We start from the raw sequence: 281,602 nt of genomic DNA, 5'->3' as shown, positions 1-281,602 counted from the left end.
GCCAGCCTCAGCAACTTAGTGAGACCCTGTCTCATAATAAAAATAAATTCATAAATAGATAAATAAAAATATTCAGAGGTGTAGCTCTGAAGGGCATGGCTGCCCACTTCCCGGTCTTGAGGCCACACATGTGGCTGGGATGGCTCCCGGTGATCAGCCAGGAGGAGGTGCTGTGGCCAGTGACGGAAGAGGCGGACCACCTCCAGGATAGGTCCGGTACTCTCCCGTCCTCGTGGACAGTTCGTGCTCCCCTTAAAGACTATGGGATGGGTGTACACGTGAACTCGCTCCACCCTCTGACCTTTATCCTGATTGGCTCCTGCGCAGTATATAAGCTGTGTGTACTTCCTCATTAAATGAGATCCTGCTTCGACTCGTCTCCTTGGTGCTTTTTTTTTTTTTTTTAAGGAAGAGTGAGAGAGAGTGAGAAAGAGGGAGAGAGAGAGAGAATTTTTTTAATATTTTATTTTTTAGTACTTGGCGGACACAACATCTTTGTCTGTATGTGGTGCTGAGGATCGAACCCGGGCTGCACGCATGCCAGGTGAGCGTGCTACCGCTTGAGCCACATCCCCAGCCCCTCCTTGGTGCTTCTGATTGTCCTCTGGCGAGGGAGGGCTGGGTGCAGGCCACCAGTCGACCTTTACCTCTCTTGGCTCGTCTTGGTCGGGGCGTGCTTTTCCTGCTTCTCGCTCTCTGAGGTTGTTTACTTAGTGTGAAACCCTATCACGACCAACAGAAAAGGCCTTATTGAAAGCCTTCCAGTTCCAAAAACTAAAGAGGAGATTCTCTCATTCCTGGTCTGGCAGGCTATCTGAGGGCATGGGTACCAAGTTACTCATTCCTTCTCTCTCCCAGGAGGAAATCCATGCCTTTAGCGCATGGATAATGGGGCCTCCTGGCCCGCCTTCTCCAACCAACTGACCTCCTTCCCTCTAAACAATGCCCCTACTCAGCAGGAAGTAGCCAGAATGAGTACAGAGCCCCCAAATCAAAACGCAAAAAGGGAGGAATGTTGGTAAAAATGGCAGCAACGTGCTACCCTTCCAGGAGTTCAGCTCCATGATGCACTGAATGGCGTGAACTACCACCCAAGTGGTGCAAACCATCACCTCCAATCCCTGAAGTGGCACGCACTGTGACCTCCAACCCTAGGAGACTCATACCCTGTCCTGCCCAGAGAAGGACTCTTGGCCCAAAAAGAAGTGACAGCCCATGGGGCTGGGGATGTGGCTCAAGTGGTAGCGCACTCTCCTGGCATGCATGAGGCACTGGGTTCGATGCTCAGCACCACGTGAAAATAAAGAGATTGTGTCCACCTGAAACTAAAAAATTAGTATTTAAAATAAAGAAGTGACAGCCCAGTCCCCCTGTGCCCCCTCACCCTGCGTTGAACCCATTGACATCAACACCCTGCTCATGCTCTCTGTCTCGCCTGCCTGACCCCCTTCTCCTCTGGGACCGGCCGCTGTGGTCCCACTAAGATCTCGGACAGGTAAAGGGCTGTTTGGCTCCTTGAATTGGTGGAGCTTTTCCGCCGCTCCTTGCAATCACCAGATAACTTCATGTGCTGAGAGGGCATGGCGACAAATTTCCTCCCAGACCAGTCTACTTTGACTAAGACAAGACAAGGCTCAGAAGAGTCCTTCTCCGACTTTGGAGCGTGCTGTACCAAGCAGCTGCCTGGTCCATTGTGGACCCAGGTGCCTGTGCCTTTCTTGGTAAGCAGCTGGCATTGGAAAACACACATAAAGGTTCCAGGACATCCCCCAGGTTCAGAGGAAAAAGGGGACCATCTCGGAATCTGTTCGCCTTTGTGCAGAAGTCGGCCCAACGCAACTGCAAGGTTTCACACTCCCCACAGCTTTAAAACTGGGACTTCAGCCCCAACCCCAGCCAACGCCATTCTCACGGGCTTTATTTTATTTTTTTTATTGGTTGTTCAAAACCTTACAAATCTCTTGACATATCATATTCATACATTAGCATACATTAGCTTCAAGTGATTTATGAACTCCCATTTTTACCCCAGATACAGATTGCAGAATCACATCGGTTACACATCCCCATTTTTACATAATGCCATAATAGTACCTGTTGTATTCTGCTACCTTTCCTATCCTCTACTATCCCCCCTCCCCTCCCCTCCCATCTTCTCTCTCTACCCCCTCTACTGTAATTCATTTCTCACCTTGTTTATTTTCCCATTCCATTCACAACCTCTTATGTGTAATTTAGTATAACAATGAGGGTCTCCTTCCATTTCCATGCAATTCCCCTTTTCTCTCCCTTTCCCTCCCACCTCATGTCTCTGTTTAATGTTAATCTTTTCTTCCTGCTCTTCCTCCCTGCTCTATTCTTAGTTGCTCTCATTATATCAAAGAAGACATTTGGTATTTGTTTTTTAGGGAATGGCTAGCTTCACTAAGCATAATCTGCTCTAGTGCCATCCATTTCCATTTGGTTTATGATTTCCTTCATTTCTAGGATTATTGTTTGGTTCTTTTTAATAATCTCTATCTCCTGATAAAGATGCTTAACTTCTTCTTTTATCTGTTTTTGTAGTTCATTCTCAATGTGTTCTTTCACTGCTTGAATTTGCTGTATCATATCCTCTTTAAGGTTCCATTCCATCTGTCTAAGGTATTCCTTGAGTTCTTAATATGACCATTTTTCTGATGAATCTATATCCTCCTGAATATTTAGACTGTCCTGCATTGTTTGTACACCTTTTCTTCCTTGCTTTTTCATGTTGCTCATATTGCTTCTTGTTCTGTTTGACTGCTGGGTTACTGTTTACTCCTACAAATTTATTTGATGCTTGGGAGGAAAGGTATTATAGGGGAAGGGAAGAAGTCACCAAAGAGAATGAGAGTGAGCAGGTAGAATTCAAGGGAAGGGGGAATACGAGAATTGAAAAGAAATGAAAAGACAGAAGAAAAGAAGAAGGAGAGAAAAGAAACAGAAAATTAAAAAGAATTAAAAAGAAATCATAATAGCAATAATTAAAATGAAAATTAGTATTGAAAATATAAAATAAAATAAAATGAATTTTAAAAAAATTTTTTTAAGAAAACAACAAAAAAAAAAACAAAACAAAAAACAAAAAAAACAACAACAACAACAAAAATTTTATAAATGCAGTCTTAGAGTTCGATTCACTATTCTTCCAGTAGATGGAGCTGTGCCCACCGGGCCAAGCTTCTCCTTTCAGTAGGTGGGAGCCAGTCACTGTGCAGCAGCTCTTCCTCCCAGACTGGGCGGGTCTCCAATCCTGAGTGCACCGGTGACGCTCACCACAATATTGGCTACACGTCAAGTCTGCTGCTCCTGTGAGCCCTGTTTTCATGAACGCCTGGGCACATTCTCCCTGTCTGCCATTCCCTTGGACCCTAAGTTTGTAGAGCTTGAGGCTGAGAACCCCCAGCCGAATTTGCTTGCCCTCTGGTAGCCACGTCCCTGGAAGCTGGTGCAAGAGACCTCAGTTGTCAGCACTGGTGGTAGCAGTAGCCGGGATTTCCGCGCCGCGGGTCCTGCGCCACTCCTGATTCCCCCGTGCGGGCAGGGCTGTTCGAGGAACCGGGTGGGCAGGGCCTTTCGCATCGCTGGCCAGCGGGAGCTGTCCACACGAGCGCGGGGTGGGGGGATGGGGTCGTCATTTGGTTCACAGGGCGGGGCAGGCAGGGCTCAGCCAGGCAGCGGCCTTTCGTATGCTTGCTGCAATGTGTGATCAGCTGCAGTTCGATGGCGGCCAGCGGGACTGTGTCCCCGCGGGAGCTGTTCACAGGAGCGCGGGGTGGGGGGGGTGGGGTGATTGTTTACAGCGCCGAGCCGCCAGAGGCAGTTCACAGGGCCGGGCAGGCAGAGCTCGTCCAGGCAGCGGCCTTTCTTATGCTTGGTGCAATGTGTGAGCAGCTGTAGTTCGATGGCGGCCGGTGGGACTGTGTCTCCGCGGGAGCTGTTCACAGGAGCGCGGGGTAGGGGGGTGGGGTGGTCTTTTGCAGCGCCGAACCACCAAAGGCGGTTCACAGGGCCGGGCAGGCAAGGCTCAGCCAGGCAGCGACCTTTCGTATGCTTGCTGCAATGTGTGAGCAGCAGAAGTTCCGTGGCGGCCGGCGGGACTGTGCCCCCGCAGGAGCTGTTCACACAAGCGTGGGGGTGGGGGGGTGGGGGTCGTCCTTCACAGCGCCGAGCCAGCGGGGGGGGTGGGGGGCGGGGAGGTGGGGTTTGCAGCGCCTAACCGCCTCTGAGCCAGGCCTGCCGGGGCCCAAGCAGGCTATAGCCGTTTGTAAGTTTGCTGCAATGTGTGGGCAGCGGGAGTTCGGCGTTGGCTGGCGGGATCCGCGTTGCCGAGATTCACTCGTCTGGGACAACCTGATCCCTCCAATATACTTACTAATTCCCGGCAGGTCTCCTTTCAGCGGAATTTTGCTAGAAGTCCATCTGCAGGTCGCTTGTAGGTGTATTAATGGGCCTCTCTGCTGCTGTTACTGCGGAGGCATTGAAAGTGCTGCCTCCTCGCCGGCGGCCATGTTGGGTCCCCCTCTGGGCTTTATTTTTTTAATATTCATTTTTTAGGTGTAGGTGGACACAACACAATGCCTCTGTTTTTATGTGGTGCTGAGGATCAAACCCAGGTCCCGCCCAAGCTAGGCGAGCACTCTACCACTGAGCCACAGTTGCAGCCCCATCACAGACAGATTTTAATTGTGGGAAAAAAACAGCCACATGGTGCAAGATGGCGAGTCGCCGCGCAACATGGCAGGAACTTCCCAGTTCATGCTGGCCATCACTGCAGGCACCACAGGTTGAATTTTGGGGCAAAATAACTTGAAAGCCGCGATCCAAGTATGACCGGGAGTGATTGATTCTTGTTTTTGAGGTGAGCTAACAGTCCCTGTAAAATCAGAATATGCCATTCGGCTTGCTGCTAAAGACACATGAGCCCAATTAATAATGTGACCCTGGGCTGGGGATGTGGCTCAAGTGGTAGCGTGTTCACCTGGCTATCCGTGACCTGTGTCTTCAGGGAACATTCATGGATTTCAGCCCAGAGGAAATGCACAGAGGAAATGTGGCACCTGGATCTTCAGATAATGCTGCTTCTCCTCTCCAGACGTCCCTCCCCTCCTTTCCCATGTCGCCCCACTTCAGCAGGAAGCAGCCAAAATGTGACAACGCCCCCATCGATGATTTAATGCAAAGAAGCAAGGATTATTGGGTTGCAGGGAGTTCCCGTTTCCTCAGGCTCAGCTGAGGGTCCAGTTACGAACAGATGCCCTGCCCCTTCCCGCTCCTCCACCCACCCTGTTCACACCTAGGGACAAGCAGGCCATGGACAATGAAGGACGTCACCCTGCCCACCCTCCACCCGCCAACAGCAGGACCTCACGAGGGAGTGTCACCCCTTTGAGTCTCAGGCCCCATCGGCTGGCCCCGTCCTCTAACAGACCGACTTGACCCAGTGCCCACAGGTGCGCAGTGCTGACCCTGCTCAGCGGGCGGCCATCTCCTCACTTCCAGTAACTCTCCTTGTCGTCCCCGGTGGTCCCCCTAACAGTGAGCTGAACAATGAGGTCCTGGGCCTGCGGAGCTGCGGACACTCAAGCCCAGATCCGGACCCAGCAGCGGGGTCCGCAGGGCCTGTCTGACCCCCAATCCTACAGAAAGTCAGGCGCGGGGAGCACTTCGCCTGGGGGACCACATCTCACAGAAGAACGCAGGAGGGACTGGCTGGCCACAGCTGGTCACTGGATAAATGAGAGTATTGAGAGCACGCTGCTCTCAGCTCACCCAGCCACTGGTCCAGTACCCATCGGGCTCCCAGGGCCCACCCCGGCCAGCACCCGCTGGGCCCCAGCACCAGCTGGGCTCCTGACTAACTCCCCAGTATGGCCTCCACCTATCCCCTGGTCCGGCACCCAACAGGGCCTCTACGACCCCAGTCCCCGTCTCCCACCCCCAGCCACCAAGCCACCCAGCACTCACAGCGACAATGCTGACCACATTCTCAGCGCCTGGTCTGGGCCTGCCTGTTGAGAGCCACAGCCGAAGGGGCTCCAGCAAACTTTCAGACTGCCAGCTGATGATTGGCTCACAGCGGCCCCAGCAACACCTAGCTGATTGGCTCCTCTGTGGAGATGCTCATTGAGCTGTTTCCCTGCCCTTTCAGACTACCAGCTGATGATTGGCTCACAGCAGCCCCAGCAACATCTAGCAACATCTAGCTGATTGGCTCCTCTGCGGTGATGCTCATTGGGCTGTTTCCCTGCCCTTTCAGACCACGGAGCTGCTCATTGGGGGACTTTTTTGGCTCCGCCCATGCGACCCAGCCAATCGGCCTCAAGAGCAGGAGGATTGTGGGAGGAAGAGGTTGTTGGGGTGTGTGGCTTGTGGGAAGCCGGTGGTGGCAGTTGGGCTCTGAGGGTTTTTTCCTGAGGAGCTGTTTTGTTTATCTTGTGTGGTTCTAAAAATAAAGTTAGTTTCTTTTGACAAGTGGCTCCTGAATTGTGCCCAGCCAGACTGCGGCACCTGCCCACTACAGAACAGCTTGACGGGACCGGTCCCGGGGGGGGGGGGGGGCTCCGCCCTCAGGACCCTCTGGGACAGAAGTGCCTGACCACGAATTCAAAAGGCGGGGGAGCGAGAGATGGAGTTTGGAGACTGAACCAGAGAATTGTGGGGTCCACAGGCAACATAAGATCAGGCTACGATACCACTCAAGCTGAACCCAAAGGAGGTGTCTAGGGTGCAGTCTCTGAACACAGAGTGGCAATTGCTATACTCCATCCGGGACCCACCCTCCCACCAGCAGCCCGCACCACCCTGAAGGTGCAGACTCAGCAATCACATGTAGACAGCAACTGAACACAGCCTTTCCCTATGTGGGGACAGAGTCACAGACACCTCAGAAGGAGCAGCTGAGTTTAAGGCTGTAGACTGTGGGCGTTATTACCAGAAGGACCTGCAGGCCTGCTCCACGTGTGCCCATTTGGGGGTGGGGCAGGAACGGTACTCAGGGGCCCTGGACCACTGCGCCACATCCCCAGCCCTATTTTACAGTTTATTTGGAGACAGAGTCTTGATGAGTTGCTTAGAGCCTCATTAAATTGCTGAGGCTGGCCTCCACCCTGCGATCCTCCTGCCTCGGCCTTCCAAGTCACTGGGATTACAGGTGTGTGCCCTGCACCCTGCGAGATGTGCCCATTTTTAAACCCTGCAAGTTTTCTTCCTGGAGAGGGAAAGGGAACAGGACAGGACTGTGAACAGGTCCTGCTTCAGAGCTCTGCTGCTGTGAAAGACTGACACTAATTGGAGACTGTGGGATGCGGGTCAGAGCGAAGCAGTCTTTTCTGATCTTGCCCAACTGGGACCAGGCAGCAGGAACACTGCTGCTCCCCACGGCGGGTGCAGAAGGAACCCCACTCAAATCAACACTGCAGAGCATGCCTAGAAAGTTAAAGAGCAAGGGACACTGTTGCGAGCCACCGCCAGGTCAAGATGGTGCCTGGCATTTTGCCAGGAGGGGCGGCTCCTGCTGCCTCGGGTGCCCACTACTTCCGAGTTCTCGCAGAGTTCCCGTTGAGTTCCCATGGGTTCTGGGATAAATTCCGTTCCTGCTTGAATCTACAAGTGGCTTGTGACCTCCCGGTTCTTTGTGCCCAGCCAGACTGCGGCAGGACACCAGGAGAGAAGCTCTGGCAGAGCAGTGGAGTCGGCACACAGGGTCCCGAGAAGCCAAGAAACACGAGCATCAGGCCAGTCCCAGAAAATCCTGAGCCCAGTGCGGTAACGTGCCCCAGGGGCTGTTTGACTCCAGAAGGGGGTCCACAAAAGACACCCAAGTGTCCCCATCTGTCCCAGCTGGTGACCTAAGGCCGGGATCACAGAATCTGACTACTCCAATACCTTAAGAAACAGTGAAGACAGCAACAGCACAGAAGTGACTTTTCAATACTCTGGGGACGGCTCTGCGACCTTAGTGGTCCATGGAAAGAGCCAGCCACGGAATTCTTTATTCTTATATAGGGGACACACCAGGGGAGGCTCCACAGGTCATTCGATCCCAAGAAGGGCAAAGGGGTAGGATCACAAAGGAACAGGGGACTGTGGCTCCACCCCACTGGGTGACGCCTGCTCCTGGAGCCACGCCTTGGCAACGTCCAGGTACTGCCACCTGGCCCTGGCCCTGCCACCGCTGCACCAGACATCAGCTGGCCAGAACCCGGTGCCTCAGGACCTACGGGCATGTGCACCCAGGGCAGCTCCCGACACCCTGGTTTCCCTACCACCCAGAGGAGCCAAGCCGGGAGCCGTCCTGGACTACTCGTGGGGTGCCCACAGGTCCCAGAGCTAATAAAGACGTCACAGAGCCTGGCCACCCAGGGAATGTCAGAGGCCAGCGCTGTGCCCGGGGACAAGAGGGGGAGATGACAGGAGAGACCGGCTCCTGTCAACCTGAGTCCCGCGGCTCAGAGGGCCCACAGGGCCAGCTGCAGGGCTTGGGAACTTAAAGGAGGGTGTGACGGTGCCTGGCCCAGCTCCCCTGGCTCGCTCAGCCTACTGGGCCTGCTTGGAGGCCAGGAGGGGCCACGGCCAGGTAAGGAGCACAGCGCTGTGGCCATGCAGAAAGGATGCACGCAGGGGGCCCAGTGCTCTCTGTGACCTCTGATCTGGGCTCCCCAGGGAGGGCCAGTTACTCCTGAGAGACCAAGGAGCACCAGCGTGGGACCACGCTGACACTGCTCAGCCCGCTACATCTGCAGCCCACCTCGCTGTCCACCCAGGGGCCAACTCCACCATTGCCTGATGTCCAACCGCAGGCTGGACAGAACCACACACCAGGATGACGATAGCTCTTAAGTTCAGACCAGCCGCACAGCGCTGGGGGTAGTTTGGGACGCGTGGTGGCCCTAGGATCGTGTGATGTGCTTGTCACGTGTAACTGAGGGGCACTCAATGCTAGGGGGGCTCGGAGCCCTCCCCACTTTCTTCACAGATTGTGTGTACCTGTGAATCCTCCCCGAGAGGTTATTGAATGTGCGCCTGATGACAATCCAGGAGCAACAGGAGCAGCAAGGACAAGCTCCCCCCGAGAAGTGGACCCAGGGAGACCCCTGGGGCAGCAGCCTCCACACGGTCAGCAGCTACCAAGCTCTGGAAGGGAGCGCAGGCCACACCGCCAGGCCACTTGTTGCACCTGGGGAATCTGCTCCAGAGCCCAGTGGCACCCACACCTGAGAAAGGAGCCCATGGCACCTCCTGTCCCGTCCCTAAGCCAAGAAGCACCTAAGCTCCCTTCAAGGGTGTGGCCAGGAGCCACAGCCCACAACTGCTGCTGCCCATGGCTCCTGGCCCAACAGGTGTGCCCAGCGGCACCATCCAGGGGGCTGTGCAGTCCTCTGCGGCCAGCAGTGCAGCGCAGCGACCTCCAAAACTGGACGCACCTCTCCCCACTACCCAGAACAGCCCTGGCACTAGTAGGTCTGCTGAAGTCCTTCTTCCAGGCCCTTGGACCAACCAGAGGACACGGCCACCAGCTCCTCACCCTCGTCAACTCTGAGGAGAAGGAATGCACTCTGACCAGGCCTGAGCATGGCTCCAGGAGCAGGCCCCGGACTAGAGGTCGACGACAAGTCTTCATCCAGAAAGGTGGCCTCAGGAGGGCCCGGCCTCCACCCAGATCTCCACCTGCCTGTTCAGAGTCTCTTGCTCTTCTCTGAAGTGACCTCCCACGCCCTGGGTCTCCACTGAAGTGACCTCCCACGCCCTGGGTCTCCACTGCAGTGACCTCCCACTCCCTGGGTCTCCACTGCAGTGACCTCCCACGCCCTGGGTCTCCACTGAAGTGACCTCCCACCCTCTGGGTCTCCTCTGAGGTCATCTTCTGCCCTCCCTGCCTTGCAGGTCAATGTTGAAATTCGCAGCCGAATGTTGAGAGGCGAAGCAGAGTCTGGATGGCGCCTCACGTTTTGCTAGGGTGGAGTTCACAGAGTTCCTGGAGTTCGTGGAGTTCCCAGAGTTCCGATGGAGCTCTCGCGGAATTCCTAGAAAGTTCACCTGGGCAGAGTTGGCGGGTAGAGTTCCAGTTGAGAGCTCACGGAAGTGCCAGAGGTGGCGGTTGAGCTCTCCGGGAATTCCTGGAGAGCCCGCGTGATGCGGTGTGCAGCATGAGTGTTAAAAATAAAGTTTGTTCCTGCTTGACAAGTGGCTTGTGAATTGTGCCCAGCCAGACTGCAGCATTTGGTGGCCCGTACGGGGATCGAACCCGCGACTTTGGTGTTATCAGCACCTGCTTGGGAACAGAGCTTAGCCTGCTGATCTCCAGTTCTGTAAGGTGCTGATTCTGTGTACACATTTAACTGTGTACACTCGGCCCTCCTTCTGGGGCAGTCCTTCTGTGTGGTCAGTGGATTCTGTTCCTAGAGGACCGGGGTCTGAGTGGGTGCCAAACAGCACCTAAGCTCCCTTCAAGGGCGCGCCCAGTTCTCCTCCCTTGTCCTTTCATGTTGTTTGTGTGCTCTCCCATCTAGCAAGGGGACTGGCCAGCACAGCTTCTGCCCTGTAGACTTACACTGTCCCTGAAGGTTTCCAGAGCCTCGCCTCTAAGGGAAGACTGACACCAACAGCACCCAGTGTCCTCTACACACAGCCTTCACCCTGCTCGCTCCCTCCTTTCTCACAAAAAAACAAAATGGTGAGCTCAACAACCGTCTAAAGCATAAATCCAAACTTACTAAAATATTTCACAATTTCAAATGGTGAACAAGAGAACAGAAATGCCCAGTACCCGGTGTTCCCAAGGGACAGAGAGAAGCTAGAATCAAAAATTCAGGAACCAAGATGGCAGAGTAGAGGAGATATGGCTTCTGGCAGCTCTGCACACGAATCCCAGAAAACAGTCCAAAGGCTTCTCCACCGGGTCCTGCCTTGACGAAAAGCTAGATCTCAGAGCAGGTGACAGGTCACCACACAGCGAACCTTTCACAGATCCCACAGGAGTGGGGATCGCGGCACAGAACACAGAGGCTTTGCTTGCAGTAAGACCCCAGACACCTGCCCCAAAGCCACAGTCTGAGCACACATGGGGACCACTTGTGGTGGAGCAGAAGGACAGAATCAGCACCTTACAGAACTGGAGATCACCAGGCTAGGCTCTGCTCCCAAGCAGGTCACCAGAGCAAGCACTGACAACAGCACAGGGTCACCCCAGCACCCTCACCTCACCAAACACCCAACACAGGAAACAGACGAAATCCATCTTGGAAAACGTGACTCTCCATCTAACGGTGAGCATCGCTACCAGCCAATCAGGTACCTGGTTCCCAACCCCCCACTGCCAGCTGGGATAACTCAAAACCTTCCCCACAGGCTTTTGGGGGGAGTAGCTGTCAACTCAGAGCTGAACTGTCCAGGCACCTGGTTTCCAACTCAGAGACTAAGAGCAGGGAGGCTCCAGGCGGAGGCTCAAGGCCTCTCCCACTGGGAACCTCCATGACCCTAAGCACAGAGCCTCAAGCTAGGAATAGACAGCGCCACCTACTGGAGGAGAAGGGAACAGAGCGCTGGGGTTTTTTTTTTCCTTCTCTCTTCTCATCCATTCTCCTCTCTCTTCCCTCGGGTCCTCACAACCCAACATACGTGAAACCAAGAACTCTGCATGAAAGAGGACCTTAAGAACCGCGTCACCAGAAAAGGATCCCATAGAGGAATCGCACAAGTCCCCCGCCCCCCCTAATTTTTTCTTATTTTATTCTCCCTCTTTTTTCTCTTTATTTCCTGGAGTCCATCTTCCAGGCCCACTGACCAACCAGGGGACACGGCCACCAGCTCCTCGCCCTCTGCAACACTGAGGAGAAGGAATGCACTCTGACCAGGCCTGAGCGTGGCTCCAGGAGCAGGCCCCACACTAGAGATTGACGGCAAGTCTTCATCCAGAAAGGCGGCCTCAGGAGAGCCGGGCCTCCACCCAGACCTCCGCCTGCCTGTTTAGGATCTCTCGCTCTTCACTGAAGTGACCATCTACCCCCTGCATCTTCACTACAGGGACCTCCCTGTTGGGTGTCGCCCCAGCTCCAAAGACTAACTTCCCCATCCCCTGAGAAGAGCCGTCCAATGGTGAGCCCTGCTGGCTCACATGATCCTTACCCACCAATCAGACTAGCCCTGCTGGCTCACATGATCCTTACCCACCAATCAGACTACCCTGCTGGCTCACATGATCCTTACCCACCAATCAGACTAGCCCTGCTGGCTCACATGATCCTTACCCACCAATCAGACTACCCTGCTGGCTCACATGATCCTTACCCACCAATCAGACTACCCTGCTGGCTCACATGATCCTTACCACCAATCAGACTACCCTGCTGGCTCACATGATCCTTACCCACCAATCAGACTAGCCCTGCTGGCTCACATGATCCTTACCCACCAATCAGAAAGCACCTTATGCCAACTGTCAAACCCTTCAACCATTAAACTGTCGTAACTGTCAAACCGCCCCTGGCTCTATAAATATGCAGAGCTGTTCCTCAAATAATGGGCATTTTCTCCGACGAGGAGCCTTGTTCGTTCTTTCACTCCCACCCCCCGGATCTCCACTGTAGTGACCTCCCGCCCCCTGGTTCTTCATTGAAGTGAACTCCCACTTTTGGGTCTGCACTAAAGTGACCTCCCACTCCCTGGGTCTCCAATGGAGTGACCTCCCGCACCCTGAGTCCTTGTTCAAGTAACATCCCACCCCCTGGGTCTCCTCTGAGTCACCTTCTGCCCTCCCCACCTTGCGGGTCAGTTTAACTGTGTACACTCGGCCCTCCTCCTAGGACATTCCTTCTGTGTGGTCAGTGGACTCTGTTCCTGCAGCACCGGGGTCTGTCTGGGGCACTCTGCTCCCTTGTCCTTTCATGTTGTTTGTGTGCTCTCCCATCCAGCGAGGGGACTGGCCAGCACAGCTTCTGCCCTGTAGACTCACACTGTCCCTGCAGGTTTCCAGAGCCTTGCCTCTAACGGGAGACCGACGCCAACAGCACCCAGTGTCCTCTACACACAGCCTTCACCCTGCTCGCTCCCACCTTTCTCACAAGAAACCAAAATGGTGAGCTCAACAACCGTCTAAAGCATAAATCCCAAACTTGCTAAAATATTTCACAATTTCAAATGGTGAACAAGAGAACAGAAATACCCAGTACCCAGTGTTCCCAAGGGAAAGAGAGAAGCTAGAATCAAAAATTCAGGAGCCAAGATGGCAGAGTAGAGGAGATATGGCTTCTGGCAGCTCTGCACACGAATCCCAGAAAACAGTCCAAAGGCTTCTCCACCGGGTCCTGCCTTGACGAAAAGCTAGATCTCAGAGCAGGTGACAGGTCACCACACAGCGAACCTTTCACAGATCCCACAGGAGTGGGGATCGTGGTGCAGAACACAGAGGCTTTGCTTGCAGTAAGACCCCAGACACCTGCCCCAAAGCCACAGTCTGAGCTCACGTGGGGACCACAAGCAGCGGATCCGAAGGACAGAATCAGCACCTTACAGAACTGGAGATGGCCAGATTACACTCCGCTCCCAAGCAGGTCAACAGAGTGAGCTCTGACCACAGCACAGGGTCACCCTAGCACCCCCACCTCACCAAACACCCAACACGGGAAACAGATGGAATCTGTCTTGGAAAATGATCCACCTTGGAAAACCTTTCTCATCATCTATCAGTGGGCGTGGCTACCAGCACAGTTCTGCAGCCAATCAGGTACCTGGTTCCCAATCCCCCACTGCCAGCTGGGATAACTCAAAACCTTTCCCAAAGCTTTTGGGGGCTGTAGCTATCAACGCGGAACAGCAACTGTCCAGGCACCTGGTTTCCAACTCAGAGACTAAGAGCAGGGAGGCTCCAGGCAGAGGCTCAAGGCCTCTCCCACTGGGAACCTCCATGACCCTAAGCACAGAGCCTCAAGCTAGGAATAGACAGCGCCACCTACTGGAGGAGAAGGGAACAGAGCTCTGAGATTTTTTTTTCCTTCTCTCTTCTCACCCATTCTCCTCTCCCTTCCCTCGGGTCCTCACAACCCAACATATGTGAAACCAAGAACTCCGCATGAAAGAGGACCTTAAGAACCACGTCCAGAAAAGGATCCCATAAAGGAATCGCACAAGTCCCCCCCCCGCCTTTTTCTTATTTTCTTTCTCCCTCTTTTTCTCTTTCCCTCCCTTTTATTTTCCTTCTGCCCTCTCTCCCACTTTCAACCTCCGTTTACTATTTTTACTTTGGAAAATTTCCTAAATACACACAGGTGTGTGATTGTATGCCCTGTTCCCTAAACTGCCCCCTGTCTCTCCATTAGAGTTCCCCCCCAAAGTGGCTCAGTTAGATCCACCCCACACCCCACTCCTCTCCCCCTTGACACAACGTCCTATGACCGACCCTCAGTCCTCTAAACGTCCCTTCCTCTAAAAGGAATGCCTTTTATGAAACTCACGACTGTGTTTTAATTCACAATTGGAGCCAACATCTCTAGACACAGAGACCAACTATAAAGGTGTCCATGACAAGAGCTTGTCACCTACAACTAATTAGAACAAATGGGGGAAATCCTGTCCCCCCAGGATCCCTCCTCCCTGCTCCAGGAATCCCCAATGCTCTGGTGCGAGGAAAACCTGCCTGGGGTGGCCAAGAACTGCCCCCGTGAAGCCAGGAGCCGGGCCGTCAGACTGGACCACAGCCCCCTTTGAGGGATGCACAATATGGGATAAGGGGTCACCTCCAGAGATGGAGGGACTCGGGATCCCGTCTCCTTGGAATGCTCCCCGACGGCCAGGGCCACCACCCACCAGTGAGGACACGGGCCAGCGCGAGGCCTCCGGGCAGCTAACGAGGTGCGCTCACCCTCCACCAGGTGGTTCCAAACCCTCCTGTCTCCTCGGCCCAGTCCCACCCCAAGCCAAGTGGCTCGCTTCACTGGACCTGAAGGTGCCTTCCTGTGTCAGCAGCTGTCCCCTCGCCTGACAGACCATGCCCTGCTCAAGGCGGGTCTCCCCCTGTTCAGAGGCAGCAGTGGCTTCACGCAGGATGGACAAGAATGGCCGACATAGTGACCGTGGAGGGACATGTGGTGGAAGCAGGAGCCCTAGGCTGGCTCAATGGGCAGAATTAACTGAGCCACTTTGGGGGGGAACTCTAATGAAGAGACGGGGCAGAATTAAGAATTAATGGGCCTCAGAGCAGGCCAGAGACCAGCGGTCACTCTGAATGCACCTCCGCCACAGCGATGTACATGGGAGGACAGAGAGAGGGCAGGAGGGGAGAGAAATGGGAATTACAGAAGAGATGCGCTAGGCCCACCAGGCCACCTGGGGGCCAGGGCAGGAGGCAGCTGTGCTCCGCTGAGGGCACCAGAAGAGCCCAGGGGATGGGGCGGCCACCCAGATGGCCAAGCATCTGCCTGGCACCATGACATCATCCCCCGCAGGTCAGGACGCCCACATCCTGCTGGCCCAGCCTCCCGGGGCCATAAGTCACCAAGAAGCAGCTTCACCTAAGAGATATGGAGGTGACACCCTGGACAGAGGGTCAGAGACCCGGACCCGACCCGTGGAGGAGGAGAGGGCCACGGCCCCAGCCTGATGCGCAGAGGAGGGGACGGGCCACACCCGAGGGAGGACAGGACCATGCTAAACCCCCACCTACCAACGTGAAGCACTCTCACCTCCTCCACCTGGGGACAAGACCCAGGACCTGGAGGACCGCCCCAGGCACCCTGGAGCCCACTGCCCCTGAGGGCTGTCACTCTTCCCAGGATCTAACCCTCTCTGTGCTCACTGCCACCCCACCACCCACACCCCACAGCCCACCCTGATGCCACCTGCTGTTTGTGCCTAGACACCAATCGGAGGCATCCCTTCTGTTTACGGGGACAGGACTGTGACTGTGGGAAGAGGAGCTGTCGGGCTGCAGGCTGCGCACTGTCTGCCTTGGGCGCTGTAGATACTGGTGTCCCCCTGGAAGGCCAGGTCTGGGTGACCTGCGGGGACACTAGTGGAGATCGCAGGGCAGGAACTGTGCCACCCGAGGTGCCCACCGCCCGAGGGGACGACACACGGACACATGAGAAAGCAGGGAGAAGGGGCCCCAAGCCAACCAAGACGCTGCAGTGACAGAATCCAGGGACAGCGCAGCGGGGGAGAAGTCAGACAGGAGCGCACAACTGCACAGTTACGTGACCTGCGAGGCTCCGCGTGACATCACAGAGCAAATGCAGGTGACGAGGGACCACCCCAACAGAGATGGGCGCGAACACGGGGAGCAGAAGGCCACCTCGAGAGACTCTGGAAGGGAGTCCCTTGAAATGAAGGAAACGATGAACCAAACAAAAAGCGTCACCAGCTCTCTGGTCCCCACTCTGGGGACACCCAGTCTGCCTTCTCTCTCCTCCTGTGAGGGGACCCAAGGCCCAGGTGCCAGGGTCCCTGCCTCCTTCCTTGCTCCAGGAAGCCCGAGTCCCCAGCCCTGCTTCAGGTCTCCTTGTCCTGACTGTGACCTTCACCGGGGGCAGGAGGAGGGTGGAGGGAGCAGAGCGGGGGATCTGAGAGCAGCGCAGTGCCACCAGGGAAGGACTTGTCCCAGGCCATCTGACCGCCCCAGTGTTCAGACCAACTGACTCTGAGACCCTCAGAGCCCCAACCGCAGGGGGACTTCCGGAGGGAGAGCCACCCAGCGCTGGGGTCCCTGACCCACCAGAGCGAGGCTCCACTGCCCCCCATCGGGGCATGTGTAGGCTCAAGGCCACCACAGCCACCAGACTGGGACAGTGCTGCTTCTACCAAGGGACAATAACGACCGGGTGAGACGTCACCCAGGCCGGGTGCGCCTGGCTGCACCACAGGTCTCTCTCCCAGAGGTGCCAAGTTTTCCTGTTGCTGAGGTAACGGGGTCTGGCGCGGGGGGGCCATCTCCTGTGTCCCCTCTCCCTCGTCACATAACCTAACACCCCACATTGTCACACCGACTCAGAACATCGGCCCAGCCCAGACACCAAGGCCCACGGTGCTCAAGATCCTACTAAATGGTGGAGCCCATAACCTACGAGGATGGGGCTGGGGACCTGGCTCCGTGGCTGAGTCCCCCTAGTTGAATCCCCAGGAACCCACCACCACTCAGAACCCACCACCACTCAAAAAAAAAAAAAAAAAAACTTTTTTAGAGGCGACTCATCATGTGTGACTTACTGTAGTCAGTGGCCATGGTCCCTCTGCTGCTTAATAAGAAAGCCTCGCTCACCTGTCGGGGTCCGTCCCTATCTGGGTCACTTTTTATGTCATGATGGTGCCGAATCCCAGGGGGTGGGGGATCTCAATCCTCCCCGTCCTAAGGAACCCCTTCCCAGCCGTCATGGTGAACGGCCGAGGAGACCTGGGAGGGGACCTGGGATCCAGCAGCCCCAGCCAGGGCCCACACAGCTACAGCTGAACTCGCAGACTGTCCCTCCTGCCCTCCCGCCCCCCCGCAGTCCACCTTGGCTAAGCCGAGGCCCGAGGGCCACCAGAAACCCAGCCCACCCTTGGACTAGGTCTTGCTCCCTTACGGCTACGTGGACGGACCAGGGCCTGTAAAGGGTCCCTTACTGGTGTGGACACGTCCTCCTCCCAACCCTTCCTCTCCCACCCCTCCTTGTACTCAGACCCCTACTCTGCCCTGACGGCCTCGAGGCCAGAGTCTCTTTCTGCCACTGGACTCCAGCAGGGGACAGGGGCCGTCTCAGTCTCTGGAGAGGTAAGACCTCTTCTGGGGTCTCGCAGAGGGACCCTGGCGCCCTCCCGAGACCTCTGCCTTTGGCTTGTGTGGACCTCAGGGTCCCCTCACCGCAGAGACTGCAGCCGGGGACACCCACTCTTTCTCTGCTGGAACAATCCGGCATCCAAGAGCCCCCCGACCTCCAACAGCCACCCCAGCCGAGGGACCCCCCTGAATTGTCTCATCAATAATTCTAAGACCCTCGACTTCCAAGTGACCTCAAAATCAGACACCTCATTAGGCTTGGTGTGCGCTCGGAACCTTCCATCCAAAACTCCTCCAGGGGCTGGGGATGTGGCTCAAGCGGTAGCACGCTCGCCTGGCATGCGTGAGGCCCGGGTTCGATCCTCAGCACCACATACAAACAAAGATGCTGTGTCCCCCAAAAACTAAAAAATAAATATTAAAAAAAAAATTCTCTCTCTCTGTAAAAAAAAAACTCCTCCAGGATTTAACAATTCCCCAACAAAAGTGAGATGGCCTGAGGTCCCCATCCTCCAGGATTCCACGACCTCTGCCCCCACGATGCCAGCCCTGCTCGGCGCCAGGACCAGTCCCTGCTGACCCCTCCCGGGCCCCAGGGTCCCCACACCCTCACTCACACCTCCCCTCCCACCCCCAGCCGCACGCCCCTCCCCCGCTGTCACCTCCTCTTACAGGATCCAACACTCCCCCAGGGCAGCACGTGCTCCCCCCAGGAGGTGGCAGGGGCTGAGGGACGGTCCATGTCCCCTTGACGATGGCAGACACGTCCCAAACTGAGGACACATTAGGCTCATCTTCTGAAGATGCTACTGAGTGCCTCTGACTCAGGCCTGTCCCCAACCTGGACAGCTGTCTGCTCTCTCTTCCACCCTGACCCCAGGACTGTCTGTCTGGCAAGTGGCAAGAGAACGTGCCCCTCTGTCGCCTCGTGTGGTACACCCCAGGAGCCCCGGGGTCACAGGGGTGGTGAACGCCCAGCCGTCTCATTGGTGGTGGACACCGTGGCCCTGCTTCCCAGGCAAATGTCCCCCCTGGAGCCCCTGAGCATCCACCCAAGACCCCTGCCTCCTTTGCACATCTGGATCCCTCTCACCACCCCACTCTTCTCTGGTCACGCCGCCCTGTCCCGTCCCCCCTCTGGGCCAAGGTGTCCTCCACAGATTGAAAGCCTCCGTCACCGTCCCTCCATGTTCTAACACCTTCCAGCCCAGACCCGGTCTCTGCGCCCCTTAGCCCACCTGGTCACCCCAACTCGCTGGGGCTGACCCCCCAGTCTTGGCACCTCCCAAACCAGCACTGCTGAACGTCACCCCCGTTCCCCTCCAACCCAAAGGCCCCCTCACCACGGTCCCCTCCCCCCATGTCCCTCCCCCCCTCAGCCCAGGGCTGGAAGCCGCTGTCCCCGCCGACTACAGGCTCGTCTTCTGCCCTCGCCCCCACTGTCCTCACAACCCCCATCCTTGGAGTCCACAAACCCAGTGGCCAGTCCCGGCTGGTACAGGATCTCAGGAGAATCAGTGGGGCTTTGTCCCCTCGTCTCAGGGAGAGCCCAATGTCACCAACATCTTGGAGGAGGACGCAGTTCAGACGGGCCCCGGGGAGGCAGCTAGATCCCTTCCTAGTGCCGCCCTGAACAGGGCAGGAGAGCTCTGCGTCCTGGGAAGCCAGGGCCAGGTCGGCTGGACTCCTCCCCAGTCTCTGGGTCCCACCGTTCCCACACGGAGAGGGGCTGGCTGCTGGGGCTGGTCGGGGACAACAGAAGGCACCTTCAGGTCCAGGCCCCTGAACCACTGAGGCTGGTGCAATCAGGCTGAGAAGTGTTCCACGGTCAGGGACCACAGGACAAGAGTGACCACTGTCTCCGTAACCGCTCAGAGGTCTGCAGCCGTTGCTATCAGCCCTTCGCACCAGCAGCAACTGAGGGTTCCCAGGAGCCTGGCACAGGACTGACGGGGACCCCAGAGTCTCCCATCTCTGGAGGGCTTCCTTGTTCCCAAGAGTGCGTCCCTGGAGAGGGGGTGCGGGCGCAGTCCGAGGGGCTCTGCTCCTGGTCTCAGTTCAGCAAATAACCAGGGTGAGCTCTTGGCCAACGCAGGACTGTTCTCTTCAGACTGGGGGGACTCGTGGAGCACGGAGGGAGGGTGCCAGGGCAGTCGGGTTGCGGGCAGAGTCGCCATTCATCTCCGCAGGGTGACGTGGCCACGGTGGGTCCCTCCCCTCAGGTCACACAGGCAGGACCAGCAGGGGAGGTGGTGATTTGTGGTCTCGATTCTGAAGTCTCTCTTCCAAGCAGGGGAAGTGGGCAGTCTGACATATACAGGGACTCATGTGGCACCCATGTCCTCCCAGCTTACAGGTGTGGGGTTCACAGGAGGGCCGGCTGCCTGAGAGCCAGCTGATCCCGTTACAGGAACCCCTCTCCTGTGAACGGGGCGTTGGGTGGCATAACTAAGCTGTGCCAACGAGAAATGTCACTGGGTGGCCCGCTACTGCCATCTTGACTCCGCCAGGCCAGGACTCAAAGAGCCTGGTCTCTCCTATTCTGAGTCCCTCCAGAGCAGGCCACTAAGGCCACGGTGCAGGCTCTCCTTGGCACGGGCCCTCCTGATTCCGTGGTGGTCCCATTTGGTGGGTCTGGCCTGGTCACGATTTGGGCATCCACATTTCCAGTGTCCTAGTTCCCTGGAGGTGACTGAGTGCTGCTGCCACAGTGCAGGGTGCATCCCTGGTGTCCGGTTCCTCCAAGGTGGCCCAGGATGTCTGCCTGGGTCCAGACCAAGTGCTGCCTCCAGGAGGGACACCGTCTGGTTCAACGTCTGTCCACCTCTCTGTGTAGTTGGATCCTGGCTAACGGAGATTTCGTTGGCGATCTCAAGCAGCTGGGAGGAGTTGATACCTGCGGACCCTCTAGTGTCTGGAGTTCCTTTCTCATATCTGGACTGGACTGGGCCACAAAAGCTGCGCTGACCGTGCGCTGATCTCAGGGACTTGTGGCCAGAGGGTGTGAAAAGTCAAAAGGCTTCACCAGCCTGTCGTGGGGCTCCGCAAGCCTCTGGGGCTCCGTAGCTGCTTCAGACATGTTAGGGGGCTTCCTGGGCCCTGACCAGATCTCCCAGAGGATTTTGGTTGTGTCCCTCTCCAGTGCTGTGGTCCCAGGATGGACCCCCTCTGGGGCTGCCCTTCATGCCCAATGTCAGCATCTACCTCCTGGTCAGGGGTCTGTCCTTGGAGCCACTTCCAGGCTCCCTCAAAACGCATGTTCTCTCCTCCGTGTTCAAGAGGGCACGGGGGGCTGAGGCCACTGTCCCAGGCTGGTCACTGGGTTTGGGAGATTGACTCTGGGACCTCTGCAAGTTCTTGTGGGTGTTCTGAGCGCGACGGGCATCCCGTTCAGGGGTCAGCTGTACTGAAAGGCAGAGAGCAAACATGGGGGTCCTCTGTGAACACTGGCATCTGTTTGACCTGGGGAGGCCCATGTCTCAGCAGGGACAGCTGCGGGGCCCAGGACTGCTGAGCAGGCCTGAGTGGTCACCTCTGGCTCTGGTCGGCCACCTTCTGGCAGAGGGGAGGCAGCAGCCGGGGAGACAGGTGGTGGCGGGCTCTCAGGCAGTGAGGAGCTGGGGCAGAGCTGTGGGCAGGTGGGAGGGGGGGACAGCGGCTCCTCTGCAGGACCCTGCGATGGACGTGCTTGGCGGGCTTTGGAGTTGTGGGTTTGGGGCTAACATAGCCCTACAGCGACCCTTGGAATTAATACCGAGATAAAGTCTTGGCGATGTGCAGTAGGAGTGCCTCCTGGTCCTGGCGGGCACCCTTGCTGGCTGGGTCAAGGTCTTTCCAAGGATCAACAGGGGGCTTCTGCAACGTGCACGTGCAACCAGACTTCCCCAAGAAAAAAAATCCCAAGTCTTGGCCTGCCTGCCTCCCCCAGTCCAACCACGGCCCCGAATCCACCTCCACTGTCACCCAAGAATTAAGTTTTTGCACATAAATGGCACTTCCACATTCCCGACCCTCCGAGGTCCCAGGAAACTCAACAGGACAAAAAAGACCTTAAAGGCAACCTTCACCAAACTATCCACAGAAACTCGCCAGGCCTGGGGGGAGCGCCTCCTTTGGCTCTTCTCCAAGTGGAGCCCTCCCCCTGTCCCCAGCCCATTTCAACTCTGTGGATAGACCCTGTCCCTCCCACCACCCAACCTCACTCACTGAGCATTCCTCCCGATGTCCCCAGTCCCCTCCTAGCCCACCTCAGGGTCGCCCTCTAGAAATGTACCCACTCCCACCTCCCCAGCCCCTATCTTCAGGAGGCCCCTCCTAATTTCCACAAGGGACCTAGTATATCCCCCCCAAACCCGAAATCCCCTCGCAAGAACGTGAAAGGCCCTTCAGGGTTGTGCTGACCACCTCACCGCAGCCACTCTGCAAGGCCAGCCCTCTGGGGTCCATTTGGACACCTTAAACCTGGCTCCTGCCAATGCCCATCATCAATCAGCTCCCACAGGCCCCCCACAACCGCCATCACCCGCCTCCCAATGATTCTGGAACAAAGAGCCGATTCTTCTCCCTAGAGCTCCGGATGCCAGTTTCTCAGGGGTCCTTCCCCACCTTCTTAGCCATCCTCAGAGACCAACCATACTCCTCACGTTAGCCCCCTTGGTCTTTCCAGGGCCTTGCATGTGTAAGGCGAGCGCTCTACCACTGAGCCACCACCCCAGCCCCCTGTATATCACCTTTGACGTCACACACAGCCACATCATAAGCCAGGACACCTACACATCTAACGTGACCTGCCGTCATGTGACCAGGGCCCCGCTCTTCCCAGTGGGGATGCAGGGTTAGCTCACCGTGGTCCTGGGAGGAGACCCACCCCACCCACTGAATTTCCAAACAGGGAAATAAAAAGCGGAAGCCACTTCTCGCACCTGTCCACACAAACTGTCACCCAGGTACGCACCCCCGACTCCGACCTCAGGAAAGCGTACGGTGGGCTTGCACACAGCAATGGTCACCCAGGGCCATGGGCACGCTGGGCCCACCCACCCACCTCGGGGTACCTGAGGGGAAGGGGTGCAGGATCAGGCCTTGCGAACCACTCCAAGGACCTGAATAATGCCATGATACAAACCCTCCATCCCACCCGAGCCCCCCGGGCCTCCCCCACACGTTCGCTCTTGGACCCTCGGCTTCACATCGTCTGCAAGTCAGCCCACCACCTTCTAACCCTACCACCCACCCCTTGCCCTCGACAGTGGCTTTGCTCACAGTCTGGTCCCCTCTAATACTGTGCCACCCCCTCACCATGGGCCAAGTCAAAGCAGAACTAGTTCTTCTAGCACTAGGCCAAGACCCCACGGGGCCTGCGGGGTTCCAGGGGGATCCCATTTCCTCGGGTTCAGCTCAGAGTCCAGTTCCTGGCAGACGCCCTGCCCCTTCCCACTCCTCCACCCACCCCGTTCCCACCTAGGGACAACCAGGCCATGGACAACACAGGACGTCACCCTGCCACCTCCCACCCGCCAACAGCAGGACCCCACGAGGGAGCATCCCCCTGTGAGTTCTTGGGCCCCATCAGCTGCCCCGTCCTCTAACAGAACCACTTGACCCAGTGCCCACGGCTGCGCAGTGCTGTCCCCACTCAGCGGGCAACCATCTCCTCGCCTCCAGTGACTCTCTTGGTTGAACCTGTTCCTGGTGTGATCGATCCACTTTCAGGGTCCATAGCATTGGAAGGACATGAAAAGTGACCACGTCCAGGAGAACGGGATGGGAACAGACTATGCACTGGGTGCAACTTTCCTCATCCGCCTCCTGTCCTCACATGGCCAGGTCTCCCTGCAGCTGTGACCAATGTGTGTCCTGCTGTGGCTCAGCCTGTCTAAACCTGCAGAACTCAGACCCTTGCTGTCGCAGTAACCATGGTTGCAAGGAGCGTCAGAAAAGCTCCACCAATTCATCAAGACGACAGCCCTTTACCTGCCCGAGATCCTATTAGTGGGACTGCAGCGGCCGGTCACAGAAGAGAAGGGGGGTCGAGAGAGAGAGGGGGCACAGGGGGACTGGGCTGTCACTTCTCTATGGGCTGAGAGCCCATTTCTGGGCAGAACAGGGCATGAGTCTCCTAGGGGTTGGAGGTCACAGTTCGCGCCACTTCAGGGATTGGAGGTGATGGTTCGCGCCACTGAGGTGGTAGTTGGCACCATTCAATGCGTCAAGGGCCTGAACTCCCGGAAGAGGAGCACTCCAGGTGCCATCTTTACCAACAACGGTCCCTCTTGAAAACGTGCTCCTCTGCTCCTTAGTCAAGAAACCCTCGCTCGTCTGTCGCGGTCTGTCCCTGTTCGGGTCATTTTTGCATCACCTAAGGACCACGGTGGCTGGCCTGGCTCCACCCAGAGGCCCCAGCTCTGTAAAATCTGGTGTTTCCACCCGGTTCTACTTGCCTGATCTCGAGGGAGACCTAGAAGGGCTTGGGCAGTCAGGGCAGGAGCCAATGAGGAGGCCGGGGGCTTGGCCAGAACTAAGGGGCATGGAGAGGGTCTTCTATGAGGTCAGCTTCCTGCTGCACATAACCGGGGGACCCAGCAGACAGGCACATCCATACCAAGCAAGGAATCCAACAGAAAAACTAAGGCACACTTGTGGGCACAGGGGACACCCCTCCACAACAGTGAAGGCACATAGACAGGGAGGAGATGAGGAACAGAGGAAATCCCAGAGACCATTAGAAGAAGAGACCAGAGGTCCCAGTGATTCCCAGCTCTGCAGAGCCCGCCTCTGTGTCTGTCACTTTGTAATGATCCCACCTCTTGCTTGCCACCTGTGTTCTGTACTTTGCTGAATGCAGACAAGGAACCCAGCACCCTAGACAGGACCAACCTGACATTTCGTAACCTGTGTCTTGGGTTCAGGTGGCCAGAGGAGGAGCCCTGAGGTCACTGAGGGTCTCTGGCTGCAGAGCTCTTATTGAGACCTGAAGGGTTTGATTGGGACTTGGGACACAGCCCTTAGGGGCGAGAACTGAGGCTTTCACCTTTGGTCTTGGGTTCAGAGCTGGTCACTGGCAACTGAGAGATCGTGGCCAGGGCGACCCCCTGTGGAAGGTGAGGGCCAGGGATTCCGAGCCGCTGGGCCCTGGCGCCCTACAGGGTGAAGACCTCCTTTCTCATCCTCTGCTCCTGGCCCTGGGCAGCAGAACGTCGTGGGACTCCACTCAGGGCTCAGAATGGTGCCACCTCTGACCCAGGCCTAAGGTGAAAGGCGCGCCCCGCCCGGGTGGCCATGCCCCACCTAACCCTGGCCTCCCTGGCTGCCCCGCTGCCCCTCTGCACACGTGGGTTCCCGCACTCTTCACTCTCATGGTGCCTGAATTGTCCTGGGAACTAGGGGTCAGTGCCGCAGTCTGGCTGGGCACAATTCAGGAGCCACTTGTCAAAAGAAACAAACTTTATTTTTAGAACCACACACGCCAAACAAAACAGCTCCTCAGGAAAAACCCTCAGAGCCCAACTGCCACCACCAGCTTCCCACAAGCCACTCCCCGCACCACCAGCCTCCACACCTCCCACAATCCTCCTGCTCTTGAGGCCGATTGGCTGGGTCGCGTGGGCGGAGCCAAAAAGTCCCCCAATGAGCAGCTCCGTGGTCTGAAAGGGCAGGGAAACAGCCCAATGAGCATCACCGCAAAGGAGCCAATCAGTTGGCAGCTGGAAGTTTGCTGGGGCCCCTTTCGGCTGTGGCTCTCAACAGGTCAGAGGAGCGCAGAGAGAGAGGCGGGGTCCAGGAAGTCCGCCTATACCAGCTCCCTGATTTCTCTATAAGGACCCTTTTAAAACTCTACTCTGCCTTGGGGACACCACAGGTTTTGCCCCAGGTGGCAGGGGTCAGCTCTCTATATATGAGGGGATCCAGCAGCCACACAGACCTCCAGCACCACAGGGTCCCCACCTACCAACACGGGGCTCCCTGGGCACCTCCACCTTGGGACACCAGACAGGGCCTGGAGACAGCCGAGCACCACCCCTGCAGCAGTGTATGTCCAAACAGGCCACCTAATGTCACTGCAAGGCCAGCCCTGGCTGCCCCATCTCTGAAAGTAGTCACCTACCAGGCATGGGGCAGGTAGGGTAGAAGAGGATCTGAGGACATTCGGATCCTGGCTCTCCAGCCAACCAGGCTGGCACCCACCAGGTTCCCAGGGCCAACTCGGGGGGCACGTGCTGGGACCCAAGACCAGCCCAGCACCCCACTCCCTCCCTGATCCACCATCTACCCATCACCTGGTCCCCCTGGTTTGGCAATCAACAGGGCCCTCTGGCTCCCCAATCACCAGTCTCCCAACACCCCCACCCCAGCCACCAACCTGTGGCAGTTGCTGACTCCTCTTTTACTCTTCCTAGGACCTAATACACCTACACTCTCACCTGCTACCTCAACATCACCTCCTACACCCTGGCCCCTGGAGGTCTTTGTCCACCATTAGAAAGTGTAGACCCTTTTGCAAACCCACTGTTTATATTGTAGATAATAACCAGTACACGTCATTCCTGTGTACCGCGACACAACTGTACCCATCTTTTTTTTGTAAATATCTGTTTTTTAGGTGTAGATGGACCCAACACAATGCCTTTTATGTGGTGCTGAGGCTTGAACCCGGGTCTCGCCGGTGCTAGGTGAGCGCTCTACCGCTGAGCCACAATCCCAGCCCCTGTACCCATCTTTATAGGAACCATTTGGATAGGGCTGCACACTGTCTGCCCTGGGTGTGTTAATACTGACCGCCCCCCTTGAAGGTGAGGTTTTGGAAACCTGCAGGAACACTGTGAGTCTACAGGGTAGAAAACTAATACCTCAGATCCACGCTGCTAGAGGGGAAGACGCACAAACAACACGAAATAACAAGGAAAGAAAGTGGCCCAATTTACCAAGATGTTCCAGTAACAGAATCCATGGACAGCACAGGAGAAGAAAGGTCAGAGGAGGAGTTAGAATGTACATAGTTAAAATGATCTGCAAGTACTCGAAGCAAAAAGCATCACTTACTGAACACCAGCAGACTCATCCTGGAGAGAAGCCCTACAACACAGAGCAACAAAACTTTTAATAACACCGGAGATCTTATCCTGTGTGTGAACCACAGAATCCACACTGGAGAGAAGCCCGACAGATGTAAACTGTGAACAGCCTCAGAGGTCTTGGTCAACATCACGGAATTCGTACTGGAGAGAAGCCCCACGAATGTGGCTTTAGGCATTTCTCAGGCATTTTTAGGCATGTGACAATGCACACTGGAGAAATCCTAAGCACGTGGCCAAACTTCTAATGAAAGATCACCACTTACTGGAGATCAGACAGCAGCTCCTGAACGGGAATACGGTGCCCACGCCTTTAATGACAGTCCAACCTGTGTCCCCCCAGGGGGCTCACAGCAGAGAGAACTAGACAGATGGAATCAGTATGTGACAGAGTCTCCAACAGTGGTTTGCACCTTACTCAGCACCTCAGAATTCATCCCTGTTGGGTGGGGTACATGTGTAAAATGTTGCAAAATTTTTGGACATCGCTCAAAGCGCTAGACAAGTCACAGCACATGGAGATCCTACAACTGTACATGTGTCCAAGCCTTTATTAAAATTTAAAACTTTCCTCAACATCTGAAACCTGACACCTGTCCTGAGTGGAAAATGACAAGCCCCAAAATATGCCTTAGATAATGAAACATGTGTCTTAGATAACACAAAATATTCAGAATAAACAAAAAAACTTTGATCATGTATTTTAAAAAATAAAATCAATAAATAAAAACATATAGATGGGATGAGACAGTGCTTCTGAAGAACTGGCAATATTCTATTTCTTGACCTGAAAGCTACTGTACCATGGTGTAGGGCATGACTTGCTGCCCGCTTCCCGGTCCGGGGCCACACATGTGGCCGGAATGGCGCCTGGCAATCAGCCAGGAGGGGGTGCTGTGGGTGGTGACGGAAAAGGTGGACCACCTCCAGGGTGGGTCCAGGACTCTCCCGCCCTCGTGGACAGCTCGTGCCTTCCCTTACAGACTATGGGGTGGGTGTACACGTGAACTTGATCCACCCTCTGACCTTTATCCTGATTGGCTCCTGTGCAGTATATGAGCTGTGTGTACTTCCTCGTCTCCTTGGCTTGTCTGATTGACCTCCAGTGAGGGAGGGCTGGGTGCAGGCCACCAGTCGACCTTTACCTCTCTTGGCTCGTCCTGGTCAGGGAGACGGGGGGCTAAAAACCCCGCCACCATTGTGTCAAATAAAACATAGTCTCATATGCAGTTCAGCTGTGTATGAACTTTTCTGTGTTTTACTTTACAATATTAAAAATAGAATAGAAATCATGTCCTGATAGTATACAAAAAAAAAAAAAAGAAAAAACTTTGACAACAAAGTTCTTATCTGTACCTCCTACCTTAACATGGCCAAGGTCGCGGGTTCGATCCCCATACGGGCCACCAAATGCCACAGTCTGGCTGGGCACAATTCAGGAGCCACTTGTCAAAAGAAACGAACTTTATTTTTAGAACACACGCACCACACCATACAGCTCCTCAGGAAAAACCCTCAGAGCCAAACTGCCACCACCAGCTTCCCACAACCCTCTCAACCTCCCCACCTCCTCCTGCTCTTGAGGCCGATTGGCTGGGTCGCGTGGGCAGAGCCAAAAAAAGTCCCCCAATGAGCAGCTCCGTGGTCTGAAAGGGCGAGGAAACAGCCCAATGGGCATCACCGCAGAGGAGCCAATCAGTTGGCAGCTAGAAGTTTGCTGGGGCCAACAGAGGTGAGGCAAAGAACCTCACCCCCGCTGGTACAAAGACCTATCCACAGGTGTGGCTGTATGCTGGACCGGTAGTCAATGACAGGTAAGATCCAATTGCAATGGTAGCAACCTAAGACAGGAGGCTGACGCCTTGAGGTCAGCTCATCCGATGACGGGTAAGAATCATATATAGTATTGGACAACCTAAGGCAGGCACGGTCCCTAAGCCACATGCTTAGAAATGTGGGAGAAATCAGGTGTTTAGATGTGGAAAATGGGCAAGTGCCTTTAACTTTAGCTTCAGATTTATTAAACACCATTTGCTATTGTGCTTTAGACACAATGAAGTCCTCACAGCCACAGGGCACTGCTGCACTGCACTTGACATCTGACCTCTGGAAGGATATGAACTTAGTATAAAGGAAATACTGCTACAGTGTCCTGTCTTTGAAACCTGGAGAAAACCGAACTCTCACACGTGAGCTCCTCTGAGCATCCTCCCTCGGCGGTGGGCAAAGCCAAGTGTGGAAGCTCGATCCCTAGGATCTGAGAGCCTTCTGGCGGAGTTGCTGGCAGGAAAGGGACAGACTGCTGGTTTGTGACCCCATTTTAGACACACAACGGGCACTTGACAAAATCCCACGTGATGTGGCTGCAGAGGGACCCCGAGCAGGGAAAGGTGGGCAGATCCGGGGAACGCGACCAACTGGACAGCCCTGGCACCTGGCTTCCCACGGCTTGCGCCCAGGGCACAGCCACGCACTTGCCTTCTCTCTGGGGACAAGCCCCAGTCCAGCGGGGTCACCACAAGCTCAGGACACAGGGGCAGACAATGGCCAGACACCAAGTTGGCCCAGCCACGTGCAGCGGTGGCAGTGGCAGCAGGTGGCACCCCAGCGAGCTGCGAGCCTCGTGTCCCCTGTGTTGAGGGTCACAGCCGAGTCGGGATGACACGTGACATTTTTGCCAGAAGTAGTGGTTGAGAGGTGACACTAGCGAGCCATTAAGATGATGACTTTTGAGTTCTGAGGTCAGGCTGTGGAACGGGTGCAGGCCATTAGCCAGACCTAGGCAAGCTCCTATCTCATGACCCCTGAAGTGACTACTCTAAATGATTGTTTCTACAATTACAGCCCTTGTGCCTGTTTCAAAACTTACAGCTTTCTTAAAAACTTGGCTTACGTTACTTCCAAGATCCTTCCCAGTCAGGTAAGTGCTGATGGAAGGACTGAAACTACATTGGACACCCTGCGCCACTATAATGAGTAATGCCAATGAGCCCTCTGCTCTGAGGCCCCAGGGAAGGCTTATGCTAAACATCAACCTGTCTGCATTCCTAGGGCCAAACACAGTGCTTCCCAGTAAAACTGGGAACAGACTAAAAATCTTCTGATGAGTGTCTGGCAGAGTAATAATAACAACCTTGATCTTTCAGAGTTAACTAAAGACCTTGATCCTAAAAATACGCTGGAAGTTTCTATATCATAAGTCACCGAAATAATGTTTTCTACTAGATCCTTTTGTCTCTATGGTAGGTCCTGATGACCTTCTAACTGGAAGACATAATTCCCAAATAGATTTTTTACATTAAGAAAGGGGGAATGCTGGCAGTCGCCCCAGCTTCAAAGACAAACTTCCCCATCCCCCAAGAAGAGCCATCCAATGGTGAGCCCTGCTGCCTCACATGATCCTTACCCACCAATCGGACTAGCCCTGCTGGCTCACATGATCCTTACCCACCAATCGGACTAGCCCTGCTGGCTCACATGATCCTTACCCACCAATCGGACTAGCCCTGCTGGCTCACATGATCCTTACCCACCAATCGGACTAGCCCTACTGGCTCACATGATCCTTACCCACCAATCGGACTAGCCCTGCTGGCTCACATCATCCTTACCCACCAATCGGACTAGCCCTGCTGGCTCACATGATCCTTACCCACCAATCAGCACCCCATGCCAACCGTCAAACCATTCTGTCATAACCATCAGACCACCCCGGCTTTATAAATATGCAGAGCTGTTCCTCAATAAATGGGCATTTTCTCCAACAACAAGCCTTGATCATTCTTTGCTGAGAGCCACAGCTGAGTCGGAATGGCCCCTGGCATTTTGCCAATAGTATTGGTTGAGAGGCAAGCCATTAAGATGATGCTGGATTGATTCGGTTGTATATTAGACCTTTACTGTCCACCTCGGCCTGCTACTTTGGAGTTCTCGTGGGGATCCCCAGAGAGTTCCCATTGGTTGGGGAAGTGCGGAAGGAGGGATTTGCAGAAGGAGGGATTTCTGGAGGAGAGATTTCCAGTTGGTGGTTCCAGGAGGAACCGCGTGGCATTCAGAATTCCTGGGGAGCGTGTGTGGAGTGTGCTGGTGGAGTTCAGAAATAAAGTTTGTTCCTGCTTCAGTGGCTCATGATTTGTGCCCAGCCAGACTGCGGCAATTCTTTCAACTCCTGTGTGTTTATGTGCCTTCTTCACCATTTTCTTAAATTATTGGACTAGTCAGATTTTGTGAACCCAGCGTTAGGTCACCAGCTAGGGCAGATGGGGACACCAACTGTACAAAATCACCACAGATGCACACCAAGGCACTTACACTGCAAATGCCCAGCATGCAGAGTAAGGACAGAATTTTAAAGGCCCAGGGAGAAGGGAAACCAGCGTGGATTTCAGCAGATTTCTACACCCAGACCCTCAAAGCTGGGAGATCCTGGAGCACAAGCCAAGCTCTGAAAGGAAATGGATTCCAACCAAGAAGGCAACACCCAGCAAATCTCAGTTTCAGATTTGATGACAAAATAAAAACCTTCCATGAAGGACCAGGGGTGATGGAGACCTTAGACCACCAAACCATGATCCAGCTCTTCCAGGTCACTGAGACCATCGAGTACATCAGCCTTATCATGGAGCATGACAGTGGGGGCAGCTCTGGGACCTCATCCGGGAACCTGACGGCCTGCAGCAGGCAGCAGCCATCACACATTCAGGCGATCGTGCATGCCATGCAGTACTGCCACACGCGGGGCGTCCTGCACCTGGACCTGAAACCAGGGGACACCGTGGTGGACACCAGCGGCAATGTCAAAGTCATCGGCTTTGGCCCGAGCACCAGATTCCCAGCTGGTGAAGCTGAACAGGTGCTGGACACTCTCCTGCATGCTGCCCCTGAACCATCCCCAGGAGAGACGACGAGGTCCTGCCCTGGCAGACCTCTGCAGCCTGGAGCTGTGCTGTTCTGCTCACAGGGAGATGCCCACTGTGGCCAGAGCCAGGTGAAGAAGGTGATCAGGCAGGGAACACATGACATTCCCTGCCGTGTCTCCGAGGGAGCTCAGAGATGATGTCCGTGCACCCCAGGCAGAGGCCCACTGCAGAGCAGGTAACGGCACTCAGGATGGGGCCAGGATGCTTCACACCAGCCTTCCAAGGAGGCACTCCCGAAACTCCTGGATCCCACCCTTATGATTGGCATGGGCTGCCACCCCCACCCGGGAATACCTAGGTGTCCATGGCCGGTCGATTTGATGACACGTTGGTCATCTATCTCATCTTCAAGTGCCAGAGGACCCGAGGCGGGTCTGCCCCAGGAGGTGTCCAATGGACAGCATCCAGAAACAGTGTGGCCCCCGGAAATGCTGAGCCCAGACAGAGACAAGAGGGAGACAGGCAGAAGCCCCTGAGCCCTATGGAGGCTGACCATGGGGTGGACTGAGGCGGCGTCTGCTCGGGCGTCTCTGTGTGGATCCCAGCCAGCAGCGCATCTGCATCCCCAGGGGTCTCCTGGGCCCCACCTGCAAAACACAGAGGCTTTGCCCTGGGATGCTTGACCCTCCCCTGCTTTCTCCCACATGGGTATTGTGACCTTGGGAATAGACAGGGAGGCGTCCCCAGTGAGCAGACCCCGGGGGGAACTGTACCCTGATTCCCATGACTCGCTGCCTGGCAGTCTCCCTCTGAGCTATTAGGGTGGCCGAGGAGGTGCGCTATCTAGTTTCCATGGTGATGTCCTGGGGAGAAGGGGCTGTGTGTGTATTAACCTGTACCTCACCTTGGTTAGCTGGCTCTCGGGATGAGAAATGCTAAGTTAGGATGCAGTCACGGTAGCAGGGGGTAAGTAATCTGGGGGTATAACAAACATAGCCTTGGAGAAGAGCAGCCACTGTGTCTTCTTTTCCCTGCACGGTGTGTGCCTGTCCCTCTGCTGATCAATTCTCTACAGGTTTCTTTACAAGAATCTCCCTTACAAATGGCGCCCCATGTTGGGGCACATGGCCTCCCAGTGTGTTGAGAGCCACAGCCGAAGGGGCCCCAGCAAACTTCCAGCTGCCAGAAAACTTCCAGCTGCCAGCTGATGATTGGCTCACAGCGGCCCCAGCAACTTTTAGCTGCCAACTGATTGGCTCCTCTGTGGTGATGCTCATTGGGCTGTTTCCCCGCCCTTTCAGACCATGGAGCTGCTCATTGGGGGGCTTTTTTGGCTCCGCCCACATGACCCAGCCAATCAGCCTCAAGAGCAGGAGGAGTGGGGGAGGTGGAGAGGCTTGTGGGAAGCCGGTGGTGGCAGTTGGGCTCTGAAGGTTTTCCTGAAGAGCTGTGTGGTTTGGCGTGTCTGGTTCTAAAAATAAAGTTCGTTTCTTTTGACAAATGGCTTCTGAATTGTGCCCAGTCAAACTGCGGCACCAGTGCATGGAGAGTTTGGGACAACCAAATCAGCCCTGGTAGAGCCCTGCCAGACATTCAGACAGGTAATGGGAAAGCGGGGAGCTTATGCCCAGGGTGGACTTAGAGGTGCATCCATCAGCTCGCACAGATCCCTGACCAGTAAGCTACGGGTGACTCTCTTGACGCTCAGCGACATCAGTGGGCTGAGCCTTCTTTCCTACTTGGCAAGGCTGGACTTACTGTGCATGACACTGATTTTGTCCCTTGCTGACAGGGAGATTCGTCTTGTCCTTGGGACCCAGAATCTGGGACCCGGCATTCAAAGGACTGGGAGAAGACAGGTGAAACGCTTCAGGAGGAGCCCCCAGCTTCCATACGGGTGCCTCAAACTTGGTTTCTTTGTGGCACATTACTAATAAGACCTCTGCTTCTCAACCTGCCCGCTCTTCTCTTCCTGTGCCCGGGCATGCGGCGGTTCCTTTAAAAATCCTGCTGCCACAGCGACCTCATTGGCACAGCTTTAGTGACACCACGCTGCCACAGCTGCTCAGACTCACTGCCTAGGTCTGGAGCGCGTCCCCAGCTGGAGCCAAGTTGACTGAGTGCGTGAAACAAGCTGCAGAGGACGGGGTGTCACCCATCAGGGGTAAATGCTGCTGACCAACCACATATGAGCAGTGGCCTCGTGCTGTCTGGAGCAAGGTGCAGGGCACTGTTTTAGAAAGCGACGTGGACAGTAACTCTGCCCCAAATAGCACTGAAGGGGTGGAAATGGGGTACACCCTGGTGCCAAAAGATTGCAAAACTTTAGTTAAAATGGTAACTCATGAAGCCACCTTGCTTGCTACTGCCTCAGACCCCCGACCCAGGACAAAGAAGGGGAACTGGTCTCTCCAGCCCCCCAGGACCCCATAGCACACGCATGCCCAGTACAAACAAAGACCGCTCAGCTCACTCCACAAGCCCTCCCATGCCCCTAGAGCAGCGCTGGAGGAAATATGATCACCCCTGAAGACACCCGGGTGCAGCTTCCCGGGCACTGGAGACACAGCTCACTTGGCAGAGTGCTGGCCTCGCGTGCCCAAGGCCCTGGGTCTGCTCCCCAGGAATAACCTTTAAGTAACAGGGAAAATACAAGGCACCAGCGGAGCACCCCACCACAGAGCCACAAGCCCAGCCTCTAAGTCCTGATGCACCCGGGTTCTGAACAATCACTGTGTCCCACAGTAACTGGGCGCCACCTTGACTCAGGTGAGGGGGCGTGGCTCCAGGAGCAGGCGTCCAGGTAGGCATGGGCTACACTCACCGGATCCTTTGTGATCCTACCCATTTGCCCTTTTGGGGATAGAATGTTCCACGGAGCCTCCCCTTGTGGGTGTGTGTCCCCTGTAAATAAGAATAAAGAGCCACAACCGTAGCTCAGAGTTCCAAAGGGACAGCCACCCTGCGCAGGGTGCACCCACCACCGGACATTTCACGTCAGACCCCTGTCTCTGGTCCATCTAAATGAACTACAGGTCCCAGGAAGTGACCATTGACCTCCAGCACTCCCAGGGTTACTGTGTGGTCGGGGACACCCCCAGCCACAGCTGTCACAGCTACAGCTGATCCCTACTGTCAACCAGGTCTACAGGTGGTCTCTGATTTGGGGCCTGATTTTGAGCAAAACCACGGAGGGTGATTGGGAGTTGTTCCCAGTGACATTAAGTTGCTCGACTACAGCTTATGGGAATGGACATCGGTGACATTAGAAGTTATCTGTCCTGTTCACATTCCTGATAACTCTGGGGATGTTAAAGATCTCTATCCCCAAACAAGGGCCCTGTCCTCTCCAACCTTATCACGGGACAGCTTCTCAGCCCTCACGCCTCCTGGCGAGGGGTGACTGGCTCCTGTCATTCAGCACCAGGTCTTCTAGCCCTGCACAGCTCACTGGAAGTCCCTGCTCACACGAGCCCTCGACACAAATGGGCCATTCCAGGTGCTCCCCTGCTGGCCACCCTGGGGGTGACGGCAGCCGCAGCCTCAGGAACAACTGCACCCACTACCTGTTTTCATCTGCTCCGAAGTCAGCTGACAGGGGACACCCAACAGGTAGCCAGTGTATCCTGACCCTGCGGAATCCACTGGACTCCTCAGCCTCTGGGGTCCTACAGAACCGCCCTGGACTGGACCTACTAACAGCAGGGAACAAGGGCTCGCCCTTCTCCAGCGGACACTTCCTTTCCTGACCCTCCCCTTATCATAGGCCTGCTGCTAATGCTCGCCCCGCTGCGTCATCAGATTTGTCCAAGACCACACTGGAAAATCTCTAACCAAACCGCAAACCAGCTGTGATGCAGGACACCAACCCTCACCAACACTGGGCCACCCAGAGTCCACACCACCGCCATCTCCGGGCCCTCACCGTGACCTTGACGACAGCCTGGGCCCCTAACAAGGGTCCACACCCCGCCCCTTCCCAGCAGGAAGAAGCCACAGAAGATTGATCAATGCCCTGTCCCTTAAGGGCCCCCATGACAAACAAAAAAGGGAGAAACAGAGGGTTATGACTTAGCATGCGAGCAGCCATCTTAAAGGTTAACCACCATCTTACGAGATGAGCTGCCGTTTCCACTTTCCTGATGATTCTGTCAATATTCCTGACGTCACTTAGCATATTAAAATCCAAGTACCACACTGGGCGTGATGACGCCCACCTGTCATCCCAGCAGCTCAGGAGGCCGAGACAGGAGGATCGGGAGATCAAAGCCAGCCTCAGCAAAAGGGAGGCCCTAAGCAATTCAACGAGACACTGTCTCTGAATAAAATATAAAAATGGGCTGGGGATGAGGCTCCATGGTTAAGCGTCTCTGGGTTCAATCCTCGTACCGAAAAAAAAAAAAAATTCAAGTACCACAGTTGGAGGACCACACCCCACTTTAACTCAGTCGTGCAAGGGCCTCATGATTCTGCTTTAAACCAGCCTGGGCAGTGTTCTCACGTGGTGCTCCACCCACTGTCACCAACACTAACTGGTAACTGGTGGCCCCAGCTCCTGCAGAGCACATGGCCCTGCCAACATCAGATGACTCTCCTCCAGCCATGGACACCTGGGCCAGCCTCACCCACCTGGCAGAGGGCAAGGACTGGGTTTCCTCCTCCTAAATGGCACCCCATTTCGACAACTAAAAAATATATATTATAAACAAAAGCTCATCCTAGAAACCTGCATAGGACCTTCAAAAAATTCCAGGGTTTTCAATGGAAGAGAGGAATCTCGTAACTTCTGGGATAGCGAGTAAGAATTTCTTTGAGCGCTGTTATTTCTTGCATCTGATCGCGGCGTGACATACTGAGAGGCAGTTATATGAAATTATATAAAAGATGCAGTTATAAAAAACCCTAAGTCCTCCGTAGGGCTCTAGGACCACTTACAGGAAGAGTCCCTTGTGTGCAGAGATGCAGGTTCTAGACTGTTCCATACGACACAGCGGGACTCCTGACAAGGTGGGAGGGGAAGCGTCTTGCTAGAGCTACACGATGCCTTGTGTGTCGCACGTGCTTCTGGTTGGAGCACGTTACGGAGCCTGAGGTCCCCCGAGCCCAGCATGGGTGACGCCTGTACGTACCTCACACTGCTCCTGTGGGGGCACAGGGTCTAGGGCGAGTAAGTGCTCAGCCACGTTCTGGGTTGAATAATAGCCCCTCAAACTTCAAGTCCTCCCGGAACATCAGCTTATCACCTTATTTGGAAATAAGGCCTTTGCCATCCACGGAGGAGGCCACAGTGGAGGAGGGTGGGCTTGTGACCTTGGAAGAGGGAATTGGACCAGCACACCTGTGCAGAGAGGACACCGTGTGACGACAGAGACAGAAGAGATTGAGGTGCCTGCAAGCCACGGTAGGCCCCAGGTGTCCCCCAGTCACCAAAAGCTACAAGGGGCAAGCAAAGTTGGACCTTCTGGAGCAGGTGCCTGCTGACACCTTCATGTTGGACTCCTGGCCTCGGCCCCTGGGGAGCTGTGCATTCAGCTTATTTACTTTATTTATTTTAAGATCCCCGTTTGAGAAGACAGATTTTTTTATTTATCTTTATGTGGTGCTGAGGATTGAACCCAGAGCCTCACACACGAGGCAAGTTTTGGGGGATCCTACATGGCAAGACCCATGCGAGCGATTTACCCCAATATGCTCAAGTGTGAGAATGACACGCCACAGAACTGAAATCCAAGAGGTGACAGGATCTTAGGGATCAGTAGTTAGGGACAGACGGGGCCGGGCACCCAAAGCAGCAGGGGACAGTTTTCCTTGGCTGCAGCCAGACTCAGCGGGCACAGCTTCTGCTGCCATCCCGGGGTCCCCTGAACCCCAAGTTCAGGGAGTTTCAGAACATCACACCCAGCATGGGGGGGGGGGGGGCTCAGAGGTCACATAAAGAGAGGAGGACGTGGTACTGGTGCGTGCTGATGCTGTGACAGTGTCCGCTGTCCAGTCAGTTGGGACTCTGACAGCCCCAGACTGAAGCCTGGCAATGGCGCACTGTTGAGGCCCACAGCCTCCCCCTGCCGTGGCGCACGGTGGGGCTGTCCACCCGGCTGAGGAGACCAAGGTGGCCACTCAAAGCTGGCCCAGTAGTGGGGCCCACTGACCACGGACACCATGGGCTGAGGCCATGACCTGCAGGCACATCAGCTGGAACCAACCCGGGACAGACATGATGCCTGGCTTTGGCTCGGCCTGGCCTCCTACCTGGGACTCCCCAGCCCTCACCCTCGGGCGGATCAGCAAACCTAGCCCACCAGCGCCCCATGAACCTCCTGGTGCCTCGTCCTCGTCCTGCTCCCTGCTTTACATCTGGTGCGAGACCCGGGGGGCTGGAGCCTTCCCCCTTGGGGTTGAGGCCGCTCCTCCCTGCCTCAGGAAGGCCAGAGTCCCTAGACCGCCCGCCCTCACCCAGGGCAGACTGGGGCGAGTCCCTTGCCCTCTGATCTTCCGTCCTCCCACCTTCCAAGGCCTCCTGGCTACGGAAACGCCTCCTGCCCTGTCCCCCTCTGCTCCTGGCCCTGCCCCTCTCCATCACTGAACCTCAGGGGACCGCCCTGTCACTCCCCAGACCCTACCATCTGGACCCTCCTCGGGAACCAGCTCCTCCTGAGCCAGACCACCCCAGTGAGGGCCTGGACCGGGTCCCGCCAAGCGACCCAAGATCCTGAACGCCTCTGTCCTCGCCATGGGATGGCAGGACCTGAGGGCATTGTCCGGGTTCATGTCCCTTTTTCCCTATGAGACCTCCCCCAAGTCGAAACACAGCAGGAATCCTTTCCTGCTGACCCCCCTACCTAGGTCAAAGAAGTTAGGGACCTTTCCCAAGCCTGTGACCTCACCTGGCATGATGTCCCTGTCACCCTCACCTCCACCCTCACCCCTGGTGAGCGCACTCGCGCCCAGGTAGCCGCACGGGGCCACACAGACCAGGCTCACCTGAGTGACCACACCATACCAACAGGCGTGGTCACAGTCCCCACACCAACCCTGAGGGGACCATGGAAACGAAGAGGGCAGAGGCTGCTGTGCCCAGATGACACAGGCGTGGTGACATTTCTAATAAGGCTGTCGATCTGACACAGAAAGAGAAGTCACTCGGGGCCTGATGGCAACCCCACGATGTCCCTTACCTGCTTCACAGAGGCCCTGGATCTCTGTACTAGGTCAGACCCTGCATCTCCCTCTGGGCGACATTTCCAGCCCCTCACTCCAACACCCGGTCAGCCTCCAATGTCAGAAAAAAGCGGGAGCAGGCTGAAGAGGGTGCCCAAAGCCCCACGCGAGATCTGGTGCACTGGCCTTTAAAGTTGATCATGCCCGTGAGGACACAGCAGGACTCAGCCGGCAGACACGCTTACAGAAGAAGGTGGCACCCCAGACACAAGCCCTGGTGGCAGCTCTGTGGCCAGCCCTGGCCCCCACCCGGGTTCTCAGAAGTGTGCTCCACCCGGGGCCTGCTTCCAATGCGGACAAGAAGACCACTGGGCACGCCAGAGCCCTAACCTGCAGGCCACCTCTTGGCCTGGAAGAGTCACTGTCCCCTGGCCGCTCCCTCCCTGGCACCTCAATGTTGACGTATGGCCAGACAGATGGTCCCTTCTCTTGAGCTTCTAGGGCTGGCTGACGACTAAAGTAGCCTGGGTCCCAGGACCCCCATAACCCTCGCCGGGCCCAGGGTGCTGCTCTGGGTAGAGGGACACAGGGCTACCCCTTCTGTCCTGCCTGCCCGCTCCGGGACTTTGTATCCGTCTCAGATCTCAGTCATGGGGACAGACGGGGCACCCTCTTTCCCAAAGGAAAATAAATGGCCAGTCTGACGCACTCCCTAGGGGGACATCCCTTACCCACTCCTTTTTAGTTGTCCCTTCCTGTCCTCTGGCTCTTAGGGGCTGCCCTATGGCTCTCACCCCACACCCCTACTGCCCCACTCCTCCCCCCTTGATTCAATCCCAATGGTCCCCAAATCCCGAACTTCCCCAAACAATGTCCCCACCAGCAGGAGTCAGATGGGAACAGGGACCTACAACACCAAAGAGGTCGGGATGTTGGGTGGGCAACCGTCCTTGCCCCTGCCCTTCCATGGTGGCTCCTAAGCTCGAGGACTTTATACTTGGCTAAGGAGACCCAAAATGGCCAATCAGAAGCTGACGCGGCAATGAACCCCAAGGACTATGAGGTCCCCCCCCCCCGCCTACTCCCATCAGCCCAACCAACCGCGACAGACACGCTGCCCCAACTCAGCTGCCCCAACTCTGCTCGACCAACCCACTGTCGGAGGGCAATTTAGAGGCCTGGCCTCCCACAAGCCCTGTGCTGCCTGTCCCACCGCGACTGCTGCTCCGATCCTCAGCCTTTCGCAGACCAGTGGGCCTCACAGGGAGCACCCCCCAGTAAATCTCCTTGGGCCGCCTTATTAAAAATAAATATTAAAAAAAGACACATTTAACAAAATGCACCTCAGAGTTCTCCAGCATATTCACTTTACGCAATGGAAGATGTTGATGCAAAGTAATTCTACATATTGGGAAATGGCTCAATAAGAAGCAAAGCATAGAGAGAGACTTGCAAACACTGTTTTCAGGAAATTGTTTCTATTTTAAGATATAGAAGTCACCGCCCAGAGCAGTGGCACAGGCCAATAACCTGGCTTGGGGAGGATGGCGAGTCAAAAGCCAGCCTCAGCAAAGACGAGGTGCTAAGCAACTCGGGGAGACCCTGTCTCTAAATAAAATACAAAAGTGGGGTGTAAACGTGGCTTAGGGGTCAAGTGCCCCTGAATTCAATCCCCAGTACCAAAAGAAAAGGTATGGAAGTCAATTGGTACATATGCAATGAATCATTACAAATCAGTTAACTGCTAAAAACTATGAAGTGAAAGTAGTATCCATAAATGAGATGTACCCAGTGTATCCAAAGACTTACACTGAAAACTGGAAAGTTACCCCTCTAGGTGTGGGTGTGGGTGTAGGTGGGTGTTCGTGTATACCACAGGGAAATCTTTTTTTCCCTACATTTAAAGTTTTCTTTAAATACCTCAAGCATTTTTAAATATATGACTTATAATGTTTAATACATAACACTTTTCTCCTGTTCTTAATTTTCACCTTCTTATAGACTGATTTTAACTTCCCTTTTTTAATTTGTTTATTCTTTCTCAAGATGATAGTAGTATGGAATATTACTCACTCACGAACAATGAAATCATGGCATTTACTGGTAAATGGAATTGTAGAGCATCACATTAAAGAAATAATCCACTCCCAAAAAACAAACACAGAATGTCGTTTACAACATACAACGTCTCTCATGATACAAGCAAGCTCCCCTAAGATCCAGGGCTCTTGTCCCTCCACCCTTCCCCATTCATTCCAGCGTCCCCACCCCCACCCTGCACGCTGACCCCCCCAGCACGTGGTTTGTGCCCTATGATCACTGTCGCACCATCCAGGCACCCCCATAAGCACCCTCATGCCTCAGCCACCATGTGCTCCCCCCCACATCGTCAGCTCGCACCTGCACCTCCCGCTCCCCGCCCTCTGGAGCCTCCCCTACCTGCGGCTCTCCTCGCGGGAGCTCCAGGGAAAACGTTCTGGGACGGCCACCAGGAGCGCTGTGGTGCAGGCCACGTGTCCAGGGTGGGCGGGCCTGACGGTCTCCCTCCCTGGAGAGCAGGGAAGATGGGATCATAAAGGGCTGTAGCCCTGAGCGGGCGACAAAACGCGGCTGGACCTTAGGAAGCACAGAGGAGCCCGCTTCTCCACCGCCAGGCGGCCTCCTCTACGCCCACGGAGAGGGGGAGGCTCTCAGCACCGGGTGCGTCTGCGCGTGGGATGGGCTTACGCCTCAGGGGCACCTTGCGTGGGGCGGAGCCATAAGAAAATCTGCATGGGGCGTGGCTGTCACAGGGGCGTCTTGCGTAAGGCGGGGCTATGCCACAGAACCTACAGGGGGCGGGGCTACACCAGAGGCATCTGCGTATGGGGCGGGGCTATGCCAGAGGCGTCTTGCGTAAGGCGGGGCTATGCCAGAGGTAAAGCTACGTCACAGGAGTAACTGCATGGGGCGGGGCTATGCCATAGAGGAGGCTGCAAGGGGCGGGGCCACGCTACAAGGGCGTGGTCTGTGGGTACCGCATAGGAGGGAAACCGCACCAGGAAGAAAGACAGAATGGGGTGGGGGGATGGCCTCAGCACCCAGGGGCGGGTCCCTATGAAGCCACGGAGCCCTGAGGGTGGGCAGTAGATGAGGCCTAGGGATACCAGGGCCTACAGTGCTCACGCTGTGCACCAGAGCTCAGGGTGTGTCCTTGGATAGCAACACGACACTCCTGCATCCTGCCTCTTTCATGCTGAGAGTCCTTGATTTAAAGGGGAGTCTTTAGAGACAGTTTGCAGTCAGATTCTAAAGTCATCTTTTCAGTGTGTCTTTTGCTAAGGGAATTCAACCAATTTTCATTGAACTGATAGAGAAAAAAATAACTTGCAAGTTACTACTTTAAGGAGAAACAAAACCACTTGCAGATAAAAGTTCAGAATGTCATTTTTTAAATACAACAGGGCCACACAGTTAATAAGGGAAGTGAATCTATCATCCCCAGGCTGCCCTCGGCTTACTACGCCCCTCCCCCTTGGAGCCAGTGGCCCCACCCCCAACTCTCCCTCCCCCACATCCACCCCCAACTCTCCCTCCCCCACTCTACCCCACCATCTTCAGGCTTCCCAATGACTCTCCAGCCAGGGACCCCCACACACAGCACCCCTACCCTCTGGAGCCTTGCCTACCTGCGACTCTCCTCGGGGGCTCCAGGGACAACACTCCAAAATGGCCACCAGGGGCGCTGTGGTGCAGGTCACGTGGCCACGGTGGGCGGGCCTTCTGTCCTCGCTGGACACCATAGAGAGGATGGCAGTTCGGTCTCCCTGGAGGGCAGCAAAGATGGTAGGAAAACAGCCCAGGCGGTGGACAGAAGGAGGGACCTTGAGGAGCACAAAGGAGGCCACCAGGGAGCCAAGAAGCGGGCTCCTCTATGCCCACAGAATCACGTGGCATTGAGGGAGCCGGAAGTCCTCAGCACGTGCATGCGTCTATACATGGGGCGGGGCTATGCCATGGGGCGGGGCTATGCCATGGGGCGTGGCCTTCAGGAATCTCGCAGGAGAAAAATGCAGGGAAGCCCCACCCAGTGGGCTACACGGAATCACATGGCACTAGGGGAGCCAGAGGTCTTCAGCACGTGCGCGTGCGTCTGTACGTGGGGCGGGGCTATGCCATGGGGCGTGGCCTGTGGGAATCTCGCAGGGGTAAAAAGTGCAGGGAAGCCCCACCCAGGGGGCTGGACCCAGGGGATCAGCATTGGGTCCCTAGACAATGACTCTTTTGCTTAGTGAGTTCAAGAAATTTTCATCTAATTGATAAAGAGAAAAAATAACTTGCAAGTTACTCCTTTGGGACAAAACCCCTTGCAGATAAGGGTCACAGCGTCACTTTAATAATGGAAGTCCGCGCCTCTATAATCCCCGTGTTGTGCTCGGCTCAACACACCCCTCCCCCACCAGACTCCCCACCCATCCCCCACCAGACTCCCCACCCATCCCCCAACCTCTCCCCATACCTCCCCCTTCTACCCGACTCAGTCCTGGTCCCCCAATCCTCTCCAGCCAGGTCCCACCCCTGCACCCTGGGCTTCCCTACCTGCGGCTCTCCTCGCTGCTCCAGGGGAAACAGTCCATGACGGCCACTAGGGGCGCTGTGGAGGCCCAGGTGGCCAGGATGGCAGGGCCAAGCCTAACCCTGAGCAAGGCGGGGAGGTGGACGGCGGCTAGGCCTTCCGGGAGGGTGGCAAAGGCAGGGACAGAAGCAGCGAACACTACCCGGCAGCGACCTCTATGCTGGGGGAAAGCACGCAGCTCAGCAGGAGCGAGGCCATCCTGCGCATGTGCGTGCGCGGCTGTGCGTCAGGGGTGGGGCCATGCTGTGGGGCTTTGTCGGGGCGGGGTTCTGTCGGGGCGGGACTTTGTCGGGGCGGGGTTGGTTGGGGCGGGGCTTGGTTGGGGCGTGGCTCTGGTTGGGCGTGGTTCTGGTTGGGGCGTGGCTCTGGTTGGGGTGTGACTTGGTTGGGGCGTGGTTTGGTTGGGGCGTGGTTTGGTTGGGGCATGGCTCTGGTTGGGCGTGGCTCTGGTTGGGCGTGGTCTTAGTTGGGCGTGGCTTGGGAGTAGCATTGGATCCGGGTTTAAAAGGAGAAAGTCCAGCAACCCTAGACCCCTGCAGGAGTCCGTGACTGAGGGCTTAGTGAGGTGTCCCTAGGGAGGTCTCAGAGCAGTGGTGATGGGTAGTGCCTGAGGCCCAGCAAGCCCGGGGCAGGCAGGATTCTTCCTATCTGCCCTGGCTCAGGCTGGGAGGCCCTGGGCAGGATCCTCTGGGCTATGTGGGGCTGTTGGGTGCCGTCACCCACCATCAGGGTGCGGGAAGCCTGGGCCACTAGGAACTTCCAGGCTCCACTGGATGCTGGCCCTGCCACCAGGTCCCTGATCAGACTATTCTTGCAGGGAATTAGGGTGAAAGGGAGTGTTTGAGATGCTTAGGGTGGTGATGAACTTGAGTTTCAGGTAGGTTCCTGGTTGAGTTGGGATTAGAACATCGGTTTTAGGACATTGACGTTAGCTCATAAAATCCTATTAACTTTGAATAATTTGGGCTGAGGTTGTGCTTAGACATAAGTGACTAGGAATTAGGGAGGGGACTCAGTTGACAATTCCCCAGCTTAGGAAGTGCAGCCTAGACCTAGCTCCCCAGCCCAAGGGCAGGCACCTTCTCTGTCCCCAATCACTCAGTGTTCCAACTCCATATGGTGGGTGATTTCTTGTCCTCATGCCTGAGGACACCAGGACATGACTAGTGCCCCTCGTAACTCAGGCTCCTGGTTGGCCACCAGCAGAGAACTTTAAGTGGGATGACCTCTTTCCACTGTGAGAGCAGGGGCAGTCCCCGTCTGACCTGTCCACACAACTAAGCTTTGGGACACGTTCCTGAATCCTTAGTCTGCCACTCCCAGGTGGCTGAGCAAATGTCCACTCAGCCACAGGCTTTGGAAATCTGAAGCAATGTGGGAGGACACAGAAGGCCACCAGCCATCTGTGACTGATGGGCTGGGGGTCAAGGGAAATGCTCTCCAGCCTCCATCCCAAATGGATTTCATGGAGATTGCCCCAGGTTGTCTTCTTAAAAGCAGATTGGCCTGGGTAGTGGGTTGGAGTTAGGGTCCGATGCCGCCATTGGAGACAGAAGTCAGCTTGGCAATTTCCCTTGGAGAGTATTTTGGGTTTGGTTAGAGAGTTGGGCTTGGGTGAAGGGTCGTGTTAGGGTAGGATTAGGTGATAATGCAGTTTGCCGTTGTTGGGATCATATCTAAGGGAATCTGTTCTATGGTGTAGGGTTAGGTTTTTCTATTGGGTTTCCGAGATTCAGGTTGGTGTTGTTTTTAGGAATAAAAATTTTTGTCTTTCAGTTGGGATGAATGAGATGGTGAGTGTCTGTAGTCATTTTTTTTGTTTTGTTTTGCTTTTTTGGTTGGTTGGTTTTGGTTTGGTTTGTTTTGGTTTTTGGTTGGTGTAGCCTTTGTTTTTGGACTTGGTACTTTGTGTGAAGGGTTCGTCTATAGAATGTAGTATAAGAATTCTTCTTAAGATTTTTTTGCCTTATGGGTTGGGTGTTGGGGGGGTGAGTGGTAAGAATTTAGGGGCTACCAAAGTGGGGGTTAGTGTGATGGTGAGTGTTCATTTGTGGGGTGGGTCAGGTTCGGGTTGGATACGGGACAATGTGTGAATGGTTATTGTCCATTGTGTATGGGATCATGTCATGGTTAGTCTTAGCTTCTAAGGATTAGGTGTGGCGCCGTGTGTATGGGTTAGGAAAATGGATTCAGATTTAGGATGGAGTAAGATGATGGTGTTTGATAGTAAGGTATTTTTTTTTTAGTTGCAGATGAGCACAATACCTTTATTTTATTTACTTACTTTTATGTGGTACTGACGATCAAACCCAGGGCCTCACACATGCTGGGCAAGCACTCTACCCCTGAGCCCCAGCCCCGGCCCCTCTTAACTTATTTTTGTGTGTTGAGCTGTTCTAGAATTCTACACATAGGTCCTACAGGGTCTTCTTAGGGCTCTGCCCCAGGGCTCCAGACCCACAACCCAGCTCTCCCCAGCTCCCTGAGAACAAGGAAAATACATTGGAGCAACTTCCTGTTGGAGTGAACCTGAGAGAAGACACCTTGGCCCCCAGGAAGTCACATCTGTGTATGCAGTAGGAGTCAACTCAGTGTACCCCAGATCCCATACCACAGTCCAGCTAACTCACTGGGTGTGGTGGTGCCCGCCATGATCCCAGTGGCTTGGGAGGCTGAGACAGGAGGATCACAAAGTCGAGGCCAGCCTCCACATTTTAGCAATGCCCTCAGCAACTCAGTGAGGCCCTGTCTCAAAATAAAAAATAATAAGGGCTGGGGACGGGGCTCAGTGGTTAATCACCCCTGGGTTCAATCACTAGTACAAAAAAAATAGATCCTTGGAAACCGATGACTTTTATCTACGAATATGCTTACAAGGGTTTCTTACCGATGCACCTGTTTTAGCTCAGCCTCTTGTCATGCTGCATACAATCAATCCATCATCACTTGCTTTTTAATATTATTTTTAATATTTTTAAAATTTAATAATATGATTTTTAATATTATTTTAATGTTTTAATATTATTTGATATTTTGCGGGGGGTGCTGGGGATTGAACTCAGGGGCCTTCAACCGCTGAGCCCCATCCCCAGCCTTTTTAAAATTTTTTTTTATTTACAGACAGGGTCTTGCTAAAGTTGCTCAGGGCCTTGCTAAATGGCTGACGCTGGCCTCCAACTTGTGATCCTCCTGCCTCAGCCTCCTCAGCCTCCAGGCCTTATGACTTCTTGACCCGGGGCTGGGGTTGTGGCTCGGTGGTAGAGCGCTTGCCTAGCATGCATGAGGCACTGAATTCAATCCTCAGCACCGCATAAATGTAAAATAAAGATATTGTGTCCACCTAAAAATTTAAGAATAAATATTTTTTTAAGAAAAGATCCATCAACAACTCAATAATATTTTTAAAAACTTTGTTTTAGGAGGAAATGACTTACTCCAGGGTAAGTAACACCTTAAGATAACACCTTGATAAAGAGACACTAATTCTTTTTCACTCTTTTCTGGACTGTTATTTCAAATGGAAATTGAGTAAACTTTGCCAAATACTCCTGATCTGCCAATTAAAATTCCTCACAATGGTGAGTACTAATTTTTGCAACACTTGAGAGCTATAAAATATTTATTCAAGTATGATATCCGTTGCTTTTAGAACTTTTTTCCTTTGTCAGAGACACTGATGATTTAGATGACCAGGCTTGATTTTCATAAATAATCTAAATCTACATGACTAGAGATACGGATACATCTGGAACTAAATATTATTTGTTGGAGTCTTATCTAAATGTTCCGTAAATATTTATATAATGAAAGTTGATATAGATTTAATCAAAAAGTGCTATCTTTCATACATTGCATTGGGCATAAAGGGCCATTTGAAAAAATAAATTGTTTTTTTAAAATACTTATTTTTTTACTTGTAGTTGGACATAATAATCTTTATTTTATTTATTTATTTATTTTTATGGAGTGCTGAGGATCGAACCCAGGGCCCTGCTCATGCTAGGCGAGCGCTCCACAGCTGAGCCACAATCCCGGCCCCCCAAAAATTTATTTTTTAATATTTATTTTTTAGTTGTAGTTGGACACAATACCAGTCATTTTGCCACTAGAGTCATAGGTCAATATTGGCTGATAGGTTAAAATAGATACAGACAAGGTTAAATCAATATAGTGTGATCAATTGTATTAGCTTGATCACGTAGACATAAGGCTCATAGATATCAGTCGTAAAATAATGAGTAAGTGAGATCCCTGCAAGCTTTAAATTAGTTACTAGTACTGGGGTGTGGGAATGGAGTCACTGTGGCTATATGAACAGGACCCCATCTTAGCTGTTCTAGATGACTCTGTGGAGACAGAGCTGCAGGATCCACGACTGGAAACAGAAATGAAAGCTGTTTTCTCTTAAAAAAAAAAAAAAAAAAAAACTTTTTCTGTATTTGGTACCCCACCAAATGTCCCCAACTCAGGATATGACGGTGGTCCTGGTGAGCTACATCCTGGGTTTGAGGACATTTGTGGGTCCACATCAGGATACGGTTGTCTAACACTTGCTTGGGCCCCGAGATGCCATGAAGCTAACTTGCTAAATTGCTGAGGCTGGCCTCCAAATCGCAATCCTCCTCCCTCAGCCTCCTGAGTCAACGGGATGACAGTCGCTGGGATTACAGGTGTGCACCACCACGCCTGGCACGATGCTTTATTCAAGACCTATTTTACCCAGGTTTTGCTCCATGCTCTGCTTTATCTCTTCTCACTTAAATAAACCCTACTCTGCTTACTCTTCCCCTTCTGGGTGGGTCCCTGGATTTCTTTTTTCAAAATTTGCAAAACAAGAAATTGGCAAAGAGGGCCATCTAGTCTCATCTCCAAACTCTAGTTTCAATACTATCAAATTCCAGGGGACCGAGAGCCACCTCTGCCCTGCACAGAGGGCTGAGGGTCAGCAGCAGCTTATGCTAACCCCCTCTGTAAGGTCAGAAGTCCAGATTCCAGAATTGAGTGTCTTCCCAGTGAGTTTGCAAAAATTCACTCTTTCCAGGTGCAGCAACGTTTTTAAAAATAAACTGTCCCCTCCTCCTCCACTGCCTTCCCAGATGCTGCTCCTAGGGAGGTGCTAAGAAACCACTAGAAGCCAGGCCACAGGGGGTCATAGCTGGTTTCCTGTGTTATCAAGGTCCTTATTCCTGATGCCAATCCAATAACAAGGATGTTATTATTGTTATTATTATTATGTCTGTTTTGGTCCCAGGGATTGAGTCCAGGGGTGCTTAACCCCTGAGCCCCATCCCCAGCCCTTTTCATATTTTATTTAGAGACAGGGTCTCTGTGAGTTGCTTAGGGTCTCACTAAGTTGCCGAGGCTGGCCTCCAACTTGTGATCCTCCTGCCTCAGCCTCCTAAGAGGCAAATGCTCTATACCAACTGAACTAATATCTCCAGTCCCCCAAAATTCTTTTTTTGGGGGGTGTTACCAGGAATTGAACTCAGGGGCACTCAACCACTCACCACATCCCCTACTTGTTCTCTTGGAAATTGTCTGGGCCCTTTTATCAGCGCTGGGGATGGGATGCTCAGGCCCCGCCCACAGGCTGAGGCCACGCCCACAGGCTGAGCCCCGCCCCCACAACCGAGGCCACTCCCCCCACCGGTCCAGGTGGAGACCTCTGTGGAGGGCGGTTGGAGCCAGCCTCGTGCATGGTCCCGCCCACCCCTCACCCTATTGGACCTCAGGCCCGCACTGGCCACGCCCCCTCGCAAGCCCCGCCCCTGCCCTGCAGCGGCTCCAACGGACACGCACTGGGAGCCCCTAAAGGCTGCGCCTTGCTACCCCAAGCTCTGGATGGCCGCTGGGTCCTGGTGGCAGGGCAGGAGCGGGTCCCCGCTGCTCCTGTTCCTGGCCCCTGCTGACCCATCCTGGGGAGCTGCTCTGCTCCCCGGGGCACCTGTGGGGGCCGCCTGAGGATGCCATGGCCACCATCCTTCACCCAGTGCCATCGGGGGCCGTGGTGGGACAGGGTGAAGAGCAAGAAGAGTTAGGGAAGGCTCCAGGGTGAGCCAGGGAGGGACCCTGGCGTGGGTGCTAACCCCCAGACCAGGGTGGGACTCGGCTGCCCCCACCCCATCTCTGCCAGAGCAGCTGCAGGAGTCAGGGGCGCCTGCTGCCCCAGGGTCACCTCCCTTCTGCAAGGTCACCAGGGGCTGGGTAGAGTGGGTCGTCCGTGTTGCTGCCCCTGAGGAGGGTAGGGTGGACAGAGTCACCTCCCCAGCCCTATTTTTGCATTATATTTAGAGCCAGGGTCTCGCAGAGTTGCTCAGAACCTTACTAAGTTGCCGAGGCTGGCCTCCAACTTTTCAATCCTCCTGCCTCAGCCTCCCAAGCAGTTGGGAGCAGCTGGGATGCCAGGCGGACGCCACCCCTCGCCGGGCTCTTGGTCAGTTTTGTCAAAGCAAGAGCCTGGATTTGGGAAGGTGGACAGGAGTGCCCAAAGTGACATTTTCTGGAGCCACCCAGAGGAACGGATGGGAAGTTCCAGGTTCCCAGGTCCCATCTGAGGTGTTGGATGGTGTGAAAACCCCACCCGGGAGCGTCCTCCTGAGTCCTAAGGAAAGGAACCAGGGATAGCACACTGGCTGGCTGGGACACCATCTGTGTCCCCTGCCCCTCTCCAGCCCAAGCTCAATGGCCCAGAAAGGGCTCTGAGCTTTGTTCTCAGGAGCAGGGGATCCGCTGGAGGACCCAGCAGGAAAGAGGGGATCCCCTTGAATTCCAGGGCTGGCTAGCTCAGCCACGTAGCAAGGCCCTGAGCAACTCATCCCAGTTCAAGCCGGGCGCAACGGCGCAGGCCTGTGATCCCAAGCAGCTCAGGAGGCTGAGGCAGGAGGATCGCAAGGTGGAGGCCGGCCTCAACAACAGCAAGGCCCTGAGCAACTCAGCGAGACCCTGTCTCTAAATAAAAGAGAAAAAGGGCTGGGGACGGGGCTCAGGGGTGTGAAGCACCCCTCCTGGGGTGCCGGTGGCTGGGAAAACGGAGCATTCTTGTTTCAGTGTGACGATGTGAGTGAAGTGCTACCAACCTTTGGACACCAGTCGTTCCAAGCGGAAAGAGGCAAGAGAATGAGTGTCCCCCCCCTGACGACGTATGGCCAAGGCCAGACACGGTCACAGATTTGTGGACTGGCTGTGGGGGCACCCTACAGGTTTTCGTGCCTGAGCCAGTCTCCACGACCCATGGAAGCTTCCAGAATCTTCTCACTGCTCCAGTGGCCAAGGTCCTAGAGACCAATGAGAGAGACCACCCCTGAGCTGGGACAAGGCCGCTTCCCGCCTTGAGCCACTGTGAGGGAATTTCAAACAGCAGGTATATAAATAAGGCGGTGGTGACAGCTGGGTTTTTCTGTCCCCAAGGTCCAGGACGCTCCTGATTGGTGACCCTGGAGACTCATGGAGAGTTAGCTCGTTTGGTGGCTGGGTGGTCGTGGTCTGGCTTGGTTCTTTGATTTGGGGTTGTTTTGTTGAGGTTTTGGGGGGGGCGTTTGGATTTGGAGTTCTGGGGTCCTGCGCCGTCCCCATGGGTCGATGTCCCCGCTCAGGATGTGTAGTCGGAGTAGTATACAGTCATGACCAAGGGACGGGGTCTGTCGGCCACCTCCTCCTTGGACGATGCCCTCCCCAGCCACTACGAGGTTCTGGGGGACACCGGCCAGGGCACCTTTGCCAACCGTGGAACTGGCCCAACAATATTCTCACGGGGACACAGGTGGCCGTGAAAGTTCTGCCCAAGATAGAGCAGGACTGACCCCTTCATTTGCTCGCAAGTGGACACCATGAAGGCTCTCCAGCACCCCAACGTGGTCCAGATGTTTGAGGTCATTGAGACCTTGGGGGCTGCTGTCTATATTGTGATGGAGGACGCAGGTGGGGGACCGCTGAGCCACCACGTCCCCGAGGCTGTGGGCAATGAAGGACGCAGAGACCCCCAGAGAGTGTTCAGGCAGATGGTTCAGTGCCGTGGGCCACGGCCACCCGAAGGGCATCGGGCGCAGAGACCTGAAGTTGGGGAATGTCGTCCTGGACGCCGGGGGACACTGTCAAGCTCTGTGACTTCAACCTGAGCCCACAGGTTGAAGGCTGGACAGAAGTTCCACGGGATTTGGGGCACCCCTTCCTATGGGGTCCCCGAGCAGCTGAGAAAGCAGGTCCTGCATGCAAGGTACGACGTCCCCTCCCACCGGTCCCCAGAGGTGCAGAGCCTCATCCTGCAGATGTTGACCATGGACCCCACGCAGAGACCCACGATCCACCAGGTCACGGGGCGCCCGTGGCTGAGCCCGGGGGAGGACCAGGAGCCACCACGTCCATGCACAGAACCTCCCCTGGACCCCTGGACCCCTGGATCATGAAGGTCATGCTGGAGCTGAGTGACACCTGGATGTCCCTCAAAGCCAGAAAGTTCGACGCAGCGATGGCCACGTACCTCATGCTTCAGTACCAGAAAACCTGGGGGCCAGCTGCTTGGTCCCACTAAAGCCGGTGAGGCCGGAGGTTGGGCCTCCACCCTGCCCCTCGGTCTCTTCCAGTGTCCCCATGCACCCCCAGAGGTCTGTCAGCGTGCCAGCCCTTGGCTCCACCATCATCCTGCCCGATGGGGCAGCCCCTGCTCGTGGGGCACAAGCCACTCAGAAAGAAGGGCCACAGAGCCAGCGAGCCGGTCCTTCCCGAGTCTAACCTGCAGTCGGGCACCCCCATGGCCAGCCTGGCTGCCTGGCTCCCCGGCTCCTGGTCGAGCAGCGACATGTTGGGAGGTGACCAGCAGCAAGCCCTCCCAGGGGTCCCCAGAAGAGAGCTAGGTCTCGGTTCAGCCACCCTGTGGTGACATGCTGGGCCCTGCCCGCCACAGCAGTAAGGGCTGTGGGGGACTGTCCAGGAGGATCGCTGCCTGCATGGCCCACGTGTGCTGCTGAGTGGCGGTCCCCAAGGCGGGCCACAGGCTCCAAAACCAAGTGGCGCCAATGCACAGAGACCAGGCTGGTAGAAGGTTCCAGAATAAAGTGGCTCTGATGGACTCCGACAGCTGAGACCCCGCCAGGCCAGGTAGGTGCGGCGCAGTGGACCCCTCATGTCCCAGACTCTGTCCTGGATGTCGCTTTCCCATGGCTGGTCACCCCTGGGGACACAGAGGGGCCTGGGAGGTCTAGGGACAGTGGGTTTGATGAACTCTGCTGCTCATTGTCATTCCTGCCTCCTCAGGTGACACAGGATCTCACAGACCTGGAGGGAGGTGCAGCAGCCTCCTGCCCCCACCTGGAGGAGACACCAGGGACCTCCGCCTGGGTCCCTTGTCCCCACCCTGCTCTGCCCCCGCGCTGCTGGGTCCCACCCATTTCTGTTTCCCAAATCTCTTATAAATGGATGCTCCCAAGACGGTCCGCGCTCCCTTCTGTTCCTGGGTCACCACAGAGTCACACTTTGATTGGAGAAGCACGTGGTGACGTCACACTGGGGGTGTGGGGAGAGAGGAGGGACTTTACCAGGGCCCCCCAGCAGCCACAAGGACTCTTCTGTGTGTGGCTGAGGGGACAGCCGGCTAAGCAGCCCCACGCCAGACCCTTTGGTGTGACCTCCTGCTGCTGATGGGTCTGGTGATCACTTTCTAGGGTCCCCTTGACGGGAGAACTGCCTCCCCAGCCCTATTTTGTATTTTATTTAGAGACAGGGTCTCCCTGAGTTGCTCAGGGCCTCAGAAGTTGCTGAGGCTGGCCTCCACCTTGCAATCCTCCTACCTCAGCCTCCTGAGCCGCTGGGATGACAGGCATGGGCCACTGTGCTCAGCTTCAATTTCTTTCTTTTTAAATTAACTTTTTAAAAAAAAATTGTTTTAGCTCTCCATGATGACAGAGTACATTCTGCCATGTCCCACCTACCCGGGGTGTGACGTCCCATTCCTGTGGCTGGACCGGCTGTGGGGTGTCCCTGGTCGCGGGTTCCTATGTGAACATGGGAAAGTGACGTCCATTCATTCCCCTGTGTCTCCCAGTCCCCTCCCTTCCCTTCCCTCCATTCCCCTGCGTCTCATCCAAGGAACTGCTGTGCCCCCTTCTCCTTATTGTGGGTCAGCGTCCCCATATCATAGAGAACATTCTGCCTTTGGTTTTGGGGGACTGGCTTATTTCACTCAGCATGATCGTCTCCAGCTCCATCCATTTACCAGCAAATGCCATCTTTTCATTCTTTAAGGCTGCGTAATATTCCACTGTGTCTATGGATCACATTTTCTTTATCCATCCACCTGTTGAAGGCCACCTAGGTTGGCTCCCTAGCTTGGTTATCGTGAGTTGAGCTGCCATAAACATAGATGTGGCTGCGTCCCTGTCGTGTGCTGATTTTAAGTCCCTTGGGTATAAACCAAGGAGTGGGACAGCTGGGGTCCCTTGGTGGCTCCATTCCAAGTCTTCTGAGGAATCTCCAACCTGCTTCCAATTTTGCGTTTCAATCACAAGTTAAACCCTGGAACTTCCACTTTAGAAGTCATGAACCCCCAGTAACCAGCTGATCCATAACTTAGAGAAAAGTTCGGAGTCCCACTGTCCCCGGATGGCTGTGATCCACCAGAGAATGAAGCAGAATTACGATTGTTTTTTGGGGATTTTTTTTTTTTTGGTACCAGGGATTGAACTAGGGGCCTTCTACCCCTGAGCCCCGTCCCCAGCCATATTCTGTATTTTATTTAGAGACAGGGTCTCCCTGAGTCGCTTAGCGCCTTGCTTTTGCTGAGGCTGGCCTTGAATTTGAGATTCTCCTGCCTCAGCCTCCTTGCTGTGATGACAGGCATGTGCCACCGCACCCAGCCCTACACTCATTTTTCACAGATGAGGAAACTGAACAACAACAAAAAAAATGGTAAATTAGTGGCACTCTATTACAGTACTGTCAGGCACTGAGGGACATGGCTATCTATAATCCCAGTGACGTGAGAGGCTAAGGCAGGAGGATCGAAAGTTGGAGGCCAGCCTCAGCAACTTAGTGAGGCCCTGAGCAACTCAGTGAGACCCTGTCTCTAAATAGAAAATAACGGGGCTGGGGATGGGGCTTGGTGGTTGAACGCCCCTGGGCTCAATCCCCGGTAAAAAAAATAAAAAATAATTATATATTATGATATATTAAAATATATAACAATTACATATATATATATACATATATATATATATATATATATATTTTTTTTTTTTTCCCTTTACGCCCATCTGCGTGCTGCAGGGCACCGTAGGCTGCGCGGGGCGCTGTGGGGACGCTGGGCCTGTCACCTGGTCACCTACCATAAACAGTAACGTGCACACACGCGGAACCCACGTGCAAGCTCCAGGCCAACATTTCCACAGCTGAGCTCCCTCCAGACCCATCTAGGCCTTGAATTTTCCCTGCTTCCTTGCTCTTTTTTTTCTTTTCCCCAGGCCTGTTCCTGGAGGTGACAGGAGAGAGACAGGTGGCCCGCCGCTCGCGTCCCCAGGCACCCGGGGAGCCTCCAGGGCGCGCCCTGCGGCGTTTGACTGAAGGGAACCTCCTGGCGCCCCGCCCCCGGCGTGGCCCCGCCCCTCTTTCAACGCAGGGCGTGGCCAGCAAGAGCAGGGGCTCTTGCGGGGGCCGTGGCCACGCAAGCGCAGGGCTCTTGCGGGGGGCGTGGCCACGCAAGCGCAGGGGCGCCGGCGCGCCGACGCGGGCCCTGTGCGTCATCAGGCGGCGCGGGCTCGTGGCGTCATCAGGCGGCGCGGGCTGGGGGTGACAGAACTCCCCGAGCGGACGCGGGCGGCATGAGCGGCTGCGCTCTCTTCCTGCGCCGGGCGGCGACGGCGGCGCGAGCCTGCCGGGCTCTGGTGGCCCTCAGCGCGAGCCGGCGCCCGCTGAGTACTAGTCCGCCGAGCCGGGCCTTCGCCAAGGAGCTCTTCCTGGGCAAAATCGAGAAGGTAAAGGAGCCCGGGCGGCCTCTGCGCGCTCGGCGGCTGGCTCCGGCGGCGTCCCGAACCTGCCCGCCGGGCACCCCCGGGGGACGGCGCCCAGACTCCAGGTCCCCGAGGCCCGGGGGGCCCGCGCAGGGAGGAGGGCAGGGCCTTGCCGAGCCTCCGGCCGGGGCCTGTGCGGAGCCGCCTCTGGGATCCGGGGCTCTGTTCGGCGGCTCAGCCCGGCGCTCCCCGGGGCCCTTGGGCTTCGCCCATCAGGTGCCTGTCCCACGCCGTCCTGTCCGAGATCCCAGAGCCACAGCTGGGTCAGGGAGCCCTGGGTTTTTTTTTTCTTTTTTCCACCTTTTTCTGCGGCTTTAAAATCAAATCCTTTGACCCCCACCCCCACCCCAAACTGGAGCGGGCGGTGTGCGTGAGCCCCCGGGAGACTGGAAATGCAGAGTCCCCTGCTCTCTGCGACACTGAAGGGACACGGCTGAGCCCCCGGCTGTGATCCCACAGGGTGAGCGAGCACGAGGGTCACGAGGTGCAAGCCAGCCTGAGCAGCTCAGGGAGACCCTGTCGCTAAATAAAACGCTCACAAAACGGCTGGGGATGGGGACTTAGGGGTCGAGGGCCCCCCCTGGGCTCAGTCCCCACGACCCAAAAGGGAAAAAAAAGAAAAAGTGGTGACTTCAAGGCGAATTACTTTCGCTTCCTTGGACTGACGACTTCTCTTCTCTGTCCCTTGGCGCTTTACAAAGTGGGCGTGGCCACAGGGGTCACCCCCTACTTCTTTGGGCTTAGTCAGAATGCGATCTGATCCTGTGCCCCGCAAAAATGTTATTCCCTGGCTCTAGATCGTTCTGCCCCAGGTTGTCAGGACAAGCCCTTAGGTAGATGGCATTACAGAGGCAGAAGGTGGGACTGGGACCAGGAGTGACCTGCCCTGCTGGAAAGGGCAGAGCTAGCAGCTTTAAAATGAGGGAAACCATCTTCCCCCAAAGCCTGGGTGTGTGGGTGCTTTGTCCTGGGGCTGTCTGACTCCCGGTTGTGCAATGAAGAAAAGCTGGAATCTCTTAGTCCTCTTTCAGTCACTAAGCCGCTGGCACCTTGTCCCCACCCCCACTCATATCCGTGGTGCTTCCCAGAGAAGAGCAGACAGATTGGAGGACACACTGACACAGAACAGTAGCTAGAGGAGAACTTTGACCCCTGCAGGTCACCCACCCGCCGGTCATGGGTGCCCAGTACTCCTGACAATGGCCACTTCAGTCATTGCACACCAGCCTTCTCATCCACTCAAGGGCATGCATTTCCTTTCTCTTCCATATCAATTATTTTCTCTATTGAACCATTCAAGCTTTGTCCCTGACATCAAAGTCAGCCGTGACCTCCATGATGTCACATCTAAGGATCTATTCTCAGTCCTCCTCCTCCTCCTAAGCCCACCGGTGGCCCCTGACATAGTTCAGTGCTCTGTCTCCTTGGCTGCACTCCATTACCTTCTGGAAACTACTCTCTCCCTGTGTCCTTGCTGGTTTCTTCTTGGGTCCTTCACCTCTACACGATCGCCCGTGGTTCCCACCAGCCTGATTGCAGTTTGGATTTTCTAAGGTGCAGCATAAGAACACCTCTTTGCATCTATAATTACCCTCTTGATGGCCTAGTTTAGTGTCCTGGCTTTAAATGCCATCCATGTCCTCATGACTCAAACTTGCTTCTCCAGCCTGTATTTCTTTCCTCGATTCCAGACTTTTTTTGTCTACCTTTCTGCTCAGAAGCTCCATTTCGGGGCTGTAATGGGTATCTGTAATTAGCATATCTGCTGGGGTTTAATTATTTAGGTTTTGCCATCAGGAATTGAACTTACTCAGTGCTTACTCACTGAGCCCCATCCCCAGCCCCTTTTTATATTTTATTTAGAAATAGGGTTTCACTGAGTTGCTTAGGGCCTCACTAAGTTGCTGAGGCTGGCCTCCACCTTGCGATCCTCCTGCCTCAGCCTCCTGAGCTGCTGGGATGACATGCATGCACCACACTGGGCTGTATCTGGGAGTTTATTCCTGGTCCCCATCCAGTCCTGCACCTCCCACTAGCCTAATTTTTCCACAGCTAATAGAAAGGCTTTGCCAGTCTCCTGGCATTACCTTTGATTCCTCTTATTCTCAGAGTTCACGAGTTTTCTGTACTTTCGGGTCCTCTTTAAACCCGACCAGTGTTAGGTACCTTCCCTTCACCGACCCTGAATCAGGTTGCCACCGTCTATGCAGCATTCTGGGTCTTGAGCAGGTCTGTGGCACCACTTAAAACCTCAGAATAAGGACAGATCTTCCAGACCCTCAATCCAGGGGTTACCACACTGCCCTCAGTTGTCCTGCTGTCCCTGGGGGACCACTGGGATAAATGAGAGGTCGCCTGCCATGAGCAGCCTTGGCTTCCTGAGTCTTAACACGTTTGGCTTCTGTCTTAGGTGGCTGACGGGCAGGGCTTGCTGCTCTCTAAACTTGCAAACTCCCTCTGGGATGCGCCCCATTCCCTTCTGGTCTGATGATGTCAGTGTTTGCTCTTTCCCTCCCCGGGACCTCCCTCCTGCAGCAGTAACCCTTTGCTGGTGGCTTTCAGGTGCCAGTCTGCCTTTTGTCCTCATCCCGAATCAATACCCCTCAGGACGCACAAGGCCCAGATGTCCAGGGAGGCCGTGAACACAAATGTGACCAGGGCAGTTGTGGCCTCTGTGTCCTCGTTCGTGGAAAGGGACAGCTTTGTGCTAAGCCTGCCAAGTGAAAGTCACCTGTGTGTTTCCTCTCTAGACCCCTGGATGACAGTGTCGTGAGGGGGAGATCAGGGGTTCCCACCAGTCAGCTGTCACTTTGGTTAGGGCCAAAACCCTGCAGTCCTGGGGCCAGAGAGGAGCAGACAGATTGGAGGACACACTGACACAGTTTAGTCAGGTGACAGATTCGAGGTGCAGGGTACAGGGAGGTGGAGGACTCGTCTGAAGTACTTCCTGGGTCACCTGGTGACCCAGGAGATGACCTGGGTCCCAAGAGGAAAGGCAGAGCTCCTGGCCCTGACTTATGGTTCCTCTTATTCTCATCATTCACGTGTTTTCTGTCCCTTCTGGTGATCCATCTGTGCTAGGCTGCTGTGTGTCCAAAGCCACATCCTCATGTCATGGGAGCAGCCAAAGCGGGGACTGGAACCCGGAAGGCCCGTGGTGCAGGCCACTGCCAGATGAATTCAAAAGCCAGCAGGGCGTCCTGGCCTCTTTGGCCGTTCACGGTGACAAATCAGAGCCTGGAGGCTAAGTCACTCTGTAGGCCACAGTTGTGGACAGGAGCAGAGCCAGAATCAGACACTGAGATTTAGTTCCTGCATCTTGCAGCACACATGACCTGTTTTGAATGTCCCAGGTGCTTTTGAAATGATCAGGATCATGTGGGATTAAAGTGAAATTGGCTCAGAGAGAGGCCTTGGAGTGGCCCAGTCCCCACATCTAAGGAGCAGCCGCGCCCAGGCTGAGTTCAGGTTGATGTGTTGCACAACCAGGCCTCGCCCCGTGACCACACCCCGCACACCCTCAGCACAGGGAGTGTTGATCAGCTGCAAGAGGAATAGTGGGATCCTCCTCTCTGGCACAGAAAGCTCAGGGAGTCACCTGGCAGTGGCAGGAGGGACAGCAGCTCTGGGGAGTCAGGCCTGGCAACCTCAGTGTGTTCTCCAATAGCAGCCTTTTGTTGAGGGGAGGGGTGCCAGAGATTGAACCCAGGGCCCTCAACCGCTGAGCCCCGTCCCCAGCCCTATTTTGTGTTTTATTTAGAGACAGGGTCTCCCTGAGTTGCTTAGCACCTTGCTTTTGCTGAGGCTGGCCTCCAACTTGTGATCCTCCTGCCTCAGCCTCCCAAGCTGCTGGAATTCCTGGTGGCACACACCTGGAATCCCAGCAGCTCGGGAGGCTGAGGCAGGAGGATCACGACTTCAAAGCCAGCCTCAGCAATTTAGTGAGGCCCTGAGCAACTCAGGGAGACCCTGTCTCTAAATAAAACACAAAATAGGGCTGGGGATGGGGCTCAGGGGCTAAGTGCCCCTAGGTTCAATTGCCAATACCAAGTAATAATAATAATAATAATAATAATAATAATGCTTAGTAAATGTTTGTCATTTTTAGAAAGGAGTCTTCCCATTTCCAGAGGTTAGCCAAGATGAACTTAACGAAATCAATCAGTTTGTGGGACCCGTGGAAAAATTCTTCAATGAAGAGGGTAAGTGTGGTTTCTTCATCATTTCTCATTTTCCTTGTAAGAGTGATTGCATCAATAGTTTTTCAAATATATATTTTAGTTGTTGGTGGGTTTTATTTTATTTATGTGTGGTGCTGAGAATCTAACCAGTGCCCCACGCATGCTAGGCAAGTGCTCTACCACTGAGCCACTGCCCCATCCCACATCGATATTTATATTAGGAGCAGTATCAGTATAAAGGAGGTCCTCTTGAGGGTCATTAATTCATTAATACCTTGCTTTAGGGACCATACAAATTGCTGCTTTATTTAAAGCTTTTATAAAAAGCTATCTGAGATTCAGGCTCAGTGTTCCATGCCTATAATCCCGTGGCTTGAGAGGCTGAGGCAGGAGGATCCCAAGTTGGAGGCCAGCCTCAGCAACTTAGCGAGGCCTTAACCAACTCAGTGAGACCCTGTCTCAAAATGAAATATATAAAAAAGGGCTAGGGATGTGGCTCAGTGGTTAAGTGCCCCTGGATTCAATCCCTGATACCAAAAAAAAAAAAACCAGTAAAAAGTTTTTAATGTGGATAAAGTGCAAAATTTTTCTTTGCTAGTTTGCGCTTTTTGTATCGTATATGGGAAAACCACCAGGTCCGTAACAATTTTCATCTGTCTTTTCTTTTCAAATCAAAACTAGATGGACCATTTAGGTGTGGGTCTGTTTTGAATCCTGCATTCTCTCCTGTTCCCACAAACATCCCCTTGACCTATTTACTGGGCCTTCTAATAAGCTAGAACTGGGCAGTGCTGGCCCTTCAGCTTGGCTCTCTTCTGAAGTCATGTGGACTCCAGGCCCTTTGGACTCCCAGGGCGTTTTAGAATCAGCCTTCTGTTCTCAGCAGGCCTGCGGCATTGGCTGGGGTTTCAGAAAATTCATGAATCAGCGTGATGGGGAACTGAGAGTACAGCATCTTGGCCTATCTCCCCCCTTATTTAGGTCATTTTATTTTCTCTTAGTGTTTTATGCGTGGGGTTTTTAGTGTGTAGGCCTTGAATAATTTGTGCCAAAAATTCTGGATGGGGGGCTGGGGCTGGGGCTCAGTGGTAGAGCACTTGCCTAGCATGTGTGAGGCACTGGGTTCGATTCTCAGCACCACATAAAAATAAAGTTCATTGACAACTAAAAAAATTAAAAAAAAAAAAAAAAGGAGGGGTTCTTGATGGGCCAGGTATTGTGACACACGCCTGTCATTATAGTGGCTCGGGAGGCTGAGGCAGGAAAAAGCCAGCCTCAGCAATAGCGAGGCCCTAAGCAGCTCAGTGAGACCCTGTCTGTAAGTTAAATGCAAAATAGGCTGGGGACGGGGCTCAGGGGTCGAGTGTCCGTGAGGTCAATACCCAGTAACCCTCCGACACACATACAGAAAAGCATTACTGTAACACATAGGAAGGACACGCTTTCTAATCCCGTGCTAGAGACTGTTCCCTTTTGCCCTTGTGGGTGATGGATGAATCGATGCTGATCAGACTGGAGGCTGAGGCAGGAGGATTGCTAATTGGAGGCCAACCTCAGCTTACCCTAAGCAATTCAGCGAGACCCTATCTCTAAATAAAATATAAAAAGAGCTGGGGGTGGGGCTCAGCCTGCAGACTGTGGTGACACTGTGGAGGCTTTTGGACAGTGGGGTGAAGGGAGCCCTGGTCACTGCCTGGATGGGGGTTGGCCAAGTGTTGCAGCCATACACCAGGAGTTGTGTGCCTCCCCATTTCCTGGACAGTCGAGTCAAGCATGTGCAGGCATCTGCATCTCATAAGCATGAGTTGACCGCTATCTCACATGGCTAAGACACCAGGCGACCAGTGACCAGGTCAGCAGATAGCCACCTAGCCCTGCTGGCTTTAAACCACAATTCTACAAACTACATCAAATCAAGTCAGTGATTCGGTGTGACCATCACTAGACAGTTTTGAGAATTTTCGAGAATCCTTCTAGAAGTTTCGAGCAGTTTTGAGAAACTGCTGGCACTGGGGTCGCATGCTCTGCCAAAAACATTGTGTCTCTTTCTCGGCATGAAGATGGCTTGCTCCTATTTTGTTTCATCAAGACGTTTTCTTTTCTCAGTGGATTCTCAGAAAATTGACCGGGAGGGGAAAATCCCGGACGACACCCTGGAAAAGTTGAAAAGCCTGGGCCTCTTTGGAATGCAGGTCCCGGAAGAATATGGTAAGTGGAGGAGCCTCCCCAGATGGTGTGGCTTGTCAGAGTCACTCTGCGTTTCCCTGAGAGGCCGCTGTTGTGAAGGTACACTACCTAGACCAAATGGTGGCTCCTGGTCCTTCGCCCTGCCTGTCCCCGGGCCTTGCTGGGGCGGCCTCCACTGGCCATCATAGAGGCTCTGCAGGTGTGGGCCAGACAGGGCTCGGTGGTGCTTTAAGGGTCAGGCACATTTCCGGGCTGCAGCGGGTCCTTTGGAGACGCACTGTTGAGTGTGTTTCCACAGCCATCCACAGAAGACTCTCTTTCTGTTCTCTCCCCTGCCTGGTCTCTAGAGAGGCCTTACTTCCTGTAGCAGAACACAGGGGCTGTCAAATCTGTACCATAATTTCTTGCTGGTCCCTAACCTAGAGCTGGTCCACACTAAGACCAACCAAGGAGAAAGTTGAGGCCAGATCAGCATTCAGCGGTATAACTGGATTTTATTTATTTATTTTTACCTGGTGCTAAGGATCGAATCCAGTGCCTCACACCTGCTAGGCAAGTGCCCTTCCATGGAGCCCCAGACCCAGCCTTTTTTATATTTTATTTAGAGACAGGGTCTCGCTGAATTGCTTAGGGTAAGCTGAGGTTGGCCTCCAATTAGCAATCCTCCTGCCTCAGCCTCCAGAGTCGCTGGGATTATAGGTGTGCACACCGCACCCTACTGATCTTGAGCTGCTTCTCTGTCTCCCTGGAGGCCATGGGAGAATTTGGAGAAGCCCTGGTACTAGAAACTGGGCCCTTCTGCTGACTGAGCCTGGATCCCCGCCCTTAGTCTAGGCCCACCCTGTGTGGCTCCTTCCTGCTTCTGAGTCCCTGTGCCACCAACAGCCACCCCACCCCCAGCTGTCTCCTGTACACAGGGATTACGGACTCCACCCTATGATTTTACCCATACTCTAGTCAGAAAGCTTCAGATTTTCCCCGCCAAATAAAACTGAAAGGAGTTAAGACAAAGTCTTTTTTTTTTTTTTGGTACCAGGGATTGAACTCAGGGGCACTGGACCCCTGAGCCCTGTCCCCCCAGCCCTATTTTGCTTTTTATTTAGAGACAGGGTCTCACTGAGTTGCTCAGCGCCTCGCTTTGGCTGAGGCTGGCTTTGAACTCGTGATCCTCCTGCCTCAGCCTCCCAAGTCCCTAGGATGACAGGCCTGCACCACTGCACCCGGCAAGACAAAGTCTTTTGATTGAGGCCTTGCACATTTGTAATCCCAGCAACTAGGGAGGCTGAGGCAGGAGGATCGCAAGTTGGAGGCCAGCCTCAGCAACTTAACAAGGTCCTGAGCAACTCAGTGAGACCCTGTCTCTAAATAAAATATAAAAAAAAGGCTGGGGACGGGGCTCAGGGGTTAAGAGCCCCTGAGTTCAATTCCTGGTACCAAAAAAAAAAAGTCTATGTGTCAGCTGAGTGTCATGGCACATGCCTAATCCCACCTACTTGTGAGGCTGAGACAGGAGGATCCAAAGTTGGAGGGGGACTGGGGTTGTGGCTCAGTGGCAGAGCGCTTGCCTAGCATGTGTGAGGCACTGGGTTCGATTCTGAGCACTGTGTATCAATAAGTAAAAAATAAAGGTCCATTGACAATTAAAAAAATATTAAAAAAAAAAAAAAGTTGGAGGCCACCCTCAGTAACTTAGCCAGTCTCAAAAAACGTTTTTTTTTTTAAAAAAGTGGGGTGTAGCTCATAGGGGAGACACTTGCCCAATGTGTATGCAGCCCTAGGTTTTATTATGATTTTTTGGGGGGGAACTGGGGATTGAACCTGGCACACTTGACCCCTGAGCCCCGTCCCCAGCGCTTTTTCAATTTTATTTAGAGACAGGGTCTCGCTGAGTTGCTTAGGGCCTCACTAAGTTGCTGAGGCTGGCCTCCACCTTGCGATCCTCCTGCCTCAGCCTCCTGGGCCTCTGGAATTGCAGACATGTGCCCCCGCACCTGGTGTGGTTTTGTTTTTTTAATGGTGACCCAGTTTGACTTACATAATTCAAAAGAAATAAAAGGCAGTGAAACCTTGTGCCTTAATGGGAGGAGGTGGGCTGAACTGTGACTGACACTGGTCCCTCCCTCCTAGGTGGCCTGGGCCTCTCCAACACCATGTACGCTCGTCTAGGGGAGATCATCAGCCTCGACGGCTCCATCACCGTGACCTTGGCAGCTCACCAAGCCATCGGCCTCAAGGTCAGATGCTGGGGTTTCTCCCTGGGGCTCTCTGAAGGGGACAGGGGGCAGGATCAGGTCTCAGTGTATACATCAGGAAAGAGACGCAGGCCCAGCTCCCCTCCCCAGAGAGCAGGGGACCTTGGGGACACTGGCTGTGCATGGTCCCAGCTCTCCTACATCTTCCCCTCCCATTATCCAGAGCACCTGCTAGGAGGGGGCAGCCCCCACTTGGAGATCACAAAGTGGGGACTCAGAGGAGGACAGTCCAGGCCCTGGGCGCCCTGCCATGCAGGGGAAGGGTCAGGATGAAGGTCCCAGAGTCTAAGCCCAAGGCACTGTCCTGGGGCAGGCGCAGGAGGGGCCTCTCGGCAGCCAGCCCCCACCTGCGGCCATCAGCTCTGGGCACCTGCTGTCCTCTCTGGCAGGACATCAGCATTATCCTCACAAGGGACATCAGGACTCACTCTCGACTCTTCACAGCCAAGACAAGCCTGTGGATGGCGATTGTCAGGAACATAAGTAATAGAATCTTAGCAAAGATGTGGGGGAAAGGTTCACCCCACAGTGCTGGGAGTGCCAATGGTGTCACCACTATGGAAAGCAGTCTGGAGACTTAGGGACCAGCCTAGGTGCCCCTCAACAGATAAATAGATAAAGAAACTGTGGTCTATATATCCAGTGGAATATTACGCAGCCTTAAAGAAGAACGAAATGACGGCATTTGCTGGTAAATGGGTGGAGCTGGAGACGATCATGCTGAGTGAAATAAGCCAGTCCCAAAAACCAAAGGCGGAGTGTCCTCTCTGATATGGGGACACTGACCCACAATAAGGGGGGGGATGGCAGTTCACTGGATGAGACACAGGGGAGTGGAGGGAAGGGAGGGGAGGGGACTGGGAGAGACAGGGGAGTGAATGGACATCACTTTCCCATGTTCACATAGGAACCCACGTCCAGGGACACCCCACAGCAGGTCCAGCCACAGGAATGGGACGTCACACCCCGTGTAGGTGGGACATGTCCCAGAATGTACTCTGCCGTCCTTTGTAGCCAAAAGAAACAAATAAAAAATGTCTGTGCGTTTCTTTCAGGGGATCATCTTGGTTGGCACCGAAGAACAGAAGGCCAAGTACCTGCCCAGACTGGCGTCCGGGGAGCACATCGCCGCCTTCTGCCTCACGGAGCCAGCCAGGTCCGCCCTCCCCCGAGCCAACTCCCACAGCCACGGGCCATGTCCAGGGCTCCTGGGGACAGAGGGCAGTTATCAGGAGTGGCTGACCTCATTCCGTCCCCACCTGAGGCCTGGCAGAGACTTGCAGCTGCTCTCTGGCCACTTCTCTTACCTCTGCCTAATTTCTCATTCCCAACAAGATCCACCAGCCTCTGTCACCCCAGTGTTTGTGACTGACAGTCCCCTTGGCCCTCGGGCATCCAAGCACCTTTCAGGACACGCGGCGCGCACGCAGTGGGTCTCCATCTTCAGATTAGGAGTTGGAGGCTCTGTGGGGGATGTCACATAGCTAGATAGGGACAGGACTAGGTAGGACTCAAGTTGAGGTCTTGTGACCAGGCCACGCCTAATGCTGCCTCCCTTCACTGGGGAACCTGGAACGGTCATCCAGAGACAGGGTCTTGCTAAGTTGCTTAGGCCTTCGCTGAGTTGCTGAGGCTGGCCTCCACCTTGCGATCCTCCTGCCTCAGCCTCCTGAGATACTGGGACGACAGGCGTGCACCACCACACCCAGCTTTAAAGCTGACCCTGTGTGTGGTCTGACCCTGTGTTTAGAGGCTGTGTCGCCTCCTATGGACTTCACTCCTAAGACCCTCCATTTCCAGGCTCTCTGCCGACTCTCTGCCCCACGTCTCACCCACGTCTCTCTGTCTCTGCAGCGGGAGTGACGCCGCCTCCATCCAGACCAGGGCCACATTAAGTGAAGATAAGAAGCACTACGTCCTCAATGGCTCCAAGGTACAGCCTCACCACCCCGCCCTGTCAGGTCTTGGTGACCACCTTCTCTGCCACCGCTGGGCCTCTTCCTGTGCCCAGGTCTGTGACCCTCTGCTGACTACCCAGCAGGTGCAGTGCTCAGTCCTCAAGTGGCCTGCACGGGTCCTCTGTCCCTCTGGTGACAGAGCCAGGCCTGGCCACAGTGTCCCTGATGCTGGACTCCCAGCTGCGCCTCGAGCCAGAAGTCCTAGTTGCATAGAATTTCATGCATCTGTAGGTCTGGGACGGTGCCCGTCCTTGACTGCATCTGTCACAGTTCAAACATGGACCCCTAAGAGACAGCTGGGATACCGTTATCGCTTTCTTACTATCTAGTCGCCATTCAGATTTCCCAAATTAGCTCATGCCTCTTGAATCAAGATCGAAGTAAAGCACACGCCTGTCATCCCAGCAGCTCAGGAGGCTGAGGCAGGAGGATCGCAAGGTGGAGACCAGCCTCAGCAACTCCACGAGACCCTGTCTCTAAATAAAATATAAAAAAGGCTGGGGACAGGGCTCCGGGGTCAAGCACCCCTGGGTTCAATCCTTGGTGCCAAAAAAAGATGAAAATAAGTTCCACGGTTGGGGCCTCACAGGTGGTGGTGGAGCCGAGAGGACTCTCTGAGGACCCCTTGCTGTCTCTCCTCAGGTCTGGATCACCAACGGGGGACTGGCCAACATCTTCACTGTGTTTGCCAAGACTGAGGTGGTCGATTCCGATGGCTCAGTAAAAGACAAGATGACAGCTTTCATAGTGGAAAGGGACTTTGGTGGCGTCACTAATGGGAAACCGGAGGATAAATTAGGCATTCGGGGCTCCAACAGTAAGTCGTGTGTGTGTCTATGTGTGTGTCTATGTGACAGTGTGTGTCTGGCCCTCTGCTCTGTCCAAATATCCAGGTAAAATAAGATTTAAATCCTTATGGAGCCAGGCACGGAAGCACCTGTAATTCTAGTGAGTCAAGAGGCTGAGGCAGGAGGATCTCAACTTTGAGGCCAGCCTCCACAATGAACTCTCAGCAACTTAGCAAGACTCTGTCTCAAAATAAAAAGGACTTTGGGTGAAGCGTGGTCATGAAGTACTCCCTGGGTTCAGTTCCCAGTCACAAATAAATAGTTTGGGCATGAAGTCAACATTGTTGGTAGAAAGGCCATTGAAGACTTCCCTGGTGATAGGTGAGCTCCTGGAAATCACTCATTCATTCTGCAGTCACCGGCTGGGCACCGCTCTGTGTGTTAAGCTTTGGTGGCTTCCAGAGGGATAAGGCCATCAGAGGAACAGAAATTACAAAGGCCGACAGCCAGTGTCCTGGGTAAGCCAGTGCGATGGTGCACACCTGTCATCCGAGAGGCTCGGGAGGCTGAGGCAGGAGGATATCAAGTTGGAGGCCAGCCTCAGGAACAGTGAGGCCCTGAGCAGCTCAGGGAGACCCTGTCTCTAAATAAAATACAAAATGGGGCTGGGGACGGGGCTCAGGGGTCAAGTGCTCATGGGTTCAATCTCTGGTACCAAAAGGAAAAAAAAAAGTGTCATAGGTAAAATCCTAGGACAGGCCACCCCCTCGTTCCTGGCTGGAGCCTGCGTCCTCTTGCGTCCCCTCCTGCCCTCCCAAGCCACCTGTTGTCCCTGCTGAGTGCCGTTCACTGGGGACAGGTGATCTTCGTTGGCCTGCACCCATCCACCCATCCTGGGGTCCTCCTGCCCCCTCTAGTTGAGGTCTCAGTGTGCCTTCTGGAGGGGACCGCATGCTCCCATGGCCACTCCTGGGCCCCCCTCTGTGGGGACCCTGCCTTCCAGGTGGCAGAATCCTGCACAGCATCTCCCTGCCTGGGGGGGCCTAGGGACTCTGAGTTCCAGGGAAACCCTCTTCACAGTCGCTGTGGGGCTGGGGACAGTTGGTGCAGAACCGGGCGGTGGAGGAAGGGACTGCTCTCGGCCTCAGCTGGTCTAGACCTTGGCTTTGGGCTCAGGAAGTTGGAGGGCGTGGTTTTATTCTCCCCTGTAGAAGCTGGAGAGAGATGAAGGGCCGGTGAGGCTCACCAGGGGAATTTGACCACAGAGCCCTGTCCCCAGCCCTTTTTAAAACTATTTAGAGACAGGGCCTCGCTAAGTTGCTGAGGCTGGCCTCCACCTTGCGATCCTCCTGCCTCAGCCTCCCGAGCTGCTGGGATGACAGGCGTGGGCCACCGCACCCAGCCTGAGGCCTGTTTTTATGTATGTAATGGATGATGCAGTAACTTAAATAATGATAATAATAATAATAATAATAATAGAAGAGAGATCCATCAAGTAAAGCAAGTGGATCAGGGGAGGGAAGAGGAGGAGGAGAGGGAAGTTCCCAGATGAAGCAAATTATGTCACGCGCATGTCCAGCTGTGGCTCAGGGAGTCCATGTCCAGCTGTGGCTCAGGGAGTCCCAGCGTGAAGTATAATTATAAAGCACCAGTTAAGAATTTTTTTAAAGATCATTATTAGTTTTCGATGGACCTTTATTTATTTGTTTCTACGTGGTGCTGAGAATCGACCCCAGTGCCTCACACACGCTGGGCAAGTGCTCTGCCCCTGAGCCACCGCCCAGTCCCCTCCGCCACCTGCTCTCTAAAGACAGCCTGACAGGTGCCTGGGGCCAGCTCTGCAGGGAACCCATGTCTGCAAAAGTTACGGGGGGGGGGGGGGGGTAGTGCTGCTGCTATTGAGCAGGGCCCACGAGAGAAGGCCGGGTGGCACAGGTGACATCAAGGAGCCAGTGTCCTGCCCACGGGGACCAGCAGTTTCTAGTTTTGTCACCCTGACCAACACCTGAGCTCCACCAAGACAGGAGCTCTGCCCCGTCCTGTCCCTGCACGTGCTGAACGGCACAGGGACACGGCTCAGGGCACACCTGAATCTGAAACGAGTTAGCTTATTGCCTGGCCAGGGACACTTCTGCCACCCGCAGCAACCTGTCACAGAAGGCGCCAGGCTGTCTGGTCCAGTATTCAAGGAACAAAACCACATCCTATGGAGTCTGCAAATTGCATGCAATTCTGTATTTTATTTAGAGACAGGGTCTCACCTAGTAGCTTAGGGCCTTGCTGAGTTGCTGAGGCTGGCCTCCAACTTGCGATCCTCCTGCCTCAGCCTCCTGATCCACTGGGATTCTTGTCCAGGGTCCAGGGTTCAAGGGCTCAGAAAAGCAGTGAGCAGACCAAATTGGGCCCCACATCCTGGGTCCAAGTATATTTGCAGATGGATGAAGCACAGAAAAATAAAAAATTTTTTAAATGTGTATTTCTTAGTTTTAGGTGGACACAATATCTTCATTTGACATTTATGTGGTGCTGAGGATTGAACCCAGTGCCCCCCGCATGTAGGCAAGCGCTCTGCCACTGAGCCACAACGCCAGCCTCAAATTTTTAATAATTCTTAAAAACAAAGATGGAGTCACCATGGCTCTACTTACTATTTTACTAATCCATATTTCTTGATCTATAATCAATAACTTATCAATTGTGTTGATTGATCCAGACCTTAACAGAATGAGTGCACCACCTGCCTGGGGTCCGGGGGACAGAGGTTTGCATTTGTCCGCTAAAGTCCTACATTTCATGTTTCAGCTTGTGAAGTCCATTTTGAAAACACTAAGGTCCCCGTTGAAAATGTCCTTGGAGAAGTTGGAGGTGGCTTTAAGGTGAGTAGCTGGCTGAGCCCCACGTGGAGGTCCCACTTTCTATCTGTCCCTGCTCCTAGCAGACCAGACTATGCTTGACCTGTGGCTGGGTGTGACTCTCTGGTATGTCAGCAGCATGAATCAACCTGGGCACGGTGGCCCACGCCTGTCATCCCAGCAGCTCAGGAGGCTGAGGCAGGAGGATCGCAAGGTAGAGGCCAGCCTCAGCCACTTAGCTAGGCCCTCAGCAACTCAGCGAGACCCTGTCTCTAAATAAAATATGAAAGGGCTGGGGACGGGGCTCAGGGGTCAAGTGCCCCTGGGTTCAATCCCTGGTACCAAAAAAAAACATGGGTGACCAGTCAAACCCAGATAAAGGAGTCTTTGCTTAGCCCTGGACTTCCTTCCTTGCCGCAGTCTGGCTGGGCACAATTCAGGAGCCACTTGTCAAAAGAAACTAACTTTATTTTTAGAACCACACACACCAAACAAAACAGCTCCTCAGGAAAAAACCCTCAGAGCCCAACTGCCACCACCGGCTTCCCACAAGCCACACTCCCCAACCACCAGCCTCCACACCTCCCACAATCCTCCTGCTCTTGAGGCCGATTGGCTGAGTCGCATGGGCGGAGCCGAAAAAGTCCCCCAATGAGCAGCTCCGTGGCCTGAAAGGGCAGGGAAACAGCCCAATGAGCATCACCGCAGAGGAGCCAATCAGCTAGATGTTGCTAGATGTTGCTGGGGCCTCTGTGAGCCAATCATCAGCTGGTCGTCTGAAAGTTTGCTGGAGACCCTTCGGCTGTGGCTCTCAACACTTCCTCACAAGGCCTCCCTCATCCTGAGAAAGGGAAGGGACTCCTGTCCCCTCTGGGCTCCAGAGAGGCCAACACACAGCCCTCAATCTGGAGTCCCAGCCTCAACAGTTTGGATTTCTTCTTTTATTAAGAAACAATTCCCATGACCTCAAATTTGCCACCGTAAGACACACACATCTGTTGTCTTCAGCGTACTCAGGACGCTGCGCAGCCGTCCCCTCTGACTGCAGGACACCAGAGCAATGTCACCAGAGTGATGCCATGTCTCGGGCCCCACCTTTCCCCTGTGCTCTGGGAACTACCTCTTAACTGTGCGCTTCAGGGCATCTGTCAGTTCGGTGGTTTCCCCAGAAGTGGAATCACACAGTAGGGGGTGTTTTTTTGAGGGGTACCAGGGACTGAACCCAGGGGCCCTCGACCCCTGAGCCCCATCCCAACTTTATTCTGTATTTTATTTAGAGATAGGGTCTCGCTGAGTTGCTCAGGGCCTCGCTTTTGCTGAGGCTGGCCTCCAACTTGAGATCCTCCTGCCTCAGCCTCCTGAGCCGCTGGGATTATTGTCAAAAGCTGGGTCCTTGTTGCTGATGCTAATCCAATAATGAAGACCCATCCCTTGGGTGTCAAGTGGGATCTCAGTGGGGTTAAGTTTTCATTGTTTTCATGACCAGTTCTGCTCAGTGTCTTTCCGCGGGTTCATAGCAGTCTCTATATGGTCTTCTCATTGCTGTTCTAAGAATTAGTGACCCGTGACAGCGGGTGAGTGGAGCATGATGTCTCATTCCTGTGGGTGTCCATGATGTAGGCTCACATCGCCACAGAGGGTGACGATGTTCCATTCATTCTGCTCTCCTTTCTACCCCCAGATCCCCTCCTCTCTCTTCACTCCCCTCCACCTGACCCAGAGCACCTCTCTTCTTCCCTAATGCCCCCCACCTTATTGTGAATCAGCACCCACATATCAGAGGAAACATTCTCCCCTGTTTTTTGGGGGATTGGCTTATTTTGCTTAGCAAGATAGTCTCCAGGTCCATCCATTTTCCAGCAAATACCACCACTTCGTTCTTCTTTAAGGCTGCGTAATATTCCACTGTGTATCTGGACCACACTTTCTTTATCTGTAGCTAGTCTTTGAAGAAACATCTCTTCAAATCCTTGGCCCTTTTCTTTTCCATTCCACCCAATTCTATTCAAGGTGCTGGGGCCTGAGCCCAGGGCCTCACCTCAGCAGGCTCTACCACTTAGCTCTACCCCAGCCCCCTGCACCCACTGCCTGCGGTCACAAGAATCAGGTTCCTGGCAGAGGAGGCTGCTCAGGGATCACAGGACAGGGACTAGAAAGAGGGCAGTGTAGGGGTCACTCATGCACCCTGGGTGAAAGCCCGGGACGCCCACTCCCAGAGTCGCCTGCCTTCACAGTGTCGTTGCGTTCTAGATCTTGAAGTCGCGCACGTCACTTACGTAGTTCGTGTGTCGCATATTACAGCCTGTGTAGTCCACTCATCAGTGAGTCATGACAATCTTTTTTTGGTACGGGGATGGGACCCTTGTGCTGCACAGTGTTTCCACACTCTGATGTTGTCACATTCCTGATAAGACTGTCCTCATTTTTATTTTTTTATTTTTATTTTTGGGGGGAAGGGTACCAGGGATTGAACTCAGGAGCCCTCAACCTCTGAACCCCGTCCTCAGCCCTTTTTATATTTTATTTAGAGACAGGGTCTCGCTGAGTTGCTGAGGGCCTTGGCTAAGTGGCTGAGGCTGGCCTCCACCTTGCGATCCTCCTGCCTCAGCCTCCTGAGCTGCTGGTGTGCCCCACCCCGGCCTCCTCCTATGTTTATAGCTACGCTCTACATCCCAGTTTCTCCCAAGGCAATGTTCAGTCCATTTTTCAACAGCCCCTCCCTGTCACTTGGCTGCTGCTTCTATTAATATAACCTTTTGACCACCCAAGAGGGAAGAGCCCCCCTAGCAGCCGCTCACTGTCACCTGGCCTTTGGTCACACTGAGACCTCTGGATTCACTGGAGTGTGCCATTCTGTTTCATGTTCAGGATGAGGACAGCAAGCACACTAGTAACCCAGAAAAATGTCAGAAGTCTCTTTTCCTCTGCGTATAAAGCAGTCATTTTTCACCAATCACCATGGCAACATTTGTTTTTAAATCATAGTGCTGGGGCCAGGCGCGGTGGTGCAGCCTGTCATCCCAGCTACTCGGGAGGCTGAGGCAGGAGGATCTCAAGGTGGAGGCCAGCCTCAGCAAAAATGAGGCCCTGATCAACTCAGGGAGACCCTGTCTCTAAATAAAGTACAAAATCAGGCTGGGGCCGGGGCTCAGGGGTCGAGGGCCCCCCCCATAAAAAGAAGAACCTTCTGTGGGAAACAGGCAGGAGCGGTCTGTCCCCTCCTCCCTCACTGCCTGCTCCCCCCAGGTGGCCATGAACATCCTCAACAGCGGGCGCTTCAGCATGGGCAGTGCGGTGGCCGGGATGCTCAAGAAACTGATTGGTAGGTAAGTCAGGGCCGGGACCCTCGGTGGCACTGTCTGGCCCTGCTGTCCCCACTCTGGCCCAGGAGCCTCTGCATTCCCTGTGTCCCTCCTCTTCTGTTGGCCAGCGACCTGCCTGGGCCCATGCGCCTATCCCTACGTGGACACCTGGAGACCGCCTGGCCCAGGCAGGCCTCCACCTCCCCCTGGAGCATCAGGGGACTTGAGACAGGGCCTCACTCAGTGGCTGAGGCCGGCCTCAAACCTGCCATCCTCCTGCCTCAGCCTCCTGAGTCACTGGGACACAGATAGGGGCCCTAAGTCCGGCTCAGTGAGAGCTTTCAGAGAACTGGCTTCGGCTGGGCACCCCCTGCCTACCCCCTGGGTACCTTATCACAGCCACTCGGGGGAGTCAGTGTTGGCTGGGGCTTGGCCAGGCTCCCACATAAGCAGTGCCAAGACTAAAACCCATGTCGGTCCCCTGTGCCCACTGCCTGCAGGCCCAGGAGAAGCAGTGTCCTGCCTCTGACCGAGACGCTGGAAGTGGGGCTCTGACTTTTGGGACATCTGGTGTCAGCCGATTTGATTTATTTATTATTTATTTTTTGATAGTGGGGGTGCCAGGGATGGAACCCAGGGTCACTCAACCCCTGAGCCCCGTCCCCAGCCCTTTTTATATCTTATTTAGAGCCAGGGTCTCGCTGAGTTGCTCAGGGCCTCACTAAGTGCTGAGGCTGGCCTCCGCCTTGCGATCCTCCTGCCTCAGCCTCCTGAGTTGCTGGGGTGACGGGCGTGGGCCAGGGCGTCTGGCAGCCCACACCTCTCTGCTAGTTCCTGCTGGGTATTAGAAGGTGACAGCAGTGGCCTTTGGGAATCATTTTTGGCTACTCAGGAATGCTCTGCTTCTTTTTCACCCCTCTTCTCAGAACTGACCGCTGACTACGCCTGTACGCGGAAGCAGTTCAACAAGCGTCTTAGTGAATTTGGATTGATTCAGGTACCAGGGGCTGTAGTTTCACCTGGTGGGTGTAGAAAGTGTGTCCCGTTGCTGTCTCCGTACTGCAGTGTCTTGTGGGTGATTTGGAGAGAAGACGGGGTGAGGCCTCATTGGACAGAAGTCCCATTGATGAGCGCGCCTGGGCGTGGCTCTCCTGGACAGCAGGGCCTCTGGCCTGGCCACCTTCTTTGTGGGTTTAACCAGGGATTGAACCCTTTTTCACCACGGAGCCCCATCCCCAGCTTTTTTTCTATTTTATTTAGAGACAGGGTCTCGCTGAGTTGCTTAGGGCCTTGCTAAGTGGCTGAGGCTGGCCTCCACTTTGCGATCCTCCTGCCTCAGCCTCCCAAGCTACTGGGATGACAGGTGCGCACCACTGCACCTAGCTTAGGTGGCATCTTTTTTTTTTTTTTTTTTTTTTTTTGGTGCTGAGGATGGAACCCAGGGCCTCGCACATGCTAGGCCAGCACCCTGCGCCCCAGCCCCCCCTCAGATTGCTTCCTGATTGTGTCTTCCTGAACCTTCCAGGAGAAGTTCGCCCTGATGGCTCAGAAGGCTTACGTCATGGAAAGTATGGCCTACCTCACGGCAGGCATGCTCGACCAGCCCGAGCTGCCTGACTGCTCCATCGAAGCAGCCATGGTGAAGGTAACCCTGTCACGGCCCAGAGCTGGCACGAGAGAGGGCGGCCCCTTCTCTGCACCCCACAGTGTCGCCCCCACTTTCTGTCTCTCCGTAGTCTATAGGCCAGCTCGTCCTTGGTCCAGCCCTGATGCTGTGGCCCTGTGGGAAGCTCTCCAAGTTTAAGGAGGGCGGCCCTAGGGTGCGGCTGGAGCTGCAGCAAACAGTGTCCCAGGCTGCTGACCTCTGCCTGGCCCTTGGTGGCCTGTGCCCACAGGAGCCAGCACAATCATCAGTCAGGGTACATAAAACAGCAGCCGGGCTCTCCTGAGAAGGGCGTCTTTTATTTTGAGCTCATGGGCTTCTTGGTGGTATCAGAATGTTTTTTCTGGAATGTTCCATAAGGTAGATCCCCGAGTTTCCCGATGCTTTGGTTTGGAGAGTGTCATTTTTAGCTATAATAAACAAGATGGCGGATGGCGGGCAGGCTGGGCGGGTGGCCCAGCAGGTACAAGGCCCTGGTCTCTGGAATTAATTGAGCTCTTTTTTAGGGTGTAGGGGAGTTCCTGGGAATTGAACCCACTGAGCCTCGTCCCCAGCCCTTTTTCGATTTTATTTAGAGACAGGGTCTCGCTAAGTGGCTGAGGCTGGCCTCCACCTTGCAATCCTCCTGCCTCAGCCTCCTGAGCGCTGAGATTATAGGCGTGTGACCCAGCACCCAGCCCCGTGTGGTTCTTGAAAACCCAGGAGGCGACCAGGAAGGGAAGGGGTAGAGGAAGGCTGAAGAGGCATGGGAGGTCCTGGAGGGAGCTTGCCGAAGGCCTTGCCTATGGTCACCTGGCGACTTCTTCCTGGGGTCAGTCTCGTCCTCAAATCCCAGTTCTGCCAACAGAGCCCCCCAGCCGTCCCCAGCCACAGCTCCCCCAGGCCCACGTTCTCGTGAAGGGACTCGGCCCCAAGAGCCCCTGTGCTGACGTCACCCTGGTCTGTGGCAGGTGTTCAGCTCTGAGAGCGCCTGGCAGTGCGTCAGCGAGGCGCTACAGATCCTGGGGGGCTCGGGGTACATGAAGGACTACCCCTACGAGCGCATGCTGCGTGACGCCCGCATCCTCCTCATCTTCGAGGTGAGACCCGTCCAGCCGTGTCCCCGGGAGCCCTGGGAAGTGCTCCCCAGGGCCCAGGACCCGCTGTGGCCTCCCGTGGAACCTCCTAGCTCCGCGTGGCCCAGGGTAGAGGCTGGGGGAGGCCGAGCAGCCTGCTCAGGACTGAGCCCAGGGTCCCCTGGGACCTCTTTGTGGGTCTTCACCAAGTTCCCTCCAACACACGGTGTGGGACAGGCACTTTGTGGAGACCTGGGCTCTGGTCCCAGCTCTAGGGTCAGCTTAGTGACCGCCAGACAGGGCCAGGGCCAGGCCAGACGACCTTGGTGTCCCGGGATGCGCGACGAGGGTGCGTGGTCCCCGTGCAGTGGAAGACGCGTCCTCCCGGGGAGCTGGGTCCTGTGAAGCAGGTGCCCTTTGCCCTTGGGGACAAGGTGGCCTTATGAGGGTTAGAGAGGGGCAGTTTGGGCCAGGAAACAGGGAAATAGAACGTGCCAGGCCCACCCAGGACCTTCAGGGCGAGCCCCGGTGGTGGAGAGAGCGAGAGAGAGCAAGGAGATCTTTCTAGAAGCACCAGCCACACCTCCCCCTGTGGCCTGGCTCAGATGGTGGCCTTGGGAAAGGGGTCAGGGACAGTGGGGACATGATGACCGAGGTCTGGAGCCGTCGAGGGTCGCGGGTGGGAGGATCCAGGAACTCTCCCAGGGCCGAGGAGACCCCAGGCCAGGGCTGTGCCCTCCAGGAGGGACCTGGGCATAAAGGTGGCACTCAGCCCAGAGCCAGCGGACTTGTGTCCCTTGTGTCCTGTGCTCCTGGCACCCGGGAGAGCTGGGGTATTTTGGTCACAGAGTCTGGTGACCCCACGAGGCTGGCCAGGGGAGGCACTGGTCCCCGCGAGAGGTCATGCCAACTGTCTGCCATGGGCACCTCCCTGTGCCCCTGCCTCCTGTCCCAGCCCTGCTCGGGGTGCCACCAAGGTAGAAGCCACTGCTGCGGGCGGTGGGCACTGCCTGGCCTGCCAATCCCGGAGCCCTGCTGGGCCACCTCCTGGCCCAGCTGGTGACCTCCACCCCGCTGACCACAGGGGACCAACGAGATTCTCCGGATGTTCATCGCCCTGACGGGCCTGCAGCACGCCGGCCGCATCCTGACCGAGAGGATCCAGTAGGTGACATTCCCACGGTGGCTTCTAGGGCCCTGGCTGGCCAGCAGAGAGCAGTGGGAAGGGCTGCCCGGTCCTGGGACAGCCTTGCGGGGCCGAGGAAGCCAGGCCGGGGCTGGTCCTCCAGCCGGGGGACAGAGGCCTGCCCTAGGGTCACACAGCCCTCGGTCCCCAAGCACCATCCACCCCCAATAGGCAGCCCTGTCACCACCCCGGGGGTGGCCAGCATTTCAGAAACTGAGAGACTGTCCTCAAGGCCAGCAAGAGGCCAGTTCCTCTGCTGTCACCTCTCCTGCCCCATCTTGCCCTGGTCCCAGGTGGCAGCCTTTAGAGCCCTGTGGAGCCTGAGTCCAAGCTGCAGATGGCACTTGGCAGCCTCCTTCGCTGGAGGACCTCGTCGGGGAAGATGGCCACAGGCACAGGCCCCATGAGGGGCCCGGCTGCCCTCTGCAGGCCCAGAGTCGCCCTGGGCCCAGGAGCCCTGCATGTCCTGCTGGGGTGGGCGACAGGGCCCTGGGTTGCGCAGGGGGCTGTGTTGGTGGCAGCAGGGGCCAGAGTCAGGGCTCAGGTCCTGGGACCTTGAACTCCCTGCAGTGAACTTAAACGGGGCAACGTGACCACCATCATGGAGACCGTTGGCCGGAGGATTCGGGACTCTCTGGGCCGAACCGTGGACCTGGGGCTGACGGGCAACCTTGGAGTGGTCCACCCCAGCCTCGGGGTGAGTAGGCCCAGCAAGTGGACCCGCTGTGGGGACGCCCAGCCTCAGGGTCCCATGCAGAGGGTGCGCTAGGGCTCTGGGTTCCTGCAGGGGAGGAGGTTCCTGGAGCGCTGGGCTGTGTGCTGTGACATGGGACAGGACTGGGCCCAGTGGGGAATGGGCGCCCAGCCTTGCCCTATCCTTTGGCCACAGGAGAGTGCCAACAAACTCGAGGAGAACGTGTACTACTTTGGCCGCACCGTGGAGAATCTGCTGCTGCGCTTTGGAAAGGTGAGCAGGCCCTGCCGGCCAGGGGCACAGCCAGCCAGGTGGCCAGCGGCCACCTTTGGGACTATGCCTGGGACAGACACCTTGGTCACTCTGAACAGGGGCAGTCAGCTGGCTTCGCCTGCACCTGGGAACGCCTGCTGGGTGTGTTTTCTCAGGGCACCTTCTAGATGGAGACAGGCCCCCCTGGAACCAGGGGAGGGGACAGTCTGTCTGCCTGCCCTGAGTCCAGGGGATGACCCCAGGTGCTCCTGAAGGTGACCTTAGCACACCGAGTCCTGGGACCTGGGCTTGCCTTACACCTGCCCAAGTGCAGACAGGACAAAGAGGGCGGGTGGCCCACGCCTGTCATCCCAGCAGCTCAGGAGGCTGGAGCAGGAGGATCGCAAGGTGGAGGCCAGCCTCAGCCACTTATCAACACCCTAAGCAACTCAGCGAGACCCTGTCTCTAAATAAAATATAAAAGGGGCTGGGGACGGGGCTCAGGGGTCAATGTCCCTGTGTTCAATCCCTGGGACCAAAAAAAGGAGAGGTGTGTCCGGGGGGCAGGGCCAGGGGACCAGGTGGCTGGTCTCCACGCTGAGCCTCGTCCACAGACTGTCGTGGAGGAGCAGCTGGTGCTGAAGCGGGTGGCCAACGTCCTCATCAACCTGTACGGCATGGTGGCCGTGCTGTCCCGGGCCAGCCGCTCCATCCGCATCGGACTCAGAAACCACGACCACGAGGTGAGCCCGCCCTAGCCCCATGCAGCGAGCTGGACAGTCCAGCAGCTGGTCCTGGGGACAGATCATGCGCAGGTGGCAGTCGCAGGGAGACACGGGGCTGGGACTTCTGAGCCAGGCCTTTGGTCCTGCTGCACTTTAATGAAGCCGGTGGCTGGGGAAGCCCAGGGCCGAGTGGCGCAGCCCCACCAGGGACTTCTGGGACAGGAGGGCCGGGTGAGCCGGGGCCCATGGCGCGTGCAGGCGGTCACTGGAAGAGGCCGAGGTTCTGAGGCGCACCAGGGTGCCACTCGGGAGGCTGGGCAGGTTTGCCATACTGTGGCCACAGGACGGTCCTTGCCGCCCAGGAAACCGGCCATGTGCCGTCTTTGGTCCCCTACCTGAGAGAAGAAAGGGACGAAGTGACCAGTCCACCTGCGTGCCACATGCGCGCTGGCCCAGGGCACGGGCAGAATGGTCAGCGGGGTGGCCGTCCACCTCACGGGAGAGATAGCGCATGTCTCAGAGGCTGAGGAGCCTGCGCTAGGGGACAGAGTGGCTAGGGGTCGGGGCTGGAACCGGAAGTCGTGAGCCAGGCCTGTGGGCCCAGCTGGGCCAAGGGCTGGGTCAGCTCTAGGGCCCTGAGCAGCCGTCCTCTCCGACCCTGGCCCCCACAGATCCTCTTGGCCAACATGTTCTGCACGGAGGCCTACGTCCAGAACCTCTTCAGCCTGTCGCAGCTGGACAAGAGTAAGTGGGGACAGGACGGATTCCAGGCCTGGTCTGCCCCCATGGCCTCCTGCCATCTAGAGACCAGCTGAGACGCACCCGCCCCAGTGCCCAGCCCTGTCCTGGCACCCGCCCAGAGGAGGTCACGAGGACGTAGCTTTATACAGGCCTCCGCCCTCGGGGATGCCCCTCGGTGCCTGCTGCCCTGGGTGCCTGGTCACCCCCCTCCTCCTGAGCCACAGCGTGGAACGTGTCACTCAGGGTCTCCTCTGACCCTCGCGGTCCTGTTGGCTGCAGGCTCTGGATCGGCATCAGTGCCGAGCCCAGGTCTGTTGTCGATGGCGAGGACGCTGGCCGGTGACATCTAGTGGTTCCTGGTGCTGGGGGCCAGCCAGGCTCGCCACAGGGCTGCCACATGCGACAGAAGGTGGATGAAACGGTTTCTCCTCCATTTGGCCATTTCCTGATCAGGATCCTGTCCCCACTCCTAGCCCCTTACAGTCTGGGCATTTTAAATAGGATAAGCCAAGTACAGTGGCCCACACCTGTCACCCCAGCAGCTCAGGAGGCTGAGGCAGGAGGATCAGAAGGTGGAGGCCAGCCTCAACCAAAGCAAGGCCCCAAGCAACTCAGGGAGACCCTGACTCTAAATAAAATGCAAATAGGGCTGCGGAGGTGGCTCAGGGGTCAAGGGCCCCTGGGTTTTGTCCCCAGTACCAAAAAGAGACTGGGACAAGCCCTTTTTAATTCAGCACGAAGCCTCTCCCCCTCCCCTGAGCTGCACAGTGTCGTCCCAGGGCAGAAGGGTCACCCCGTCCCTCTCTTCCCTCCCAGATGCTCCAGAGAACCTGGATGAGCAGATTAAGAAAGTGTCCAGGGAGATCCTCGAGAAGCGGACCTACATCTGCGCCCACCCTCTGGATAGGACGTCCTGATGCTAGGACGGTGTCCCTGTCCCTGGGCCTCAGCTGACACTAGACGACCCTCCTTTCAGAAGGTGGAGAACTGCAGGAAGTCACAGGTCCTACCTTCTGTCCCCGTGTGCACCCGCTGGTGTGGACTGCAGGTCCTGCAGGAGGCCGCACCGCAGCTCCCGAGCAGAGACAGGGAAGAGAATCGCTGTCACCAGTGTCGCCACTGTGCTGGTGGTTGGGGACATGCTGGTGGCAGGAAGCTCGCGGGCATCTGAGGCTCGGGCAGCCATTGCTACCAAGCCACAGGGTCAAGCAACAGCTGGGAAACTGTGCCCTTGTCACCTCCAAGTAGGAGGCACATGCTGGGGAGTGTTCAACAGAAAGGAATATAAAATGTCACAGTCCGTGTCCCCTCTGGCCTTGAATCACCTCATTCTTCAGAGCCAGCCTTTAAGGGACACCAGCGTGATCCTGAGAGCCAGCCTTTGGCAGTGGCTTCTGACCCTTTGGTCGTCACTCACCCCATGAGAAGAGAGCCCCAAACACCAGAGTTCAGGGCCTGGTCCCTGACCTTAGGGCTCCACAAGTGTCCCTTCTCTTGGATCCTTCTAGTGGCTTCAGCGGGACCTCATGCCCACGCAGGGCTTCTCAGTGTCTTTGCAAGGACCGGCCTCCCTTCCTGAACAGGGTGAGGGGCGTCTGTAGGTGGCCTCAACAGGCCTCTGCGTTTCCCTCGGTCACCATCTGGTAGCGCCCGCAAGCCACACGGGGTCCCGTGCTTCACCTGGTGGCCTTTAAGCTCCTGTCACCCCTGGGTGACTTGGGGCTCCAAGAAGCCTGTTGTGGAAGTTGCCCTGGGGTGGGGCGAGGGTCTACCTGTGCTGTGAGGGTGGTTGGTCCCCAAGAAGAGTGGCAATGCAGAGAGCCCAGGGCTCCGTGGACCAAGCTGGTTCCTTCTTCCGGTTTCAGTGACTAAATAAAGTCTTGTGACTTTGGTACCAGGGATTAAACTCAAGGTCACTTAACCCCTGAGCCCCATCCCCAGCTGCTTTTATATTTTATCTAGAGACAGGGTCTCGCTGAGTTGCTCAGGGCGTTGCTAAGTGGCTGAGGCTGGCCTCCACCTTGCGATCCTCCTGTCTCAGCCTCCCAAGCCACTGGGATGACAGGCGTGCCCCACCGCGCCCTGCTGAAACCTAAATCTCTTGTTCAGTTTTGTTTTCCCAGCTTGTATTTACTGATGGCAAAGAGACCTTGGGCACAAAACGGAGAGTGCACAGTGCCAGGGACAGGAGGCTGCACAGAGTTCCTTTGAACAGGAGAAACTTGGAAAGGGCCATAGACACCCCCCCCACACTGCTGGGCCCTGAGGGCTCCTGTTGGTGGCGCCAGTTCTCTGCTCACCCCATGGGGCTTCAGAGGCGGAGCCACAGTTCAGGCACCAGGAGACAGTGGCCTTCCTGCCGAGTCACTGGATCTGCTCTTCCTGTTCAGAGCTCTTGTGCTGAGCTAGCTCCCCGGAGGAAGTTTTTCTGGCCAACTTGTGGCTGGATAAACTCATCTCTCCCTCCTGAAACAAACTTCTGTCTCTGCCAACCAACAAATTTGGGTTGTGTGTTTCAGTGATGCCTTTCAATGATGACGAGGCCTCTCTTCCAAAACAGGGAGGCCAGGCATGGGGAGCGCAGGCCTGTCATCCCAGTGGCTCTGGAGGCTGAGGCAGGAGGATCGCAAGGTGGAGGCCAGCCTCAGCCAAACTGAGGCCCTGAACAACTCAGCGAGACCCTGTCTCTAAATAAAACACGAAGTAGGGCTGGGGATGGGGCTCCGTGGTGGAGGGCCTCTAAATCCCTGGCACAAACACCCCCCAAAAAAATCCAGAAACGAGATGAAGGACTTGGGGGGACTGGTGGGGCGAGTCCCCTGCTCTTTCCCTCTCTCCCCCACAGAGGGAGGTCCAGCAGCATCTGGGGGCTGGCAGGACACTGGAAAGCAGGGGGGCTTTACCTCATGTCACATTTGGCGTCACACCTGGGGCTGGAATCCACAGCTGAGTTCCAGCCCTTGGGACAGCCTGAGACCCTTCTGTACCAGGAGGCCTAGCCTGGGAACTCTAGGTGGACACCTGGAACCAAACAGATGGTGCTCAAGATGCGACCAAGGGCCAGGGTCCCCCCCCCCGCCGCCTGCCTACCAGCTGGGCAAGGTCTCCCCAGTTACCTGCAACGGGCTTCCGGGTCGGAGGAGGGGGCACCTCCAGGAAAGGCGGTGGCTTCTTGTACAGCTCAAAGTCCAGGTGGCGCCGGTCCCAGCTCCACCGGCCCCGATCCAACATGGGGTACAGCAGGCGATCGAGCACCTCGTGTTCCTGCCACTCCTGAGTCGGGGAGACAAGGGGGTTCAGAGGAAGGAGGCCCCACTGGAGATGATGGTGGAGGCCATCTGGAGGCCCACCTACAGCCCTGCTCTTCTCACACACCTCATGGAACTCTCCGATGGCTGGCAGTGGGAAATCCTGATGGAGGATGTCACCATGGAGACCTGTCACTTGGAACCCAGTGACCGTGAGCCAGGCCTGGCGGGATTTCTCCTGGGCTTTCTTCTTCTCTTCCTGCGAGTCCTGAGGCTCCACAATGGCGGACAGGTACTTCTGTGAGTACGTGAACCTCCTCCCTGGCTCCTAGGAAAGAGAGGCAGGCAGGCTGGGGAGAAGAGTCGCACCATCTTGGATGTGGCAGAGGCGGCAGGGCTGGAGAGAGGACTCGGGTGCCATCTTGAATGTGGCAGAGGCAGGTGGGCTGGGAGAAGACTTGCGCCATCTTGGATGTGGCAAAGGCAGGCGGGCTGGAGAGAAGAGCCGCGCCATCTTGGATGTGGCAGAGGCAGGCGGCTGGAGAGGACTTGGGTGCCATCTTGGATGTGGCTGAGTGGCCATTAGGAGTCCCAAGTGGGCACTGGAAACAGCTAAGGGTATGACAGCTCCTGACCCCGTAGAGGCCATATTTACTGTCCCCTTTAACAAATGAAACTCCTACCTACACGTAGTGGGTGCTGAGGCCTGAACCAACACATTTCCTTCCAGGTACCAACCGCCTTCCATAAGTGGTCACACCAAAGCCCTCACCAGAGCCAAGGACCATACACTGGTTCTCAGCCATGGATCGGAGCATGCGCTGAGCATCCCCATCTAGTGTGACACCAAATTCTCCCAGCACCTGACCCCATTTCTTGTTCCACTAACTGGCTTTTGTCTGCACACCTAAGTCGCCCGCTGACCTGTGGTCAGAAAGGAAAGGGTCAGGGGATTAGCCAACCGCCATTGTCTCACTGGGGACTGTCACACACCTTGGCCATCTCTTGGTACAGTTCCTTCTTGGCAAGCACGGCAGAGTTGAAGGTCATGACACTGTAGTTGTGGACACCCTTGTCCAGGGGGGTTGAGATTCGCATCATCTTGGCCTTGGGGACAGGAGGCCTCTTGGTGGCCTGGAAGGCCTTCATGATGTTTTTCTGAAGGAGAAGAAGTTCCCCAGAGTCAGGAGCCACCACAGGTGTCCCTCACCCCGGCTGGCACCTGGTGGGCAGGGAGATCGGTTGGTTCCTGAGTGTGCTGTGTCCCCCTCTCAGAACCACGACACGGGGACACCTGGTTCAACCTGCCACTGACCAAACTGGAACTCCCAGGACCAGAAACTGGCCCAAGGTCACCAGGTGGGTCGCACCTGCTGAGTGAGAGACTTTCGGGGTGTGTGGGGGGGGGACATAGTGACTTAACCAGGGCTGGCCTCCTCGACAGCGGTCACCTCGGAGGGTCAAGTGCATGGCCAGCGTGACCTGCGTTCTCAGCAGGTCCCGTGTCCCCGGCCACCTTGTGTAAATGAAAAGAGCAGCGACACAGGTCACCTGGGCACAGGAGGGAAACCAGATGGTTCCGCGGAGGGCTGGGATACGAGGAAGAATGCAGAGGACCAGGACCAGGACCAACTGTGATGGACACAAGAGCCTGTCTAAGGAGGCCCTTTGGCAAGGGTCACTGGATGAGGGACAGAGCTCAGGCCATGGAGCACATTCCCAAAGAACATGATCAAGATGCCACACGGGCTAGAATCTCCCTGTGGAGCACGTGGAACATCCATCGGAACATCCCATAACCTCTGGGGTCCCGATGTCCTTCAGGAAAGCTGATCTGAATCTCTGCATTTCATCACTAGGAGTCCAAGTGCTGTTCCCTCCGAGCCCTAGAGCTGGTCACTTGCCACACACGGACATGGTGTCTTTCTTGTGGTTTAAAGTTGAACTTCTGACCAAGAGAGATGTTTGTGGAGGGAAAGAAAGTAGTGGTCACTGTCACTCCAGGTGCCTGAGATTCTCTGCCCAGGGCCTGAAGCAGCAGGGAACTCAAACTCACCATCAAAATCGCTAGATGCTGGGGAAACACAGGTCATCAAGTGACAAGCCAAAGCGAAATCGTTGGCAGAGATGGGCTAAGAACTTAGGCTTAAATGTGACAATCATTCTTAAAAGTGAAAAGGTACTAGCAATTTGAAACAGAAGGGACATTAAGGAAAAAAATATTGGTGTATAAAAGTACTTACAGCCAGGCGAGGTGGTGCATACCCATAATCCCAGTGGCTCAGGAGGCTGAGGCAGGAGGATCATGAGTTGGAGGCCAGCCTCATCCACTTAGCAAGGCCCTAAGCAACTCAGTGATTCTCTGTCTCTAAGTAAATATAAAAATAGGCCTGTGGGTCAGGGGCCAAGTGCCCCCTGAGTTCAATCCCTGGTACCCCAAAATAAAAATAAAAGTACTCAACCGAGATGGATGAATTATGCCGTGGACGGAATGCAACTGCAGAATGAGGTCATGAACTGAAAAATCAGTTTAGGATCCCAGGGAGCCCTGGACTTAATAAATAAATAAGACAGTCTAGTGTAGAAGATAAAGATGGAAGTAGTGACATCCACTCAAAAATCAGAGTAGCCAGGCATAGTGGCCTGGGATTGTAATCCCAGCCATTTGGGAGGCTGAGACAGGAGGATTGCAAGTTCAAGGCCAGCCTCAGCAACTTACTGAGACCCATAAGGTGCATGATGCTTTGGGGGGTGATGGAACATTCTAGAATTCTGATTTGAATCATGTTTCCACCTATAGAAAAAATGAGCAACTATACACTTTGGATTTGTGCATTTTACTGTATTGGCACTTCTAAAAAGCATTACTGAGAATTGAAAAAGGCCTTTTAGAGTTTTAAAATGGTCAAATTGGCAAGATGGAAGGATCCTAAATTTAACTCCTGGATGCACATTTTTTTCCCAAGTACATTGAAATATTTGCTAAAGTGGGCCGACTAAGCCAGGAAGCCAATCTCAACAAAGGACCAAGAATACAAAAAATACACACTGATGCCAACAAAATTAAGGTAGAACTCAATCATCAAAAGAAATGATAATTAAAAATTCCTTAAGGGTCTGGGGTTGTGGCTCAGTGGCAGAGCGCTTGCCTAGCATATGTGATGCACTGGGTTCGATTCTCAGCACCACACACAAATGAATAAAATAAAGGTCCATCAACAACTAAAATATATATTTTTTAAAAAGTTCCTTAAGCATTTGGAAACTCTACAATATTCTTAGAGATCGAAAAAGGAGTGAAAGTGGAAATTAATGAAATAAACTTGTGGGATTCACTTACTATTCAGAAGTTGATAGTCAAAATGTATCTGTTCAGCTGAATTCCCAAAAAAGCAATGAGGTAAACATGCATTTGAAGAAGTCAGAAAAAGAAAAGCACATTAGCTGGGTCCGGTGACCCACGCCTGTCATCCCAGAAGCTTGGGAGGCTGAGGCAGGAGGATCACAAGATGGAGGCCAGCCTCAGCAAGTTAGTGAAAAGGGCTGGGGATGTGGCTCAGTAGTTTAAATTTAAATCAATCGCCGGTTCCAATAAATAAATAAATAAAATCAGGAATCAAGAAAATAGAAGATGTATAATACGGAAATCAAAAATCAAGTTGTTGGTGCTTTGAAGGGAATGATAAAATCATAAATGTGATTGCAATGGAGACCCCAAACAACCATCCATAGACTCGCACTTGGCCAGACGGGACTGAGGTACAGAAGATCGGGGTGAAGGATAAGTAGTTGATCAAGAGTGATCTGAATGGAAGAGATGGGACGATTTCTAGCCTCATGCAAAAATCAATAAATCCCAGATGGATGGAGAGTTGAAATATGGGGCTGGGGCTGGGGCTCAGTGGTAGAGCGCTCGCCTGGCATGTGTGAGGCCCTGGGTTCAATTCTCAGCACCACATAGAAATAAAGATATTGTGTCCATCTAAAAAACTAAAAAATAAAAGACCCCATTAAGAGAGTGGAAAGACGAATCAGAAACCAGGAGATACTTGCCACTTGTTGTGTTGGCAATGGAAATGTCAAAGCCACCAAAAAATCAAGGAAATATTTTGAGACAAAGACATGTTAAGGTAGTTGCAATCATATCATTTAAGTAGCAGAATATCACAGGGTGCCATAGTACACAGACTCCGGAGGCTGAGGGAGGAGGATCGCAAGTTAGAGGCCAGCCTCAGCAACTTAAAGCTGTCTCAAAACAAGATATTAAAAACGGGGGGAGCTGGGATGTAGCTCAATGCTAAAGTGCCCTTGGGTTCAATCCCCAGTAACCCCAAAAAATAAAAATAAAAAGCAAAAGATAAATAATTCAAATGCCCAAGTATTGATAATATTTGATTTCTTAAGCTAGGTAATTGGCTTTTTTCCGGGGGAGGGGGGCAATGCTGGGAAGGGAGGCCCTCACATACACTAGGCAGGCAGTTCACCACCTAGCTACCTCCCAGCCTTAGTGTCTTTGTTGGTTTTCTGTGGTGCTGGGGATTGAACTCAGGGCCTGGGCACTCTACCAACTGAGCCTCATCCCCAGCCCCTATTATTTTTAATAGTGTACACAAATACTCATTTGCTGAAATTTTACATCATTCATGAAGGTGATAATTTCTGGAAAATGATTGGTACAACTTAGAGCTATAAATTGCCAACTACCATAATGGTCACAGAGGAAGATCAGGTTGGTAAACCGGAAGATGGAGCAGAACTGGATGGGAGAGACCACCAGTAAGAAGCGGGTAAAGGTGGAGAGAGGAAGAAGAAACACTTTGAAAGAATTTTGGGGCGTAAATCCAGGGGAGCTTAACCCCTGAGCCCCATCCCCAGCCCTTTTTTCTATTTTATTTAGAGACAGGGCCTCGCTAAGTTGCTGAGGCTGGCCTCCATCTTGCGATCCTCCTGCCTCAGCCTCCTGAGCTGCTGGGATGACAGGCGTGCACCACTGTGCCTGGCTTTAAAGGATTTTTTTTTAAGCCCCACCTAGAGGTGGAGAGCTCTAAAAGAAATGGTTTATTTAGCTGAAAGGAGAAACGAATCAGGAAGGTATCAGACTTCTCTACAGCCCTTGATTCTAGAAAGTGGTGGAGTTTGGGGTAGAGAGAGGAGTGGGGATGTGGATCCATAAACAGTCCAACCTGTGGTCCAAGTGACAGAAGAAAAGGCAGACCTTATACCTGCAAGAAATGGGAGCCATTCTTACCCTTCTGAAAGGAAAATCACAAAGTAAAAGCAAAGGATAAAATAGATAAAATAGACTCCAGAAATCTGGAGCAATAAAGACGTGAATAAAATTCATAGTTGAGCAGGAGGAAAGTAGGATTCATAGGGTGAATGGAATAAGGAGCTCAGAAAATCCATCCTCCTGAGAGCTCAATTCTTGCACTAAGGATGTGGCTCAATGGCGGATCACTTACCCAGGAAACCCTGGGCTTGATCCCAGCCCTGAACGAAGAAAAAAGAAAACAATGAAAAAACTGTCAAAGTCAACCACTGGAAACCGAACAAAGACGTACAACAAACTGAGATGTGTTCATTCATAAAGATATATTTAAAAAAAACAACCAAAAAGGCCGGGTGCATTGCACACAACTGAAATTTCAGTGACTCAGGAGGCTGAGACAGGAGGATCACAAGGTGGAGGCCAGCCTCAGTAACTTAGCGAGGCCCTAAGCAACTCAGCCAGACTCTTGTCTCTAAATAAAATAACAAAAACAGGGGCTGGGGCTGGGGCTCAGGGGTTAAGATCCTCTGGTACACTCTCCAGTATCCCCCTCACAAAAAAAAAAAAAAATCCAATTGAAAATACTTTTTTAAAAGAAGAAATGCAACTGGGCATGCGCCTCTCATCCCAGCAACTCAGGAGGCTCAGGCTGGAGGACTGCAAGTTCAGATCAGCCTGCGAAGCTCAGTGAGACCCTGTCTCAAAATTCTTTTAAAAAGTTAAAGATTGAAGATGTAGTTCAGTGATAAATAATTTAGTCCCAGTACTAAATAATAATAATAATAATAATAAAATAAGAAAGAGGAGGAGGAGGTGAAATGGTCAAGAAATATATTAAAACATGGTCAATATCATTAGCCATCAGGGAAATGCAAATAAAAACCACAATGAGACAGTCATTTCACCCCAATTCGAATGGCTGTTATTTAAAAAAAAAACAACAACAAATGTTCAGATGTGGAGAGAAGGTACTACCCCTGTGATGCCATCTGCCCTGTGGTGACGCGGCTAAGGAGGCCCTTGGCAGAGGCCAAACTAGTGGGGCCATCCAGATTGGACTTTCCTCCTCCAAAATTAATCTAACTGAACCTTTTTTCTTTTTATGTTTCCCAGCCTCCGGTGATTTGTTATAGCAACAGAAAACCGATGAATACAAATGACCCAATTTCATAAGGTTACAGGATACAAGATGAATAACAAAAATTCATTATATTTCTATATTCAACACAGAAATTTTTTTTTTTTTTTTTAGTTTTAGTTTTCGGCGGACAAAGCATCTTTGTTTGTATGTGGTGCTGAGGATCGAACCCGGGCCGCATGCATGCCAGGCGAGCGCGCTACCGCTTGAGCCACATCCCCAGCCCCTAACACAGAAATTTTTAAAACTCAATATATTAACAGTATTATTTTCTCAAAAAGAGGTCTGATATTTATATGCCACAGAAATGGCTGAGAGAGAGAAGACCTAAATCACAGCAGAGATATTCCATATTATCAATGGCAGTCCTCAAACCACTAGGATAGCAATGCTTCCCAAATGGATCTGGAGTCCACACAGTGCCTAGGAAATCCAAGCAGTTGAGAGAGAAGAAAATTGGGTTGGGGATATGGCTCGGTGGTTGAAAACTCAACCTAGTTTCAAAACAGTGGCTCCGGAGGCTGAGGCAGGAGGATCACAAGGTGGAGGCCAGCCTCAGCCACTTAGCAAAACTCTGAGCAACTCAGGGAGGCCCTGTCTCTAAATAAACTATAAAAAGGGCTGGGGACAGGGCTCAGGGGTGAAGCACCCCTGGGTTCCATCCCCAGAACCAAAAGAAAAATCTCTCCAGCAGGTGGAGACAGCCCTGGTGGGCTGGGAGGCCGGATGTGGAGGCAGGATGTGGAGGCAGGAGGCAGGCCCACCTGGATCAGGTAGTGCTTCTCTCTGGTCGCCAGGAGCATGTTGTTCCGCCACTGCAGGTACTTCTCCTGGTGGGCAAGGATCTGGGAATTGAGGGTGGAGACCTGCCTTTGGGATCCTTCAAGATTGGGGACAGGCTGAGGGGAGATGGTAGGTAGCCTCTGATCCATGAGGTCCTCTTGAGAGATGGGGAGTCCGAACTCTTGGCTCAAGTCTTTGATCATGGCGGACGAAGGTAGCAAGTCTCTGACGACCACCTCCCTGAGCTTGGTACTGTGGTAGCAGATGTTGTAGATTCTGGAATGAAGAACACCCCACTCAGCCTCACGGGCCTTGAGAGATGGGGACAGTCACCCCTATTTTATGGAGGACATAAAACCCAAGAGAGGCTGATGAGCTGGTGCCAGGTCATAAATGAAGTGCTCAGGTCTGGTTTGATCTGCTTGGACTCCTTCCTGGAGAATCCCTTCTTCCCTCTCCCTATTTTCTATTTTATTTAGAGACAGGGTCTCGCTGAGTTGCTCAGGGCCTCACTAAGTGGCTGAGGCTGGCCTCCACCTTGCGATCCTCCTGCCTCAGCCTCCTGAGCAGCTGGGATGACAGGTGTGCACTGGCTTCCCTCCTCCTTTGACCCTCAAGAATTTACTGGCTGCTCACGCTCTGAGATGAATGCTCTTCTTTGATTGTGATCTGTCCTGCTGTGGCTCTGGGGTGTCCCCAGAGCCCCCATGGGAGGTGACACAGGAAGGTCCAGAGGAGGAGTGAGGGGTGTGAGGCCTGAACCCCGGCAGGGAATGGCTCCCTGGGGTCCCCTGGTGGCCCCTGGAGGCAGGTGGGGTGTGGGGAGGAGGTGGCCCTGGGGCCGTGACTTGGGGTCTCTCTTTGTCCCCGGAGAGTGGAGTCCCTGCTCCCTGGTCCCCATGGGAGCTGCTCCCTCCCCACACTCTTCCTCCATGATGTCCTGCCTCCCCTCGCCCAGGAGTGGAGCTGCCATCTGTGGACTGGGACCTGGGACACCCTGAGCCCCACATCCACTGTCCCCCTCTGCAGTTGTGCTGGAGGGTCCTTGAGTCACAGCACAGAAAAAGCTGACTGAGCCATGGTCTCATCCATGACCCCCAACAGCCCATGCAGAGCATCCCTAGCAAGATGGCCAGTGGTACACCTCAGAATCTTCCTCCACCGGGAAAGGTGATATGCCCTTGGCCTGATTTCTGAGCAAATCTCAGAAGCCTGGGCCGCCAGTCATCCTGCCTTCCCAACCCCCAAAACTCCCCCCCTTTGCCAGGCTCAGTGGCTAATATCTGTAATCCTAGCAATTAGGGAGGCTGAGGCAGGAGGACCGCAAGTTGGAGGCCAGCCTCGACAATTGAGTAAGGCCCTCAGCAACTTAGCAAGGTGCTATCTCTAAATAAAAAACAAAAAGGGGCTGGGGCAGGGGCTGGGGCTGGGGCTGAGGCTGGGGCAGAGGCAGAGGCTGAGGCTCAGGGGCTGTGGCTGAGGCTGGGGCAGGGGCTGAGGCTCAGTGGCAGAGCAGGCCCCCACCTGGCCAGGGCCTGGAAGGCCTTGTGAGGTATGGCGTTCCGCAGGTAGAGCCCCGGATGCCGCATGAGCAGCGACAGGGGCCTGAAGAGGTGCACGTGGTACAGGACGGTCTCCAGGTCCGCGTAGAGGCGGTGGCGGAACAGCAGCTGCGAGTTGTAGAGCACTTTGTATTTCCTGAGCTCCAACATGGGGATTCTGAAAGAGAGGGACACCGGCCAGAGGTCGCTGGGCACACTGCAGGCTCAGGGTAGGGCCTCTGGTCCAACTCCCAGGACCAGAAAAGCAAGCAAACAAAAAGATTTTTCCATCCCTGTAGGTAGCGGTACTACAGGTGTCACCCAGTGAAGCAGTGTGGTTATGGAAGATGTCCCCACAGGGCACTGGGGAAGGAATCTAGAAACTCTATTAATTGTTACAACTTGTGAGTCTGTAATTACTTCACAGTTTACAGTTTAGAAGTGTGGACTTAGGTTACACCTGTCATCCCAGTGGCTCCGGAGGCTGAGGCAGGAGGATCGCCAGTGGGAAGCCAGCCTCAGCCACTTAGCAAGGCTTTGAGCAACTCAGATTATTTCTGAGCAACTCAGATTATAATTTATTTTTCATTCATTCACTTTGCAATTCTGAGCGTTGAACCTGGGCCTCGTGCGGGCTAGGCAGTGGCCTTCCCACTGACCTATGACCTCAGCCCTGTTTTATTTCATATGACATTTTATTTTGTCTTTGCTTGTCAAAAACCCATGACAGAAAGAACCCAGGGCCTCTTAACCCCTGAGCCCCATCCCCAGCCCTTTTTATGTTTTATTGAGAGACAGGGTCTCACTGAGTTGCTGAGGGCCTCGCTAAATTGCTGAGGCTGGCCTCCATCTTGCGATCCTCCTGCCTCAGCCTCCTGAGCCACTGGGATGACAGGCACACACCACCACGCCCAGCATGCTGAACCTGGTAACATTTATGCCTACCCTGTATCCCAGTTCAGGGCCTGTAGGTGTGGTCATTGGTAGGAATTTGTTCTGTGAAGAACTTGTTGGAATCATTCTTCCACCCATTCTTCTGGGATGTTTCGATCATTCTTATTGATTCACAGAACTCTTTATATTTTCAGGCTACTACTATGTTCCACACATTGTAAATAACTTTTTTTTCTCACTTTTCTTACTTTTTTTTTTTTTTTAGTACTGGGGATTCAACCTAAGGATACTGTAGCCAGCTGTTGCCCTCACCTATAATCTCAGTGATTTGGGGAGGTAGACATTGGAAGCCAAGGCAGGAGGATCGAAAGTTGGAGGCCAGCCTCAGCCAAAGCGAGGCCCTGAGCAACTCAGTGAGACCCTGTCTCTAAATAAAATACAAAAAAGGGCTGGGGACATGGCTCACTGGTAGAGTACCCCTAGGTTCAATCCCTGGTACCAAAAAAAAATAGCAATAATAATAAATAATTATCAAATCAGGATACAAGATACACACAAATTAATCATATTTCCATATACCAGCAATAAACACCTGGCAACTGAAATTTAAAATATGATACCCTCATTGTAGGCTCAAGGGGGTAAAAGGGTCAACTTGTTTGAAAGACTGTGCTATCAGAAGAGAGAGCCAGGGTCCCCTGTTCCCACCGGGCCACCTAGGAAGCTGATCCCCAGCGAGGGTCATTTCACCCTGCTCAGCCATTCAGACACTCAGAGGTCACTGCAGCCACGGTCCAAACAGGCCAGGCTCCTGCCCCTGGGGGCAGCAGATCGGTGTCAGGATCATGTAACTGGATTATTTCTTTATTGGTCCTGGGGATGGAACCACAAAATAAAACCCTTCTTATTTGATTCTGAGACAGCATCTCGCTAAATTGCTGAGGCTGGCCTCCAATCTGCGATCCTCCGCCCTCAGCCTCCCTGGGCCTTGCTGGGGCTCCTTCCTCATTCAGACGCCACCTACCGGCTCTGGTGGCTCTCCCACAGCTGCCGCAGGCCCCCGTCGGCCAAGCCTTCCAGAACAAAGAGGTGGAGGTTCCCATCCAGCAGGTGGAAGCCGGTCAGGACGTCCAGATGCTCCTCATGCTGGAGGCTGACCCGCATCTTGAAGGCCGAGAGGATCTGCTGGACGGTCCCGGTGGGGTAGGAGTCCAGCTCCAGGGCCTTGGCGTTGATCAGGGTGATGTCCTTCAGCAGACTGTGCAGCAGGAACAGGTCTTTGGCACTGAACACGAACACGATGCGGCCAAAGTGGCTGCCCAGGAAATCCACGCCCTGGGCTTTGGCCCAGGTGCTCAGAGGCACCGTCACGTCCACTCGCAGTTTGAGCAATGAGTTGGCCTCCAAGTAGTTTCCAGCGGGCATCGGGTTGTGCTGGAGGACCTCGGTGGCCGGGACCTGGAACCTCGAGACCCTCCTGCATCGGCTGCCCTGGAGGCCGGGGGTGGCCTTGGGCTCACAGCGCTGGATGGGGACCACCAGTTTCAGGTACTTGTGGCCAAGGAGGAGGTCCGCGAAACTGACCCGGGCCACTCCGTGAGGGTCCCAGGTCTTGTTCTGGGACTCGAAGGGGTTGTCCTCCGTCTCCTTGGAGGAGATGAAGGACTGGATGTCCCCGTGGGAATCCAGGGGGTCCTCCCCAAACAGGGTGGGCCTGCGGGAGGACTCGTCCGACTTACGGTCCCGATCGTGGATTTCCACCACCATGGGGGGACCCTCCAGGTACTCCCGCAGGTCGCTGGGGTGTATGGCTCCCAGGCAGATGACATTGATGTCTTCAAAGTAAACGTGGGTCCCGTGGGGCCGCTCCTTGGTCCTGTGCACCGGGGTCTTGTGGAAGCGGTACCTGCAGTAGACGGGGGTGCACAGCCTCTGCAACAGAACAGGCCCAAGGTCACTCACCATGACTGTCCCTCCGCCACCAGGAAGGAGGCCCACAGTCGCTCACCAGTGACTGTCCCTCCGCCACCAAGAACGGAGCGCTGGGCGGGGGCTCAGTGGCAGAGTGCTTGCCTGGCACGTGTGAGGGCCCTGGGTTTGATCCTCAGCACCACATAGAAATAAATAAATTAAATAAAGGCATCTGTCCATCTACAGCTACAAAAAAATAATTAAAGAAATAGTGTCTGAAAGTCTCCTGAATTTGTCAAAGGACATTAACTTGGAGGTTCTAGAATCTCAGTAAATCCCAATCAGATGAACTCAGAAATGCAGGCCCAGACACATTCTTATGGGACAGATTAAAAGCAGAGATAACACACATTAAAAACAGCCAGAACATCATTTCCCATGTGCGTGTATGATCACAGGACCTAACTCATCATGTCCAACCAGGTGAATGACAAGTCATACTCCATTTGTCAGAATCTTTGCATTCTGCTGTCATGTGTAACTAATTAGAACAAATAGAAAAAATACAGCTCTCCCACTCCTTGGTTTATACCCAGAGGACTTAAAATCAGCATACTATAGTGACACAGCCACTACAGCAGCTCAATTCACAATAGCTAGACTATGGAACCAACCTAGGTGTCCCTCAGTAGATGAATGGATAAAAAAAAATGTGGTATGTATACTCAATGGAATATTACACTGCTTGGAAGAAGAGTAAAATCATGGCATTTGCAGTAAATGGTTGGAGTTGGAGACTATCATGTTAAGCGAAATAAGCCAATCCCACAAAACCAAAGGCCAAATGTTTTCTCTAGTATGTGGATGCTGATTCACAAAGGTTGGAGGCCCCTGCAGAAGAACGCTGTCACCTTAGATTCGGTAGAGGGAAGTGATGGGAGGGGAGGGGATGTGGGGATAGGAAAGATAGTGGAATGAAACAGACCTTATTACTGTATGTGTCCATGTGACAATGTACAATATGATTCTGCAACATGCACACTCAGAAAATGAGAAATTATAACCCACCTACGTATGATCTATCAAAGTGCATAAATGCATTCTCCTGCCATGTACAATTAATTTAAACAAATCAAAAATCAAAAATAAATCAAAAAATTAAAAACTGGTCAAAGAAAAACAATGCATTATATCCATAAAAATAGTCCAGGACGTTCAGCATCTAAATAACAGGAGCTCCAAAAAGACGTGGGGAAAAAAAAGAAATAATCAGTGAGATAATACAAGACAACTGCCCAGCACTGAAAGAGCTCCTGAGTCCCCTGGATGAATGTTTCTGGAGGCAGGAAACACCCCCAAGAAAAGTCTGCTTTCTCCGGCCAAAGGACCAAGAAAGGGGTGGCCTAGCAGGACAGAAAACTGTCAGGAAAATGATCACCCTACCCCAGACAAACGCCTCGGAGAAAACGCAGCCCACCGCCATCTGCAAAGGCCAAGGGGTACGTCCACCCGGATGTCCACCTCCTCCTCCAACTCTAACGGGGTGCCCTGGCCACTCCCCTGGCTGGGAGCCAGGACTTGGATCATCATCCATGGGCACCGTAGCTCCCTGTGACTACCATGATGTCACTGAAGGCCAGGCAGGGAGCAGGCCTCTGTGATCACCCTCTGTCCAAATAAGGTCATATTCTGAGGTGCACAAAGCGAAGATCCTACAAGCTTTAAGGGAAATATAAAATGGGACATATACCAAGGTCCAACACAGAACATTTAAAAAAAAGTGATGGAATGATTGCCTTCAAAACTCTGAAGGAAAACTAGAATTCTATACCCAAACTATCCACCAAATAGAAGGATAGAATAACCCGCGGTGGGTCGGGAGGTATTCCATTGATCTTTTCTCAAGAGGTTACTGAAGGATGTGCTCCAGCAAAACCAAAGGACAAACAAATGAAGAGGAAGACGTGGAGTCCGAAAGACCAAGAAGATCCAAACAGCAGAGGGAAGAGGGTAAGTATGCAGCAAGGTGCTGCTGCTGTAACAGGAAAATCCATGGGTTCCTCTTTTTTTAATTCCAGTTATTTTTTTATTTGTTCTAATTAATTACACACGACAGTAGAATGGGTTTGGACGCATCCTACGTAAATGGAGCCTAACTTCTCGTTCTTCTGGTTGTGCATGAGGTAGGACCACACCAGTCATGTACCATATACGCACAGAGGGCGATAGCATCCACCTTCCTTCCCACCCCCTGACCCTGTCTCCTCCCTTCACTCCCCTCTGTCTAATCCAGTGTACCCCTATTCTTCCCTCTACCCCCCCATTATGAATCAGCATCCTCATATCAGAGAGAACGTCCAGCCTTTGGATCTTTGGGATTGACTGATCTCACTTAGCATAACAGCCTCCAGCTCCACCCCCATGGGTTCCTGAAGAGAGGCTGGAGACCTCCATCTGTATAGCACCCGTGACATAGTGAGAGGCCTCAGATTTGGAGGCTCCTAATTAGGAGCCAATCTGGGCATTGAACTCGGGGGCACTCGACCGACCTCTGAGCCCTGTCCCCAGCCCTATTTGTATTTTATTTAGAGACAGGGTCTCACTGAGCTGCTTAGAGCCTCACTAAGTGGCTGAGGCTGGCCTCCACCTTGCGATCCTCCTGCCTCGGCCTCCTGAGCTGCTGGGATGACAGGTGTGGCTCACTCTTACCTGTAGTTCCTGAATAGGCACAGGTTGTGACGGCAGGCAGGAAACACAGTCGATCCTTATGATCAGGGGGTTTAATTCCAGCTTCTGCTCCTCCGTCATGATAGGAACTTCGGTTTTGAAAGTCAAAAGGCAATCCAAAATGTTGGCCGACTTCTCACTGCCCCGGCTCATGACAGTTTGCTGTCCTGGGGTGAAATACACGCAGTGGTTTAGACCACTCCAGACAGGCTCAGAGGGATCAAGCAACCAGAGAAGGGCTAATGACAAAATCATACCAAAAAATAAAATTTATTTTAAAAAAAGAAGAATCAGGAATCACCCACAAGCAGCAGGTTATATGTCAGTTCCTCCAACTAAAGTCCCAATGAGTCTCTAAGAGAATTGAATTTTGTTTTTTCTTTTTTTGTACCAGGGATTGAACCCAGGAGCACTTAACCCCTGAGCCCCTTCCCAGCCCTTTTTATATTTTATTTAGAGACAGGGTCTCGCTGAGTTGCTCAGGGCCTCAATTTGGCGGAGGCTGGCCTCCACCTTGCGATCCTCCTGCCTCAGCCTCCCAAGCCACTGGGAGATGGGGCTCAGGGATTGGGCACCCCTGGGTTCAATCCCTGGTACCCCCCCCAAAAAAAGACAAAATTATGGTGTGTACATATATGAATGTACCACAGCGAATTCCACCTTTATAGCTATAATTTTTTTTAAAATTAAAATGAAAAAAAACTAAAACAAATAGAAGACCAGCAGAGTAGAGGAAGGGGGAAAAGGGGAGGGATGAGGGGAAAGAAAAATTCTATTCCATTCACGTGTCACTCAAAAGCATTTAAAAACAGCATTTCTGCAAAACAGCCAGCAGAGGGCGCGCCTGCCCCTGCCAGTCCAAAGCACAAAAAAACTGTTTTATTCTGTTCTTTGTCCAACTGGGAACTGAACTCAAGGTCGTTCTACCGCCTCTGATTTATTTTTTCATTCTGACCCAGGGTCTTGCTAAATTTCCAAGGCTGGACTTCAGTTTACAATCCTCCTGCCTCAGCCTCCCAGTAGCTGGGATTACAGGTGTGTGCCACCCACCCACCTGGAAATGACTTTCTTTAAAAAGCAGAAAGAGGGGGGGTCTGGGAATGTAGCTTAGTGGCAGAGCGCTTGCCTGGGGTGCATGAGGCTCTGAGCTCAGCCCCCAGTACTACCAAAGGGAAAAAAGAAGGGCCTGTCATCCCAGCGGCTTGGGAGGCTGAGGCAGGAGGATCACAAGTTGGAGGCCAGCCTCAGCCACGCCACTTAGTGAGGCCCTAAGCAACTCAGCGAGACCCTTTCTCTACATAAATAATGAAAAGTGATGGGGGACGGAATCAAACAGACCTGAGTTCAAATCCTGACTTCCCACTTGCTATGCTGTGTGTCTTGGGCGGTGCACTTAACCTCTCTGGGCCTCCATTGTCCTCCTGCATACAGTGGAGGCTATTAACCCTGCTTTCCGGAGGGGGCAGTGGGGATGAAATGAGGTGGTACAGAGCAGGGGCGTGGCCGGCTGTGTGGACCATTTCAGTCCCATTTGGTGACAGGAGGACCAGAGACTGTTGGGAACAGGTGTAGCTACCAGCAAGCAGAGGCATGATGGCCAACTGCAGGGAGAAGACGCTCTGCCTCCACTGGCTCGGGTCAAACTCCTCTTCCGAGTGCTGCTTCTTTCCCTTCCTCAGGCTTCTCCTCTTCACCTCGTGATCTTTCTCTTGGGATGTGAAATCAAAGGGAGGAGAACGCGGTTAGGAGGTGGCTCTATTGCGCCCTCGCGTGGCCACGCGAGAAACGAACAGCCTAGCTCCAGGCGCAGGGGGGTGCAGGGCCACCCAATCCCGACCTGGGGAGAGGCTGATGCAGCAAATCAGTGGCACATCTCTGCAAAGACAGTGTGCCTCCATACCATCCATACCAGCCTAGTGGCACATTGTTCCTGGGTGTATCGTATTCTCAACTGCATCTGTCAATCTTGTGGTGAGGGTGTTAGGATCCTGTGCTCACATCTGGGGGGAAAGGGTACAGGGGATTGAACCAGGGGTGCTTCACCCCGGAGCCCCGTCCCTAGCCCTTTTTAGATTTTATTTAGAGACAGGGTCTCACTGAGTTGCTTAGGGCCTTGCTAAATTGCTGAGGCTGGCCTCCAACTTGTGATCCTCCTGCCTCAGCCTCCAGAGCCGCTGGGATGACAGGAAAGTACCACCCCATTTGGCTCATGCAGAGCACTTGCCTGGCACATGTGAAGCACCGGGTTCGATCCTCAGTACCACATAAAAATAATAAATAAATAAAATTAAAAACTAAAAAATAAAATACAACTAAAAAATTATTGAAAGATTATCTAAAAAAAAAAAAATGTGCCGGCAGGATTCTTGTGCCATAATTAAAAAGCATTTATTGAATTATCTATAGTGCTCATGAATCTAGTTAGAAAAAATAAGTAAGATATTGTCTCTGCCCATGAGGAGTTTAAAATTTAGCTGGGAATCAATTCATAAAAAGTCAGAAATGCACCGGGCTCACGGTGGTGCACGCTTGCAATCCCAGAGGTTGGGAGGCTGAGGCAGGAGAATCCTGAGTTCAAAACCAGCCTCAGCAAAAGCAAGGCCTTAAGCAACTGGGAGACCCCCATCTCTAAATAAAATACAGAATAGGGCTGGGGATAGGGCTCAATGGCTTAGTGCCCCTGAGTTCAATCCCCAGTACCCCAAAACAAAGGTCAGAAATGCAATATCATAGCAGGGAATGGTGGGGTGCATCTGTGATACCAGCCATTCTGGAGGCTGAGGCAGGAGGATCACAAATACGAGGCCAACCTCAGCAATTTAGTGAGACCCTGTCTCAAAAATAAGAAGGTCTGACGTGTAGCTCAGTGTAGGACACTCTTGGGTTCAATTCCCAGTATCAAAGAAGGAGGAGGAGGAGAGGGAGAGAAGAAAAGAAAAAAGAAAATAAGAAACATCATATCATATATGTATATGTGTAAGATTCCAGACAATCAATACCAGGAAGAAAGAGGGAACACAGACTTGGAAATCCAGTTTTCACCATACTGTAGTTCTTTCCCTCTGTTCTCCTCTTCACTAGTTTTCTGTTTCTTTTATGCATATCAATTTTAGGCAGAAAAAAATATAGCATTTAATTACACATCTATCATATAGAAATGACTCAATTTCTTTTTAATTCGTTTTGTTTGCTGCAGTGCTGGGGATCTTGCAGGTCCTTGTGCAGGCCAGGCAAGCACTCAACCCCTGAGCCCCGTCCCCAGCCCTTCTTCTGTTTAACTTAGAGACAGGGTCTCACTGAGTTGCTTAGGGCCTCGCTAAGTTGCTGAGGCTGGCCTCCAACTTGCCATCCTCGTGCCTCAGCCTCCAGAGCCATTGGTTTTACAGTCCAATGGCTTGAGCTACCTTGCCTGGCTAATCCACACTCTTTAATGCTTCCCCAAGGTGCCACTTACCAAACCCACCACAGCACCTATTAAACAGAATTGTAATTCCTTATTTGCAGGCCTCCATTAGACACTAGAGACTTTCATGTGCCCATATGTGCAGCATCAAAGATCAGGAACACAAAAGTATTGGGAGAGTGGGATGGAGAGAGATGGAGGGGACAATGAGGACAAGTGAACAGAAGATGACATGGTGGCTAGAAGGAGGAAAGGTGAGTGGATACATGGATGGATGGATGGATGAGTAGATACAGATGAATGGATGGATAGATGGAAGGATGGATAAATGAATGGACAGATACATGGATAGGTATGGATTGATGGATGGATACATGAATGGGTGGATGGATGGAAGGAAGGATGCATGGATGATGGATAGATGAATGGATACATAGATGGACGGATGGATAAATGGATGGATTGATGGATGGGTGTATTCATAGATGGATGGACAGATAAAAGGATGGACAGAGATAGAGAGAGGGATAATAGAATATTGATGGATGAATGGATGGATAAATAGATGGATAAATGGATGGTTGGTTGGATGGGTAGATACATGGATAGACAGAGAGATGTATGGATAGACAGATGGATTCATCGAAGGATCAATAGAAAATAAATGATCGATGGATGGATAAAAAATAAATGGATGGACAGAAAGATGGGTAGATGGATAGTAGATGGATGAATGGATGGATAGATAGATGGACAGTTGGAAGGATGATAGATAAATGGAGATGGATGGATAGATGGATGAATGGATAGAGATGAATGGGTTGATGGATGAATGAATGGAGAGATAGATGAATGATTAGATGGATGGATGGATTTATTTGTAGATGGATGGATGGATGGATGGATAGATAGATCAAAATTGGATGGATACAAGGATCAAGATTAATGGATGAATGCATAGATAGATGAAGGGAGGGATGGATGAATAAATGGATAAACAGATGTATTGAGGGTTGGATGGATGGATAGAATATTGGATCAATGGATGGGTAAAATGATAGATGGATGGATGGATAGATAAATAGTCAGATGGATTGATGAATGGATGCATAAAATGATGGATGAATAGATGGTTAGATGGAAGGTTGGGTAGATAGATGGATGAATAGAGAGATGAATGGATGGATGGATGGATAGACAGACTGAAGGATGCATGGATAGATAGATCCATAGATGGATGGATAAATAGATTAAAGGATTGATGGATGGATGGACATATGGACGGATGGGGAGATGGATGAATGGATGGATAGATACATAGATAGAGAGATCGATAGATAGATAAATGCATAAATGAGTTGAAGGATAGATGGATAGGTGATGCATGAATAGACAGATGGATTGATGGATGGATAATTGGTTGGATGGATAGACAGATGGGTTGACAGAGGATGGATGGATGGATGGATGGAGAGATGGATGGATAGACAGTTGAATTGATGGATGAATGCAGAGATAGAAGAATAGATTGATAGATATAAGGAGAAATGGATGGAATGATGGATAGATAGATGGATGAATAGAGAGATGGATGGATGGATGGATAGACAGACTGAAGGATACATGAATAGATGGATCAATGGATGGATGGGTAAATAGATTAATGGATTGATGGATGGATGGGTGGACAGATGGATGGATGGATGGGTAGATGGATGATTATGGATGGATAGATACATGAATGGATAGATGCATGGATAGAGAGATTGATGGATGGATAAATACAAAAATGAAATGATGGATAGATGGATGGATGGATAGACAGACGGATTGATTGATGGATGGATAATTGGATGGACAGACAGATGGGTTGACAGAGGATGGATGGGTAGATGAATGGATGGATGGATAGAAAAATGGATGAATGGAGAGATGGATGAATGCAGAGATAGAAGAATAGATTGATAGATGGAAGGAGAAATGGATAGATAAATGGATGGATGGATAGATAGGTGGACAGGTAGATGGTTGAATGGAAGGATGGAGAGATGGAGGGATAGATAGGTAGAAGGATAGATTGATGGATAGATGGATAAATAGATGGGTATAATAATAGATGGATAGTTGGGTGGATGGATGGATACATATAGGAATGGATGGATAGATGGATACAGGGATAGATGGATGGATGGATGGAATGATGGGTGAATGGATAATTGGTTAGATAGATGGATAGACAGAGGAACAGATGGAAGGATACACAGATGGGTTGATAAATGCATGGAAAGATGGATGGATAAATGGATATACAGATGGATTGATGAATGGATAGATGGATGAATTCATAGATAGAAGAATAGATTGATGAATGGGTGTATGGATAGATAGATAGATGGTTGGAGGGATGGATGGAATGATGGGTAGGTAGAAGAATGGATTGGTGGATGGATAGATGCATAGATGGTAGAATGGATGGATGGATAGATGGTTGCATGGATGGATGGAAAGATGGATGGATGAATGGATATACAGACAGATTAATAGATACATGGATAGAGATGGATAAATAGATGGGCGGATTGATAGATATATAGATGGATGGATGGATGGATGGAAGGATAGATGGACAGGTTGTTGGATAGATGGATAGAAAAATGGATTGATGGGTAGATAGATGGAATGATGGATGATAGAAGGATGATTCAATAGATGAAAAGATGGATGAATCAAGGATAGACAAATGGATTCATAGAAGGATGGATGGAAAGGTGGATGGATGGTTAGATGGATGAATGCATAGATGAATGGATGGAGAGACATATGCATTGATGGGTGGATGGATAGAAGGATCGATAGACAAATGGATTGATGGACAGATAGATAGAGATAAAAATGGATGGATAAATAGATGGGTGAATTGATGGATATATAGAGGGATGGATGGAAGGATGGAATGAAGGATGGCTGGATGGGTATATGGTTATAATGGATGGATAGATACATGGGTGTATGGATGACTGGAGGGACAGATAGATGTATTCATACAAGGATGGATGAATAGGTGGATGGATGGATAGATGGATGAATGGATGAATAGAGAGATGGATGGATGGATAGGCAGATGGATTGATGGGTGGATGGATAGAAGGATCGATAGACAAATGGATGGATGGATAGATAGATAGATATGAAGATGGATGATTGATGAATGTGTAGATGGATTGATAGACTGATGAATGGATGGAATAATGGATGGCTAGATGGAAAGATGGTTAGATGGATGGATAGATAGATGGATATATGGATAAATACAGGTACAGACAGGTGGATTTATAGATGGATGGATATATAGACAGATGGATGGATTGATAAATAGATGGATGCATAGAGAGAGATGGGTAGATAGATGGATCAATAGATGGATGAATAGATATATAGAGGAATGGATTGGTGGATGGATGAATAGATTGATGAATGGATGGATAGATGATAGATAGATAGATAGATAGATAGATAGATAGATAGATAGATAGATAAATATATTGATGGATAGATAGATGGATGGATTGATGGATATATAAATGGAAGATAGATATATAGATAGATGGATGGATGGATAGACAGACGGATGGATTGATAGATGGATGGATTAAATGGTGGTTGGATAGATGAATAGATAGATGGGTCGATTGACAAATGGGGGGATAAATAGATGGATGGATGGAAGGATGGATAAATGGATGGATAGATGGATCATTAGATGAATAGATGGGTAGATAGATTAATGGATTGATAGATGAACAGATTAATGAATGACTAGATGGATAATGGATGGATAGATGAATGGATAGAAGGATAGATGGATTTATAGGTAGATGGATTATAGATAGAGAGATAGACAGGGATTGATAGATAGATAGAATGATGGTTAGATAGATAGAAGAATGGATTCATGGATAAATAGATGGATGGATTGATGGGTGTATAGATGAAATGATAGAAATATAGGTGGATGGACTGATGGATAGATGGATGGCATGATGGATGGATGAATGAACAGAGAGATGGATTGATTGATGAATGGAAGGATTAACAATTGGGATCATAAATGAATAGATAGATGGATATATGGATCATTAGATGGATGGATGGATAGATAGACAAATGGATTCACAGATGGATGGATAGATGGGTGGGTTTATGGCTGGATGGATAGATAGATGAATAAATTCATGGATGGAGGGTTAGATAGATTGGTAGAGAAATGGATAGACAGATGGATTAATAGATGGACCAACGATGGATGGATAGATACACAGACGAATGGATTGATGTATAAATGGATGGATTGATGGATGGATAGACAATTGGATTAATGGATGGATAGATGGATGAATGGAGGGATAGACAGATGGATTGATGGATGGATGAAGAGATAGATGGATAGAAAGATGGATGTATAGACAGATGAATTGATAGATGGATTGATGGATGGATGATAGATGAATGGATAGATAGATGGATAGATACATAGACAAATAGATTGATGGATAGCTAGATGGATGAAATGATAGATAGATGGTTGGATGAATGGATAGATAGATGAATAAATGGATTGAGGGTTGAATGGAGGGATAGACTGATGGATTCAGAGATGGGTAGATAAATAGAAGGATGGGTGGAAGGATAGATGGATGGATTGGTGGATGGATGGATGGATGGATAGACAAATGGATGGATGGATGGATGGATAATAGATATTTGGATGGATAGGTACATGGATGATTCATGGATGGATGGATAGATGGGTGGATGGAGGAATGGATAGCTGGTTGCATGGGTGGATGGATGCATGCATAGAGATGGATTGATAGATGGGTAGATGGATAGATACATGGATGGATAGAGAGATTGATGGATGGATAAATAGATGGATTGATGGATGGATAGAAAGATGGATGAATGAATAGAAGAATGGATGGATGGATAGATGATACATGGATAGATGGATGATTTGATAGGTGGATGATGGAATGACAGATGGATAGATAATTGGTTTGTTGGATATACACATGGATGGATGGAAGGACAGATGGGTTAATAGACGGAGGGATGGATAGATAAATGGATAGATGGATGCAAAATGGATGGATGGATAGACAGATGGATTGAAGGATGGATGAATTGGTAGATTGATTGATACAGTGATAGAAGAATGGATTGATGGATAAATGGATAGATGGATGGGTAGGTTGATAGATGGAAGAATGGATTGATGGATAGATGGGTGGATCAATAGGTAGATGAATGAATTGATGGATGATAGATAGAATGATGAATGGTTGGCTAGATGAATAGCAATTTAGATGGATGAATAGATAGATGGGTGGATATACAGACAATTTAGAGATGGATGGATGGATGGATAGAGAGATGGATGGATGGATGGATATATTGATGGATGAATAGATATATGGATGGATGGATAGATGGATGGAATGACGGATGGATAGAAATATGGATGGATAAATACATAGATAGATTAATGGATGGAAGGATGGAATGATGGATGGATACATAGATAGATGGACTGATGGAGGGAGTGAGGGATATGTAAATGGATGGGTGGATTGATAGACTAATGGATTAGTGGAAGGATGGAAGGATGGAAGAACAGATGGATGATTGATGAATGGATGCAGAGATAGAAGAATGGATTGATAGGTGGAAGGAGTAGTGGATGAATGGATGAATGGATAGATAGAGGGATGGATAAATAGATGGATACATGGACAGATGGATAGATGAATGGAATGATAGTAACATGGATAGATGGAATGATGGATAGATGGATTAATGGAAGGATGGATGGAATAAAGAATGGTTGTACAATTGGTTAGATGGATGGATAGATGGATGGATGGATGGATGAATGGAAGGATAGATGGATGGAAAAAAGAATGGATATACAGATGGATTGAAGGATGAATAGATGGATACATGCAGAGATAGAAGAATGAATTGATGGATAGATGGAGTAATAGATGGATGGAGTAATAGCTGGGTGGATGGATAGATGGATGGATAGGTATATGGTTGCATGTATTAGATGTATGAATGAATGTATGAATGAATGGACTGGAAGATGGAAGGATAGATGAATGTAGACAGATGGGTGGATGGATAGATTGTAGGATGAATAAATGGATAAATGGATGGATGGATGGATATAAATGAATAGATAGATGGATGGATAAATAGATACATGGATAGACAGATGAATGGAGAGATAGAAGGATGGATTTGTAGTTGGACAAATGGGTAGATTGATGGATTGAAAATGGATGGACAGAAGGATCGAGATTGATAGATGAATGCATAGATGGATGAAAGGGGGATGGATAGATGGATGGAAGGATGATAAATGGATAAAAAGACAGATGTATTAATGGTTGGATGGATGGATAGACTAATAGATGGATGAATGGACAGAAAGATGGATAGATGGGTATATAAATGATTGGATGGATGGACAGATGATATATGAATGAATAGATAGACAAACGGATTGATGGATGGATGAATCCATAGACAGACAAATGGATTGATGGATAGATAAATTAATGAATGGATAGATGGATGGATAGATGAGCAGATGAATGATGGATAGATGTATGGATGGATGGGTAAATGGATGGATAGATGAATAGATAGTTGGATAGATGAAATGAAGGATGGATGATGGATGGTAGGATGGATGGATAGATGGTTGCATGAATAGATGGATAGGTAGACGGATGGATAGATCTACTGACAGATTGATGGATGGAGGGATAGATAGATGGATAGATAGAGATATGGATGGATGAATAAATAAATGAATGGATTTATAGATAGAAGGATAGATGGATAGGTGAATAGACAGATAAATGGATGGATAGATAAATGGATTGATGGATAGATGAATAAATGATGGATAGATAGATAGATGGAGAGATGGATGGATGGATGGATAGATAGAAAATAGATTGAAGGATGCATGAATAGATGGATCTCTGGATAGATGGAAATAGACAAAGGGATTGATGGATAGATAGATAGATGGATGGATTGATAGATGGAATGATGGATAGATGGATAGGGAGATAGATGGATAGATGGATGGATGGATAGGAAAATACATGGATTATTAATGAATGGATGGATAGATAGTTGTATGGATGGATAGAGAGATGGATGGATGGATACATAGACAAATAGATTGATAGATGAATGAATAGATAGATAGATAGATCAATGGATAGATAAATTCATGGATGGATAGATGGATGCATAGATAGACAAAAGGCTTGATGAATGAATGGATGGAATGATGGATAGATGGATGGGGAGATGGATAGAAGGATAGGTAGATGGATGGATTATTAATGGATGGATAGATAGATGGATGGATAGATGGATGGATGGATGGATGGATGGATGGACAGATGGTTGTATGCATGAATGGAGAGATAGATGGATGGATGCATATACAAATAGATTGATGAATGGATAGATAGATACATGAATGGATGGATGGATAGAGTGATGGATAGATGGATAAATACATGGATAGATGGCCTAGATGGATGGATAGATGGACACATGGTTAGACAGATGAATTGATTAATGGATGGACGGAATAAAGGATGGATATATAGATAGATGGATAGATGGAAGAATGGACAAATGGGTTGATAGAGGATGGATAGATGGAGAAATGGATGGATAGAATACATAGATGAGTGGCTAGATGGATGCTGAAATAGAAGAATGATTGATAGATGAAAGGAGTAATGTATGGATAGATGGATAGATAGATAGATAGATGGATGTATAAGTAGATGGTTGGTTGGATGGATGGATAAATAGATGGATAGATAGGTAGATGTGTGGATTGATGGAAGGATGGATAAATAGATGGGTAGAATGATGGATAGATGAATAAATAGATGGTTGGATGAATAGATAGATAGAAGGATGGGTTGATGAATGGATGAATAAAATGATGGATAGATGGATGATAGATGGATAGAGAAATGAATGGATAGAGAGATGGATGGATAAATAGATAGATTAAAGGATGCGTGAATAGATGAAGTGATGGAGATAGATGAATGGATTGATGGATGGATGGAATAATGGATGGATGGGGAGATGGATGGATGGATAGGTAGATGCATGGATTATTAATATTAATGGGTGGATGGAGAGATAGATGGAAGGATGGATACATAGACAAATAGATTGATAGGTAGATTAATGGATGGGTGGATGGATAAATATATAGATGAATTTATAATGAATAAATAGATAGATGGATGGATAAATAGAGGGATGGATTAATGGATGTATAGATGGATAGAAAGATGAATGGATTGATGGATAGATATATGAATGGTTGGATGAATGGATGACAGATAGATGGATCAATGGATGAATTAGGGGTAGACATATGGGATCATAGATGGATGGATAGATGGATGGATTGATGGTTGATTGGATAGATGGATTGTTAGATGGATGGATGGGATAGATAGATGAATGGATTGAACGATAGATGGATAGATGGAGGATGGATGGTTAGATGAATGGATGGATAGATAGATGATGGATAGATAGATGATGGATCAACGGATGAATCAAGGGATAGACAGATGGATTCATACATGGATGGAAAAGTAGATATATAGATGGTTAGATGAATGGATTGATGGATACATGGTTGGATTGATGGATAGATGAATAGATGGATCATTAAATGGAAGGATGGATAGATAGACAAATAGATTGATAGATAGATGAATTGATGAATGGAAATATGGATTAATAGATGGATGAATGGATAGACAGGTTAATGGATTAATGAATAGATGAATGAATTTATGGATGGATTAATGGATGGATAGTTAGATGAATGGATTGATGGATAGATAGATATATAATGGATAAATAGATGGGTGGATTAATGGATGTGTAGATGGAAGATAGATGAATAGATGGATAGATAGATGAATGGATGGATAGATAGTCAAATAGATGGCTGGATGGGTAGATGGATAGACAGATAGATCGATGAATGAATGGAGGGATAGACAGATGGATTCATAGAAGGATAAATGGGTGGATGGATAGATTTATGGATAGATAGACTTATGGGTTGATAAATGGATGTATGAATGAATAGATACATTAATGAATGAATAGACAGATGATGGATAAATACATGTATTGATGGTTTGGTGAATGGAATGATGAAAGGATGAATAATTGGATGGATGGATAGATGGATGGAAGGACAGAAAAATGGTTGATAGATTGATAGATAGAATGATGAATGAGTAGATGTATAGATGGATCAGTGGATTAATGGAGAGATAGATGGATTTATAGTTGGATTAATAGATGAATGGATAGATGAAGGGATGGATGGATAGATAGATGGATGGATAGACGAATAGATTGATGGATAGATGAATGGATGGAATGATGGATAGATGAATAATTGGTTGGTTGGATGGATGGATGAATAAATGAATAGATGGGTACATGCGAAGATAGAAGAATGGATTGATTGATGGATGGATGGATAGAGTAATGGATGGATGGATGGATAGATAGATGAATGAATAGTTAAGTGGTTCGATGGATGGATAGATAAATGGATTGATAGATGGGTGGATGGAATGATGGATGGATATTGTTTGGATAGATGGATAGATAGATGGATGGATGGAAGCATAGGCAGATGGGTTGATAGATGGATGGATAGATAGATAAATAGATGGATAGATAGAGAAATCAATGGATAGATAAATAGTCAGATGATTGATGAATGACTGGCTGGATAGATGGATGGATAGATGAATGCAGAGGTAGATAGAAGGATGAATTGATGGATGGATAGATGGATGGATAGATGGAAAAATGGATGAAGGAATGGAGGGAATGATAGATAGATTAATGGATGGATAGATGGATGGATGGATGGATGGATGCAGAGATAGAAGAATGGATTAATGGATGAATGTAGTAATGGATCAGTGGATAGATAGATAGATGGGTTGGATAGCTAGATGGTTGGGTGGATGGATGGATGGATGGATGGAGGCATGGTCAGATGGATGGATAGTTTGGTGCATGGATAGATTGATGAATGGATGAATGGATAATTGTTTGGGTATATGGATAGACAGATGGATGAATGGATAGAAGGATAGACAGATGGGTTGACATATGGACAGATGAATGGATGAAAAAACGGATGGATGGATGCAGAGAGGAATGGATAGACAGATGCATCAATGGATAGATGGATGGATAGATGGATGGATGCAGAGAAAAGAATGGATTGATGGATAGATATATAGATGGAGTAATGGATGGATAGATAGATACATAGACAGATGCATAAATAGGTAGATGGTTGGTTGGATGGATGAATAGATGGATAAATGGAGGGAATTATGGATGGATAAATGGGTAGATGGTAGAATGGATGGAAGGATACATGATTGCATGGGTGGATGGATAGATTGATGGGATGATATACAGATAGATTGATAGATGATAAATAGATACATGGATAAATAGGAGGGAATGATAGAAAGATGGATGGATGAATGAATTGATGGATATATAGATAGATGGATGGAAGAGTAGATAGATAGGTAGATGAATAGAAGTATAGATGGACAGGTGGATGGATGGATAGACGGATGGATGGATGAAATGATAGATGAATGAATGGATAGACAGACAGATGGATTGATAGATGTATGAATTGATAGATACATGGATAGATGGATGGATGGATAGAGAGATTAATGGTTAGATAAATAGATGGATTGATGGATAGATAAATAGATGGATTGATGGATAGATAGACAGATGGATCAATGGATAATTGGTTGGATGGATGGATAGATAGATGGATAGATGGATAGATTGATGGATGGATGGATGAATGGATGAGTAGATGGATAAATAGATGGATAGATGGACAGAGGAATAGATAGATGGGTGGAAATGATGTATGGAATGATGGATAGACAGACAAATGGATGGATGGTTGAATAAATAAAGAGTTAGATGAATAGATGGATGGAAGGATAGACAGATGGATTGAGACATGGATGAATGAATGGTTGGATGGTTGAATGGGTAGATAGATAGATGTATTAATAGATGAATGGATTAATAGATAAGATGAATGGATGTATAGATTAATGGATGAATAGAAAGATGGATGAATGAATAGATAGACAGTTTGGTGGATGAATGGATAGAAGGATGGATGCATAAATAGAAGAATGGATTGATGGATGCATGAAATAATGGATGGATGAATGGAAAGATAGATGGATAGTTAGATGATTGGATGGATAGATAGATGGATAGGTGATGGACAGATGGAATGATAGATGAATGGATGAATGGATAGATGGATGAATGAATAGATGGATGCATGCATGCATATATACACAGACTGATGGATGGATGGATAGATAGATATATGGATGTGTAGATAGATGGATAGACAGATTGATTAATGGATGGGTAGATGGTTGTATAGATAGACAAATGGATTGATGGATGATAGTTGTTTGGATGGATGAATAGATATAGAGATGGATTGATGGATAGATGGATGGAGATAGATGGATGGGATTATAGATAATGGATAAAGAGGTAAATAGATGGATGGATGGATAGATAGGTAGATGGGTAGATTGAGAAATGGATGGATAGATGGATGTATGGAATGATAGATGGATAGATGGTTGGTTGGATGGATGGATGAATAGACAGGTAGATGAATATTTGGATGGATGGCTAGATTATTGTATGGATGGATAGATAGATACATGGATAGATAAATGGATGGATATAAAGATTGATGGATAGATAAATAGATAGGCTGATTGATGGATAAATAGATGGATGGAGGGATGGAAGGAGGTATGAATAGATGGGTGGATTGATGGATGGATGGATAATTGGTTAGATGTGTAGATAGATAGGTGGATCAATGGAATGACTGATAAATTGAGGGATATATGGGTAAATAGATGCTGTATGAATAGATAGAAGGATGGAAAGAAAGGAGGATGGATGGCTATGTGGATGGCTGGATAGATGGATGGATGGATGGATAAATGAAGAGATGGATGGATAAATGAATGGATGAATAGACAGATGGATATATGGATGAATGGATACATGGATGGATGGGGTGATGGATGATGGATAATTAGTTGGATCAATGGATAGATAAATTGATGGATGGATATATATGTTTGGTGTGATGGAAGGATAGATAGATGAATGGATGGATAGACAGATGGGTGGATGGATTGATGGATGGGTCAGTGAATGGATGGTGGATGGATAGATGGATGGATGGATAGATGGATTGAGGTAGATTGAAGAACAGATGGATAAATCAATGTATAAATGGATGGATGGACTGATGAAGATGGATGGGTGGATGAAGGATAGATGGATGAACAGGTATATAGACAGATGAATTGATGGATGGATGGATATATAGACGAATGGATTGATGAATGGATGGATGAATGGATGAATAGATGGATGGTTATATTGATTTATGAATTGATGGATGCATGGGTTAATAAATGAATAAATGATAGATGATGAATGGATAGATAGATGGATGAATGGATGGATGATGGATAGATGGATGTATGGATCAATGGTTAAATAGAAGAATGGGTAGATAGATGGATGGATGGAGAGGTAGATGGATGGATGGGTGGGTGGATGGATGGATGGATGAATGGATAGAAGGAAGGAAAGAAGAATAGATGAATAGATAGATGGATATATGGATAGATAGAATGATGGGTGGATGGATTCATGAATAGATAGATGGATATATACATGTTTGAATGGATGGGTAGATAGGTGGATGGTTAGACAGATGGATGGATGGATGGATGGATGGATAGATAGATGGATGGCTTGATAGATGGATAGGTGGATGGATAGATTGATGGATAGATGGATGGATGGATGGATGGATGGATGGATGAACAGATGAATGGATTGATAGTTGAATGGATGGATGAATGAATAGGTAGATAAATAAATGAATAGGTGGATGAATAGGTAGATAGATGTGTGGATGGATAGATGTATGGAGATGGATAGATGGATGGATGATGAATAGATGGGTAGATGGATAGATGAATGGGAAGATGGATGAACGGGTGGATGGATGGTAGGACAGATTAATGGATAGATGGATAGTTGGATGGATGGATAGATGGATGATTATAATCACAGATGTATATAGAGATGGATAGACAGATGGATAGAAGATGTATGGATGTATGGATGAATGCATAGGTGGATAGATGGATAGATAAATGAATGGAATGATAGATTAATGGATGGATGGAATGATAGAAGGAATAATGTATAGGTGGATTGATGGTTGGATGGATGGATGGATGGATTAATAGGTGGATGGCTGGATAGATAGGTGAAAGGTTGGATGGATAAATGGATGGATGGATAGATAAATGAGTGGATGTATGGATGGGTGGTAGAATAGATTGATGTTTAGATGGAAGGATAGATGGTTAGATGCATGGATGGATGTATAGATGGATACGAAGATGGATGGATGCATGGATGGTTTTGTAGGTGGATGGATGGATGGATAGATAGAATAATGGATAGTGGATGGACCTTAGATAGAATAATAAATAGGTGGATGGACAGATTGGTGGATGGTAGGGATTGGATGAATACATTGAAAATACATATAGCATAGTGTCTAACTTTTGGTAAGATATCAAAGAATCCTATTCAAACATTATAAATTTGACATATTTTATAATTTGCAGTCGAGTTATAAAATTTCAAAATCTCACTCTATCTTACTTTGAGATCTTTGTTTTTCTAACATGTCTGTTAAGCTGTTTAATGATTTTTTCTCAATAAATTCCTTAATCTCCAACATTGTTGCCCCGGCCAAAGGAACAACTGGTGTTCTTGAAGTGCTTCGTCTAGAAATTCCACAAAGAGAAAAAAATTAATGAAGATTAAAAAAAAAAAAAAACATCAGATGGATGTGGGGGCACATGCCTGTAATCCCAGAGGGTTGGGAGTCTGAGGCCGGAGGATCATGATTCAAAACCAGCCTCAGAAAAAGCGAGGCCCTAAGTAACTTAGTGAGACCCTGTCTCTAAATAAATACAAAAAAAGGATAAGGGATGTGGCTCAGTGGTCAAGTACCCCTGAGTTCAATCTCTAGTATCTCCCCCCCAAAAAAAAATTGCACCTCAGAAGGTGACCATTTTGAGGACTGCATACAGAGACCACCAAGCTTGAGACACATGTGCATATAAACACAAGCTTTTCTTTCTTTCTGTGTTCTTTAATTTTGCCTGGGTTGCACGAGTTCCAACTTAACCACAATTACTAAATTAAAGAGAAATCTTGCCCTGAGTTGTAACAGGTCCCATCCAAGAGGGGCTCTCTTCCCACCCCACCCACAAAATAACAGGATACCATCCTTACCGAATTGAAGAAAGATCATCCATTTTGAGTGACTTTTCATAGTCCTCGTTGTTCTTGGAAATGATTTCAGGCTCTGCTTGGTGAGAACCTGATAATATTAGCAAATGTCACCAAAGTTCTTATTCCATGCTGATTCAGTAAGAAACAGGGACCCCCTTACACATTTCTGTAATGCCGGCTTTGAGGCAGAAGGCCAGGTGTGTGGTAAGCACCCCAAAAAAGAAATTTTGGGGCTAAGGTGGTTGCTCAGTGGTAGAGTACTTGCCTAGCATGTGTGAGGCACTGGGTTTGATTCTCAGCACCATATATAAATAAATAAAATAAAAGTCCATTGACAACTTAAAAATATTTTCCAAAAAAAGGTTTGTTAGTCATTACCAAGCACATGGATAATGAATATGTGGATGAGACTCATTCTAATTATTTGAACAAATGGAGGCCCTCACAGAGAAAAAAGAAGAAAATGTATTACATATTAAATTGTCCACTTTGGTACTGTTTAGACCTGGGCACTCTTTAGATGCAAAAAAAAAAAAATCTATTGGGAATATTAAGCAATTTTCATTCCTATTAGCAGAGGGAATAGTAAGATGTTTAGGGAAATTTTTTAAGGAAAATACGTGTGATAACATATTAGTGATCTCAGAATACAGTAATATGACATGCATCCTCATCTTATAGATGAGAAATTTGCTTTCATATTCATCTGGGGTCTGGGGTTTTAGCTCAGTGGTAGAGGGCTTGCCCAGGGACACTCCACAGCAGGTCCAACCACCAGAATGGGAAGTTACACCCCCATAGTACATGATATGTCAAAATGCACTCTGTCATGGAAAGCTATAAAGAACAAATTTTTAAAATTAAAGAAAAAAAAACACAAAGAAGTTTGCTTTCCTATGCTGAGCAAAATGTTACACAGGTGGCCATAGGTGGTGGAATGGTTATTTTTCCTTTTTAACTAATTTTCTGTATATGCTGAATTTTCTTTATAAATCCACTTCTATCACTTCTAGGGTCAGCAACGTTTCTTGCAAGTCATACAATAGATGAAAATTAAAGAAAAAGAACCAACAATAAAATTGATGGAGGGAGCAAGAGGGCAGGGCCGGGCCTTGCAGGATGGACCGCACTGCGGGCAGCTGCCGCTACATGGGAGGGACTGCAATGCACCTTCAGCTGCCGCTACATGGGAAGGACTGCAATGCACCTTCAAAGCTGCCGGTACATGGGAAGGACTGCAATGCACCTTTAGCTGCCGCTACACGGGAGGGACTGCAATGCACCTTTAGCTGCCGCTACACGGGAGGGACTGCAGTGCACGTTTACGGGCCCAGCGGCTCCATCGACGGTTACCCCCGCTACAATCTTGCTCACAGCTTTTCCACAAAGGTACTGCTACTCACCTGGAAAAGGTTTTGATTGTTTCTCTGCTTTTTCCGGTTTTCCTAAGAGACGCTCCTCATCCCACTCCTCTTTGTTGATGCTGGCCTTCTCGTGGCTCAGATCGCACTGTCTTCTCTGATCTAAAACCAAATGTCTCACTTCCTCTAGAATGCAGAAGAGAGGATCGTGGACTCAGTCAGTTAGAGGCACCTCCTGCAGACCCTCTACCTGACCATCGTTTGACTCATGATGGACATGAAGCAATAGGTAAGGTAGATGAGGCCAAGCATAGGGCTGTCATCCCAGAAGCTGGGGAGGCCGAGGCGGGAGGATGGCAAGTTGGAGGCCAGCCTCAGCAACTTAGCTGAGGTCCCCAGCTACTCAGTGAGACCCTGTCTCTAAATAAAATATAAACAGGGCTGGGGATGGGGCTCAGTGGTTAAGTGTCTCCCAGGTTCAATTCCTAGTACCCCCCCCAAAAAAAAAAAAACAAAACAAAAATAATAGACCACTGTGCTAACAAGTTCTGGCTCATGAATTACCCTGCTAAATAAATTGCCTCTTTTCTTTGTAATTTGAAACAGACTTCTTAAAGCGTTCCTTCACTCCCAAGAAACAAAGTGTGTGTATATCGGGAATCCTGGGACCAAAGGCAGGATTTGGAACCACAGGTACTACAGACCCCACAGGAAACTATTAACAATGATCATCTCTGGAGAGACATCATGCAATATTGATTTTTTTTCTCCTTTTGGTACTCTGTTGCTAAGTTGTTTTTACGAAGTTAATATGCACGGCCTTTATTAGTAGGAAAAACACAAATCACAATAGCCCAACCATGGATGGAAGCAGCCTAGGTGTCCATCAACAGATGAATGGATAGAGAAAATGTGGTATCAGTATCTATACACTATGGAGTGGGGTTTTTATCTTATTATTATTTTATTTTATTATTTATTATCATTTTATTATTATTTATTATTAATTTATTATTTTATTATTATTATTGGTTTTAGTACCAGGGATTGAACCCAGGGGTGCTCAACCACTGAGCCCCAGCCACATCCGCTTTTTTATATTTTATTTAGAGACAGGGTCTCCCTGACTTGTTCAGGGCCTCGCTAAGTTGCTGAGGCTGGCCTCCAACTTGCCATCCTCCTGCCTCAGCCTCCTGAGCTTCTGGGATGACAGGTGTGCGCCACTGTGGCTGGGCATAATGATATTTTTATTCAGCCATAAAGAAAAATGAAATTATGGCATTGCAGGAAAATGGATGGAACTTTAGAACATTATGTTAATCAAAGCAAGCCAAACTCAGAAAATCGAGGGTCATATGTTTTTTTTTATGTGTGGGAGCTACCGAGGAAAATCAAAAAGGTGGGGGGTGTCATGAGACCAGTACAGTAGAGGAACCAGACGGAGGGAGAGAAGGGCAAGGAGAGGGGAACGATATTGGCCAAATGACACTGTGTGTGAATATGTAATAGCAAATCCCATCATTATACATAATTACAGCGCTGGGATAGAGCTCAGTTGGCAGAGTGCTTGCCTTGCATGCACAAGGTCCTGGGTTCAAGTCCCAGCACCACCAAAAAAAAGAAAAGAAAACATAATTACAATGCACCGATAAAAATATGGGAAAAGAGCCCCGTGTTGGCACACACCTGTCATCCCAATGGCTAGGGAGGCTGAGGCAGGAGGATGGCAAGTTGGAGGCCAGCCTCAGCAACTGAGCAAGACCCTAAGCAACTCAGCGAGACCCTGTCTCTAAATAAAATATAAAAAGGGCTGGGGATGGGACTCAGGGGTTAAGCACCCCTGGGTTCAATCCTGGGTACCCACCCCCCGCAAAAAAAAAGGTAGTTTAGTGAATCTCCACTAGGGGGCAGTGTTGGCCTCCCAGGGACATCTAGAAACGTCTACAATGTTTTCAAGGGTCACTGTGAGAAGCTATTGCTGACAGCTAGTGTGCAAAGACCCCGGATGCTGGCAAACACCCTATCATGCCCAGGAAATGCACTACAAGCAGGATTTGCCTGGCCCCAAATGTCAACAGTGCCAGAAAAAGATCAAAAATGAGAGGCCCAAGTCCCCAGTGGCAGAACAGGTCCCCTTGAGAAGACAGGCCAGAAAGTGGGTGAAAGCCGGCTTCCCAGGAAGCACCGTTGGTTCCAATTCTACCATTAAAACAAAATGATGATCTTACTTTGCTCACTGTAAAATGGGGAGAATTATATTTGTCTGCAAATAAAAAATAATAATGGTTCTCTTACACATGTTTCTTATTTTTTTTTCTTTTCTTTTTTACCAGGAATTGAACCCAAGGGTGCTTTACCCCGGAGCCCCATCCCCAGCCTCTTTTTTATATTTTATTTAGAGACAGGGTCTCCCTAAGTTGCCTAGGGCTAAGTTGCTGAGACTGGCCTCCACCTTTCGATCCTCCTGCCTCAGCCTCCCAAGCTGCTCCAGGCAAAAGTTACAAACCTTGAAACATTTTATATTTCAGGGTTTTGAATGAGGGTTACTCAAACCAAAGGGGGAAATCCCAAGCTTCCAGAAACATCTCAAGAGAACACTGAAATGCCTGACTTACCGAAAGATCCTGCTTCTTCCAAATAACTGGCAGCCTTTAATCGGTAATACCTGACTTTCTTTGAAATCTTGTCCTTGGTGTCCCAGAGCCTCAAGGTTATTTTATGGAAATTCATTTTCTTTAGCAGTTCCTTCGTCACACTGATGTTAAAACTTTGGCTCCAAGACACCCATAATTTGCCACCTTCAACCCATGGCTTAATAGTCTGTATTTAAAAAAGAGAGAGAGAGAGAGAGAGAGAGAGAGAGAGAGAGATCTCTTAAGAGAAAGTCATGTGATTGCAGGTTGTCAGCAGGGCTGGGTGGCCTGGGACCCTGAATTCCTAGCAAGCCCCAGGTGATGCGCACCCCGTGAGTCCCTGGAACACATTTTGCCGCAGTGCATAATATTCTACTTGCCAGGACGCATGCGCACACACCCCACAAACCTTTACTCCAGAGTCCAGGAACACCTTGGCCATTCCGGGAAATATCACCATGTCCACTATCTTAGGTTCCTCGTCATCTGGCAGGAGGAAATACTCAATGTGGTAGAAACGACGAAGCTTTGCGAAGTGATTGTCTAGTTTGGGGTTTTTCTTGAATTTTTCCAGAATGTTTAGATATTTTCCTTTAATTCCTAGAAGGGGTTAAGTTGAATGAATGAGTGGGAAAAGCAGGCCTCTCGCCACAGCCCCCTGGAGCCCAGTGCTATGGGAAGGGCCTCCCAGAGGCCTTGCATTGAAACTTTGATCACCAGCCTGTGCGGGCTACTGGAATGTTCTAGAATAGTTTAAGAGGTAGAGAGCCTCGTGGGAGGAACTTAGGTCATTGGAATGTGACCTTGAAAGGAACATTGGGGGCACAGGTGGCATCTGCCTGTCATCCTATGACTTGGGAGGCTGAGGCAGGAGGATCTCAAGAGGGAGGCCAGCCTCAGCCACTTAGCCAGGCCCTAAGCAACTCAGTGAGACTTTGTCTCTAAATAAAATATAAAAAAGGCTGGGGACGGGGCTCAGGGATTAAGCATCCTTGGGTTCAATCCTTGCCCCCCCCCCCAAAAAAAACACAAACTTATGCTAAGTTGCTACATTGCTGAGGCTGGCCTCCAACTTTTGATCCTCCAGCCTCAGCCTCCAGAGCTGCTGGGATGGCAGGCGTGCCCCACGGGCATCCATAAAAAAATGCAGACTGACGGGAGCACATCGCCTGCTTCTCAGTAGCACAACCCACTTTTGTTTTTTTTTTGCAAAATGAATTGGAATTCTGCTTGACCACCTACCAAAATTCACCGGGAATGCCAGAGAGATAATGAATTTGCAGGGGACCACCTGGGGGACGTCAGGCTCAAAGGGGCTGACGGGCTCTTCTTCCAAGGAGCCCAGGGTGCCGTAGCGACCGTCGTAGTCGTCCTCCTGCACCCTGGTCCCCAGGTAATCCTCCACCACGCAGTCGTTGGTGGTCTGGAAAAAGCTATGTAGAGAAGTCAGGGGGTCGATGAATTCCGCGTCCTCATCCTCCCACTCCCAGGCGTTCAGCGACATGATGCTGGGCTGGCTGTCCCGGCTGGGAGAGAAGAAAGGTGCAGTCACCCTCTGCCAGCAGGAGGGAAGCCCCGCCCCCTTGGGAAGCCCCGCCCCTTGGGGGAAGCCCCGCCCCTTGGGAAGCCCCGCCCCTTCTCTCCTTCCCCTCTTCTCCTGCAGGGCTGTCCCCTCACCCCACCCAACGCCAGACATTGAATGGGCATTGGATGCTGGCCTGAGGGGACAAGTTCAAGATCTACAGAGGTAGCCCAGCACAGGCGGTGGCTCATGCCTGTCATCTCAGTGGCTGGAGAGGCTGAGGCAGGAGGACCGCAAGTCGGAGGCCAGCCTCAGCCACTGAGTGAAGCCCTAAACAACTCAGGGAGACCCTGTCTCTAAATAAAATAGAAAGGGCTGGGGACGGGGCTCAGTGGGTGAGCCCCCCTGGGTTCAATATCTGGTCCCCCCCAAAAAAGAAAATCTATGGAGACACAATCCTGGGGACTGTTGGAGGCGGGCGGGGAGGCCGGGCTGGGAGGCCGAGCTGGGAGGCCGGACTGGGACATCTGGAGTGAGCAGACACATAGGGAACGGGGTCCTCCAAGACGCGGGGTACCTGTGCGCTGGGCGGCAGCCCCTCGGCTCAGCCCTTGGCCTCAGTTGCCCCGGGGACTTGACAGCAGCGAAAAGCCCCGCGGGCGGGCGCAGCAGCTGCGAGTCCCGCAGGCCCCGGCCGGTAGGCTTTGTTTGGCCGTTGCTAGGAGACGGGCGGGCACTCGAGGCTAGGGGCGGGGCTAGGGGCGGGGCCTCGGCGCCCAATCAAAGTCTGTCAAACTGGTGCGTTCCAGTTCCTAGACCAGTTGTGCTTTCATCCATTCAGTCTTTAAGGAGCTCCTACTCTGGGCATAAGCACTTATTATGCGCCTGATGTTTTCTTCTCTTTTCTTTTTGGAGGGGGACTACCAGGGATTGATCTCAGGGGCACTGAACCCCTGAGCCCCATCCTCAGCCCTATTTTGTGTTTTATTTAGAGACAGGGTCTCCCTGAACTGCTTAGGGCCTCGCTTTGGCTGAGGCTGGCTTTGAACCCTTGATCCTCCTGCCTCAGCCTCCCGAGCTGTTGGAACTACAGGGGGCACCACCAGGCCCTGCTATACAGGCAGGGAGCTAACCCTCTGGGCAATGTTGGAGCTCTTAGGGTTTGGGTCTAGAATGTTCCCCCACAGGCTTGTGTGTTGGAAGCATGGTACCCCCATGCAGCAAGGTTCAAAAATGGGGCTTTTAAGCAACAACTAGATCACAAGGCTTTGACCTTATCCATGGATTAATCCATTGAAGGCTAAATGCATTACTGGGGGTGGGGTCTGCCTAGTTAAAGGAAGTAGGTCACTGGAGAAGTGCCCTCCCTGGTGGTGTGGCTCTGTCTGTCTCTGTCTGTCTGTCCCTGTCTCTCATTCCTTTTCCTGGCTGCCATGAGCTGACCATATTTCTTCCCTAGATGTGCCTAAGAATCCCGCAGAACAAATATCAGAAATTAGATTCTGGCCTATATCTGTAATACCAGCAACTCCGGAGGCTGAGGCAGGAGGATCACAAATTGGAGGCCAGCCTCAGCAACTTAGCCAGGCCCTCAGCAACTTAGCAAGACCCTGTCTCTAAATAAAAAATTTTTAAAAAGGGCTGGGGATGTGGCTTGTGGCTAAGCACTCCTGGTTCAATCTCTGGTACAAAAAAAAAAAAAAAAAATTGGTTAGGCTGTACTTTGATACTGAATTAGATGGGGAAAAGAGTGTTTGTACTCTTTGACCCAATATTACATCACCCAGGATCCAGAACAAACTGTTCTCCATATTATTTTAATGAAGAAAACGTTGAAAAACCACTTCTTGGCCAGGTATAGTGGTGCACATCTGTAATCCCTGCAATTGAGGAGGCTGAGGCAGGAGGATTGCAAGTTGGAGGCCAGCCTCAGCGAAAAGACCCTAAGCAACTCAGTGAGACCCTGTCTCTAAATAAAATTAAAAAAAAAAAAAAAAAAGAGGGCTGGGGATGTGGCTTAGTGGGGTTGAGTGTCCCTGGTTAAATCCCCAGTCAGAAAAAAGGGAGGAGGAGGAGGAAGAAGAAGAAGAGGAGGAGGAGGAGGAGGAGGAGGAGGAGGAGGAAAGGAAACCACTTCTTGGGACAGACACATCCGGGTAACTCGATGAACTATGGAGAAAAGTTAACGATGGCAAAGCTGCTTATTTTAATGCTTGGTTCATGTGCAAAGCGATCTGTGCTTTTTATGTCAAATTCAATGGGGTACAATTGACACCCTGTAGAATCGTCCCCTTCAAACACTCATGAATGCAAAAAGTCTGGAAATACATACTTCCCGAAAGAACCAGGGTCCCCTCTTGGTGACAGGATGCTGGATTCCTTTGCCTGATAGCATTTTTCTAGACTTTGAACAATGCACAGTTGGAATCGCCTCCAAGGATACAGAAGTGACTTCAGAGAAAGGGTTTCTTTGCCAGGGCCTCTCCCCCTCCCCTCCCCCTCCCCCTCCTCCACCCCCTCCCCCTCCTCCACCCCCTCCCCCTCCTCCACCCCCTCCCCCTCCTCCACCCCCTCCCCCAGCTCATACAAAGGAACCCTGGGAGACCCAAGAGTTTGCTCACTTTGAACCTCAAACAAAAACCTTATGGATGCAATTGGAATGATTTCCAAGGCCCCTGGTAACCGGGCCCCACAGAGGGACAGGCCCAGCAGGGCTCCATTATACCCTGGGCCCCCCCCCCCCCGAGGTGCAGGGCAGCTGCTGCGACCAGGGAACAGTCTCCAGAGCCAGATTCTGAGAGGCTTTCTTTACAATATTAACTGGGCCAGGAAAGTGACTGTTCAAAGGATTCTTCAGCACAAGCAGTTACCAGCCTGGTGACAGGGGACAGAGGCATGTCACTTGTTTGCCTGGGCAACCAAGTCTCAGCAATACTAGGAAATCAAATCAGATTCCCTAGATGTGCCTAAGAATCGCCCAGAACAAATATCAAAAAATTAGATTCTGGCTGGTAGTTGGTGACCCATGCCCGTAATACTAGCACCTCCGGAGGCTGAGGCAGGAGGATCACAAGTTGGAGGCCAACCTCAGCAACTCAGCCTGACCCTTTCTCTAAATAAAATACAAAATAGCCCTGTCCCCAGCCCTTTTTATATTTTATTTAGAGACAGGGTCTCACTGAGTTGCTTGGGGCCTTGCTATCATTGAGGCTGGCCTCCAACTTGCGATCCTCCTGCCTCAGCCTCCTGAGCCACTGGGTGTGCACCACTGTTGCTACAGTTACACACACATTAACATTGTATATAATACAGTGTAGCGGGCTGTGTTTGCTCATCCCCAATTTTTTCCTGGCTCATGTCCTTAGACACCAATTCCTCATTACTATAAATAATGACGCAGTGACCATCCTGTGGCCCTGCGTTTTTCTAAGGTAGAAGTCAAGGAGTGGAAATGGCACAAAACTTTTGTCCACTTTCTATTAGTTTTATAATTTTTTTTAATGTAGAAAATGGTTTTGAGGTGAGGCAGCTAATTCCTTTCCAATCCAGGTGCCCCTTGGACAAAGTTTTCAAGAATGAATGGGAATTTGCTGACCTGGATACTGTGGCAGAGACACAATTTTAGTGGCATGATTTTATTTATTTAAATAAAATAAATAAACCACTGAGCCCCATTCTCAGCCCTATTATTATTATTATTACTATTACTATAATTTATTTTGAGAAAGCATGTTGCTAAGTTGTTTAGGGCCTCGAAAATTGTTGAGGCTGGCAGCAAACTTGCAATCCTCCTGCTTCAGCCTCCCAAACCACTGCGCAACCACACCCGACAGGATTTGATATTTAAAAACCACAGATGCAAGAGTCTGCCCATCTACTAGACAAGGAGAGTGGAGCCTCTTGCTCCAAAGTGGCTGGATAACTGCTCCCAAAGCAGATAACAGGTGGATACCATCCTGCCCATTCAGGAATAGAGATCAGCAGTCACCCAAGAAGTACATTTTTCTTTCACCTTCCAGAAAAGTGTTCCAAGACATCAAAGAGACTAAAAAGACTTAAAAGCAACCTCTGAAGCTCATCTCGGGCCAGAATTGAAACTCAGGTTCCCAAGGCCAATTTCCCAGGCAGGTGGAACTGCTTTCTGGGGTGTCCAGTCCCCCAGCCTCCAAGGCGCACGCGCGCACTCAGCTCTAGGCGATCCCAGGCTTCATCTCAGTGGCTTCCCGCCCCCGGGCTGTCCCTCACCTTGTCCCCTCTCCTGCTAAATCCGTTTCCTCTTCTTTTCTAGTTCCCAGATGGGGCTCTCTGCGCCACCACGGCCGAACGAGAAGCGTCTTTGGGGAGCTGGTGGCTGAACTGTTGGGGCGCAAAGGTCTCCGCGCAGAGTGGAGGGTGGGGACCGAGCCACTCCGACCGCCCCCAAGTGGGAGGCAAAGAGCCGACGCTGGAAACGCCCCAGAGGGGCTGAGGACACGGGTGCGCCCGGGTCGCAGGGATCCCTCCAAAGCAACTGAGGTCAACCCAGGGTTTCTGCGCATCTGCCACGGTCCAACCAGACGGCCATCGCCAAGCTCCTCCTTTCGGGAAACTCTGGGGCCGCCCCTGGAAGTGGCAGGGCGGAGGAACAGGAGCCAGGGAACCGAGGGCCGCCGCGATGGAGTCGGCCGGCCCGAGCGCGGAGGAGGCCGGCGCGGAGGCCGCCGTTGGAGACCCGTATCGGAGGCCGGCGCGGCGCACGCAGTGGCTGCTGAGCGCCCTGGCTCACCACTACGGCCTGGATCGCGGCGTGGAGAACGAGATCGTGGTGCTGGCCACCGGCCTGGACCAGTACCTGCAGGAGGTCTTCCACCACCTGGACTGCCGAGGAGCCGGTCGCCTTCCGCGCTCCGACTTCCGCGCGCTCTGCGCCGTTTTGGGGCTGCGCGCCGAGGGCGCCGCCTCCGGGGAGGCCACCGGGGATGCGATCCCTGGAGACTCCGGGGATGGGACCTCCTCCGGGGATGTGGCCGCTGATGGAGACGCGGACGCCCAGGAGGAGGCGCGTCTGGCGCTGCGCGCGGAGCCCCCGGAGCTCACCTTCCGCCAGTTCCACGCGCGCCTCTGCGGCTACTTTGGCACCCGCGCGGGACCCCGGCTGCCCCGCGGAGCCCTCAGCGAACACATCGAAACGCAGATCCGCCTGCGCCGCCCGCGTCGCCGCCGCCGCCGCCAGCACCCGACCCGGGTGCAGGGTCCCGACGAAGGTGGCCCCGAGGGCCCGGAGGGCGAGCGCGTGGCGAGGCTGGAGGAGGAGAACAGCAGCCTCCGCGAGCTGGTGGAGGACCTGCGCGCCGCGCTGCAGAGCAGTGACGCCCGCTGTCTAGCGTTGCAGGTGCGCGCCCGCAGGCTGGTGGCCAAGGTGGTATCGTGGGTGGCATCGGAACTGCAGGCTGGGCCCAGGGTGGACAGAGGACGAGGAAGGGAAGAGAGGGCAGCCCCACGCCATCCCACCCCCTTTCAACCCCCTTGCTTTCTGTGCCAATCCTGCTCCCTGCCACTCCTAACCCCCAAACCTGCCCCCAAACAACCATCCCCAGCTCTCTGTCCCCATTTCTGCCCATCTTGTCCACACCCCCCTCATTTTTTTTTTTTTTAGTACCAGGGATTAAACCCAGGGGTGCTTAACCACGGAGCCCCGTCCCCAGCCCTTTTTATATTTTATTTAGAGACAGAGTCTCGCTGACTTGCTGAGAGCCTTGCTAAGTTGCTGAAACTGGCCTCCAACTTGTGATCCTCCTGCCTCAGCCTCCCCTGCTGCTGGGATGACAGGCATGGGTCATCAGGCTGACAGAGAGAAAGAGAGAGAGAGAATTTTTTAATATTTATTTTTTAGTGGACACAACATCTTTATTTTATTTGTGTATGGTGCTGAGGATCGAACCCAGCGCCCCGCGCATGCCAGGCGAGCGCGCTACCGCTTGAGCCACATCCCCAGCCCCCTGCCTCAACTTTATATGAACACCCTTTGTCCCTCGCCAGTCAACTGGCCAGGAGAGGGCAGAGAGGATGGTCCTGATGCAGACAAGTGGCAAGGTGCTGGCTTTCAGGGCCATATGGGTGTGGAAGCCGAAGGGCAGGTGGCAGAGCCCAGGATGGAGAGGGGATAGTATCTCCAGGACGTGAAATCACTAGGATGCGGGTGAAAAGATGGTTCCTGATCATGCATTATCATTTATTGGGCACCTACTGTGTGCTAGCTGTTGGGATCTGGGGACACCGCAGTCAACAGGACAGACAGACCCCGCCCCTCCTCAATGAGCCTCAAGGAATCTGGAATCTTCTCGTTTGAGGTGCCCAAGCCCAAGTCTGGGGCATGAGAAGCGCCAGGTTGAATGGTACAAATGCAGGACAGAGGCCAAGAAAAAGTCACATCGTTTAGGAATCATTGTCACCATGCAAAGGACAGAATATGGGCTTTGTGCCTCTAAAGGGGGAACCGTTCAAGTTCCAGCCTCGTCAGGGACATTCTGAGTACTGAATGAATCCAGACACTAGGCTCTTATAGGAAACCCTGGCACTGGGAAGCAGAGCGTGCAATTAACATGCGCCACTGTTCTGCCAACGTGCTTCTGCATGCGCGGGAATGGGGGCAGCCGTCGTGGCTGGCATCGGTGTCGTGCATCTGGTACCAGGGCTCACCTCCTGCCCCCTGGTCCCCTGATCCCGCAGGTTGGCCTCTGGAAGAGCCAGGCAGGCGCGCACGAAGAGGGATGCGGCAGGCCCGAGGCGGTGGCACGGGAGCTGCGACAGGCGCAGGGAGCGCTGGCGGCGGCAGAGGCCCGCGCTGGGAGGCTGCAGCAGGGCCAGGCCGAGGTGCGGCGACGCGCAGAGGAGGCCCGACAGGCCGTGCTGCGCAGCCTGAGCCGCGTGCGGGAGCTGGAGGCGCTGGCACAGCAGGTGCCCAGTTTGCAGCGCTGGGTGCAGCAGCTGGAGGCGGAGCTACAGCGCTACAGGTGAGAGGGGGTGTGACCAGGATTAGCCCAATCAGCTATACGCGCAAGAGGGGGTGTGGTCAGGGTGCACCCAACCAGCGGTACCGGGAGGGAGAGGGGCGTGACCAGGATGCGCCCAACCAGCACTACATGGGCGAGGGGGCGTGGTTAGAATACCCCAATCAGCGCTAAGACAAGAGGGGGCATGGCCAGGAAGCGCCCAATCAGCTGTATGAGTGAGAGGGGTGTGGTCTGATGCACCCAACCAGCTCTACCAGGAGAGGGGCGTGACCAGGATTCGCCCAACCAGCACTACATGGGTGAGGGGGCGTAGTTAGAATACGCCCAATCAGCGCTAAGAGGGGGCGTAGCCAAGAAGCGCCCAATCAGCTATACGCGTGAGAGGGGTGTGGTCAGGATGCACCCAACCAGCGCTACCGGGAGGAAGAGGGGCGTGACCAGATGCGCCCAACCAGCAGTACATGGGCGGAGGGGCGTATTAGAATATGCCCAATCAGCGCTAAGATAAGAGGGGGAGTGGCCAGGAAGCGCTCAATCAGCTCTGCGTCAGAGGGGTGTGGTCAGGATGCACCCAACCAGCGAGGGGGCGTGGTTAGAAATCGCCCAATCAGCGCTAATATAATAGGGGGCATGACCAGGAAGCGCCCAATCAGCTCACGTTTCCCCAAAGCTCTGCTGTGCATTGTCCCCCCCAGCCAGGGGTTTCCAGGTTTGCTCCTGCATTCTGTCGTGTCCTCATTCATTCATCAGTTCTTGGGTTTCATAAATCCTTCGAGACTTTTCTTCTTGTTCTGCATCTGTGCATCCAGGCTTCTGGTCACATCCATTCAGAGATCCCAATGGGTGGACGGATTCTTAAATTTTTTTTATTTATCCTTTTTAGTTGCACATGACAGCAGGATGTATTTTGACTGTCCTGCCTACATGGAGTATAACTTGGCATTTTTATGGTTGACATGATGTGGAGTTAGGATGTATCGGGGTTTTTTATTTTTTATTTTATTATTTTTTACTATTTTATTTTATTTTATATTTTATTTTTATTTTATTTTATATTTTATTTTATTTTTATTTTATTTTTATTTATTTTATTTTATTTTATATTTTATTTTTATTTTATTTTATATTTTATTTTATTTTTATTTTATTTTTTATTTTTATTTTATTTTATTTTATATTTTATTTTATTTTTTATTTTATTTTTCATTTTATTTTATTTTTTATTTTATTTTTCATTTTATTTTGTTATTTTATTTTATTTTTTATTTTAATTTTATATTTTATTTTATTTTATATTTTATTTATTTTTATTTTATATATATTATACTATATTATATTATATTATATTATATATTTTTTGGAACCAAGGATGGCACCCAGGGGCACTTTACCATGGAGCCCCATCCCCAGCCCTTTTTACCTTCTATTTAGAGACAGGGTCTCTCTGAGTTGCGAACTTGCTGAGGCTGGCTTTGAACTCGCCATCTCAGCCTCCCTACTCGCTGGGGTCATAGGTGGGCACCACCGCGCACCGTTGATCCTTCTCCTTAGGAATAATCTATGTCCTTATCCTGAGGCTATCAGTGTGTGGGAGCCCTGAGTCATGGTGGCTTGCCTTGTTGAAGTAAGGCAGCGCCAAGATGTGGGTCCTGTTAGGTTCCTGTCCTTCCACCGAGGAAACAGGTTTATCATGACCCTTGCTCTAGCTGGACCAGGTTCAAATCCCGGCAGGGCTGCTATGGGCAAGTCCCCAGCCCTCTTGGAACCTGTTTCCTGTCAGTGGTGGAGTCCCTGCCTCTGAGACTGGCTGTGAAGAGGCGGGGAGGTTCTGAGTTGCACATAGTAGGTGCTCAGTAAACAGAGCTTCCTGGGTCTTCAAATCACAAGGCCTGCCTCCCTGCCTGGCCAGAGACCATGCTCAGCACCAGGGATGTGACGGTGGACAAGGCAGACCCAAACCCCTGCCCTGGATAGTCACTAGGGAACATGGGGGACACAGGTATGTCCCCCAAGAGGAGGTGTGTGGCGCAGGCTGGGTGAAGGGACAGCGCTTGCAGCAGGCTCTGTCCACCCCGGAAAGAGTGACTCGGGCTCAGAGCACAGGATGGTGGAGAGGGAAGAAGGTTCTCTTCTCAGAAACGGAAGTGAGTTGAGGCAAAGCCTCCAGGCCAGGGAGACCTGATGGAACATTCCAGAAACTAAAAAGAGTCCTCACTGGACAAAGAAAGCCCCAGGGACCAGAAAAGGTCAGGCCTCTTAGAATCTGGAAGGTGGACACAAGGAATTTGGTTTTTCCCCTTCCAAGAACATGAACCCAGGGAAAAAGTTTCAATCAACGGGGGACAGAAGCCGATTTGCATCTCAATTAAAAATTACCCTGGCTCCTGGTGACAAAGAGACAGGGGGAGGGGGGAGGAGGGACAGCCAAGAGGGGGGGGGGCTTTTATCCTGCAGTTTGAGAGGAAGACGGTCTGGCTGGAGCTGGGGGGCTGGAAGGGAGGGCAGCCGGAAGGGGTTTGGCTTTGAACCTGTCTCCCCCAGCTAGGGGGGGGGGGAATCTCAGCCCTGACTTCTGAGGTGCTCACAGCTGGGAGGTCAGAAGGCCTCAGCTGGGGGGGGAGGCAGGCCTCCAGAGAGGCTGACTCGGCCAGCCTCCTGCAGCTCCACTTGTTTGGATAGTGGTTTCCTGTTTGCATAGCTGATCCGCTAAAGAGCCCAGGGCTCCTTGGCTTGAGGCCCAGGTCCAGCCTTTGGAAGCCTCTCCAAGAGGAGAAATAAAGGATCTCTTCTTTGTTTTGCTGTTATGGTCCCAATTAGTCCTTGGTCAAAGGGACGGCAAACATGAAAGTCGCCCTTTACAGTAGAATAGATGGATTCCTAGCCACGGTACCACTGAACACTCCCGAGACTGGACAAGGTAGAAATGTTCTCCCCACTTTACAGATTGGTGGAAGCCAGGCTGTGAGAAGCTAAATAGCATACCCCCAAGGCCAGAAAATGGAAAAGTAAGGTCTGCCTGCTCCCCACCACCTGTGAACTTACTTTCTTTCCACGTGACTTTTTCCCCCTCCATTGATTCATGGTTACAAAGTGGCTGCAGAGCCTCCTGCCTTTGCATCTGCTGTTCAGACTCAAGAAAGAGGACAGGCAACATTGGGAATGGGGAAATTTTTCCTTTCAAGGGGGACATGCCTTTGTTCCCCAATAGAACTTACACCTGTATCTCACTGGCCAGAAATTGTCATGTGCGTCCTCCCACCTGCAAGAGAGTCATGTTCTCCCCAAATGAAATCAGGGTTCCATTTGTAAAGAAGAAGAAGAGGAGCTGGGCGCGGGAGGCTGAAGCAGGAGGATAGAAAGTTGGAGGCCAGCCTCAGTCACTTAGTGAGGTGCTAAGCAACTCAGTGAGACCCTGTCTCTAAATAAAATATTTTAAAAGGGCTGGGGACGGGGCTCAGGGGTTAAGTGCCCCTGGGTTCCATGCCTGGCACCAAAATAATAATAATTAAGAAGAAGAATCATCAATCTCTGAAGGAGCAAATGGGCTCTTCGGGGATGGGACCGTGAGCCTGATTGGGGAGCGGCCCACCCCTCCTCTGCAGCAATTACTAGGAGGAAAGAGCCCGTCTCTCCCTTGTAAGTGAGGTCACGCTAGAAAGTTCCAGGTGCTCAGCAGATGTGCCCTTGGGGGACGGGAGCAGGAGGGGGGAGCAGTGGAATGACTGGATTCTCTTCAAGAAGGACAGCCTGAAGCCATTTGGAATGACCCAGCATCTCCTAGTTTCCAAAACCCTTTCCCAGACGACCACCCACCAAGACGATAACTGTGGGCGCCCTGAGGGGCTTGGTTCAAGCGAGGACACCCCCAGGCCTGGGTGGCTTCACTGGGGATCACATTCCCAGAAAACAGAGACTCCCACCTCGGGGGCTTCCCTCCAAGGACCTGATGGTCTCTTCCTGGGACTTCTGTTCGGGACTTTTTCACAATTTTCATTCCCACCCTGCTTAGCCCTTAGACCATGGGTTCTACCCAATCCTTGACTCTTTAGCTTTTAAATATACCCTCAGCCCTCCTTTGCCCTGAGCCGCCCACTCACGCATTCCACTGACGGAGGGCCGAAAAAATACACAGAAAACCGTTGGGCAGTCATCCAGCAGCTCGGGAGGCTGGGGCAGGAGGATTGCAAGGTGGAGGCCAGCCTCACTCATTGAGCCTGAGGCCCTAAGCAAGCAACTTAGTGAGACCTTGTTTCAAAATTAAAAAATCAAAAGGTCTAGGGATGTGGCTCAGTGGCTAAGCACCCCCCTGGGTTCCATTCCTGGTGGGTGCATATATAAATTTAAATTCATATATAAATAAATTTAAATTCATATATAAATAAATTTATAATTCATATATGAATAATTTTATATATTCATATATAAGTAATTTTATATATTCATATATAAATAAATTTATATACATATAAATTTATATATAAATAAATTTATATACATATAAATAAATTTATATATTCATATATAACATATATATATATATATATATATATATATACTTATTTAAGGAAAGCCTTACATGCTCAGTACAGATGGAATTTATATATAAACATTTATATAAATATATAGAGAGAGGCTGGGGTTGTGGCTCAGTGGTAGAGCACTCGCCTCACATGTGCGAGGTCCTGGGTTCGATACTCAGCACAAACATATTAAATAAATAAATAAATAAAATTATTTTTAAAAATAAAAATAAATAAATATATGATATTAAATATATAATTATATAATAATAAACATATAATAATATAAAAATATATATATATATATAAATTCATATACATATACAATATATACATATACGTAAATCCCATCGGTACTGAGCATGTGCAGACTTATCATTTTTTTCCTTAAACAATCGACTATAACAATATTCTATTACCATAGCAAGGTCGGTGACATGCACCATTTTGGGAAAATATTTTTGGTGGTAGATGGACACCGTGCCTTTATTTAATTTATTTTATTTTATTTTAGATGATTATTTTTCATATTTATTTTTTAATTGTACACCATACCTTTATTTTATTCGTTTATTTATATGGGGTGCTGAGGATCCAACCCAGGGCCTCCCATGGACTAGGCAGGTGCTCTGTCCCCTGAGCCCCAGCCCAGGCCACAGGCACCATTGCAAACGCGAGCCTCGCCCAGCCTCCACTCTGGGCCTCCTTTGGTATCCGGGAACAGACTGGGCTCTGCAGAAGACCCTCAGGGACAACTGTGCTTATTCTCCTCTGTCCTGGGGCTTGCTGTCGTCGGATCTGAGTGTCCTCAGGTGTCCACCGTCTGAAGCCTGGTTCTGGGTCATTTGTATATTAGTTTCTTAGCTTAGAATTTCCTGAGTTTGCAAATAGGGAGCCCTGGAGATCCAGAGGGGTTTTATTTTTTATTTTATTTTATTTTTTCATTTTTTGGGACCAGGGATTGAACTCAGGGGCACCCAACCCCTGAGCCCCGTCCCCAGCCCTATTTTGTATTTTATTTAGAGAAAGAGTCTCGCTGAGTGGCTTAGGGCCTCACTGTTGCTGAGGCTGGCCTCCACCTTGCGATCCTCCTGCCTCAGCCTCCTGAGCCTCTGGGGTGACAGGTGTGCGCCCCCGCACCCGGCAAGACCTAGAGGATTTGAGGAACAAAACCCCCAAAGGCCAAGTGGTGGGGCTTTTGTCATCTTGCTCATGGGTACACCAGCCCTTGACCCTCTGACTTCAGGACACTTGAACCTTCTAAACACATTTCACTGTCACCCCCCGGCTCCCCACGTGAGCTGAAGAGGTGGCTACAAATGGTTTAGGGGTGACTCGAGGGGGACTTCTGTGCTATCTGGGTGCTCCCAAGCTTGCTGGGGACAATGGGTATTAAAGAAAGTTATTCCCAGCCTCCTTCCCTCTCTGGGAGCCCTACTGAGGCAGCATGAGAACTTGGTGGAGACACACAGTAGGGCTACAGGAACAGATGGACAGACAAGCATCCGAAGGGGTGCCGTCCTCAAAAATATCCCTGCAAGCCACATGCAGTGGCCCACGCCTGGCATCCCAGCAGCTTGGGAGGCTGAGGCAGGAGGACTGTAAGGTGGAGGCCAGCCTCAACCCTAAGCAACTCAGTGAGACCCTGTCTCTCAATAAAATAGAAAAAGGGCTGGGGACCGGGCTCAGGGGTCAAGTGGCCCTGGGTTCCATCCCTGGCACTAAAAAATATATTGAGGAAGAATAAAAATATTTTTTAAAAAATTGTCTCTGCAGAAAACCCCAGGTGAGATGGCCCTGCAGGTGAGGTGGCCCTGCGGTGGCCCTGGGTGGCCTGGTGCGTACTACTCCTTGGAGGGGTTGTCCTTGTCCCGGGATTGGGGAGGCTCAAAGCACTTCCTTCTCTTGAGGCATCTGGTGTCTTGGCAGTTTGCCTAGCTGGGCTCTGCGGCCACTGGGGACACTTGGGGACAGGACGGTGGGGACAGGGATCAGAGGCTGGAACTCAAAAGAGCAGAAAACGGAGCTCAGCTCAGCCGCAGGGGGACAGGCCTGGCCTCTGTGGCTTTGTTGTTGGGAGGTGGCAGGGGGGACGGGTGGGCCGCTAGATCCGAGGCCACCCGTGATGTTGGGGACATAGAGGCCAGGCGACCTCCTTTCTTCCGCCCAACTGCAGCGTGTGACCTGGCGGGGAGGGCCAGTGAACAGGTCAGGGGTGGGGGACGAGGGAGGAAGTGACAGGGACCCCCAGAGACGGCTCAGGAGGCCCAGCTTTCCCACGTATTCAGTGAGAGGTCCCTTCCACCTCTGGGACCCTCGGTCTCTTCTTCTATCCAGCCTTGGCAGGGGGCGGGGCCAAGGCGGGGCGGGGCCAAGGCGGGGCGGAGGGGGCGGGGCCAAGGCGGGGCGGAGGGGGCGGGGACCCTCCCTCTGGGTGTCAGTCTGAATATTGAGGGACGGGGTGCCCCCTGGTGGAGTGTGGGAGTGTGACCTCTGGGGACCTCGGTTTCCCCATCCATAAAATGGGACCTAGTGAGCCTGGGAAGACGATTTGCATATTTAAAGGGCCAGGGTGTTTGGAGTACCTAGAGCAGCACTCAGACTCAGGAAGGGCTCATCACGCCTTTGGAATCTTTCCCCCAATAGAACGTGCCCCACAAAAAAAAAAAAAAAAAAAGAAAGGGGGGTGGTGCTGTGTGGCGTTCCTATTCAGAGACCAGAGACCTCAGAAAACCCCCTGGTTATGGGGCCCACCCAGGAAGCAAAGTACTGTTTCAGTTAAGAGTGGCAGAGGAGGGCCTGGTGTCACTGCCAAGGGTCAGGGGGCAATGTCTTCCTTGGAGCTGGGTATTGAGGGATGAGTAGGAGTTTTCTCAGACACTTTGCACACGTCTTGGTGGCTCTTGGGAAGAATGAACCTATTTTTTTTGGGGGGGGGGTACCAAGGATTGAGCCCAGGGGTGCTTAACCACCGAGCCCCGTCCCCAGCCCTTTTTCTATTTTATTTAGAGACAGGGTCTCGCTGAGTTGCTTAGGATCTAAATTGCTGAGGCCAGCCTCCAACTTGCCATCCTCCTGCCTCAGCCTCCTGAGCTACTGGGTTGACAAGCGTGCCCCCGGCTCTGTTTTTCTTTCTTTCTCTCTTTCCTTTCCTCGGGATCGAACCCAGGAGTGCCCTCTCCCCAGCTCCACTTATTTACTTATGGATGGGAGGCGAGGTCTTGCCAAGTGGCTGAGGCTGGCCTCTAACTTGCAATCCTCCTGCCTCAGCCTCCCGAGTGGCCGGAATCCCAGGTGTGCGCCACTGCGTTCAGCTGCACGAAACGGTTTTCAGGAGAGTGTGGCTTCTATGGAAAGAAGGCCTGTCCTCCCAGCCACTCGGGAGGCTGAGGCAGGAGGATCGCAAGGTGGAGGCCAGCCTCAGCCATTTAGCGAGGCCCTAAGCGACTCAGCGAGACCCTGTCTCTAAATAAAATAGAAAAAGGGCTGGGGATGGGGCTCGGTGGTTAAGTGGACCTGGGTTCCATCCCTAAGGACTGTCCCCCATGGTCCCCTCTCGGTGATTTATTCTTGGCTCTTCCTCCTGTTGTTCTCTGAATTAATTCTCATGCCGGTCTCCTATTTCCTGCGAGCTTCTTGGTTCAGGAAACATCCTTTTTAAAAGAGGAAGCCACTCTGGGCAAACCCCAGGAGCTCCCGGGGAGGGCTTGGCCTCCTCTGAAGGCCAAACACCAGTGACAATTGTCTGTGCCAGAAAAAAAAAAAAAAAAAAAAAAAACAGAGGCCAGAGAGGGTGGCGGTCTTTTGATGAGCCACCTTGGGGGACAGGCTCCAGCAGTTCCTTCAAACACTGATCTATGGTTGCTGTGGGGTATTCTGCAGGTGTCTATTAAGAGAGCTGATCTCAGGGGGTCCACACAGGCCTTGAAGCAAGCTCCTAGCTTCCACAGAAAAGAGAACACACAGACCTGTCATCCCAGCGGCTGGGGAGGCTGAGGCAGGAGGATCGCAAGGTGGAGGCCAGCCTCAGCCACTTAGCAAGGCCCTGAGCCACTCAGCAAGACCCTGTTTCTAAATAAAATAGAAAAAGAGGCTGGGGATGGGGCTCAGGGGTTAAGCACCCCTGGGTTCAGTCCTTTGTATCCCCCAAAATAATACAGCCTCCACCCAGAGCTAGCTATGGTTATAAATGGATATCCTGCTTCAGAGGCAGGAGGGGGCAGCACTGACTCAGAAACACAGGCCATGGATTTCTAAGCACCTGCTGGGCCTGAGGTACTGAGTCAAGCACTTGATCTGTGCAACCTCATTGAACTCCTGTCCAGATGGTCCACCCCCTGCATAGTCACAAAATAGCTGCCATGGCCCCAGCCATCACTGCCGTATCCAGAGACAGAAAAAAAATGACTCTACCTGTTTCTGAACCGATCCTTGGCAAAGGGAAAGGCTCATCACCATGACTTCAGGCCCCGCCCCTCTCCTCCCTGGAACCCCATGGTTGGTCACTGCCAGGGGTAATCATCCACATCCTGCTGACCACACAGATGGGGAGGGACTGTCTGGGTGGTTCTATTTGGTTTCTATCACAACCACAACAAACACCCAGAAATGAAGTGTTCTGAAATAACCCCGATCCATGACCTCACAGCTGTGGAGGCCACAAGTCCGGGCAGGCTTGGCCGGGTCCTCGGCTTGGTCTCTCGAAAGGCTAAAATCAAAGGGTCCTTGGCCACATCTGGAGGCTCTAGGGAAGAATCTACCCCCCAAGTTCATTCAGGGAGAGGCCGGATTCAGTTCTTTGTGTTTACGCTGCCAATAACACGAACCCCAACTCAGAATGGCTCCCACACAGAGATATTGATTATGATCTCAAATGAGAGCCAGGCACGGTGGCCCTCCCCAGTCATCCCAGCGGCTTGGGAGGCCGAGGAAGGAGGATCAAAAGTTGGAGGCTGGCCTCGGCAAGTTAGCGAGGCCCTGAGTGACTCAGTGAGACCCTGTCTCTAAATAAAATACAAAATAGGACTGGGGATGGGGCTCAGGGTCAAGTGCCCCTGGGTTCAATGCCCAGTACCAAAAAAAAAAAAAAAATCCATCTGTATTAGTCAACTTTCTGCTGCTGTAACAAAACCCCTGAGATCATTAACTTATAAAGAGAAAAGGTTGGGGCTAAGCGTGTCACTCAGTGGAAGGGTGTGTATTTAGAATGCATGAGGGCCTGGTTTGGGTCCCCCAGCACCTCGAGGGAAAGAGAGGTTTACTCTTGGGACCTGTTTAGGACGTCCCAGTCCCTGCTGGCAGGAGCCCAGGGCAGAGCCAAACTGACCATCTCTCAGGGCCAGGAAGCAGGGAGGAGGGAGGAAAAAGCTGGGGCTCAAGGATCCCCTCTGGGCCCCGCCCCAATCACCTAACTGCCTCCTGCTAGACTCCACCTCCCACTAGGCTCCTCCTCCCACTAGGTGCCATCTCCTGCTAGGCTCCACCTCCTGTTGGCTCCACCTGCCCTCCCACTAGTCTCCTCCTCCTGCTAGGCTCCACCTCCCGCTAGGCTCCACCTCCCTCTAGGCTCCTCCTCCTGCTAGGCTCCACCTCCTAATAGGCTCCACCTCCCACTAGGCTCCTCCTCCTGCTAGGCTCCACCTCCCACTAGTCTCCTCCTCCTGCTAGGCTCCACCTCCTGCTAGGCTCCACCTCCCACTAGGCTCTATCTCCTGCTAGGCTCCACCTCCCACTAGTCTCCTCCTCCCACTAGGCTCCACCTCCTGCTAGGCTCCACCTCCCACTAGGCTCTATCTCCTGCTAGGCTCCACCTCCCACTAGGCTCTATCTCCTGCTAGGCTCCACCTCCCACTAGGCTCTATCTCCTGCTAGGCTCCACCTCCCACTAGGCTCCTCCTCCTGCTAGGCTCCACCTCCCACTAGGCTCCACCTCCTGCTAGGCTCCACCTCCCGCTAGGCTCCTCCTCCTGCTAGGCTCCTCCTCCCGCTAGGCTCCACCTCCTGCTAGGCTCCACCTCCCCTCCCACTAGTCTCCACCTCCTGCTAGGCTCCACCTCCTAATAGGCTCCACCTCCCACTAGACCCCTCCTCCTGCTAGGCTCCACCCCCACTAGGCTCCACCTCCCACTAGTCTCCTCCTCCTGCTAGGCTCCTCCTCCCACTAGGCTCCACCTCTCGCTAGGCTCCACCTCCTGCTAGGCTCCACCTCCCACTAGGCTCCACCTCCCAGCTGGGTCGGGTGGGCACACCTGTCATCCCAGCAGCTCAGGAGGCTCAGGCAGGATGATCGCAAATTGGAGGCCAGCCTCAACCACTTAGCAGGGCCGTCAGCAACTCAGCAAGACCCTGTCCCAAAGTAAAAAAAAAATAGACTGGGGACAGGGCTTAGGGGTGAGCTGGAAGTGGCCGGAGCGACGCCAGCCACCCTCTGGGCTCTGGGTAGTCCTGGGGAAAGGCGGGCCCTGGTGGCGGGTCCCTCTGCCCTCACACGGAGGCCTGGTGTGGCTGGGCGTTCCCTGCAGCTGGCCGCATCTGCCTGCCTCGCCTCGCAGATGCCCCCGGGGGAGAGCCTCTGATGTCTTCCTCCTGCTGGAGTCTGACGGCCACAGTGGCTCCCAGCCCAGCAGTTTACATAATCTGACAAGGGCCAGATGTTGCTCTCCCCCCAGCCCCTCCCGCGTCCCAGGGTGCCATGGGACACACTCCTCCCTCCGTTTTCTGGTGCAAAAAGCCACGGGGTCCCGGAGCCACCAGCACTGGGTTTGGCTTCCCAGGAGAATTGCTGTGTGACCTCCACAACTCTCTCACCATCTCTGAGCTATCTCTGTGTTGCTCGGAGCCTCACTAACTTGCTGAGGCTGGCCTCCAACTCTCGATCCTCCTGCCTCAGCCTCCGGAGCTGCTGGGATGACAGGCGTGCCCCCTGGCAACCAACTGAGAACTTTCTTCTTTTTCAAAGCCGAATAATATTCCAGCCGGGGCCACACCGCGGTTCTGCCTCCTCCGCGGGTGGATTCCCACCCTCTTTTCCCAAAAAAATTTAGAAACAGAGTCACCAAAAATTTAGGATCACCCCCTGGCTTTAGGAACAAAGCTTGACCCAGCAACTCCTGACTGTATTAAGGACCCTGTTGGTACTGCTGTCATTTTGAGGGTCTATCCCAAGCCCCAGGGCCTGTCCAGAAGGTCCCCTCAGAGTCGCAGAGGGTGGTCACAGTTCCAGACCCAGGGGTCCTCTCCCTGGCTCCCTGAGCCACCCAGCGGCGGCAAAGGGAATTGCAGGAGGGAGAGGTTCTGCTCCGTCCCCTCCAACCTTCAGACAGCCCCTCGTGTCTCATTGGCTAGCCCGCGCAGCCATGAGCCAATCACAGTGGCCAGGGCTGGGTTATGCTGATTATGTGGGAGGAGCCACATGCCACGCCTCCCTGTGGTCTCCACTGCCTGCGGAACCTACCTACGCCCCCCAGGTCCACGTGTCGTCCTGGTCACTTGCTTGGGCGCCCCCCAGGCCATGTCCCTCCAGTGTCACGCGTGCTGCTCCACAGATCCCTCTCTCTCTTGGGCTCAGAGGGCCATTCAAGTGCCCTTGAATGGGTCTTGTGTCCCCTGTGGAGCCTGAATCCTGGACCTTCCTGCAGCTGGTCCTGAAGGGTCACGGTGACCTCCCTGCGGTGCCCAGGGCCATCTCCGGGCTGCCTGCCCTGCGGCTTGAACCAGGGAATATTTTCATTTATGGATTTAAAATATAGAGAGATAAGCTTCACGGGCTCGGCCTGTCCTCTGAGCAGTTTGGGAGGCTGAGGGAGGAGGATCACAGGTTGGAGGCCAGCCTCAACCACTTAGCAAATGAGTGACATCCGTCTTCTCCATGGATGTGGCTCCGTTGTGGCCGGCGGGAGGCTGACTCCCAAGGAGTAGCAGAGGCTGGGCCCTCCTGCCAGCCTCTCCTCCTTCTCAGTACCCGGGTCTCTCCTCCTGCCCGCAGGTCACAGGGTCCCCAGCTGTCAACGCCCCCTCAAGTCAGCCCAGAGCCAGGAGTCGAGAGGGGTGGCCCTGAGGAGACTGGGACCGGAGCCACGGCCACCGCTCCAGAGCAAGGCTGGCCGTCAGAGAGCAGAACCCTGGATGAAGGTCCGTCCCCTGTGCCCAGTCTGGCTCTCAGGACACAGGACTCTCAATGTCGGTGACCATCCAGCTGCTGAGGCTGGGGACTTCCTGAGCTCAGATGGTCACCTCACCACAAAAATCTTGACCTTAAGAATAAGTGGGTGGCCAGGCGCGGTGGTGCACGTAGGTCATCCCAGGGGGTCGGGAGGCTGAGGCAGGAGGATTGAAAGTTGGAGGCCGGCCTCAACCATTTACCAGTCCCAGACTCTGCGGAGCCTGGCCCAGACTGAGGGGGACACAGGGCTTGCTGGTCCCCACCCTCGGGGTCCCACGTCCCTGAATCTTGTGTCCCCTGCCAACCGCAGTGGACGAACAGCTGTTCCGCTCCGTGGAGGGCCAGGCGGCCTCTGATGAGGAGGAGGAAAAGGAGGAGACGTGGCGGAGGCAGAAGAGGCCACCAGAGGCCCGGGCCGAGTGGCCCTCCGGCTGTCAGGGCGGGTACGTTGCGGGGGGACACCAGGTGGGACTGTGAGGGGTGGTCCAGGAAGCCTGTGGAGGGCAAGGGACCCCTTCAGTGGGAAGGCCCTGGGGACACCCGTGGAGGAAGTCAGCAGGGCCAAGTGACAGCTCGAACTTAAGGAGCTGACGATAGGAGCCACCTGTCATCCCAGGGGCTTGGGAGGCTGAGGCAGGAGGATCGCAAGGTGGAGGCCAGCCTCCGCCACTGAGCAAGGCCCTGAGCCGCTCAGCGAGACCCTGTCTCTAAATAAAATAGAAAAAAGGGCTGGGGACGGGGCTCAGGGGTCTAGTGTCCCTGGGTTCAGTCCCTGGGACTGTGCAAAACTTGAGGCATCTGGACATTAGGAAGCAGAAAGATGGTGGTTCTCCTGTCCTGGACTTGTTTTAGGGACTGTCACAGAAAGAGAGAAAGCAGGGGACAGGGGGACAGGGGACACTGGGGCTATTTGAGCAAAGCACTGAAGGGAATGAGGGAGTCTCCCACGGAGGCCATGAGGGAAGGGCATTGGGAAGTGGGTACCGCAAGTGCAAAGGCCCTGGGGTTGGTTCATGGGGTAGGGAGCAGGGTGCTGTGGCTGGTGCAGGGGGGTGGGGAGGAGTCGGGGAGGCCACAGGGGGGCCTTTGGGGGTTCCTTGGATTGACACAGAGGCCCAGAAGGTGACTTGGGCTCAAGGACAGTGTTGCTCCCCTGTTGAGCAGGTGTGAGGAGCGGACATCGAGGACCTGCCAAACCTCCTCGGGCCACTTTGGTGGCACAGACCACGCCTGCAGCCTGCGGGAGCTGGAGGCCCACATCGCGAGGCTGGTGGGGCAGCTGCAGGCCCAGGGCTTCGGTGGGAAGGCCCTGGGGACACCCGTGGAGGAGGTCAGCAGGGCCCCGGGACAGAGGGGGGCACAGTCCTAGAGTCTCTCATGGCGAGAAGGACCAGGGCCCTGTGCCCGCTCACGGGTGAGAAAACCGGGACTCAGAAAGGAGAGGCCATTTCCTTCGATTGAGATTTGTTGGGTGTGACAGAAACCGGGCTTGGTGGCCCACGCCTGTCACCCCAGCGGCTCGGGAGGCTGAGGCAGGAGGATCGCAAGGTGGAGGCCAGCCTCAGCCACTTAGTGAGACCCTGTCTCTCAATAAAATAGGGTCTCGCGGAGTTGCTCAGGGCCTCGTTAGGTTGCTGAGGCTGGCCTCCACTTTTCGATCCTCCTGCCTCAGCCTCCCGAGCTGCTGGGAGGACAGGCCACCGGGCCCTGCTGGCAGATGGACTTCTTTGCCTGACACCCGTAGAAATGTCTTTTCAAAAAAGAAGAAACCAGACGGAGAGAGAAGGGACAGTGGAGTCCTCCGACTGGGACATAAGATGCGCAAGTTCTTAGATCAGGTTCCACGTGTGCTGTGCAACTTTGGGCCAGGCACTTGACTCCTCTGGGCCTCACTGCCAAACTAAGGGAGTCTGGGGGGTTCATCTGCCCGGTGGGCAGGAGGGAGCTGGACATGAGGACCTCTGGAGAAGGCCCAGGCAGGACAGTGACCCTGTGGGGTGCTCCGACGATGGGGCGAGACATCCGGGTGAACGCTGTCCCCGCAGGTAGAGTCCCAGAAGGGGGCGGAGGACGAGCGCCTGAGGCTGGAGCTGCAGATGGTGGAGACGGAGCGCGTGCGGCTGTCGCTGCTGGAGGAGAAGCTGGCCGACGTCCTGCAGCTCCTGCAGAGGCTCCTCGACCTGGTGGGCCCACGGCAGAGGGGACAGGGTCGTGTCCGCAGCGGCATGTGGCCTCCACTCAGGCTGGAGGCTGTCACCCTGTTTGGGGACAGTACTGTGCATGGAACCCGGGGTCACTCAACCCCTGAGCCCCGTCCCCAGCCCTATTTTCTATCTTATTTAGAGACAGGGTCTCACTGAGTGGCTCAGGGTCTCACTTTGGCTGAGGTTGGCCTCCACCTTGCGATCCTCCTGCCTCAGCCTCCGAGCCCCTGGGACAACAGGCATTCGCCACTGCGCACATGATCTCTGAGGCAATGGCACCTGCACGAGGCTCCATCCCCCCCACCAAGGGTCTGGGAGGAGCCCAGCGTGGCCAGCCCACGGGTGGGGACACTTTATCCATCCCCAGGTTGCTGCATAGAGACTCACCTGCTGAGGGACGACCCACCACCCATAGTCTGATCCACTCCTGTCTCCATTTCTTTTGAAGAACATCTCAAAAAGAGCCCTGGGGCAGATCCTGCTGAGCACCCTGGACGCCTGGAGGAACCCAGCACAGGGTAGGAGAGCGACTGGGCAGACGTCGAACAGCACTCCTTGTCCTCCATGTCCTGTTGTGTTTTGGTCCCAGGGATGGAACCCAGGGGTGCTTAACCCCCTGAGCCCCGTCCCCAGCCCTTTTTAGATTTTATTTAGAGACAGGGTCTCCCTGAGTGGCTCAGGGCCTGGTAAGTGGCTGAGGCTGGCCTCCACCTTGCGATCCTCCTGCCTCAGCCTCCCGAGCTGCTGGGATTATAGGTGTGGCCCACAGCCCCCGGCTTTCCTGAGTGTTCTGTCTGCACGGTGGTGACATGATTCCTGTCCTGAACACCCCTGCAGACAGGGGGAGCTTCTGGCCCACGGTTCCTGGTCTCCCCCTGGGTGCTGGGGACCATTCAGGACACTGGACAGACCTGAGCCCTGGCAGCGAACAAAGGCTCACACCGTGGTCCCTCATCCCCCCATCCCCCTGGGAGTCAGGAACGGGCTTTAGAAAGTTCGGAATACTGCGGGGGCACAACGGCCATCATCCCAGCCGCTCAGGAGGCTGAGGCAGGAGGATCGCAAGTGGAGGCCAGCCTCAGCCACTTAGCGAGGCCCTGAGCTACTCAGTGAGACCCTGTCTCTAAATAAAATAGAAAAAGGGCTGGGGACGGGGCTCAGAGGTCACGGGGACCAGTGTGTCCCCACTCCCCTGTCTCTTCTCTCTGTCCAGAAGGCACACCTGGGCCCTCGGCTGTGCTGGACGCCCTGCACCGAGCCCTGGCTGGCTGTGAGCTCCTGCAGAGGCCACCCCCAGGACAGGCCTCTCCAAAACCTGCTCTCGCCAACCCCCTTGTCCTCTCCTGCTGAGGTCACAGACACAGCCGGTGGGCACCGCTGGTTAGCCTGACCACCATCCACCCGGCCTCCACAACCGGCCTCACCACATCCATCCAGCCTCCACGACCGGCCTCACCACGGTCACATCATCAGCACTCGGGAGGTCCTGAAGGCCACCCTTTCCTTGGGCCTTCCCCCACCTCCCGTCACAGTCCCTGCCTTCCTGACACCACAGTCCACAGTGAAGCCCTGCCGAGCTGGGCCCGGTGACACCCACCTGTCCTCCCAGTGACTCGGGAGGCTGAGGCAGGAGGATCGCAAGGTGGAGGCCGGCCTCAGCTGCTTCGTGAGGCCCTCAGCCACTCAGCGAGACCCTGTCTCTAAATGAGAGGGAAGAGGCAGCCTCCAGGGCTCGTCCCCAGGGACCCCTCTTCCTGCCAGGCCCCATGGACCAGTCAGTCCAGCCAAACGAGGGTGCGCGGGTGACCCAGCCACCACGCCCCTGGGCTTGGGAGGGGACACCTCGTACCCAAACCATCAAACCTCCCACGTCCACATTCAAGGACAAGGACCCTCACCCAGGGCCACCCAGCCCCCTATTGGAGCCAGGATGGAGGCCCAGCCTGTCTGCCCCGAGGTCGCATCTCAGAACCATCCAACCAGCCTCCCAGGAGAATGAGGAGGAGGGACTTTTACTTTTTATTTTATTTCATTTTTATTTTTTGGTCACAGGGATGGAACCCAGGGTCACTGAACCCCTGAGCCCCGTCCCCAGCCCCTTTTTCTATTTTATTTAGAGACAGGGTCTCGCTGAGCTGCTCAGGGCCTCAGTTTTGCTGAGGCTGGCCTCCACCTGGCGATCCTCCTGCCTCAGCCTCCTGAGCTGCCGGGATGACAGGCGTGGGCCCCCGCGCCTGACTTTGGCCTCTTTCTAGAAGGGCTCCGTGGGATGACTCAAATGGTCTGCGACTCATTAAAAAAAAAAATGTTTTCTAGGAAGTTCTAACGAATGTCCCTCTCTGTCACCTTCTGGCAAAAATACGCACTTGACCTTCCACGGCCCCCCGGGGACCACCGAAAAGGACCCTGTAGTTCCACACTCTGGCCACCAGGGGGAGAGCGCGTTCCCCGGATGGAAGAAGGGACAGGCGCCTCCAGTGACCTGCCAGCCCCGGGGTCAGGCGCAGGGGGGTCAGGGAGCTCCAGTGTAACGCATTGCAATGTCCCCAGGCCTCCGGAAGTCGCCTGTGACCTCAGATCCCTACCTAATATTTTTGAGTTCCCTTTTAAAATTATGGAGGATTTTTCTGGGTTTTTTTTTGGGGGGGGCGGTCCCAGAGATTGAACCCAGGGTCACTGAACCCCTGACCCCCCGTCCCCAGCCCTTTTTCTATTTTATTTAGAGACAGGGTCTCGCTGAGTGGCTCAGGGTCTTGCTCAGTGGCTGAGGCTGGCCTCCACCTTGCCATCCTCCTGCCTCAGCCTCCCGAGCCTCTGGGAGGACAGGCCCAGTCTGAATCATCTGGACGTATTTTCCAGAAGCGAAGTCAACCTGCTGTCACTTAACCAGAGACCCAGGGTCCCTGCCATACAGGGAAAGAGACATGACAGTTGGTCAACAGATAGGACAAGGACACTCTTCATTTCTGACCAGAGCCAATTGGTTCCTGGGCGCCCCAGGGGGACAAGTAGGGGTAGGAGGTCAAAGCACCTGTGCTGAGGTGCACAGGGACTCGCTGGCCTCTGGCCTCACAAGCAGGACCATGTTTGATCCTTTTAATTAATTAGAGGAGACAAAAGTTCTACGATGGCTTAGGAGGCTGAGGCAGGAGAATCGCAAATCGGAGGCCAGCCTCGTTTTATCAATACAAAGAGCCGTGACCTCCCCAATGACCTCCTCAAAATCCTCGGCCAGGGGGAGCCTCCCAGGGCCCAGCATCCGGAAGATGGAGCCGGCCAGGGACGGGGACGGGCGGGTGTGTGGCTCCATTTCACGGATGAGGAAGACTGAGTCATGGGAACAACCCGGAGTCTCTCATCCCAGGGGCCACCTCCTCCTGGAGGCCTCCCCTCCTCCTGGGCCCAGTGGGGGCCCAGCCCCTGAGGTCCTGGCGGTCAGTCCCCTGGGGTCCCCTTCCGTCCCCGGGCACAGGCCTGAGGTCCTGGGCCACCTCCTCTGGTGGTGAGAGATAAGCCGGCTATTTCCATCCTTCCCTTCCTGTCACTCAAACAGCAGCCACTGTCCCCTCCTCCCCGGGCTTTGTCACCACAGCCTCCGCCAGGACAGCACAGGCCACAGAGGGGGCCCCGACCTAAGCCCACAGGTGAGTGTTCCCTTGTCACCCTGCCTGTCCTCGCTGGGCCGGGAGGGAGACAGAAGGCTGTCCCTGTCCCTCTTCCCAGGCTGCTGGGGACCTGGGCCTTGGAGGGCCGCGTGACACTTCAGAAAAGGGAACGGAGCCGGGCTGAGGGGGGGGGGTGCACGCCTGCCATCCCAGCAGCTGGGGAGGCTGAGGCAGGAGGATCGCAAGGTGGAGGCCAGCCTCAGCCCTCAGCAACTCAGCGAGACCCTGTCCCTAAATAAAATAGAAAAAGGGACTGGGGACGGGGCTCAGGGGCTCAGTGACCCTGGGTTCCATCCCTGGTGCTCCACAGGGACACTCACAGCCACAGCAGGACAGGGTCCCCCGCCTGGCCTGGCCTGTCCTTCTGATTATCAGGGAGGGTCCCCAATTCACAGAGGGGAAAGTCGAGGCCCAGGGAGGACAGTGGGGGCCCTGGTCCTGGGTGTGGGTGACCAGGCCATCCTGAGCGGGTCCCCTGTGCCCACAGAGCCCGCCTGCCCTGATGGCTGCCTGGGGCGTCCTTGTCCTGTGCTGGGCCCTGGCCGAGGCCACCCCCGACTGCCCTGTCCCCTGCTCCTGCCGCAGCCTGCCATCCATGGGGCTGGCCGTGGACTGCCGGTCCCGGGGCCTGGGGACCCTGCCCGCCCTGCCCGCCCGCACCCGCCGCCTGCTGCTGGCCAACAACAGCCTGAGGTCAGTGTCCCCAGGGGCCCTGGACCACCTGCCCCAGCTGCAGACCCTGGAGGTGGCCGGCAACCCCTGGCACTGCGACTGCCACCTCACCTACCTGCGCCTCTGGCTGGAGGACCGCCTGCCCGAGGCCCTGGAGGACCTGCGCTGCGCCAGCCCCGACCTGGCCACCGGCCGTCCCCTGGGCCATCTGACCGGCTTCCAACTGGGCAACTGCGGGTGGGACATCCAGGACACCTGGGTCTACCCCAGGGTCTGGTGGGACGTGGCGCTGGGGGCCGTGGCCATCCTGGGCCTGGTGCTCCTGGCTCGGCTGCTGTGCGTCTCCACGGAGCCCTGGCCCTGAACCCAGGGCCTGGAGTCCCCTGGAGGCCGGGAGGCCAGGAGGCCTCATCAATCACCCCACAATAAACTCGCTGCTGGGCTCGTTTCTGACGAGTTCAGAGACTTGCTTTGCCTTCTGGTCACCTGAGTCTGGATTCTTCTAGAAACTCAGGCTCAGATACTGGGCGCCGTGGGTCCACGTCGGCCATTCTAGCAGCTCGGGAGGCTGAGGCAGGAGGATTGCAAGGTGGAGGCCAGCCTCAACCACTTAGTGAGACCCTGTCTCAAAAAATTAAAAAAAAAAATGAAAATAAAAAGGGCTGGGGACAGGGCTCCGTGGTGAAGGGCTCCTGGGTTCCATTCCAAAAAAAAAATAGCATTGTAACCAAAATTGTCATAAGTAACATGTTTTCAAGGCCAAGACCTTAAGACACGACTCGGCAGGTTAAGGCAGGGGCCCAAAGGACACTCTCTCTCCAAAGTGACACTTTTCCTGTGAGCACCTTGGAGTGTCGGGGACGGACCCCTGTGTGCAGATATTCTGGGAAACACACGGGGGTCCGTATCTAGGTCCCCCAGAGAAGCCACCCACAGGACAGCTGAGAGGGACTCATGCATCCCATTTCATGTCATTGTGGCACCAGGGACTGAACCCAGGGGCACTTGACCCCTGAGCCCTGTCCCCAGCCCCTTTTTCTATTTTATTGAGAGACTGGGTCTCCCTGAGTTGCTTAGGGCTGAGGCTGGCCTCCACCTTGCGATCCTCCTGCCTCAGCCTCCTGAGCCCCTGGGATGACACAGCGTGGGCCACCGCACCTGGTTGGACCTGGGATTCGATGGAGGCTCGTTTGACCCTCATGTCATCCGTCTGTCCCCGTTTCCCTCGGGAGGCCACAAAAGCAGGAAAGCCTCCATCTCAGCAGTGACCAGAGACAGATCTAGGTCACACGGGTGGACTGTGGGCGCCCAGGCTGCTCATCCGGGTACCCGACTGAGGCACAAAGGCATCCCAAAGACCCACTGTGTGCCTGCCACCACTGTGTGACGGGAACAAGGAACCCTCCAGGACCATTGGCTTCTGTTTAAGAAGCAGAGTCACCAAAGAGCCCTCCTGACGCCATTCCCACCCGAGAACTTGCAGCCCAGAGAGGGGCAGTGAGTTCCCCAAGGCCACACAGCATCCCCTGAGCTGAGACAGGACCCAACCCCAGGCCTCTTTTGTCCTGTAGTCTCCGACTCCCTGTCCCCAAAGGGGGTCCAGGAGAGGCCTTGGGTGGGTGGGGGGGGGGGAGGGCTGGCTGGGGCTCACAGAGGAGAGACACAGATGGCGGGTTTCAGAATCGGTTTAATGGATCAGGATTCGCACTCTGGCTCTGAGGGTCCCAAAGAGGCCACTTCTCCAAGTTTTCAAAAATAGATCTGATATAAAGACTTTTTAATATTCATAAATAGGTAACGTGAAAAGTGAAAAAGATCCCCAAATGCAAATGGCACCCACCCCCGGGCTGGCTGGGCCCCTGCCACCCGCCCTGTCCCGCCCTGAGGGTGGGCGGGTCCGGCTGGAGAGAGAAACTGAATTCAATATGAATCGGGAGCTTTCTCCTTGCCCCACCCAGGGGCGGGGTCCTGGGGACAGGTCCCCTCCTGGAAGGAGAAAGAAAACCTCTCTGGCATCTCTGGGAGGGTCCCCTGCTCCACTCCTGCTGTGGAATAGAAAATCCCAGGGGTCCACCCAGACCCGCGGACTCTTCTTCTGCCCTGGGCCCCTCTGGCTCCGCCCCCTTCCTGCTGTCCGGGCCCCACCTGCTCCTGCGGTTGAGCACTTTATAAACAAAGGAAGAGATTAAAGTGCCCCCAGGCCCTGGGCCCCTGGGAGGCCGCCAGCAGAAGGACACAGCAGGTTTTGTGTCACACAGTCCCCACCCTCCTGTACCCAAGCTCAGGTCTCCATTGGACAGAGGCCCAACCCCTGAGGGACAGTGAGGCCCCTCCTGGTGGGACCCAGAAGGGCCAGCAGCATGGGGCCTTGGCTGTGGGAAATGGCTCTGGCCAGAGGATCCTGGGGCAGGGCCCTGGTGACATGTGTCCTGCTGAGTCATTAGTAGAATTTTTTTTTTCTTCTCTTTTTGGCACCAGGGACTGAACCCAGGGGCCCTGGCCCACGGAGCCCCGTCCCCAGCCCTGTTTTGTGTTTTATTTAGAGACAGGGTCTCGCTGAGTTGCTCAGGGCCCAAGTGGCTGAGCCTGGCCTCCACCTTGCGATCCTCCTGCCTCAGCCTCCTGAACAGCCGGGCTGACAGGCGGGTCACCACACCTTGGCTACATACTATTCCTGGCACACCGGGTCCCAAATGCTTCTAGGGACCTCTGAGGCCAGAAAGGCACCCTCAGGGATGGGTACTACCTGACCTCGGACAGGAGCTCTGCCATGACCACCCTCCGAGCGGCCCTGGCCCAGCCCCACCCCCTTCTAGAACCACAGGCCACAGCTCCCTAGAAGTCTGGAGCGGAAACCAGGCCACCAGGCCCCAGGACACCTGCACCTGGCCCCCTGACCTGGGAATGGGGCCAATGCAGACCAAAGGCCAGGGCGGCCGGCCCCACCTCCTGCTTTGGAGTAGAAAATACCAGTGGTCCACCGAGACCTGAGGACTCTTCTTCTGCCAGGCCCCCTCTGGCTCCGCCCACTTCCTGCTGTCCCTGCATTGGGGCTGAGCCGGCCCAGCCTGGGAGGAACCGCAGGGAAGTGGCCTCAGCTGAAGTGACAGTGGATTTATGTGGTGGGGGAAGGGGTGTCCGTGCAGAAGGAGCTGACACGGGGTCCCAGGTCCCCTCAGTCAGTCACTGGGACCCCTCAGGGTCCCCGATGCTATTTTACAAGAGGCCCCAACTTTGACCTCAGCACCCAGCACAGGTGGAGGATAATTTTTTTTTTGGTTCTAGGGATGGAACCCAGGGGTGCCTCACCACAGAGCCCTGTCCCCAGCCCTTTTTAGATTTTATTTAGAGTCAGGGTCTTCCTGAGTTGCTGAGGCCGGCCTCCAACTTGCAATCCTCCTGCCTCAGCCTCCCAAGCTGCTGGGATGACAGGCTCCTGCCTCCAGGTCCCCCCGACCGTCTTGAGGAATCCTCCGTCTGTCCTGGCACTGAGGAGGGACCCAGGGCCTCCAGAGAGCTGCCCTGGCCTCTGAGGCCTGTCCCTGCCTCGTCCCCTACTGGCCACACTTCTGAGCCAGCACTGAGGGATCAGCTATGGTGCGACCTGACTGGCCAGTCCCTGGGCCCCAAGCCAACCCACAGTGCCCAGCTGGCCACGGGCCACGACCCCACTCTTGGGCCACTTGACAAGCTCCATGGAAAACCAGGAAAACCCGAGGTCCTGATAAGGCGGCGAGCCAGGCCGGGGTGCGGGGCCTAGGGCTGGCAGTGCAGGAGGAAGGGCAGCCCGAGGGACAAGTCCAGTTGGCTGCCCAGGTCATCTTGCTCTCTGGGCTCCAGAGGCCCCAGAGGGATCTGGAAGGTTCCGGAATGATCTGGAAGATTCCGGAATGATCTGGAAGGTTCCGGAATGATCTAGAAGGTTCCAGAATGATCTGGAAGAAGCTAGGGTGCCAGCCACCTCCCTGGAGGGCAGCCACCTGCTGGGCAGAAGGTGGTCACAGGTTGGACCTTGGCCCCTTTCCCACTGTGGTGGCCCTGCAGGGCTCAGGCCAGTCTTGGCATGTGAAGGACGGGCTCCCACCTGCCCTGGGCTCCTGCTCCTGCCGGATCACAGGGTGGCGGGTCACAGGGTGGCCCCCGCGGCTCCCCCAGTTCTGGAAGGTGCCAGGGGGGCGGAGGGGGACAGAGGCCAGTCAGCAGCCACAGCCCCAGCCCTCGGCCACGTCCTTGCTGTCCAGTTGGATGTGGTCGCCGCTCTTCTCGCTGAACAAGGGGCCGCCGTGCCGCATGATGAGCTCCGTGGCCACCCTGAGGAAGGCCTCCTCCACGTTGCGCGAGTCCTTGGCCGAGGTCTCGATGGCGCACAGGATGTCGTAGTGCCGGGCCAGGCTCTGGGCCTCGGCCAGCGGCACCTCCCGGAGCTCAGCCAGGTCTGCCTTGTTCCCTGGGGGGGGTACGTGAAGCGGTGAGCGGGCCCAAGGCCACCTGAGCAGGGCCATCCCTGTCACCCACCTCACCCAGGCCCAGAGCCTTGGGGTCAGGGACCACAGACACGGCCTCTGAATCCAGGAAGCCCCAGTAAACCCTTCCCCCTGAGCTGTCCTGTGGAGTCAGTCAGTCAGTCAGTCAACAATCTTCCTTAATATGGCCTTTTTAATTCTAACCTTTCTTTTGGTGGCACTGGGCCTCCAAGCTAGGACATGGCCCTTTCCACGTATCTACTCATGTATTTATTTCTGTTGTGAGGTGGGGTCTTGCTAAGTCGCTTAGGGCCTCGTTAACCCTCAAAGGCCGTTAACCTTGTTTGAAAGACAGGGCCTCACCCTGTGGCCTCAAGTGATCCTCCTGCCTCAGCCTCCTGAGGGAACAGAGGCCACTGTACCTGGCCACATGATTTAAGTTGATTGATGGGTGATGTATGGTGCAGGGGATGGAATTCAGGGAAATTCTGCAGCTGAGCTAACCCCTGGCCCTCGTTCAGTCGTTTTAAGACAAGGTCCTGGTAAAATGTAGAGGCTGGCCTCCAACTTCGCAATCCTCTTGCCTCAGCCTCCTGAGTCACTGGGACTACAGGCGTGGACACTGGGCCTATGACTTGAACATGGTTTGTCCTCACACCAACTCAGGATGCAGTTTATGACCCGTGAGGTTCTCACAGGGTAGAAACAATCCAATTGCGGTGTTCACAGGGGGTGGCCACAGGGAGTAGATAAAGCCATCAGGGAGGAGCCCCAAGATGGAATCCTGATTTATAAAACCAGAGAGACAAGGCACATGCCTGCCGCCTGACCGTGACCGACTGTGACCGGGCTCTGCCAGCAACAAGGCCATCTGCAGAAACAGCCTGTTGGCCTTGGACCTCTAGAACTAGGAGCCAAAGTAAACCTCCTCTCTCTCTTTCTCTCTCTTTGTTTTTTGGTCCCAGGGGTGCTTAACCCCTGAGCCCCGTCCCCAGCCCTTTTCATATTTTATTTAGAGACAGGGTCTCGCTGAGTTGCTTAGGGCCTAAGTTGCTGAGGCTGGCCTCCACCTTGTGATCCTCCTGCCTCAGCCTCCCGAGCTGCTGGGATGTCGGTCCCCAAGCCACTTAGCAAGGCCCTGTCTCAAAATTAAAAACACAAGGAAGGAAGGGTGGTCCGCCGGTAAAGGCTCCTGGGTTCAATCCGGGAACTAGAAAAGGGGGCGGGGCAAGGACAGTCTGTGGCCCCCAGGCCCCGCCCCCAGCTCACCGATCAGCAGCTGCACGATGTTGGCGCCTGCGTACTTCCGCACGTCCTCGATCCAGTGAGGGACCGACAGGAAGGAGCTCCGCTTGGTGATGTCATAGGCCAGGATGGCGCCGTTGGCGCTGCGGTAGTAGCTCTGGGTGATGGTGCGGAAGCGCTCCTGGCCCGCGGTGTCCCAGATCTGCAGCTGTGGGGAGAAGGGTGCGGTTAATGGGGGGGTCGCTGAGCACAGGGACAGGGAGGGGGACCCACAGAACCAGCCCCCAGCAGATCCACAGGGACAAGCCACCTGAGACCCAGAGAGCAGCGCTTGCTGTCATCCCAGAGGCTCGGGAGGCTGAGGCAGGAGGACCGCAAGTTGGAGGCCAGCCTCAGCAACTTAGTGAGACCCTGTCTCTAAATAGAACATCAAAAGGGCTGGGGACTGGGCTCAGGAATTCAATCCCCAGGATCAATAAATAAACAAATAAGGAAACATAAATTCACTAAATGATTGAGTTAAAAGCCCAGACATCAGATTAAAAAAGACAAGACCCAAATAAATAATAATAATAAGACCCAAATATATGCCATCCACCAAGATATGCTGTAAGGATACAAACAGGAAGAAAGGACATGAATTATACATACATATAAAATATTCATGAGAAAATATGTAAATGATATACTGTAACTTCAGGCCAAGGAGCCATTCCAAATAAAGAGCTACAAGAAATAAATGACATTTAATATTGGGGAGGCTGAGTCAGGAGGATCTCTTCAGCCCAGGAGTTAAAGACCGGCTTGGGCAGCACAGCAAGATGGAATCTCACAACCAAACTAAAGATAATGACAAAAGGGGCTTTTATCAGAGACACAATGGTGCCAAGCTGTGCGCATCTCATACAGTCATTTAATGACAGTTTTAAATTTCTTAAAGTAAAATAAAAAAAAAAAGTATGCAAATAAAGGGAAAAATAAGTCCAAAAATGTAGTTGAAGATTTTAACATCCCTTTCCAAAAAATTGACAGGTGCCCTTCAACAGGTGGATGGATAAAGAAACTGGGGTCCATATACACAGTGGAATATTACGCAGTCATCAAGAAGAATGAAATGATGGCATTTGCTGGTAAATGGACAGAGCTGGAGACGATCATGCTGAGTGAAATAAGCCAATCCCCAAAAACCAAAGGCTGAGTGTCCTCTCTGATATGTGGGTGCTCATACACAATGGGGGGGGGGATAGCAGGATGACAAGTGTCTAAGCAACACTCTAGACTCAGTCTTGACATTTCTAGAACAAAACATCCAACCCTGCCCAAGGGCACGTCTTTTTTCAAGTAGACGTGACATGTTCACCAGGACCAACTCCCCGACGGGATCATCCAGTAAGATGTCCACTCTTAACAGAAGATGATCCTGACTGCGAAACAATTAAAACAGCCATGTGCACTGGCGCACGCCCATACCATAAGCCCAGTGACTTGGGAGGCTGAGGCAGGAGGATGGCAAGTTGGAGGCCAGCCTCCACAACTTAGGGAGCCCCTAAGCAACTCATTGAGACCCCGTCTCTAAATAAGAAAAATAAAAAGGGCAAAGGGCTGGGGACGTGCCTTATGGTCAGGCAGCCCTGGGTTCAATCCTTGGTGCTGAAATAATAATAATAACAACAACAACAACAATAATAATAATACAAGTCCACTGGAGAGTGATAAGAAAAACCAAGCAGAGACAGGAGCTGTGCATCCTGGGAGGAGTGAACCTCAGAATGGCCCCCCGACATACCCACTGGAAAGAGAGGGAGCCCAGAGAACATTCTGGAAAGGAGGCAGTCCCAAGGCCCTGTGGTCATTTGGAGCATGTGGAGGGTTCACGAGGTGCGCCTGGTTCTTAGTGGGGTGGGGTCGAGGTGATGGAGCTCTTGGAGGGGAGTGACAGGGGCGTCCCCTAGACGGGAACCCAGGTAGATCCTGTTATCAGAGGAAGTCGTACACTTCTCATTCCGGGCCTCCTGTCTCATTGTGTGATCTCTCCCCTTCACAAGCCTTCCCCCCACCCCACCTTCCCATGATGCCATCTGGCATGACATGAGGTGGCCAAAGGGTGTCAAGCTGAGCAGATGCTGCTGTCACGCTTGGCAATACTGAAGACTTTGAGTCACATGAACCTTTTTGCTCTATAAGATACCTGGCCTCAGGCACTTTGTTATAGCAACGGAAAATGGGCTAATATGTCCCCTGAGGCAGAGACCGTGACTGGTACATTCAAAGAAAGCAAAAAGAATTGTTTGTAGCAGAGGAAAGAGAAGGACAGCAACAGAGTGACACAGAAATACGCAGAAAAATGGATCTTAGAGACCCTGAAGGAAGGACTTTGGCCTATATATTCTGAGCTACTGGGGGGTTTCCTCTCTTTTTATTTTTTGGTATCCAGAATCGAACGCAGAGACACTTAACCCCTGAGCCTGGTCCCCAGCCCTTTTTATTTTTTATTGAGAGATAGGGTCTCGCTGATTTGCTCAGGGCCTGGCTAAGTGGCTGAGGCTGGCCTCCACCTTGCGATCCTCCTGCCTCAGCCTCCCGAGCTACTAAGATTACAGGCTGTGGGCCACTGCCCCCGGCTTCAATTGAATATTTCAAAGCAACTCCCAGAGGGGATTTTGGATGTTTCCAACACAAAGAAATGACACATGTATCATGGTCCCCATGCCCATGACCTGGATCTCATCATTACACAATATATAAACATGAACAGAAAATCAACAAGCACAGTTTTAAAAATACATATAAGTTACTTTAAAAAGAAAACTAAAAATAAGGTAAAATAAAAATGCAAAACAAACAAACAAATAACTACAGACTGAGGAATCTAGGTCACCCTGCGGCTGTGACGTGAGCAGGGACAGAGGAGATATTTGGAGAACCCAGGACCTGGGGCGTCTCACCCTCACCATCCCCTGCAAATGAGAGCAAAATGGGCAGTGGCTGCTCTGGACCCCGACAGGCCCGAGACTGTGACCCCATTCTGTCACAAGCTTTGTGTCTCTGGGCCACAACCTAATTCAGTTTTTCATCTGTCAATAAAGGGACCATTAGGGTCACAGCTAACACAATCAAGTGGCTGGGGCTCGCATGCCAAAGGGGCCTGATAAATGCACCCATTCTACAATCTTTATGGACCCACTGTAATTTTGAGGCCAGTGTTTTTAATGTATAATGTCGAATCCCTGTAACTTGGGAGGCTGAGGCAGGAGGATCGCAAGGTTGAGGCCAGCCTCTGCAATGTCTCAAAGATTAAAAAGGGCTGGGGAGGGGGCTCAGTGGTGAAGCAGCACTGAGGCAGGGGAATGAGGTGTAAACAGCACCCATTTTTAGCAAGGGCAAAAATGCAAATAGAAATTTCTGGAAGGTGATAACAGACACTCAGAAGAAGGTAAAGGCCACCGTACTTGGCCCTGGATGGTCAGGGAAGGTGATGAGAAGCCAATTTTTTTTTAATGGCACCAGGGATGGAACCCAGGGGTGCTTTACCACTGAGCCCCGTCCCCAGCCCTTTTGATTTTTTTATTTTGAGACAGAGTCTGGCACACATGTCATCCCAAGCCACTGGGGAGGCTGAGGCAGGAGGATCGCAAGGTGGAGGCCAGCCTCAGCCACTTAGCGAGGCCCTGAGCAACTCAGGGAGACCCTGTCTCTAAATAAAATAGAAAAAGGGCTGGGGACGGGGCTCAGGGCCCCAAGTTCAATACCCAGGACCCCCCTCAAAAAGCCCAGAGCCCCCCTCTGTCCCTCCAGAAGGAGGCAGAGAGGAATTTATCTGAAGTCTGTCTCCTGAGTTCTGAGGCAGGGAGTGGAAAGTTCTCTGCGTCTTTAAATCAGAAAGGGACCTTGGACAAGTGAGTTCTCAGGACAAACACTGAAACGGTCACAATGACCCAAATTCAAGTTCCTGAGCTATTTTTCATGGCGTCTTGGGATGTGGAGAGAACAACCCGAGGGTGGGTGCTGGGCCCCTCCTCTGGGCAGCTCCGCGTCTGTTCTCCCGAGCTCAGGCGCAGGTCAGCACCAGCCACAGCTAAGGGACAAGACAATGATAAGACACCAGGTCTCTAGGGACTTGCCGATGACACCAGCACATGGGCAGCCAGGCAGGCGGACACAGTAGTAAGAGGCGGCCAGGCACAGGGAGCCTCAGTGCGGCCACTTATGATGTGGCAAAGGACCTCAGTACGTAGCCCACAGATCCTGCCTCAGTTGCTCAGAAAGGCTGCCGGCTTCCAGCATTCTCATCTTCCTTCACTGGAAGATAACACTGGCCACCTACCGAGGAGCTTCCACCAGGGCTCCTTCCTGTTGCCAACCGAACACCACGCGGACAGGTCTCTGGACACCAGGGGGAAACACTTGGGGATCAGGAGCCCTCCAAGGGAACTCAGCCCAGTTCCTGTCCACTGGGACAGGAGGGTACCAAGTGGACAATAAGGGGTGGCAGGCTCCTCCCAGTTTTTTTTTTTTCTTGGTTCTGGGGATTGAACCCAGGGGAGCTAACCACTGAGCCCCATCCCAACCGTATTTTGCATTTTATTTACAGACAGGGTCTCGCTGAGTGGCTCAGGACCTTGCTAAGTGGCTGAGGCTGGCCTCCACCTTGCGATCCTCCTGCCTCAGCCTCCTGAGCTGCAGTGACTACAGCTTCCTCCCCCGCCCCACAGCCATGGAGCCCAAAGCCTTGGCCTCCTCTGGACAACAACGCACTGACCCTCAGAGCCTCACCAAGCCCACACATTCCTGTGGCTCTGGGCAGCGCTGACTGCCGGGTCCCCCAGGGTCCTCTAGCACATCTCCACTACAATCCTGGCAACCCAGGGCTTGGCCACATTGTCAACACTCGGTCCTGCTGTCACCACAATAAACCTAAGTGAACTTGTCAGGCACGTGGTCTGACGCTTGGCTTGGAAATCCCAGTCACCACGGCAACGGCACTAACAGTGTCACATGATTGGTGCCTGTTTACACATCTGTCTCCCCATCCAGAGGTGAGCCCCGAGGAACAGGGTCTGCCTCGGATTTACCCTTTTTTTTGGTGCTGGGGATTGAATCCAGGGCTGCTTAACCCCTGAGCCACCTCCCAGCCCTTGTCATATTTTATTTAGAGACAGGGTCTCGCTGAGTTGCTGAGGCTGGCCTCCAAATTGCCATCCTCCTGCCTCAGCCTCCCAAGCCACTGGGATTCTAGGGCAGCACCCCTGGTTCCTGACTTCTCTTCCCTTTTAATTCCATCTCAACTTGCTTGAGGCTCTGGAGAAGAAAAAAAGATCAGTTTCAAGGACCTTCCCTACCCCCCACCTCACTGGGATGGAATCTAGGGTCTCCCTAGCCCCAAGCCTACAGATCTTTATACTCCAAGAAACAAATTCAAAAAAGCAAAGAGGAATCTTTGAAAATAACAAGAAATGAAACGGAGGGCGGTGCTGCACACCTGTCATCCCAGCGACTTGGGAGGCTGAGGCAGGAGGATCGCTAGTTGGAGGCCAGCCTCAGCCACTTAGGAAGGTCCTAAGCAACTCAGGGAGACCTTGTCTCTAAATAAAATATAAAAAGGGCTGGGGACGGGGCTCAGGGGTTAAGCACTCCTGGGTTCAGGCCCTGGGACCAAAAAAATATAAATAAATAAAATAAAAATTAAAAAAATAAAATAAATAAATATATACACACATACATTTATATAATGATTCAGATTAGTGCTAATCACCGGGGGCAGGGCAAAGTGCGGGGAAGAGGAGAACATAAAAATTAACTTGGACCCTGAAAAAATTATGCTCCAAGAAAAGCCACAGAGTCCCCACCCTGTTGTGAAGCCCAGAGTGAGCCAATCTATAGCGACAGAAAATAGATCAGTTGGTTGCCAGGGGGCCGGAGGAGTGGCATCTGGGAGTGACAGGCGAGTTCTTTTGGGATGATGGAAATACCCTAAAACGGGCTGTGGTGACGTTTGGACGATTCTGTGACCATAGTAACAAGGACAAATCCCGGAATTGTACCCTGGGTGGAGTGATTTACGGTCTGTGGATCAGAGCAATAAAATTTTCTTAAAATTAATTAATTGATTGATTTTTTTTTTGGTCCCAGGGATTGAACCCTGGGGTGCCCAACCCCTGAGCCCCGTCCCCAGCCCTTTTTTCTATTTTATTTAGAGACAGGGTCTCGCTGAGTTGCTCAGGGCCTCGCTCAGTGGTCGAGGCTGGCCTCCACCTTGCGATCCTCCTGCCTCAGCCTCCAGAGCTGAGATTTGGGATGACAGGCGTGTGCGTCCCCACATGCCCCACACCTAGCTAACTGCCCTTTCTTCTGAAAGCCAGAAAATCCAAAATGACAGGTGGGGACAAGGGCCACTTGAGACTGAAAACCAAAGGTCCTGAAATCCAAGGCCCAGGCCCAAGGGCACAGACTCTACCTGGGTGGGAGAAGAGACGTGGCCTGTCCCCAGTGGAGAATTGAATCAAGGGGAGGCATTTGAACAAGGCCAGCCTCAGCTCTGCTCGGGAGGCTGAGTCTAGTGATCTGCAAAACCCAGTTTACATAACAGGCCTTTGTGTCGCCCCAGATAACAGGGACTCAGGAGCCACCAGGACCTTGTAAGGATTTAGAACCAGCTGAGATTTCCTGGGGGGCGGGGGGCAGGTGGGAAGGGAAGGGCAAACCCAACCTGTCCTCTGTGTCACCAGAGAGGACATGGTTAACAACAGCAAGCGGAAAGTAATCCCTTATATTAGTGTGCATGAGGCACTCTGGGGTTTTATTTACAATAACATTTTTAGAATAAACTAGAAATTCTTCTGTTTATAGAAGACACTTTTTAGAAGACAAAGGTAAAAGGGACATCTTTGCTGTTTATCATTTTATTTGAACCATAGAGACACATCCCCAGCCCCTTTTTATTTATTTTGAGACAGGTTCTCTCTAAATTGCTGAGGCTGGCCTCAACCTTGTGATCCTCCGGCCTCAGCCTCCCAGGTGACTGGGATACCAGGCACTCAGTCCCACACCTAGCTTTTCTGTATACCTTTTAAGTCTTGGAAATTTTGGAATTTGAACCATGCAAGCGGATTTTATCTTCAAAAACAAGTCAAGGAGAAACTCTTTAACCCAGGGCCTGGGCTGAGACCAAAGCACTTTCTTTTTTTGGGGGGGTACTGGGGATTGAACCCAGGGCGGGGCACTTGATCTATAAGCCCCATCCCCAACCCTATTCTGTATTTTCCTTAGACACAGGGTCTCACCAAATTGTTTAGGGTCTCCCTAAGTTGCTGAGGCTGGCCTCCAACTTGCGATCCTCCTGCCTCAGCCTCCAGAACTACCATAATTTCAGGCAGGCGCCCAGTTCTCCGACTCACTTTTTAAGTCCTGGGAGCAAGAGCCAAAGGCATCCATGAGGGTACAAGAAATGACACAGAATCTAGCGGGCAGCCCATGTGAGCTGCCTGTGGCAATCTAAATGTTCTAGTTAATTGATCAAAATCCTGATTCTTTAAGTCAATCCTTACTATGAAAAACTTGATTTCAAAAAAGAAAAAAAAAAAAAAAACCCAAGTTTACTTCTCTCAGTAAATGCAATGGCCACAACTGCATTTTTACTGGATTCATTGAACTTTCAGGAATCTTAAAATGGGTGGGGGTGGCACACTTGTAATCCCAGCCAATCTGGGAGGCTGAGGCAGGAGGATTGCAAGTTGGAGGCCAGCCTCAGCAGCTTAGTGAGAGCCTGTTTCAAAATCAAAAAGAACATTTTTTTAAAGAGCTGGGCATGTGGATTGGGATGCAACTCAGTTGGTAGAGCTCAGTTGGCTCGAATGCACAGGGCCTTGGGTTCAATGTCCAGCACCACAAAAAAAAGTGGCGAGGTTGGGCACAAAAAAGCACCCATAGGTCCAACCTCCAGTACTCAAGCAAACAACAAACAAAAAACCCTTTGCGGAATCAGAAGAGTAATCAAGCACAAAAAATGAGCCCAGGGCTTAGGAACCAGGCCCACCCTGAGTTCAAATCCTGGTTTGGTGTTTTTGACTTGCATGAGACCATGGGTTAGCCAATCACTCCTTATCTCAGCGGCTCTCTAATAAATATGAACAGATAAATAGTCAAGGACGGAATGGCATGTGTGTCTCTGGCCACCTGCAGCCCTGTGACTTGAAGGAATAATGATAATAATGCCCTCCAGGAGCAGAATATACCTCTAACTGCTTGGGAGGCTGAGGCAGGAGGATCCCAAGTTGGAGGCCAGCCTCAGCAACTTAGTAAGGACGGAAAGCAACTCAGCGAGGGCAGGGTGCACAGTCCAGTTCAGGAGGCTGAGGCAGGAGGATTAAGAGTTGGAGGGGATTAAGGGTTTGAGGCCAGCCTCAGCAATTTAGCAAGGCACTGAGCAACTTGGTGAGACCCTGTCACTAAATAACATAGAAAAAGGGCTGGGGATGGGGCTCAGTGGTTGAGCACCCCTGGGTTCAATTCCTGGTCCTTAAAAAAAAAAAGTGTTGGGTACAGGGTTAAATAAATTCTCAGCATCTTCCCCCCCCCAAAAAAAATCAGAAAAAAAAAATGGGGGCAGCTAGAGATGTACCTAGGTCGTAGGTCACCTCTGTGTCTAATTCCCAGGACTGCAAAAATAAGCCCTTTGAACCTTGGCCCTGTTGGCCTTTACCTCTGACTTTCAAGCCTCAAAGAGCTGGAACACCAGCAGCTGACTTAAGAGTCCTCAAACTTGAACAAAACCCAGCATCAGCAGAATGCGGTGGCCCACGCCTGTCATCCCAGCAGTTTGGGAGGCTGAGGCAAGAGGATCACAAGTTGGAGGCCAGCCTCAGAAACTCACGAGGCCCTAAGCAACTCAGAGAGACCCTGTCTCTAATAAAAATATAAAAAAGGGCTGGGGATGGGGCTCAGTCAGTAAGTGCCCCTGGGTTCAATCCCTGGTCTACTGGGTGTAAATTAAATGTTTTTTTTTTTTTTAAACCCAAATAGCCTTTAAAAAAATTTTTTTTAGTTGTAGATGGACACAATACCTTTATTTTATTTATTTCATTGTTATGTGGTGCTGAGGATCAAACCCAGGGTCTCACATGTGCTAGGCAAGCGCTCTGCCACTAAGCCACAACCCCAGCCCCTGTATATTACATGTTTTTCTTTTCTTTTTATTTTTTGTGGTGCTGGGGATTGAATTCAGGGCCTTGTGCATGCGAGGCAAGCACTCTTCCAACTGACCTACATCCCCAGCCCTTAAATATTAATAAACGGAGTTTAAAAAAAAAATCACAGCCACGCGCAGTGGGCACATCTGTAATCCCAGTGACTCAGGAGGCTGAGGCAGGAGGATGGCAAGTTGGAGGCTAGCCTCAGCAACTTTGTGAAGACCTTAGCAACTCAGCGAGACTCTGTCTCTAAATAAAATACAAAAAAAAAGGAGGGGAGCTGGGGATGTGGCTCAGTGGTTATACACCCCGGATTCAATCCCCAGGACCAAAAATAAAAAAATAAAATAAATAAAATCACATTGCTACAGGACACCTCAGAAGTCCTTTCTGGATTAGGAAACACACTGGGGAGAAGAAAAATGACTTCCTCCTGCTGAGTCAGCAGACCCCAGGTCTCCAGGACCTCAAGGACAGGGTACCCTTAAATTCAAGCCTCAGGGGGCTGGGCTGGGCTTCAGATTTCTCTGACCACAAAAAAAAAAAAAAAAAAAAAAAAGGTAAGTCATTGCCAAAGGCTTTCCCAGTCCAAACAACCAGACTCTGAGAAGCAGCCCTGCCCTGGGGGGAAGATCAAAATGTTTTGAAGTCCCACTACCAGTTCCTAGCTCAGTGCCCAAAGGCAACTTTGTCCTTTGGGAGATGGGTGGGGACTTAGCTGAGTGGCAAAGAGTGCTTAGCATGCAGAAGGGTTCCAAGGGGGAAAAAAGCAACAATAACAACAATGGAAATGCAAAATAATAGTAATAATAATAATAATAATAATAATAGTGCTCTCCAGGAGCAGAATAGACCTATAACTGCTTGGGAGGCTGAGGCAGGAGGATCAAAAGGTGGAGGCCAGCCTCAATAATATAGCAAGGCTGTAAAGCAACTCCGCGAGACCCTGTCTTTAAATAAAATATTAAAAGGGCTGGGGACGGGGCTCAGGGGTTAACCACCCCTGGGTTCAATCTCTGGGACCAAATAAAACAAAACACACAAGTCAACCACTAGCACTAGCTGCTCTTTGTTGATTGGATGTTCCTGGTGACTCAGTCTGGCTGCTGCCATCATCACCGGGTGCAAACTCAGCCCCAGGGGCACACTCCACCCCCAGGCAGCCCTTGCACCTTGCCCTCTCCGTACTCCAGAGGAGCTGAGGTCACACAGACCCGGTTGGCTTAACTTTTTCTCCAAGGCAACACCCAGAAATTATCCCAATTTAACAGAAACAAAGAAGTAGTGCTTTAGTATCCTAAACAACAAGGAGCAGGCCTAGAGCACCCAGAGGGGCAGAGTCACTGAGAAACAAGGCTCTGGGGATTCTCATCCACTTCTTGAAAACACAGCTGGGCGTGGTGGCACACACGCCTGTCGTCCTTGAGACTCGGGAGGCTGAGGCAGGAGGATTGCAAGGTGGAGGCCAGCCTCAGCCACTTAGCAAGGCCCTGAGCCACTCAGGGAGACCCTGTCTCTAAATAAAATAGAAAATAAGGCTGGGGGCGGGGCTCAGGGCTTGAGGACCCCCTGGGTTCCATCCCAGGGATCTAGAAAAGAAAGGGAGGAGGGGACACAGCCCCTGCCCTGGGGTTGGGAGTTGTCCCATGAACTTGAGATTTTCAGACAAGGCAGGGGACCTCTGCGCAGATCGCTCGGGGCAGTTGGAGCGCCCTTTCGGAGCAGGATACCGTCCTGCCCCGTCCAGATCTCGGCTCCACTGGGGACGAGGACACTCGGATCTCCCTCCTCACTATCCTTTATCAGTCCCCCCCGGGGCCAGGACACTGTGGCAGCCACATCCTGCCGGTTGGTCTTGGGGCCACTGCCAGAGCCCGGGTCCTCTCCCCCACCTTCCGGTATCTGTGTGCACTTCTCGGTTTCTGTCGCCCTCCCGCGGGGGGTGGGGGTGGGGGTGGGGGTGGGGGGACCCGGCGATGGCCCCGCCCGACCGAGGAAAGTTCCACGGCCACCTCCGGGTCCACCAAGAGGCTGCGGAGGGGGCGTGGCCAGGACCCAAAAAAAAAAAAAACCCAAAACAATAACAACGACAACTTTTGGCCTCCGGGTCCCCGGAGCCACGACTTCCTGGTCGCTCCCCGCGCTCAGGGGGGACCCGCGGGGTGTCGCAGATCGGGCCGGGGGGGGGAGGGGGAGCTCCTCGGGCGGTGGAGAGGGGGTCTGTCCCCACGCCCCCGTGGGGTGGCCCGATCGGTGCCAGCTGCAGAGCGGGGTGTCGCCCGGCTGTCGCCTGCCACCCGCCAAAGTCGCTCGGGAGCAGGGTTCCTGCCCCCCCCCGCACCCCAGGCGGCGGCGCCCACCCGAGCCTCCCCCCCGGGCGGCTCTGGGACCCCCGGGGGGCGCCCACCTTGACCCTCTTGCCCTGGATCTCCAGCGTCTTCATGGTGAAGTCCACGCCGATGGTGCTGCCCTGGCGCTCGGCGAAGGCGCCCGTCTTGAAGCGCTGCACCACGCACGTCTTGCCCACGCTCGCGTCGCCCACCAGGACCAGCTTGAACAGGAAGTCGTACTGCTCGTCGGGGTCCCCGGGGCCCGGGCCCGCCATGGCCGCCCAGCCCCAAGGGCCGGCGCTCGGACGCTGCGGCCCGTCCGGGCTCTCTCACGCCGGGCGCGCCCGGGGCTCCGCGCGCTCCAGCCCCGAGGGCCGCTAGGGCGACGTGGAGCCGCCGCAACACCTGAACCGGTGGCGCCGCCGGCCTCGGCCCCGCCCCGAAGTCCCGCGGCTTCGGTGCCGCCCCGGAGGACTCGCCTCGCCCGGCCCTCGGCTGGGCTCTCGGCCGCCCTCCGCTCGGCGCTCGGCGAGCCCGCCCCTCAGGCCCGCCCCGGCCACGCCTCCGGGGGCGACTCGGCCCAATGGCTGCGCCCCACCTTCCCATGGCCCCGCCCCGCCAAGACTCCGCCCCCAGTGCCGCTCTTTCCCTCAGCCGCGCTCCACTCCTAGCTCCCCGACTCCGCCCCCTTCCGACTCCGCCCCCAGTGCCGCTCTTTCCCTCAGCAGCGCTCCACTCCCAGCACCCCGACTCCGCCCCCAACACTCCGACTCGGTTCGCAGAGCAGCTCTTTCCCTCAGAAGCGCTCCACCCCCAACACTCCGACTCCGCCCCCAGCGCCGATCTTTCCCTCAGCTGCGCTCCCACCCCAACACCACGACTCCGCCCCCTCCCGACTCCGCCCCCAGCGCCGCTCTTTCCCTCATCAGCGCTCCACTCCCAGCACCCCGACTCCGCCCCCAACACTCCGACTCCGCCCTCAGCGCCGCTCTTTCCCTCATCAGCGCTCCACTCCCAGCACCCCGACTCCGCCCCCAACACTCCGACTCCGCCCCCAGCGCCGCTCTTCCCTCAGAAGCGCTCCACACCCAGCTCCCCGACTCCGCCCCCTTCCGACTCTATCCCCAGCGCCGCTCTTTCGCTCAGCAGCGCTCCGCCCCCAGCACCCGACTCCGTCCCCAGCGCCCGCTTTTGCCCCCAGCGGCGCTTAGCACCCGACTCAGCCCCCTTCCGACTGACCTCCCAGCGCCGCTTTTTCCCTCAGCAACGCTCCGCCCCCAACACTCCGACTCCGCCCCCAGCGCCGATCTTTCCCTCAGCTGCGCTCCCACCCCAACACCACGACTCCGCCCCCTCCCGACTCCGCCCCCAGCGCCGCTCTTTCCCTCATCAGCGCTCCACTCCCAGCACCCCGACTCCGCCCCCTTCCGACTTCCTCCCCAGCTCCCGAGTTTCCCTCAGCAGCGCTTCGCCCCCAGCACCCGGCTCCGCCCCCTTCAGACTCCACCCCCAGTGCCGGCTCTTTCCCTCCGGCAGCGCTCAGCACCCCGACTCGGACCCCTTCCGACTCCGCCCCCAGCGCCGCTCTTTCCCTCAGCAGCGCTTCTCCCCCAGCACCCGCATGGCTCCGCCCACAGCATCCCGACTCCGCCTTCGGTACCCTCCTGACTCCGCCCACAGCATCCCGACCCCGCCCTCGGAACGGCGTCCCGGAAGTCCGCCCGCTCCTCCCCTTAGCCACGATGAGTCCCGCCCACCAGGCAGGCCCCGCCCACATCCTGCTCGCGGCCTCGCCCCCAGCCCCAGGGGGAGCCCAGGGCCGCCCGGGGGCCTCCTTCGCCTGCACCCGCCTGGGAATCAGCCAATGGGTCCAGACAGAAGACCCCAGAGTCACTGGAAAGCCATCATCTGAGGTCCCCGGGGACCTCAGGTGGGAGAGGGGAACTGCAGCTTCAGGAAGTGGCCTCCATTCCAAATCGGAGGCTGAGGGCACGGGAGGGAAGGTTTGGGCACCTGCTGGGATGGCCCTGGGTGGAGTGGAAGATCAGGAGCCAGCAGGAGGGAGGCCTGGGTGGCAGAGGAGGGACGGAGGGTGGGCAGTGGTTAGCTGGATCCTACCTTTGCCCTGACCTAGAATTGTTGGGGGACCGGAAAGGAGCGCCCTGATCTGGGTGTGGTGACCCACATCTGTCATCCCTACGGCTGGGGAGGCTGAGGCAGGAGGATCGAAAGTTGGAGGCCAGCCTCAGCAATTTAGAGAGACCCTAAACAAGTCAGGGAGACCCTGTCTCTAAATAAAATATAAAAAGGGCTGGGGACGGGGCTCAGGGGTTAACTTAATCCCTGGGACCAAAAATTTTTTTTTAAAAAAAGAAAGAATTGAAGACTTTTAAAGCTAGGAAGCAGGAGTGGAGGTGGGAGGGCTAAGTAAATGATGACTATTGGCGTCACTGTCACAGGCTGGAACCATCTCATCTAATAAATGGGGCCTGTAACCACAATGGCACGTGGATCACAACTCCCCCAAGTGGTCACAGGGACGATTGTGCCGGAAAATCGGTCATGATTTTCTGATTTTCTGCTGTCACCATGATTAAAAATGATGAGCCTATCACAATATCACCCAGATGTCATTTCTGTGGCCAGGGCCAGATCTATGGGACTTTCATTAGAAATAAAAATGAAGAAATTCCACAAAGGCCACCAGACACCAGACCCGATGTACAGTGTCGTTAGCACAAGAAAAATTTGATATTTTTTTCCTTATTTTTGGTACTAAGGCTTGAACCCAGGGGTGCCTACCTCCTGAGCCCCGTCCCCAACCCTTTTTCTATTTTATTTAGAGACAGGGTCTCACTGAGTTGCTTAGGGCCTTGCTGAGTGGCTGAGGCTGGCCTCCAGCTTGCGATCCTCCTGCCTCAGCCTCCCGACCTACTGGGATCACAAGCATGCGCCACCGCACCTGGCGACTCTTAAAGCCATGGGAGGGAGACTGTTTTAGACTCACAGGAGAATTGGGAGGGGTGAGGGGAAAGGAGGAAAAAAGATGGAAATGTGTCTATGGAAAAATTACCTTTTTTTTGCAACCGCAGATCGGGCCAAAACTAACAGAGAACACCAACAGGATCTTATTAACCCAACAAAAGCTGCCCAGACTGGTTCTGTCCCCTGAGCAAGGAGTTGGGCCAAGAGGACCACATCCGCACGGGTGGTCACACCTACTTAGTCAGCTGCCCAATGTCCTGGGAGGCTTGGATAGGAGCCCTTTGGGGACCTTCATCTGCTCCCAGGGTGACCAAGGGCTTCACATGTCTCATTGTAGAGACCTGTTCCACCTGCACCCCAGGAAGACTGATAAGGACCTGAGGAGGAGAGGTGGGGCTTGTTCCACCAAAAGCCTAGAACACTTGGCTTTCAGGATGGGCTTGCTCCAGGTGCACCCTCTTCCCAGGTATTGGAATTCCCTGCTGTCCTCCCCCTAAATGCAGGAAGGAGCACTGTGGCCCAGCTGTGCCCCTGGGAGACAAACTCCTAACTGGGCCCAGGCTCACCCAGGCCCTGGGCCCAGGCTCACCCAGGCCCTGGGCCCAACCCACCATCCCAGGGGCTCAGACATAGGTCAGTTGGTTCTCAGGGCATCTGAAGCCTCTGTCCAGACCACAGGATCGCCAAGACAAACTCTGAGACAGCAGGAGCACTCCTGGACTCAGAGTCGAGGTCCAGAGGGATTCAGCGTGCTCACGCCTCAGCCCCCAGCTCCAGCCAAGCCTGGGCTGCTGCTGGGCCCAGAGTCTCTTAGGGCTGCCAAGGCTCCAGCCCTCACCTCCCTCATCACCATGCACAGCTCTAGGGCTGCGCGGCTCCCTGCAGCCTCGGGCTTCCACCAGGTGCCAGCACCAGCCACCAGCCGGGCTCTGCTGTCCCCTGACACAGCCACCTGCAGCCACATGGGGCTCTGCCATGGCCAACCCAGGGGGCCGCCCTGCAGGGTCCCCTGTGGCCTGGGCTAGGCTGTCTCCGAGCCGGGAGCTGCTGCCCCAGAGCGCCCCCTGCAGGCCGCAGAGTCCCTCAGCGACTCTGGCCTCGCAGGTTCTTTCCTGCGGAGTGTCATTCCTGTCACTTAGTTGTCACCTAGGGAACAAACGGCAGGCACAGAGCTTCCCCTTTCTTATAAAAATCTTTAATAAAAATAGTTGTGTGCAGAACAGGTTAGAAAACAGAAGTGACAAGTTCAGCGGTCTTGTCCCCTGGGCGGGAGACAGGAAGCAGGCTGGGGTAGTCAGAGCCAGCTCAGGGCCCAGCGGAACAGGGCCACTCTGGCTGGTGGCCCATGGGGGAGGGTTCAGGGTCAACCCAGCATTTCATTTTTCTAGAAAAAAAATTAACACTTATTTTTTTGGTGTGTGTGGTTCCAGGGAATGAACCAGTGACATTCTACCACTGAGCCACCCCCGTGCTGCTTAGTTTTTATGGAAAGATAGGATCTCATGAAGTGGCGGAGGCTGGCCTCCAACTTGCGATCCTCCAGCCTCAGCCTCCCAAGCTGCTGGGATCACGGTATGGGCCACTGTGCTGGCTCCTTTTACACACTTTGGAGCAGCCGGCAAGGCCCTCCCCTGGGGTTAGCCCAGGAGACCAGGAAAGAGATGAAGGATGAGAAGGGAGCAGGGCCTCACAGCACCGCCTGTTGGCACGCAGGGTGGCTGCAGGGGGGCCAGACATCAAGCCCACCTTCCAGACTCCTGGGAGGGCACCAGCCTGACCTAATATCCCAGGAGCCTTCTGGCCTCCTCACTCTGGGCCTGCAGGGTCTCGCTGGCATACTTCTGCAGCAGCTCCATCTTCTTCCTTCGCACGAGCGCCTCTTCGATCTGTGGATGTCCAGAGTAGAGGGCTGACTCTTTATATTTGGGGGGTGGGGGGGACCAGGGATGGAACCCAGGGGCCCTCGACCCCTGAGCCCAGTCCCCAGCCCTATCTTGTATTTTATTTTGAGACAGGGTCTCACTGAGTTGCTTAGCACCTAAGTTGCTGAGGCTGGCCTCCAATTTGCGATCCTCCTGCCTCAGCCTCCAGAGGCTCTGGGATGACAGATGGGTGCTGCCAGCAGGACTCACTCTTTATCTAGGGAGCAGGGCCTTGCAGAGGCAGAACCCAGCGAGGAGGGAGTCCTTGTGGGAGACGTCCACAGAGGAGGGGGGACTCCAGGGGGGCTTCTCCCCCCCTTTAGAAACATTTGACTAAAAGAATGTGTTTGAGGCTAAGGCTGCAGGATCTCTGGGTTCCAGGCCCTTCTATGAGCATGATGTTGAGCGCCCTGGAAAGGAAGGACCCCGCAGACCCCCCTGGGGTACTGTGCGGAGCCTGCTCTGGTAACCCAGGAACCCAGCAGCACCCACTCCGTGCCGCCCAAAGCTCCATCCTACCTCCTGTTGGGATGGCACTGGGACGTGTGCGATGAACTTCTGCTGCCCGTCCTCGCCTGTCCGCTCCTGGCTGCCTTCCTCATCCGACTAGAGACAGGAAGCACAAGACCGTCACCATGACCCGCCATGGGAAGGTCAGCATCTCAATAAAACGCACCATGACACAGCTGTTGGCCAAGGAAGGAGGGAGCCCGGATGCTTACGCCAGACACACTAGACACCTGCTGAGGTCGGAACCCAGGGGCGCTTGACCCCTGAGCCCTGTCCCCATCCTTTTTACTTTTTAGCTTGAGACAGGGTCTCACTAAGTAGCTTAGAGATTATTATGTTGCTGAGGCTGGCCTCCAACTTATGAGCCTCCTGCCTCAGCCTCCACAATCCCTTTATTTTATTTATTTTTCTGTGGCGCAGAGGATTGAACCCAGGGCCTTGCATATGCTAGGCAGGCGCTCTACCACTGAGGCACCAACCCAGCCCAATTGTTTTTTTAATTTAAAAATGTACCCTACAAAGAAAAAAAGATCAACTCAGGCTGCCTAGGAGTCCGTCACTAATAACTAAGGAAATAATGTAGACTCGGGAGGGTGGACACCCAGCCTCCGAGTGGGGAACTGCATTAGTAATGAGTGTCACTCAAACATGGGCTATAGGGGCCGGGCACGGGAGCACACGCCTGTAATCCCAAGAACTGGGGAGGCTAAGGCTGGAGGATCTCAAGGTGGAGGCCAGCCTCAGCAACTTAGTGAGATCCTGTCTCAAAAGTGAAAGAAAAAAATTTTTAATTATTTTTTTTAGTTGTAGACACAAGAGATTTATTTGATTTATTTTATGGGGTGCTGAGGATCGAACCCAGGGCCTCACATGTGCCAGGCAAGTGCTCTACCCCTGAGCCCCAGCCCTTTGTATTTTTAGAATTAAGATGAGGTCTTGGGCTGGGGCTCAGGAGGCTGAGGCAGGAGGATCGAGGAGGCTGAGGCAGGAGGATCGCAAGGTGGAGGCCAGCCTCAGCCACTTACTGAGGCCCTGAGCAGCTCAGGGAGACCCTGTCTCTAAATGCAGTGAGCCACACTCCTGACTTGTGCGTGCACTTTTCTGTGCTGTGCCGAGGCCTTGACCTTGGCCTTGACCTTGACTCAGACATATCTCAAGGGCCCAGCTGGAGGGGCAGGCTTTCTGCGGTGGCACTCAGCGCGACTCCACAGACAGACATTCTGGTTCTATAAAGGCTCCAGCTTTTAGTTTTGGCCCCAAATGACAAAATGACAGAAGGTGAGAGATTTTTAGGGTTTGCTGCGGCGAGGGACAGTGGGAAGGCAGGTGGCTTCAGAGACACCCAGGGCTGAGGGTCTCTGTGGAAAACCCACTAGTGTCTTTTTTTTCCTCTTGGTCCCAGCACCCAGGGGCGCTTACCCACTGAGCCCCGTCCCCAGCCCTTTTTAATGTTTTATTTAGAGACAAGGCTTTGCTTCGTTGCCGAGGCTGGCCTCCAACTTGCGATCCTCCTGCCTCAGCCTCCAGAGGCCCTAGAATGACATTCAAGCTCCACTGTCCCCAGCTGAAAGGCGCATCTTTAAGAGGGAAGGAGGTCATCTCTGGAGTCCCCATGGCCATGCTGTCTGGAACCCCCTTGTGATGCTCAGGTGACCAACACCCTGCAGATGAGGCCTTGACCCGTGACTCCTGGTTTCTGGAAAGAGCTTCTACGGCCTCTGGGAGCAGAGGACAGTGAGCACCCGGGCCAGTACCTCCTCCTCGGTGACGGCGTAGATGTTGACCTCCTCCTCCTCTTCCTCCTCCTCCTCCTTCTCCCCTCTGGCCAGTCGGGCTTCTCTCTCGGCCTTCCATTTCTCCACCAGCTCAGCTCTGACTGCAGACAAGGAGGAGTGGGCGCAGTTTATTCTCATCTCTCACCAGCGACAGGAAAAGACCAAGATGCCCCTCGGGAAAGGGTCCCCTCATTCTGCCCTGGAGGGAGGGGACCGCACTGGCCCGGCACCATCTGACTATTTATTTATTTATAGTTTTTAAAAAATGTCTTCTCCTTAGCTCCCCGTGACGGCAGCGACATCCTGCCAGGTCCCACCTACACGGGGTGTGACGTCCCACTCCTGTGGCTGGACCTGCTGTGGGGTGTCCCTGGTCGTGGGTTCCTATGTGAACATGGGAAAGGGACGTCCATTCATTCCCGTCTCTCCCAGTCCCCTCCCCTCCCTTCCCTCCACTCCCCTGCGTCTCATCCAATGAACTGCTGTCCCCCCCTTATTGTGAATCAGCGTCCCCATATCAGAGAGGACACTTAGGCTTTGGTTTTGGGGACTGGCTGATTTCACTCAGCATGATCGTCTCCAGCTCCATCCATTTACCTGCAAATGCCATCATTACATCCTTCTTTAAGGCTGCGTAATATTCCACTGTGTATATGGACCACAGTTTCTTTATTCATCTGCTGAAGGGCATCTAGGTGGGTTCCATAGCTTAGCTACTGTGAATTGAGCTGCTATAAACATCGATGTGACTGTGTCCCTTTCGTGTGCTGATTTTAAGTCCTTTGGGTATAAACCGAGGAGTGGGACACCTGGATCCCAGGGTGGTTCCATTCCCAGTTTTCTGAGGAATCTCCACCCTGCTCTCCACAGTGGCCGCACCAGTCTGCAGTCCCACCAGCCATGAGTGAGTGCACCTTCTCCCCACATCCTCACCCACATGGATCGCCCCTTATTGAAGACTGCCTGCCATTCTGACCCACGTCTGACTCTGAGTCACTGTAAGGAAGCCTGCGTGTTATTCGGGCTGGAGCCGGGCCTCTCCCACTGGGCTACACCTTGGCCCTTGCTTCCAGATGACTTCTGAAACAGGGTCTGGCTAAGTCTCCTTTTGGAGAAAATTCCTTTCGGGCATAAGGCTCTATTGAAAACCCCACTTTCAGCCGGGACAGTGGCCCACGCCTGTCATCCCAGCAGCTGGGGAGGCTGAGGCAGGAGGATCGCAAGGTGGAGGCCAGCCTCAACAACTCAGCCAGGCCCTGAGCCACTCAGGGAGACCCTGTCTCTAAATAAAATAGAAAAAGGGCTGGGGACGGGGCTCAGGGGTTAAGCGCCCCTGGGTTCAATCCCTGGCGCCAAAAAGAAATAAATACACCACATTCTGAAAGCAGAGACCGGACCCAGAGGCCACCCGGAGTGCAGTGGCGCTCACTCACGTTTCTTCTCATACTCTTGCTCCAGGGGCACGATGACCCCGTCGTCTTCATCCAGGTAACCATAGTATTCAAAATCAATCGCCTTCATGAGCTCGGCCCGCGTCTTTCTGGGAGGAGGAAGAGCTACCGGAAACAGAGGTCTCAGGTGACAGCCCCATGAGCCTCTGTCACACACAAAGGCTGCGCAGCCACACCGCCTGTGTGGTCAGGAGGACACCAGGAAACAGGCATCGCCTACACCGTTCATGCAGTGGAGGGACCTCACAGGGGTGTGACCCTTTTGGAAATCAGTGCTTTGGTCCCCTCAATGAGTTTAACAGGAATCCAGGCTGGGCCTCGCCTGTCATCCCAGCAGCCGGGGAGGCTGAGGCAGGAGGATCGCAAGTTGGAGGCCAGCCTCAGCCACGTAAGCAAGGCCGTAAGTGACTCAGGGAGACCCTGTCTCTAAATAAAATAGAAAAAGGGCTGGGGACAGGGCTCAGGGGTTTATATGTTTATTTAATACTTTTTTAGCTGTCGATGGGTCTTTATTTAAATTTATTTATTTATATAAGGTGCTGAGACTCGAACCCAGGGCCTCACACATGCCAGGCAAGTGCTCTACCCACGAGCCCCAGCCCCAATATGCAGTTTTAATAAATAGAATTATATTTTTCTAAAAAGGGAGAATAAAACAACCAGAAAACAACACAGGACAATGTCAACAGCACAGAGAACACTGGTCCCATTCTTTTCTGTTTCTCGCATTTTTTTCTTTTGGAACAAAGTGTTTATTTTCTCAGAAGCAAAATTAAAATACACTTCAGCTCCAGGCCAGCATTTTCAAATTACAGTTCTGAACGGCCCAGGTTTGGCTACAATTCCCCACGGCTGTGGTGGGAAGGAGAAAAGAGAGAACCGGAATTCAGAAAGAAACAGCTTCACTCTCCTCGATTTTTTCAAAATATGATTTATTACTATTATTATTATTTTTTATTACTCATTATTTTGGTACTAGGGACTAAGACAAGGGGTGCTCTATGGCTGAGCCCCATCCCCAGTTCTTTTTTTTTTTTTTTTTTTTATTTTGAGACAGTGTCTTGCTAAGTGGCTGAGGCTGGCCTCCAACTTGTGATCCTCCTGCCTCGGCCTCCCGATTCACTGGGATGACAGGTGCGCACCCCCGTGTCCAGCTTTCTTCCATTTATATAAGTTAGGGTTTGGCACAAGATTTTCATTTGTTTTTCAGTTATAATTTTTTTCAACTGCAACGTGAACATGACTCAATAACTTCAGAACCTGCCTCTATCTATCACTTTGGGGAACCCCACATCCAGATGGACAATTGAGCCTGTACAGAGAGGGTAGAATTCCGCACCAACCAATCCTGAGCTCGCTTTCCAGCCCCAATTTTGTGCCCTACACCTGTGATTTCAGCCTATTATATATATTATATATTAATGTTCATATTTTCTCATTTGAAATCTGGGAAAAATAAATTTCTATACAACAAGGATGTTGTGCAAGCTAACACATAATATGGAAGACCACCTTACATATAGCACATATAGCATAGAGTCAGGTGTGGCGGGGCATGCCTGCATCCCAGCAGCTAGGGAGGCTGAGGCAGGAGGATTGAAGGTGGGAGGCCAGCCTCAAAAATTTAGCGAGGCCCTCAATAACTGAATGAGACCCTGTCTCTAAATAAAATACAAAAAGGGCTGGGGATGGAGCTCAGTACCCCTGGGTTTAATTCCTAATACCAAAAAACAACGAGACCATACACCTTATCTACTGGAGGCTAAAAATTTTACAAATACGAGTTACTTACGTTCTTTTTCAAACAGCTCTCTAACTCCAGGCAAATCTTTTGCTGCTCCAAAGTACTTGTAACCTCGGTTTCCTGGGACTTCTTTCCCTTCATGATCCAGCATTTTAGGGCCTACTTTCTTACAGGAAGGGAAAAAGAACAAATAGATCTGATTTATACACTTACTATTTCCATGTCTATAAATATATTTTAAGATACCCATGGGGCTGGGGCTGGGGCTCAGGAGTAGAGCGCTCGCCTGGCACATCTGAGGCCCTGGGTTTGATCCTCAGCACCACATAAAAATAAAAAAAATAAAGATATTGGGCCCATCTACAGCTAAAAAGTAAAATTAAAAAAAAAAAGGGTAATGATAATTTAAAAAAAATAATAATAATAAGGCTGAATACAGTGGCATACACTTATAATCCCAGCAACTCAGGAGGCGGAGAAGTTCAAGTTGAAGACCAGTGTGGGTAACTTAGCAAGACCCTTCCTCAAAATATAAAAAAAATAGGGGCTGGGGTTGTGGTTGAGTGGTAGAGTGCTCGCCTAGCACATGTGAGGCACTAGGTTCGACCCTCAGCACCACATAAAAATGAAATTAAAATATTTAAATATAAGTAAATAAATAAAATGTTTGTGTGTATATATATATATATAAATATAAATATATATATATATAAATATAAATATATAAATATATATTGTCTGGCGCTGTGGCGCACACCTGTCATCCCAGCAGATTTGGAGGCTGAAACAGGAGGATCACAAGTTGGAGGCCAGCCTCAGCATCTTAGTGAGGCTCTAAGCCACTCAGTGAGACCCTGTCTCTAAATAAAAAGTATTCAAAAGGCTGGGAACAGGGCTCACGGGTTAATAAACACCCCTCGGGTTAATAAACACCGATAATCTGAGTAATAATGGTGATCAAAGTCCTCCTCAGTGATAGAACAGGAAATGGGGCTGGCAGAACTGGGAGGCCACCTGCCTGGCCTGGCCCCGCCCACCGGTCTGGCCTGGCCCCACCCACTGGTCTGGCCTGGCCCCGCCCACAAGTCTGGTCCCACCCACTGGTCTATCCCATCACCAACCTGGCCCCACCCACTGCCCTAGCCCCGCCCACAAGCCTATCCTACCACAAGCCTGGCCCCGTCTACCAACCTGCCCTCCCACCAGCCTGGACCCACCCACTGCCCTAGCCCCGCCCACAAGCCTATCCTACCACAAGCCTGGCCCCGCCTACCAACCTGCCCTCCCACCAGCCTGGACCCCCCACCATCATGGCCCCGCCCATCAGCAGAGCCCCACCCACCACACGGCCCCGCCCACCAGCACGCCCCGCCCCTGGGGGCTGCAGTGCACTTACTCCATAATCAGGCCCGCCCAGCTCCTTGATGCGGACCTCCCAGTGTCCCTTCTCCCTCAGCAGCTTATTGATCTCGTCATTCAGGTCGCGAATTCGGAATTCACCTAGACCAGCTGGAGAAACGCACCTGTCAACACCCAGTTCTCCCAAATGCCACACCTCACAAAAGACCACAGCGCCCCAACACGGGCACTGCACACCCACACCCTGCACTATGGCCGCACACTGCAGGTGGACGGCAGGTGGAGAGTCCCTCCAGTCCACAGGAATAACCCACCCATGCAAACGAAGGGCTACGGTTATCAAGGGCTCCCACTAACTTTTTTTAGGGGGGTACCAGGATTGAACCCAGAGGCCTGAACCCCTGAACCCCATCCCCAGCCCTAGTTTGAATTTTATTTAGAGACAGGGTCTCACTGAGTGGCTTAGGGCCTCGCTGTTGCTGAAGCTGGCTTTGAACTCAGGATCCTCCTGCCTCAGCCTCCTGAGCTGGTGGGATTAGGTGTGTGCCACCATGCCCAGATGAGTTCCCACTAATGTAAGAGAAAACAAAAATCCTTAAAAAAAAACAAAACCTTTATTCTGATTAGCAACCCAAGACATCCTATAACCTAAAAACCTACAGTTTCATTTATACAATTATTAAAATAACAAGTTATTAGCTGGGCTCGGTGGCAAACACCAGTAATCTCAGGGGCTCAGGAGGCTGAGGCAGGAGGATCACAAGTTGGAGGCCAGTCTCAGCAACTTAGCAAGGCCCTGAGCAACTCAGCGAGACCCTGCCTCTAAATAAAATATAAAAAGGGCTGGGGACGGGGCTCAGGGGTTAAGTGTCCCTGATTTCAATTCCTGACACCAAAAAAATAAAAGAAAATAAATGACAAGGTAGCTTACCATTCTGAATCTGAGCCACTTTTTTGGATATCTCTCCAATGATCTGTGGGGGAAAAAAAATAAAAAAATAAAGTAGTACATTCATGATGTTTGAACACACCAAAAAACACTGGAAAACTGTAATTCAAAATTACTGATTAATTTGGGGCTGGGGATGTGGCTCAAGCGCTAGCGCGCTCCCCTGGCATGTGTGCGGCCCAGGTTCGATCCTCAGCACCACATACAAACAAAGATGTTGTGTCCGCTGAAAACTAAAAAAGAAAATATAAAAAAAAAAAAAAAAAAAAAAATTACTGATTAAAAATACTTAGAAGATCAGGGGGCTGGGGCTGGGGCTGAGTGGCAGAGCACTTGCCTCACATGCGTGAGGCCCTGGGTTCGATCCTCAGCACCATATTAAAATAAATAAATAAAATAAAGGTGTTGTGGCCGCTTAAAAATAAATAAAGACATTATGTCCATCTACAACTAAAAAACTTAAAAAAAAAAAACTTAAAATCATCCTGCCACCCTCTGTCCTATGCACGCATGTATCTGTATGTGTCCAACTATCTTCCCACCAAGCAGCACTGATGGCTGAGTTCCAGGCACTCTGCTAGGTTCACATGACACAGCCCAGGCCCTGGCCCCGCCCACAGACCTGGCCCCGCCCACTGGTCTACCCCACCAGCAGCCTGGCCCCACCCACAGACATGGCCCCGCCCATCAAGCTGGTCCCACCCATCGGCCTATCCCACCACCAGCCTGGCCCCGCCCCCTGGCCTGGCCCCGCCCCATCAGAGACTGATAGCAGAGTCACCCAGAAAGTACCTGTCGCCTCCATTTCTCAGCTTTGGGCAGCTCTGTACATTCTGAGGCAAGGAAGGGTCTTCTTTCCTGTAGAGAAACAAAATAACATGTGGCCACTTGTCACAAACTCAGGTGGCCTTCACAGCAGATTCCCGCCTACAGCCTAAAATGTCTGATGGTGGAAACACACAGGGAAGTGTCAGTCCCAGAAGAGTCTCATCCAGCTTCAAACCTCACCCTGCAATCACTTCTCAGGAACCAAATATCAAAGCAGGGTGCGGTGGTGCACGCCTGTCCTCCCAGTGGCTTGGGAGGCTGAGGCAGGAGGATCGCAAGGTGGAGGCCAGCCTCAGCCACTTAGCGAGGCCCTGAGCAATTCAGTGAGAACCTGTCTCTAAATAAAATAGAAAAAGGGCTGGGGACGGGGCTCAGGGGTTGGGCACCCCAGGGTTCAATCCCTGGTACCAAAAAAAAAAAAAAATAGAGAAAAAAATATTCAATTCAATGTATCTAGTACAGTCAAACAGCACAACAGATGTCCAGTGGTAAGAGAGATGGCTAAATGAAGCATCCATCCTGTGGCAGTAACACCACCTTAATGTGACACATGTGACAGGTAATAAAGAAAAAATAAAATTACAGTATTTGCAGATAAATGGATGGAGCTGGAGACTATCTCGCTAAGTGAAATAAGCCAGTCCCTCAAAACCAAAGGCCGGATGTCCTCTCTGATGTGCGGATGTGGACCCACAATAAGGGGAGGGCGGGTGGCAATTCACTGGAGAAAATGGAAAATCAAGGAGACAGATGATCACGCTGTCCCAGGTATAGTGGGGAACATCTGGAATTCAAGTACACAGATTTATTTTATTTTATTTTTATTTATTTATTTTTTTTTTTGCAGTATGAGGGGTAGAATCCATAAGCACTTTACCACTGAACTTCATCCCTAGACTTTTCAGAATGTCTCAAAACATATTATTTATTTATTTATTTGTTTATTTTGAGATGGGCTCTCTCTCTCAGTGGCAGAGGCTGGCCTCGAAACTTGTGATCCTCCTGCCTCAGCCTCCCAAATCGCCAAGATTACACATGTGGGCCAGGGCACCCAGCTCAAGTGTATAGACTCTTTTTTTGCGCATCAGTCAAGTGCAGGCAGGAAGATCTGGAGTTCAATGTCCACCCAGGAAAGAGCTTCCCTGCATCTGGTCTTGAGGTGTCTTTACTAGAAAATGAGGAAGATTAATAACCAACCTTCACTTTTCCCTCTTCCAATTGCGCTTGGCGAAATCGGGCTAAGGCCGTCCTAGGAAGGATAAAAAAACACTGCATTAGGTCCTGCTCGCGGATCTCCTCCCAACCAAGACACTGGCTGGGGGACAGTGACCACACTTGGTGTCAATCATAGCAATTGCAATTCAGAAACCACACAGTAGGTAAGGATTTCCAATGTTCAAAGACTGAGGCACAGAAGGTCATTTGTATTGCTGAACCTCCAATATTTATTTTACTATTTCTTCTTCTTTTTTTTTAATATTTATTTTTTCGTTGAAGGTGGACACATATTTTATTTTTATGAGGTGCTCAGGATCGAACCCAGTGCCTCAAGCATGCTAGGCAAGCGCTCTGCCACTGAGTCACAACCCCAGCCCTTTTTTTCTATTTTATTTAGAGACAGGGTCTTGCTGAGTTGCTTAGGGCCTCACTGAGTTGCTGAGGCTGGCCTCCACCTTGCCATCCTCCTGCCTCAGCCTCCTGAGCCACTGGGATCACAAGCCTGCGTGCGTCACCATGCGTAGCTCTCTATTTGACTTCCACTGCACACAAGGACTGTGGGAAACTCTAGTTCACAGACCACTGTGATAAACGACATCCAGATGTTAACAGAGTAACATCTCAGGGTGTCCTAGTGGTCAATCTCGCACTATCCAGAGGTGAACAAATATTCAGCCAGTGTAGATTCTGGAAGCTGCCAGAATTTACTAGAGACAATTTTTCAGCTGAAAATGGATTGACGGCTGGGGTTGTAGCTGAGTGGTAGTTACTTGGAGAGGGAGCCTAGCATGTGTGAGGTACTGGCTTTGATTCCCAGCACCCTACATTAAATAAATAAAGGTACACCGACAACTAATAAACAACAAAAAAAACTCCTTTAAAAATAATAATAAAAAAATTAATACTTACATGGCCTTTTCTGCATTTCGAGCCTAGAAAAAGACAAGAAAAAAATATTTAAAAATATGTTTAAAATACTTCTCTGCATTTACTTTATTTTATTTATTTTTTTTTACAGTACTGGGATTGAACCCAGGGGTGCGTCACCCCTGAGCCCCGTCCCCAGCCCTTTTTCTATTTTATTTAGAGACAGGGTCTCGCTGAGTTGCTTTAGGGCCTTGCTAAGTGGCTGAGGCTGGCCTCCACCTTGAGATCCTCCTGCCTCAGCCTCCGAGGCGGTTGGAAATTTAGGTGCCACGGGGCCCAGCCTGTGTTTACTTTTATGTATCTATTTTTATGTAAATAACTCAGTTTTATATACATACATACTTCTATGGCTATGAACATGCATGCAAGTATTAAATAAATATTCTTCTCTGTGCACATATAGGTAAACACTTATCCAACAAGGTTATTATTATTTTTTTTAACAAGGTTATTTTTGTAGAGGAGGTCATCCGGGTCTCAGTTTACCACCCATCAACTTAGAGACACCCCGAAACCTGAGATCCACTTGGCGCAAAGTCGCCTAGTAAATTACAGACTAGTAAAATCTCACCTAATAAAAATTCAGGAACTAATATTACAGTAACCAAGCCTCTTGGCACCAGCACTCTGGGCACTTGCAATGTTGACACATTGTAATGTTCCTGGAACCAAAGAGCCAGCAACCCCAGCGCCGTGGTGCACGCCTGTCATCCCAGCAGCTCGGGAGGCTGAGGCAGGAGGATCGCGAGTTGGAGGCCAGCCTCAGCAACTGAGCGAGGCCCTGAGCAACTCAGCGAGATACTGATCCAAAAAGGGCTGGGGATGTGGCTCAGTGGTTAAGGGCCCGTGGGTTCAATAGTAGGTAACACAAAATTTTTAAAAATAATAAGACACCCCCCAGGTGGCCTCCGTTTTCTCTCCCAGCCTCCACCAGCTACAGGAGGCAGGAGGAGGAGAGTCCCGGGTTACGCCAAAGGAGCCTGAAACCCACGCAAATGTGCACGGCCGAACCCGACGCCGGGAGCCCTCGCGACCTGCCGCTGGTCCCCTCCTTCCCCGTCCACCCACCCACCCGACTCACCATGGCGAGGGTGAGGCCGCCGCCCTGGGGCTGCGCGGCCCCAGCCCACCTTGCTTCACAGCCGGCTACGAGGCCGCCCCTCGCGGGAACTGAAAATTCTAAGTGTCGACAGACACGGAGCTTTCTGTCGGAAGAATAAAGGAAAAGGGCCGGATGTAAACGTGAGCTTGAAGGACCGGAAGTGAAGCACAGGAAGTCAATGTGAGCCGAGGGAGGAGGAAAATAACGTAGGAACGCTCTTGGGGTGTGTGGGGGGGTGGCCTTCCCACGACCGTAAGACGCAAAATAGCGCGAGTACGTGGGGAGGGGCGGTGGAGAGAGGGGCGTCGGTAGAATTACGCCTGCGCAGTGCAACGGGAGTGTTTGGGCGGCCGGATTTTCTTCTCGCGAGAACAAGTGCTTCTCGCGCTAACAAGTGTTTCTCGCGATAGCAAGTGTTTCTCGCGATAACAAGTGTTTGACGTGTTACCTGTTGATGGGCGGAAGCGAGCGGAATCGGGGTTGGTTGGTGCGGGAAGCCGATTGGGATTATTGTCGCCTCTTTGCCTCTCCCGCTGCACCTCTTCTTGGTTCTTCCGCGAGAGCAGATGTCATCCCTTTAGAAACTATTCGTCCCCCCCCTCTCTTCGCACAAATGGAGTCTTTACCGCCCGCCCTCGTGGACTGTGGCCCCAGCAGCTGCAGAAATCCGAGCCGGTGTCTCGGGTCCAATGGAAACGCGAGTCCCTTCCTCGGGGACTCACATAAACGTCACCTTCCCTTGTCATTTACTTGGGGTCTGGGCGTTTGCTGAACTCGTCTGGTGGCACCGAGGGGCGCAAGAGGTCACCCTCCTCTAAAAGAAGGACTGAAGCCGGCCGCGGAGTTCGCGCCTGTCATCCCAGCGACTCGGGAGGCTGAGGCAGGAGGATCGCAAGTTGCAGGCCAGCCTCAGCCACTTAGGGAGGCCCTGTCTCAAAATAAAATTTAAAAAAAGGCTGGAGATGGGCTCAGTGGCACCAGGGGTTGAACCCAGGAGCCCTTAACCACCAAGCCCCATCCCCAGCCCTTTTAATATTTATTTAGAGACAGGGTCTCACCGAGTTGCTTAGCACCTTACTTTGGCTGAGGCTGGCCTCCAAGTTGTGATCCTCCTGCCTCAGCCTCCAGAACTGCTTGGATGACAGGCGTGTGCCACCGTGCCTGGCTGTGATGTGATTCCTTGCTTTCTACTGTTTTTTATTTTATTTTTTACAAAACATGTTCAACCTTTCCCTCATGCAGTCAGATGGGATTTGTCCTCCCACCTGATGAGCGAAACCCCCTCTGAGGATATTTATCCTGTTTTAAGTTATCTTTTAAAGAACCTAATAAAAATACACTGTCACTTGCCTTTCTGTTTGGTGACAGCCATCACGCGTGCCAAGGTGAGGACAACATGTACCTCCAGGAGGTGTGGAGGAAACAGTAGTTCCATGTGGCTTGTTTTGGTACTGAGGACTAATCCCAGGGACAATTAACCACTGAGCCCCATTCCCAGTCCTTTTTTATTTTTTGAGAGTAGTCTCCTTAAATTGCTGAGGCTGGCCTCTAATTTGTGATCCTCCTGCCTCAGCCTCCAGAGTTGATGAGATTACAGGGACGGACCACAGTGTCACTTACTCCTGAGGGTCCACCGTTGGCATTATTTGGGCTCCCCACCTGGCCAGAGGAAGTGCACAGATTGGGATACAAAGCCAAGCAAGGTTATGCCATGTACAGAAATGAATTTGTGGGGGTGACAAATTGGTGAAGTTTCTGGAAGCCTTCAGTCTGTGGCTGAGGAGCGAGCTGCATGCCACTGTGGGGCTCAGAGCCCCAAATTCCTACTAAGTTGGTGAAGATGCCACACGTAGATTCTTTGAGACGATCCTCCATGCCACATGGCCAGAGTGCAGATGGGTATCTGTTCTTAGGCCTGATCATTTGCTTATAGTTTCATTTTCTTTTTTCAAGAATTAAAAAGTGCGGGCTGGGGTTGGGGCTCAGCAGTAGAGCACTCGCCTAGCATGCGTGAGGCCCTGGGTTCAATCCTCAGCACCACACACAAATAAAGTTATAGTGTCCATCTACAGCTATTAAAAAAAACTATTCTAGTCTCTTCAGAAATCAAGATTATGGGGGCGGAGGAAGACCAAACATGTAACCAAACACAACCCCCAAACCTAGCTTGGGCCCTGGCTGCCTTTGGCAAATTAGGGCTACTTTGGTCAGATGGTTTAAGGGGATAATATTGAATTACTATAATGGCATTATGAGAAAACATTTTTATGTATATTTCCTAGTTTTTGACAGACTTTAATTTTATTTATTTATATGTGGTGATGAGGATTCGAACCCAGTGCCTCACACATGCCAGGCAAGTGTGGTATTGCTGAGCCCCAGCCCCACATCTTAATCCTTATGAGACTCATGGTGAAATATTGAATGAATAAGAGTCACATCTTTTTTTTTTTTTTAGTTTTTTTTGTACCAGGGATTGAGCCCAGGGGCGCTTATCCACGTTAGCCACATGCCCAGCCATTTTTTATCTAGAGACAGAGTCTCACAAAGTTGTTGAGGCTGACTTTGAATTTGAGATCCTCCTGCCTCAGCCTCCAGATCCACTGGTGGAACTTACTTTCAAATGGCTCAACTACAAATGTCAGTCTTCTGATCAGTCCCTTCAATCATTCTTTTTGAAATTCTTCAAACCCACTCAGTAGGCAAGAGCAGTATGTGGTCCACACGTTTAAGACCTGATCAAGACATGAAGGCAGTTACTAACAGCAGTCCGTTCACCACAGATGAATATTAATAGTTATGTTACTTGAAGCCAAAATGGGAACTGCCAGGGGAAGGGAGGTACCTCTGCAGTCTCAGATGAGGCTGAGGCAGGAGGGTCCCAAATTTCTTTTTAGTCAATGGACCTTCATTTATTTATATACGGTGCTGAGAATCAAACCCAGTGCCTCATGCAGGCCAGGCAAGCGCTCCACCACTGAGCCATCACCCCAAGCCGGAGGATCCCAAGTTTGAGCCCTAAACAATTCAGCAAAACATCTCAAAATAAAACAGAATTAGGTGGGGCTGAGTGGTGCATGCCTGTCCAGCAGGTGAGGCCCTGGGTTCCACCATGTTCTCAGTAATATTTTCTTTTTCAGGGGGGTGAAAGCTCCTGACCCCTTACAAACCTCGATTAAAATAAATCTCTGCTTTTGTGTTGGTGGCACTGGGGACTGAACCCAGTGCCACCTGTTTGAGACAGGGCCTTGAACTTGTACTCCTGTCGCCTCACTTCCCACGTGGCTGGGATCAGAGGTGCACACCACCCTCAACTTATCAAATTCCAATTCCAAGAAGACATGAAGACAAGGCCGTGTTTCTACCTTCCTACCAAGTTTTTCAGCAAAATTCTCATTCCTATGCGAATCGCACATTGATGCCCATTAAGTCTGATTTCCCTGTGAAATACATGTTCATGTTGCAACTGCTCCATCCTCAGGGTCAAGGCAAAAAATGATCTGAAGGGAAACGAGGTGGTTTGTTGGGAACAGGTCAGCTGCTGAGGTTGGGGTGGGCAGATCAAGTTCATGGTCAGTCTTGACAGTTTAGCAAAAACATTTCAGCTCCATGTGAAACCCAGAAAAAGCACGAATTGCTAAAAACGGCAATTGTATTAAAACTTCAGAATGAACAGAGGATCAAAGGGCTGTGGTGATGAATGGGTTGTAAAGAGAATTAAATTTCCTACCCCGATGTGGTGGTTCACGACTGTCATCCCAGCAGCTCCGGAGGCCAAGGCAGGAGGATTGCAAGTTGGAGGCCAGCCTCAGCAATGCCATCTCAAAAAATATAAACAGTGTCGAGGGCCTCTGGGTTCAATCCCTGGTTACGCCCTCCCCACTAACGCCCCAAAAGAAGAGAATTCAATTTCCTACAGCTCTGCCGACAACCGACCCTGAAGATCCACTCCAGGCGTGTCCTCAGAATTTGCTCACCACAGTCCTGGTTTCGTACCCAAAGAAAAAGTCCAAACTGCCGACTTTCAGTCCTCCACATTCCCCTCTTTAATATGGCATTTCACACTATATACATGAATGAAAATTGGAAACAAAAAGAACTTTAGTCAAACTCCCCTTCCTCCTCCAGCTTTATTGGAATAGTTTAAAATTACATTTTTCTATTTTTTTTTTCTAGGACTTCAGTTGCTTTTTCCATCTGACTTTTAAAAACTGATTACAGCAAATGAAACACAGTTGTCTAAGTGATATAGTATACAAAAATAACATCTTGATTTCTGTGAAAATGCATTTCTCTGCAATTCCTGAATAACTCCAAATTTATGCTAACTCTCGAGCATCGATGTTGACTCTTGGGTTTTTTTTTTGAGATTTCGTCTTTGCAAAAAAAAAAACAATGTGTTCTAAACCTTTGCCGTCACCATCTGTAGATCCACCAGCAGCAGCTGCTGCGGAGAAGCTGTTTCCTGGTTTTAGGCTTTTTACCCCGGGTGCTCTCGCCTTAGCCATCGACACACACTTTCGTCTTATTTTGTTTACTCCCACTTAACTGTATGTTGCGTGAGGGCCTGATACAGATGTTACTTGATGTTATTTAATAGCTACTGAGGTCAGGCAATCCACGGCCATCATTATGCTAAAATTAAAGTTACTTATGGAAGTTCCAAGACACTTCCAGAATTGGTTTACCTCCTACATGGGAACTTATCCAAGAAGCCCAGAGCGGGCTAACTGGTCGGACTCAACTCTTCCCATTCATCAATCCCTATTCACCAGTGGCGCGGAAAAGGGGTTCTTTAACAAAGCATTATACATAACACCTCTACCAAACTAAACATAAACTTTTTTTTTTTGTAGTTAAATGCAGAAAGTCGGTTTTTTTTTTTTTTGTTTTTCCACCCCTTTCCTCCTTTTACACGGCAAGTAAAGCTCACTGGCCTGGGAGTAGCCTCTATCTGCCAACCTTTGGCCAGTGAAGAGGATTCAGAGAAAATAATACAACCATCAATCAGAAAAAGGAGGGGCGACAAAGGAAAATAATTAGGCTGTGGCCTCAATTGTGCATTCCCGTGCAAGATGCCCTGACTCGCCACAGCGGTAACAATTGACTTCACTTGTCTTGCTGCAGTTGATGGCTACATGACCAGTCTCACCACACCTAAGGAAACAACAAAAAAAAAGATTTAAGTTTTCCCAGTGGTGCCCTGAACAAGTCAAACTATCTACCAAACAGAATAAAAAGCCATTAACAAACCAAGGAACACTTCAAGGCTATAAATGTTTTACATTAATAAAGGAAGGGCAGAAACAAGAAATTATCTTGACTGGGTGCGGGGGCGCATGCCTGTCATCCCAGCAGCTCAGGAGGCTGAGGCAGGAGGATTGCAAGGTGGAGGCCAGCCTCCACCAGTTAGCAATGCCCTGAGCAACTCAGCGAGACTCTGTCTCTAAATAAAATACAAAATAGGGCTGGGGATGTGACTCAGTGGTCAAGTACCCCTAAGTTCAATCCCAGGTACAAAAAAAAAAAAAAGTGTCCTTAAGAGCTAAGTGTAGTTGTGCATGCCTGTAATCACAGCTACTGAAGAGGGTCACAAGTTCTAGACTGGCCTCAGCAATTTAGCCAGACATTGTCTCAAGAACCAACCAACCAACCAAAACAAAAGTCCTTGAAGGCATCAGCTATGCTGGGCAGTAACACACCTGTAATCCTAGCTATTGGGGAGCCTAAGGAAGGAGGATCCTAAGTTCCAGGCCACTCTGGGTAACTTAGCAGGACCTTGTTGCAAAAGAAAAAATAAATAGGGACGGCCACATAGAGCCCTGGGTTCACTCCCAGACAGGAAGTTGGGGGACAGGGGGGTTGTGCAAACTGTCCAGGTGCCCTAGCCGCCAGTCATCCTGATACACTGAGGACCACACAAGCTGCTCCTTATAGGTGCTGAAAAGGAGTGTCACCAGGCCGCAGCCAGCTAGCTCCCACTGGAGGGACAGAGCGGCAGGGTCCTTCCACGAACGCTCAGGCCACCTCTGGAGACTCGGAGCCCCTCCAGGGCCACGGCAACTTACCTATAGCACTTCACTTTGGTGCAGTCTTTCTGAATGTGTCCGAACTCTCCACAAGAATAGCACTTCTGCTCGTCCGCGTGGTCACAGTCACGAGCCAGGTGGCCCGGCTTGCCACAGTTGTAGCAGCACTGCTCTCGCTCTCTCTTGGGCTCCTTGCAGTCCTTGGCGATGTGGCCACCTCTGCCGCAGTTATAGCAGGCTTCAGCAGGAGGGGAAAGAAGCAGACCAAGGCTGTGAACCTCAAGTTCATGGCGCAAGGCGTGGAGGGCGGGACCCTGCCAGGCCCCGGGCTCACCTCAGGCCGGGCTGGGGCAGGGCGTGGGAGGAGCTGCGAGACACTTACCATCCTCCTGAAGGTCACAATCCTTGGCCAGATGACCAGACTCACCACAGCGGTAACAGATGTCTGGAAGAGATGAGGAAACAAACTGGAAACCTATTTTGAGCAGAAGAAAACAAAAAGAAGTCGGCTGGTTAGACCAGTCTTGATACTAAGGAACACTCCAGCACTTCAACATTTTTTATTCGACAAAAATACCTCTATCCGAGGTAAAACCACCTCTGCCGCGGCTTCTCATTCCACGACCGCGGCCTCCCCCGGTTGGGCACTCCCGGGCCCAGTGGCCAGATCGTCCACACTTGAAACACTCGTTGCTGCTCATGGCTGCAGGTAGATCTTCAAAACATGGAAAAGGACAGGACTCAAAGTCACTTTACGTTGGAATGAAATAATCACATCTATGTATTTGCATATCAACTGTAAAATACCTACAAAAGTTAAAAAAAAAAATTGTAAAATATGTACTTTCCGTAATACCCCCCACCCAAACACACACTGAACCCAAGGGTGGGTGACCACTGACTGAGCCACATCCCCAGACTCCTTAGTTTTATAGCACTTCTGCTCCTCTGCGTGGTCACGGTCTTGCTAAATGGCTGAGGCTGGCCTCCAACTTGCAATCCTCCTGCCTCAGCCTCCAGAGCCACTGGGATTACAGGCACGCACAACTGCGACCGACTTCCCTTGTTTTTGAGACAGGGTCTTGTTAAATTGCTGAGGCTGAGAATGAACTCGGGATGCTCCTGCCTCAGTTTCCCAAATCGCACCCTTCACAATTTCTGATCTTGAAGACTGTTCAAAGTATGTGTGTGCCAGGATGTAGGTGAACACATTTGTTGATGGGATGATGAGATCCACAGGGTCAGTGTCAATGAATATTCAGTACCAGGCACAATACTGCCTTCTTATCCCAGTCCACAGATACCCTTTCATGATTGTAAGGCAGTTAGGCTTTAGTTTGGTCAACTGGAAGTCACTGGCTGAGGACAAAGATTGGAATAACTCTAACAGCTGCAGCAGGATTCTGAAGGTCAGAGGTCAGTTGAAAAAAGTGATCTCATGGATAATCTTAGCCCCTAGTAAAACTGCCTGCATGACAGCAGCTGCCCATGACTGAGCCAGTCTCCATCAACAACATTTTCAAAGACTAAACATTTCTATGTCGACAGGGCACAAATATATTAAAAATATTGGGAAAACAAGGTGGTACACCAAATGCTAAAATGCTGCCCACAGGACTAGGAACATTTGTTACTTGGCCTCTTCTGTTCTTTCCTCTGCCCAAGTTTCTGTAACTTGACGTTTAAGACAAGGCTTCCAGGCTGGGGTTGTGGCTCAATGGTAGAGCACTTGCCTTGCATGTGTGAGGTTCTGGGTTCGATTCTCAGCACCACATTAAAAATAAATAAATAAAAATGAACATATTATGTCCATCTACAATTTAAAACAACAAAAAAAGACAAGGCTACCTGGAATTTATCTCAAACTAGACTCTCTCACTGGGTGACACTTTGAAATAAAAACAAAACACCCACTGAAATGGACGGACTTTGTGCTTCTTATGTAACCATCTAAAAATAATCCCAGGCTATCCCAGAATAGAATACAATGGAATGGAATGGAATGGAATGAAAATCTAACTTCCTATTTCCTTGCTTCCATAGCTAAGTATTTTAGCCTTCATTCCCCTGCTGAGCAATGGTACAGTTTTTAAAATACCTTCTTCAAAGCTACAGAAAGGTACCATCATCTAGAAAAGAAAGTTTTCCTTTGAGTAAGATTGGACAGCAGAATTACCAGTCCACACAGCACCAAAATCCCAAAAGCTGGTTAGGAATTTGGCAGGACCTACCCCACTCTACCATGTAACCGGTTCATTAACTTGTAGAGAAATCTAGGGACCAGGTCAGGCATGGTGGAGAGTTCTTGTAATCCCAGTGAGTAAGGAGGGTGAAACAGGAGGATCCCAAGTTTGAGGTCAACCTGGGCAATTTTTAGTGAGACCCCGGCTTTAAAAAAAAAAAAGTGACTAAGTTTTCTTTTTTAGTTATAGTTGGACACAATCTTTAGTTTTACTTATTATGTTTATGTGGTGCTGAGGACCGAACCAAGGGCCTCACATATGAAGCAAGCCCTTTACCACTGAGCAACATACAACCCCTCCCCCTAAAGTGTAGTTTTAAAGGCATTTCCACTGTCAATAACCAAGAGCCCAACACTTATTTATGCCAATACTCTGCATCTGATTGTTAAGAAGTTTCCAAAAGAATACCTCTTCCAACTACTGCTACTTGCTATGACCACGTCCCCCAAAAAGTCTGTTGGCTCCATGGGATATTTGTGGTTTCCAATGTATAATGCACACATAATGCACATTTCATGTCAGAAGAAATCACGCAGGAAAAGAGATTTAAAAATGATCAATCTAGAGACTGGGGCTGGGGCTCAGTAGTTAAGCACTTACCTCTCATGCATGAGGCACTGGGTTTGATCCTCAGCACCACATAAATATTTATTTATCTGCATCCATCTATGAGTACAAGAATATTAAAAAAAAAAATCTGTCTAGGGGCTGGGGTGGTGGCTCACTGGTACAGCACCTGCCTAGCACATGTGAGGCACTGGGTTTGATTCTCACCACGGCACATAAATAAAGTTCCATCAACAACTAAAACAATACCGGAAAAAAAAACCTACTAAAAAATAAAAGAAGCTGCTATGGCACTTCCTTCTATCCCCCCCCCATTTCCTTTATTCTGCACCTTTTCTAGTTTACACTCAAAATCAGCTTACGTACACTTTTAACTATTACTTTTCATTTAAATACCTCCAGTTATACTGTAAGTCAGGCCAAATGGCAAGTCCTAAATATTTGATTATTTAATATTGAAACAAGATGCTTAACTTCTAGCAAAGGAAAAAAAAAATCTGACTTATTCTAAGATAGTGTATCCCTAAGTTGCCCAGGTTGGCCTCATACTTGTGATCCTATGTGCTTTCTTTTAAATATTTTTAGCAGATTTTTTAAAAATATTTTTAGTAGTTGTAGACAGACACAATGCCTTTATTTTATTGGTTTATTTATTTTTATGTGGTACTGAGGACCGAACCCAGTGGCTCACACATGTGAGGCCAGCGCTCTGCGACTGAGCTACAACCACAGCCCTCCTATCTCTTTTCTGAGTTCCCGGGATTACAGCCATATGCCACTGTGCCTGGCCTCTCCTTGCCATAGCCACTGAGTACAGCTACATCCTAGTCCTTATTTCTCGAGATAGGATCTTGCTCAGTGGCCCAGAATTGGCCTCAAATTTGCAATCCTTCTGGCTCCCAGTTTAGCTGGAATTTGGGGAATGCACCAAGTGCACTAAGCTTCAACATGCACTTCTAGAGATATACTGAAGGACAGTCCCTGACAATCTCACCTTCAAAATCATTTTTAAAAATCTGTTCATTTCATAACTGGAAAGTATCAAGGGAAATGATCTAATGGTCTGAAGATTCCCTTAGCAGTGGAATAGTCAGCAATTAATGCCAGGTTTAATTTCAGCATAGAAATAACCAATTTTTAAAAAATTTAGCTACTCAAGAACTCATTAACCAATGAGAAGATCTTTCCCAAACTGTTTTTCCATTTTATCTTTTTTTTTAAAATCTCTACCCATTGGACCCAGATCCAAAGTTTAAAGAGGTGGGGGGAGGGGACAGGAAATACTTTAACATTAAGCTCCTCTACTTCATCTTTTCTTTTCTTTTTTCCTTTCTTTTTTTTGCAGTACTGGAGGAATTGAGCCTAGGGGGACTTCTTTTAATCACTGAGCTCCATTCCAGCCCAGCCCTTTTTTTTTTTTTGAAAAAGGGTCTTGCCAAGTTGCTGAGGCTGGCCTCAAACTTGGGATTCCCCCGCCTCATAATTTCCTACAGTACATTAAGGCAAAAAAAGTAAACAATACAAAATCCCACTTAAAGTCACTGGGATTTCAGGTGTGCACCACCAGGTCTGGCTTCATCTTAATTCCCAACTGAAAAGGTTAAAATATGGAACATTTCAGCTAAATTACAATTAAGGAAAGGAGTATTCCTCCATTAAATTAACAAAATAAAAAATAAGCAGCCCGTGGTGGCTGAGGTCCTAAATAACTAGGGGGGGGGGGTTACCCTGTCTTTCAATAAAATACAAAAAAAGGACCTGGTGATGTGGCTCAGTTAGTTAAGCACCCCCTGGATTCACTCCTCAGAACCCCAAAAAATAAATTAACAAAATAAACTGTTCTGACATACATCTCAGTGGCAAAGGCAGAACTGTACACTGCAATGGACATTTCAGATGTTTTGCCATTAACAAATTCTGTCTCCTAATTTCTTATAGTAAATTAAGCCCCCCCCAAAAAAGTAAAGAATACAAAATCCCACTTAAAGTCTTAAAAAGGGAAATATCAACTTAATTAATAGCCCAGACCCATCATCAGTATGGCATGCTTTTGAAAGGTGTCTCCAGCAGGCTTAGATAACGTGCAAGCAAAGTGCCTTCTCTCTGGCCAAACTGATCACCAACAGTGAACCAGCTGGTCTGCGCTTACACTGAATAACTGGTACCTCCTGATAAGACCTTTCTCTTGGGCATAAGTAAACATACAACTGCCACATTCAGAGGCACTCTAACTTATCCTAGAAAGCAGTTCCCCATAGCCTAATACTCCTCTTAAGTTACAAATACATTTCATTAAAATGTATTCAGAAGCCAGGGGCGGTGACACATGCCTGTAATCTCAGCAACTTGGGAGGCTGAGGCAGGAGGATCACAAGCTCAAGGCCAGCCTCACCAACTTAGGCAACTCAGTGAGACCCTGTCTCTAAATAAAAATACAAAACAGGGCTGGTGACTGGCTCAGTGGTTAGGCACCCCTGGGTTCAATTCCTGGTACAAAAAAAAAAAAAAAAAAAGTAAAAATTTCACATTATTCCTTAGGAAAACAAAGATAAGACATGGCTGAGGATTATGTCTCCATGATTCTGCCTACAACTGCTCCTGGCTGGATTTCCCCACACTGCTCCCCTCCCCTTCCCTGCTCCACCTGTCAGATCCTTTCCCAACCTTTAGGGGCCAACTGACATGCCAACTCTATAAAAGAATCTGAACACATCTCCCAGCTCCGAACTCTCCTTCCCATTAAGACTCAAAGACACTTTGTTAATATTTGTCTGATGGCACCACTGGATGACCCCATCACATTCTTGAGGGGAGAGACCAAGTCATTCACCTTTGAATCAGCACAACTATCCATAGTTATGCTTCTAGTAGTGTATAACTCCGTTTTTTAATTATTTGGAGGGATGGGAAGGTCTGATAGTCTTTTGATAAATCAAGCTAATGGTACCTTGGAGGGACCCTATCCAATCTAATCAAGCACTAACAAAAGCACCTAAATTCTTGCTCATTCACAAGAATGACCGCACCAACTGATTTGAAGTAGCAATGTATTTTCAAATATGTGCTCATTACCAATTGACTACACTGACTTTGAAACTCCCAACTTTCTGAAATCATAGTTAAGAGTGTGCACATGGATTTTTAGGATTCACAGCTTGTAGTTTCTCACAAGGATGAATGCCCAACAGTCTAAAGACATTCCCAACATAAAAATAATCCAAGACAGAAGCAGCTTCCACTTTTGAGATTCCAGTGTATAACAAAGCCATGACCATGACAGTAGAACCAGAAAGTACTGAATGATAAAAACAGTATTTACTTTACTGATTTTATCTAAATTCCCAGGCTGAAAAATTTTCACCAGGGTTCACTAAAAAAGCCAGCATCCAGATCAGTACCCCCAGCTTTTCCTATTAGTCCATAAATTCATAATCAACCAGAATGTGGATTATATGAACTGCCACAAAACATATATACTAGCTTAACATAATATATATATATATATATATATATATATATATATATATATATATATATATATATATATACACACACTAGTTTAACATTAAAAAAAGGGGGGGGGGGGCAAAGAGTAAGCTGTGTGTGCATACCTGTAATCCCAGCAGTTTAGGAGGCTGAGGCAGGATTATGACTTCAAAGCCAGCCTCAGCAAAAGTGAGGTGCTAAGCAACTCAGACCGGTTTCTAGATTCAAATACAAAGCAGGGCTGGGATGTGACTCAGTGGCCAAGTGGGGGTTGAATCCAGAGTGTCACACTTGTTAGGCAACCACTCTACCCCTGAGCTACATCTCCAGCCCTTTTCTCTTTTGCTTTAAAAAAAAAAAAACAAGATTTTGGCAAAAATGAGCCTGGCTTAACCCCTAACCCACCTGAATGAATTACTCAAAAACACATGGCTGTCCTCCCTATATTTATAAGAGGGGAATGATCAAACTGATGTGTTGCAAGAACTGTTCTGAGGAACCTTGTGCTAATTTATAGATGGCTCTGTGTAAACACCTGTACAGCTGTGTCCTCTGGGAACACTGTTAGCCTTTCCTTCCCACTTTCCCTCGTTAGTGAGACTGGTCACACATTCATCAGAATCTAGTTCGAGGCCTACACAGCAGGCTCATGCAGGAGGTAAGTCCACTTACACTCAAACTTCCCATCTTAGAATCTACTTCCTGAATGGAAGGGAATAAAGGGTAAAAGAAAACTGGGTGATGTCCAACCACTATAAGTCAAATATCTATCTAATCCTCGGCCCCAATATTTATACATCCAAATTTCATGCCCAGAACCTCACTTAGAGAGGTGGTGGGAACACAGGACACGCCAGGAAGGAGAAAACACAGCCAATACAGTCAAGATATGCTTAGAAAAGACTGAAAATCCATTGAGAGAGGCCATATATGCCAAACTAAGAGGTCTAGCTATTTAAAAAATATATTTATTTTTAGTGGTAGTTGGACACAATATCTTTATTTTATTTAGTTTTATGTGGTGCTGAGGCTCCAACCCAGGGCCTCTCCCATGCTAGGAGAGCGCTCTACCACTGAGCCACAACCTCAGCCCCAAGAGGTCTGGCTATTTTACAAACCAAATTATGTAGGCTTTAAGGATTAAATCCTGGAAAAAAGCATGCATAGTTATACTAACTCACCTTCAGCAATAGCAGTAATGGTACATGTGATGATAATAAGAACAGTCAAGAGGGGCTGGGGATGTGGCTCAGGGGTAGAGTGCTCGTCCAGCACATGTGCACTGGGTTCAATCCTCAGCACCACAGAAAAATAAATAGAGGCTGGGGTGGCAGCTCAGTGGTAGTGCGCCTGCCTAGCATGTGTGACGCACTGGGTTCGATACTCAGCACCACATACAAATAAAGATCGATCTCTCTCTATATATATATGTATATAAGTAAATAAAGGCATTGTGTTCAATTACAACTTAAAAAAAGTCAAGAACCCCCTTAGGGTTCCTACGAACAAACCAATCATAACTACACCCTAAAATGTTTAAATTCTATAACAGGAATGCGGGGAATAAAAATGACGCTAACAAAGCACACCGTGCAGCTTACTGACTTCACTGTTTCTACCAACACATCTTTATGTGCTCCCATCTGTATGATGTTATCTCCTTATGTCCCCCAAGCTCAGGGTGAACCCTGTCTCTGTATTGTTGACTTAAATGCATTTCGACCACAGTGGAGCTTTGCCCTCTGAATGTTGTTACTGATCATTATTGCTCCAGTAAGTCAGTTGGGTGTCTCAACACGGTGCACAAACACTTTGCTGTTGTAATAAAAATAAACTGCCGATACAATAGAAGGAAGCAAGACACATTCGGCATTACCTGCTTTCCAGTCAAAATAACAGAGAACTTGGCACATAATCAGGAGCAATTTTTGTTACCCTGGCTCCTGCATTTACTGCCGAACCATGGTTCATTACATTTCTTTCTCTCTGCCCTGATTACCTGTGAAAGTATGAATTAAGAGCTGAACATGAACTATGAGTCAAGCATTAAAAAATATATTATTTGGGGCTGAGGCTGTAGCTCAGTGGTAGAGCACTTGTCTTGCACATGTGAGGCACTGGGTTCGATCCTCAGCACCACATACAAAAATAAACAAAATAAAGATATTTAAATATATATATATATTATTTATAATACCACAATCTGCAAGTTATACATTCTTGCTCCATTTTAATAAGGAAGCAAGATCTGAGACCAAGTGACTTATCCAAAACCTTCTACAGCTAAGAAAATACCAGAACCAGAGGTGGGCGTGGTGGCACATGCCTGTCATCCCAGCAACTCAGGAGGCTGAGGCAGGAGGATGGCGAGTTCAAAGCCAGCCTCAGCAATTCAGAGACCCTGTCCCTAACAAGGTTTGGGGATATGGCTTAGTAGTTAAGTGCTCTGGGTTCAATCCCCAGTACCAAAAAAAAAAAAAAAAAAGAAAAGAAAAGAAAAAGAGAGAAAGAAAGAAAACAAAATACCAAAACCAGGATTTTAACAGTCTGGCTGTAAATGGTTCGCAGAGGCTTTTGTTAAGTAAAAAAGGGTACCAAAAAAGCTAATATCGAGCACCAATCTCTCCCTACTTCAAATATACCACATGAACAAATATGGCAAATAACTTTTTAAAAAGTTGATTTGAATTTCAATGCTATTAAGTATTCATTGCTTCTCTTTAGGTAAACCAAAGTTAAACCAGACAGATGAGTTTAAAAAATGTTTTTTTTTTTTTTAACATCTTCACATAGCTTTCCTGAATTTTAAACCGAAATTATTTTTCCTCTTAACCTCCTTTGAGGCAGAACTTGGGGAGCATCCCTGGCCACACCAACACTGGCAACCTGACTCACTAGTTAATACCTTCACTTTGGGTAGTTACGGAGTCACTCCAGGTGGTCCCAGTTACAGGGTAGGGGTTCCTGATTAACAAAGTCCTTCAACTTGCAACCTGAATTCTGGTGGTGGCTACAAGCTGTTATTTTATTATCCCAGCAGTTGTTTTTTTTTTTTTTTTTTTTTTTAACATAACCAGAGAGCAGGGCATACAGCTCCTGGATCTCCTGACAGCACTCCCTGGCTGCAGCACCACCTGCCCCTGCCAGACTGGGCGTCTACTAAGTGACACACTGGTCCACATAGCAGGCCAGGGTGCGTGGCTGTCCTCGGGCTCTCCACTTACTGTCAGGAGGCTAAGGAAGAGCAGAGGAGCCAACAGTTTGTTTTAAACTCTCCCTCCTGCAGGGAAAGAGAAAAAAGAAAGAAAAAAGAAAAATCTCTCTGTGGTCAGCTGTTTAGCCAACAGACCAATCCTTCCAATTAGTGCTTACAAGCACCAATCTGGTACTTTCCCACAGACCTGCCACATGTTTCAGAAGCTAAAAATAATCCACAAGCATAAATCATATTACCAAATTCATCTATGATTCAGGTATAATCCCTTTAAACAATACCTGGAAATCACTTTGCCTGTTCCAGAAGTTCAATTGCCTGCCTCAAGAAATGCCCCCTAAATCTTCTCCTGGTTTGGTTCAAAATGTTTGAGAGACTTGCAACATCTGTTTGGAATAAATTACCTCTCTGGTAATCAATAGGAAAAGAAAATGTGGCTCTTGGGTTGAAAAACCATAGTTTTCTGATGGGAAATATTTAGGGAAGTACACAGATATATACTGTTAGCTTGTGTTGGGGAAACTGTTGCCAAGAGTTGCAATTTGGAAAAGAAAAAATTTTAAGTCCTTAATTTAGCCCCTTGGGAATCTAATAAATTGTTCCTTTTATATTCCAATACACAAAGAGTTCCTTGTAGACAAGAATCAGCCTCAACAACTTAAAAACTATGTGTATCTAGGACATGACACTGGTTTGATAAGCCTTAATCAAATGGATCTTTTCAATGTTAAAAAAAAAAAAAGGAAAAGAGGCTGGGGGTTGGGGTTCACTTGTCCAGCGCTTGCCTACCATGCATGAGGCACTGGGTTGGATCCTTAGCACCATGTAAAAATAAAATGCAGATAGAGTGTCCACCTAAAACTAAAAAAAAAAAAAAAAAAATCAATATTTTAAAAAAATAATGAAGAGGGCTGGGGTTGTGGCTCAGAGGGAGAGCACTCGCCTAGCATGTGTGAGGAGGCACTGGGTTCGATTCTCAGCACAGAATAAAAAAAAATAAAGGTCCATTGACAACTTGAAAAAATTAAAAATAAAGGTTAAACTCATTAATATAAATTTAAAAAAAGAAACAGGAGTGAAGGACGTCACTTCGTCCATTTTTTTTTAAACCCTAAGCTTTACACTCAATTTATACTTCTTCAGCAAGCGGGTTACAAAGTTGCTCATTTAAACCCAAAGACTAACTTCGATGCAAACATCCACGGGGTTATGTTTCCAAAACTGGGTCAGACGCCAGGGAAGGTGGGGGGGGATCTCATTTGTAAAATGAAATCTGGGCACATGATGGGGACACACAGGAATCCCCCTCTCTGCTTAAAGAAAAAAAAAAAAAGGCCACAGACTCCGAGCCTCTGAGCCTCCTCTGAGCCTCCCTTGGCTGCCTCCTGAATGACGCGCACCACGTGAAGTCACAGACGGTCCCCGAGCCAGGGGTTTGCCTTGGGGAGACCCCGCCACCCCGCCAGGACCAGACAGATGCACGCCAAGTGCCCTGTGGCCGAGGCCATGTGCTTAGCATGTGGCAACCAGCACCCAACCTCACCCACCCATAAAACCCCAACCCAGAGGCCGCTCTCAAAGCGGGTCCCCTCGCTATGGAAAGATCTAGATGGAGCCCCGCGTCCCGTCTGTAACCTGCGCCCCTTTAATCCAAGAAACCACGGCCAGGGCTGCTGCTGGCTGCCCCGATCGTGGACGCTGGACCCAAAAAAAAAAAAAAAAATAGGATTTTTTCCCCCTCCCTTCCTGGTCCTGGGGCCCCTGGACTTGGTCAAAAGTGCGGGTGACTCGGCGACAGTGGCCCCAGTGCAATGGCAGCAGCATGGCCCGAGCGGGGAAGGGGGGGGCAGGCAGAGCACACCTCGCAGAGGCCCGGCCCTGAGTGGAGTGTCCCCCCCCAAGTGTCCCCGACCCGCAGGCGCCTCCGCAGGCCCCCGCCCGACACATGGCCCCCGGCCGCCGCCGCCGCACATGGTCGCCCGACCCCCACACCCGCTCCCGGGCGCCTGTCCCCACCCCACCGCCTCTTTCCAGAAAGTTCCCGCCAAATCGACCCAGGGCCCCCCGCTTCCCGGGCCTCCGCGCCAAGGGCACCCTCCGGGCCCGGGCCGCCTGAGGCCTGAGGTGCGGCCTGGGCGCCGGGAGAGGTCCCCCCGCCCCCCGAGGACCGCGGCCCGGTGCCCGGGAACCCAACGAAGGACACTTAAGGGTCGCCCGAGCCCAGTCTGGTCGGGTCCCCGAGCCCCGAGCGGCCGCCGCCGCCGCCGCGCTTCCCGCCTGACGCAGCAGCCGCGGCGCAGGCCCCAGGGCGGCCGCCATCGCCGCCTCCTCTCTCGCCTCCCCCTCGTCCGTGCCCGCCTCGGCCGCGGGACCCACCCGCCGCGGCGGTCCTTCCCCTTTCCCCCACCCCCGGACCCCAGCCGCCGGCTTCAGCCCTCACCTCTCGGCGTCGGAGCGGGCCCGCGGGCAGCGGAGACTCGGGACGCAGGCCCGGAGAAGGCGGCTCGCCAGGCAGCGGCTGTTTATTTTCAGGGTCCTTGCCTGCGCCACACGCGGGTCTGCACACGGCCCCACACACGCCGCTGCGCACGGCTCGCCTCCGCCTCGCCCACGCGGCCAATCAGCGCGCACGGCTCGGCCGGCCAATCAGGAACGCCCGCGGTGGGTGGGGGGGGGCAGGGGGCGGGGCCTCAGGAAGGACGACCCTGGCACGAGCGCGGCGCGACGCGGCTCGGACTTCGGGCCTCGGCGCGCGGCCGCGGCTTTTCCCGGCGTGCTCCGCGCGCGGCCTTTTCCCGCCCGGATCCCAGCCCTGATCTCCTCCCCGGACTTTCCTCCTTTCGTTCCCGGAGGCCCGCCCTGGCCCCTGGGGAAGTCGGCCGACCCAGCCCTGGGCAATGTCACCCAGCGGGTGTGTGGAAGGCCGCACACACCGAGGGCGGTGACTCTTAATTTGCGTGGAACCGAGGAAAAGGCCGCCCCCCACATCCCCTGCTCGGGCTCCTCCTGTGGCTGCGGCGCTAGGGCCGCAGGGGCCTCTGGGAAAAATTATTATTTTTTTTAATTATTTTTTTTTTTGACCAGAGACATCAGACCCAGGGGGTGCTTAATCCCTGAGCCACGTCCCCAGCCCTCTTTTTGTATTTTATTTAAAGACAGGGTCTCACTGAGTTGCTGAGAGTCAGGCTCAATTTACTGAGGCTGGCCTCCAACTGTGATCCTCCTGCCTCAGCCTCCCAAATGGCTGGGTTGACAGGCCTGCGCCAGGCTTTTTCTTTTTGTTCTGTTCTTTTGAGACAAGGGTCTCTAAATTTCCAAAGCCGCCTTGGAACTTGAGATCCTCCTGCCTGGTTCCCCAGCAGGTGGTATTACAGGCCTGTGTCACTATCACCACCACCACCACCACCCGCTGAGATTGTTGGTTTTTTGTGAGTGATCCTGGGCAGAGCCTAAAAGACCTCCTTGCTCTTATCACCAGGGAGGATGTAGAGGACAAGAACAGGCTGTGTTTATGACAACAGTGCTTGTGATGTCCCCTAGGATTTAAGAGAGGGCAAAGAGACTACTTGACTTGGGCTATCAATTCAAGAATGGCCTTTACTTTTATGTTTTGTTTTTAGTACTGGAGATTGGACCCAGAAAAGCTTTATCAATAAGCCCCATCCCCAGAACTTTTTTTTTTTTTTTAAACAGGGTCTCACTAAGTTGCAGAGGCTGGCCTCCAACTTGCAATCCTCCTCCCTCAGCCTCCCAAGTCATTGGGATTGCAGGTGTGCACTACTGCGCACCCCTAGGAATAGCCTTGCATTTGGAATTTTCTAAAAAAAAAAAAAAAAAGTATGTATTGTCGTAAATTCTCAAGGAAAAAAAATCTGAAAGGTTTTCATCTAATTGAAAATATTCGTTTTAGACCCTGGGTTTCATCGCCAACACTTAAAAAAAAAAATTCAGCCTGAACCAAAACATTCTAGTACTTTCTGTCCCATTTTGGAATGGCTTTTATTAGAAGCAAGAAAGAAGTGGAAGATTCTCAAGTCTCTTGAAATCCAAAAGGTACTGAAATGACTATAGTCTCATACAAAATAGGGCCTGTTCCAAGTTTTTGGCTGGTGTTCCCAACAGTGGAGGCTTATGGATTTTTTACTATTTTTTTTAGACGTTGATGGACCTTTATTTTGTTCAAATTATTTCTGTGTGGTGCTGAGAATCGAACCCAGTGCCTCATACATGCTAGGCAAGCGTTCTGCCACTGAGCCTCAACCTCAGCCCCTATTTTTGATTTTGAGATTTTTACTTTTTTTTTTCTTTTTTTGATATCAGGGATTGAACCCAGGGCCGCTTAACCCCTGAACCCCATCCCCAGCCATTTTTTATTTGATTTAGAGACAGGGTCTCACTGAGTTGCTTAGGGCCTCACTAAGTTGTGAGGGCCTCACTAAGTTGTGAGGCCGCCTTTGAGTACTTGATCCTCCGGCCTCAGCCTCCTGAGCTGCAGGGACTACAGGTATGTCCCACCACACCCAACTTGGAGTCTTTATTTCTTTCATGATTATCTTTTTTCTTTGAAGTTGAGTGCACAAATCTATTAAAAGAAAATGAGGAAGTACAGTCCTTGCTGTGGCTCTGTAGATTTGGTTTTAGTGGATTCTTCAAATTCCAAAAGGATGGCCAGGGGCGGTGGCCCATGCCTATAATCCCAGGAGCTTGTGAGGCTGAGGCAGGAGGATCTCCAGGTGGAGGCCAGCCTCAGCAACTTTTCAAGGTCCTAAGCAACTCAGGGAGACCCAGTCTCTGAAATAAAATGCAAAAATAGGGCTGGGGACAGGGCTCAGGGTTTGAGTGCCCCCAAATTCAATCCCCAGTACCACCCCCCCAAAAAATTTTTTTTTCAGAAGGATGATTGTTGGAAAGTTTTAAGGATTTGATTACTGGCACAGTGGTGCATGGTAATCCCAGCCACTCAGGAGGAGGCTGAGGCAGGAGGATTGCAAATTGGAGGCCAGCCTAGGTAATTGATCTAAGACCCTCTCAAAAATAAAAAAAAAAATTGAAAGGACCAGGGATATGGCCCAGTGGTAAAGCATCCCTGGATTCAATTCCCCGGTACAAAAAAAATAAAATAAAAAATAAAACTCAAGGTTTGAGTCAGGCATTAAACATGGGTTTCAACCCTTAGTGCTTAGTCATTGCAAAGCATTTATCAAATCAGGATGATAAATTTACAGAGTCCATAAAAGCTAACGATTACCAAGGAGGGAATATATGGGTGATTTCAAGGATCAATAATATTTTCAATTTTTTTTTCTTTAAACCACAACCATCTAAAGTCAAAATGCTTTTAAAAATTCAGGATGAAAAGGTTTAATAAATGCCTGGCAGTTTTATGCATTGTGCTCCAACACCAAAGCTCCCCATGATAAAATGGGATTTTTGTATTTAGACAGTTGTAGGCCAAGAAGCTGACGCAGGTTTACAGATTTATAGATATCTCCTCCTTAATCTGATTAATCTTTGTAATAGCTCAAGGTAAAGGTGATTACAGACACTGCAGTGAATCAGTATAGAACAGGAGGCTCAGTACGAAGTCCAGCCAGTGAGCCTCACCCCACACCAGGAAGACAAAATTGTCAGGGGACATGGATATGGATTCTTTTTTTTTTTTTTTAGGGTACCAGGGATTGAACTCAGGGGTGCTCATCCCCTGAGCCCCATCCCCAGCCCCTTTTTATATTTTATTTAGAGACAGGGTCTCCCTGAGTTGCTCAGGGCCTCCCTAAGTGGCTGAGGCTGGCCTCCAATTTGCGATCCTCCTGCCTCAGCCTCCGGAGCTGTTGGGAATTACAGCTGTGCGCCACCACTCCCGGCCATAAATAGGGTTGAAATATTAACATTTTTAAACCAGCTAAAGAAAATGGTATTTTTAAATAAATAAAATTCATTTAAATCAATTTTAAATAAATAAATAAAGACTTCTTATTTCTTTTAAATAAACAAAACTTCTAGTAAGTTTTAAAAGACTTGAGTAGAAAAAAAAAATGGAAACACAAAGTGGTGTTGACCGCTTGGTGTTGGGAGTTGTTGCAGGAGACAGCTCCTGTCTCCCTGGTATCCAGCTGTGATGGCTGTTATTACTAAAGCCAGACTGCTCATGAAGCATTATGACTGTCCCCAAACAAGGTCTCTGATGGAACTTAAGTACAGGCCTTGTACTCCCCGAATGTGCGCTTGGGAACACCTGTTCCGCTAGGGATGTTGGGAAATGAAGGAAAAAACCTGGCACCGTGGTACCTGTCTGTCATCCCAGTGGCTCAGGAGGCTGAGGCAGGAGGATCGAAAGTGGAGGCCAGCCTCAGCCACTTAGCAAGGCCCTAAGCAACTCAGCGAGACCCTGTCTCTAAATAAAATAGAAAAAGGGCTGGGGACGAGGGTCAATGGCAGCACACTTGCCTAGCATGCATGAGGCACTGGGTTTGATCCTCAGCACCACATAAAAATAAAGAAATAAAATAAAATCATTCTGTCCATCTACAACTACAAAAATTTTTTTTAAAAAAAGGGTTTAGGATGTGGCTCAGTGGTTAAGTGCCCCTGGGTTCAATCCCCTGTTCTAGAAAAAAAAAAAAAAAGAGTCCCCAGAAAGTATATAAATTCTGGAAGAGGGACCATCTAGAATACTGATTCAGCATGATTCAGGATTCCTTAAAATGGGAAGCAGTTGGCTGCCAAAGAATCTCTTCGTTTCTGTTGAAATGGCCAACTGCAGAGCACATGCCTTAGATTCTGCTATTATTGTTGAGATGATAGATAAATCTTTCCGGGTTTTGTTTTCTCTGCCAACAGGAAAATGGTGTTCTGTGACTTGACTTGGAAACTATGTGGCTGAGGTTGAGAAGGCTAAATTGATGTTTTCATCCTGCGTGTCTGCTTCCCTAAGCTTCATCCTGAACTAGGAATCAGCAACGAATAACTCATCATTTAATATTGTATACATAAAGCTCCTCTAACAACACCAGGCAAGGCACAGTGACCCATGCCTGTCATTCCAGCAGCTTGGGAGGCTGAGGCAGGAGGATCACAAATTGGAGGCCAGCCTCAGACACTTAGCAAGGCCCTGAGCAACTCAGTGAGCCCCTGTCTCTAAATAAAATATTAAAAGGGTTGGAGACGGGGCTCAGGGGTTAAGCACCCCTGGGTTCAATCCCCCCCAAAATACCCCAAACATAAAATGTCAGGCAGAAAGTACTCATTATTAAAGTATTATCTGATTAGAACAAATTTCAAAAAATGAAATAAAAAAGAACCAATGATATAAGGTTTTGAGTTCGAATGTCATTAACAAAAGCTTTTTCTGGGGGCTGAGGCTCGGGCTCAGTGGTAGACACTCACCTAGCACATACGAGGCCCTGGGTTCCAGCCTCAGCCCCACCTACAAATAAATAAAATTATTGTGTCCACCTACAGCTAAATTTTGGGGGGCACAGGTGACTGGGGATTGAATCCAGGAACACTATACCACTGACCCATGTTCCTAGTCCTTTTTTATTTTGAGTGTTTTGCTAAGTGGTTCAGGGCCTTGCTGAATTGGTGAGGCTGACCTCCAACTTTAGATCCTCCTGCCTCAGCCTCCTGAGCCAATTGGATTACTTTTTATTTTTGAGGCATATAGGACAGTAGTGGATATTTTGTCATATCACACATACGTGGAATATAACTGCATTCCTGTGGCTGGACCGGCTGTGGGGTGTCCCTGGTCGTAGGTTCCTATGTGAACATGGGAAAGTGACGTCCATTCACTCCCCTGTCTCTCCCAGTCCCCTCCCCTCCCTTCCCTTCACTCCCTGGAGTCTCATCCAGTGAACTGCCATCCCCCTCTTATTGCGGGTCAGTGTCCCCATATGAGAGAGGAAATTCAACCTTTGGTTTTTGGGGACTGGCTTATTTCACTCAGCTTGATCGTCTCCAGCTCCATCCATTTACCAGCAAATGCCATCATTTCATTCTTCTTCAAGACTGCGTAATATTCCACTGTGTATATGGACCACAATTTTTTTATCTATTCACCTGTTGAAAGGCACCTAGGCTGGCTCATAGCTTAGCTATTGTGAATCGAGCAGCTATAAACATTGAGGTATCTGCGTCCCTGTCGTGTGCTGATTTTAAGCCCCATGCGAATGGGATGCTATGTAGTTCTTTACAATTTTCTCACAAGTAGGTCCATGTATCCAAATTTAAGATACAGGTTCAACACAAGAATCACTCCTGATAGCCGGGAGCAGTGGCACACACCTGTCATCCCAGCGACTCAGGAGGCTGAGGCAGGAGGATCGCAAGGTGGAGGCCAGCCTCAGCCACTTAGCAAGGCCCTAAGCAACTCAGGGAGACCCTGTCTCTAAATAAAAGACAAAATAGGGCTGGGGACGGGGCTCAGGGGTCAAGCACCCCTGGGTTCCAATTCCTATTCCTGTTAAAAATAAAGAAAGAAAAAGCAAACCTTGGCCTTAGTTTTGGAGGCCTTCAGATATGTGTGTCTCATCTCAACCCAAGTCATGGTGTGTCCCGCATTTGACCAGCCCTTAGAAGGCGACCAGCCCTTAGAAGGCGGCTGTCCTGTCCTCCCCTGGTGTTACTGTGGCCCCAGCGCGGCTGGCCTCCAATTTTCAATCCTCCTGCCTCAGCCTCTCAAGGATTAGCTTCTCAAGCTGTGAGTCTGGTATGGTCCGTGCTCACACAGTGACTTTGGAAGGAGACACGCCTGTGGGGGGCCCAAAGTGACTGTGATGTCAGGTGACAGACTTTTTCCTCTCCCTTCTCATCTGCTCAGCTGCTGCCCTCTCCGTGGACGGAAGCGGAAGCTGGTACTCTGCAGTCCTGATCCTGGAGCTGCCGGTCACAGGAGCTGTCCCCCAGAACCCTGTGAATCGTCCTTCTCCTCTGACTGAGGGAGCCCAGCTGTGGTCAGTGCCACCCAGAGACAGTCTGCAGAGCTGAACCAACAATTGGAAACTTTACCCTCGTTTATTCATTCACAAAACATTCATAGACCAAAATGACCTTGGTGAGTTTATTTTTTTTTTAATTTTTAATCTCTTTTATTCTTTTTTGGTACCAGGGATTGAACCCAGGGGTGCTTTACCCCTGAGCCCCGTCCCCAGCCCTTTTTAGATTTTATTTAGAGACGAGGTCTTGCTAAATTGCTTAGGCCTCACTAAGTGGCTGAGGCTGGCCTCCAACTTGCGATCCTCCTGCCTCAGCCTCCTGAGCCGCTGGGATGACAGGCGTGCTCCACCACACCTGGCCTCTATTTTTTACTTTTTTTTACACCCACTTTTATATATTCTTATATAAAAAAACAGTAGAGCCTGATGAGATGGCACATACCTATAATCCAAGCCACTTGGGAGGCTGAGGCAGGAGGATCATAAGTTGGAGGCCAACCTCAACAGCTGAGCAAGACCCTCAGCCATTGACCCTGTCTCAAAAATTTTTAAAAAAAGGGCTGGGGAGGGAGCTCAGGGGTAAAGTGCCCCTGGGTCCCCTCCCCAGTACCAAACGCAAACACAAAACAAAAATAAAACCTGAGAGTTTAGATCCACGATGACAAAGGATCCAATATGACTCGTAGGGACAGTCACAGGGAGTCTGAGAGCAGAAGTGTCTCATGATGACTCCAGAGAGAACCTGAGGGTGGCCTTCAGTGAATGAGGGTTGGTGCCTGGGCGGTCCCTCTGCCTCCTGGGGTCACCCCTGAGTGGCCCAGTTTCCTCCCTGTCTGTCCTCAGGCCGGCTCCTGGCCCTGCACCTGAGAGTCACCCAGACAGAGCGTCCTCCACAGGCTTTTCCTGTTCCTTAAGTACCTTCCCACCGGATTCTGCTGGTGACAGCACTTGGCTTGGCTTTTTTGCTAACCTCTGCAATGACACAGTGAACTAGACGCCCCAAAACTGGAATTCAAACCGTTTTCAGGCCCAACTGCCACACCATCAGACGGTGTGTGAGGCCAGACGACATTACTGTGACAGTACCAGACAGGGAACCCAGGGCCCTGACCATGAGCCTCAAGCCCAGACCTTCTTATTTTGCTGAGAACAGGGTCTCACTAAGTTGTCTGGGGCCTCGCTAGGTTGCTGAGGCTGGCCTCCAATTTTCAATCCTCCTGCCTCAGCCTCTCAAGGAATGGTTGGTACCACCATGCCTGGCTTATTTTGTGATTTTTGATTTTGATTATAATTTGTATCATGGTTATTCATTCAAACTGCATGTAAGGTAATGCTTTTCACACTAAAATATGTCTGTTTTGTTTTTTGTTTTATATATATGTATATCTTTTTCTTTATTTATTTATACTTTTATTTTATTAACTTATTTTTATGTGGTGCTGAGGATCGAACCCAGGGCCTCGCGTGTGCTAGGCGAGTGCTCTACTGCTGAGCCACAACCCCAGCCCTCATGTCTATTGTAAAACTTTTTTTTTTCTTTTTGTGTTATAGAAACACAGGGGGAGGTAAAAATACTATTTATTCAGAGGCTGAGGCAGGAGGATCGCAAATTGGAGGCCAGCCTCAACAACTCAGCAAGGCCCTAAGCAACTCAGGGAGACCCTGTCTCTAAATAAAATCTAAAAAGGGCTGGGGACGGGGCTCAGGGGTTAAGTGTCCCTGGGTTCATCCCTGGAACCAATAAATAAGTTCCAGATGGTGCTTTTAAATATCTTGGTTCGTTTCAACTAAACCTCACAATGTCTTGTGAAGAGGACCAATGTTTTTGTGTTTGTTTTGAGACAGGGTCTCACTCCGCTGCTCAGACTGAACTTGGGCTCAAGTGGTCCTCCTCACTGGTCCTCCTCCCTCGGACTATGGACTCCAGGTGTGTGGCTCTGATCTATGTGTTTTGTTTTGTTTATTTTGAGTTTTAGGTGGTATTTGGAAACTCTTTGTACTTTTTTGCTCAACTTTGCTATGAACTTCAAATTGCTCAACAACAAATTAGACATTTGCATGACTCTCTGAATTGGACTCTTTAAAAGGGTGACTTTGGGCCAGAATCCCAGTGTCTTAGGAGGCTGAGGCAGGAGGATTGCCAGGTGGAGGCCAGCCTCAGCCAAAAGCGAGGCCCTAAGCAACTCAGGGAGACCCTGTCTTTAAAAAAAATTCAAAATAGGGCTGGGGTGGGGCTCAGGGGTTGAGGGCCCCTGAGTTCAATCTCTGATACCAAAATAAATAAATAAATAAATAGAAATAATTAAAAGGGTGACTTTTATGGTATGTCTGTTATTTATCTCAATAACCCTATTATAAAAATGATCCTAGCTGGGTGTCATGACACACACCTGTAATCCCGCCTACTTGGGAGGCTGAATCAGGAGGATCCTGAGTTCAAGGCCAGCCTTTGTCACTCTTCCTGGTCTGGGCCTCAACCCTCTTCCAGGGAATTTTCTTTTCTTTTCTCATTTTTTATATTTTTGGTACTGGAGATTGAACCCAGGGGCACTTAACCCCTGAGCCCCGTCCCCAGCCCTTTCTATATTTTATTTAGAAACAGGGACTCCCTGAGTTGCTTAGCACCTAAATTGCTGAGGCTGGCCTCCACCTTGCGATCCTCCTGCCTCAGCCTCCAGAGCCACTGGGATGAGACACACGCACCATGGCTCCCGGCTTTTTTCTAGATTTCTTTCCCTTCATTTTGCTGCAGATTAAAACAACAGGAATCAGCCCTGATTTTGCAAACGGACCTACCAAGGCAACCTGAGGCCTTGCAGACCCAGCAGAGCATCTGGCACGGCCTGTGCAGGCTGGTCCCTGGCCACTGTCCCCAGAGGCTGCCTTTGAACAGGGAGCCCCAAGCTGTCTCCACTGACCGCAGCTGAGGAGTCAGAGAACATTGTTTCACGTTCTTTGCCAAAAGAGACTCTAAATGGTGCTGAGTCGGAGGATCTATCAGCATCCTTTGCTTTTAGATATTTTCCTTTATCCGGCCAGTGCGCAGATCATCAGCCCGAGTTCTAGAAGTGTGTTTCTGAGAAATACAGACCAATGAGTCTGCAAAGTCCTTGTGCAGAGCATCTCAGGCTTCCCAGCCTGGGACAGGGCACTTCAAGACAAATCACGGATTGTATTACATCAGGAGAATCTTCTGGAAAAAAATATGCATTAATTGGTGACACGAAATTTATAGTCTATAGGAAAATGGCAATACTTTGAAATCTTTGCTTTAATTTTGTACTTGATTTAATTTAAATATTTTATATTATTTAAATATTCATACATATATATACACACACATGCACACATATATGTAAATCTTATATATGTAAATTCATATGTAAATTTCATATATGTAAATTTATATGCAAATTTATATGTAAATTTCATATATGTAGATTTTATATATGTAAATTTTATATGTAAATTTTTTCACTGAGGATTGGACCCAGGGGTGCTAAGCCAGTGAGCTACATTTCCAGTCTTCATTTTTCTTTTCTTTTTTTTTTTTTTTTAAGAATGGTCTTCCTGATTGCTCCTATTTTTTAAAATTTATTTTTTAGTTGTAGTCGGACACAATTTTTATTTAATTTTTTAATGTGGTGCTGAAGACCGAACCCTTGCCCATGCGAGGCGAGCGCTCTACCGCTTGAGCCACAACTCCAACCCCCTTATTTTTTATCTTTGAGACAGGGGCTCACTAAGTTGTGGAGGGCTTTAACTAAATGGTTGAGGCTGGCCTCCAACTTGTGATCCTCCTGTCTCAGCCTCCTGAGTTGCTGAGATTGCAGCCTGAGCCACCCGCACCTGGATTCAGGACAGGGATTAGATTATATCAGCTCTTTGGGTTGTAAATGGATCCATTAAATCCAAAGTTTGCAATTTGGGGACTGTTTCAGTGATATAGGTGCAGTAGAATAGGTTGGGAATCATGATATATTTCAAGATTCCACTTGAACACCTTGATGTGGTATTTCTGGACACTGTCATGTCCTTGCCACTTGAGAATCAGTTGCATCTTGTGTCAAGTCTGGAACCATCTTGGACAGTAGCAGGTCAGGGAGCCTCACACCTCCTTCCCTCCAGTGAGTCCTCATTGCCTGAGTTGTGGATCCTAACCAGAGGTCTCTTCTGAGGTCAACGTTGCAGGAGGAAGTGGTGCTTGCCCATCATATCCCAATGGCTCAGGAGGCTGAGGCAGGAGGATCGCAAGGTGGAGGCCAGCCTCAGCCAGTTAGCGAGGCCCTAAGCAACTCAGCGAGACCCTGCCTCTAAATAAAATATAAAACGGGCTGGGGATGGGGCTCAGGGGTTAAGTGTCCCTGGAACCAAAAGAAAGAAGAAAAAGAAAACACACCCCCCTGTCTTCCACCTCCTCAGGTCCACCTTGTGCAGCTTCTAGGCTGCCCTGGGCTCCAGCCAGCATCCTCTGGCCCAGCTCCAGCCTTCTACAGCTTCCTGTCTGAGAGTCTCTCCCTTGGGCAAGCCACCAAGCCCAGCCCTCCACCCACACCCCGCCCTGGGCCTCCTGGCCCTCACCCCTGAGTCATCTTGGCTGGCCCAGCACTTTCCGCTCAGTAATCATGTGGGACCAGGAGAAAGAGGAACAGCACTCAGCAAGGCAGGGGCCGGCCTCAGGAAATGGGGGAACACCCCTCAGGAAGCCTGCTAGGGGTGGGCTTCTCTGCCACCAGCTAACCCAGTGAGCAGGGATGCCGCTGTCCCTCTCCAAACATGCTTCTCCTCTGGGAGGGGCCACCTGGGGACCTCAAAGGTGTTTTCCATTCTAGGGTTTAAACAGAAATGTCCAGAGACCTAGCACAGGGGCTCAGGAGGCTGAGGAAGGAGGATCGCAAGGCGGAGGCCAGCCTCAGCCACTCAGCAAGGCCCTGAGCAACTCAGCGAGACCCTGTCTCTAAATAAAATACAAAAAGGGCTGGAGAATGTAGGTCAGTGGTAAAGCACCTGCAGCTTCAATCCTCAGCAATAAATAAATAATAACAATCACCAGAGGCCATTGGTGGTTTGGTTTGTTTGGTGTTTTAGTGCCGGGGATAGAGCCCAGAGGGGCTTCATCACCGAGCCACATCCCCAGCATCCCACCTTTTTTTAAAAAAATATTTTTGATTGTAGATGACATGATACCTTTATTTTATTTATTTATGTTATTTATTTTATTTATTTTTATATGAGATTCTGAGGATCAAACCTAATGCCTTGCATGTGCCAGGCAAGAGCTCTACCACTGAGCCCCAGCCCCAGCCCTTTGTATTTTTATTTTATTTTCTTTTATTTTTGAGACAGAGTCTCACTAAGTTGCTGAGGACCTCACAAAATTGCTGAGGCTGGCCTCCAATTTTCGATCCTCCTGTCTCAGCCTCCCAAGTTGCTAGGATGGTAGGCCTAGGCCCCTGTGTCTACCACTGTAGGATTTTTTAATTAAAAAAAATACTGAAAAATTATTTAAAATATTCATGTCATAAATACTAAATCTTAATATTGAAAAAGAGCAAACAACAGATATGTCAAAGCGATTGGTTTTATCTGTATACATAGTTTGGATGTATTGGTATTCTGTGTAAATTAATGTGAATTTATCAATATGCATGTATAATATACATATTATATATAGAAAATTCTATATTAGTATTTTTTTATTTCTTCTTTTTAGTTGTGGATGGACACAATTCTTTTATTTGTCTTTATTTGTATGTGACACCGAGGGGGATCAAACCCAGGGCCTCCCTCATGTGAGGCAAGAGCTCTACCACTGAGCCCCAGCCCCAGCCCTCAAATTTTATATTACTATTTAAATATATATATATTATTTATATATTTGTCATTATAGCCATACAATGGAATGTTAAATTGCCTTTAAAATATACAGAGAGGTGGAGGCATACTCCTAGTGGTTTAGGAGGCTGGGGCAGGAGGATCAAGTTCAAGGCCAGCCTCCACTGCTTAGTAAGATTCTGTCTTAAAATAAAAAAGTAAAAAAGGGCTGGGATGGGGCTCTGGTTAAGCACCCCTGAGTTCCATCCCTGGTACCAAAAATAAATAATAAAATGAAATGATCCTAATGATAACTACTTGCAATAAACTACTCACATATTTATTTTTATAGAGGATACAGTGAGGGAGGGAAATCTTTGTCGCCTACTCAAGACCACCATGTTAACCTATGTGTAGGCAAACTCAGAACTATGTCCTTTGGCTGGGTGGTGGCCCACACCCGTGTTCCTAGCAACTCGGGAGGCTGAGGCAGGAGGATTGAAAGTTGGAGGCCGGTTTGGGAAATTTAGTGAGACTTTTTGTCAAATTAAAAAAAAAAAACAACCAAGGGGCTGATGAATGTGGTCCATGGGAGCACCTTTGCCTGGCATTTGTGAGGCCCTGGGTTCAAAATCTCTAGCACCAAAAAAAAAAAAAAAGAAAAAATATAAACCCTGCCTCAAAAAAAAAAAATCTGTGATGGTTTATGTATTGGCTTAATCCCCAATACCAAATAAATAAAGAAATCGCCTAGATGGGCCTTGAACTTGGCCTGGAAGTTGGAATTCTGCCACAGTCTCCCAAGTCACTGGAATTACAGGAGGGTGTGACTGCACCCAGTGCAAATTTGCAATCTTCTTATTTAACTGTAATAGCTCCTGTTGAGTCAGCACCCATTAAGTGCCTAGCATTCAAATTCCTTTGTTCTTCTTTCTGCCAACCAAGAATGATATACGCTGAAAATAGCCAGTCTAGGTAACAGAAAACTTTTCAAAATTAAATTAATAAAACTCATTTTTAATTAAAAAAAAAAAAAAGAGGTGGGCACGGTGGCTCACGCCTGTCATCCCAGCCATTCGGGAGGCTGAGGCAGGAGGATTGCAAGTTGGAGGCCAGCCTCAGCCACTGGGTAAGACCCTTAACAACTCCGTGAGATCCTGTCTCAAAATTAAAAAAAAAGAAAAATTCCAACGGCTGGGCACAGGTGCTCCTGGGACAGTCCCTGGTACCAGTGCCCAAAATACCCTGAAAATAAAAACCTCAAGGGCACAGGTAAGAATTCCAGCCCAGTTAGAATCTGCACCCAGATCCTATAAAGGCGCTCAGCCACCTAAGAGAGCTTTGTCACATCTGTGCCCAGCACACATGTATCCTACCCTGACTGCCTTATAATAGTCTTTTTTTTTTAATATATATTTTTTTAGTTTAAGGTGGACACAATATCTTTATTATTATTATTATTATTATTTTTATGTGGGGTTGAGGATCAAACCCAGCGCCCGGTGCATGCCAGGCCAGCACGCTACCGCTTGAGCCACATCCCCAGCCCCAATAATAGTCTTGATTAATTGATTAATTAACTGAGTTTCACTGAGTTGCTCCCTAAAATGGTGAGGCTGGCCTCCGACTTACGATCCTCCTGCCTCAGCCTCCAGAGTCACCGGGATGACTAGGCCTGCTCCACTCCACACCTGGCTTCTTGTGAGTCTTGAAGAAGGGATTCACTGGGCTGTGAAGAGTAAAACAAACTCCTGGTGCAGGGAACTTGAACAAGTTCCAACAAACAGATGCGGAAGATAAACTGTGGCCTCTGGAGTCACAACATGGTGACGTCCTCCTGGGTCTAGAGGCTCAGCTCTAGTGCTGCCTCACCTACCTGCCCCACTCTACCTCTAGTGACAGAGCAAGACCCTGGGTTCATTCCCAGCACCGGAGACAGTGGCTGAGGTGCTGAGGGTCTTGCTAAGTTGCTGGCCTCAACCCGGCGATCCTCCTGCCTCAGCCTCCTGAGCCACTGGGATTATGAGTGTGCGCCCTCAGGCCCGGCTTACAGTCGTCACTTTTAATTCAACTATGAAATCATTACTAACACTCTGCTGCTCTTGCTTCAAGTTTCCAGTGTAGTCTATAAACGGCACAATTTATTCAAAGCCCACAGGTTTCCTCCTGGGAAATTATCAAAAGTAATTAATTGAACATGTACAAAAAGACCTGTGCACCAAGATGTTTCAATTAAAACTGAAAAACTAGAACAAGCCAAGTATCCAGGAGAAGACTTCCTTTTAATTACAATGTTAGCCGGGGTGCTGTGTGGCGCACGCCTGTCATCCAGGGTGACTTGGGGAGGCTGAGGCAGGAGGATCGCAAGGTGGAGGCCAGCCTCAGCCAAAGCGAGGCCCTAAGCAACTCAGCGAGACCCTGTCTCTGAATAAAATATCGCGATAGTGCCTTCAAAATGGGAGTTTTGCCCAGTTTCTGAAGGCTCTTGATTCTTTCTGAAATTATTTAAAATGATTTTTTTTGAGGCCTGTTTATTTTTGCAGCGTTGGGGCTTGAACCCAGTGCTCTGGCCTGCTAGGCAGAAAAGTCCCCGGTCCACTCCAAAGCCATCTGGTTGTCCTTGAAACCTTCAGGCAAGCTGTTGACCTTTGGAAAGCAAATCACAGACTATATTGAGAAAGCCATGTCACCGGGCCTGGCCTCCGGAGAGTTATTTAGAGCCTGTTGCTCGGTTACAGCCGGGCCCAGGGGCCAGCGGGGTCACTGGGACATGCTGACAGTTGACAACTGTTCTGGACACAAGGGGCGGGAGGGAATCTGATCCAGGCTGGGAGAGAGGAGGAAGCCACAGCAGCGCTAGCCAAGGGCTACCTGCAAGGTTTTTCTTTTCTTTGAATTTTAATTAACTACTACTATTTTTTAAAGATTCATTTTGCAGGTGCTGACCATGGAACCCAGGGCCTTGCGCATGCCTGATGGATCTGGTCCGGCTGAGCTGCCTCCCCCAGCCCCTTGAACTTGGGTATGTTTTTGTCTACGCCTGGGTTGCAAGTTGGGCGTGATCCAGGCACGTTCCGTCCCAGCCAGTGCTGGACTTGATATGGAGCAGGACCTGTCAGTGGCTGACAGAGAATTCCATCACTCTGGTTTATTGACTATGAAGACATATTAAATCTGGCTTAAAAATGACAGTACAGGTGCACGCCTGTCATTCTAGCGGCTCGGGAGGCTGAGGCAGGAGGATCGCAAGGTGGAGGCCAGCCTCAGCCACTTAGTGAGGTCCTAACCAACTCAGTGAGACCCTGTCTCTAAATAAAATGCAAAATAGGGCTGGGGATGGGGCTCAGGGGTTCAGTGCCCCTGAGTTCAATCCCCTAACACCCCCCAAAGAAAATACAATTACCAATTTTATAGATGGAGACATGTATAGACATTTTTTTTTACCTTTTTTTGGAGGAATATATAGTATTTTTTTAAAGTTGGGAAATAGGTTTAACCTTTTTTTTTTTTTTTATGCAGCGGATCAAAACCAGGGATATTTTACCACTGAGCCACATTCCCAGTCCCTTTCTTATTTTATTTTTTTTAATTCAATGACTTACTTATTTTCTTACACATGACAGCTGAATGCGATTCATTTCCTATTACACATATAGAGCATGATCTTATTTTATTTTATTCACCTTTTTATTAGGGGACAGAGTCTCCCTACATTGGTAATTTTTATTTTTTTTATTTAGAGACAGGGTCTCGCTGAGTTGCTCAGAGACTTGTTAAATTACAGAGGCTGGCCTCCAACTTGCCATCCTCCTGCCTCAGCCTCCCAGATTGCTGGAATTACAGGTGTGCGCCACAGCACCTAGCAGGATAAGTTTATTTTAAAATACTCTATTAGCCGGGCACAGTGGTGCCCACCTGTCATCCCCGCAGCTCCAGAGGCTGAGGCTGGAGGATCACAAGTTGGAGGCCAGCCTCCTCAATTTATCAAGGCCGTAAGCCATTTAGTGTCCTGTCTCAAAAATAAATAGATAAAATAAAAAGGGCTGGGGATGGGGCTCAGTGGTCAAGGGCCCCTGGGTTCAACCCCTGGCACCAAAAAAATTAAAAAATAAAACAAAATTGACTGTAAAGCAGAGTTCTGTGTTACCAGCCTCATCTGCCAAATCTCTGGCTGCCATTGCAAAAATAAAAAATAAAAAATAAATCAAGAAAAAAAAATAAATAAAAAAAGAGAAAGAGGCCGCGTCAAGTGATTGACAGAAGCTCTCAGCGGAATCTAAGCATCGACCCATTTCTCAGAATGTGACCCCATTATCAATTGACGCCTGACTCTGATTGATAGCTGGGGGTGACTGGAGGTTCTGTGGGCAGGTCTGGACAGGAGCAAATGGGGTGCAGGTTGCTCCCAAAATCTGTCAGCGTGGAATAGGGGTCTCTTGGAGAGAGAGGGTGGGGTCAAGGGACCACAGGAAATGGGTCATTGGACATCACTGGGAATCCGGGGGTTTTTGTTAGTTTTTTGGTCCCAGGGATTGAACCAGGGTGGGGCTCAATCTCTGAGCCCCGTCCCCAGCCCTTTTTCTATTTTATTCAGAGACAGGGTCTCCCTGAATTGCTTAGAGCCTTAGTAAATTTTGAGGCTGGCCTCCAACGTGCGATCCTCCTGTCTCAGCCTCCTGAGCTGCTGGGATCACAGGTGTGCGCCACCTCGCCAGGATGCAGAACATTTTCTCTTTTGTTTCTTTGTTTTATTGTTGCTGTTGCTTTGTTTTTCATTTATAGGTCCCCTCACTTTCTCTAACAATAATGACTAGCATTTATTGAGCACCTACTGCACGCTAGATCCTGTTGTAAGCATTTTCCATCTTATTAGCTCACTTAGTCCTTGGGTACCCAACTCCGTGGGATAAGTCCCACTTTATGCCAATCCTGCAGCTAAGGAAACTGGCTTAAAGCTCATGCTTTGGCTATACTAGGGGCATAAAGAGGGTAGAGAATTTGCCTGTGCTGTTTGTGGCTGATCCCCAGAAGCCCACACGGTATGGTCCCTAAGAGGAATCGGATGTCTAATTGCCAAAGAGATCAAGAAGAATTCAGATGAATTGGATGTGGGCAATAAGGGAAAAGAAAATGTCCACTGACACTCCTCCCAGCGGATCTGGAGGCTGAGGCAGGAGGATCGCAAGTTGGAGGCCGGCCTCGGCCACTTAGCCAGGCTGGAAGCAACCGGGTGAGACCTTGTCTCAAAATTTCAACAAATAAAATAAAATGGGGTAGGGAGGTGGCTCAGGGGTCCAGCACTCCCTGGTACCAAAAAAATGAATGAATAAAGAATAAAAAAGTTCAATAATTTGAAAAGGGCTGGGGACGTAGCTCCTGGGGTGCCTGGGTTCAATGCTCAGCACGGGGGGAAGGACATCAGTGATGTAGGTCTCTGCAAACTGGGTGGGGTCATTAAAAGAGGGGAACTGGCTTTGACAGATTGGGGACAGGGTGACTCATCTGTTTGGCGACACGCGGGTCAAGAAGCCAGTCACTGTGTCGATTTGGAGCGCAGGTTTGGGTGGTGCGTTTTGGCTTCTTGGGTCTCGATTTAGGCACCGGTGGGAAATTGAGTGTAATTGTGGTCACCCAGGGAGGGACCTTAAGTGAGGACACCCAGGGCGGAGCCAGAAGCCATGTCGATTGCTAAAAGGACACTGTCAGAAACAGCACCCCGAGAAAGGTAAGGTGACACCGGCCTGTCTTCCCAGCGGCTCGGGAGGCTGAGGCAGGAGGATCGCAAGCTGGAGGCCAGCCTCCGCAACTTTGTGAGGCCCTAAGCAATTCAGCGAGACCCTGTCTCTCAATAAAATAGAAAAAGGGGCTGGGGACTGACTGTCGGGAGCTGCCACATAGGAGCTGAGCGCCCCCTAGCGTTCAGCCATGGAAATGTGGAGGCTGGCCTCCCGGACCTGGAGGCAGGCAGCCTCCCTTCTATGGATGGAATGTTCTCTGCATACTCTTCCTCTCTTTCCCACGGAGCCCTAAGGTCGCAGAGCCGCCCTGGATTTGGAAAAGGTCCTCCCCTGGGCTTAAGTGTCTCCTGAAGTCATTGAAGAACTCAGATTGGTGAGCCCAGCCTAGGTCCCCAACTGGGATGGCTGGTGACAGGGGACAGGGCTCAGTGGTTAAGCACCCCTGGGTTCAATCCTTGGTCCCTCCCACCCAAAATTAATTTAATGTCCTCTAGGTCTCCGACAGAACTGGGTCCCACGTCTTTGCCTGTGAGATGTGGCCTGCTTTGCACACGAGTGTGATTTGACACCCCCCCCCCCCCAGTTTGGCGCTTGCGCATTTTAGCTGCTGGGGAAAAATGCCCCTTGGCTCGCATCCAGCAGGCGCCACCGCGTGTTGGCCGCGCAGTGCAATGGTTTGCAGGAGGAAGTGCCACCTAAGGGGGACGGGGAGCCCCTGGGACCTTATTATGAACACTCCCCTTGGTTTATTGGAGAATTGACCCTAATTCTTCAGTCTGGTTAGTGGAGATGTTCCAGAACTTTCCTGTACATGGCCACCAGCCCCTGGTGAGTCACTAATAGCTATTCCGGCCACACCGCCTCTTCTTGCAGGGTGGGGAGAGCCTGCGGATGGTCCCTTCTCCGCCTGTATTGCAGGGACCCGGACAGCTAAGTGTCACACTCACAGGACCAGGATAGGTGTGAATTGGGTTACTTAGGAAATGAGGACCCACAGAAAGCCCTGGGGCACCCTCAGACCCCCCAGTCCAGGAGTCTCTGCGGTTCATGCAAAGAAATGCAATGCCCGGCCCTGGGGCGCACGCCTCTAATGCCAGCTGCTGGGGAGGCTGAGGCAGGAGGATCGCAAGGTGGAGGCCAGCCTCAGCAATTTAGCAAGGCGCTAAGCAACTCAGCGAGACCCTGTCTCAAAATAAAATATATATTTAAAAAAGGGCTGGGGATGGGGCTCAGGGGTTAAGTGCCCCTGGGTTCCACCCCCAGTATCCCACCCCCCCAAAAAAAGAAATGCAACTCTCTGCACTCAAACATCCATTTAACTTTGATGTTGTGTTTTCCTTTTTAGTGAACCTGAAGGGATTTCTTTTTTTGTTTCTTGCCCCCGTTTTTTTATACCAGGAATTGAACCCAGTGGGTGTTCTACCATGGAGCCACATCCCCAGCCCTTTTCTAAATTTGATCTTCAGACCAGTTGCTGAGGCTGGCCTCCAACTTTCGATCCTCCTGCCTCAGCCTCCGGAGGGAGCTGCTGGAATTATAAGTGTGTGCCCCCTGCTCCTGGACAAGGGACTGATGATTTTGCATTTTATTTAGAGACAAGATCTCCCTGAGTTGCTTAGTGCCTCTCTTTGGCTGAGGCTGGCCTCCACCTTGCGATCTTCCTGCTTCAGCCTCCCCAGCCCCTGGAATTACAAGCGAGGGCCACCGCTCTCGGTTGACAATTCTTCCCTTCTTGATAGATTTGCGCAACTATCCTGCTGCAAACTGCGGCCATGGGCAACTCTGTTTCCTTTTTTTGGTTAATTTCCTCCGGATAAAAGGGAGCAGTTGAGGGTTCAAGATTTTGAACATCTTTCTGGCTCTTGCCAACTTCACCTTGGCTCCAGATCTCCACCAGAACCTCAGCCTCCGCAAAGCCGGGTCCCTCCTCCGTCACTCCACCTCCTGCTCCACCTTTCCCACCTGCGATCCTCTGTCCCAACCCCTGCCTGTCCCCTTCCCACTGAGCTCACCAGGACTCATGGTCCTCAACTCAAGTGTTGGGGTCCCCTGCTCCCCAGAAAAGCTAGTTCTGCACATTGCAGCGCCTGCCCATCATGCCCCGGTTCTGCCATCTCCAATGCAATTGGCTTGATGGCAGGCAGGACCTTTCCTTTGTCCCCAGGAAAATCCACTCCTAGCAACGTGTCATTTTCTCCTTCCCGTCACTTCTCACCACTACCGCTAGGGGGCGCCAGAGGCCGGCGCCGGATAAACACCCAAAGCAAAGAGCAAAATCAAGTTCAAGGCTAATCTTTCCCACTAGAGGGGTCCCCCAAAATTTCACCCCTCCAGTCCCAAGTTTTCAATTCTGCAAATACTTCAGTGCCATTCACCCAGATGCACCCAAAAATAGGTTGGAAATCATCATCTAGAATTTATTTATAACATGAACGAATGCAATTGTAACTATTATAACAAAATAATGTGAACTATTAGAATAATAATAATAATCGAATGAACTTCTCTTCTTCCCTCCCTCTTGTGGTGAATCAGCATCTGCGTATCAGAGAGAACAGTCCACCTTTGGCTTTTTTGAGTCTGGCTTATTTCACTTAGCACGATAGTCTCCAGTTCCTACCATTTACCACAACAAAATTATGTTGACTATTATCTTCCATATTTGGAGGCTGAGGCAGGAGGATCTCGACTTCAAAGCCAGCCTCAGCAAAAGGGAGGCCCTAAGCAGTTCAGTGAGACCCTGTCTCTAAATAAAATACAAAATCGGGGGGCTGGGGATGGGGCTCAGTGGTTAAGCGCTCCTGGGTTCAATACCCAGTGCCCCCTGCCCCCAAAAAAAGTATGAAACAATTTGCACCAGATGCAGATAAGAGCAATCCCACGCATTCGTTCATTCAAGAAGGACTTACTGAGCAACTACTACAGCCTACTGTAATCCTCGGCCGTGCATAAAAGACAATAAAAGCAGACACGCTTGGGAGCGCGCCTGCAATCCCGGTGCCTTGGGAGGCTGAGGCAGGAGGATGCAAGTTGGAGGCCAGCCTCAGCAACTTAGTGAGGCCCTAAGCCAGTCAGCGAGACCCTGTCTCTAAATAAGATATAAAAAGGGGCTGGGACAGGGCTCAAGGATTAAGCACCCTGGGTTCAATCCCTGGTGCCAAATAATAATAATAATAATAATTTTCAATATATTAATATATTAAAATTTAAATAACATTAAAGCAAAAACAGAGTGTTTGATGGCAATTCAAGGTCGCAAAGAAAATCCCGCGGTGCACTTCAGCGGGGATCGAGGCGCAGGGACGCAGTGCCGCTCAGCCTGGGCCCACGTCCCCTGGACCTCCCTGTCCCGCTTCCCTCCGCGGCTCCTCCACCCGCCAAGCCGCGGTGCCGAAGGGGTTAACGCAGGCCGCGGCGGCGGCAGCGGCGGCGGCGCGAGTGTGCGCAGGCGCGGAGTGCGCGGTGCCCCTGCGCCTGCGCGATGCGCCTGCGCAGAGCGCCGGGCGACGTGGCCGAGCGCAGCCCGGAAGTGGCCTGTGGAACGGCCGCTGGACCGCTGCTCGGAGCCGCTCGGTTCCCGCCCGGTCCCCGCCCGGTCCCCGCCCGGTCCCCGTCCCGCTACTGCGTGGCGCCCGCGCCGGCCGCGACCATGTTGAAGAAATTCGACAAGAAGGACGAGGAGTCGGGTGAGGGAGGCCGGGCCCTGCGCAGCGTCCCCCGTCCTCGGGACACTGCGGGGCGCCCGGGGCCGAGCGCGCCCTGTGCCCGGGGCCGCGCTGCCCGTCGGAGGCCGCGGCCGGGGCCTCCCGTCGCTCTGGGGTCGGTGCCCGGGCCCCGCTGTCCCCGCTGCGACCTGTCCGCGTCCCGAGGCTCAGGGGCCGTCCTGTCGCGCGTTCCGGGACCCTTTTTTGTCATTTTTCCAACTTGCTCTTTACATATTTTTTTTCGGGGCCAGGGAGGGAACCCAGGGGCGCTCACCCCTAGCCCCGTCCCCAGCCCTTTTTATTTATTTTTTTGGAGACAGGGTCTCGCTGAGTTGCAGAGGCCGGCCTCCACCTTGCGATCCTCCTGCCTCAGCCTCCTATACGGCTGGGATGACAGGCCTGCACCATCCACCCGGCCAGGCCCTGGACTTTTATTTATTCTGTCCATCTCAGTAGCTCTCCGGAGGCTGAGGCCGGAGGATCGCAAATTGGAGGCCAGCCTCAGCCAAAGCGAGGTGCTCAGCAACTCAGGGAGACCCTGTCTCTAAATAAAATGCAAAATAGGGCTGGGGACAGGGCTCAGGGGTCGAGAGCCCCTGAGTTCAATCCCTGGTACCCCCCAAAAGAAAGGTCATGTCCAGTTCATTCTATTGTCTTTCCTATTCACATCCCTTCTACCTTCCCTTTGTCTAATCTAATGAACTTGAGCATCTGCACATCAGAGAGAACATTCCACCTTTGCCTCTTTGAGTCTGGCTTACTTCACTTAGCATGATCCTTTCATTTTTAGGCAAATGCCATTATTTCATTCTTTATGGCTGAGTAATATTCCACTGTGTGTATGGACCATGTTATCTTTGTCCATCCATCTGTTGAAGGGCAACTAGGTTGGCTCCACAGTTGAGCTATCGTGAATTGAGCTGCTATAAACACTGATGTGGCTGTGTCCCTGTCATGTGCTGATTTTAAGTCCTTTGGGTATAAACCGCGGCATGCGACAGCTGGGTCACATGGTGGCTCCATTCCCAGTTTTCTGAGGAATCTCCATCCTGCGCTGAGCGACTTGGGCGAGTGGTTTGGGCAAAGCACAGTCCCTCGCAGGACAGTGATGGGACCTGGAGACAGGTTGGGGGACCTGTGGCTTCCCTATATCAGGAGGGATTTTGCTGTGGCTTTGGCACTAGGAATTGAGCCCAGGGCTTTGCACGTGCCAGGCAAGTGCTCTCCTTCTGAGTGTCATCCCCAGGCCCCCCCCTTTTTTTTGGTACCAGGGATTGAACCCAGGGGTGGGTGCCTAACCACTGAGCCCTGTCCCCAGCCCTCGCTACAGTTTTTTTTAGTGACTGGGTCTCCCTGAGTTGCTGAGGCCTCATGATGTTGCTGAGGCTGCCTCTGTACTCGAGATCCTCCTGCCTCAGCCTCCCCAGCCACTGGGATCCCAGGCGGGTGCCACAGGGCCCGGCCTCAGCCCTTGTTATCGTTATTGTGTCTTGAGATGGCACTCGGCTCAGGTGCCCAGGTGACCTTAAACTCTGCCTGAGTGGCTGGGGTTCCAGGCGGACACCCCTGAGCCTCGCTGTCTGGATGGATCTGAAATCAGGGTCATAACCTGGAAGTGATTCTCTGTCCTTCTTGACTCTAGGTGGAGGCTCCAACCCTTTCCAGCACCTTGAGAAGAGCACAGTACTCCAGGAGGCAAGTGTCATTGGGACTTCTGTGAATGTCATTGACGCACTGGGAACACAGACCCAAGTCCTGGTTTAAGGAGCCGTGGGGGCAGGGCACGGTGGTTCATGCCTTTGTAAAATCACCACGGCTCAGGAGGCTGAGGCAGGAGGATCACAAGGTGGAGGCCAGCCTCAGCCACTTAGCTCCTAAGCAACTCAGCGAGATCCTGTCTCTAAATAAAATATAAAAAGGACTTGGGACGGGGCTCAGGGGTTAAGCACCCCTGGGTTCAATGCCCAGAGGTATCTTGGCCAGGCAAGGTTGCCTGCAATCTCAGTGGCTCAGGAGGCTGAGGCAGGAGAACCGCAAGATGGAGGCCAGCCTCAGCCACTTAGCGAGGCCCTGAGCAACTCAGCGAGACCCTGTCTCTAAATAAAATAGAAAAAGGGCTGGGGACGGGGCTCAGTGGGTTGGGCACCCCTGGGTTCAGTCCCTGGTCCCCCCAAAAAAAAGAAAAAGAGAAACAGAACTTTTTTTTCTTCACGACAATAAACTTGACTCAGGCATTTATCCCGTGACTTCTTAAACCACAAATGCCTTTGAGAGTGGCCAGCGGAAGGGACGTGACCTGAGCCAGAAGGTCATGTCCTTGGTGGCTTCTTCCTAGGCCCGGGTCTTTAACGAAACCCCCATCAACCCTCGGAAATGTGCCCACATCCTCACCAAGATCCTCTACCTCATCAACCAGGTAACGGGCCGGGCTCGTGGGGGACCCTGGGGCGCAGGTCAGCGGGCGCCCTGGGCCTCTGACGGTCTCCGTGGCGTTAGCCAGCGACCCAGCTCGGGTCCCCCAGTCCCCGATTCTGAAGTGTGTCTGCCACAGAGTCCCTGAGGGCGCCGGGCTGGGGACTCAGGTCTGGTGGGGGGCAGCTGGTGCCCGGAAGAGCTCTCTGTCCCCAGCTGACGCTGCTCTCTTGGTGGCCACAGGGGGAGCACCTGGGGACCACCGAGGCCACAGAGGCTTTCTTCGCAATGACCAAACTCTTTCAGTCCAACGATGTGAGTGTCGCGTCATGTGTCCTGTGTCGCCCCCCACCCCCACCCCATCCCCGCTTTCCTGGTGGCCGCTGGGACAGGTGGACTGTCATGGTGTCTGATGGGCTTTTCCCGCCTCTTTTCCAGCCCACGCTGCGTCGGATGTGCTACCTAACCATCAAGGAGATGTCCTGCATCGCTGAGGACGTCATCATTGTCACCAGCAGGCAGGTCTCAGGGCAGTAGGGGGCTGCTCCGGGTTCCATTGACAGGCGCCAGAGGGCGAGACTTGGGGCTGGTGTGTGTCCAGGTCCCTCTTCTGGGCCCTCGCTGCCTGCCCCGCAGAGCCTCCAGAGTGTCCTGTTCCCTGTGACTCTGTCTGTCTTAGGCAGCTTTTCCTGAGACAGACAGGACTAACGGACCTGTTCAGAACAGTTTTAGGGAGGACAAGTGGACTTGGGGCTCAGGGTGTCTGAGGTCCCAGTCCACACATGGTGGCTCCACTCCTGGGCTGATGGGAAGCAGGACATCATGGAGGAAGAGAGGCTCAGGAGGCTGAGGCAGGAGGATCGCAAGGTGGAGGCCAACCTCAGCAACTTAGAGAAGCCATAAGCAAGTTAGCGGGAACTTGTCTCATAATTGAAAAAAGGACATGGAATGTCCTTCGTTGGTGGGTAGAGCATCCCTGGGTTCAGTGCCTAGTATCAAGAAACGACACCTCTGGCCTCTTGTAGCCTTGGAATCTACAGGGTGACAGCCAGGCAGTCAGGCCATTAAGGTAAGGTGTAGTAAGGCTTGTTCTGGGGAGTATGCTGGACTGCAGGGGCAGATTAGGAGGGCACCAGCTTGATTTTGGACCAGAAAAATCATTTAGAGCCATCTAAGTGAGGGTTTTTTTTCTTTATTATTATTTTGAGACAGGGTCTTGCTCAATTGCAGAGGCTGGCCTCAAACTTGCAGTCCTCCTGCCGCAGCCTCCAGCATCTGTGGGATTGCCCCGAGTGGGATCTTCAAGGATGAGAAAGACAGAGCAGGACAGAGGGCTGGGGCATAGCTCAGTGGAGAGCACTTGCCCAGCGTGTGCAGGCCCTGGGTTCTTCCGCAGAACCGCTGGGGAAAAGACCAGAGGTGGAGGTACAGAGGGAGTCCGGTCCAGGCTGAGAGAGCAACACGTGCAAAGCCCTAGGGACCTGTCATCCCAGTTCCTTAGGAGGCTGAGGTCAGAAGGTCATAGGTTCAAGGTCAACTTGAGCAATTTAGCAAGACCCCTATCCCAGAAGCAAAAATAGAACCAAAGGGGTCTGGTCTTTGGGCAGCTCCGATCTGTTAACTGGGAAGCCACAGAAATGTCTTGGTGATGTCAAGTGCAGTAACCCACGTCTGTCATCCCAGACCTCGGGAGGCTGAGGCAGGAGGATGGCAAGTTGGAGGCCAGCCTCAACCACTTAGCAAGGTCCTAAGCAGCTCAGCGAGCCCCTGTCTCTAAATGAAATAGAAAAAGGCCTGGGGTGTGTCTCAGTGGTTAGCTCCTCTGGGTTCCATCCCTGGGACCAAAGCCGGAAAGGAACACAAGGTGGCACTAAGCCTGGGACTCTTGTCATGCAAGCGAGCGTGGTGACAGGGGAATTCCAAGGGAGGGACAGGCCAGGCTCCCCGCTTCTCAGCAGTGCCCTCTCTTCCTGCAGCCTCACCAAGGACATGACTGGGAAAGAGGACAACTACCGCGGCCCGGCCGTGCGGGCCCTCTGCCAGATCACAGATGTGAGTCCCTCCTCCCCACTCCCGGGCCACCTCCCAGGCGCCCCCCAGGTCCATGAGCCAGGGCTGGGGGCAGGAGAACCTGGGGACACTCTTCTCTGCACCCCACAATCCTCCCCCCAACCCTCCACTCCTCCAGTGCACCCCACACCCCTCCCCCCACTTAGCCCCTCCCCTGCACCTTAGGCCCCTCCCCTGCACCTTAGGCCCCTCCCCCACACCTTAGGCCCCTCCCCCGCACCTTAGGCCCCTCCCTACACCTTAGGCCCCTCCCCTGCATCTTAGGCCCCTCCCTACACCTTAGGCCCCTCCCCTGCATCCCAGGCCCCTCCCTATACCTTAGGCCCCTCCCCTGCATCTTAGGCCCCTCCCCTGCATCTTAGGCCCCTCCCTACACCTTAGGCCCCTCCCCTGCATCTTAGGCCCCTCCCTACACCTTAGGCCCCTCCCCTGCATCTTAGGCTCCTCCCTGCACCTTAGGCCCCTTCCCTGCATCTTAGGCCCCTCCCTGCACCTTAGGCCCCTCCCCTGCACCTTAGGCCCCTCCCACACACCTTAGGCCCCTCCCCTGCATCCCACTCCCCTCCCCTGTGCCCCCACTCCCCCCCCATACCCTGCGCCCACTGCCTGAGGGTCCCCCTCCCTCGTCCCCTGCCCGCAGAGCACCATGCTGCAAGCCATCGAGCGCTACATGAAGCAGGCCATCGTGGACAAGGTGCCCAGCGTCTCCAGCTCTGCCCTGGTGTCCTCCCTGGTGTGTGGCTGCGCTGGGACCCTGTGGGGGTGGGGTGGGGGTCACAGAGGGCGCCCTTCCCCGGGGAGGAGCAGGGGAGCCTCAGAACCCAGCCCATCAGGAAGCCAGCCCCGGGGCCTCGGGTTAAGGGGAAGGGACCCGTGGGGTCAGGGGAGGGAAGGCGGACAGCAGGCGGAGTTCAGGACCCCGGGAGTCCCCAGCTGCATCCCAGGAGGGGCCCGGGAGGCCACCTGTCTGCCTGCCCCTTGACCTGCCCCTGCGCCCACAGCACCTGCTCAAGTGCAGCTTCGACGTGGTCAAGCGCTGGGTGAACGAGGCCCAGGAGGCGGCGTCCAGTGACAACATCATGGTCCAGGTGAGTCGGGCCAGGAAGGGTCCTGAAAGTCCTCAGGTGGTGGCCCAGCCCCTACCAACCAGAGCTCACGCTTACCATGGCTGACCTGGTGGCCCCCGGTGTCAGACTCTTGTCTGTCAGATCATCCTGGTGGGGAAACTTGTGGGGTACTCTGGGAAAGAATCCAGGGCTCCACTCGGGGACTGGGGTTCAAGGCTGCTGACCACCTGGGCACGGTGGTGCCCACCTGTCATCCCAGTGGCCGGGGAGGCCGAGGCAGGAGGATCACAAGTTGGAGGCCAGCCTCAGCAACTTAGCGAGGCCCTAAACAACTTATTCATTCCGTATTGGGGACTGAACCCCAGGGTGCTGTACCACTGAACTGCACCCCAAGCCCTTTTTTATTTATTTTCATTTTGAGACAGCATCTTGCTGGCCTCAAACTTCTGATCCTCTTACCTCAGCCTCCAGGCTCGCACCGTTGAGTCTAGCTCCGCCAATTGTATTCTGTTTTAGTTTTTTGGCTGGGCATTGAGCCCCGAGGTGCTTACCACACAGCTCTGTCCCCGTTCTTTTTATTCTTAAAATTTGAGTCAGGGTCTCACTAAGTTGCTGAGGCTGGCCTCCAACTTGCGATCCTCCTGCCTCAGCCTCCCAAACCGCTGGGATTCCAGTTGTGCGCCACGCGCCTGGCTCTCTACCACCAACTTTTTCTTCTTTTTTCTCTTTTCCTCTCTGGCTTCTACATACGAGGTGACACCCAGGACCCTTGACCTGCTGAGTCGGGCTCATTTCACTTAACATGACACTTTCGGGCTCCATCCATTTTCCCGCAGTGACTTTGCTGCTTCCTTCCCGTGTCACAGCCTCCCCTCTCGCTCTCTGTCCTCAGTACCACGCGCTGGGGCTGCTGTACCACGTGCGCAAGAATGACCGCCTGGCGGTCAGCAAGATGATCAGCAAGTTCACGCGACACGGCCTCAAGTCGCCCTTTGCCTACTGCATGATGATCCGCGTGGCTGGCAAGCAGCTGGAGGAGGAAGACGGCAGGTCCGCCCTGCTCCCCACTGGGGGTGCCCCTCGTAACTCCCCTGTGGCGTCCCCAACTGTCTCTCGTCCCTTGTCACCCATAGTCGGGACAGCCCGCTATTCGACTTCATCGAGAGCTGTCTGCGCAACAAACACGAGATGGTGGTGTACGAAGCCGCGTCGGCCATTGTCAACCTGCCAGGCTGCAGTGCCAAGGAGCTGGCCCCCGCTGTGTCAGGTGGGCCCCCTCTGCAGGAGCCAGGGGCACCCTGAGATCGGCCGCGCTCTGGGGTTGGGCAGGGCCTGGGTCACATCTGGGTTTTTTGGTGCTGCGGATTGATCCCAAAGGTGCTTATCCACTCAGCCCCATCCCCAACCCTTTTTATTTTTATTTTTATTTAGAGACAGGGTCTCGCTGAGTTGCTTAGGACCTTGCCAAGATGTTGAGGCTGGCCTCCACCTTGCGATCCTCCTGCCTCGGCCTCCCGAGTTGCTGGGATTGCAGGCGTGCGCCACCAGGCCTGGCTGGGTGGGGTGTTTTTGATTCTGTCTTTCCCCTAAAGGGGCCAAGATGAGGGTCAGGTCTATTCTGAAGCCAAGCAGGTGGCCTTGGTATGGAGAAGGTCTTTTGGAGGAGCTTAGGATGTGTGGAACCCCTCTCAGGAGCTGTTCCCTGGTGTTGTGAGGAGTCAGTGGCTAAGACCGTCAGCGACTCTGTGGTGCCTGCACACAGCAGGTGCTCAATAAGTGAAGAGCACCACTGGGCTGTCTCTTGATGGGCAAGGAGGCTGCTCACAGCTCAGCCACCCAGGCCTGGGGCCCAAATGGGCTTGTGCCCCTCCTCCAGAGAGGCCCTGCCCCTGGTCTTCCCAGCACTGAGGGCGGCCTGGCTGCACTCCCTGTCCCCCCACAGTGCTCCAGCTCTTCTGCAGCTCCCCCAAAGCCGCGCTGCGCTACGCCGCTGTCCGCACCCTCAATAAGGTAAGAATCCCCAGGCAGGGAGGTGGGATCCTGGCTGTTTTGTTATTTTGGGTCCCAGGGATTGAATCCAGGGGTGCTTAACCCCTGAACCCCATCCCCAGCCCTTTTTAGATTTTATTGAGAGGCAAGGTCTCACTGAGTTGCTAAGTTGCGGAGGCTGGCCTCCACCTTGCGATCCTCCTGCCTCAGCCTCCCAAGCGGCTGGGATGACAGGCATGGGCCACAGCGCCTGGCCAGCTGGCAGTGTTTTGGAAAGGCGTAGACCTGGTCCTCATTACCTTTTCTGGGGTGTGAGATTCTGGGGTCCCAGTTCCTTTCTCTATATGGTGAGCTCATCTGCAGAATCTCTGACCTGAGCTAAACTGTTTAAATGAGATAATGGAATCGGGTCCTGCGTCTCTGTCTCTCTGCGCCCCCAACAGGTGGCCATGAAGCACCCGTCAGCCGTGACAGCCTGCAACCTGGACCTGGAGAATCTGGTCACGGACTCGAACCGGAGCATCGCGACACTGGCCATCACCACCCTCCTCAAGACGGGCAGCGAGAGCAGTATCGACCGCCTCATGAAACAGATCTCCTCCTTCATGTCAGAGATCTCGGACGAGTTCAAGGTAGCCCAGCCTCTGGACGCCCCGGGCCTCAGAGGACAGGCGCCATGTGCTCGCTGTGTCCACAGGCCTCCTGCCACGAGAGGCCTGAATGGCTAGTCAGCCTCGAGGCTCAGTAATAGTGGACACCTCCCCCTTTGGGGGCCTTGCCCCGAGGGACATGCACGTCCTACCTCTGGGCCTTTCTGCCCTGGTTTCTTTGAGTTTCGAGAACCCTGGCTTGGGAGCCTGGCAGTGCCCACTCCAGAGGTCCGGTTCCTAGCTTAGCTGGGATTGTAAGCAGCTCTGGAGGCTGAGGCAGGAGGATCGCAAGTTGGAGGCCAGCCTCAGCCACTTACTAAGTTAGAGCGACCTTTTATTTAGACTCTAAATAAAATCTAAAAAGGGCTGGGGACGGGGCTCAATGGGTAAGCGCCCCTGGGTTCAGTCCCTGGTACCAAAAAAAAAAAAAAAGAATCCGGTTGGCACTTGGCCAGCTGAGTTGCTGGGGTAGGGGCTGCTGCTCACGTCCGTCTGTCCGTCTGTCTGTCCCAGGTGGTGGTAGTCCAGGCCATCAGTGCTCTGTGTCAGAAGTATCCTCGAAAGCATGCCGTGCTCATGAACTTCCTGTTCACCATGCTGCGGGAGGAGGTAAGGGTAGGGCCCTGGGGCGGGGACCCTCTGGGGCTCGTCCTCCTGGGTGCTCAGAGCCACCTGCTCACTGGCTCATTTTCCTGCTGCCTGCGGCCCTTTAAGCTCCTGTTGACACGCGGTGGATGACACCTTGCACCATTGCTGGTGATTACAGTAATGAGTAGTGACTCACCAGCCTGGCACTGACGTGCATTAGACGCCCCAGGGTGACGTTCGTGCAGAGGAGGGAAAACGTTATGTTCTCTGAGGGCGAAGACTAGTGCAGGAATATTCCAGGCCATTCCAGAGTTCTACAGTGGTTTCTTTTTTTTTTTTAGATTTTTTTAATTTGTTGTTCTTAGCTCCCCGTGACAACAGTGAGCATCCTGCCATGTCACGCATACACGGGGTGTGACTTCCCACTCCTGTGGCTGGACCTGCTGTGGGGTGTCCCTGGTCGTGGGTTCCTAAGTGAACATGGGAAAGGGACGTCCATTCATTCCCCTGTCTCTCCCAGTCCCGTCCCCTCCCCTCCCCTCCCTTCACTCCCCTGCGTCTCATCCAATGAACTTCTATTGTGGGTCAGCGTCCCCATATCAGAGAGAACATTCAGCCTTTGGTTTTGGAGACTGGCTTATTTCACTCAGCATGATCGTCTCCAGCTCCATCCATTTACCAGCAAATGCCATCATTTCAGTCTTCTTCATGGCTGCGTAATATTCCATTATGTATATATACCACATTTTCTTTACCCATCCATCTGTTGGAGGACACCTAGGTTGGCACCATAGCTTAGCTATTGTGAATTGAGCTGTTATAAACGTTGATGTGACCATGTCACTGCAATGTGCTGATTTAAGTCCTTTGGGTGTATAGCTACAGGTGATTTCTTGTAGAATTGGATATTAATAATGTGATATCGGGTCTGTTTTGGTTCCTGTGGTGAATTAGTGATTTCACTGATGTCTCAGCAAAACCAGTGAATTTCACAGGAGCAGGAGCCAAGTGCTCATGGAGTGGACCTGCTCTCTAGGTACCAGTGGCCTTCACCCAGCCCCAGGGGACCAAGGGCCAAGCAGTACCGCACCCACTGCCTTGGGTGCCTTGAGGTTTCCCAAGAATGTTAGAGACACGTGCTAATGACCTCAGCTAGTGGGCCTGGCCCCTCAGAGACAGGATAAACCCCCCAGTTTATAAAGTTTATAAAGATATTGGGTCCAACTACAACTAATAAACGAATGAATGAATGAATGAATGAATGAGAATGGGGAGCATAAGCCAAGCACACACAGTGGCGCATGTCTGTCATCCAGTGGCTCAGGAGGCTGAGGCAGGAGGATCCCAAGTTAGAGGCCAGCCTCAGCAACTCCGTGAGACTCTGTCTCTAAATAAAATATAAAAAGGGCTGGGGATGGGGCTCAGGGGGTGAGCACCCCTGGTTCAGTCCCCAGGACCACACACACACTCTAAAAAAGAAAAGTTTTCATTGGAAGTGTCAGAAGACAGTTCTAATAGAAACCAGGAGAAGGCCTCAGTGAGCCAAACCTTTTGTTTTACCTAAAAATGAGATGCAGCCCCAGAGAGCCAGTGCCCTGCCTCCAAGTTCTATTTGCACCAGCGTCACTTGTCCCTGGTCCTGGGGAGGCACCAGGGCTCCTGGCTCAGCCGACTGTCCCCACCAGGGTGGCTTCGAGTACAAGCGCGCCATCGTGGACTGCATCATCAGTATCATCGAGGAGAACGCTGAGAGCAAGGAGACCGGGCTGTCCCACCTGTGCGAGTTCATCGAGGACTGCGAGTTCACCGTGCTGGCCACCCGCATCCTGCATCTCCTGGGCCAGGAGGGGCCCAAGACCAACAACCCCTCCAAGTACATCCGCTTCATCTACAACCGGGTGGTCCTGGAGCATGAGGAGGTCCGGGCAGGTAGGCCTGGGCCAGGGCTGAGCTGGGCCCTCAGCGTGTGTGGGGTGGTGACCCAGGACCTGAACCCCAGTGGGGACACACAGGCGAAGTGCTCTTGTCTCATGAACTGGTTTTCATGATCTCCTAAGGAAGACCTTAGCTATCATCTAAGGTGAGTGATACTTCAGTCTCAAGTTTCAAAATACGCTGGTCTTTCGGGTATTGTGTTTGTTCTAATAATAATTGAGATAAATTCATAACACGTAAGTGTACAGTTCAGCAAGGGACCATCTGTTTTTGTTTTTGTTTTTTTTTAAAGAGAGATAATTTTTTTAATATTTATTTTTTAGTTTTCAGCAGACACAACATCTTTGTTTGTATGTGGTGCTGAGGATCGAACCCGGGCCGCACGCATGCCAGGCGAGCACATTACTGCTTGAGCCACATCCCCAGCCGCAACCATCTGTTTTTTCCTTTGGTCTTGTCTTGGTTTGGGCAATGCTGGGGATGGAGCCCAGGCCCACCCCGCAGGCACTCTAGGCCACACCCCAACCGTGAAGCCACGCCCCAACTGTGAAGCCACGCCCCAACCACCAAGACACACCCCTAAGACACTCCAAGACTGACACCCCTACACTAAGCTGCGTCCCTAATCACTAAGCCACGCCCCAACCACCAGGCCACACCCAACCACTAAGACACACCCCAGCCACTAAGACACCCCCCTAATCACTAAGCCACGCCCCAACCACTAAGCCACACCCCAACTACCAAGCACCAAGCCACGCCCCAAGCACTAAGCCACATCCAACCATGAAGCCACACCCCCAACCAAGATACACCCCTAAGACACTCTAAGACTAAGACACCCCAACACTAAGCTTTGTCCCTAATCACTAAGCCACGCCCCAACCAGCAAGACACACCCCCAACCACCAAAACACACCCCTAAGACAATCCAAGACTAAGACACCCCAACACTAAGCTGTGTCCTTAGTCACTAAGCCACGCCCCAACCATCAGGCCACACTAAGCTACACCCCAGCCACTAAGCCACATCCCAACTCCCAAGCACCAAGCCACGCCCCAAGCACTAAGCCACACCCAACCATGAAGCCACACCCCCAATCAAGACACACCCCTAAGACACTCCAAGACTAAGACACCCCAACACAAAGCTGTGTCCCTAATCACTAAGCCAGGCCACACTAAGCCACACCCCAGCCACTAAGCCACACCCCAACTACCAAGCACCAAGCCACGCCCCAAGCACTAAGCCACACCCAACCATGAAGCCACACCCCCCAACCACTAAGACACACCCCATCCACTAAGCCACAGGCCAAGAAGCCACACCCTAACATGAAGCCACGCCCCCAACCAGGAAGCCACGCCCCCAACCAGGAAGCCACGCCCCAGCCTCAACCATTTTTTTTTTTAACTTTTCTTTTCTAATAATTTTTTTAGTTGTCAGTGGACTTTACTTATTTTTATATGGTGCTGAGAATCAACCCAGGAGCCGCACCCATGCCAGGCAGGTGCTCTGCCACTCAGCCCCAGCCCCGATTTCTATTCTTTGTGAACCCACCGTGGGCAGGCTTTCTTGTCTCCCCCACGATGTCCCTAAGTCCACCCTCACATTTGCAGTCATTTGAGGCTCAACAGGAAGTCGAGGTCATTTGGAATCTGAGAATCCTGACTTGTAGGCAGCTCTTGGGATGGTGCCGTCGTTCACTTGGGAAGAGTTCCTGGTGCTGGGCTCAGTGGCATCAGCCTGTAATCCCAGGAAAACCAAGGTCAAGCCCAGTCTCTGAGCCTCAGCAAGACCCTGCTCCAAAATAAAAACAAAACAGGGCTGGGGCTCAGCGCTAGAGCGCCTCTGGGTCAGTCCTAGCGTCCCCAAGGAGAAAAAATAAATGGTAGCTCAGGAAACCTGCACTGGACGCCAGTCACCCCATTTGAGTAGGTAGGCGTTGGGGGTGCAGGACCCACCTGAGCCGTCTATCATGTTGGTGGCCTTTGGGGCCCTCTGGGGCTCTGCTGTGGGAAGACCCTCTGAGCACCAGGAGTGCCCGTGTGGCGACTCACCAGGGAGCATTGGCAGTGATTTTGGGTTTGCCAACAGGTGCTGTGAGCGCTCTGGCCAAATTTGGAGCCCAGAACGAAGAGATGTTGCCCAGTATCCTGGTGTTGCTGAAGAGGTAAGCCTAGGCCCAGGGACCTTGTTGGGTGACAAGTTGCCTTAGGCCCACGCGGCTTCCCCTGGTCTTTATGTAATAAAAAAGGAGGAGATAGAGCACTTGCCTAGCCTGTGTAACACTCTGGATTGAAGCCGGGCACAGTGGGGCGCATCTGTCATCCCAGTGGTACTGGAGGCTGAGGCAGGAGGATGGAGAGTTCAAAGCCAGCCTCAGCAAAAGCGAGGCCCTAAGCAACTCAGCAAGACCCTGTCTCTAAATCAAATGCAAAGTAGGGCTGTGGATGTGGCTCAGTGGTCGAGGGTCCCTGAATTCAATCCCCAATATCCACCTCCCCCAAAAAATAAGATCCTGGATCCATCCCCAGTCTGTGAATGAATGAATGGATCAGGCAGTCCATGGTTTTTAATGTATTCACAGAGTTGTGGAACTAAAACCACAATCTAAATTTAAAACATTTTTTAGCTGGGTGTGATGGGGCATACCTGTATTGTTTCCAGCTACTCTGCAGGCCGAGGTAGGAGGATTGCAAGTTTGAGGCCAGCTTTGGCAAGTTTAGTGAGACCCTGTCAAAATAAAACATAAAAAGGACTGTAGCTGAGTGGTAAAGTGTCTCTGGATTCAATTCCCAGTACCACCAAAAAAAGAAAGAAAGAAAGAAATTATCGCCTCCTCCAAAAAACCTATATCCACTTATAGCTACATCTCATTCATTCAGCGTTTCCAGATCCAAACAACCACGAATCTACTTCTTTTTTTCTGGTACCGGGGATTGAATCCAGGGGCACTTAACCCCCGAGCCCCGTCCCCAGCCCTTTTTATTTTTTATTTAGAGACAGGGTCTCCCTGAGTTGCTCAGGGTCTTGCTAAGTTGCAGAGGCTGGCCTCCACCTTGCGATCCTCCTGCCTCAGCCTCCCGAGCCACTGGGATGAGAGGCATGAGCCGCTGTGCCCAGCCTAATACTCTTGAGCTCTGTCCTCGGCCCTCTCTGTGCTTTTCGATGGCTTTATACAAGGGTTGCCAGGACACCACCTCTAGCGACGGAGCTCTCTGAGCTTTAAGAGACCCGCCTCCTCCTGCCACCCCTTGATGGAACTCTGCAGCATGCTTCCTGCCAGCGCTGCGGATCCCCAGTCAGCAGCTCCTTGTGTCCCGGCTGCAGGTGTGTCATGGACGACGACAATGAAGTAAGGGACCGAGCCACCTTCTATCTGAATGTCCTGGAGCAGAAGCAGAAGGCCCTGAATGCAGGCTACATTCTGAATGGTGAGTCCTCCCTGGCCCTCTGCCCAGCTCCTCCCAGAACAGCTCAGTTTAATGAGGCGAGGGAGGCCCAGGCCAGTGTCTCCTTGGACCTTCCTGGCAACCTCAGGGTGGCGTTGCTGGGACCTCAGAAGGCCCCAGGGACATGCAGGCCACTCCATGTGGGTGGAAACAGCCTGGTCAATTGAAAATACTCATGCTGGGCACAGTGGTGTTATCCCAGCTGCTCTGGAGTCCAAGGCAGGAGGATCACGAGTTGGAGGCCAGCCTCCACAAGTTAGTGAGGTCCTGAGCAACTCAGCGAGACCCTGCCTCAAAGTAAAAATGGAAAGTGATGGGGCTGGAGCTCAGGGGAGAAGCAACCCTGGGTTCCATCTCTGGTACCAAAAATAAACAAATTAAGTGATTTTCTCAGAGCCAGACCCCCTAGGGTTTGTAATTTGGGGACCCAGGGCCTCAGTCTTCCCTGGGGATTCCTGGTGACATTCTCTCGCGTTGTAAGGACGAGTGACCTCTCTCCCACTGGCCTCTAGGTCTGACGGTGTCCATCCCTGGTCTGGAGAGGGCTCTGCAGCAGTACACTCTGGAACCTTCGGAAAAACCTTTTGACCTCAAGTCTGTGCCCCTGGCCACCACGCCCACGGCTGAGCAGAGAACAGGTGAGGCCTGCGCTTTTTTTTGGGGGGTACCGGGGATTGAACTCAGAGGCACTTTCCCACAGAACCCCACCCCCAGCCCTATTTTGTGTTTTATTTAGAGACAGGGCCTCCCTGAGTTCCTTAGGGCCTTGCTTTGGCTGAGGCTGGCCTCCAACTTGCGATCCTCCTGCCTCAGCCTCCTGAGCTGCTGGGATAACAGACATGCGCTGTAGCACCCTGTCAGATGCTTGCTCTTTTTCTCACATGCTCTGGACATTTTCAGGAGTGTTGGGCCTTACGGCTCAGGGACAGCACAGCAGTCAACACCCTGAGGCCTGTCCTCTCCTAGTGGCCGGAGCTGTTGGTTAACCTGTATATTTGTGCCTACAGAGACCACCCCCATCGCAGCTGTCAAACAACCCGAGAAAGTGGCCGCCACCAGGCAGGAGATCTTCCAGGGTGAGTGGCAGAGCTACCAAGGAAATCCACGACAGTGGTCAGCATGGGCCCACGTACCTTCCAAGGCCTGACCATGTGGATCATGTGGGACCTGGTCAGTCTCCTCAGGGGGGTTAAGAACTGACCAGAAGGTAGAAACCTCACTGGGTCTCTCCTGAGTGCTGGACCTGGAGACTTGTTTGTCCTACTCTTCTTTTTTGGAAGGGGTGAGACCAGGGACTGAACCTAGGGGCCCTCAACCCCTGAGCCCCATCTGCAGCCCTATTTTGTATTTTATTTAAAGACAGGGTCTCCCTGAGTGGCTTAGGGCCTCACTTTGGCTGAGGCTGGCCTCCACCTTGCGATCCTCCTGCCTCAGCCTCCCCTTTTGGGACCTGAGGAACTAGAAATTCAGAGAGACAAAGTCATTGGCCCAGTGTAGGTAGCACAGGTGGAAAAATAGAAGCACTGAAATTAAGATCCAGATCCACCTGGCTGAGATCTGCTTGTCCCAGTTCTGAGGGCTCAGGTCCCCAGACCCCAGACCAGGTCAGAAGGTCTCAGTGAGTACAGCTGAGGTTCAGAGATACAGGACCTTGTTTGGGTTGTTTGTTTTGGATTCTGTTTGTATTCAGTTCACATTGTTTTTTTTTTTTTTTTCTTTTTTTTAATATTTAGTTTTTAGTTGTAGTCGGACACAATACTTTTATTTATTTACTGTTACGTGGTGCTGAGGATTGAACCCAGGACCTCGCACGTTCTAGGCGAGTGCTCTACCACTGAGCCCCAGCCCCAGCCCCAGCCTTGCCTTTTTAATTAATTAATTTATTTTTGGTACCAGGGATGGAATCCAGGGGTGCTTAACCACTGAGCCACATCCCCAGTCCTTTTATTTTTTTGACATTTTTTAGTTCTATGTGGACATAATAATATCTTTATTTTGTTTATTGTTTTTATGTGGTGTCAGGATTGAACCCAGGGCCCCCACATGTGCGAGGCAAGAGCTCTGCCAGCTGAGCCTCAGCCCCCTTCTTATTTTTTATTTAGAGACAGGGTCTCACTGAGTTGCTTTTGGTCTCACTAAGTGGCTGAGGCTGGCCTCCACCTTGCGATCCTCCTGCCTCAGCCTCCCGAGCCATTGGGGTGACTGACAGGAGTGCACCTCCGTGCCCGGCCCAGTTGATCTGTTTCTTGTCAGGTCTTTTGTAGGACAGGGGAGGGGAGTGTTCCTAGGAGGTGGTACCAGGAGCCAATCGAGTATCCACACTCATGTCCCCAAGATTCAGCCCTGAGAATTCACTAGAAACCACCCCACGCTGGTGTGGGCCACCGAGGCTGAGCGGGTGTGGTTGTGCTTTTAGAGCAGTTGGCTGCGGTGCCCGAGTTCCAGGGGCTGGGGCCCCTCTTCAAGTCGTCGCCGGAGCCAGTGGCCCTCACCGAGTCAGAGACGGAATACGTCATCCGCTGCACCAAGCACACCTTCACCGAGCACATGGTGTTCCAGGTGAGCAGGACGGTCCCAGCTGGGTGGCAGGGTGTCCCTGAGGCTCTTCAGCAGGGCCTCTCTAGCTCCTGAGGTGGACCAGAGACAGGGATCGGGGCGGGGGCGAGGATGGGGGGCCCCCTGACCCCATGGGGGAAGGGACCGCGGGCCTCCCCGCAGCCTGGCCTGGACCCCTGTCCCCTGTCCAGTTTGACTGCACCAACACGCTCAACGACCAGACCCTGGAGAACGTCACCGTGCAGATGGAGCCCACGGAGGCCTACGAGGTGCTGTGCTGCGTGCCCGCCCGGAGCCTGCCCTACAACCAGCCCGGCACCTGCTACACACTGGTGGCTCTGCCCAGGGACGAGCCCACGGCCGGTGAGTCCCGCACGGTGGCCGGCCTGGGACTGGGGGGAGGGCGTCATGTGGAAGCCATTGTGAGATTCCCACTGTCGCTTCTATTCATGTCACAGGTTGTATTCACACAAACACACTGTGAATGTGTCTGTATTGTCACTTTGATTGCTATGATTTATATTGACATAAATATACGCATTTATATTATGTAAAAACATTATTTATATATTTACATTATATAGTCCGTATTTATGTTATATATGAATATTATGTTGCATTTATATTATTTTAATTGTATCTATAAGAAATACATCATATGACATAACATAAATAACGATAACTTGAATGTGCGAACATATTTACATGATATAAACATGATTTATATAAATTTATATTTACGATCATGATATACTTAGTGCTTTTGGCCTAAGTTGCTGAGGCTGGCCTCCAACTTGTGATCCTCCTGCCTCAGCCTCCTGGCACACTAGGGTGACTCACAGGAGTGCGCCTCTGTGCCCGGCCCAGTTGATCTGTTATAAATGTCATTATTTGGGTTATTATTTATGTTTATGTAAATATGTCTATGTAATGTGTATGTCACATGTTTGTCTTGGTCATTTGTCGTGGTGGTGACGGGGACATAGCCAGAGTCCTTGCCCTGCTGTCTCTCTGGGGACATGAGCGCTGCTTTCCTCTTGTAGCTGAGGGAGCTGCGGCAGGTCCAGTGGCCCCGGACACTCAGTTCTGCCCGGTCCCCTCCTTCCTCTGGAGCCACCAGCTCCCTGTCCACACCTTGGACAGTGGCCGGGGGCCGTGGCGTGGACGCAGCCAGTCTGCACTGTCACTACCTCTGCCTTGGACACATGACCTGACTGCTGTATTACAAGGTGGCACCTACAGTACAGCCGGCTGGGGTGGGTGACATGTCACCACTATTGATAACGGAGCAAAAACCTAGAGGACAGGCTGTGGCCCTGCCTAAGGAGGACCTTGACCCCACGTGGCCTGGGGACATCCTGGCCACCCAGTCTTGCTTTCCCACAGTGGCCTGCACGTTCAGCTGCATGATGAAGTTCACTGTCAAGGACTGCGACCCCACCACCGGGGAGACCGACGAAGAAGGCTACGAGGACGAGTACGTGGTAAGGAGGAGGCCACTGCCGGCCCATCTTCTCCCTGCTGATTTGGCTTTACGGATTTTTTTGTTCTTCTTTTTTCTTTTATTTTGAGTTGTACATGGTCACAATACATTTATTTTGTTTATTTCGTTTTTTTTTTTTTAATGTGGTGCTGGGACTCGAACCCAGAGCCTCGCACATGCCAGGCAAGTGCTCTACCACTGAGCCACTACCCCAATCCTCTTTTTTGGCTTTTTTCGTGGTGCTAGGGATTGAACCCAAGGCCTCACACCTGCCGGGCAAGTGTTCTGCCACTGAGCTTCAGTAAATTAAAAGAATGGTCTGGCCAGGCACAGTGGCCCACACCTGTCATCCCATAAGCGGTGGAGGCTGAGGCAGGAGGATCGCAAAGTGGAGGCTGAGGCAGGAGGATCGCAAGGTGGAGGCTGAGGCAGGAGGATCGCAAGGTGGAGGCCAGCCTCAGCCACTTAGTGAGCAACTCAGTGAGAATCTGTCTCTAAATAAAATACAGAATAGGGCAGGGCTTCCCCCAAAAATAGATAAATAAAAAGAGGAGAAAAAGAAATGGTGGCTTCCCTTGGACCTCACCCCTGTGAGTGACTGACAAGGGAGTCAGCCTCAGCTCCTCCCGTAGTCCTTGGGCACCCGGTCCCCAGGCTCTGGCTGCAGGCAGGCCCACGAAGATCATGTCCCACAAGGAGAACTGTAGGACGAGTCCCGTGTCATGGGCTGGTTCCTGGGGTCAGCGCATTCTTGTGGTTGTGGGCACCCAGTAGGGTGCTCTGTGTCTCGGGAGCCCTTGGTGTCTTCGGTGCCTCGTGGGCGCACCTGCCGAGCAGGGTGCAAGGGGACCTGGGAGAGGCGTTCAGAGCAGCGGCCCTGACGGACACAGGGCGGGCGTCTGTCCCACCGAGATGGGCGACTGACTTCTACCTGTACTTCTGCAGCTGGAAGACCTGGAAGTCACTGTAGCCGATCACATCCAGAAGGTCATGAAAGTGAACTTCGAAGCCGCCTGGGACGAGGTAGGGGACGAGTTTGAAAAGGAGGAGACGTTCACCTTGTCCACCATCAAGACTCTGGAAGGTAAAATCCTGTGGATGCCGTCCCTGACCTCCGTGCCCTTATTTCCAAGTTCATCCCTTTCGCTTCCAAAGATCCAGGACCATGTCTAGAGCACATACCTTTAACGCCACTACACTAAAAGCCACTCAGCAGGGTGTCAGTGCCCAAAAGAAAAGCACACCTATGATCCCAACGACTCGGGAGGCTGAGGCAGGAGGATCGCAAGTTAGAGGCCAGCCTCAGCCACTTAGCAAGGCCCTAAGCAACTTAGCGAGGCCCTGTCTCTAAATAAAATATAAAAAAGGGCTGGGGACGGGACTCAGGGGTGAAACACCTTTAGTTTAATCCCTGGAATCCAAAAAAGAGAGGGACACAAGATACATGACTTGGGACTGGGGACGAGGCCCACTAGATGGCGTCCTTAGCATGTGCAAGGCCCTGGATTTGACCCCCAGAACCTCACACATACACCCCACAAAAGATACCTGACTTTATGCCCTGGTCTGTCCTCCAGAGGCTGTGGGCAACATCGTGAAGTTCTTAGGGATGCATCCCTGCGAGAGGTCCGACAGGGTCCCGGAGAACAAGAATACACATGCGCTGCTCCTGGCAGGTGAGCTGTCTCGGTGGAGTACCCCAACCCTGGGCTGCAGATGCTCTGTGAACATGGGGAGTCAGCAATCTGTTGCTCGTGGGGCTGGAGTCGAGGCTCAGTGGTAGAGCGCGTGCCTTGCAAGGGTGAGGCCCTGGGTTCTATCTCAGCACCTCATAAAAACAAAGACATTGAGACCATCCACAACTAAAAACAATGTTCTTCTTTACTGCATTAAAAATTCTTGAAATGTAAAAAGGTGTGTAACGAGGTGTCCGACTCCCAGCCAGGCATGGTGGTGCACGCCTGTCATCCCAGCAGCTCGGGAGGCTGAGGCAGGAGGATCACAAGGTAGAGGCTGGGATGATTCATGTGCACCACCTGCACCTGGTTTGATCCTGTGTCCAATGCCAAAAGGCCAATGCAGTTATCATACCTAAAACAATTAAGAAAAGGAGATGGGGGCCAGGCACGGTGGCACACACCGGTAACCCCACTGGTCTGAGAGGCTGAGGCAGGAGGATCGCGACTTTAAACCCAGCCTCCACAAGGGCGAGGCGCTACTCAATGTGGACCCTGTTTCTGAATAAAATACAAAATAGGGCTAGGGATGGGGCTCCGTGGTCAAGTGCCCCTGAGTTCAATCCCTGGTAGCAAAAAAAAAAAAAAAAAAAAAAAAAAATTATTTTTTTTTTAAAAAGGAAAGGAAATGGGATTTTTTTTAGCTGAGTGTTTATAAACAGCGGAGGGAGGACGCTTTGCTTCGCTGCCTGCACACAGCTGACAGCCCCCAAACCCATCATTTGTGGTCACACTGAAGTAGCTCAGTCCCCTGGGTCTTGTAGACACCTGCTCTGCGGTTTTTCTCTTGCTGGGGCTGTCCCCTCCATCTGTGCTGTCAGATGTAGCCTCTGTGACATCAGATACAAATGTCCCATGTCCATGATTCATCGGGGCTTGGAGAAATCTGGAAACGTGGTTGGTATCATTCCCTGTGCTTTGTGGTTCTGAGTTCGCGACTCAGAGTGGTCAGGCCTCCCCTCAGCGATCTCAGCCCAGCTCTCCTGCAGAGCCACCCTGACCAGTCTCTGCCAAGGCCACCCTCTGCCTGCCCCCTCCTTCACCTCCCTCTCCCCCTCTTCTCCTTCAGGCGTGTTCCGGGGTGGTCACGACATCCTCGTGCGCTCGAGACTGCTGCTTTTGGACACAGTGACAATGCAGGTGACAGCCAGAAGTTCAGAGGAGCTGCCAGTGGACGTCATCTTGGCCTCTGTGGGCTAAGGGGCCAGTCTGCCAGGGCCCGTTCAGTCCTGTCCCCCAACACTACTCGAAAAATCCTGCTTCCCCATCAAACAGGTGGAGACCCTTCCCAAGCCTTTGTATCCAAAACCAATCAGGAACCATCTTGTGGATTTTTAAAAATTCCACCCCCTATCCCAGAATTCCTAGGGAGTACCTTTCTTTTTTTTAAATAGAGGATTATTTTAGCTTGGCCTAGGTCTTGCAGCGCTGCCTGAGAGGGGAGGGGCGTCACAGTTGGGTAAAAAAAATGTTTACACCTCAATTTATCCCCAAAGAAACGACCTTAATACTATAATAAATCAGCATGTATTTATTGAACGACTACTACTTCTGCAGACTCCTGCCCCGGCCTCCACTTTCCCTGGGGAGGCCTCCCTGGTGGAGGACTGTGTCCCCCTTGCCCGGGGGTGTTGTATATCATCTTCTACTCACGCTGCCCAAGCACCAGGCCTGGGCAGCAGCAGTAAGGTTTGCCAAGTGAGTGACAGCAGGTGACCAGCTCCGGAGTGGTCTCCTGGGGCCTCAACCCTCCCCTTTCATGGATGACACCTAGGGTAGTAAGACTTCGCTGCCGCGACTAAAAGGCCTGATTTGATCCATTTTAGAGGAGGAAAAGTTTGTTTGGGGCTCAAGGTTTCAGAGGACTCAGTCCATAGAGGCCGGCTCCATTCCTGGTGGCTTGAGGGGAGGGGGACATCATGGAGGAACAGTGGCAGAGGAGCAGCTCACATGGTGATCAGGGAGCAGACTCCAGCCTCGCCCCCTGCCGTCAGTTGGCACTGCTGACCCCACTGCGGTTAATGCACCCGTGGGGTCACACGTGGCGTCAGGTCTGAGGTGGCGCGCGCCCTGGGACTTTGCTCCCAGGCGGCCGGTTCAGTGACTGGGATGAAGGCCATCTGCGCTGAGCGGTGGCCTTTCTGGGTTAAGTTCCAACGGAGCAGCTTTTCAGCTCGAGCCAGTTGGTGACAACAGCTGTGGCCAAAATACGCACGTGGAGCCTGATGTGGAGAGGGTGCCTCCCATTTTGGGTGGTTTTGTTTTGGGGCGGCCTCGCGTGCCCAGGACGCGCTCCCGGGTGGCTCGGTTCTGTCCTTGTCAGGCCTGAAATGAAGACTCCCCCCCCCACAATGACCTGGTGCCCGGGTGCAAGGGCCCTTCCACGGGGGACGGGCCACTGGGGAGGGAACCCAGGTGCCTGGCGGTCACTCTGTCCTGGGAGCCCAGGGAAGGGAACCCGCAGGGGCGCGGCCCGCCCTCTAGGGGCGGGGCTGGCCTGGGGGCGGGGCCACAGGGAAAGTTAGCAAGGCCCGCCCTCTGAGGCGGGGCTGACCTGGGGGCGGAGCACAGGGAACGGAATCCCGAGGCGCATCCACGCGGACGACCCGCCCTCTTGGGCGGGGCTCACCCGGGGGCGGGGCCACAGGAACGGAATTCCGCGACGCATTAACGCGGGCGTCCCGCCCTTTTGGGGCGGAGCTGATAAAGGGGCGGAGCCGAGGCTGGTTGGGGCGGGGCCTGGCGCAGGCGCGCGGCGTCCCCGCTGAGCTCGGCGCGAACGTGAGGTGAGGTGAGGCGACGCGGGCGGCCGGGGCCTCTGGACTCCGATGCCCGAGGGTGAGGCGACGCGGTCCACTAGGCGGGACGGCCGGGCCGGCGCTAGGCGACGCGGGGCAGGGGCGGGGCGCGCGGCGGCGGCTCCGGAGCCACCTGCACCGGGCGACCCGGGAGCTGAGCCCGGAGCGCGTTGGCCGCCGGGGTCCAGCCTGGGCCTGGGGCCGCGGGGGCAGCGGGCGGCGGGAAGGAGCCGCGTTTCCGGCCCGGACACCGCCTCGCAGCCTCGCGCGGGCCCGAGGTGAGCGGTGCCCCTCAGCGGGGTCGCCGGCGCCTGCGGGGACAGACAGAGAAGGGCGGGACCAAGGGTCGCCCGGAGGGCAGCGCCAGGGGCCCCACTCTTTCTTGGCTGCTCCAGGAAACCCACCTCCTCGGGGAGTTGCATCCGGGCAACTACGTGGGGAGCGTCCGATGCTTTAATGCAATTAAATGAATTGCCAGGGCCGCACCGTGGGGCCAGGGTGTTGAGCCAAAAGGGGCGGATCCTTGTCCTGATGGAGCTTGGGGGTCCCGAGTAGTAGACCCTGGAAATCGCAGGAGGATGCTGTGACCGAGACCTAACATTTCAGCAGGCCATCCCAATAGGAGGCCGAGGCAGGAGGATCGCGCGGGTTGGAGGCCAGCCTCTAGTGACGCCCTCAGCAACTCAGCGAGACTCTGTGTCTGAATGAAATACGAAAAAGGGCTGGGATGGGGCTCAGGGGTTAAGCACTCTGGGTTCAATCCTTGGTAACAAAAAGAGATCTGATATTTCATGTGTAAACCTTCTGTTTTGTATTTAAAGGTGGTGAGAGGGAGGCCAAGCTGAAGAATGTGTGGGCGCACGTCCTGTCACTTACCTAGAGATGTCCTCACGAGAGCTTGTGCCTATCACGATCGACAGGGCCAGCAGCGACTCCCAGAGTGGAAAGACCCCGAGAAGTACTACCCCTCTTACAACAAGAGCCCCCAGTCCAGCAACCCCGTGCTGCTGTCTCGGCTGCACTTGGAGAAGGTAACCAATTGGATCCCGACTGGGCCAGTTTCCACTCAGCAGTACTGGGGATGGAGCACAGGGGTGCTTTACCACTGTCCTTGTTTTAATTTGCTCTTTTATTTTTTAATTTGATGATACAGGGTTTCAAATAATAAAGCCTCTAATTTAGGATTACATTTTGTTTTCCTAAATTGGACCCAGGGATGCCTAACCACTAAGCCACATCCCCAGTCCTTTTATTGTATTTTATTTGGAGAATAGGATGTTCCTGAGTTGCTTAGAGCCTTGCTAAATTGCTGAGGCTGGCCTCCAACTGTGATCCTCCTGCCTCAGCTTCTAGCTGCTGGGATTACAAGCATGTGCCATTGGCTGGCTGGGATTACATTTAAATCAGCTTTTATCTATATATTCTGGCCCCCAGATGAGAACCATTCTAGACCTCAATGAAAGTAGTTATATTATTGCTTTGTAACTTGAGGATTTGATCCACTATTCCCCGGGGCTCAATTTAAGTGCATTCGCTATACTGGACCTGCTAGCCATAATGCATATCCAATTTCTATAAGCCTTTTATTTGGGGGGGAATTTTTTTATTTAAGGCAGCAACTCTGGACATGGTGGCTCACACTTATAATCCCAGAAATCTCTGGAGGCTGAGGCAGGAGGATCACAAGTTCAAATCCAGCCTCAGCCATTTAGGAAGGCCCTAAGTGACTTAATAAAACCCTGTCTCAAAAAATAAAGGCCAGATGCAGTGGCACACGCCCGTAATCCCAGCAGCTAGGGAGGCTAAGATAGGAGGATCATGAGTTCAAATCCAGCCTCAGCAATTTAGCGAGGAACTAAGCAAACTCAACAAGACCCTGTCTCTAAATAAAATATAAAAATAGGCCGAGGATGTGGCTCAGTGGTTGAGTGCCCCTAGGTTCAATTTTTGGTACCCAAAATTAAAAAAAAATAAAAGGGGCGTGCTAAGGATGTGGCTTGGTGGTTAAGCACACCTAGGGTTCAATCTCTGACCTCCCCATACAAAACAGGAGACCCTCAAAGGCGAAAGGAAAAGATGAGACATATTTAAAAGGAAGAAAGAATTTAAAAGCAAGAGAGATCAGGTGTGTGAGTCTTCTATGCTGTTAGCCCTAGTTCTCTTCCAAATCCCTGACTTACTGAATGGAGGTCCACTGGAAACAAAATATTGAAAAGATATAAAGCACAGAAAGATGGGGTCTTGTCCTAGCAAAGCTGGAACTGAATTCCCGATAGCAATCCCCATTCCAATTAATGGATCCTAGAACCAGAACTAGGGGAGGTAGAAGCAAACAGTCCCCATGTGTGGGTCACTGTTAGGAATTTTCTAGTGTGCTGTTAGACCATACATCTCATTAATAAGTTTGGTTACGATTTCACGGTTTAGATGGGTGAGGTGGCACATGCCTGTCATCCCAGCGGCTTGAGAGGCTGAGGCAGGAGGATCGCAAGTTGGAGGCCAGCCTCAGCCACTTATGGAGACCCTGTCTCTGAATAAAATCTAAAAAGGGCTGAGGATGGGGCTCAGGGGTTAAGCGCCCCTGGGTTCAATCCCTGGTACCAGAAAAAAATAAAAAAAGATTGCCTGTGTTTCATAATTTGGTAATTATTTCATATTTCATATTTCTCAAACCTGTAATTTGTGAAACAAATTAGAAATATTTCAGCAGTTCATTTGGCCAGCATACGCATCTAGATTGCAGTATTTGCATTTGAAACCGCCACTTTGCAAATTGCTTCCTCTTTGATCTATCCACCCCAATGCCCCCAGCTGTTCTGTTGAGGGACCAAAATGGAAAAGGTGACTAATACCAGGCACTATCCTCAGCACTTGGGCTTCTCACCCACTTCCTGTTCATTGTCCTCACACGTGGGTTTGGTTTACAGTTGTCCAATGAACCCACTCAGTTAAAGAAGTGGTGAGAACAAGCCTCACCCTAGGCACTGGTGACATAATCATGGATGGTCCTTGCTATGTTGCTGAGGCTGGCCTCCAACTGTGATCCTCCTGCCTCAGCCTCCCTAGCTGCTGGGATTACAGGCGTGTGCCACTGGTGGGAAGGGTCAGTGCAGGCTAGAATGTTCAGCAGCCTCCCTGGCCTCTGCTCACCAAGTACCAGGAGCATCCCCTTATGTCACAATAACCCAAAGTGACCCCAGCCATTACCAGAAGTTTCTGGGTGTTGCGGAGAGGTATGTCAGTGTGCAAAGTTGAGAACTGCAGAGGTAGAATAGTTGTCTTGCAGATTTCTATTGAAATTGAAATCTGAATTCAGTTGATTGGCTTTTTTTTTTTTTGTACTCAGGATTGAATCCAGGGGTGCTCAACCCCTGAGCCCCATCCCCAGCCCTTTTTTATATTTTATTTAGAGACAGGGTCTCACTCGAGTTGCTTAGGGCCTCACTGAGTTGTTGAGGCTGGCCTTCAACTTGTGATCCTCCTGCCTCAGCCTCCTGACTGGGTGGGATCACAAGTGTGTTCCTATCATTGTTATTTTTTAGTTCTCAATGGACTATGTGCTCCTGAGAATTAACCCAGGGCCTCACATGCTAGGCGAGTGCTCTACCACAGAGCCACAACTCCAGGCCCCAATTGTTATCTTTAATTCTTAACAATATCCTGTGGCCAGGTGTGGTGTCACTTATCCCAACTGCTTGGGAGGCTGAGGCAGGAGGATCTCAAGTTGGAGGTCAGCCTCAGCAGCTCAGTGAGACCCTGTCTCAAAATAAAAACTAAAAAGGACTGGGGACGTGGCCCAGTGGTTGAGCACCCCTAGGTTTTACTCCCTAACACGACCACCTCCAACAAAAAAATCCAAGTAGGAACCTAGAAAAATCCATGTACAGGCTTCCTTGTGTATCATCCTCCTATGTCAGCCTCCCAAGTGGCTGGGATTATGGGCATGTCCTTCCACAGCTGGAAAATTTTGTTACTATTATGGTCTCCTTTTTCTGTGGCAGGGCGCAGACTCATCAGAGCGGGTCATTGCCCCCATGCGATGGGGCCTGGTCCCATGTTGGTTCAAAGAAGCCGATCTTTCCAAGATGCCGTTCAACATCACCAACTGTCGCAGTGACACTATCTTGGAGAAACGGTCCTTCAAGGTGGGGAAAGGCACACCTCTTTTTTCCTAAGAGCTACGAATGCCTTGTATGCCTGATGAATAAGATCAGGTTCTAAGAAATATTCCCAGTTGTTCATGTTGAGTGCAGTTGATGCCAGACTTAGTGATAGGGATGGTTGTAGAACAGGGGCCTCCTGCGGAGCCAAGGCAGCTAGGGTGATTCTTGTGAACATGCCAGAAAGATTTCAAGACTCCTCACTCCGAGGCGTAGGCATGAGTCGATTAGAAGGGATTGAAAAAAGGAGAAACCGAGTGTGGTGGTGCACACCAGCGTCCCAGCAGCTTGGGAGGCTGAGGCAGGAGGATCACAAGGTGGAGGCCAGCCTCAGCCACTTAGCCAGGCTGTAAGCAACTCAGTGAGACTCTGTCTCTAAATAAAATATAAAAAGGGCTGGGGACGGGGTTCAGGGATTAGGCACCCCTGGGTTCAATCCCCAGTATCAAAAAAAAAAGTCAGCATGTAGGGATCAGCTCAGTGGGCCCTGTTTATAGAATTACCCTCGTTTTAACATCACGTCCGTCTGTCTGTTACCTCTCATCTAGCACAACATGCCTCCTCACTTGAAAGGGTCCAGGTAGTCAGGCCTCTCGCACATCAACTCATTAGCCACCAAGCTTCTGAACCAAGAAGACAGGACAGAAGCTACAAATCTCTGTGACCCAGCCTTATGGCCACTCTGCACTGCTTCCTGCTGCAATTGGTTAAACGGAGCCAGCCCACCTTAGTGTGAGAGAGGCCCACACGGGATGTGACTACTAGGAAGTCTGGCTCCCTGGGAGCCAGCTTTAGAAACCAGCTACCACATCCGCCTGTTGGTTAGGGCTGGTTGCTTTTATGTGCATTATTTAATCTTCAATATCTGTGTAATTGGTTGGGTGCAGTGGCCCACGCCTGTCATCCCAGCAGCTCTGGAGGCTGAGACAGGAGGATCACAATTAGAGGCCAGCCTCCGAAAATTTAGTGTGTCCCTCAGCAACTCAGCGAGACCCTGTCTCTAAATAAAATATAAAAAAGGGCTGGGGATGGGGCTCAGGGGTTAAGCATCCCTGGGTTCAGTTTCTAATACCAGGAAAGAAAAAAGCTGGATCTAAGTGAGGTACACAGAAATTAACTCCAAGGTCACATGCTGGACCTGGGTTTTGTATTATGTTTGTGGTCCTGGGGATGGAACCCAAGCCAGGGCAATGGGGACCCTGTTCCTGGCTCACCCCAGCCCTGGGCCTGGTTTTCACTTAAGTTCTTCGATGCCTCCTTTGAAGCTGCAGGGTACCACTGAGACCGTATCTTCCTCTTCTCTCTCAGGTGCCTCTGGGAAAGGGACGGCGCTGTGTGGTCTTAGCAGATGGATTCTATGAATGGCAGCGGAGCCAAGTGACAAGCCAGAGTCAGCCCTACTTCATCTATTTCCCCCAGGTCAAGAACGAGAAGGTATTGGCCACAGCGGGCTCTGGGAAAGAAAGGACCCAGAAACAAGTCAAGGTCATTGATTTAGTTTTTTCACTGCTGTGACTTAAGACCCTCCAGCACAGCTGCAGAGGGGGCCAGTGGACGTGGGGCTCAGGGTGTCCCAGGTCCCAGTCCACAGATGGCAGCTCCACTCCTGGCCAAGGGGAGGCAGGACATCATGGAGGAAGAGTGTGGGGAGGGAGCAGCTCCCATGGGGACCAGGGAGCAGAGACTCTACTCTCCAGGGACAAATAGGGACCCCAAGCCACCTCCTCCCCACACCCCACCTGCCTCCAGGGGCCACCAGGGGACTCTCAGGGAGCCATTCCCTGTCGGGGTTCAGGCCTCATACCCCCTCACTCCTCCTCTGGACCTTCCTGTATTGTCCCCATGGGAACTCTGGGGACACTCACAGCCATACCATCCTGTCTGTTGATCTTCATGGCTACTCTATGTCCCTGAGGCAGACAGTTCACGAGTTCAATCCCAACCTCAGCAACTTAGTGAAACTCTGTCTCAAAATAAAGACAGGATCTCACTGAATTGCTGAGGCTGGCCTCCAACTTGTAGTCCTCCTGCCTCAGCCTCCCAAAATAAAAAATGAGACAAAGGGGCTGGGGTTGGGGCTCAGTGGGAGACCATTTGCCTAGCACATGTGAGGCCCTGGGTTGGATCCTCAGCACCACATAAAAGCAAGTAAAAAAAGCAAAGGTCCATCAACAAGTGAAAAAATATTTAAATATTTTTTTTAGTTGTACGTGAACACAATATCTTTACTTCATTTTTATGTGGTGCTGAGGATCGAACCCAGGGCCTCACATGTGCTAGGCAAGCACTCTACCACAGAGCCCCAATCCCAGCCCTGAAAAAATATTTTTTAAAAAAAATACAAAGACTGGGGGGCTGGAGCTCAGTGACAGAGTGTTCTCAGGCTCAATCCCTGTACCACAAAAAATTAATTCACAGATCATAAAAGTCCCCTCTTAAAGTACAATGATTTTTAACATTTTCAAAATGTCACACAGCCATTATCACCATCTGATTCCAGGACATTGTCATTGCTCCAAAGAGAAGCCCAGTAGAAGTCACTTCCCTTACCTCCCTGTCCCCAGCCTTAATCACCGTCTTTTTTTTGGTCCCAGCAATTGAACCCAGGGTGCTTAACCACCGAGCCCCATGCCCAGCCCTTTTTATATATTTTATTTAGAGACAGGGTCTCAGTAAGTTGCTCAGGGCTTCACTAAGTTTGAGGCTGGCCTCCAACTTGCGATCCTCCTGCCTCAGCCTCCTGAGCCACTGGGATTATAGGCATGTGCTACAGCACACCTGGCTGACCGTCTTCATTGACAGGTGCGGGCTGGGGCTATATCTGGAAAGGGAAGGAAGTGTATTCTGTGGAGTTTGGATCTCTGGCATGGAAAATATTTGGAAAACACTCATTTGTTACCTCTTTGAGTATTTCTTCTCTTATTCTCTTGGCTTCCTGAGATCTGGTGTCTCCTTTGGTGCTGGGGTGGCCCCCCAGGGCCTGGAGTGTGCTGAGCTCACACCCCACCACTGGGGGGCGCTCTGGGCCTGGGGTTCCAGTTAGAAAAGCACTAGATGCTTTAGTTTTGTCCTGTGGATCTTGGATGAGCTCTTCTGTATTTGGTTTTTCAATTTTTTTGTGAATCACTTTAGATAATTTTTATTGCTATATTCATTTGTTGTTTCCATCTCTCCCAATTTTATTTTATTTTACTTTGGGTACCAGGGTTTGAACCCAGGGGTGCTTAACCACTGAGCAACATCCCCAACTCTTTTTTATTTTATTTTTGGGGGGTTACCAGGGATTGAACTCAAGGGCTCTCAACCCCTGAGCCCCATCCCCAGCCCTATTTTCTATTTTATTTTGAGACAGGGTCTCACTGGGTTGCTTAGGGCTTTGCTAAGTTGCTGAGGCTGGGCCTCCACCTTGCGATCCTCCTGCCTCAGCCTCCTGAGTGGCTGGGATTACTCATATGCACACCACACTTGGATTCCTCCAAATTTCTTCCCTCTTTCCACTCTTTCACATGAACACCCCGTAAGGTCCACAGAGAAGAGCCTTCAAGCTGGTACAGACTCCCCCAGTGACTGCAGTGCTTGGGGGTTCTCTCTCCCTCAGGTTTGCCCATACTCTGCTTTTAAGAGTTTGATAATAGTTGGGTACCATGGCACATGACTGTAACCCCAGCCGCTCAGGAGGCTGAGGCAGAAGGATCACAAATTTGAGGCCAGCCTCCACAATTCAGGGAGGCCCTAAGCAACTTAGCAAGACCTTGTCTCAAGCCAAAAACTAAAAAGGGCTGGGGACGTGGCTCCGTGGTTGAGCACCCCTGGGTTCTGGGGTGTCACTAAAAAAAAAAGATGATATATCTGACTTCTTAATGGCTTGCTGGCTTATACAAAGGCCCTGTCTTCCTCCCTTTGTCACCAATAATCTAGTATTTCCATTCCTTTCCTCTTGAAGCTCCTGTCTTAAATTTTCAGCACACTGGTTGCTCAGCAACCTCACTTGTCTGATGCATTTAGAGAAAATTATGATTGTGTAAATGATGCGGCTTTTTTCTTATTGTTAAGGTAGAAATTATATTTTTTCCAGCTTTCTATATTCTAGCTCCTAAACTCGATCTTGAATACTAAGTAGGAGTACAAAGAAGAAAGGTCAAAAACTGTGTTTTGGGCAGAGAAAGGTTACTTCAACAAGAAACACGAGTAAGCCAGGTGCAGTGGCCCACACCGGTCATCCCAGTGACTTGGGAGGCTGAGACAGGAGGATCGAAAGTGGAGGCCAGCCTCAGCAATTTAGTGAGGCGCTAAGCAACTCAGCGAGACCCTGTCTCTAAATAAAATAGAAAAAGGGCTAGGGAGGGGGCTCAGGCCCCTGAGTTCCATCCCTGGTCCCTCCACACCCCTCAAAAAGAAAAAGAACTAAGTTGCCCAGGTTGGCCTTGAACTTGGGATCCTCCTACCTCCGTGTCCCGAGTACCTGAGGTTGCAGGCGTGTGCCGAGCTGTCCAGCCTGCAGAGGAGGCCGGCATGTATGGAGGTGGCCTCTGAACGCATCCTGTGCCCTGTGCTTCTAGGCAGAACACGCCACTGGGGCTGTGGATAGTGCTGAGACCTGGGGAAAAGCTTGGGACAATTGGAGGCTGCTCACCATGGCAGGGATCTTTGACTGCTGGGAGCCCCCAGATGGGGGAGACCCCCTGTACTCCTATACCATCATCACCGTGGACTCCTGCAAAAGCCTCACCGACATCCACCCCAGGCAAGTCACGCTTCTCAGCCTTGGGTCCAGAAAGATTCCAACAAGGGTTTGTCCTCTGTGCTTTTAGATAGGCGGCTTCCGGGAAACTAAAATTGTACAAAATATAGTTATCATCAGTCCGGCTACAACATAGGCACAAACACGGCTGAGACCAAATTACCTGACAAGAACCAATCAGAGGCAGGCACGGTGGCACACATTGGTAATGGGAGGCTGAGGCAGGAGGATCACAAGTTGGAGGCCAGCCTCAGTAACTTAATTGAGGCCCTGTCTCAAAAAAAAAATGAAGAGGTCTCAGGGTCTGGGCTTGTGGTTCAGTGGCAGAGCACTTGCCTAACATGCATGAGGCACTGGGTTTGATCCTCAGCACCACATAAAAAATAAAATTTATTTTAATATCTTAATAAACAAATAAATAGGGGCTGGGGTTGTGGCTCAGTGGTAGAGCACAAGACTTGTGCATGTGAGGCACTGGGTTCGATCCTTGGTACCAAATAAAAATAAAGGTATTGTGTCCACCTACAACTAAAAAAATATTTATTGAATAAATACAAAGATCTGGAGATCTGGCTCATTGGTTCAGTCCCCAGTACTAAAATATATATATGTTTCTATGGATGTGCATGTACATCGCGGGGGTAGGCTTTGTCTGCCTAGGCACAGGGGTGCAGGCCTGTGATCCCAGTGTCTGAAGATGCTAAGGTAAAAAGTGTGGGGTCAAGACCAACGTGTGCAACTTAGCAAGAGCCTGTCTCAAAATTTAAAATTAAAAAAAAAAAAATTGGGGAATTAAGATATGCAGGAGACTCGGGTTTGAGAGTCTAGTTCCAGACATACATATGCTTTATTAGGGACATTTTATTAATCACATAAAGTTGATCCTCTAAAAAGGGCTGGTGATGGGGCTCAGTGGGTTCTCTTTCTGGGACCAGAAATAAAACACAGTAACAGAGCAAGGAAATAGCTCAGTAGAAAGTCCTTGCCTGGCACAGGAGGTCCTGGGTTTAATCAGGAAAAAAAGAAAATTGAGCCAATGAATAGCCCATCCCCAGCCCTATTTTGTATTTTATTTAGAGACAGGGTCTCCCTGAGTGGCCTAGGGCCTCCTTAAATTGCTGAGGCTGGCCTCCAACTTGCAATCCTCCTGCCTCAGCCTCCTGAGCTGCTGGGATGACAGGCGTGCATGCTGGAAATGCCTTAGTGCCATTTCTCTCTGTACTGTGGCTTCTCCCAACCACAGAAAGCTCTGGAAAGCAGAGTCATGTTACCCACCAAACCCATCATGTGTATCTCATGCTTTTTTCTTTATGAGAGAAATTAATTCAGTCCAAATGCTAAAGAATCTTCTCACGCCTTCACAGTATTTGGAAAGTGGTTCCAGCCGGGACATTTATTTTTACATCCTTGTCACTGATAGGGATTTGTCTATACCCGTTGCTCTGGAGATGATCACGTGTTCTCTTTTTTCTCTCAAGATGCTTTATTACTTCAAGCTTCTGTTCAGTATTTAAAATGCTTCCATCTGCAATGACTCCCTGGGGTTTTTTTTTTTTTTTTTGATAGAGGACACAAATATTATTTATTTGGTACTGAGAATTGAACTCAGGGGCCCTCGACCCCTGAGCCCCGTCCCCAGCCCTTAAATTTTATTTAGAGACAGGGTCTCCCTGAGTTGCTTAGGGTCTTGCTAAGTTGCTGAGGCTGGCCTCCACCTTGTGATCCTCCTGCCTCAGCCTCCTAATGAGCTGCTGTGATGACAGGCGTGCACCCACGGCACCTGCCTTTATTTATTTATTTTTATGTGGTGCTAAGGATCAAACCTAGGGCCTCCCACGTGCCAGGCAAGCGCTGCACCCCAGACTGCCTCGCATGTTTGAGCCAGGAAACTAACATGTTTGAGATATGGAGAGAGTGAGTGTGTGAGACTGTGTGTGTGTTCCTACAAGGCTCAGTTTCTCTGGGGCCCTCACATTTCCTCAGATGAAATTCTGCAAAAGCAAATGCAATATTTTCTTCATACTCCACTGGATCCCCAAGATCTCAGCCACATTGGAAGAGATTTGCAATTTCAAAACAGACATCCACAGAGCCGCCTGCTTGGGTAACACCTTCGCAGTTATTGCCACATCTGAACACTGGCCTCGGTGGTTTTGGGGTGTTCTCCTGAGAAGAATGTGCTGTTCTCCCTGGTGCTGTTGGCCTGGTCCCAACCTGTATCTGCACTTTCATATGATTTTCCATTTTGCTAATTAACCTTAAACAATTTCCTGTATTTCATCAAAAACACTTTTTTGGGTTGGTTTGTTTTGGTATTGGGAATGGAACCCAGAAACTGGGCCACATCTGCAGCCCCCTTTATTTTTTATTTTGGGACACGGTCTTGCTAAGTTGCTCAGAGCCTTGCTAAGTTGCTGAGGCTGGCCTCCACCTTGCCATCCTCCTGCCTCGGCCTCCCGAGCCACTGGGATGACAGGCGTGCGCCACTGCACCTGGCTTACTGTAGGTCTTTCTCATTTGGGGAAGCTGGAAATTTTTGTGGAGAGATCTAGTCTTTATATCTAGGCCTCAAAGAAAGTTCATTAGTTTTCTAGAATGTTCAGTGGCTTGCAGTGGGATTGGTTGTAGCCTCTCCACTGTGTTGCGTGACACTCATTCTGGGGTCTCCGTGTTGACTCTGGAGCCCTCTCGGGTTGTGCCGAGGGGGATCCTGTCCCACGAGGGACGGAGAGCGGGCCAGCTCCTCCTCATGGCCTGTCACCTACTAGCTGACCGATCTCTCTTCCCTCTCCTACCCCACAACCTTCCCCACCCGCCCTCCTGACCCGTGGGCTAGGATGCCCGCCATCTTGGATGGAGAGGAGGCTGTGTCCAAGTGGCTCGACTTTGGGGAGGTGTCTACCCAGGAAGCCCTGAAGCTGATCCACCCCACAGAGAACATCACCTTCCACCCCGTCTCCTCCGTGGTGAACAACTCCCGCAACGACACGCCCGAGTGTGTCACTCCTCTCAGCCTCGTGGTCAGAAAGGTAAGAGGGCTTGTGACCATCATGGTCCTGGTATATGTGTCTTTGTGTGTACCGGGGACAGAGCCCAGGGGCACTTAACCGCTGAGCCACATCCCCAGCCCTTTCTATATTTGATTTGGAGACAGACTCTTGCTAAATTGCTGAGGGCCTCACTAAGTTGCTGAGGCTGGCCTCTACCCTGTGATCCTCCTGCCTCAGCCTCCCAGTCACTAGGATTACACCACCAGGCCTAGAGGTCAACTGGTTTTCTTTATTTTAATTGTTAAATGGACACAAGCCTTCCAAAACATGGAGGGACACAAGGAATAAAGGTAGCCTAGCATATTTTCAAAACAAATAGGAAGAAAATTTAATTACCTGTTGAACAAAATGCCTTTTCGATTCTCCCCTCTCCCAAAAATCCATGTGATAAACCAAGACAGAAACTACCAGCAACTACTCAGAAGCCAGTTTATTTTGAGACAGGATCTCACTGAGTAGCTGAGGCTGGCCTCCAACTTGTCATCCTCCTGCCTCAGCCTCAAGAGTTGCTGGGATTATAGGTTCGCGCCCCTGGGCCCAGCTGAGTTTGGGGCACAGTGACCTCTCAGGAGACACTCCATCCCAGACATCCATGAAGCCTGTGCCAAGACCACACAGATGTAAACTGAATATTTGGTCCTAATGGTGGCAAATACCGCACAGCCCACATCTGCATCCTCATTCTGCTCAGCTACCCAGGGACTTCAGACATATTTTCGGGGGCAGGTTGGTTGCAAAACAGCGCTTCCTCTGTTATTCACATCACCCCCGTGATGACACAAAAATCAGTCAAGAAAATCAAATTACCAACCGTATCAGCTCCATTAAAAACAACACAAGGGCTGGGACTGTGGCTTAGAGGTAGAGCACTCGCCTAGCAGAGTCAAGGCCCTGGGTTTGATCCTCAGCACCAAGTAAAAATACATAAAATAAAGGTATTGAGTCCAACTACAGCTAAAAAATATTAAAATAACACACACACACACAAAAAAAAACTTTCTTTCCAACTCCCAATTCATCCTACCACACTTCCACAGTTAACAAGACCCACGGACTCGGAAACCCAGACTTCACCTTTCTGCCCACTCATCTCAATATATATAATTTTTTTTTTTTTTTTGTAGTGGGGATGGAACCCAGGGGCTCAATTAACCCCTGAGCCCCGTCCCCAGCCCTTTTTTCTATTTTATTCAGAGACAGGGTCTCGCTGAATTGCTCAGGGCCTCACTAAGTGGCTGAGGCTGGCCTCCACCTTGTGATCCTCCCGTCTCAGCCTCCCAAGTTGCTGGGCATATGCCATCATCCCCAGCTCAACTGATTTGATTTTTTATTTTTATTTTTTTGTACTGGGGATGGAACCCAGGGGCACTCGACCACTGAGCCCCATCCATTTTGTTATTTAGAGACAGGGTCTCACTGAGTTGCTTAGTGCCTCGTTTTTGCTGGGGCTGGCCTTGAATTCACAATCCTCCTGCCTCGGCCTCCTGAGCCGCTGGGTGACGGGCATGCGCCACCACGCCAGGCTTCTGCATGCTCTTTACTCTGTAAGCAAAGTCACTTTCTGGACAGGTGGCATTTGCTAATTCAGTTTGGGTTTGGGCTGTGGGTGTCCAAGAAGCAGTAGGAGCAGTGACAACAGTTAAGGAGAACTTGTACAGAGGCCACACATACAGGGAGGACTTTAGCTTGAATCCCTCATCACCGTGGCTCTTGGAAGTTCATCCTTAACGTCCACAGCCTCATTTCCAACCCAACCCCCTGGTGACACCGAATTCCCTTCTGGGTTTTGTTTTTACCCTTTTTTTTGTTGTTTTGAGGCAGTCTTGCTAAGTTGCTGAGGCTGGCCTCTAAGTTGCTGAGGCTGGCCTCTAACTTGTGATCCTCCTGCCCCAGCCTCCCCAGCTGCTGGGATGACTGGTGGATGGAGTCACACATGGGCCTTTCCCCAAAGCCTGAACTGGGTGCTGTCACCTTCTCCTTCCTCCTAGGAACCCAAGGCAAGTGGCAGCAGCCAGATGATGATGCAGTGGCTGGCCACCAAGTCCCCCAAAAAGGAGGAACCCAGGTCACCCCAAAAGGACAAGTCCGATGTTCCGCAGTGGACCAGCCAGTTCCTGCAGAGGAGTCCACCCCCCGCCAAGAGAGCGGCCCCCGGCCTCCTGGACCGATGGCTGAAACGGGACAAGGAGGAGCCCGTGGCCAAGCGGCCTCACTGCCAATAGCGGCCTCCAGAGAGGCCCAGGTGAGGTCCTAGTGGAGGCCGCTGCTCGGGCTCAGGGCAGCTCCTCGAATTCTGCTGGCCACTGTGGGCTCCCGGGCAAATCGGCCACCCTGGCCTTAGTGGTGGTCCCCCCCGCGGCGCGGGGCTGCTGCTGGGAATGAGGGGTACCCGCTGCCGCCGGGTGCTGTTAAAATTATGTTCCAAAGTTTATTTTTTTCCTGAATAAATTATATTTGATAGCTTTGTCCTACGCACTGGATGGAGAGTGACATGACTGGATGGAGAGCTTTAGTTACAAACCAAAGCTATTTTTGGGGGGGTGCTGGGGAGTGAACCCTGAGCCCCATCCCCAGCCCTTTTTGTATATTATTTAGAAACAGGGTCTCACTGAGCTGCTTAGGGCCTTGCTAAATTGCCGAGGCTGGCCTCCAACTTGCGATCTTCCTGCCTCAGCCTCTCAAGCTGCTGGGATTGTCACTGGGGCTTTCTGAGCACCAATCTACAAAAAAACCTTGGAATCCGGACACGCCCCTTATGGAATCTCTTTTCACTCTTGATACTTGGAAGTTGTTGGAATTCTTCAGCTGAAAATCCACCTGAGTCCTGGTGCAGAGGCCAAGACCCTGTCCTTCCCGCTGGAGAATTCCAGCCAGAAAGCCATCCATGCCCCCCAAAACCTATGCAAAGCTTCCCAGCCTTTGGCTAGAGCAAGCATCAGGGTGTCTGGGCTTGTGGATGGGGCTGTTGCCCTCTGACTTCCCGAACCAGTGCTGATAGGGAGTAAACCAGTGCTGCAGCTGTCCCCAAGCCTTGTGACCTGCTCTGTCTGCAAACGCTGGATCGCTTTAGAGCTGATTGGTCTGAGTATTTACCCTCTGATTCGCCACCCCCATCTTTAGATCCATGAAAGCAAGAATCACTGTTTTCTCCCCTTATTAACAGTACGTGCGAACATTCACTCAATGAACCTGAGCCCTCACTGTGCGCCTGCCCAGGCGGAGGAAGGGGCTGCTGGGCACTTGGAGATGAAACCCAGGGGCTCTGAACCCAGCTCCAGCCCTTTCTTATATTTTATTTTGAGACAGGGTCTCACTGAGTTGCTTAGGGCCTTGCTAAATTGCTGAGGCTGGCCTCCAATTTGCGATCCTCCTGCTCCAGCCTTCCCAGCTGCTGGGATGACAGCCTGCACCACCAAGCCAGGGTTTAACTGAGGGTTCCTGGCCAGGGCAGCGAGCTGGGGATGGCTGGGCGGGAGGGGGACCCAAGGAGCACCCAAGCCAGGCCTCTCTTCCTCTAGGGAGCGACAAGGAGTGTGCAGCCTGCAAATCGGCCCCCAGCGGGTGGCCGCAGGCAGCCCCCAGGCGACCCGAGAGCACGGGGCGTGGCCTGACCGCGCTTCTCCGCTGCAGCGGGGCGCTGGCCTTGGGCCCTATGCAAATCAGGGATGGAACTTCCACCAATCAGAGGGCAGCGCAGACCCTGGCCCTGCTAATGGGAGTGCAGGATGGGCGGGGCTGCCTCGCAGACGGGGGCGGGGTCGAGCGGGGAGGGGACGGGAGGGGAGGGGCGGTGTCAAGTGAGGAGGGGCGGGGCGGGGCCGAGCGGAGACGGAAGGGCGGGGCCGAACGAGGAGAGGAGGGGCGGGGCCGAGCGAGGAGGGTTGGGGCGGGGCCGAGCGGGGCCGGGAGGCGGGGCCGAGCAGGGCCGGGAGGGCGGGGCCGGGCGGGGCCGAGCAGGGAGGGGAGGGCGGGGCCGAGCAGGGAGGGGAGGGCGGGGCCGAGCAGGGAGGGGCGGGGCGCCGCCTGTTGCTCTCCCAGTTCTTTTGAGCGCCCTCCTTCCGACTGCGGGGCCGGGTGGTCACCCCACTGTCCTTAGGCCCGGCGCGGGAGGACAGGGCCCTTGCACCGTGGCCTCCAAATTTGGCCCTGACTGACATGGCGCTTGATCCTTTTGCTTTTGTGGCCCAGGGGGTGGAGCCCAGAGCTCTGCCAGGAAGCCACATCCCAGCCCTTTCTGGTTTTTCTTTTTTCAATTTGTTCCTTTTTCAGTGCAGGTGACATAGTGAACACCCGTGGGCTCTAAACTGCTCACTGGAGTCCCTTCCCTCTTCTTCTGAGGCAGGATTTCCCTAAATGGTCGAGGCTGGCCTCCAACTTGCTGTCCTCTGGCCTCAGCCTCCTGAGTCACTGGGATAACAGGCGTGCACCACCACTTCTATTTTCTTTTTCTTTTCTTTTTTTTTTTTTTTTAATTTTTAGTTGTAGATGGACACAATACATTCATTTTATTTTTTTAATATTTATTTTTTAGCTGTAGTTGGGCTCAATACCTTTATTTTATGTATTTTTACGTGGTGCTGAGGATCGAACCCAGGGCCTCATACATGCTAGGCAAATGCTCTACCACTCAGCCATAACCCCAGCCCTTAAATTTTCTTTTTTAAATTCACATAATTTACTGGATGATCATTCACATTTGCTTTGGGATGATGATGATGATGATGATGATTTTGGTACTGGGGATTGAACCTAGGGGTGCTTAACCACTGAGCCCCCTCCCCAGATCTATTTTATATTTTATTTAGAGACAGGGTCTCACTCAGTGGCTTAGGGCTTCACTTTTCCTGAGGCTGGCCTCCAACTTGTGATCCTCCTGCTTCAGCCTCCTGAGCGGCTGGGACTACACCTCCAGGTTTCAAGGGGCTTCTTTCTGGCCCTGTGGCCTTAAAGGACATAGAGGCTCCCTGGGACTCCTGGTCTTGACTCCTGTCTGTAGCCCAGGTGGGACCAAGGGCCCGAGCCTCAGGCCAAGCTTGTGACCCTGAAACCCAGACTGCTTTGACCCAGGCGAGGGGAAGGCCGGCCTGGGCACAGATTGGCACAGGTACATCAAGGGCAAGGCGACTCCAAGGGCCTCCTGCCCTGCGGGGTGTCTCTCCAGTGGAAGGGTTTAGACAGGTCCTCTTGTTGCTGGGGAGGGCTGGAGGGCTGCGGGTTCTACCACGCGACCAGCGCAATGGTTTCATTAATGAGGTTCTTGGCATAAAAGTTAGCTAGCGAGATCGAAATAAACACACAGACTCAGTTACCTTTTTCTATGACCAGGTCCGAGACGGCTCCCCTCTCTGGTTCCCTCCTCTAACCGCCCGGCAGGGCAGCAAGGATTACTCAGGGCTAGCAGGAGAGAGAGAGAGCGAGCACGCCAGGGAGTAGCCTTTTATTGGGGAGCAAGAAATTCAGGGGATAATTCCATCCAATGAAGGTTGAAGGGGGAGCCGCACTCCAAGGTCAGGGTCAGTGATTGGGCCTCCGGGGTCAGTGGTCAGTTACACCCCCACACGGACAGGTTCTCTCATCAGGAGAGGGCCGGGAAAGCTCCGACACAGCCAGAGCGCCTCAGACCCTAACCGGGAGTCACCCAGTCACGTGTGAGAATGGCTTCCGACAGCGGGTGTTTTGCTGGGACCTAGAGACAAGAGAGGGCTCCACCTCCCAGGTTCCTGGAGGAGTGAAAAGATATGCCATCTCGAAATATGTCAAGGTGGCATAGGGATCATTCGCAGCTAAAATTGCTTGAGAAACACACACTTCAAAAAAGGTATTAGAGCACACCTGTAATTCCAGCAGCTGGGGAGGCTGAGGCAGGAGGATCACAAGTTGGAGGCCAGCCTCAGCAATGGCAAGGCATTAAGTTGCTCAGTGAGACCCTGTCTCTAAATAAAATACAAAATAGGGCTGGGGAGGGGGCTCAGGGATCGAGTACCCCTGAGTTCAATCCCTGGTATCCAAAAAGAAAAAAAAAAAAAAAGCATTTGTTTTGTGTGTGTTGACGCATGCCTATAATTTCAGGCAGCTTGGGAGGCTGAGGCAGGAGGATGAAAGTTGGAGGCCAGCCTCAGCCACTTAGTGAGGCCCTAAACAACTCAGCGAGACCCTGTCTCTAAATAAAATTTTTAAAAGGCTGGGGACGGGGCTCAGGGGTTAAGCGTTCCTGGGTTCAATCCCTGGTACAAAAAAAAAAAAAGACTGTTTTGTGTTTTTCTGCAAAACACCAAGACAAATCTTCTTTGGAAGTGATGTCCTCTATATACCAAGGCCAGGAAAATAGCCTTGAGCCTCAGAGACTGGCGGTGGGGGCAGCAGCTGGCCTAAATAAACAGTCCTTGGAAGTGACCTTATCTTTCCTTGGCTGCTGCACCGCCCTGCCCATCATTCTCATAACATTTCTAGAACTGCCCCGTCTTGCCTTCACAATTGTTCTTTGTCTAAAAAGAGTAAAAGCTTTCTACCTCAGTCATTTCCTCCAACTTGACTCTCTCCTAAAGATCACCAGAAAATTAATAAAATAGGGCCGGGCACAGTGGCACACACCTGTCATCCCAGCTGGGGAGGCTGAGGCAGGAGGATGGCAAGTTGGAGGCCAGCCTCAGCCACTTAGCCAGGCCTGAAGCAACTCAGCGAGACCTGTGACTCCGGAAGGTGGGGCTCACAGTGGAACTTCCAGGGACCCAGAGCAGCCGAAGATGGTTGGGGGACCCAGGACCTCCTCCTCCTCCTCCTCCTTTTTATTGATATTAGGAATTGAACCCAGGGGTGCTGAACCCCCTGACCCCCAGCCCCAGCCCTTTTTATAGTTTATTTAGAGACAGGGTCTCACTTAGGGCCTTGCTAAGTTTCTGAGGCTGGCCTCCACTTTCAGTCCTCCTGCCTCAGCCTCCCAAGGTGCTGGAACCTCTTAACCATTTTTAAAGTTTGGTTTGGTTGGGTGACACTGGGGATGGAACCCAGGGCCTCAGGCCTGCTAGGCTACATCCCCAGCCCGCACCCCATCTTAGCCATTTTTAGGTGCACAGGTCAACAGTGTTTAATTAGAGGCTCGCGTTGGGCCAACAAACTCGGACCTTTTTTATCTCGTAGAATGGAAACTGTGCACCTGTTAAAGAAGTCCGCTTGTCCCTCTCTCAACCCTTCATGCCATTCCACTTTCTCTCTCTGTGAATCTGACTACTCAAGATATTTCCTGTGAGATCATGGTTGGCTGTTTGTCACCCGCCTTATTTCAGTCAGCACAATGTCCCCAGATGGTAGGATGTGTCAGGATTTCCTTTTTTAAGGCTGAATAATATTCCATTGTGTGCATGAACACCAATTTCCTTTTCAACCAATGGACTCCTGGGTGGATTCTACCTTGGCTACTCTGAATTGTGTTGCTACACACGATTGAGTCCCAGGGATTGAACCAGGGGTTCAATTAACCCCTGAGCCCCATCCTCAGTCCTTTTTATATTTTATTTAGAGACAGAGTCTGATGGAGCTGCGTAGGACCTCACTAAGTTGCTGAGGCTGGCCTCCAACTTGCGATCCTCCTGCCTCAGCCTCCTGAGCCACTGGGGTGACAGGTATGAGCTACTGCACCCAGTATAGTCTGTTTTATCATAGTGGCCATCCTCATGGATAAACATAGATTCTTTTGTGCATGTGTGTGTTTTGTTTTATATTTATTTATTGGACACAATACCTTTATTTTATTTATTTATTCTTATGTGGGACTCAGGATTGAATCCAGGGACTTACACATGCCAGACAAGAGCTCTAAGGCTGAGCCACAACCTAGCCTATGAGGTAGAATTAATAAAAATTCTATTTAAGAAGTGAGAAATTTCACACACACACACACACACACACACACACACACACACAAAAACGATTTCCACTTTTAAAAGTTCTGGGGCCAGACATAGTGGAGGCTGAGGCAGGAGGACTGCAAGTTGGAGGCCAGCCTCAGTAACTTAGCAAGACCCCGTCTCAAAATAAAAAATAAAAAAGTGGCATGGAGACGAGGCTCCTGGATTTCATCTTCAGAAGAACAAAGAATCTGGGGACACTTCTTGGCCACCCTCGCCCTGCAGGGCCACTTCCAGGAGGGCCACTCCCTGGACGGTGGCTACTCCCATCTCTGGAGCAAACACGGACACTTTCAGGAGGCGCTGCTGACAAGGTCCTGTCCATTTTGCTGATTGGACATCGGCAAGAGCTGAGAGTCCCCGTCCCTTTTCTGCTGGCCGAGGCTGGTCCCTCTTGGCCACTTGCGCTGTGGGCCTCCGGACTCGCCTCGTGGCCGGCGGACTACACTTCCCAGAATTCCCCTGCCCACCTCCGGAGGTGGGCGGGGCCTGAGGTGCCTCCTGGGCTGCAGCCGGGCGCTGGGCCTCCCATCACCTGCCTCCCCAGGGTCCTCCGTGAGGATGGGCCTCTGCTGCTGCTTCAGCAGGCTGCCCTGGTGGCCCAGGTCAAGGGCACAGAGTGCTCACAGGGTTCTGCCTGTGTCCCTGGGGCGCCTGCCCGCCCTGGACTGACTCCAAGACCTCCATCCGTCATGGAGACTCAGCCTCGCGGGAGAAGCTGCAGAGGCTCTCAGTCCTCTGACAAATGGAACCCGGGGAGCTCAACCCCCGAGCCCTGTCCCCAGCCCTTTTTAGCTTTTATGTAGAGACAGGGTCTCGCGGAGTTGCTGAGGGCCTCGCTAAATTTTTGAGGTCGGCCTCCAACTTGTGATCCTCCTGCCTCAGCCTCCCAAGCCACTGGGATGATGACAGGCGTGTACCAATGCGCCCGGTTATCTGTGTCCATCTTGCAAGCGGCCAGTGGCCCCAACAGCATTGCTCATCAAACAAATGGCCTTGTTGTGTCCTGTGACTGGTGGAATTGCCAGAATGGCTAGTGTGCCCTGGGGTCCCTTGTGCCTGGAGGTCCGGGCCCCTCCTCCCCTGTCGCCTCAGCCCCCCCCCCCCAGCCGGCACAGGTCAGATTGGTCGGGGAAGTGGACTGGGTAGTGACCCCATCTTCCATGGGAGACTCTGTGGCTTGTGCGGGGCTGTGTGGTGGCTGGGGACCACTCAGACCTGAGGACCCAGAAAGCAGACCCGAGACCCCATGGAGGCTACCAGGAAGGTCTGAGCTGTGAGGAGGGAGATGCGCGGCCCTGCAGGAGTGGCCTTGGGGACAGGGGGATGCCAGAGATGGGGAAGGGGTACCTGGACACTCTCCCACCCCATGAAGTGAACTGAGACCTTTCTGGTTCACAGATGAGTCATTCAAAGTCGTCCTCGGCTTCCTTTATAGATGAGGAAACTGAGGCGTCAAAAAAAATTTTTTTTTTTTTGGGTACAGTTCAACCCAGGGTGCTGACCCATGGAGCCCCGTCCCCAGCCCTTTTTATTTTCTATTTAGAGATAGGGTCTCGCTGAGTAGGGCCTCACCAAGTTGCTGAGGCTGGCCTCCACCTTGTGATCCTCCTGCCTCAGCCTCCTGAGCCACTGAAATGACTGGCCTACGTCACCATGCCTGGCAGTGAGATGGGTCCTTCTCTAGACTAAACCCCAGCACAGCCAGGCCCAGACCCGAGCCTCGACAGTCAGTCAGAGCCAGCTGAAGGGTCTGGTGAGGAACCCGGGAGACGAAGGGAGGGGTGGCTAGAGAAGGTTCTAGAAGAATGATTTTGGTGGCAGAAAAATTTTGAAGGGCTGCAAAGTCCAGGAAGTGAGTGCAGGGAGGAAGGTGAGTCCAAGGGGTCCGAGACCAGGGTGCAAGGGACAGAAACCCAATTCAAACCAGCTTAGGCAAAAAAGCAGCGAGTCAGGTGTGTCTGAGCTTCAGGCAAGGCTGGATCCAGCAACTCCACTAATGTCTTCATCACTGGCTCCAATTTTTCTCCTTTTTCAGGTGATGATCAAAGATGGTCACTTGCTACTCTGGTCCCGCATCCCTATTATTTAGTAATGCCAGGTGGGGATTATCACCTGTTTTGCAGTACTTTCAGGAAAAGTCTCAGGACTGGCTATCATGGAACCTACTGAGGTCAAGAACCCAGTTCTGACCCAATCTCTGTGGCTCAGTGAACAACGGACTCAATACACACTGGCCAGGTCCTGCGTCACATGACCGTTGCTGGGGTGGGGGCATTCAGGCCCGCAGAGCTCTGTGGCCAGGTACTGGAATGCAAGGTAAGCTAGATCCCCAAAGGAAAATTACAGAGCTACCCTCAGAAGAGTGGGAGACCAACCCCCGAGAGCCAACCTCTGGGTGCTCGGGTGCTCTTGGAGGGTCCAGGCCTTGGGATGGAGAAGACAGCAAGTCAGGGGGCCACGTCTTCAGGGAATGGGGAGAGGTGAGCCCAGAGACAGGGAGCAGACTGGGAAGGGCTGGTGACATGAACTGCATAGGGCAGATTTAAGGAAGAAATATGGAAGGACAATAAAGTCCTAAGGACAACCTGAGGTGCACTTTGGAGCTCATGATATGTCTTCAGAGGATAGATGGTGTTTTCAGGTTTCCGTCACTGTGACAAAATACTTGAGAAAATCAGCTTTAAAGAGAGAAAAGGTTCATTTTGGCCAGCAGTTTCAGAGGTTTCAGTTCATGGTGTCTTGCGGGGACAGTTAAGGTCCAAAGTGCAGCTGATGGTCTGCAGGATGCGGGGTGGGGGGCCACCTGGATCCTCTTGGAACCTCAAAGAAATCATCAGGGAAACAGAGTCCCAGGCCTGATCCCCCAAATCCAGACTTGGACAACTGGGGGTTGAAAGTGGCTTTAGGCACTAGACCAAGCCAGACTCCAGGGTTTCTGGCTTGGGGCTCCAGGGTCCCATCCCAGTGTCACACTTGGCTGGTCCCTAGCACCACCCCTGGAATCCTGGGTGGGTCTCCTGCCTCCCAGCAGCTGGTGGCACATTGGCTGGCCCCATAGGTGGCAAGGGACAGGACCTGGTCTGGCACAGTCCCCCCAAGTCAGAACTGTAAGTAAACACGGCTCTTCCTGGGAGGGTGGCGGGGAGACCCTCTCAAACCTGGGCCTTTTGGGGTGAAGTCCTTCAACCTGGCCTGAAGGGACTCTTCCTCAATCCTGGGCCTGGCGGGAGACTCCTTTCTCAAACCTGGGCCTTAGGGGGAGGGTCTTCCTCAAACCTGGACCTGGGGGGGGTCCTTCTCAAACTTGGGCCTTAGGGGGAAGGTCTTCCTCAAACCTAGGCCTGGGGGGGGTCTTTCTCAATCCTGGACCTGGCGGGAGACTCGTTTCTCAAACCTGGGCCTTAGGGGGAGGGTCTTCCTCAAACTTGGGCCTTGGGGAGGTCTCTCTCCAACTTAGGCCTGTGGGGGGCTTCTCCCTCTCAAACCTAGGCCTTGGGGGGGTCCTTCTCAAGCCTGGGCCTGGGGGGCACTCCTCACACCTAGGCCGGCAGGGGACTCATTCTCAGAGCTGGCCTGCCTCCCTCCTGGACACCCAGCGTAGCTGTGCCCTCATGGCACGGACCCCTTGCCCCTCCCTGTGTCACCCAGGCTCATCCTGGTCCTACCCCATCTCTGAGCTTCTGCCAAGAGGGCAGCCGTGGGCTGGAGGGCAGAGGTGTGGCTCCCCTGCTGGGCAGCACGGGCCTCTGGGCTGGCTCTGCCCACCCCTGGCTGGGCCCAGCTCGGTGCCAGCCCTGGGCCCTGTCTCAGTGTCCAGGGGGACTAGACCCAAGAGACTGAGAAGCCGGAGGGGCTGCTGGCCAGGCTCGGGGCTGGGCCTCCACTCCCAGGGGCTGGTGGTGGCTGCCAGGGCCAGGCCGGGGGGACCAGGAGGCCACAACCTCCCCAGGGCTCCCACCAAAGGCCCCGAGGGCTCCTGGGCCCCACAGGGTGTAAGAGCTCTTGTGCATCCCTCCCTCCGGACACTGGCCAGGGCGCCCCTACCACCTGGGGCCTATGTTCGGGAACCTTCCCCGGCTCCCCCCCCCACCCAGAGCTCGCCTCTCCGTCATTTTCCCAAAAACCCTTTGGGTCCGCTCTGCCCACTCCAGATGGGCCACCAGGATGGGAAAAGCAAGCGCCAGGCCCAGGTCCACACCGCAGGGGAGGTCCTGTTGGGGCAGGGCTGTCCCCAGGGTGCTCCCGATTCAGAACAGCCCTCAAAAAAGCCGCGTGTGTCAGGGACGCCCGCTGGCGTCTCCAGCTGGAGGCCTGGGGACAGGCAATTTTCCACCCGCGCCGGTCCCCCGGGTACGCTAGAGGGCCTGAGCTAGAGGGCGTGCGCAGGGGCAGCCTCCGTGGCCCAGGAGGGCTCCAGGCGGATCTCACGCAGCCTTCGCAGAGGCCGCTCCTGCTTCCTCCAGGCCCTGCACAGCCACCACCAGGCCCCCGGGGTGTCCCTCCTACCCTCCTTCCCTGCCCGCCCCGGAAGAAGGCGACGTGGGTGCAAAGGTCAACAATCTTTTATTGTGGCCTCCCAGAGGCCCGCGGGGGGAGGGGAGCGCCGCGCCCCCCGGCGCGCGACTCTCGCGAGACCGGAGGCGGCGAGAGAAGAGGGAGCCAAGGCGGGCCGCAGCCGCCGCGAGCCGGCCCACCGCGGCCCCGCCCACTGGTGCCCGGATGGGGGAGGCGGTCACCATAGCGACGGCCGTTGCCAAGGGCGAGAGCCAATCAGGGCGTCGCCGGGGCCGTTTCAAAAATCTCCAGCGAACAGCAGCCGCCGCGGCGCGTGGGGGGAGGGGAGGGGAAGCCGCGGCCCCGCGAGGGACGGTTTCCCCAGGACGTCGGACGCGCGCGCGCGGGCCCGGGGCGCTCACTTGCGCCCCTTGGGCACCTTGGGGACGCTGGGCTTGGCCGCCTTCTTCACCTTCTTGCTCCCGGCCGCCGCCGCCGCCGCTTTCTTGGCCTTGCCGCCGCCCCCGCCGCTGCCGCCCTTGTCCTTGGCAGCGGCGGCGGCAGCGGCCTTCGCGGGCGCGCGCTTGTCGGCCGCGGGTCGGGGGTCCGCGCGGCGCGGCGCCGCCGGCTTCTTGGACTTGTGCGCGGCGGGCGCGGGCACGGGCGCGGGGGCGCGCCGCTCGGCGGCCTCCAGCTTCTTGCGGTTGAGCTTGAAGGAGCCGTTGGCGCCCGTGCCCTTGACCTGCAGCAGCGTGTCGTTCTGCACCAGCGCGCGCACCGAGTACTTGAGGTAGGTGCGCCCGTTCTGCTGGTCGAACCACGCCACCTTCCTGGCCTCCGCGTAGATGCGCGCCAGCGACGAGCCCCCGCGCTCGCCCAGCCTGCGGATCGTCTCCACCACCAGCTGGCTGTACTTGCCCGGCTGGTTCTTCTTGCGGCTGCTCTTGCGCTTCGGGGCGGCCGCGGGCCTGGTCGCCGCCCCGCCACCGCCACCGCCGCCGCCGCCGCCACGCGCGCGCGCCGCCCTCTTGGCCCTCTCGGCGCCCGTGGGCGGCAGGGCCTCCTCCAGCTCCACCGACATGGTGGCCAACGGGTTGGTGGCGGGCGGCGCGCGGAAGCCGGGGGGCCGCGCCGGGAAGAGGAAGGCGAGGGGCCGCGGGGGGCTCGGGGCGCGCGGCGGCTCCAGGCGGGAGCGGCCGCGGCCGGGCCTGGGGCCGGGCGGCAGGGCTGGGGACGGGCGGGCCGAGCGCGATCGGGGAGCCGGGGCGAGGGTCCCGGGCAGCTCGGAGGCTCGGGGAGGGCTCGGGGAAGGTTCGGGGAGGGCTCGGGGGAGCTCGGGTTCGACGCGCGCCGCTGCTGCCGCCGCTGCTCCGAGGCCGCCGCGCCGTCCGGGCGTGCGCGCTGCGCTCTGGCGGGGAGCGCGCTTGGCGCCGCTTTTATAGCTCGGCGGCGGACCGCGTTGAGAACAACAACAGCCTGGTCCGGGGCCAGCGCCGACTTGTGCTTCTTGGAGTCCCTTTCCCGGCCGCTGGCTGCCCGCACGGTGTCCCTACCGCGCCACCGCGCCCGCAGCCATGCGCCCCGGACTCGGTCCGAGCTCGCGGCACCGCGCAGAGGCGGCCTGCGCCCCGGATGGGCTCGGCAGAGGGGCCCGGAGAGGTGCACCCCAGGCTGCGGGAGCGCTCGAGAAGGGGGGCGCCCCGTTTGGGAGCGGATAGCGGGGATCCCGGGGGTGGCCCCGCGTCCCGGAGCTCTGCACATGACGCCCAAGAGGGCGCCACGCGCCACCGAGCCCTGGCCGGGCCCGGGCGCCCCCAGATCGGGCCGCAGGACGCGCTTTCGTTTGTCCCAACTAACACAGGGCACGCCCTCCCGCGGCCGGCCCGGGCAGCGCGAGGGGCGCGACTTCTCCGAGGGGGGTCTCCTCCTGATCCAAAGGGAACGCGCGCCAGGCTCCCTCCAGCGCGCGCCTGGGGTCTTGTGCCTGGGGACCCGGGGGCGGGGATCTCCCCAGGACCTTCTGCGGGGACTCTGGCCTCCCTGATTCTCCCAAGTGCCCTATTTGGGGATGCATGAGGAAGGTGACATTGGTTCTCCCCAGAGTCCAATGGGGACTCCAGGGTGGGGTGGGCGAGTGTCAGGCGCGGGGTCCCTAGACCTCAGATAGGTCATCTAGGAGGTGGGGAAGGGGCTGGCGCAATTCTGGAGGCCCTGAGCTCGGCGGACTCCCGCACAGGTGGCACACAGTTTTCCTTGAAGCTGGAGAGCTGTCACTTGGGGAACCCAAGATCATGGGGACATTGTGGGGGAGGAAGGTGGAGTCGTCTTTCCAGGTAAATGAAATCCGCTCCGCCCCAACCCAAGCGCCCGGTCGTGGCCAAAGGGCAGACAGTCAGCAATCTCTTGAGACCCCGGCATGCCCAAACCATGGAGGGGACAGGTGGGGACAGTCAGGCCGCTACCATGTTGGGATTCCCAACGAGAGACACAAGCTAGAGACCACTGAGGGCCCCCCAAAGGGTGTGGGTGCGCATCTTTGGGGTTTTGAGCTACAGTCGTCCCCCCCCCCCAGGAGATGTCTTCTCCCCCCTCCTGAGCGCCCCACTGTCCCAGGCCCCTGTTCTGTCCCCTAGAGATGAGGAAATTCAGGCCTACTGGGGAAGGTGACATTAAGTGGGGGATTTTTGGGGAGCCAGGGACATGAGCCAGGAAACGGCTGCGTCCCCAGCACTATGAATACAGAAGACAGGTGACAGCCCAGAACCCTGGAAATGAAGCCAACCCCCTCACCCAGGAAGAGGGGACAAGGACCACCCGGATTTCCTAACAGAAAAGGGAGTGGTTTCCGAAAAGTCCCCCTGGGCTAAGCCCTTGTGACACCAGCCAGCAGAAAGGGTCTTATGGGGACTTTGCCCTTGGACCTGGATTCAGGTCCACCCAGGCCGAGGTCCTGGCCCCGGGTGCCTAGAAGTTTCCATACATGAATGAAAGAGAGGCAGAAAAGATGGGGCCCCTCCCGCCCCCCGGGGGACAGCTTTTTTTGGGAACAGGTGTCATCCAAGACTGAGCAGAGGTGTCCCCTGTGGTGAGGTGGTTAAGTGGCGGCCACACCTGCAGTGGACCAGGGTGCAGAGAGATGTCACTGGAACAATCAGCAGAGAGAGGGCCCAGGACAGCAGGGGATGGGACCAGGCCACCGGGGGCTTGAGCTTGGGTCTCTTGAGAGGTCAAAGGGGGACTAGAGCTGGGGATCCTAGTGGAACCCAAGCCCTGGGCACCTAGGCTTGTTCCTCAGGCTGAGATGTGTCCGGACATCTCAGGTCCCTGCGAAGGTGCTGGTAGGCACGTTTGCAGCGGGTCTCGTGGGGACAGCCCAATTAGTGTCATTTGGGACACCACAGGCTAAGGAGGTGACTCCATTGGAGACGATCTGTCAGAAAGTCAGGAGGGAGACCAGGGGTCAGTGGGGGTCATGGAAGCTAAGGAGGAGAGAGTTTCAAGAAAGAAGGGTCCACCTGACCCCAGGCCAGTCCCGAGGCTGGGTGGGCCAGTGGTCAGCGCACACGGCCACCAAGACTGTCACCGCCCTGAGCCCCTGTGTCCATTGGTATTTTAGGAAACCTATGGGAAACATCCGGGTACTTTCTTTTTTCAGTAGGACACTGTCCCCTGGGGTACCCTGAACCCCCAGATAAAGTCGCTCTTCTAACCATCTTCTCAAAGTTCTTTTTCAGAAGTAATGTCCCCTCTACAAGCCACCCAGGGAAGCAGGACCCTGACTTCATGATAAGGCCCAGGCCTGTCCCCGGGGATGGCCACAGCGGGCCTCGTTCATCTCCACCAGGACGGGCCTCTTGGGGACCCTCCCTGAGCCACAATGTGGTGACATCAACCTCCCCCAGCCCCAAAGTAAAGTATTCGGGGTGTCGTATTTTGGGAGGTGACCTTGTGATCTCATCCGCTACAAATAAACTTTGTGGCGTCACAGTGGTTCTTGGTGGCCTGTGTTCTTGGTCTTTGGTGGCCACCAGGTGGGACACGGTTCAAGGAGACCTTTTTCTGGGGACGGACAACCGTGGCTGTGAGGGTGACCCCACCTGGGACAGGGTCGAGGGGCCCAGACTTCTTGGAGGCCGTGGGTGGTGAGGGGCCCCCGCCTCTGCTATCTTGGGGTGTCACAGCCTGGCGTCTGGGGGTCCCCGTGACTCGGCTGTGGAAGCCAAGAGATTTCCCCTCCCAGCACAGCAAGGGCCCCCAAACCTGGGGACCAGACTTCTGGTGTCTGTTGTGGTGGGAAACTGAGGCCCGGGTTTGAGGCTGTGCCCAGGGAGGCAGGGAGGCCAGGGCTTGGGCTGGGCTCCTGCCAATCCTGGCATCCCCTCCCGGGTCACTCTGCCAGGTGACCCAAAGTGAGCAGGGCCCCAAGGGGTCAAGAGAAATGGCAGAGCAGGTCCTGACCGTGGGCCCTGGGTCCCCACCATGGGGACTCTGGGTGCCCAGTTAATTAGGGGGCTCCTGGCTGGGCCCTCGGCCTCCTCTGTCTCTGGCGGAGCTCAAATGGGGGACATGATCAGCTAATGACCCCTCCCCTGTCCAGTCCCCTCCTGCCGTGACCCTGGATGCCCCCAGGCTGCACCTGGTCTCTGTCCTCTGTCCGTGGATTCCTGTCACATCCCTCCTGGACGTCACCCTCTGCTCTCTGCCCGAGTGTCCTCGAGCGCAGCTTCCAACACAGAAGTTTGGCACCTCTGTCCCTGGGGAGTCCAGAGAGGTTCCCAAAGACGGGGTCCTCAACACCATAGAAAAGGTCTTCCAGAGGGTCCCAGGCCCAGGCAGGGACATTTGGGAAATCGAGGGAGCTTGTGGGCCATCTTGAGGGGGACACCTGCATTTGGGGTCCCGGGCTCTTCTTTTAAAGGAAGCAGAGGCCTGTCGCGGGGCTGAGGTGACCGTGACATCCCCTCTCTCGGTGGCTCAGTGGTCCTGCTACAGAGAAAGGCCACTTGTCGCCGGGCCCAACGGACCACGGATGTCCTGCCAGAGAGAGTCCAGACCTGCCGCTCAGGGTAGCAGGCCTGAGCTCATGGAAGGGACAGGCAAAAGGGACAGGGGACACTCTCTAGGGACCATGTGCCGCTCCTGCACTCCAGTTTTATTGGGGAGGGGGGTCCCAGAGAAGTTTCTAGAAGGTCCCGCCCAGGTCCACCTCCTGACTTTTGACTGACAGCGGGGTGACATCAGGCTTTCTAGTCCCCACATGACAACTCTGGGTCCCCTGGGCCCAGGTGGCCCCTCCTTCCAGGCCTTTTTCTGAGGAGTGGACATCCTATTGACTCCAAGGCCCGGTGACAGGGACATGTCACTGTGTGGAGCTGGGGAATCCAACCCAGAGCCTCAAGCATGCGGGCCAGGCCTCCCCTCAGCCCCAGCCCAGCCTCGACACTGCTTTTTAGGAAAGAGAAGATTCTGGAACATCAGCCCTGGGGGGGGAGGGGGACCCAGGGAGAGGGGAGGGGAGGTCACTTCTGGCTGGATTTATGACCCATCCGTGGGTCCTCGGTCAGCTTCCTCTGAGGGTCTTGATGTTCTGGTTAACAAGGGCCACTGGGGTCTGTGACCAGGGTTTGGTGATAAAAGGAGGGTCCCAGACACCTCTGGGCTGTGACGGATCTTGAAACAGTCATTTTTGTCTTCAGATCTTGAAACAGTCATTTTTGTCTTAAGACAATGTCATTTCCTTGTGGCTGGTGGAGGAAGGTTTGGACCTACGGGCCTCCGTATGTATATTCCAGGTGCTTCTTGTCACACTCCCCTCCCTGGTCCTCTCCCTGCCTGTCCATTCAGGGCCACCTAAATATCAGGGAGAGGTTGTGTCCATTATCTGATCAATAGGGATGTCCTGACCTTAGTAGTATCTCATTTAAATTCAGTTTTTTGGGTTTTTATTTTTATTTTTTATTTTTTTTGCTTTTTTGGTCCACAGCTGTACCAGCCAGTCCACACCTGTGGCTTCTGCAGTCTGTCCTACGTCCGTCCTGCTGCATTCCCCGTCTTCTGCTATGCTTTGAGAACTCCCTTGTCCATGGTTCAAATCTGTGACCGTTTCCCTCGTTATGATTGGCCGTGCCACTTAGACCCGCCCCAACCCCAACCTGGTCTTAATTTTTTTTTTTTTTTTTTTGGTACCAGGGATTGACCCCAGGGGCACTTCACCACAGAGCCCTGTCCCCAGCCCCTTTTTATATTTTATTTAGAGATAGGGTCTCCCTGAGTTGCTTAGTGCCTCGCTCAGTGGCTGAGGCTGGCTTTGAACTCGGGATCCTCCTGCCTCAGCCTCCCAAGCTGCTGGGATTATAGGTGCAGCTTGAGCCATGTCATTAACGTAGCCAAACCCTTTCGAGTCTTTCCATGATGTCAGAATTGATAAATTCACAGGGGACCCTACTTTCATCAACCCGTGGGTCCCCTGGCAGTCAGAAGCTGGACTATCCAAGGTTTTTAAATTTCCAATCTGAATTCCTAATATCTATTTTATTTTTCTTTTACTTTATTTTATTTTTGGTACCAGGAATTGAACTCAGAGGCACTTAAGAGGCCACCCCTTTTTATTTCTTAGTTTGAGACAAGGTCTTGCTGAGTTGCTGAGGCCCTTGCTAAGTGGCTGAGGCTGGCCTCCAACTTGTGATCCTCCTGCCTCAGCCTCCCGAGCTGCTGGACTGACAGGTGTGCACCACTCTGCCCTGCCCTAGGTGGTCATTTTTCTTGGCACACTTATTTATTTAGTTTGTGCCTTATGGTAAGTGTCAGGCAGACAGTGGTTGTTTACTTACACAAACAAGGTGTGGAGTCGTTCCACATCAGCACTGAATTTCAAAATGGAGTAGCTTATGGCAGAACACTGATTTCCAAACTGAAGTCACTCATGTGTAGGCCCAGCCGCTCTCTGCAAGGTGACACTGAGAAAAGTCCCAGATCTTAGGGTTCTGGAAAAATCCCTGTTATACGTCATCTATCTGCTTTTGCTCAATCTATTCTAAAAATGCATGTGTTTGTGGCCTTACTAACAGTGGACAGGACAATTTTTTTTGAGGGGGGGGAACCCAAGGGGTGCTGAACCCCTGAGCCCTGTCCCCAGCCCTTTTTTGTATTTTATTTAGAGACAGGGTCTCACTGGGCTGCTTAGGGCCTTGCTAAGTGGCTGAGGCTGGCCTCCAATTTGCGATCCTCCTGCCTCAGCCTCCTGAGCCGCTGGGTTACAGGTGTGTGCCACTGCGCCCAACCAGGACAATTTTCCTGAGTGAATGGGAGACAGAGAAGTGGCTTGGGGAGGCAGAGTTTGCTGAACTTGAGCTTCACACTTTTGATATTTTCTTTGTTCTTCCTCCTGGGCCTCTCTACTGATTATCATTATTATTATTTTTTCTTCTGTCCTATGTCACCTGGGCGGAGAGGCTTCAATGGCTGTTCATTAGACTTAGGGCAAGATTTTCACGGGTCCCTCTAGCAGCTGCCCTGCCATGGCTCCCCGCAGGCTGAGCCAGCCTGGTCTTTGGGTTCCCCACGGGTGCCTCAAAGGCTTCCCCAACCCCAGGGCCAGGCACGGGGCTGGGGACTGTGCACCTCAGAGTCTCTGCTGTCAGTGAGCATGTGGCCCAGCTCTTTGTCAGCTGCAGCCTCCCTGGGGTGGCCCTGCTCCAAAGGCCCCTAGAATCCCCTCCTTTTTCTTGAAAGCATTTTTTAGAAAACACACCCAGGACATTAGCATATTAGTATTTATTAGCATATTTAGTCTCAGCCTGTGCTGACAAGCTCCTGCGACCTCAGGTGACCTCGGGACCCCTCAGCCGGGCTCTCCACAGACTCACTGGCTGCAGGAGTGACCGGAAGGAGGACTGGGAATCAGGAGCCCCTGGCTCCCCATAAGTGTGACAGGACTCAGTCTTGGTCCCCTAGCCCCGCCTCAGGCCTTCTCAGCATGGGCCCTGGTACATGGTACTGGGAGGACCCTCAGCCTTTGAAGGTCTGGTTTTTCAGTCTCAAAGGGACATTAAGAGTCACCTAAAGGAGCTTGGGCAGTCAGAGTGCAGCAGGCAGACCCTGGGGACAGTGACACAGGGGAGGCCCCCACCAGTCCCAGAGGAGAGAGCCCAACTGTGGTAGAGGCTAAGTGTCTGCTTTTCCTCAAGGTGTTTTAGGACCCGCCCCTGCCCAGGGCTGGCAGGGGAGGGGACAGGTTTGAGAAGGTCTCCTTTAAGATGAAAATGTCATTGTGGAGTCCTGAACAGGAGTTAGGGGGTGGCCGTGGTGCCCCCTGTGTCTGGCCAAGGGGACCTGGGGACCTGTAGGTCTGAGGAAGCCCAGATGGATAAGCCAGACATCCGAGGCCCCAGGACATGGAGGAGCCAAAGGGACTTCACCCCGAATCTGGGCCAGTGGGGAACACAGAGAAAGGACAGTGAGTGTCCTGTGGGGAACACAGAGAAAGAACACAATGAGTGTCCTGTTGGTACGTTCTTAGCCTGAGGTCACTTTCAAGGAAGTGTCCCCAAGGCCTGACCCCAGGCTACTGCTTGCACTGGTGATCCTGTAGGAGAGGGACAGTGGCCAGCTGTCCCCCAGGGAGCCCCTGGCTTTCTGAGAGGTGGGACTTTGAACCTTGAGCATGCACCAGCCACTCTCTCCAGGAAGGATGTGACAAACCCTTTGTCATAGTCACACCGTCCCAGGACCTCCTTAGAAATGTCTAAGGAAACCTTCTACTGAAGTCACTCAGGGTGTGAAACCCACATGGTGCAGGAGGACGCAAAGAGAAAAGGTTCCCAGCCATTGTCACCGCGCTCCTGCCTGCTTGGTGGCCCTGCCAGCATGGAGCCCCCAGAGTCCCCAGCAGAAAAGGGCCCTCATGCATCTCCAGGTGACTGTCCACACTGTCCCCAGGGCCACCTGTCTTCTCCTGTCCCTGGCCGCTCAAGGGGTGAACCCACATCCAAATTGCCCCTTTGGACAGCTGCAGAGTGGCCTGTGGTGTGGCCACCTGTGCCCAGGGTCACTCTTCACAGGAGCAGAAATGTCTGCAGGACTCTCACAGGGAATTTCCTCTCTGGTGGCCTGTGACCGGGCCCCCCTGGGTCCCCGACTGTCCTGTCTGCACACCTCTGTCACGCTCACATGCGCGTGCGGGGCCCCAGGGCTCGTGCTGTGTGTCACTCTCTCTGGGGCCACCGACACAGCCCAGCAGCCCTTCTTTGGCTCTTGGTCACTTGTGGCCTGGTCACTTCCGGTGTCCTCACAGCACCCCCCACCCCCTGCCTTCGTTTGTCATGCTTCTTCCCATTACAAGCCACCTGCAGCAGTGCTGAGATCCCTGTCCCCTCCTGCCATGCTCCCAAGGGTCTCTGGGAACTAGCCTTCCAGAAGCTTCCAGGCCCCCCCACCTGCCCACCCTCCAGGCCCTGCAGGAAGCTCCCTGGTGGCCCCTTGGCGACACAGGGCTTCTGACTGGTTTCCGTATTCTGGGTCCAGCCCGGGGGCCTGGGTGCCAGGAGGGAGGGACAGGGGACACTCCCTGGGGAACCCTGAGCCTCGTTCTGTGCTAGGAAACCTCCCGCTGTCCCCACCCTTGGGAAGGAATGCTGGGGACAACAGCCCAGGGACGTCTTTGGAGGTAAGGTCCTCCCCCCTCCCAGGCATGAAGACGGCCGGATGCTCCTCCCCCCTGGTTCCAGCTCACAGCCACCAGAGGGGACTCCATGGGACACTTCAGCTCCCCCCAGACCCCTCAGGGTGACCCCAGCCTGGCCTCAAGCACCCTCATGCGCAGGATCTGGGACCCGATGGCCCTGGAGGCCCCAAGGCCAAGTCGCGTCTGACCTCCAAAGTCTGGAAGAATAGGACATCTTCCCAGGGGACCGGGGGCGGGGACTGGGGGGACCTTGGGAAGGGCCCAGCACCAGGACAGAACCTGACAAAGAGAAACCAGCTTCTTTTCAACAAAAGTGTCCCTGAGGCCTGACTCAGGCTGGGCCATCGGGGCTGGTTTGTCTCCCTGTGTTATCAGGGGACAAGGAGGAGGGGACACTCCAGGGCACGTCCCCTAGGGGTACCCCAGAGAGTAGAGTTGGCAGCAGGGACAGAGCCCCAGGTCCTAGCTCCACTGTCCAGGTGAGAAAACTGAGGCTTGAGATTGGGTACTGTCCCCTGGGCCACCCGACCGGGAACAGATAGCAAATCCTGTGCTGGTGACCTGATTCCAAACAGCGTCCCCTCCCACAGCCCCGCACCCGCTCCTTAAAGCCACTTTCTACGTCTGCTTTTATCACTTTCTGAAATTATCCAGGGTCACCCCACTAGAGCAGGGACTAGTCCCTCCCACGGCTGCACATGCCTGGCCCGGCACGTAGTAGGCCCTCAATAAATATTTGTTGAATGAATGAGATGGGGTTCAAGGTCAGGGGACAGACCTAGGCGCCTTACCCTCCCCCTCAGGCCAGTGGGCCCCCCAGGGACCCAACTCCAAGTGCTTGCTCACTGGGTCCCCGGGGCCACCTGGCACCTTGTCTGAAGACCTAAGAGCTTCCTGGGACCTGGCCATCTAGGGGACCACTGAAAAGCCACGGGGGGGGGGGTGTCCTTGGCAACCTGAAGCCAGCCCCCGCCCCTGCCCTATCCCCATCTCTTGTCGCCCACCCTCTGTCCCCAACTGCCCCTTTCTCCATGCTTACTTCACTAGAGTCTTCTCCACAAAGAGGCGGCCAGACGACTGTGGGGTGGGACGGGCCACACAACTGGGGTCCCCCGCTCTCCTGCCCAACCCCCACAGCCACCTGGCACCCCAAGCCCCCTTTTCCGGGGTCCCTGCTGACCTCTTCGACTTTATCTTTGGCTGTCCCCCGCCCTCCGCAGTGTCCTTTCTGTTTCATTAGATGCCCTCCACCCCCAGGGACGTGGCTGTCCCCCCCTTCCCCAGAGACCTTGCCTGTCTTGTGTTAACATAAAGTGACGAGAATCTAGAAGTGACCCTCAAATGTCCAGGTCCCTTCCTTGGTGAAGTCCCCAACCCAACCCACACCCCCCTCCTAGACGCTGCCCCACGGGACCCTCCCAAATCTGTTCCCTTCATTTCTTCCACCTTGAAACAAGGTGGCTCCTTTCTTGAGGTGGCCCTTGAGAAATGGTTTAGAGTCCCCAGGGTCCCCTTGTGTCCCCATTTTACATGAAGAAGCTGAGGTCCAGAGAAGAGTTGGGGCCTGCCCGGGTTGGGGGGGATTATACTCCAAGTCTAATTCCCAGTCCAGTGATCTTGCCCCGTCTGACCCCCTCAGACCGCCCCTGTCCCAGGAGGTCACAAGGTGGGAGGCAGCAAAAGCCACATTGGGGGACACGGGGTTGGGGGGGTGGCACACTCAGCCTGGGACAACCCCTAGGGACCTCAGTACCCTTTCTCACTTGGAAGCAGCCCCGGGGGTTGGGGGAAAGGCTCTAGATGGGTCTTCTGTTGTCAGAGCCTCAAAGCCAAGGGCTTTCTGGAACCTTCTGTGGGTGTGGCCCTGACCCCTCACACTCTTAGCAAGGACTTCCCATCCCATTTAGAGTATAATCCCATGTCCCCCCCACAGCTTGGAAATGGCTGGGGGGAGTCTGGGTCCTGGACTGCCACCTTGGTGGCTTTATTTCTGTCCCCTGGACAGCGCAGCCAGCCCCCAGGGCAGGGCTTGTGCCCTGCTGTTCTCTCTCTTCGAAGACTTTCACAAGCCTCATTCCTTTAGTTAATGTCACCTCCTCCAAGAAGCCCTCCCTAAACACCCCATCTGAAGTAGGGTGACCCTTCCCCAATCTTATCACTTTTCCATGTTTGTCCTTCATAGCACTCATCACTCTTTGGAGTCCCCCCCCCCATTTATAGGCCACTCTCTGGCCCCACCACAAGGTCAGCTTGTTGGTGGGTCACCCAGGAGGTCCTCTGTACCTGGCACACAGTAGATGCTCAATAAACATTTGTTTGAATAAATGAAATACGCAGGTCCCACAGGGGCCTGGTCTTTTCTGTGTGGGGACAGGGACAGAGACAGCAGACTCTAGCCACAGGTCACCTTCGTGACCCTCCTGCTCTTCAGATGCCAGCAGAAGGGCCAGGCACCTTGGTGGCTTGGAGGTCAAGTGGGCCCCCGCCCCCCGCCCTGCCCTTGCTGGGTGCCTTCGCTGGGCATCTGAAGGTGGCCTGGAGCGGGTGTGACCCTGCGGGCCACCCAAGTTTGCCGTGATCGGGAGGCCACTTTGGGTCTGCGGGGGGGGGGGAGCCCCTTTTTTTTGGGGGGAGGGTAGTTTCCAAACGACCAGGACAGGGCCGCAGAGGTGCAGCCAGAAGCGCCCTGAGCCTTCCAAATGAACAGTTTTGAGGTCCTTGGGGACATCCCGGAAAAGTCATCTGAAAGACGGTGGGGGGCTGACTCCGGGGACCCGCCCAAGGACGGCGCTGTCTCTGTTTTAGGGGGAAGCAGCGGTGGCCATTCCTGGCCCCCTAAGCCACCCCGGAGGGGAGAGGGTAAGTCCCCGCATCGGCCCCAAACGGGGAGCGCGCGGTGGCTGCTCCAGCGAGAACTGAGGTCCGGGGCGGCGGTTGCGGCAGTTAAACGTTGGGAGCTCGCCCCGCCCACAACCCCCGCTAACTCGGCCCCGCCCCCGTCAACTCGGCCCTGCCCACACCCCGCCCCGCCTCTCCGACTCGCCCCCGCCGACTGCACGCCGCCCACACCCCCGCCGACTCGGCCCCGCCCACACGCCCCCCTGACGATCGGACACCGCCCCGCCGATTTGGCCCCGCCCACATCCCCACCTACTAGGCCCCGCCCCGCCCTCGCCGACTCGGCCCCGCCCACACCCCCTCTCACAACGACTTGCCCCGCCCACACTTCCTTCGACTCGGCCCCGCCTCACTCCCGCCCCCGTCTACTAGGCCCCGCCCCGCCCCTGGTTTCCATGGAGACCCAACATTCCCTCCCAGCCGTACCCTCCGCGGCTGCGCCTGGACAGCGCCCCGACAACCAGAGCGCACCCTTTCCACGCCCAGCGACTTACTGCTTCACACAGTCGGCTAATCACAAAGCCACCGTGTCGCTTCCCGGGCCCCTTCTCTTTTTTCCTACCAGGAATTGAACCCAGGGGCACTCAACCCCTGAGCCCCGTCCCCAGCCCTTTTTCTATTTTATTTAGAGACAGGGTCTCGCTGAGTTGCTCAGCACCTTGCTTTTGCTGAGACTGGCCTCCACCTTGCGATCCTGGGATGACAGGCGTGCGCCACCGTGTCTGGCTCGGGCGGGCCCCTTCTCCAGCGGCTTTGAGGCCGGAGAGGGGAGCGGGAATGTTCTATTTTAGCCAGGAGGATGGGGTTCAGTGGTCCTAGCATGCATAGGGCCCCGGGTTCGATCCCCCAAACCGAAACAAAGGGATCAGAACTGAGCCAAGTCTCTGGGAGTTGGGTCCTGGGTATAGCAGGACCCCGAGAGACGAGCTTTCTGTTTCCCTGGGTGGGTGGGGTGGTTTGTCTTGGGCATGTTCCCCAGGGCGTAGTGCAGAGCTCTGAGCTTGGAAGGTTGGAAATCCACCCTTCCCAGGATAGAAGCCCGTGGGAGGGGACTCCTGCTTTGGGGACTGCCTCCCTCCCACAGGTCAGCACCAGGACCTCACAGAAACACAGTGAAACTCTCTGACCATCGTCCAGAAGGCGCAAAGAACATTGCACACCACCTGGGGTCCCCTCCCGCCCCGGGCTAGGCCACCCGGGGAAGCTGACTGCTACAAAGACCCTGCGCAGATTTCTGGTGCCCAGAGTTCCAATACAAGATCCAAAGGCGAATGGACGCGGTGGTGTCTGTCATCCCAGCAGCTCGGGAGGCTGAGACGGGAGGATCTCGAGTTGGAGGCCAGCCTCTGCAACTTAGTGAGGCCCTAAGCAACTCAGCGAGACCCTGTCTCTAAATAAAATAGAAAAAGGGCTGGGGAGGGGGCTCAGGGGTTAAGTGCCCCTGGGTTCAAACTCTGGCACCAGAAAACAAAACCCCACAATGGTTTATAGGAGGGCCAACCGCCCGACTACTGTGCTCCTGGGTGCCCTGGCTCAGTGAAAGCTGTCACCGCATATATTCATCTGAGGCCACTAGGAGAGCTGGCTGTCAGTGAATTGTTAATTTTTGCTGTGAACTGGAGATAGGGTGTCCCTTTGTATTTTTCCTTTGGAGGCAGGGTCTCGCCG

At 52.3% G+C, this 281,602-nt stretch overlaps 10 protein-coding genes across 14 annotated transcripts; 5 read left to right on the top strand and 5 right to left on the bottom strand.

Moving 5' to 3' along the window:
* Window positions 1-55,234: 55,234 nt before the first annotated feature.
* Acad9 (acyl-CoA dehydrogenase family member 9) lies at window positions 55,235-80,615 on the top strand. Its single transcript, XM_077106175.1, has 18 exons — window positions 55,235-55,430; window positions 59,575-59,668; window positions 61,754-61,855; window positions 63,962-64,068; window positions 65,142-65,242; window positions 65,941-66,019; window positions 66,687-66,861; window positions 69,635-69,708; window positions 72,931-73,006; window positions 73,913-73,983; window positions 74,512-74,631; window positions 75,600-75,728; window positions 76,789-76,868; window positions 77,461-77,587; window positions 77,780-77,857; window positions 78,451-78,579; window positions 79,233-79,305; window positions 80,119-80,615. Exons 1-18 carry the CDS (start codon window positions 55,278-55,280, stop codon window positions 80,217-80,219), a joined length of 1,869 nt encoding a protein of 622 aa, XP_076962290.1. The 5' UTR covers window positions 55,235-55,277; the 3' UTR covers window positions 80,220-80,615.
* Window positions 80,616-82,215: 1,600 nt separating this feature from the next.
* On the bottom strand, window positions 82,216-120,306 carry Cfap92 (cilia and flagella associated protein 92 (putative)). Its single transcript, XM_077106213.1, has 15 exons — window positions 120,045-120,306; window positions 119,212-119,402; window positions 118,768-118,989; window positions 116,212-116,353; window positions 114,809-114,896; window positions 114,170-114,294; window positions 98,390-98,521; window positions 96,796-96,980; window positions 93,200-94,107; window positions 91,265-91,459; window positions 89,722-90,016; window positions 83,544-83,708; window positions 82,678-82,878; window positions 82,419-82,575; window positions 82,216-82,323 (listed from the first exon to the last, which is right to left on the bottom strand). The coding sequence occupies exons 1-15, from the start codon at window positions 120,304-120,306 to the stop codon at window positions 82,298-82,300; spliced, it is 3,294 nt and encodes a 1,097-aa protein (XP_076962328.1). The 3' UTR covers window positions 82,216-82,297.
* Window positions 120,307-124,626: 4,320 nt separating this feature from the next.
* Efcc1 (EF-hand and coiled-coil domain containing 1) lies at window positions 124,627-143,803 on the top strand. The gene is made up of 8 exons (XM_077106202.1): window positions 124,627-125,695; window positions 127,033-127,316; window positions 139,821-139,966; window positions 140,308-140,440; window positions 141,162-141,327; window positions 142,043-142,180; window positions 142,650-142,719; window positions 143,415-143,803. Exons 1-8 carry the CDS (start codon window positions 124,979-124,981, stop codon window positions 143,549-143,551), a joined length of 1,791 nt encoding a protein of 596 aa, XP_076962317.1. The 5' UTR covers window positions 124,627-124,978; the 3' UTR covers window positions 143,552-143,803.
* Window positions 143,804-143,917: 114 nt separating this feature from the next.
* Window positions 143,918-146,967, top strand: Gp9 (glycoprotein IX platelet). The gene is made up of 2 exons (XM_077106222.1): window positions 143,918-145,845; window positions 146,354-146,967. Exon 2 carries the CDS (start codon window positions 146,369-146,371, stop codon window positions 146,900-146,902), a length of 534 nt encoding a protein of 177 aa, XP_076962337.1. The 5' UTR covers window positions 143,918-145,845; window positions 146,354-146,368; the 3' UTR covers window positions 146,903-146,967.
* Window positions 146,968-148,207: 1,240 nt separating this feature from the next.
* Window positions 148,208-164,297, bottom strand: Rab43 (RAB43, member RAS oncogene family). Its single transcript, XM_077106233.1, has 3 exons — window positions 163,839-164,297; window positions 152,271-152,454; window positions 148,208-150,985 (listed from the first exon to the last, which is right to left on the bottom strand). The coding sequence occupies exons 1-3, from the start codon at window positions 164,034-164,036 to the stop codon at window positions 150,735-150,737; spliced, it is 633 nt and encodes a 210-aa protein (XP_076962348.1). The 5' UTR covers window positions 164,037-164,297; the 3' UTR covers window positions 148,208-150,734.
* Window positions 164,298-167,925: 3,628 nt separating this feature from the next.
* Isy1 (ISY1 spliceosome associated protein) lies at window positions 167,926-180,818 on the bottom strand. Its single transcript, XM_077106232.1, has 11 exons — window positions 180,511-180,818; window positions 179,412-179,434; window positions 178,482-178,533; window positions 177,249-177,314; window positions 176,439-176,481; window positions 175,545-175,657; window positions 174,197-174,314; window positions 172,387-172,509; window positions 170,933-171,054; window positions 169,188-169,274; window positions 167,926-168,632 (listed from the first exon to the last, which is right to left on the bottom strand). Exons 1-11 carry the CDS (start codon window positions 180,511-180,513, stop codon window positions 168,525-168,527), a joined length of 858 nt encoding a protein of 285 aa, XP_076962347.1. The 5' UTR covers window positions 180,514-180,818; the 3' UTR covers window positions 167,926-168,524.
* Window positions 180,819-184,553: 3,735 nt separating this feature from the next.
* On the bottom strand, window positions 184,554-198,667 carry Cnbp (CCHC-type zinc finger nucleic acid binding protein). Of its 3 annotated transcripts, none has more exons than XM_077106166.1 (5): window positions 198,511-198,667; window positions 187,138-187,275; window positions 186,943-187,005; window positions 186,600-186,798; window positions 184,554-185,688 (listed from the first exon to the last, which is right to left on the bottom strand). In XM_077106166.1, exons 2-5 carry the CDS (start codon window positions 187,259-187,261, stop codon window positions 185,571-185,573), a joined length of 504 nt encoding a protein of 167 aa, XP_076962281.1. In that variant the 5' UTR covers window positions 187,262-187,275; window positions 198,511-198,667; the 3' UTR covers window positions 184,554-185,570. The 3 variants fall into 3 exon arrangements, with proteins under 3 accessions (XP_076962281.1, XP_076962280.1, XP_076962279.1); XM_077106165.1 differs by having other exon boundaries at window positions 186,943-187,035; window positions 187,159-187,275; XM_077106164.1 differs by having other exon boundaries at window positions 186,943-187,035; window positions 198,511-198,666.
* Window positions 198,668-220,065: 21,398 nt separating this feature from the next.
* On the top strand, window positions 220,066-241,743 carry Copg1 (coat protein complex I subunit gamma 1). Its single transcript, XM_077106240.1, has 24 exons — window positions 220,066-220,244; window positions 221,905-221,957; window positions 222,598-222,678; window positions 222,918-222,989; window positions 223,113-223,192; window positions 224,651-224,726; window positions 225,385-225,477; window positions 225,746-225,832; window positions 226,704-226,861; window positions 226,945-227,078; window positions 227,754-227,821; window positions 228,244-228,432; window positions 228,964-229,059; window positions 230,724-230,967; window positions 233,072-233,147; window positions 234,308-234,411; window positions 234,942-235,067; window positions 235,437-235,505; window positions 236,846-236,988; window positions 237,177-237,348; window positions 238,372-238,469; window positions 239,414-239,552; window positions 240,046-240,144; window positions 241,274-241,743. Exons 1-24 carry the CDS (start codon window positions 220,208-220,210, stop codon window positions 241,402-241,404), a joined length of 2,625 nt encoding a protein of 874 aa, XP_076962355.1. The 5' UTR covers window positions 220,066-220,207; the 3' UTR covers window positions 241,405-241,743.
* Window positions 241,744-242,935: 1,192 nt separating this feature from the next.
* Window positions 242,936-257,407, top strand: Hmces (5-hydroxymethylcytosine binding, ES cell specific). 3 transcript variants are annotated; one of them, XM_077106183.1, is made up of 7 exons: window positions 242,936-242,990; window positions 243,824-244,033; window positions 247,004-247,147; window positions 248,471-248,596; window positions 251,722-251,906; window positions 254,740-254,932; window positions 256,942-257,407. In XM_077106183.1, the coding sequence occupies exons 2-7, from the start codon at window positions 243,851-243,853 to the stop codon at window positions 257,173-257,175; spliced, it is 1,065 nt and encodes a 354-aa protein (XP_076962298.1). In that variant the 5' UTR covers window positions 242,936-242,990; window positions 243,824-243,850; the 3' UTR covers window positions 257,176-257,407. The 3 variants fall into 3 exon arrangements, with proteins under 3 accessions (XP_076962298.1, XP_076962296.1, XP_076962297.1); XM_077106181.1 differs by having other exon boundaries at window positions 242,965-243,042; XM_077106182.1 differs by lacking the exon at window positions 242,936-242,990 and adding an exon at window positions 243,114-243,280.
* A 9,997-nt stretch (window positions 257,408-267,404) lies between these two features.
* H1-10 (H1.10 linker histone) lies at window positions 267,405-268,839 on the bottom strand. Its single transcript, XM_077106235.1, has one exon. The coding sequence runs from the start codon at window positions 268,433-268,435 to the stop codon at window positions 267,773-267,775; it is 663 nt and encodes a 220-aa protein (XP_076962350.1). The 5' UTR covers window positions 268,436-268,839; the 3' UTR covers window positions 267,405-267,772.
* Window positions 268,840-281,602: the final 12,763 nt, after the last annotated feature.

Source organism: Callospermophilus lateralis, chromosome 20 (assembly GCF_048772815.1).
Source record: "Callospermophilus lateralis isolate mCalLat2 chromosome 20, mCalLat2.hap1, whole genome shotgun sequence".
NCBI classification, from domain to species: Eukaryota; Metazoa; Chordata; class Mammalia; order Rodentia; family Sciuridae; genus Callospermophilus; species Callospermophilus lateralis.
The sequence above is the reverse complement of the archived record's forward strand: the minus strand, read 5'-3'. Positions and strand labels throughout refer to the sequence as shown.

Coding starts and splice junctions, on each gene's coding strand:
- Acad9 (XM_077106175.1), top strand. CDS start 55,278: ATGAGCGGCTGCGCTCTCTTCCTGCGCCGGGCGGCGACGGCGGCGCGA. Junction 73,984..74,511: donor GTGAATTTGGATTGATTCAG/GTACCAGGGGCT, acceptor TGAACCTTCCAG/GAGAAGTTCGCCCTGATGGC. Junction 77,858..78,450: donor TGCTGCTGCGCTTTGGAAAG/GTGAGCAGGCCC, acceptor CCTCGTCCACAG/ACTGTCGTGGAGGAGCAGCT.
- Cfap92 (XM_077106213.1), bottom strand. CDS start 120,306: ATGTCGCTGAACGCCTGGGAGTGGGAGGATGAGGACGCGGAATTCATC. Junction 114,897..116,211: donor ACAATCAAAACCTTTTCCAG/GTGAGTAGCAGT, acceptor TAATATTATCAG/GTTCTCACCAAGCAGAGCCT. Junction 114,295..114,808: donor GATGATCTTTCTTCAATTCG/GTAAGGATGGTA, acceptor TGGAATTTCTAG/ACGAAGCACTTCAAGAACAC.
- Efcc1 (XM_077106202.1), top strand. CDS start 124,979: ATGGAGTCGGCCGGCCCGAGCGCGGAGGAGGCCGGCGCGGAGGCCGCC. Junction 127,317..139,820: donor GCGGAGCTACAGCGCTACAG/GTGAGAGGGGGT, acceptor TCCTGCCCGCAG/GTCACAGGGTCCCCAGCTGT. Junction 141,328..142,042: donor TGGGGACACCCGTGGAGGAG/GTCAGCAGGGCC, acceptor CTGTCCCCGCAG/GTAGAGTCCCAGAAGGGGGC.
- Gp9 (XM_077106222.1), top strand. CDS start 146,369: ATGGCTGCCTGGGGCGTCCTTGTCCTGTGCTGGGCCCTGGCCGAGGCC.
- Rab43 (XM_077106233.1), bottom strand. CDS start 164,036: ATGGCGGGCCCGGGCCCCGGGGACCCCGACGAGCAGTACGACTTCCTG. Junction 152,455..163,838: donor TCCAGGGCAAGAGGGTCAAG/GTGGGCGCCCCC, acceptor TTCTCCCCACAG/CTGCAGATCTGGGACACCGC. Junction 150,986..152,270: donor CATCGTGCAGCTGCTGATCG/GTGAGCTGGGGG, acceptor TACCCCCCCCAG/GGAACAAGGCAGACCTGGCT.
- Isy1 (XM_077106232.1), bottom strand. Junction 178,534..179,411: donor CGAAATGCAGAAAAGGCCAT/GTAAGTATTAAT, acceptor TATCCTTCCTAG/GACGGCCTTAGCCCGATTTC. Junction 171,055..172,386: donor GCAAGAGTATGAGAAGAAAC/GTGAGTGAGCGC, acceptor CCTTGTCTGCAG/TCAGAGCTGAGCTGGTGGAG.
- Cnbp (XM_077106164.1), bottom strand. CDS start 187,261: ATGAGCAGCAACGAGTGTTTCAAGTGTGGACGATCTGGCCACTGGGCC. Junction 187,036..187,137: donor TGGTTTTACCTCGGATAGAG/GTATTTTTGTCG, acceptor TGCTCAAAATAG/GTTTCCAGTTTGTTTCCTCA. Junction 185,689..186,599: donor ACCAAAGTGAAGTGCTATAG/GTAAGTTGCCGT, acceptor TTGTTTCCTTAG/GTGTGGTGAGACTGGTCATG.
- Copg1 (XM_077106240.1), top strand. CDS start 220,208: ATGTTGAAGAAATTCGACAAGAAGGACGAGGAGTCGG. Junction 233,148..234,307: donor ATCCTGGTGTTGCTGAAGAG/GTAAGCCTAGGC, acceptor TCCCGGCTGCAG/GTGTGTCATGGACGACGACA. Junction 234,412..234,941: donor TGCAGGCTACATTCTGAATG/GTGAGTCCTCCC, acceptor ACTGGCCTCTAG/GTCTGACGGTGTCCATCCCT.
- Hmces (XM_077106183.1), top strand. CDS start 243,851: ATGTGTGGGCGCACGTCCTGTCACTTACCTAGAGATGTCCTCACGAGA. Junction 247,148..248,470: donor TGGAGAAACGGTCCTTCAAG/GTGGGGAAAGGC, acceptor CTTCTCTCTCAG/GTGCCTCTGGGAAAGGGACG. Junction 248,597..251,721: donor CCCAGGTCAAGAACGAGAAG/GTATTGGCCACA, acceptor CTGTGCTTCTAG/GCAGAACACGCCACTGGGGC.
- H1-10 (XM_077106235.1), bottom strand. CDS start 268,435: ATGTCGGTGGAGCTGGAGGAGGCCCTGCCGCCCACGGGCGCCGAGAGG.